At 55.9% G+C, this 223,958-nt stretch overlaps 3 protein-coding genes and 1 long non-coding RNA gene across 5 annotated transcripts; 3 read left to right on the top strand and 1 right to left on the bottom strand.

The window, feature by feature from the left end:
• Positions 1–7,431: 7,431 nt before the first annotated feature.
• On the top strand, positions 7,432–50,715 carry IGSF21 (immunoglobin superfamily member 21). The gene is made up of 10 exons (XM_063417543.1): positions 7,432–7,708; positions 29,897–30,009; positions 38,293–38,414; positions 44,070–44,188; positions 45,334–45,449; positions 45,638–46,085; positions 48,534–48,619; positions 49,295–49,487; positions 49,578–49,616; positions 50,451–50,715. Exons 1-10 carry the CDS (start codon positions 7,645–7,647, stop codon positions 50,522–50,524), a joined length of 1,374 nt encoding a protein of 457 aa, XP_063273613.1. The 5' UTR covers positions 7,432–7,644; the 3' UTR covers positions 50,525–50,715.
• A 4,720-nt stretch (positions 50,716–55,435) lies between these two features.
• On the top strand, positions 55,436–59,611 carry KLHDC7A (kelch domain containing 7A). Its single transcript, XM_063417531.1, has one exon. It carries the CDS (start codon positions 55,734–55,736, stop codon positions 58,347–58,349), a length of 2,616 nt encoding a protein of 871 aa, XP_063273601.1. The 5' UTR covers positions 55,436–55,733; the 3' UTR covers positions 58,350–59,611.
• A 20,730-nt stretch (positions 59,612–80,341) lies between these two features.
• PAX7 (paired box 7) lies at positions 80,342–195,134 on the top strand. Of its 2 annotated transcripts, none has more exons than XM_063417541.1 (9): positions 80,342–80,944; positions 83,273–83,508; positions 84,098–84,227; positions 85,279–85,413; positions 132,564–132,763; positions 150,035–150,200; positions 151,790–151,983; positions 190,341–190,587; positions 195,008–195,134. In XM_063417541.1, the coding sequence occupies exons 1-9, from the start codon at positions 80,860–80,862 to the stop codon at positions 195,121–195,123; spliced, it is 1,509 nt and encodes a 502-aa protein (XP_063273611.1). In that variant the 5' UTR covers positions 80,342–80,859; the 3' UTR covers positions 195,124–195,134. The 2 variants fall into 2 exon arrangements, with proteins under 2 accessions (XP_063273611.1, XP_063273612.1); XM_063417542.1 differs by having other exon boundaries at positions 85,285–85,413.
• Positions 195,135–220,967: 25,833 nt separating this feature from the next.
• LOC134560932 (uncharacterized) lies at positions 220,968–222,097 on the bottom strand. The gene is made up of 2 exons (XR_010082829.1): positions 221,358–222,097; positions 220,968–221,177 (listed from the first exon to the last, which is right to left on the bottom strand). It is a non-coding gene; the product is annotated as an uncharacterized LOC134560932 (long non-coding RNA).
• Positions 222,098–223,958: the final 1,861 nt, after the last annotated feature.

Below are 223,958 nucleotides of genomic sequence, written 5' to 3' on the forward strand. Positions count from 1 at the left end.
TCCCAAAGCCGCTTGTCCTACAAAAACTCCTCTCCAAAGGGCCACGGCCGAGACCGGATTTATTTATCCAGGAGCAGAGACCGGAGGTCGGGAATTCTCACCCTGGGAAATGCGGGACAGGGGAAAGATGAAGATTCGGGAGGTCCTGGAGGAGAGGTCAGAAATGCTGGAAAAATCCCTGGGAGAAACTTTCCTTGATAAAAGTTGGAATGTGACCCCATTTTGTGGATTTGGGACCTGTTTTCTGGATTTTGGGATATATTTTGTGGGTTTGGGATCTGTTTTCTGGATTTGAGACCTATTTTCCAGAACTGGGATCTCTTTTATGGCTTTAGGAACTGTTTGTGGATTTGGAATCTATTTTGTGGATTTGGGATCTATTTTGTGGATTTGGGATCTATTTTGTGGACTTGAGATCCATTTTGTGGATTTGGGACCCATTTTGCAGAATTGGGACCTATTTTCTGGTTTTAGGATCTGTTTTGTGAATTTGGGATATATTTTCTGGATTTGGACTCTATTTTCCTGATTTGGGATCCATTTTCTGGATTTCTGATGTATTTTGTGGATTTGGGATCTATTCTGTCGATTTGAGCTCTATTGTGTGGATTTGGGTTCCATTTTCCAGATTTGGGCTCTATTTTCCTGATTTGGGATCCATTTTCCGGATTTGGGATCTGTTTTCTGGGCTGAGGTGTTTTCCCTTCCTATGTGCAATGGTTTGGATCCATTTTCCAAGGAAATCTTCCCAGTCTCCCTCAGCTCCCTTTCCCCCTGCTTTTTCCGGCCCTGCTTTCTCCTCCTCTCTTCCAGCGGTTGGGATGGATCCAGTCCCTCATTCCAGCCTCTCCCCATCTCTCTCCTGCCCGAGGAGCAGCCATTTCCATATTTATTAAATTCCGAGGATCCGCAATCCCCGGCTCATCCCGCTCCCGACGCCTGGGGGTGGAGCAGGGCTGGGAGGAGCGGGAAAATACGGAAGGGAAAACACGCGGAATTCAGGATCCTGCTTTTCCTGCTTTATTCCCAGTTTTCCTGCCTTATTCCCTGTTTTCCTGCCTTATTCCCTGTTTTCCTGCCTTATTCCTCCTTTCCCCTCATCCTGGAGCAGCCAAATCTTCCCTGCTCCCACCGGAGCTGCCAGGAGTTGGAGCAGGTGGAATGGGAAAATCCAAGTGGGATTTTCCAGCTCCAAGGATCCCGCGCTGGGATCCAAGCGCTGCTTTCCATGGACCTAATGAAGAAGGAGGCGCCGGGATTCTCCTGGAGATGTGAGCGGGATTCGTCCCGCTGGAATTTTGACACTTCCAGGTGGATGTTTCCTATCCCAGCTCCCGCTCTGGCCGCTCCCGCAGTGATGGGAAAATGGGAAAATGGGAAAATGGGAAAATGGGAAAATGGGAAAATGGGAAGAAGGAAATATGGAAATATGGAAATATGGGAAGATGGGAAGATGAGAGGATGGGAAGATGGGAAGACGGGAAAATGGGAAGGCCCTGGGATGGGAGGATAAGGGCAGGATTTGACAGTGATTCCCAAATTCCAGAGCAGGGGCACCAACATCTCATCCCAGGAGGAATTCCCAAAGGAAGAGGAGCCATCCCTCCAGGGTACAGAATTCCCAAAGGAAGAGGAGCCATCACTCCAAGATACGGAATTCCCAAAGGAAGAGGAGCCATCCCTCTGGGCTATGGATGCAGCAGGAATTCCCCAACGGGAAGCCAAGCAGGGAATGCGGGATGGACGGGAATTTGGGAATCAGGGATGAGCCGTGCCGGGAGGCGCCAGCCGGGAACTCGGGATTGTTTTTCCAGCAGTGTCAACATCCCGGGATCCATCCCCGGCATCGCTGTTTGCACAGCTCCGGCTCTGTTTGCTCCCGAGCCTTTGGAGCGGGAAATGTTTGGAAAAGCCGCTCATCCCAGTGCCAGGCTTGGGAATCCCACCGGATCCGCTCCTGCCGCATTCCCGGAGGTTCCGGTCCCATCCCGTTCATCCCGCTGAGCCTTCCCGGCCTTGGCTCTTCCCGAGGATTGGAATGGAGGCAGAGCTGGAAAAGCTCCGGCTGCCAGCGGCATTCCCAGTTTGGGAATGTCCCAGTGCTCCAGGCAGGAATCTCTGAATTCCCAAGGAAAATCCCCTTAGTGAGTGATTTTCCATGGAAAAATGAAGGCATTGTCCTGTCACCTATGGAAATATCCAGGATAAACCGGGATCAGGTTCTGGAAGCTCCAGCACTGCAAACAGAGAGGACCTGAGAGGCCTCAGGATGGATCAGAATAAACATCTGGAAAAAAATCCTGGAAATCTCCAGGATGAGACAGCAGTGGAGCTGGGCTCGGGGACCTTGCATCACCTGCAGGGAAAAAATTCCATGAAAAAACGGGAAAAACAAGTGGCAGGAAGGAGGGACCTGTGCAAAGCCAGGGATGCTCCCAAAAAATGCCCAAAATATCCTAAAATTTCCTAAAATCCCACTTTTTTGGGGAGCAGCCTCAGGCCAGTGCAGAACTGTTCCCGCTTTTCCAAAGGATTTTCCCTCTGTCCCTGTGTCCGTCTGGATGGGAAAGAATTCCATGGATGGGATTTGGGGCTGGAAAATGCTCTGGAGGTTTCTGAGGGGAATTTTTCCCCTTGGCTGGAGCAGCAGCCAGGTTTTTTTGGGATTTGCACTGGAAAATTCCCCCTTGGAAGTGACCCTGAGAATGGAATAAGGAGATCTGGGAATTTTGGGAAATTTTGGGAATTTTTATGAATTTTTGGGAATTTTTAGGAGCTGCCAAGTGCCAGTGCTGCAGAACCAGGCTTGGGATATCCCGTCCTTCCCCTCCATCCCAAAAATTCCACATCCAGGCACCGATCCCATTTTATCCCTCAATATTCCCAAACCAGCACTTCCGGCCCTTCTTCCCAAAAATCCAACCCCTGTTCCCATCTGTCCTCCTGGATCCCCCCAGGATAAATTTCAATTATTCCTCACTCCCGGATTGTGGGATCGCATCCCAAATCCCTCTGAAATCCCAAATCCGCTTCCCTCATCCAGGCAGGAATTTCGGCGCTCAGCCCCAATTCCTCATCCTTCACCAGGCCTGGTTTGGAATTGGGAATATTCCCCCTTTTCCTGCTTTTTTTCCAGGCTTATCCACCAGAGAACGGGATCAATCCCAAAAAATCCCATGGGAATTTACAGGGAACCCAACTCCATCCCTCACCCCCTCAATTCCAAAGAAATTCCAGTTAAAATTCCAAAGCCATTGGGAGCCTCGAGTTTTCCCTTCTTTTTCCCTCCCTGTTCCAGTTTTTTCCAGCTCCTTGGATTTTTTCCGGTGGCTGGAGCTCCGGGAGTGCTGGATATTCCCAGCCTTTCCTCACTCCCACTGTTGGATTTTCCTGGTGCCTTTTCCAGTTTTTGGTCACCAGGGAATTTTTCATCCCAATCCTCCCCATTTTTGTTTGCTCCTCCTTTCCAAACCCCATCCCAGGAGAGATTTCCTGCTCCAAAATTCCCAGAATTTGTCTGAAGAGACAAATCCATCAAAACTTCCTCCCTGGGATTTGTTCCCCAGGATGATGCTCCAGAATAAATTCCTGATTATTCCAAATTTGGGACTTTCAACCCAAATATGGGATTTTCTCTTCCAGTCTGGGATTTTCTCCCTAAATTTGGGATTTTCTCCCCAAAATTTGAGACTTTCCCCTTAAATTTGGAATTTTCTCCCTAAATTTTGGTCTGTCTCCCCCAGTTTAGGACTTTCTCCTCCAGTTTGGGATTTCTTCTTCCCACTCAGTATTTTCTCCTTTAATGTGGGAATTTTTCCTGCATTTTGGGACTTCCTGCCCAAAGTTTGAGACTTTCTCCCTAAATTTGGGGATTTCTCTTCCAGTTTGGGAGTTTCTCCCCAAAATTTGGGATTTCCTTGCTGAGTTTGAGATTTTCTTCTCTAATTTGGGACTTAGCACCTGGATTTGTTCTGGGAAGGTCGGGACAAAAGGAGGAACTGGAGAATTTTCCCCTGGGGAGCTTTTTTTGTCCCAAATTCCCGCTCCGAGGGCGGGCGGAGGAGCCTCGGCCGGAACGCGCTGCCCCGGATTCCAGCTGCTCCCAGGAGATGCCAGGAATGAGCCTTGGACTTGGATTTCCAGGCTGGATCGATCCCTTGGGAATCTGGGAAGGACGGGAGGGTGTCTGAAAACAGGGATTGGGTTTTTTGGGGATCCAGCTTCTGAAAGGAATGCGGGATAATCCTTATTTATGGAAAAAATTGGGAATAATCGCCCTGGTGGATGGGTTTGGATGAGACAGGAGCAGCATTCCCCACTGGCTCTGCTCATTCCCTCCCTTCCCAAGGAATGGGGATCAAATCCTGATTTATTTGGGCTTGGATCTGATGGATCCCCTGGAGACATCGCCTTGTCCTTTCCTGGGAATATGAGGGAGAGGAAAACCTGGAGCTCTTGGGGTCGTATCCCAGGAAATCCAAAAATATCCCAAAAACCTCAGCCTAAGGAGGCGGCTCCTGGATAAAACCAGGCCCAGCCAGGCTGTCAATATTCCCAGGAAAGCCAGGACAAGGCAATGTCTCCATGGGGATCCATCAAATCCAGCCCCAAATAAATCAGGATTTGATTCCCAGAATCTCTGGAACCGGGGCTTTTCCCAAATGATCGGAGGCAGGGGGAGAAAGGAGGGAAAATCCAGGAATTCCAACAATTCCTGGATTTAACTGGGTGGGTTTTTCATGGATCCAGCAGAGCCTGGTTCCTGCCAGGGAGGTTTTTTGGGAATCAGGTCCCACCAGTTTGGATCAGACTGGTGTTACTGGTTAGGCCGGAATTCTGGCTGTTCCCAATCCCCCTGAAAGCCAAATCCATGGAAAATCCCCCAATTTTCCCTCGCAGGATCCTCTTTTGGGGCTCTGCTTGGGAAAAAACACCGGGACAAAGTTTTGGAGTCACCAATCCCTCAATGCCTGGAAATCCAGGATAAAACCACCCCAAATCCGGTGTCCAACTCCAACTCCTCCAATTTCCTCCTCACGAGGAATTTTCCGTGAAAAACCGAAATACCAGGAGTCAAAAATCCCAAATCCATCCCCACAGGGGACCCAATCCAGGACTTCTCCCCTGGGTGTTCCTGGGTTGGAATTCCGGCTGTTTCCTGTCCCCACCCAGGGAAAACTTCTGTCCCGGTGTTTTCTCCCAAATTTTAGAAGAGGGTTCTGGGTGGGGTTGGGGGGGGGTTTCCATGGAATTGTCTTTGTCCAGTTGGAAATCATGGAGCGTTCCCTTGGGATTTTGGGAATGAGCAGGGATTGAGGGCTGGAAGGAGAGGATTTGGGAAGACAAGGAGAGCACCTGGAAGTGGGAATAAGGGATAAAACCAGGGATTCTTGTAGGGAAAGGGATGTGGATCTCCAGCTCTTCCACTCTCAGGAAGCCCCAGGCATCCCAATCCTTCTTCCCAAGGAATCCTGGAATCTTCCTGAGGTCTGGGAGCTGAAGGAAAACCAGGAAAACCTGTGGGGCAGGGCCCTGGAGGGGTTGGGATCCCAACCGGGGGGGATTTTGGGGGGTCTGGGATGGCCCCAGGCTGGATCCGGGGGTTCAGGGAAACGGGAATTGTTGAGGGAAGAGGGGGCGGGGGAAAGCGCTGCTCCCGGCGGATCCCTGTGGATCCCTGTGGATCCCTGTTCCTGGATCCTGCACCCCACATCCTGGCCTGCATCCCAGTCCTGCATCCCACATCCCAATCCTGCACCCCACATCCCTGCCTGGATCCCAGTCCTGCACCCCACATCCCTGACCATATCCCAACCCTGCATCCCAGCCTATCCCGGCCTGGATCCTGCTCCTTATCCTGAATCCCAACCCCATCCTGCACCCCAGCCCCTCCTGCATCCCAGCCTATCCTGCGGCCCATATCCCTGTCTGGATCCTTCTCCCTATCCTGTATCCCACATTCCTGATGATATCCCAGTCCTGCATCCCACATCCCTGCCTGCATCCCAAATCCCTGACTGTATCCCAACCCCTGTATGCTACATCCCTGCCTGCATCCCAGCTCCTCCTGCATCCCACATCCCTGCCTGCATCCCAGTCCATCCTGGATCCCACATTCCTGCTCCTGCATCCTGCTCCCCATCCAAGATCCCAAATCCCTGTCTGCATCCCAATCCTGCATCCCAGTCCCTGTCTGCATCCCATATCCATGCCTGTATCCCAAACTGCCCTGCATCCCACATCCCAGTCCTGCATCCCAAATCCCTGACTGTATCCCAACCCCATATGCCACATCCCTGCCTGCATCCCAGCTCCTCCTGCATCTCACATTCCGGCCTGCATCCCACATCCCCATCCTGCATCCCACATCCCAATCCTGCATCCCACATCCCCATCCCATATCCCTGCCTGCATCCCAGTCCCACATCCCACATCCCTGACCGTATCCCAGCCCTGTACCCCACATTCCTGCCTGCATCCCAACCCTGTCCGAGGCTCCACATTCCTGCTCCTGCTCCCCATCCAAGATCCCAAATCCCTGCCTGCATCCCAATCCTGCATCCCAGTCCCTGTGTGTATCCGATATCCATGCCTGTATCCCAACCTGTCCTGCATCCCACATCCCAGTCCTGCATCCCAGCTCCTCCTGCTTCCCACATCCCTGCCTGCATCACCATCCTGCATCCCACATCCCCATCCCACATCCCAATCCTTCATCCCACATCCCTGCCTGCACTGAACCCCTCCCCCATCCGTGTCCCACCCCCCCCACCGTGTCCCCTCTCCTGTCACCCCCCGTCCCTCAGCCCGTTCTGAGCCCCCTCCCACCCCTTCCCTCCCCCACAGCCCCCAGTGTCCCCCTGACCCCCAAAATCCAGCCCTGCATCCCCTCCCCCACTCCCCCAATCCATCCTCCCCATCCCTCCGTGAATCCCCCCGCATTCCCCCCTGGATCCATCTCCCAACCCCCCCTGGATCCATCTCCCAATCCCCCCTGGATCCATCCCCCCCCTGCATTCCCCCCTCAATCCATCTCCCGATCCCTCCGTGAATCCTCCCGCATTCCCCCCTGGATCCATCCCCTGATCCCCTCATTCCATCCCCCTGCATTCCCCCCCCGATCCATCCCCCGCTCCCTCCGTGAATCCCCCCCGCATCCCGGCACGGCCCCCCCGATCCCCCCGCCCTCCATCCCCGGTATCTCCCCCGGATCATCCCCCCCGGATCCATCCCCCCGCATCCCTCCGTGACTCCCCCCCCGCTCCATCCCCCCGATCCTCCCTCCTCTCCCTCTCCCCGCCCCCCTCAGCCCCTCCCGGGGGCCGGGCCGGGGGCGGGCTCAGCCCGGGGGGGGCCGGGGGCGGCCGCTCCAGCCGCGCTCGGCTCTGGCTGCTCCAAATCGGCTTAAGGGCGGCAGCGGCGGCGGCGGCGGCGACGGGGACGGGGGAGCTGCGGCACCGGGGGGCAGCGCCGACACGGACCGAGCCCCCTCCCGGACCGGACCCTCCCGGGCCGGGCCGAGCCCCCTCCCCTCCCGGACCCTCCCGGACCCTCCCGGACCGGGCCGAGCCCCTGCCCGTGCCCGGCGCGATGCCCGCCCGCCCCCCGGCGCGGGGGCCCCGCTGAGCCCCCCCCGCGGGCACCATGCGCGCCATGAGCCCCCTGCCCCTCTGCCTCCTGCTCTGGCACCTGCGGCACCTGGCGCTCGGTGAGTGTCACCCCCCGAGGGGACAGGGACGCCCCCGGGGCCGCGGGGGGCGTGGGGTGACCCCGGCACCCCTCCGGGCACGGGGCGGGCTCGGAGCTCGGCGCCCCCCCCGGGGATTGGGGTGGTGGGGGCGGGGGGGCACCCACGGAGAGGAGAAAGGATTTGGGGTGGGGAATTGGGGTGGGGATTTGGGGTTTGGTACCGGGGGACGAGGTCTGGAGGTGTCAGTGGGGCACCCCATAACCCGGCACTGGTGTGGGATCTGTTAATGAGGCACCCCATAACCCGGCACTGGTGTGGGATCTGTTAATGGGGCACCCCATAACCCGGCACTGGTGTGCGATCTGTTAATGGGGCACCCCATAACTGGGCACTGGTGTGGGATCTGTTAGTGGGGCACCCCATAACCGGGTACTGGTGTGGGATCTGTTAATGGGGCACCCCATAACCGGGTACTGGTGTGGGATCTGTTAATGGGGCACCCCTAAGGGGGGGTTTAAGGGGCACCCCCCGAGCGGGCGCTGCTGTTGGGCGCTGAGCGGGGCGCTGGGGCGGGCGCCGTTAATGGGGCCGCGTTAATGGGGCCGCGTTAATGGGGTGCGAGGGGCCGGGGGGTCTCCATGGGGCCACCCCCGCGCCCCCTTCTCCCGCTGCGCATCCCAGCCCTGCTCCATCCACCCAGGGGGGGCTGTGCCTTGGGGCTGTGCCCCACGAGCTCGGGATTTTTTTGGGGGGTCCCAGCCCCTCCCCCCCTTTGGGATCCCCAAACCCCAAATTCCCGCTCTCCTGGGGGATTGCGGCTCCCGAGCTCCCCCAAATCCCGGGGACTCCGCTCCCCGCGCCAGCCCCAAACCCGGGGCTCCAGGGAGGGGAAACCGCCCGGGGAAGGAAACTTTCCCCTGCTCGCATCCACAGCCTCAGGACCACCCGTGGAATTCCGTTCCACGTCCATTTGAGGCGAACTCCCTCCTTTTATCCCCCAATTCCCTCTCGGGGGTCTCAGGTGGCCGCTCCTTCCCGAGCCCGCGGGAAACCGGGAGCTTTTCCAGGCGCCGGGAGATGGAGGCACGAGCGGAGCCTGCTCCGCATCTCCCATTTATTAAAAAAAAAAAAAAAAAAATTTTATTTTTAATGGACTTTTTGCTCTCCGGGAAGCGCCGGCAGCCGCTGCAGGGCGCGGGGAGGGGGAGCCGCGGCTCTGCGGGGCTGCGCGGGGCCAGCTCCACACAAAGGAGCCGATTCTTCCCCGCCTGCTCCCGATCCACCCCTCGGGCACGGCGGAGCCCCGGCCCGGTCGGCGCTGGGCTCGGGAGAGAATTCCCTGGATCCCTCTTTTCCCTCGGCCGAGGGGGGTTCGGGTCCTGCCGGGCTGCGGCTGCTGCTCCGAGCCCCCTCCATCCCGAGCATCCCGAGCTTCCCTGCATCCCTCCATCCCAGACAAAACCCCGCTCGGGAAAAGGGGGGAACTTGTGCCAAACCCAGCCCCGGCTCCCTCCCCTCGCGCTCTCCTCCGCCGCCGTTTAAGGTCACGGGCAGACAATTTCCGAGGAGCGGCGCATCCCCCGCAGCCCCGGCTGCCCGCAGCCCCGGCTGCCCGTCCCTGGCGCACGGATCGCTTTTCCTGCCTCTCTCCTGCTTTTCCTGCCTCTCTCCTGCTTTTCCTCGCCGCAGACCGGGCGGCTGCTCTGGAGCTGTTGATTTCCCAGAGCGGCTGGGGGAGATCTCTGATTGTGAGGGGATTTTTGGGAGGGGAAACGGGATCAAAGTTGGTTTGTGGAAGGTCTGGAGGAGCCCGGAGGGGCTGGGGGTTAGGGATCGATGGATCCGGCGTCGGGAATTGTTTGGGTTTGGGCTCCCAAACCCCGCTGGAACTTGGCTGCATCCCGGGGATCCGCCGTGCCCGGCACCTCTTCCCTGTGGTCCTTTTGGGATTCCAGCCCAAACCGCCCTGGAATTCTGTGATCCACCCCCCGCGCCCCGCTGTCCCAAAAACCCAGCCCGAGCTGTTTTTCCCATCAGCCGGCCACAAATCCCGGCCAAATCCCGGGCTGGGGGCGCCTCCCTTCTCTCGGGGCAGCGGGGGCTGAGCCGCCCCCGAATTTTGGGGGGCCGAGCGCTGTTCCCGAATTTTGGGGGGCAGAGCGCTGTTCCCGAATTCCGGGGGGCAGAGCGCTGTTCCCGAATTCCGTGGGCAGAGCGCTCGCCATTCCCGAATTTCCGAGGGCAGATGGCTTTTTCCTGGCTGACGGCATCCTTGGCTGGAGCCGCCGCCGTGCCCTCCCCTCCGTGCCCTCCCCATCCCGGCTCGGGAGGAATCCAGGGGATCCAGAGCCCGGCCAGATCCGGGTGGGCGCGCCCCAATTCCCGCTCTCCATCCCTGCATTTGCCGCGTGTCCCCAAAACCCTTTTTAAACATTTTTTGGGGGGGATTTTGCCTGCTTTTATTGTCCCCTCATCCGCATCCCGGAGGATCCCCGGGAATCGGCTGGAATCACTTCCCACCCCACAAATCATCCGTGGGCAGCGTTTTTGGGGGGTTTCCAGCGCTGCTCCACGTCCCTCCCCCGGTCAGGAAAAGCCCTTTTGTGACCCCGAGCGGAGCCGGGCGGCGCCGGGATCATTCCCGAGGTGTTTTCCAGCCCTCCGGGAGCATCGCCCCTGGAATTCCAGCTGTTTGTTGGGGTTTTTTTTCCCTTTGTCCCCGGCTCAACCTCGTCCTTCGGCCAAAAAAAGCCGCCGGGGCCGGGGCTAAGTGGGTTAAGGAGCCGGCAGGAGGGAAAAACGAGGCCACGCGGAGGAGGCAGCGCTGGACCATGGAAAAGGAGAGGAGCGCCTGGAAAAGGGACTGGAAAAGCTGGAAAAGGGGCTGGAAAAGGGACTGGAAAAGCTGGAAAAGCCCTCTTTTCCCCCCATCCGTGGATTCCGGGATCAGGGCTGGCTCGTGAAGCCCCTGCCTGAAACGCGGCCCCATAACGGGGCTGTTTTAGGGCCGTGGCAGGGATGGAAGTGTCGCGTTCCTGGAGATTTCCAGCGGCTTCATCCCGGTGGGATTTGCTTTGGCTTCTGCTTCCCACCCCCCCCAGCCGGGGAAAAAAGGGAAAATCCAAGCGTTTGAAGCTCCCGGGCTTTGCAGGGAGCTGTCCCTGGGGTATTCCTGAAAAACCCGGCTTGGGAAAAAGCCCTTTGCAGTCGGGATTTTAGCTGGAATTCTCTCCCCTCTCCATCCCCCCCCGAGGTTTTTCCGGCAGGGATTTTCCCAGCTGACAGGGAGCCCCCCGGGTGGATCCCTTTCCAACCTCGAACAGCTGATTTTTTTCCTCATTTTTTTGAGGGAAAACCCAGGGTGGGGCTTTTCCCAGGGTGGTGGGAGACACCCGCCCGTGGTTCTTTTTAATGGAAGGAGGAATTTGGTGGGAATTGTGTCCTGGGGGAACGAGGGGAAAGGAGGAGCAGGGATGAAATCCTGCTTTGATTCACCTGCAGACTCCAGAAATCCATCCCACATTCCTGCCGTCCCTTCCCATTGACACTTTTCCCGTCAAATCCCGCGTTCAGCTCTTTTCTGGAAGTTTTTCCCTCCCGTCTCCATCATTCCCACTTTCCCACGGAGCCTCTCCGGGTAAATCCAGGCCGCGCAGCCCCTTCGGAAAATCCCCCTCGCTGTGCTAATTGCCCTTTCCCAATTAGCCCAATTTCCCTCTTCCCACCAGCTGTGGGAGTTTCGGAGCCGCCACTTCCAATCGGGAGCTCGGGAAAAGCCACGGCTCCGGCGAGGATTTTCCCTCTCCTCGTGCCTTTCCGGGATAATCAGCACCTTCGGGGGGGGGATATTCCCGCCTTTATTTCCCTGTGGAAAAGCTCCCGTGGCTGCTCCTGGAGCATTCCCGAAGCCACCCAAGCTCAGTTTGGGGGTGTTCACCCCAAAAAATTCCCTTGGGATTATTTGCATCCCCCGAAACTGAATCCTGGGAATGTTGTAGGGTTTGGCCTGGGAATGTCCCTTTGGCCTGGGATGAGGAATTCTGATCCGGGTGCTGGAGCCGGGGCTGAGCGGCTCCACCTGTGGAGGCTCCACCCGTGGGCTCAGCCTTGGAATCCCGGGGTGCTTTGGGTGGGAATTCCGCAGGCAGGGATGGATCCCACTATCCCAGGGTGCTCCGAGCCCCGTCCAGCCCGGCCTTTGACATTCCCAGGGAAAGCTGTGCCAGGGCTCACCCCCCTCACAGACAGGGATTCATTCCAAAAACTCATTTCAATTTCCCCTCTGGAATTGCGGAGCCATTCCCTGTGTCCTGTCATTCCAGGCCTTTCTGAAGAAAATTTTTCCATCTTCTCTGTCGGCTCCTTCAGGTCCTGGAAGGCCAAAATTGGGTCAACCCAAAGCTTCTCTTTTCCCCAGGCTGGGCATTCCCAGCTCTCCCAGCCTTTCCTTGGATCATCCTGGAGCCTCCTCTGGACTGGCTCCAGCAGCTCCAGAGGGCAGAATTCCCCATTTTCCTGCTCTGGGATCAGCCCTGGCCTTGGGAGTTTTCCATATCCAGCTCTCCCCCACTGGCACCCCCAGGGCTGCTCCGTGTGCTCATCCCAGCCTGGATCCATCCTGGGGATTGCTCCTGCTCCTGCTCCTGCTCCTGCTCCTGCTCCTGTTAAACCTCAGGAGATTCCTGAGGGCCTCTCCAGGACTTTTCCAGGTCTGGAAGCCTGGAAAGTTCTCAGGTGCCTCCAAACACTTCCAGACCTTTCCTGGACCTTGCATCCCAAATCCATGGGTGGTCCTGGAGCATCCAGACAATCCCACCAGCCGCCCCTTCCCATGGAGATGCTTCCTGTGATGGTTTTTTCCCACAGAAATGCTCTTTCCTGCTGGGAATTCCTTCTCTTGGGAATGCTTGGCCAGCTCCCACCTGTGCTCCGGGATCAGCCGAGGAGAAGCTCTCGGGATGGGAGTGAGGGTTTAGGAAATCCGGGTGTGGGAATTCAGCTAGGGCACAGCCGAGGATCTTCCCGAGGCTCCGGCAGTGCCTGCCGAGGGAAAAGCTCTGCAAGGAGCTGGGAATGGAGCTGGGATGGCCCTGGATGGCTGGGAATGACACAGATTCCTACCTGGAGCAGGTGTGGGGGCGTGGAGCAGCATCACGCCCTCACCAGTCCCACTGATGGGATTTGGGGGATTTTCCCCAATTTTCCAGGACACCTCCAGCTCTGCGCTCAGACCCCACAGAGCGGAGGCAGAACAAGGGAGGGAGCCCCCAGATCCCGGATCTTGGGAGGCAGATTCCGGCCGTGCGGATTCCGGGCCGGCGAATCCCGGCGGGAGAGGGACGGGGCTGGAATCCTTCCCGCCCCAGCTGCTCTCTGTGTCCTTTGTTTGCTGGCGGCGGCGCTGCCGGGCTCGTTCCAAACTCGTGCCTGGCGCTCCCGTTCCATTCTCCGCTTCCCACCTTCCCCCTCTTTTTTTTCCCAAAATAACCCATCAATCACGGGTTTGTTTTCAGCGCGTTGGGCCCCGGATCCGACGGGAATGCCAAGGGCGGGCGGATTCCAAAGGCAGGGATAACAACCCGCGGCTGTTGTTCCCTCTCTGGAATTGTTGATTTTATCGGATAAGGGACTGGGGGCTCTCCAAAGCCTTCAGGTCATGGATGGGGCCTCGTTCCCACTCCCAGCTTGGATTCAGCTCCGAGGAGGTTGGGGAAGCGCCAGGAAACCCCACAATTCCCGCGGTTGGGAATGGAGGTGGGAATGTGGCTCTGCCAAGCCCTTCCCGGCCTTCAGGCCACACATTTTGGCTTCTCCAGTGCCAGGAGAACTTCTCCTTCTGGAAAATCTGACCTGGAGCAGGGGAGGCAGGGAAGTGGTTTGTCTCCTGCCCAAACCTCTGGAATAATTTCCCATTCTTATAATTCCTTGGTCAATATTCTCTGGGCAGAGAGGTTAAAAGCCCCTCTCCACCTCCCTGTGCTCGGGGATAAATCCTGGAGCCTCTTCCAATATGGCCAGGACAGGGAAAGCAGGAACAGGAACAGGAAAAGGAACATCCCATCCCATCCCGTCCATTTCTCCTTTGGGATTTTTTTCCTGCTTTTCCCCTCTTTGCTCCTTTTCCAAGGATCTGCAGCCCCAGGGAAGGGCCGGATCCAGGGGAGGCTCTGTGGGGGCAGGTTGGGATCAGAGGGATGGGTGGGATGAAGGGTGATGAAGGATCTGCTTCCTGGTGGTCTCCCATCCATGGAAATTCCTTTTTTTGGGATGAATTCCACGGATAAGCCTGGATTTATGGGTAGAACGCTGCTCTGCCTCGTGCCTGGCTGGTCCCAAGGCGGGATTTGCTCCTGGAGCTGGGACCTGGAAAAGGGGGAAGTGACGGAAGGGACATTTTTGGCTGGTGTTTGTCACCATGGGATGTCCCAGCACGGATTTGGGAATCTCCAACTTGTCCTGGTGAGACTGGGACAGCAGGAGAGGGCACAAAGGATCCAGCTCAGCAAATCCCAGCAAAACCCTCGGGAGCTTCCCGATTTTGGGATAAGGGGGATGGGGATGAGCTCCCTGTGAGCCTCCTGTGGAGATGTTCCCTTCCCTCATCCCGAGTTCTCCATGGCTGCGTCTTTCCTTTGGAAAAACCCCCTGGATTGGATGGGAATTGCCTGGGAAGGGATTTTGATGGGATTGAAGTTCCCAGCCCAGCTTTGCCCCTCTGGAGAGAGAATTCCAAAGCTTCAGCTCCGAGGCTTTGGAAGATTCCAAGCCTGGATTCCCGGGCCAGGATTTGGGATCCTCCCATTGCTCCATGGAGAATCTCCCTCCTTTTTTGAGCCCCAGCTGCCCCCGTTCCCTGCGGATGGAGCCGCACAAAGTGTAGGAACACAGGATCCACGGGATCCACATGGGAACACAGGATCCATGTGGGAACACGGGATCCACACGGGATCCATGGGATCCACATGGGAACACAAGATCCACGTGGGAACACAGGATCCACATGGGAACATGGGATCCATGGGATCCATGTGGGAACATGGGATCCATGTGGGCACTTGGGATCTATGTGGGAATGTGGGATCCATGGGATCCACATTGCAACATGGGATCCATGTGGGAACATGAGATTCACAGGATCCACATGGGAACACAGGGTCCACATGGGAACATGGGATCCACCTTGGAACACGGAATCCACATAGGAATGTGGGATCTATGTGGGAACACAGGGTCCCTGTGGAAACACGGGATCCACCTTGGAACACGGGATCCACATGCCCGGGCTCTGCCATCCCACTCTCCCCAGCTCCGGGTGCATCCCGAGAACTGGGGGTGGAATTTGGCTGCTTTCCTGGCTTTCCTCCTAAAAATAACCCCGGGAATGTTGGATTGAGGGAGGACCCCGTGACTCGGAGAGGAGTGGGAGGGTTTGGGGGGCTGGGAAAGGCCAAGGAGCCCAAAATATTCCCAGGGAGCTGCTGGGGGGGCGGGAATTTCCATGGAGGATGATAAACTGGATCTGCTGGGGACTGGGATTTTCCATGTGGGACTAAAACACCGGATCTTTTGGAGAACAGGATTTTCCATGGGGGATGGAAACACTGGATCTGCTAGGGAATGGGATTTTCCATGGGGGATGTGAGGCTGGATCTGCTGCTGGAAAGGCACCAGGCAATGGGCAGATCCTGCTCCAGAAAAGATCCAAAGGATGCAATTCCCACCAGGAACAAGAGTCCCACAGAGCCCATCCTGCATGGAAAATCCTCCGGCTCCACTCGGAGTCATTCCCTTTGGAATTGGATAACGAGATGTTTTCCACAAACGCCAGCTCCTGGTGGCTCTTTTGAAGTTCTGTTTGCGTCTCCCTGTGCTATTCCGGCTTTTTTCCCATAGGGAAGCGCTTTGTGAGGAGTGGAGATTGTTGGGATTCCTCCTGAATTTCCGCCGTAATTAGCGCTGGGCATGGGAGGCGAGATGAGCTCCGGGAAGCGCTTCCCAAGTTAAACCTTCCCATTCCCTGGAATTTGCGGGGTTGTTTTTATTTAGAGCAGGAAAATCCAGGAGGTTCCATGGTGGGAGAGAGAGGATTGTAATGGGATGGTCGGGATGCTCCCGCCGCTCTTGGTTTGCATGGATCACCTCTGGATCTGCTCCGTGATTCCTGTGGGGAGAAAAAGAAATGAGGGAAAAAAATCCCAGAGTTTTTGGGCTGAAAGGATTTGATTGGAATGATTTTATATCAGGAGGAGAGAAGGAATGGGAACAGGAATGGGAACGGGAATGGGAATGGGAATGGGAATGGGAATGGGAATGGGAATGGGAATGGGGAGCACTTCCACCTTGGAAAATGGGTAGGAATGGGAATGAAGGGCTCTTGTGGCTTGGAAAATGGGCTGGGAATGAGATGGGACAGAACTTCCAGCCTGGAAAATGGGAATGGGAATGGGAACAGAGAGCACTTCCAGCCTGGAGAAAGGGAATGGGAATGGAGGGCACATCCAGCCTGAAAAATTGACTGGGAATGGGTGAGAAGAGCACTTCCAGCCTGGAAAACGGGAATGGGAATGGGAGGGGAGAGCTTTCCCAGCTGTTTATCATCCCAGGCGCTCCTCTCCGCCCCGGTGAGCGGGAAAACCTCCCGCATTCCCAGCCCCTCTTCCCGCCCTCCCGGGAGCACTGAATTAGAGGAATATTGGATGATCCCACGCTTGGTTATGTTTTATTAACGCGGCCTCGACCTCCCGGCACACCCAGAGGATCTGAGGCTCTGCCGGGCATTTTTCCCTCTTTTCCAAGGTCTGACTGCTGCTGTTATTCCCAGTCCCACTCCATGGGCTGGCTGGGAGGTCGGGCTGGGGTCTTCAGGAAAAGGAGGGAAATTTGGGATGGAAAAGGGGAATGTTTGGTGATGCTCTGTGTCCTGGTGGGCTTTGGGGTGGGATTTTGCAGCAGGAACAGGGATGGATTTGGAAAAGCAGAGTCACGGACACCCCTTGGAGCCATGGAAAAATCTCCTGATTTTCCAGCTTTGCTCCACCTCAGGGTGATCAAGCCAGGGGTGGGAGAACCCCTGGAATGTTGGATTTGAGGGGAAAGATCCCAAAAATGCCAACATTCCACGAGCAGAGCCAAAGGAGGAATCAAGGCTGGGATTTGGCTGCATCAGCCTTTGGGATCAGCGGGAAAAGCCAAACGTGGATAACGGGACAGCTCTGGAAGTGCTGGGAGAGGGAAAGGGGTTAATTAGCAGTGATTTCCCAGCGGAGCGGAGATGGATCAGGATTAAGGGAGCAGCCCCATGGAGATGGATCGGGATTAAGGGAGCAGCCCCATGGAGATGGATCGGGATTTAGGGAACAGCCCCGCGCATCCTCGCCGTGGGAGCGGGGAAGTGTCGGGAATCGGCGCCTGGAATCGGGGCTGGAAAAGGGAGATATCCGTTAATCCCATTAGTGCGGCGGAATTACCGGGAGAGCAGAGGGATTATCAATCGCGGAGTGTGAATCCGGAGGAGAGGGAGCCGTGACCACAATCCCGCTTTGTCCAGGGCGTGGAGAGCACGGGAGAGACGGAGCTGGATGAGGCTGGACCAGGGGGATCCTGAGGGATGGGATCACTGCTTTCCTGAGGGATGAGGGAGAGTTTGGGATGCAGCTGCCCCTTCTCCCTGTTCCTGGAAAAATCATCTCCAGGCCAGGGCCGAATCCCAGAGCTGGGAATCCTGATGGGAATTTTGGCTGTTTGCCATGGAGGGGCGGGATGAGTCTGTCCTAAAAACAAATCTTCCTTCCTTCCTTCCTTCCTTCCTTCCTTCCTTCCTTCCTTCCTTCCTTCCTTCCTTCCTTCCTTCCTTCCTTCCTTCCTTCCTTCCTTCCTTCCTTCCTTCCTTCCTTCCTTCCTTCCTTCCTTCCTTCCTTCCTTCCTTCCTTCCTTCCTTCCTTCCTTCCTTCCTTCCTTCCTTCCTTCCTTCCTTCCTTCCTTCCTTCCTTCCTTCCTTCCTTCCTTCCTTCCTTCCTTCCTTCCTTCCTTCCTTCCTTCCTTCCTTCCTTCCTTCCTTCCTTCCTTCCTTCCTTCCTTCCTTCCTTCCTTCCTTCCTTCCTTCCTTCCTTCCTTCCTTCCTTCCTTCCTTCCTTCCTTCCTTCCTTCCTTCCTTCCTTCCTTCCTTCCTTCCTTCCTTCCTTCCTTCCTTCCTTCCTTCCTTCCTTCCTTCCTTCCTTCCTTCCTTCCTTCCGTCCTCCCTCCCTCCCTCCCTCCCTCCCTCCCTCCCTCCCTCCCTCCGCCAGCTCCAATTAGGACCATTAATTAATTAAAAGGTCAGTTGGGTCACTCAGGACCTTCCCTCCCTTCCCCTCCCTTCCCCTCCCCTCCGGAAAAAAACTGGAACCTTTTCCAGCAGAGCCAGAACCCTTTTGGCCTGATCCAGGTGCCCCAGGCATCCTTCTGGTCTTTTTCTTTTTTGGAAAAAGCCGCAAATCACACTCAGAATTCCAAAAACCAAGTGGATTTTGGAACTCCCGGGATTCCTGCATGGACAGAGTTTGTTTTCCCTCTTCCTCTGCCGGAGGTTGTGCCTCTGGAGAAGGAGTTCAGAAGGAAAACTCCCAAAATCTCGGTAATGACGATCCAGTTCCTCCGTGCAGGAATCGATGGAAGGAGCGGCGATCGTCCGGAGCCGACAGCTGGGAGGGAGGGGGGATCGATGGCTCCTCATTTGTCGCCAATCAAAAATCTGGGATAATTGGATTTCCTGCAGGCGGAGAAAGAAATCAGGGAACTCATCATCAGGGTCAGCATCACCCCTTCTCCAGGGCCACCTGGGCTTGGGAAAACCCGCTTGGAATTGGTGGGAAAACCAACGGCGGCTTCCAAACCAAAACCCTCCGACTTTCCTTAATGGAATTAATGATTTTCCCTCTTTCTCCCATCCCAAGCCTGAGGGTGTCCTGTTAAACCTGGAAAAAGAGGAGTTTTAGGGAGGATTGGGGAGTTTTGGGTGGGAAAATTCCTTCCTGGGGTTATTTTTGGGAGCAGGAGCACCTCTGATACCCCCCCCCCCCCCCCCCCCCGTTATTCCAGGATGGGATTTCTCTGGGATCTCTAAAATACCTCTTGCTGTTACTCCAGGATTTTTTGGGATCTCCAATATTCCCTTGTTGCTATTCCAGGATTTTCTGGGATCTCCAAAAACCCCTTGTTGTTACTTCAGGGTTTTTCTAAATCTCTAAAAACCCCTTGTTGTTACTTCAGGGTTTTTCTAAATCTCTTAAAACCCCTTGCTCTTACTCCAGGATTTTTTGGCATCTCCAATATTCCCTTACTGTTATTCCAGGACGGGATTTTTTCGGATCTCCAATAACACCTTGCAGCTACTCTAGGATGGAATTTTCCTGGATCTCGGATGAGCAGGAAAAGACCTTCCTTTCCCAAGTGGGGAAACTGAGGCATGGAAAGGCCTGGAATCTCGGAATGCTTTGGGTTGGGATGGACACGGAAGCTCCTCCCATTCCAGCCCTGCCATGGACAGAGACATTTTCCATCGGCCGTTGTTCCAACCTGGCCTGGAGCACTTCCAGGGACAGGGAGCAGCTCCCGGCTGCTTCCCGCTCCGTTAATTATTCCCGCTGGGATTAACTCCAGCCGGGATTAACACCCTGAGCCGTGGCTTCCTGGAATTGGCTGCTGGTGCCGTAATCCTCATCCCGACGGAGCTGGAACGGCGGGAAAATCCTCGGCTGCTGCCGGCAAATCCCTCCCAAGCCACTGACTGAGCCCTGCCAGGGATTTGGGATTTTTTTCCCGATTTTCCAGTCCCTCATGTCCGTTTTGCGGCTCTACAAAAGAACACCGGGTACAATAATTCCCTTTTTTTGCTCTGGAATTGCACTAATGGGATGGATCTTGTACAGTGCCATTGGCTGGGGATAAAATCCTTTATCCCAGGTGAGGTTTTCCATAATCCCGGTGCCCACTGGGAGCATTCGGAGGGTGCAGCTTCCCGGGAATCTCCAGGAGTGTCCGGCTGGCAGGGAATCTCTTCCTTGTCAGGATGCAGAGCAGAGCCACTGGAAAAGGAGGGCCGGGAATTTGCAGGTGTGGGGAAAAATCCCATTTCCAATCTTTTTCTGTGCGGGATTAGGATCTGGCCTCTCCTTCTCCCGCCACACTTAATTCGGGATTAATTCCACATCTGCACACGGAGATCGGATCCCGCTGTGTTTTCCGTGGAGCTGCTTGATTAAAAATCAGGGAAAAGCAGAGCGGGAGGGGGAATTTTAGCCCTGGGACACCTGGACATTCCGACTTGGATTTTAATCCAGGTTAATCCAGGTGTTGAGGAGGCATCGTGCCCCGCTGGAAGGATTTTTGGGAATGTTGAGCCATTCCGGAGGCTTTCCGTTGAATTTGGCTGTTGGTGGTGGCTCCTGCTTGGCAAAATTGGGATTTTAGGAAAATTCCCCTTCCGGTGATCTTGGGATTTGCTGGAGAAAGACGAAAATCCATGGAAATGGATTGGACAGTGATCTGTGGGGCAGCTGGGAGGAGCTGGAAATAATGGGGGAAAAGAAGGAAAAATTGGGATTTTTTTGCACTCCCCGGGTTTCATTGGCGTCTGCTGGGAAAAGGAGGAAGGAATTCCCTCCTGCTGATAAATCCCAGCAGGGAATTCCTGCCCTGCAGCCCAGACTGGGGGGAAGCATTTCCTGGTGGAAAACTCTGAGGAAAATCCAGCTGGTGTGGAGGAAACCCAGGGAGAGCAGGAAATCCTGCAGGAACGGAGTTTTTTTATTGGGAAAAGGGAAAATTTGGGATGAGAGGCGGCACCTCCCACCCGTCGGGCCTCGTTTGACCAAAATCCGTTGGCTCCACCCCGTGGAATGGGAATAAAATCAGGGAGTGACCGATTTGGGGGATTCTGCCTTAATTAGCTTGGGGGGGGCTTGATTGGCAGGTGGTGCTGCGGGCAATCACACCGATTTGCATATTTGCATATATGCAAATGAGGCGCGCCATCTCCATTTACCAAACGAGGCGTCTCAGACCCGACCCAACCCTGTGGAATTTTCGGCTCTGTTCTGGCTCCGGCAGCTGCTCCAACATCTGAGAAGGGGCCACGAGGTGCCGGCGGAGCACGTTCCAAATTGTTCCAAATTAGGGATGGCGCCAGGGTTTTGAGGGAATTTGGCTCTGCTGGATTCACCTTCCCACCTTTGCCGGGATGAGGCACCAATTTGGGTTTGGAAAGCGCCCAAAATGATCCAAACAAAATGAAAAATCCGGAAAAATACTTGGATAACGAGGAGGAGAGGTTAAAGGAACAGGAGAAATGACAGCGGAATGATGACAAACATCCGGCTCTTCCCAAAATCCTGACCCAACAACTCACCGGGAGCTCTTCCCAAAATCCAAACCCACTGACCCACCAGGAGCTCTTCCCAAAATCCAAACCCACTGACCCACCAGGAGCTCTTCCCAAAATCCAAACCCACTGACCCACCAGGAGCTCTTCCCAAAATCCAAACCCAGTGACCCACCAGGAGCTCTTCCCAAAATCCAAACCCAGTGACCTACCAGGAGTTCTTCCCAAAATCCCAACCCGATGACCCATCCCAAACTCTTCCTGAAATTCCAACCCCACAACCCCTCCCGAGCTCTTCCCAAAATCCAAAGCTGACCACCCACCTCGTGCTCTTCCCAAAATCCCAACAACCCCTCCCAAGCCACCGCTTTGAGCAGCTGTTGGAGCTCCGGTGGAATGTCCAATGCTTTATTTTATGGGAATATCAGTGGGATGAAGATGTGGAGATAAAATATTCCCCCCTCCAGCACTGCCGGGAGGTCGAGGGATTTTATGGAAACGTTGGAAGTGGAAAGAGGGGGAAAAGTTATAAATAAAACTTCCCAGCGCCTCAGTAAATGCTCCTGAACATCCTTCCCATCCGGAGATAAATATTCCATGGGTAATTTACAGCCTTGCATTCCCAGGCTGTGCGGGCAGGGGGATAAAATCCAATAAATCACCGGGAATATCAATGCAGCCACCACGTTCCCGCTGATCAGCGGCGTGGGCTGCGAAAATCCATCTTTTCTGTGCCTGCTGCGCCTTGACGGGGTTGATTTAAGGAGTTTTGGGGTTGGGAGGGGTTTCCCAAGTCTTGGAAGGGTCTTGGATCTTTTCATGGAGAGGGATTCTCTTCCGGGGGGTTCAGTTTTGGGGGTGTTGGAATTTTGTCCCAAACAGAGCATAATTCCCATCCAGCCCAGGGAAATACTTCCCAAATCTGATCCTGGTTTTCTGATGGATGTTGCTTCCCTCCAATCCTGTTTTTCTTGTGATCATCCCCAAATCCTCACTTTTCCAGCATCCCTGGTTTTGTTCCATCTATCCCAGGGCCATACTTCCCAAATCCGACTGATCCTGATTTTCTGGTGGCTGTCGCTCCCCTCCAACCCCGTTTTTCCTGCATTCATCCTGAAATCCTCACTTTTCCAGCATCGCTGGGTTTGTAGCCACTGGATTTGGCTCTTGGGATGGCCGGGATGCAGCCCTTGGAATTACATCTCTGAGTATCCAGGAAATCCCCGGATTTTTAGGATGAGGGACTCCCTGAACATCCAAACGATGATTCCAAGGCCATTCCGGGGATTTGTAGCAGGGTCTGGGCTCCCTCCAGCCAGAGCTGCCACAGTTTTCCCTCCCAACATCCATCTTTTTCCTGGAACGCCGCATTCCCTGTGGATTTGTGCCGGAGATGTCAAACAAGCACGAAATCGACGCCGCGAGTCGGAGCCAAGCCGGGAACGGGCTCCCTCATCCCGTGCTCCAGTGAGCCGGAACAGCTCCGAGGAGCTCGGAAAAAGCCGGATGAAGACGTTCAAGGATTTATTCCAGCCCGTGCCCAAGCCACGGAGCGGATTCCAACAGCTCAATCCCACCTGGATCTGTTTGTTGGGAGGCGCGCGGCAAAGGTGGGAAACGCTGGAGTTTCCCTGAGGTTTATCGGGCACAGAGAGAGCCGGAGTTGAGTCACTGTGGGAAGGAAACTGGGCAGGGAAAGGTGGAAATGCGGGAAGGAGGAGATGGGAAGAGGACGGAGACTGGAATTGGAGAGCTGGGACACGGCAGCACGGGGAGGCTCCCAAATCCCAAATTTCCCGCGGCCTTTCCCATCCCCAAATGCCCAAACTCTCCCTTTCCAAATGAAATCCTTTGTTGTGCTGAGGTTGTGTTGATGGCGATGGAAATCCCATGGAGCTGGAATGTTTGGAACGTTTTAACGTTTTTAACCCAGCAGGATCCGTCTGGATCACATTCCTGATTTCTCTGCCGCCTCCGGGGCCGCTGGAATGTCGGAGCTGATAAGAGCCAGTCCCACACCTCTGGAAGATCCTGGAGCTCATCGTGAGGAGAGAACCAGCCCAAAAATGGATTTTTCCTGAAGATCCATGGGCATCAGTCTTTGGGAAGCCCTCAGGTGGTGCTGGAGATGGTTCCCATGGACACAAGGACACCGGGAATCACAGCACAGAGCAAATTGGAATTAATCCTTTTCCTTTGGACTGGGATATTTTGGGATATCTTTTCTTTGGGATATTTTTCTTAGGAGGAATCTGGGATCCAAGGAGAAAAGAGAAGCTGGAAAGTGGTTGAAAATTCCATCTCAGCGGGATTTAGGTGTTGAAATCCTTGGAAGCTGGGTTTGGGGATTGGTTTTATCCGTATTTTATAAAAATAAGGAATCATGGAATGGGTTGGATCGGAGGGACCTCCCATTGTCCCAGGTTGCTCCAAGCCCAGCCATGGCTTGGACACTTCCAGGGATGGAGCAGGCTTGGCTTCCCCGGGCTGAATTGATCCATAAAATCCCATCATTCTTTAATTCCGACACGTTTTGCCCACGGAATGTGACCGGAAGCAGCCCCGGGGCCCGGCTGTCCCCGACATGAAGTGGTTCCCTCACTCCATCTTCATTTAAAAGGGGCCGAGAGGCCAAAGGGGCCGCGCTCAATCCATGGATTGATCCAAGGGATCGATCCAAACCATCGATCCCCATCGCAAAGAGCTAACGAGGCTCGGGATACATCCATGGGATCCAGCTGGTTCCGCATCCCATGAATCGGAGAAAAATGGACCCAAAGCAGGGGCTGGACATCCCCCTGCTCATTCCGTGCATTTTCTTCCCATCCCTAAAATTTCAGGAGCTGGTTTGGTCCAGCAGCCGCCCCTAAGGGATAATTCCAGATCCAGCTGCGGAATCGTTCCCTCCCACTTATGGAAATGAGGGAGGGAAGTGGCGCCTAATGAGATGTTTGTGAGGGAAGAGGAATTTTAATTACTGGCTCTTAATTGTCTGCTCGGCCTGTTAATATCCCATTTTCCCGGGATTAATGCCATTCGCTCCCTGCCAGCCGGGCTCCTCCTCGCCCGGGGGTGACGCCAACTTTCCCGGGTTTATTTTAGGGAATACGCTTTTTCCAAAAGCCAGGATGACTTTTGGGAAGGCAGTGGAGGGGCCGGAGAGGTTTAACCTGGTGGGTTTTTGGGAAGCAAAGCTGAATATCCAAGGAAAACTCAGCACAAGGCTCCCCCAATCCATTTTTCCCGCTTCCCAAAGGCCCATTTTCCTCGGACGCGCGGCGCCGACTCCGGCTGTCACATCCCATTCCCTGGCTGGTGTTAAACCCATGCCAAACACTTATTCCCGTTTAAATAAAAAATAAAATCCCTGCGCAGCTTTCCAGGAGGAAAAGCTCCGGATTCAGCAGAATTCCACTGCTCCGGATGGCACCAGCTGGGGATTCTTCGCCCCTGGAGCCCTCCCGGGTTAACAAGGAGAGGCAGCGACATATTCCAACTGTAAATTGTCCTGGAATGTCATAAATAAGGCATGGCCGGGGCCGGGAAGGGAGCGGGAAGGAATTTGCTGCGCTCCCAGGAACAACTGGAGCTGCTGAATTTTTCATGGACAAGATGTTGCGAAGCGCCGCCGGTCAGGGCACGGCGGTTCCTGCCTTGGCTCCGTGTCCGCGCGCATCCCGCACCCCTCTGGTCGGGAATCTGCAGGAGCACTCCCAGATTTTTCCAGGGGGGGTTGCATCCCCTTAGATCCCACCTAGAGGGGCGAAATGTCTCCTGCTCTCCTCAAATCCTGGGAATTCCGGGATATCCGCCAGTTAAGGGAGTGCTGGTGTCTGTTTTCCTGCTCCTTCCTGGTTTTCCCATCCCATCCCATCCCATCCCATCCCATCCCATCCCATCCCATCCCATCCCATCCCATCCCATCCCATCCCATCCCATCCCATCCCATCCCATCCCATCCCATCCCATCCCAGCTCTGGCTTGGGAAATGGAGGTGGAGGAATGGGAGGGAATTATGGATAAGCTGCATTAATCATGGGCTAATTAAAACAATGAGCTGTTCCTGTTGTCACCGGCTCCTTGAGGACGCTGGGGACATTCCAGAGGGGGATGGAGGACTGGATCCCAGGAATCCCCACCTCTGGCTCCATCCTGAGCTCCTGCTCCACTCAAATCCGCTGTTGCTTCCAAGGACCATTCCTAAAAGGATGGGGACGGGTTGGATTTTGGGGACATGGAAAGAGGGAAAATCCATTCTCAGCTGAGGTGTCCCATCCCGGGATTTGTCCAAGCTTGGAGCACCCTGGGATAGTGGGAGCAGTCCCTGCCCATGGAACGGGATGAGCTTTAAGGTCCCTTCCCATCTAATTCCAGAATTCCACTGGTTTCAAGCCAGGTTTTTGGGAAGCCCTGGGAGATGAGGAATCCAGGAATGGAAGCACTGGGCGATCTCCATAAATAAATCTTGGATTTCCGTGGGTGGGGAGGAATCAGGCACCAGGGGAAGGTGTGGAAGGGGCTCCCTGTGGTGCTGGGATTCCTGGGAAGGCTCCATCGCTCTGAGGCCTTTCCTTGGGACATTCCCACCCATCCCATTCCCTCCCTCCTCCCCAGGAGCCTCTGAGGGATTCCAGCCGCTTGTGCTTCATCCCTGGTGTTCCCACGGCGTGTCCGGCGGTGTTTGTGGGCAGAAATCCCCACGGAATGCTGGAAAAGGCTGGAAAAGGCTGGAAAAGGCTGGAAACGGGTTTTTTATCCAGCATCCCACACTTCCAGGGCCGGAGCAATTCCTGCCTCATCCCTGGGAGCTCTTTTGTAATTGGAAGCACCGAGCTGGTTCCGATGTTCTCCTTTGTGAACGCGTCACTCCCGATTTCAAAGGACATTTCCTTTATCCCTCCCTTCCCCCTCTCCTCCTCCCCCTTCCCTTTTCCCTTCTTTTTTAATCCCCCTCGCACTGGACGGCGCCAGAATTCCCAGCGATTGCCAGCAAAAATATCCTCTCCTCCCCAGGGCTGCCGTCTAATCAGAGGGATGAATTTCCAGAGGGCTGAATCCGAGCCGGGGGAGGCCCGGCCCGGCTTTCTCTGGAAAATTCTCGGATTGAAAAGAGCAAAGGGGAAGCGGAGCGAGGCTGAGAAGGGGACGCTGATAAAGGGATGCTGATAATGCAAGGGATGACAGAAATTCGGGATGGGCCCCTCCTCTGGAGCCCTTTTGGAGGAGTTCTTCCCACCCAGCCGTTCCCGTCACTGCCGCTTTGTTCTCCGTCGTGAATCCCAAAAAAACGCGGGGAGCCGAGGGGGGCTTGGGAGCGGCGCTGACACCTGGCAGCCGTTCCCTGTCGGGGAGCGAGGGGAAGGGGAGGATGAGGGACGGGATTCGCGCGTCAGCCACGGCCGAGCAGCGGGGTCCGCACGGCTCCATCTGGATTCCTGACTCGTTTTCCAGCGCCTGCCTTTGTTTTCCCGGTTTTCCCCCTCCCCTCCACGCATCCTTGGCTGGCTCCTGTGGGGACTCGGCATCTGCTTCCCTCTCCCTCTCCTCTCCCTCTTTCCCACAACTCCTGGGCTGGCTTTGCTCTGGATTTGATGCTCTTGGATGCTCTTGGAGCGTTTGGATTTTTCCCCTTCCTGCCTCTTCCAGGCCCGGCTGGGGCTCCGGCATCAGTTCCCCGTGGGATCCTCATCCCATGGCTCCGGAGCGATAAATCCTGGAGCTCCTTTTGTCTTTTCCATGAAAGAAAAGCTCGGGAAAACCCTGTGGTTCCACCCTGATGTTTTTAGAGACCAAATGTCTGGATTTAAGGCCAGAATTCCCAGGAATAGAGGTGGAGGCTGCTCCCAGTGCCAGCTCCGAGTGGTTTTCCAGCACATGGAGGGAGCAGAGAGGGGAAAAAATTCCCATTTTGGGCTTGGGTTTTTTTGGCCACCCAGAAGATGCAGGTCAGGGATGGGTTTGGAGAGGGAATTCCTTGGAAAAATGCTTGGATGGATGGATTTGCTGCATGGGAGTGGCTGGGGCCATGCTGAACTTGGTTCTTTTTGCCTTTAAAAATCCACCAAAAATCAGGGAATGGTCCAAACACCACCAAAAGCCCTGGCTGGGCTGGGGATGGATCCCCTTCCCATGGAAGTGCACGGGTCTGGAAGGGAATGGTGTGGGAAGAGGGATGGAAAACCTCTGGAAATCCTGCACTGGGAACTCCTGGATCCCGCGGGCAGGAGTTAAAATCCAATCTTTGCTCTGGACTGGGATTGGGGCAGTTCCTCTTCCCATGGAAGTGCACGGGTCTGGAAGGGAATGGTGTGGGAAGAGGGATGGAAAACCTCTGGAAATGCCACTCTTATGAGCTGGGAATTCCTGGATCTCCGTAACTCCTGAGCAGGAGGGAAAATCCAACCATTGCTCCGGCTGGACTGGGGTGGGGATGGTTCCTCTTCCCATGGAAGTGCACAGGTCTGGAAGGGAATAATGTGGGAAAAGGGATGGAGAACATTTGGAAATGTTGCATTGGGAACTCCTGGATCCCATGGATGGAGGGGAAGAATCCAATCTTTGCTCTGGACCGGGATGGGGACGGCTCCTCTTCCCATATCAGTGCACAGGTCTGGAAGGGAATAATGTGGGAAGAGAGCAGGAAAACCTCTGGAAACGCTGAGCTGGGGACTCCTGGCTCCCATGGACCAGAGGAAAAATCCCAATCCCACTGCGGTTGGACTGGGATTGTTCTGTTTCCCATGGAAGCGTGCAGGTCTGGAAGGGAATAACGTGGGAAAACCTCTGGAAACGCCGCCCTGTGAACCCCCGGACCTCCGGATCCCGCGGGCAGGAGGGAAAATCCAATCCTTGCTCTGGACTGGGACTGGGGCAGTTCCTCTTCCCATGGGAGTTCATAGGGTCTGGGAGGGAATGGTGTGGGAAGAGAGCAGGTTGGACTGGGACGGGCGTTGTTCCATTTCCCATGGAAGGGAATAACGTGGGAAAACCTCCGGAAACGCCGCCCTGTGAGCCCCCGGACCTCCGCATCCCGCGGACAGGAGGGAAAATCCAATCTTTGCTCCAGCTCTGCCGGTTCCTCCCCGGCTGCCTTTAATCTCCCGCTGATCCGGGGCGGGCGGGGGCCGCGGTCCCGCCCCGAGGCTCCCTGGAAAGGCCGAGCTCTTCCGCACGCACGGAGGCTCCGTCCCGGCCTCCCCGGGGCGGATCCCGCCCGCTGCCAAGGATTTGCTCATCCCCCGCCGCTCTTCCCAGCCTGTTGCTCATCCCGGCGTTCGGAAATGTCAAAAGCCGAGCGAGGGGAATCGGGGCAGCCGGAGAGACCTCGGCTGCCCTTCCTCCCTCCCTCCTCCTCCTCCTCCTCCTCCTCCCGTTCCTGCCTTTCCCACCCGCACAGTCCCGAATCCAAGGGGCCCTCACAGCCTTGGCGATGGCAGGGATTTAATCCCCGCTTTAGGAACAAAAATAAATCCCGGACAGGCAGGGAGAGGCCGGAAAGGCGCCGGGCCCGGACAGGGAATGTTGGCCAGGATTTGGGTCGATCCCAGTGAGGAAAATCCGGATTCCAGGATGGAACATCAGAATTCCCTCATTCCAAGCATCGTTTGGGGCTGAAAAGGGATTTAACTCCCAGCCCCACCCCCAAACATTCCCGAAAATCCTCATTTCCCCCTGTATTTCCTTGTGCAGAGCTGTTCCCGCAGCCCCCCAAAAGCAGCACAAAACGGGATTTTCCGGCTTTTTCCCGGTGTTCAATATTCCAGGCCACGCTGCCCTGCTGCCGCAGCCGGCACGTGTTCCCGGAGCGTGTTCTCCCGCAGGTCGTGCCTGGGATTTATGGCACAAACACCTCCAAGTTGTTTTACAAGGAATGCTGAGCCTCGGATCGCTGCCTGGGAGGCACAAAAAATCCCAGGAATTCACCTCCTCCCCTCCCGGGGCATCTTCCACAAAGGAATCTCGGATTTCCAGCCGCTTTCCCAAACCTGCTCCTCTTTCCTGGACCTTTTCTTGGCTGTTTTCCCACCTGGTGTGAGGAGTGATTGGGAAAATAAAAAGGGAATTTTTTGGAATGTCTCGGTGCCAAACAGGGAAGGATGCCGAGGAGAGGCTGGGATTTGCTGGTCTGTCAATCCATCAATTCCCAACAGCCACAGGAAAGGCAGGAAAATAAAGCAGGAATGCAATTCCCTGCCCTGCTGCCCCCCTGGCTGCTCCCCATTCCCGATTTCCCAACAAATCAAAGGAAAAGAGGGAGAAAAGGGATGGGTCAGCTGCCCAGGCTCCGATTTTCCCTCTGGAGTGAAGATGGATCCAGAATCCGTCTGTGGACAGACGGGGAAGGAGTTGGGAAACTGCTGGGTGTGGGTTGTGCATTCTCGGGGGGAGCTGTTGGACCCATTCCCGTCGGGAATGAGGAATCTGGGAAGTTTTCTGGAAGTGCAGGGCAGGGAGTGGGGAGAGAGGATGGATCCCAAGGCAAAGGCAGCAGCTCCGTGGGAAGGAAGGGAATTTGCAGTGAAAACCTGGTTTTAATTGGGAAAGGGGGGATTTGGATGTTGGGTTTATTTGGGAAAAGGGGATTTGGAGGCCAGGTTTATTTGGGAAGGGAAGGTGGCCGCTGGGATTTTACCAAATTTAGAAAGGATTTCCCTCAATCTGGGTGTTTTTGGGATTGTTGAGGGAGGCCCAAATCCATCCCTGCGAGGGGTCAGGACTTGGCAGGGCTTTCCCTGGCATCCAACAGTGCCAACGATCCATGAAATTCCAGGGAAACAGCGATTCAACCCCCGCTCCAAACTCCCCCTGGAGCTGAGTCCCTTTTCCCGCCTTTTTCCCCGTTTTTCCAGGATATCTGACTGTCAGCATCGAGCCCCTGCCCCCGGTGGTGGTGGGAGACGCCGTGACCCTGAAATGCAACTTCAAGACGGACGGGAAGATGCGGGAGATCGTCTGGTACCGGGTGAGCTCCGAGCCGCGGGAATGGGAATGGGAATGGGAATGGGAATGGAGATGGGAATGGGAATGGGAATGTGGGGCCAGCCCGGCTGCTCCGTGCCACGGGAACACAAGGCCACGGCCGGGAGAGGCGGGAAAAGCCTCTGGAGCTGCAGCTGATGGGAATATCAATTCCAGGGAGGAGGGAGGCAGCCGGGCTGGCCTGGGAAATGCGGCTGGGAGGGATTTGGGATGGGTTTGGGATCAGGGCCAGGGCTCCGGGTGGGTTTTTCCAGGTGTTTCAGGGTGGGCTCCGTGCTGGGTTGGGATTTGGAGGTCGGAGCTGAGGCTGGTGTCGCTCTGCCAAGAGCCTGGAGGGTGGGAAATGATGGGGAAAGGGAGGAATCGGGAAAGTTTGGGGTATCCGGGGTCTGGGGAGAAGTCTGGGGGCTCTTTGTGTAGGGTTTTTCAGAAATAACTTCCCCTGTTCCCAAAATCTTTGTGAATTTGGGATGTTGAACAGGAGGGAAGGTCCTGGCTTTATCTGGGAAAGGGAAGGATTTAGAGACTGGTTGTATCTGGGAAAGGGGGAATTTGGAGCCTGGGCTTATTTGGGAAAGGAAGGATTTGAAGCCTGGTTTTAACTGGGAAAGGGGGGATTTGGATGTTGGTTTTATTTGGGAAAAGTGGGATTTGCATGTTGGTTTATTTGGGAATTTGGAGGCCGGGTTTATTTGGGAAGGGAAGGATTTGGAGCCTGGTTTTATTTGGGAAAAGGGAATTTGGAGGCTGGAGCTGCCCCTGGATCATCATTCCCAAACCCTGATCAAGCCTCAGGTTCACCAATCCTGACCTTTCTCGAGGGAAATTTGAGATTATCTCCCAACCACAAATGGTTTTATCCAAGGAAACCTGAAGTTTTCCAGGGAAAACCCCTGGAGGAGGCAAAGAGAGGCTGAGTGGTGCCGGTGGCATCGGATGGAGCAGCTGGGAATATTTTTCTTTGGATTTCCCATCCTGTTCCTGCTCCCTGAACAAGGAGCAGCCCTTCCCTGATGATCCTCTCCATTCCCAGGTTCATAAATACGGAAAGGATGGATTCAAATCCAGCTGCTGGAATGTGATGTGTGCACAGGAACATTTTCCACAGAATCCCAGACAGATTTTCCTATAATTATTTATGGATGGATCCCTCAATGCTGGACAGGGGATCCAGGCAGGGAACAGAACCCCAAACCTGCCCCGAATCCAAAATTCCAGCTCGGAATTGGCTTCATCTCCCCCTTTTTCAGGGAGGAATGTTTATTTTTTCCATTGGCTCCGCCATCTCCAGCAGGTTTTCCCTTCCCTTTCCCACTCGGTAATATTGGATTAACCCACTTTCCCGGGAGCTGGCGCTGGATTTGCATAATCCCCCCTGCCAGGAGGGACGCGGGAGCGGCTCCGGAGCAAATGATGCCCCGAGAAACCTCCCAGGGAAAGGGAAGGGCAAAAATATCCCAGCTTTTATTTTTATCCCCACAAATCCCCCCTCTCCTCCAGGGTTTTTTACCCCTCCTTCCCTCTTGCTCCTTTCCCTGGTTTGGGAAGTCGGGTTTTTGCTGGAGCGTCTCAGGATTTGCCAAATTCCTTCCTGATTTTAAGTTATTTTCCCCATTTTTCTCCGTGTGTTGTCTCACTCCCGGACTTTTGCAGCTTCCCAAAGCTCCAGAGGCAGCTCTGGGCTGTTGGAGGAGATTGATGGATCCGGGAGAGCCGGGCGGAGCCACCGGAGCTGCGGAGTTCTGTTTATTCCGCCTGTAAATCACGGGAATGTGGCTCCCGACCGCTGGATTGGGGTCAGGCTGGGTCAGGCTCCTCTTTCCCGGGATTTATTGGACAGGGAGCAGAGGGAGCTCCTGGAGCCTGAGGGGTCTGAGCTGCTCCAGGGGCGGGAAGGGGGAGGGAAAGGCAGGAGAGAGGTGGGAAAGTCAGTGGTGGCACTTTGGTGGGAATGGAGTTGGGAATAACCCCTGGGATGGATCCGTGATCCATGGGATGGATCTGCAACCCCTGGGATGGATCCATAACCCCAGGGATGGATCCATGATCCATGAGATGGATCCGTAACCCCTGGGATGGATCCGTAACCCCTGGAATGGGTCCATAACCCCTGGGATGGATCCGTGATCCATGGGAGGGATCTGTAACCCATGGGATGGATCTGTGATCCATGGGAGGGATCTGTAACCCATGGGATGGATCCATGATCCATGGGATGTATCCATAACCCTTGGGATGGATCCATGATCCATTGGGATGGATCTGTAACCCATGGGATGGATCCATGATCCATGGGATGTATCCATAACCTTTGGGATGGATCCATGATCCATTGGGATGGATCTGTAACTCATGGGATGGATCCATAACCCATGGGGTGGATCTGTAACCCTGGGATACATCCATGGACCCTGGGGTGGATCCATAATCCTGGGGATGGATCTGTAACCTGTGGGGTGCATCCCTAACACCTGGGATGGATTCATCACCCCTGGGATGGATCTGTAATCAATAGGATGGATCCATAACCTGTGGGATGGATCCATAACCCACAGGGTGCATCCATAACCCACAGAATGAATCCATAACCCCGGGGATGAATCCATAACCCCTGGGATGGATCACAACCCATGGGATGTATCCATAACCCCTGGGATACATCCATAACCCCTGGGATACATCCATAACCCCTGGGATACATCCATAACCCTTGGGATACATCCATAAGCCCTGGAATTGATCCATAACCCCTGGGGTACATCCATAACCCGCAGGGTACACCCATAACCCATGGGATGCATCCATAACTCCTGTGTGGGTGATCCCATCGGGATCTCTGCACTCCGAGGCCCAGGAATCTCATCCCAGGGGTGAAACCCCTCGGAGAAGCCCCACCCTGCGACCAGCACCTGCAATTCCAGCAATTCTCCTGGATTCCCCAGGGATTCCCCTTTTCCTCCCACTGGGAAATCCCCCCAGCCGCTGGAACGCTGCCGATTCCAGCGCTGCCGGCATGAGCAAAGGGAATCTTTCCCGGAATAATGAACAGGAACACATCCCCCGAGTGGAGGCGTTAATTAACATCCAACAATCCCAACACCTCCGGAAGGTGTGATGTTCCCGGGAACAGGTGCGAACACGGAGCTGCACCTGGAGAGCTCCTGAAAAAGCCTTGGCAGGAGATGGGGGCGGAGGAATCCGCTCGGAACGAGGCCGGGAACACCCGGAGCTGTTCCTTGGTTCCCGGTGCCGGCGTCTCTGGGTTTGCATCCAATCCCGGATTTATGTGGTCAGCACCAAGATGGGAATTGGGAAATTGGCTCCTTTTCCCAGTGGAGCTCAGGAAAAATAACAGGGAAGCAGGACAGGGAGGGAAAATCCTTGGAGGCTCCAACCTGGCTCTGTGCAGCGGGAAGGGAAGAGGAGCTGGGTTGGGCTGGGCTCGGAGCACTGGAATTTGGGAATTGCAAATGGGGTTTGGCAGGTCTGGGGTGTCAGACCAGGGCCGTGCACCATTCCCTGGCTGATCCTGGTGCTGAGTGGGATTCCTGAGATATCCGGGAATGAAGGGCGGGAACAGAGGGGAGCCCATGGAGCTCTGCCTCCATTAATTAGTTTGGTGTCAGGGTAATTAGCGTAAAGGGAATGAACTCCGTGCTGGAGCTGAGACTGCTGGGAGCAGGGCCCTGGCATTGCTCCTGCTGGTATCCATGGAGTATGGGAATCGCTCCTGGTGGCATCCATGGAGTATGGGAATTGTTCCTGGTGGTATCCATGGAATTGCTCCTGGTGGTATCCGTGGTTTATGGGGATTGCTCCCTGTAGTATCCATGGACTTGCTCCTTGTAGTGCCCCCGGGGTGCGGTCACTGCTCTCCACAGCCCCACTTGGAGCACGGTGATTCCAAAGCTTTTTGCTCCATCCGGGATTTTCCAGGGAGGGGCTGGAGGGGCTCTGAAATCCACCCCCATGGCAAGGGAGGTGGGGCTAGAACACTCCAGATGTTGCTGGGCTGGTGCATTCCAGATGTTGGGGGGTGGTCCAGATGTTGGCAGGGCCCAGTGTATTCCAGATATTGCTCTGTTGGTGCGTTCCAGGCGTTCGTGCATTCCAGATGTTGGTTGGGGCTGGTGCATTCCAGATGTTGCTGGGAGTTGGTGCATTCCAGATGTTGATGGGAGTCGGTTCATTCCAGATATTGATGGGCATCAGTCCATTCCAGATGTTGGTGGGGGTCCCGGTGCATTCCAGATGTTGCTGTGTTGGTGCATTCCAGATGTTGGAGCTGTTCAGTGCGTTCCAGATGTTGATGGGCATCCGTCTGTTCCAGATGTTGGTGAGGGACCAGTGCGTTCCAGATGTTTGATGTTGGTGCATTCCAGATGTTGGTTTGGGCTGGTGCATTCCAGATGTTGGGGAGGTTTGGTGCATTCCAGATGTTGGCGAGCTGGTGCATTCCAGATGCTGGTGTGTGTCCAGATGCTGGTGGAGGCTGGTGCCTTCCAGGTGTTGTTGATGTGCATTCCAGATGTTGCTGGGTGTCGGATCATTCCGGATGTTGTTGGAAGCTGATGCATTCCAGATGCTGGTGGGGGTGGATCATTCCAGATGTTGGGGCTGGATCATTCCAGGGGTTTCCAGGCTGGGTCATTGCAGGTGTTGGGAGTTGACACATTCCAGATGTTGGTGGGGGCTGGATCATTCCAGATGATTCTGGGCTGGATCATTCCAGATGTTGATGGGGGCTGGCGCATTCCAGGTGTTGGTGGGGGGTGGATCATTCCAGCTGTTGATGGGGGCTGGATCATTCCAGCTGTTGGGAGCTGGCGCTTTCCAGCTGTTGGCGGCACTGCTCACAGCTGCGCCATCGATGGTGCCAAAGCTCCGTCCCCACAGGGGCTTCCCCGGCTGCTGCCCCTTGGGAAAAGGAAACATTCCCGATATCCCGGCTCTGTCCGAGGCGGCTCCAGGCGGGAATGTCGCCTCCAACTGGGAATGGCACCAGTGACAGGGATAAAGTCCCGGCTCCGAGGGGAGCGCCAGAGCCAAGGGAAGGACACCCAAATCCCAAACCCTTCCCAGGCCATCCGGAATGCCCAGAGCCTCCAAAATTCGGGAATCATCTCAGGAGGAGACAGCAGAATGCTGCTTTCTCCCTCTTGCTCCCAGGAATTCCACATTTCCCAGAAAATCCCACTCAGGCCGAGTTGTGCCAGGATTTCCAACCCCGCTTCCCTTTCCGGGGACAACTTGAGTTTTACTGGAAGTGAAGGAATTCCCTAAAAATGGAGCGGAGCTGCTGATGGTGAGATTTCCCACCAGCAGCTCTGGGAGGACTGACTGGAGCCATCCATCTCCAAGAGGAGAATTGAAATGTCGGGATTGGGAATTCTGCAAATTCCTCACGCTCAGGGAGAGAAGGTTGGGAGCATCCATGGAATTTATGGACCCCTTCATTCCCAGGGCATCGCTCCAGTTCCGGAGGGGCAGCGGAAATCTGGGATGCACCTCCCAAAATTGCGCAGCTCTCCCGTAAAATATTGATCTGTTCATGCCCCAGTTTTTTGGGATGCTGGGAAAGGGCAGTGGATGATCCCTTTGGAATGTGAGGTTCATTTTGGGATCAAACCTTCCAGGATTGGGCAAAAGAATCAGCTCCTCTGGATTTTGGGAATTTGGCACCGGGGGCTCAGAGCAGGGTGGGATCAGTGCTGCAGGAATTTGGGATGGGAGGTTGGATTTCACCTGGATGTGGGAGGCAGGGAAAATCTAAACCAGGAATTTTCCAGGATAACGAGTCTTTCCCAATCAATTCTCCAGGGAATGGGCAGGAAAACCTTTAATCTGGAGTTTTCCAGGATAAAGAGTTTTTCTCCAGGGAATGGGCGAAGGAGGCAGGAAAAAACCTAAACCGGAAATTTTCCAGGATAACAAGGTTTTCCTGTCTGATTCTCCAGGGAATGGGCAGGAATAAACCTAAATCAGGAATTTTCCAGGATGAGGAGCTTTTCGTGGTCGATTCTCCAGGGAATGAGCAGGGAAAAGTGAAACCAGGAGTTTTCCAGGATAATGAGTTTTTCCCAGTTGATTCTCCAGCAAATGGGCAGGAAAAACCTATCCCAGGAGTTTTCCAGGATGAGGAGTTTTTCCCATTGGTTGTGATTCTCCAGGGAAGGGGCAGGAAAACCTAAATGTGGAATTTTCCAGGATAACGAGCTCTTCCCGCTGGCTCTGACGTGGACACAGCGGCCCCCTGCAAACACTGGGAGAGCTGCAGCCGCTCCAGGGAATTTTCCCTCTTTCCAGAGCAATTTCCATTTGCTTGGAGAAAGGAATCCATCGATCGATCCTTGGGACACGGAGCCTGGATTAGATCCCAGCTCCGGCCCTTTCCAACCGCTCCCAGCTCGCTCCCTTCATCCTGCATCCGTCACTTCCCGATGATTTGGATCCTTCGGGCATCCCAATGGGAGGCTCGGGAGGTTTTAATGGATTTTGGGAACAGCAAATGTCGGTTTTAATGGATTTGGGGATTTGTTGGGATCACTGTGGAAGGGAGGGCGGCAGGCGGGAGCGGCCTCTGGAACAGCCGAGTTTTTTCAGGAATGGGATTTTCCTTGGGATTTATGAAAAATGCAGGAAGCAGCATCTGGAATGTGTTCCTGTGCCCCTTTTCCCAGAATTCCTGGATGTGGAGACATCCCTTGGGACAGGAACCATGGGATGCTGCCCAGTTATCTTCATCTGTTGGGCTGCAAATTCCTATGGAGCTTCTCTTTCCCCAAAAAATTCCCCTAAGCACGGATAAAAGGCTGGAATTAGGGCTGATCCCTGGAGGGAGAGAATTCCTGATGGGATTTTTCCTGGGAGCTGCTAACTACCTGGAATTCCCTCAAGGATGCAGCCATTCCCGGCACTCCCAATCCTCAGGGAATCCGAGGATTCCCAGAGGGTGATTCCAGTGGAATTTTCCCACTCCTGCCCTTGGATGGGGTGGGATTTGGGCCCACATCTGCCCAGATGTGCTGGGAAGATCCCAAGGCTGCGAATTCCCGATCCACAGGCGCCATCTCCACCATTCCCAGTGCTCCCCACCCTACAAGAATCCCTAAAATCCCTTGGGGTTTGGATCCCTCCTCCATCCCAGAGCAGCTCCCAGGCCTCTCCTCAAACCCAAAGAAAAGTCAGGAAAAATCCTTGGAAACTTCCCTGGAAACTTCCCAAGGCTGGAGATTTACATCTCCCATCATATTTCCCGTTTTTCTTTATCCCACATCCGGGCCAGGGTGGAATTTCTTTCCCATAAAAGCCTCAGCCTGGGATAATAAATTGGAAGAGGTTTTTTAGTGATGGATTTTTTTCCTCCTTTTGCGCCGCTTGGTGCCATAAAAAAAGCGAGAAAAGAGGAAATCGGGAATAACGGTGGAATTTTGGCCAAGTATTGGGTGGGGATTTGGGATTTTGTCCTCGGGAAATGTCGGATTTGAGGATTAAATCCCAAAATCTTCTGCTGCTCCTGGTTTATTTTAAACAGCGGGAATTTTGACTCTTTGCTTGGAGTTGGTTTAGCCCCAAAATTCCCATTTTCCTCCTTATTTTTCCACTAAAACTCCTTCTCAAACAGGGAAGGTAAATCCAAAGGTGAGTGGGAGACACAGGGAATAAAGGATTCCCAAAAATTCAATTTAAAAAAACAATTTAAATTTAAAATTGAAAATTCCCAGCTGGAAAATGGAATAACAGGATGGAAAACGTGGATTTCGATTTCGTCTCAGCAGGGGCATCACAAATCCGTAAATTCCAAGCTGAAAGGTGCTGGGATTCTATGGATAAATAGGGAAAACATGATATCATAAAAATAAAAATAAAAATAAAAATGAAAATGAAAATGAAAATGAAAATGAAAATGAAAATGAAAATGAAAATGAAAATGAAAATGAAAATAAAAATAAAAATAAAAAACCGAAAACTAAAATTCTAATGTAAGTATTTAAATGCCCTGCAGAAAATATTAAAAGTATTTACAGTATTTAACAGAGATTAAAATTACAATAAATTTATTTAAATCTCAACAAATATCAAAACACAAAAAATTACATTAAGCCACAAACAAATCCATTCAAATCTAAATAAACGCGTTTAAATTTAAACAAATCTACTCAACTCTAAATCAATTTATTCAATTTCCCAGCACAAAAATCCTTAAAAATATTCCAAAGCGGGCCCAAAATTCCCAGATTTGGGACACCGGGATTGCCTCCTGCAGGTCACTGACGGCGGCACCATCAAGCAGAAGCTCTTCACCTTCGATGCCATGTTCTCCACCAACTTTTCCCAGATGGAAAACTACCGGAAGCGGGAAGACCTCGTTTACCAATCCACCGTGCGGTGAGTCCTTTTTCCCTGTTAATGCAAATTTTTGGGAATTTTTTCCCTCCTATTTTTGGCCCCACTGGAAGGATTCCAGCAGGACCCGCCCCCCATCCAAGGGGTGTTCCTGTTTTCCTGGTGATTCTCAGGGAAAAGGAGGGGAAAATGGGGAATTTTAGAGGTGGGAATGGGCTGAGAAATCCAAAGCTTGGGAAAATTGGGAAAAACAGATCCGTATTTATTTATAAATCAGGAACAGGGGCGTCTCCTTGTTTTTATTCCAAGTGGGAATTGCTTCCAGAATTCCAGGTTTATTCCTGATTCCACACCTGCTCCATTCCCTCTGCTCTAAAACCGACACTGGAGCTTGGGGAAAAGGTCAGGAGAGGCTTCCTCCAAGGGGGAAAAACCGGGATGAAATTTTCCTTCCTCCAAGGGGGAAAAAACCGGGATGAAATTTTCCTTCCTCCAAGGGGGAAAAACCAGGATGAATTTTTCCTTCCTCCCGGTTTCTTTCTGGCCTCGTTTCCTTGGGAAATGAGAATTTCCCTGGGGATTTTCCCAGCTCATTTTTCCCGGCACGGGGGTAAGAAAAATTGAGGACGTGGTGGGGGAAAACCAGGATTTCCTCCTGGGATGTTTTCCAGCTGGAAATATCCAGAATGGCTTGGAAAGGGCCAGGCTTGGCTCATCCCATGGGATGAGCAGGTGGAAGTGGGGAATTCTTCCTAGTCTTTTGGAATTCGGGATTTTTCAGGAGCGTTTTGCTGCGTTTGGAGTTATTTTCTGTCCTAAGGAAAAGTGGGAATAAAGGTGGGGTTAGAGTGGGAAAAGGGTGGGAAAACAGGGCTAGGGAGGGAATATTATGGGATGGATCAGGAGGATCCTCGGGCCCGGCTCAGGAGAGGATCGGGAGAAGTTTGGGATGCTCAGGGATTGCTCCGGGAATGCTCCGGGAATGCTCTGGAGAAGCTCAGGGGGGCAGGAGATGCTCAGGGATTACTCAGGGATTATTCTGAGGATGCTCTGGAGATGCTCAGGGTGCCTGGGGGTCACTCAGGGGTTACTCAGGAGTTACTCAGGGGTCACTCAGGGGTTACTCTGAGGATACTCAGGGGTTACTCAGGGGTCACTCAGGGGTTACTCTGAGGATACTCAAGGGTTACTCTGAGGATACTCAGGGGTTACTCAGGGGTCACTCAGGGGATGTTCAGGAGAAGCTCGGGATGCTCACATGGATGTTCACACGGAGCAGGAGTTCCTGCAGAGTTACTCAGAGGATACTCAGGAGAGTCAGAGAAGGCTCAGGACACTCCGGGGTTACTCAGAGGATACTCAGGGGATGTTCAGGAGAAGCTCGGGATGCTCTCATGGATGTTCAGGTGGATCAGGAGTTACTCCAGAGTTACTCAGGGGAGTCGGAGGATGCTCGGGATACTCGAGGGTTACTCAGAGGATGCTCAGGGAGTGTTCTGGAGGTGATCCAGGGATGCCCCAGGGCTGCCCCAGGGATGCCCCAGGGATGCCCCAGGGATGCTCTGGGGAAGCTCCAGGGATTCTGGAGGTGCTCAGGAGATGCTCCGGGGATGCTCCGGGGATGCTCTGGGGATGCTCCGGGGATGATCCGGCGCTGCCCCATCCCTGTGTTTGGTTTCCCTGGATTCACCGAGCTGCTCCTGGATCTGAACAAATCCCTGACACGGCCGGTTCCTGTCTGGGAAGGCTTTGGCAGCTCCACGCGGGAATTTCCCATTCCTGACTCCGGGGCCGGTGTTCCAGCTGGAAATCCAGAGCTCCCCTTGGGATCCGGCCATCGCTCGCCTCCAGCCGGGAGCACCGGGAAAATCGGGGAATTAAACTGGATCAAAACATTCCCTGTGCCCAAGGAGGGAATTCATGGGGTGAGGAATCGAACATCCCCTGCGAATGGAATGAGAGACACGGAGAATCCCTGGAGCAGGAAGAAGGAATTGAACATTCCCTGTGGATGGAATGAGAGACTGGAGCATCCCTGAAGCACGAAAAAGGATCAAACATTCCCTGTGCATGGAATGGGGAATCAGGAACATCCCTGGAGTGGGAACAGGATCAAACATTCCCTGTGCATGGAACAGGGGATCGGAAACATCCCTGGAGGAGAACAAGGATTCGACCATTCCCTGCTCATGGAACATTTCCCTGAGCCGGGGAGGAGAAGCTGCCGCTTTCCTTGGCTCCAGCTGCTCGGTTTTTCCCCCTTTCTCCGCACGTTGTAGAAAAAAATGGGATTTGGGAGCAGAAAATTCCCCCGCCCCAGCACCGGACACTTGAAAGCCTCGGGAATGACCAGGAAATCGGGCGTGGAGCCGGGAGATGTTGGTGGGAAAAGAGTTTTTACACCATGGCCTTTCTTTTCCAAGGGAAACAGGGACCGGCCTGGCAAGGACATCATTCCCAGAGCTGGTTTTCCCAGTCATTGGCTTTTTTTGGGAAAGTCCCGCCTGATTTTAGGCTCTCCCAAAAATTGGGGCAAGCCCGGGAAGGGTTTGGGGATGGGTGAAGCATTTCCCAATCCATGTTTTTGGTCCTGTTCATTCTCCCTTTCTTTTTCCATCTATTTATTCCCTCTTGTTTTGGGAATCTTCACTGTGGTTTGGGAACAGCTGGAGCCATCCCAAGGAGCTTTATTCCAGGAGGAGCCATCCTCATCAGCGTTATCCCTGTCCTTGGTCCTCATCATTATCCTTATGCTTGGTCCTTATCAGTGTTATCTTGGTCCTTATCAGCGTTATCCTGGTCCTTATTGCATTATCTCAGTTCTTATCAGCGTTATCACGGTCCTTATCAGCATTATCCCAGTCCTTGGTCCTTTATCAGCGTTATCCCAGTCCTTATCAATGTTATATTGGTCTTAATCAGCGTTATCCCTGTCCTTGGTCCATATCAGCATTATCCCTGTTCTTGGTTCTTATCAGCATTATCCCAGTCCTCATCACCATTATCCCAGTCCTTATCAGCGTTATCCCAGTTTTTATCAGCGTTTTTCCACTCTTTGTCAGGGTCATCCCAGGCGGAACCGTCCCATGGAGCGTTATCCTGGGAGAAGCCGGGCATGTCTGCGTTTGCCGGTTCCTTATCAGCATTTTCCCACTCCTTATCAGCGTTATCCCGAGCAGAACGGTCCCAGGGAGGGTTATCCTGGGAGGAGCCAGACTTATCAGCGTTCTCCCGGCCTTATCAGCTCGGCCCAGGGGCTGCCAGCGCTGCCTCTTTCCGTCGCGGCTCTGAGCCGTGAGGAGCGAAGCTGGGAGAGATCCAATCTCTCCAATCCCAAATTTTTTCCTTTCCCTTGATTAAAATCCCGTCTTCATCCTACAGCGCCGCTTTAGGAATTTCCAAATCCTGCTTTTCCCATATTCCCAGCTCAGGACCCACCAGGGAGCGTTCGCCTTTCCATGATCCGTCTCCCATCCTTGGAAATACCAATCCGAGCCGGTCAGGCCCCAAAATCCACGTGCAAATCCCAAGGAATCCTCCCAAAAGGGACGGAGAGGGATCAGAGCCTTTCCGAAGTGCTGCTAACGGGAGATTCCTGATCCGTGCGCGGATAATCGGAGGCAGGAACAGATGGTGGAGGCTCAGTTGGAAGTGTTGTATCCATGGAAAGGAGGGAATGTTCACATCCAGGGGATCCTAGGAGCGGAAAGGCAGCCAGGGGCTGGGAGAAGGGAAAAGCGGAGCTGGAATCCCCCGGGAAGGGAGAATTTTAACCCTGGGTGCTCCGTGAGGGAATCACTCCCATCCACATGGGATGAGGTGGGATGAAGCTGCCGGAGAGGAGGGATGGATCTCCTGGAAGGGAGGAATTCTGCCAGCTGGAAAGGAGGGATGGCTCTCCTGGAAGGTGGGAACGCTGCCGGCCGGAGAGGAGGGATGGTGCTGGGATGCTCTTCACAACAGCGGCATGGCCGTGCCAGCTGGAAAGGTGGAATGTTGCTGGAAAAGCAGGTGAGGCTTCCGGACAGTGGCTTCCGGACAGTGAGGCTTTCCGACTGGAAATGTGGGAGGCTTCCAGCTGGAGAGGTGGGATGATGATCCCAACTGGAAATGTGGGATGTTTCCAGCTGGAGAAGTGGGATAACTCTTCTGACTGGAAAGGTGGGAATCTTCCAGGCAGTGAGGTGGGATGATGCCAGCTGGAGAGGTGGGATAACACTTCCAACTGGGAAAGCCGGATGTTCCCAGGCGGTGAGGTGGGACGATGCCAGCTGGAAAGGCGGGATGCTTCCCACTGGAGAGGCGGGATGCCACCATCCAGTGAGGTGGGATAACGCATCCAAACGGAAAGGCCAGATGCTTCCAGCTGGGGAGGTGGGATGCTGCCAGGCAGGGAGGTGGGATAACGCTTCCCACTTGAGAGGTGGGATGTTTCCTGCTGGAGAGGCGGGATGCCACCATCCATTGAGCTGGGATAACGCTTCTGACTGGAAAGGTGGGATGTTTCCAGGCAGTGAGGTGGGATAATGCCGCCATCTGGAAATCTGGGATGTTTCCAGCTGGAGAAGCTGGGATGATGCTTCCGGCCAGGAAGGTAGAAATTCACAGACCAGCAAGGAGGAAGAGGAGCAGCTGGAGAAGTGGGATGGCGCTGCCTGGAAGTGCGGGATGCTCCCAGCTGGAGAGGCAGGATGGTGTTGCCGGCCGGGAAGGAGGGATGGTGCCGGCTGGAAAGGTGGGACGGTGCCGGCTGGTGAGGCCGGATGGTTCTGCTGAATGGAAAAACGGGATGCTGCCGGCCAGAAAAGAGGGATTCTGAGGAACAGAAGTGTGGGATTCTGTGGAGCAGAAAAGTGGGATTCTGGGGATTGGAACTGCTGGATGCTTAGGATCAGAAAGGGGAGATGGTGAGGATAAGAAAGGTGGAATGGTGAGGAGCAGAAATGTGGGATTCTGGGGATCAGAAATGTGAGATGCTGAGGATCAGAAAAGTGGGATACTAGGGATGAGAAAGGTGGGTTTCTGAGGATTAGAAAGGTGGGATTCTGAAGATCAGAAATGTGGGATTCTGGGGAGCAGAAAGGTGGGATGGTGAGGATAAGAAAGGTGGGATGGTGAGGATCAGAAAGGTGGGATTATGAGGATTAGGAAGGTGGGATTCTGAGGAGCAGAAAGGTGGGATGCTGCCGGCCAGGAAGCCGGGATGCTCCCCATCAGTGACGTGACCCCTGTGCAGGCTCCCGAGCGTTCCCAGCTCCAGCAGCACCGATCGATCCTTTGGCACAGCTCCTCCCCTCCCATTTTTCTCAAATCTATCTAAAGCCTCTGGATAAAAGGCGGGTCAATGAGTGCTCCAGGTTCACCGGGAATTTGGGATTTGCTGCTTTTCTCCCCCACTTTGCAGTGCTGGGGTGGCCTGGCAGGGCCGGTGCCAGGGTTTTCCATTGATGTCCGTGGTCATGGATTTGTGCTTCCATCCACGTCTCCTTCCAATAACGCAATTCCTTCCCCCTGGAGGAGCTGTCAGTGCCGGGGAACTCGGGCTGCTAAAGCATTCCCGAGCTCCTCCCGCAGCCTGTAGAGTTATTACGGGTTTATTGATCCCTGTCCAACGCCGCCGTATCCGGGTGCCGACCGCTGAATCCCGCAGGAAAACGGGATGGGGATGGAGCGGTGAGCGCTGTCCCTCCTCCGCAGCCTTCCCGAGGTCCGGATTTCGGACAACGGCCCCTACGAGTGCCACGTGGGCATCTACGACCGAGCCACGCGGGAGAAGGTGGTGCTGGCCTCCGGGAACGTGTTCCTGAACGTGATGGGTGAGCGCCGGATCGGGATGGAGGGAAAACCACTGCGGGGGCTCAGGGTGCGGGAACAGCGGGGATTTGGAACGTTCTGCCAGCCTCGGGAATGGGGATGGGATGGGGATGGGGATGGGGATGGGGATGGGGATGGGATGGGATGGGATGGGATGGGATGGGATGGGATGGGATGGGGATGGGGATGGGGATGGGGATGGGGATGGGGATGGGGATGGGATCCATGGGATGGGATCCATGGGATGGGATCCATGGGATGGGATGGGATGGGATGGGATGGGATGGGATGGGATGGGGAGAAGGACAGGGGCATGGACAAGGACAGGGATGGGGATTGTGAGGGGAGAGGGATGAGGATGCCCATGGGGATGGGAATGAGTATGAAGACAGGGATGGGACATGGAAAAGGGACAGGGACAGGGACAGGGACAGGGACAGGGACAGGGACAGGGACAGGGACAGGGACAGGGACAGGGACAGGGATAGGGATAGGGGAAAGGGACAGGAAGGAGGATGGAGGATCGGATGAACATCAGGAATCAGATGGCCATGAGGACGGGTGCAGGGACTGGAATGGGAGTGGGAACGGAAATGAGGATGGAAAGAGGAATGGAAATGGAAGTGAGGATGGGGATGAAGATGAAGATGAGGATGGGGATAATAATGAGGATAACACGGGGAGAGGGAGGAGGATGCCGTGGGGATGAGGATGGGGGTGAAGATGGGCATGGGATAAGGGTGGGGACAGGGATGGGGATAGGAAGGAGAATGGGGAATGGGATGAACATGGGCAGGAGGATGGCCATGGGAATGGGTGCAGGGATTGGGATTGGGATGGGGAGAGGGAGCAGAAGGAGGAGAAGGATGCCCATGGGAATGAGGATGGGGATGGGCCAAGGATGGGGGCGAGGACAGGACAAGGATAGGAACAGGGATTAGGACAGGGAATGGATTGAAGGTGGGCATGGGAACGGGAACAAGAATAAGGATGGGGATGAGGATGGGGGTGAGGGTGAAGATGAGGGTGGGGATGAGGATGAGGACAAGGATGAGGATGAGGACGAAGATGAGGATGAGGATGAGGATGAGGATGGAATGGGGGCTGATGAGGACTCCATGCTGACCTCCCGGCTCTGCCCCGGCAGCTCCCCCAACGTCCATCTCGGTGCTGGCCGCGGACACCCCGGCGCCCTTCAGCCGCTACCAGGCGCAGAACTTCACGCTGGTGTGCGTGGTGTCCGGCGGGAAGCCCGCGCCCCTGGTGAGCTCCCGGCGGGATCATCCCTCCCGCCGACACACGGAAAAACCAAACACCTCCGCCATAAAATCCGCCAAATCCATGTCAGGCCAAACCCGCTCCCCAAATCCCACCTGTCCATGGAGACCGCGGGAAGGAGTTCCGCCCAAAGGGGCGCTGGGGACGCTCACTGTCCCCTTTGTCCCCTCCAGGTGTACTTCAAGAGGGACGGGGAGCCCATCGAGGCCACCCCGCTGCCGGAGCCGCCGGCCGGCGCCAGCAGCTGGGCCCCGCGGAACCTCCTGCACCGCGACCTGGACGACACCAAGCTGCCGAAATCCCTGGCGGCCGACGGCCAGCCGGGAATGGGAAACGCCTTCGCCACGGCGGAGCCGCCGCGGGGGCTGGCGGCTGAGCGGGATTCGGTGACGGAGAGCATTCCCGAGACGGTGGTGAGCCGGGAGTTCCCGCGCTGGGTGCACATGGCCGAGCCCATCTATTACTTCCGGCACACGCACGCGCCCGTCAGCGACGGCACCGTCGAGGCCCGCGCCACGCTCACGTGGACCCTGAACCCGCAGATCGACAACGAGGCCCTGTTCAGCTGCGAGGTCAAGCACCCGGCGCTCTCCATGCCCATGCAGTCGGAGGTCACGCTGGGTAAGAAAAGGGATTTGGGGCTTTTTGAGGATTTTTGGCTCTTTTGGCAATTTTGGGGGATTTTTTTCTGGGTGGTGGGGGTTTTTTTTTGGCTGTTCTCTTTTCATTTTTCAGGCTTTCTCTCCAGTTTTTGTCTTTTCTCTGAATTTTTTGGCCTTTTTCCTCCATTTTTGGTGTCTCCCCCCATTTTTTCCCCTTTCCCCCCATTTCTTGCCTTTTAAATATTTTTTTTGCTTTTCTCTCTGTTTCCGGCCCGTTTTCTTTCCTTTTTTTTTTCATTATTTTGGTTTTTTGTCTCTTTTTTTTTTTTTTAGTTTTCCCCCCCTTTTTTTTCTTCCTTTTTTGCCCATATTTTTGCCTTTTTTTCTATTTTTTTTTTGTGCTTTTCCTCCTATTTTTCTGGGCTTTTCCCAAGTTTGGTTTTTTGTTTTGTTTTGTTTTAATTCCACATTTTGCTTTCCTCATTTTCTCTCTCCTTTTGTCCTTTTCCTTTGCTTTTGGGGGTTTTCTGGCACAACGGGGATCTGGGGCTGATTCAGGATAGAGGTCAGGCCAAGGCTCTACAAAACTTGGGATGAGAGGAGGGAATCCGGGATGTCCATCAGGCAGGAGAAGGGATTCTCCAGGTGTTTATTGCCCCCCAGCCATGGGCAGTGTCTAGGGTGGGATAAAAAAGGATTTTTGGGAAATCTGCATCGGGATGAGCAGGAAGGGGGTGTTGGAGCTGGAGCTGTCACCTCCATCCCAGACATCCCATAACCCTTACTGACCGCCACAAAGCTCATCCCTGTGGGAATTGCCAGGCAGGGAATTCCCGAGTGGGCTCCTGCCCGTGGAGCTGTGACAGGTTGATGGGATTGAAGCCGGGAATTTGGCTCCCCACATTCCCAGGCCCCTGGAAGAGCAGCAGCTCCTCAGTGACCGTGGGATCCATGGGTCCCTCACCGTCTCTCACCCTGCCCGCTCCCCTCCCCTCTCCTGGCTCCCGCTGGAAGAGGCTGAGCTCTCCACGGGGTTTTCCAGCCTCAGGACACTCCCCTGGAAAGGTTTTCCCAACCTCGAGCCAGGTGGAGCAGCCTGGGCTTTGCTCCTGGCCAAGTGGAGCAGTTGGCTCATCAACATCTCCTGGAGAGCATCTCCTTGGCTTCCCGACATCTTCACACTAAACCTGTTCCCCAGCATCCAAACCCTACGGAAATCCTGCATTTCCCCACTCCTGGAGCTCTTTGGGTTAGATCCAAGGCCGAGCCCTCGTGGCTTTGCTGCTCTTGCCAGGGGAGGGAATCCAAGTCCTGGACTGGCAAAGCTCAGCCCACGCTGTCCCCTGTCCCCAAACCCGGGGCTCTCCTCATCCCCAGAGGTGTCTCTGCAGCTCCTTGGGTTCCCATCCACTCCCGTTTTGTGGGCACCGTCCCAGCAGATCCCCGTTAACCCCTTCCCTACATCCACAGTGGAAATACACACCATAAATACATACAAAATACAGATTCCCAATAAAAGAGAATAAAAGCCGCGTTAAACCCAACACCAACCCAGAAGCTGCCTCTCGGTCCCAACCAGGGCGTGGTGGGATCATCTCCAGCATGTCCTGCCTGGTCCTGCCCCACACCCGCATGGGAAGAGCAGCCCAAGGTCTGGGACAGAGCACCCCGGGCAGGGATGGCCATTCCAAGGGCCCCAGTGTCCTCCACCCTGGTGGCTCTTTGTCCCTCTGTGTCCTGCCGGGGTCACACCCAGGTCCATTTTGTCCCATCCATGACAAGGCTTGGGTGGGTGAAGCTGACACAGCCAGAGCAGAACCTCGCTCCTGCCCAGCTCCCCTCCTCCTTCCATGGAGGTCCGGGAAGCTCCTGGGATGTCCCATCCCACCTCTGGCCCAGCAGGGACATCCACACAGCCCCCAGGGGAAGCAGGAGCAGATCCTGTGTGGGGTTTCTCCACCACAGTGGAGGAGCATCCCGAGTCTGGCATGGGAAAAGGGATTCCCGTTTTTTTCCATGCTGTCCTTGGGATTTTGGCCAGCCAGGCTTTGGGGTTGTCTCCTTTGTTAATGGTGCCTGGGTGAGACTCGCCAATGCCACAATTTTTGGGAATGCTCCTCTGGGGTGTCCATCTCCATGGCTTCAAACCAACCTGATCCTTCCCGGCCATGTTTTTCCGAGCGGAGAAGGGTTCGGTTGGGAAATAACTCCTTCCATCAATCCATCCCATCCCAGCCATCCATCAGCCTCACACTCCTCCTGCTCTCCCGCCCGGGGGTCCTTCCCTCCCGTTCCATCCGTCACTCCGGTGTCTCAGCCTGGCCATCCGTCACGGAGCCATCAGTCACCCCCGGCTGCCGCCCCTCGCCGGGATCATCCATCAAGGCCTCGTTAACCCCGCCAAGGGCAGCCCGGCGCCGGGAACGCCACGCGGCGCTGACGGCTCCTCCTGTCCCCTCCCCTGCAGTGGCTCCCAAGGGTCCGAAGATCACGATGACCCCGACGAGGGCACGCGTGGGGGACACTGTGCGGATCCTGGTGCAGGGATTCCAGGTCAGCATTCCCACGGCTGGAGAGGCCAGCGGTTAGCCCTGTTCCAAGGATTTACGGGCTGGGCTTGGTGGCCTTGGTGGTCTTGGTGGCATCAAGGTCCCTATATTGGGATGGGTTGGCCGAAGCTGTGGCTGTTCCATCCTGGAAATGTCCAGGGAAAGGTTGGGTGGGAATTGGAGCAATCTGGGAGAGTGGAAGGTGTCCCTGCCATGGCAGGGGTGGGATGGGTGGGGCTTACAAGTCCCTTCTAAGCCAAACTCAAACCTAAACCCAGACTGAAACCCAGGCCATATTCAAACCCAAACTCAAACCCAAACCCAAACTCAAACCCAAACTCAGACTCAGACCCAGACCCAATCCCAAGCTCAGACTCAGACTCAAGCTCAGACTCAAACCTAAACCCCAACCCAAACTCAAACCTAAACCCAGACCCAAACTCAAGCTCAGACTCAAATCTAAGACCAAACCCTAAACACAAACCTGAACCCAAAGTCAGACCCAAACCCAGACTCAAACCCAAAGTCAGATCCAAACCCAGACCCAAATTCAAGCTCAGACCCAAACTCAAGCTCAGGCTCAAAGCTAAACCCAACCCCAACCCCAAGCCGGATTTGACGATTTCACCTCCAGGTTTTCTGTCCCCGCTCCCCTCTCCCCCCGCCCCTCTCCCTGCAGAACGAGGTGTTCCCGGAGCCGCTGTTCACCTGGACGCGGGTGGGGAGCCGGCTCCTGGACGGCAGCGCCGAGCATGACGGGAAGGAGCTGGTGCTGGAGCGGGTCCCGGCCGAGCTCAACGGCTCCATGTACCGCTGCACGGCCCAGAACCCGCTGGGCTCCACCGACACCCACACCCGCCTCATCGTCTTCGGTATGGCCCCGCCGCGGCCTCGCCGCGCCCTCCGCCCGGCCCCGCCCGGCTTCTCCTCTCTAAAATTGTCTCTCTGTTTGTTCCCGTTAGAAAACCCGAATATTCCCAGAGGACCAGAAGACTCCAATGGTGAGTGGTGCAGGTGGCACCGGGATTTCCGTGGAAATGCTCGGGGAGGGGAGGGCTGTGCAGGGAGGGGCTGGCCTTGCCTTAGCCCAGACCCTGGGCCACCTCTCCTTGTCTCACTCCAAACCCTCACCCATCTCTCCTTGCCTTGTCCCAGGTTCTTGCCCATCCTTCCTTGACTCATCCCAAACCCCTTCTGATCTGTCCTTGCCTCATTCCAAGCCTTTTCCCATCTCCCAGCCTCATTCCAAGCCCTCATCCATTTCTCCCAGCCTCATTCCAAGCCCTTTCCCATCTCCTAGCCTCATCTTAAGCCCTTTCCCACCTCTCCTTGCCTCATTCCAGGCCCTTTTCCATCTCTCCTTGCCCCATTCCAGGCCCTTTCCCATCCCTTCTCACCTCATTCCAAGTCCTCACCCATCTCTCCTTGCCTTATTCCAAGCTCTCACCCATCTCCCCTTGCTTCATCCCAAGCCCTTTCCCACCTCTGTGCCCCGTTCCGTGTCCTTTCCCATCTCTCTTAGCCTCATTCCAGGCCCTTTTCCATCTCCTTGCCCCATTCCAGGCCCTTTCCCATCTCCTTGCCCCGTTCCGTGTCCTTTCCCATCTCTCCTCACCCCATTCCCAGCCCTCCCCTGTGTCCTCAGGAATATCCTCACACCAAACGGGGCCCTGGACGCTCTCGCCCCATCCCTCATCCCCACCCAACCCCACCACACTCCGGGGCAAGTTTGGGATGGGGATCTCCCTCCCAGCCAGTGGTGCCCCGGTCCTGCTCCAAACCCCAGCGCAGGGATGGGCTCTGTGAACCCCTGATCCCTTTTTCCTCCTCTCCAGGTTCACTTCCCGGCCACTGCGGCTTCAGATTCGTTTTGGCGCTCACCCTGACAGTGATCCTGGAGCTCACGTGAAGCTTTGCTGCCTCTTCCTTCTCCTCGCCCAGCTCCCTCCGGCTCCTCCCGGCGTTCCTGCCTCCAGCCATCGGGTCTCCCGCTCTTTTTTTTTTTCTATACTCTCTACAGTCTCGGTCTCTTTCTGTGTCTTGGCTTCCTCAGACGATTGAATTAAAGGGAAAAAGGAAAACCTCTCCTGGGAGAAGGTCGTAATTCATGTTTTACCTGTGCTGGGATTCCCGGCTCTGTCTTGGGATTCCCAGCACCATCTTCGGGTTCCCAGGTCCATCTCAAAGTTCCCAGCACCATCTTGGAGTTCCCTGCTCTATCTTGGGGTTCCCAGCACTGTCTTGAGGTTCTCAGCTCCATCTCAGGATTCCCAGCTCCATTTTAGGGTTCCCAGCTCTGTTTTAGGGTTCCCAGCTCCATCTCAGGGTTCTCAGCTCCATTTTAGGGTTCCCAGCTCCTTCTTGGGGTTCCCAGCTCCATTTTAGGGTTCCCAGCTCCTTCTCGGGGTTCCCAGCTCCATTTTAGGGTTCCCAGCTCCTTCTCGGGGTTCCCAGCTCCATCTTGGTGTTCTCAGCTCCATCTCAGGGTTCCCAGCTCCATCTCAGGATTCCCAGCTCCATTTTAGGGTTCCCAGCTCTGTTTTAGGGTTCCCAGCTTCATCTAGGGGTGCCCAGCTCCATCTCAGGCGCTTTGCAAGGTCTTGGAATGGGGAGCAGGAGGATTCGAGGATTCAAGGACCAAATTTTCCCTGGAAAAACCCAAGTGCCGCATTCCCACCACCCTGAGACGCTCCAGGCCTCGTCTCCCCAGGGCCAGGACCCGCACACGTCCCCGGCCCTCCCGAGGCCGCGGAGGCAGCGCCGGGAGCCCGAAAGTCGTGGATCACTGGGTTTATCCGGCGGGATTCCGGCTGTGCCGGGAGCCAGGGCCCGTGCGCGCCGCTCGTCCCGGGCTGGCTGAGGAATGACAAGTGACAGGCGGCTCCCGACCCCAAATGTCAGCGCTCACACTCGAGCGGGCGCCGGGCCCCTCGTGGGCACCGTCCCCATGGAAACGGGCCGGATCCGCCATTCCCACTGCCCCCATCCCGGGACGGCGTCAATCCCGCAGCACCACGGCTCCTGGCAAGATCCAGGTGGGTTTGCCCCGATCCTGGAGGTTTTCCAGGCTGCTTCTCCTCCTTGTGGAGCATCCGGCTGTGGGCTGGGATCTCCCAGGGGGGAAGGATCCCGAGGATGGGGCGCTCCCAAGCCTTTTCCTCTGGGAACTCTTAATCCTGGAGGATTAACCGGTGCCTCATCTCCCCAAAGCCGCGCACGAGCGCTAAACATCGTTATTAGCACGATGATTAATTATTATTAAGCAGATTCCAGCCCTTTCCCGCTCCGTTGCCAACCTCGCTGCTTTCCCAGCCTCGGAGGAGCCGAACGAACCCACGGCAGCTCCAGAGCTCCTTCCCATACAAAATCCCAGAGTTTTGTCCTTTGGACTGGGAGCAGTTGGATCGGCACCAGCTGGGATGTGTGGGAGGATGAGCAGCTCCACTTCATCCCAAAGGAATGGCGTCCAAGCATCCCGATCCCATCAGATCTGCGCTTTCGCTCCACGGATGAGAAGAAAATCTTTGGTTTTTTCAGAGGGAGCGTTGTTTCTTCAGGAATTCTCCCTGCCTCAGTTTCCCCCCCAAGCTCTCAAAGCCCCTCCCGTGGATCCCTCTCGCCTTCCTCATGGATGGGAGCTGCTCCAGGGTCCTCATCCCGCCGCAATTAAACAAACCGGGATTAAACAGCCCTAGGCCTCCTCGCCTGGAAAAACGAGCGTTTCCAGCCGCCGGAAGCTCCATTTAAATGCAAATGTGGCGGGTTTAGCCCAGAACCGTGGAAATGAGGAGCATTCCCGGAACGGTGCAAACCAGGAGCCATTCCAGGCGGCACCGCCGGCTCCAGCCCCGGGGCCACCACGGGAGCAGCCAGGGCTGGGACAGGGACACTGGGCTCGAGCCTGCATCCCAAATACCCCCATTTGGGATGCTCTGGGAAAAACCCTTGGGAAAAGGGATGGATCCCCTGGCGTGGATGGATCAACCAAAGGTCGGGACCTTCCAAGTGTCAGCACAGACAAAAGATCTGGGAGGATTTGGGATTTGGGAGTTTCTCCTCATCTAGCGGCAGAGCTGCTGCCTGATTTCCCGAATTCCTGCAAAACCAGGGACACAAAGGGATTCCATCCCCCAATCCCACCAGAGGGAACCATCCGGCATCTGGGACAGGACTGCTGGGCTCGGTGGGCCTTCAATCCCAAATCCACCCCAATTTGGGATGCTCAGGTCTTTTCCCAGGGATTCTGGCGTGGATGGACTGGCCAAAGGTCAGGCAGGACCTTCCCAGCGCCGGCACAGACGGACGAGTGAGGGGATTTGGGATTTGGGAGTTTCTCCTCATTTGGGGGCAGAGCTGCCTCCTGATTTCCCGAATTCCTCCCAAACCAAGGGACACAAAGGGATTCCATCCCCCCATCCCACAATCCCCCCATCGGGAACCACCCGCGCTGTGCTGGACCCACCTTCACCCCCTGCCCCCTCCCCATCCCCTCCCTCCCGGTAATTCCAGAGGACCCCAACGAACCCCCCCTTCCCCCCATTCCCGATCCCGCTGTTGGAGGCGCTGGCAGTGAATAATGCAGGAGGAGGCTGGAGGGGAAAGGAGCGGCTCAGGTTGTTCCATTATTGATGAGAGCTGACAGATCCGCTCCTGACAACCTTCCGAGGAGATCTGATTAGCTCGAAAAAAAAAAAAATAAAGAACACACCAAAACACCCAAAAAAAAAAAAAAAAAAAAAAAAAATCAAACCACGAAACAAAAACCCGCAGAGCCTTCGTGAGGGACTGACGGCAGCTGAAAACCCCAAAGGAGCTGCGTTATCGATGTTCCCGAGTTCCAGGGGACTTTGAAAAAGGTTTTAGCAGATTTGGGAGAGGTAATTACGCTCAATTAGAGTCACAAGCGCCCAAACGTCAGCGCTGCCTCTCCCGCTCCCCTCGCACCGCGGGCGGGGATAAATGGGGATTTATTCAGCGGAATCCATGGATTCTTTGGGATGGCAGCAGCCAGGGGTGCTCCGGCCCCGCAGGAAACTCAGCGGGAGCTTCGCTCGGTGCCCCCCGCGCCTCCCCCACGCTCATCCCCGGGTGGGTCCATGAATAATTCATCCCGCTCCTTCCCGGCTCCCAGCGCCGGGATCTCTGTAGATCCAGAGGCGGGATGAAAGCCCCGGCAGGGAGCGGTGGAGGGCGAGGAGGTCGCGGCTGCCAGACCCGTTCCCAATTAGCCGAGCCCTGGAACGCGTGCCCAGACTGCACACGCGGCCCTGCTCGCTCCGCTCCGGCACCGCCCGGCTGGCCAGGCAGGAGGAATTCCCCTCTTCCCGAGGCTTTGGCCAGACCGAGCCACCCCCGGGATGGATTTGGGGGCTCTGTCCCCGACAGGAGGGAGGAGAGAGGCCGGGTGGGCTGGGCTGGCGCTGGTTTGGATGCACGACACCGCCCGTGCTCCAAACCCAGATTTTAATGGAAATATCTTCGTTCCCCCAAGCTCTTCCGTGCTGCATTTCCCCACTGGAGGGGATGAAATCCCAAATATTCCCCTACAGCCATTGGTGGATCCGTGCTCCCAGCGGGGGTGAGCACAGGGGTGGATCCCTGAGTGCCGGACCAGCCCGGGGGGTCATTCCTGCGCTCCCTTTCCAGCCTCTCCAGGAATACAGGAACATTTTCGGTGTTTGGGACGGGATCCTCCGGCTGAGAGCAGCCCGGGAGGGTCTCGGCACCCAGCCCCATCCCTTCCACCACGGGAATTTCAGGCGTCCCGGGAATTTCGGGGTCCCAGCCCGGGCAGGGGGACACCCCAACCCTCAGGGGTGCCAGGGGTGGGGGAGAACCTGCCCCGAGGGCTTTCAGAGGCTCCTCCCCATCCCAAAATCTCGGGAAGGGGCTGACTGGGAGGAGGTTTGGGAGGTTGAGGGCACCGGGAATGAGTTCCTGAGCTCCCACCTCCCACTGGAGACCCCTGGCCAGGCCCCCTCCCACCGCGGCCACCCACGGGCTGGGACCCCCACACCCCCCGGGGCTCATCCCTGAGGAAAATCCCACCGGATCGGGACGGAGCCAGCGGGGAGCACGGCCCTGAGGGAGAACGGGAGCTCCCACCCACCCCCACCCGAGTTTGGCTCTCTTCCCTCGGTTTTTCCGCCTCTCTCGGGTGTTGCCCTGGGGAGAAGGAGCGGGATCGGATCCCTTTGAATTCTGCTCCCCTGGCAGCGGTGGGAGGCGACGCCATTCCCCAGGCTCCCGCCTCTCCCCCCTCCAACCGTGGCCCGAGTTTTGTTGTGTTAGGGACAAGAATTCCCTGAAATCTTTGGAATTCAGGCCAGGAGCAGATCCACCACCAGCACCTTTCCAGGGGAGAACGCAGCCCCGCCGTGCCTCAGTTTCCCCCACGATGACTCCGATCCCCGGCGACATCCCTCAGGAATGCCAAACTCCCATCTCTTCCCATCCCGAGTTGTTATTCCTTCCTCCACCCCTCTCCTCTCCTGAACTCCAGCCTCGATTTCCCCTCGGTGCCAGGATTTTCCCGACCCCTCGGCTCCTTTCCCACCAGCTCCTCGCTCCCCGCCGCCTCCACCGCGGCCTCCGAGGGACCCCGCAGGCTCCGGGGCCCTTCCCCGTCAGCCCGGGTTAGGCGGCAAGCGAGGGCCACTGAATTAATTAATCACTGCATTAATTAATCGCTGGATCAGCCGCTGAATTCGTCACCAGAGCAGCTGCTCGGCACCAGCCCAAGGGCTCGCGGCTGCTGCTCCCTCCCTTTTCCGGGAGCGCCGAGGGATTTTTTGGGCAAAACAACTTTCTTTTCCCCCACTTTCCATTGCGTGACCCTTTTTAGAGCACCGCGGAGGAGAAGCAGCTCCTGGGGATATTTTTCCTGCCTTTCTGCTCTTTCCTCTTGGCGCTCTTCTCCCTCCCTCCGTTTCCCAGGCCAACAGAGCCGGCCCCGGGCTGCACCTTTCCCTGGAGCCCAGCCCATCCCAAACACTCGCGGCTCCTCCGGAAGCCTCCTGCCAGCTCTGCCCGCTCAAAGTCACCTTGTCCCAGCCCGCCGCGCTCCGGCCTCTCCCGGCAAATCATTAATCGGCTCCTCGGCATTCCCGCATGGAAAAATGCCCCAGCGGGCGCCCCCGGCCTGGCACTCGGACATGCCGCTGCCCGGGAAGCTGCTGCTGTCGGCGGCCGCGCTGCTGCTCCTGTCCCTGGCCCTCAGGTTTTACAGGAACCGCTCCCCTCCCCCGGGAAAAATCCCGCCGGGAGAGCAGCGGGAAAACCGGGATGGGGATGGGGATGGGGATGGGGGTGCGAGGAGGAGGAGGAGGGATGCGGGGGACAAATCTGGGAATGGCCTCGGGATGCGGCACGCGGCTCTCCAGGGGGAGAGGAGTTTTCCAAGGAGTGAGGAGGAGGAAGGAGAGGAGGTGGATTCGGAGCTGGGGCTGATTCCCAGGAAAGCCCCGCTTGGTGAGGCCAGGACGGAGAGGGAGTTGGGAAGGAAACTGGGATGGAAGTTGGGAATTAAATCAGGAAATGAAGCAGGGGTTGAGCTGGGGAGGGATCCCGGGAGCAGGATGGGAAGGGAGCTGGGAAAAGAGCCGGGAAGAGAGCTGGGAAGCAGGCTGGGAATCAAGCTGGGAAATAATCCAGGAAGAAAGCCAGGAAGCAAAGTGGTAACGAAGCCAGGAAATGAGCAGGCAATCGAGCTGGGAAATAAATTGGGAATTAAATCAGGAATCGAGCTGGGAAGTGAGCAGGGAGGCAAACCGGGAAGCAAGCTGGGAAGCAAGGCAGGAATCAAGGTGGGAAGTGAACTGGGAACTGAGTCGGGAATTTTGCTGGGAAGTGATCTTGGAAGTAAGGCAGGAATCGAGGTGGGAAGTGAGGCAGAAATTCTGCTGGGAAGTGAGCTGGGAGGCAAGGCAGGAGCTGAGCTGGGAACTGGGCCAGGAATTCCACTGGGAAGCGAGCTGGGAATTCCGCTGGGAAGTGAGCTGGGCTCTCACGCTCCCGGGGCCGTGGCCGGAGCCCGGAGCAGCCCCGCGGAGAGGGACCCACCCTCCCCAAGCCCCGGGCGTTCCCCAGGCCATGCCCGCACAGAGGGGGATGGATGTGCCCAGAGCACGGAGCGGGATCCAGCTGGAGCCGGGAGGAGCCGGGAGGGCAGCACGGGGACAGTCCGGACCCTCAGCGTCACCTCCGGCCTGGGGCTGCTGCTGGCGGCGAGCGAGGCGGGCTCGGACACCTCCTACTGCTTCTCCTCGGTGGCCAAGATCCGGGTGGAGGAGAACCTCATCCCGGAGCGCCGGGACAGCGGCACGGACAGCCCGCCCGGGCCCGGCCTGCGGGGCAAAGTCTACGACTACTTCGTGCAGTCCAGCTCCGAGGCGGTGTCCAGGCGGGCGCCCCTGCCCTTCGTCCCTGCAGGGACGTCCCAGCGCCGCGGGGAGCGGGGCCAGGCAGGGCCGCACAGCTCCGGAACCCAGCGGGAGAACCCAGCTCGGGAAACTCCTGACCCCGACGCCTCCACAGCTCCACAGGAGGGCACGGAGAGCCCTCCCGAGCCACCTTCTCCCGGCTGGAAGGACAGCGCCCTCGGGATCGCCCCCCAGCCCCCGCACGGGGCTCCTGAGCCGTGCCAAGCGCCAGCGCCCGGCCAGGTGCACCTGGGGAACTGCAGCGAGGTTCTGAGCCAGGCCAAGGCGCGGCAGCTGCGGGCGCTGCAGGACGCCGCGCTGCAGGTGATGAGCCAGCACCTCCTGCAGGTGCTGCGCTCCCCGGACATCTACGGCCGCCTCAACGCCGGCGAGCGGGAGCTGCTCCCGGCACTCCGGAGCCGCGGGCGGCCGCGCCTGGTGGTGGCCGATGTCCCCCCGGCCGAGCCCGGCCACCGCCGCGGCCGCCTCTGCTACTACGACGAGGACGGGGACCGCTGGTGCCAGCTGTGCCAGCTGCCGGCTGAGGTGTCCGGGCGGGGCTGCGCCGTGTGCTCCATGTTCAATTACCTGTTCGTGGTGCCCGGCTGGGAGGGCGCGGGCCGGGAGCGGAGCCCCTCGCGCCGCGTGCTCTGCTACGACCCGCTGGGTGACAGCTGGTGCGACGTCTGTCCCCTGCGCCAGGCAAGGCCGCGCTGCCGGCTGGTGGCCCTGGACGGCCACCTCTACGCCATTGGGGGCGAGTGCTTGGCCACCGTGGAGCGCTACGACCCGCGGCGGGACCGCTGGGCCTTCGCCGCCGCCCTGCCCCGCGACACCTTCGCCGTGGCCCACGCGGCCGCCGCGTGCGGCGGGGACATCTTCGTCACCGGGGGCACCCTGCGCTCGCTGCTGCTGCGCTACGACGCCCGCGGGGACGCCTGGGCCGCCGGCCCGGCCGTGGGCGACAAGGACGGCACGGCCGAGCTGGTGGGCGCCCACGGGTTCCTGTACCGCTTCCAGGTGCGGCGCGGCGCCGGTGGCACCGAGGTGGCCGTGTCGCGGTGCAGCGCCAGCGCCGGGCTGTGGTACCGCTGCGCCGGCCGCCCCCTGCCCGAGCCGGCCGGGCTGCGCTGCGCCGCCCTGGGCGGCCTCGTCCACTGCCTGGGCCGCGGTTTCCACCTCCGCTTCCTGGCCGACCCCGTCGCGCCGCGCTTCGGGGCCAGGGAGCTGCGGCCCTTCCCCGCGCCCCACGGGAGCCTCCTGCCCGCCGTGCTGGTGCTGCCCGAGGGGGGCGCGGAGCCGCCGCGGCTCTGAGGGGAACCCAGGGAGAGGCGGCAGCCGCAGGAGGAGCCCCCAGCCCGAGCTGTGCAGCCCAAGCCTTCCATGGACCTGGGCTGGAGAAAGGCATCAAACCCTTGGATTTGGCTTCTTCCCACTCCTCAGGCTGGAGAAAGGGCTCAAACCCTTGGATTTGGCTTCTTCCCACTCCTCAGGCTGTAGGAAAGGATTAAACCCTTGGATTTGACCTCTTCCCACTGCTTGGGCTGGAGGAAGGGCTCAAACCCTCGGATCCAGCCTCTTTCCACTCCTCAGGATGGAGGAAGGGTTCAAACCCTTGGATTTGGGTTCTTCCCACTCCTCAGGCTGGAGAAAGGGCTCAGACCCTTGGATTTGGCCTCCTCAGGCTGGAGGAAGGGCTCAGGCCCTTGGACACTGCCAGGAATGGCAGCCCGGAGGCTCCAGGAAGAGCCGGGAGGAGCCGGGCGGGCTCGTTTGCTCAGCGCAGATTAAACAGGGCCGTGTTTGTTTGGGTGACAGCAAATCCCGGATCTCAGCGGGCTCCAGCTGTCCGGGAGCCCTTCGGGACCTCATTCAGACCTGATTTAGGGCCTGATTTAGACCTGGCTTAGGCTCCAGGTGGTGAACGTTGACCCGGACATGGATGGGGTGGTTTAGGGTGGAGGTGCCACCATGGCTTGGACACCTCCGTGCCCCAGTTTAGGGGCAGGGTTCGGGGCTGGCCTCGTTATCTCTTATCTCTTATCTCGTTATCTCTCACCTCCTCCTCCTCGGAGCGAGCTCTCTGTATTTAATTTCCGTGTAAAGCGGCGCCGGGGGTTTAGGCACAGCTGGGCCTAAATTAAAGCGAACATTCGGTGAAATGATGCCCGCGCCTCTTTTAAGCCGAGCCTAATTGGAGGCGAGAGCGCGCTGCATGTTCGACATCGCTAATTAGGCACGGCCGGCAGCTCCGGGGAGACGAGCAGGGAACAGCTCTGCATCATTCCCTTCTCCCGGCTTTTCTGGGAACAGCGCTCCTTCATCCCCTTCTCCCAGTTTTTCTGGGAGCGAACAGTCTCCCCTTTCCCCAGATTTTCTGAGAACAGCACTCTCTCATCCCCTTTTCCCAGCTTTTCCCGGCTCAGACATTCCCTCACTTCCTTTTCCCAGCTTTTCCAGGAACAGTGTTCCATCTTTCCCTTTTCCCAGGTTTTCCAGGAGCAGATGCTCCATCATCCCCTTTTCCCAGGTTTTCCCAGCTGAGACATTCCCTCATCCCGCTTTCCCAGGTTTTCTGGGAACGAACACTCCCTCATTCCCTTTTTCCCAGCTTTTCCAGGAACAGCGCTCTCTCATCCCCCTTTCCCAGCTTTTCCCGACTCAGACATTCCCTCACTCCCTTTTCCCAGCTTTTCCCAGTGCAGATGCTCCCTCATCCCCCTTTCACAGCTTTTCCCAGCTCAGACGTTCCCTCATCCCCTTTTCCCAGGTTTTCTGGGAGTGAACACTCTCCCCTTTTCCCAGATTTTCCTGGAACAGCCCTCCATCATCCCCTTTTCCCAGCTTCTCCCAGCACAGATGCTCTGTCACACCCCTTTCCCAGGTTTTCTAGGAGCAGACACTCCCTCATCCCCTTTTCCCAGATTTTCTGAGAACAAACACTCCCTCATCCCCTTTTTCCCAGCTTTTTCAGGAACAGTGCTCCATCACCCCTTTTCTCAGGTTTTCCCAGTGCAGATGCTCTGTTATCCCCTTTCCCCTGCTTTTCCTGGAACAGCACTCCCTCATCCCCTTTTCCCAGATTTTCTGGGAACAATGCTCCATCATCCCATTTTCCCAGCTTTTCCGGGAGTGAACACTCTCCCCTTTTCCCAGATTTTCTGGGAACGAACACTCCCTCATCCCCTTTTCCCAGCTTTTCCAGGAACAGCGCTCTCTCATCCCCTTTTCCCAGCTGTTCCAGGAAGTCGCTGGTTATCCCTCAGTTCCAGAGGGGCTGTGGGAAAGGAGCTGAAATCCCCCCCAGTTCCACCCCCCGCTCTCCCAGGCTGCTCCAGCCTGGCCCTGGACACTTCCAGGGATGGGCAATCCAGGGTTTTTTGGGAATTTCGCTACTGCTCGGGGCGGTTTGGAGAGCCTGGGTTAACGTTCTCCCAGAGCGCTCCCGGAAGGATTCCTGGCACTGCCTGGAGCCTCCGGACGAAGGGCAGGGAACATTGGGAGGCTGCGTTAATTAATGAACCCCGGGCCGCGTTAGTTAATTAACCCGGGGCTGCGTTAATTAACAAACCCGCCCGGGCTCTCGGTGCCTCTGCTGGCGGGGGATGGGGGAGGGACCCCTTCCCGGTCACGGGAAAAGAAAGAATGTGTTGGAGGATTTTTTTGGGATTCACGGAATTTCCCAACTGAAACATCCCAAAGAAGAGACTCTGGGATGTGCCAGGCGGGAATTCCAGCCCGGCAGCAGCGGGATGATCCCTCTGGAATGGCCCCGGGGTGGGAATGACTGGGATGAGGGAGAGGGAAAATGAAGGGAAAAGGAGAAATCCAAACCCACACTCAGACCTGGAGGTTTTGCTCCCTACTCCCAAATCCCAAAGGTTTGGTCCCTTCCACATTCCCAAATCCCAAAGGTTTGCTTCATTCTCTCCCAAATCCCAAAGGTTTGGATCATTCTCCCCCAAATCCCAAAGGTTTTGTTTATTCCACTCTCCCCAATCCCGAAGTTTTGATTCCTTCCCTGTTCCCAAATCCCGAAGTTTGGTTGTTCCCAGCTCCCAAATCCCCAAGGTTTGATCCCGTCCAGCTCCAGCCTCTTTCTCCCACCCCGGGGCCGTTCCAGAGGGATCAGCTGGAATTCCCACCTCACCCAGGGTCTCTTTTTTTGGGATGTTTCAGCCGGGAAATTCCATGAATCCCGAAAACTCCTCCTTTTAGCCTGTCACTGTTTAACCCCTTGCTCCGAGGTCACCCCTCGCTCGCGCTCCCGCACATTTCTCTTTTCCCACGGCAAATCCCAGGTTGGATCATTCCAGCCCCTCGGGACGTGCACACCCCCCTTGTCCCCATCCCAATCCCAGATTTTCTCCCTTTCCCTGTGACCGCTGGAGAGGAGAATTCCCGGCTGGGTGGGAACGAGGCCCTGGAGCCCTTCCAGAGGACACTGGATTGTTTTCCATCCCAGGAAAGCTTTCCCAGATCCCGCCTTTCTCCGGGCGCCGTTTCATGTTTCACCTTCCCTTTAACCCCTTCCTGCCCGCCGATCCCGCCGATCCCGCGTTCCCGAGGGACGAGCTCCAAGGACGCGGCGCGGGCAGCGCTCCCTCCCCCGCCCCTGCACTCTCCAAGATTAATTTTGGGAAGCATTTGGGAGATTAAAAACGCCCGGGGACATCCCGGCCTTGTCCCGCCGGGAAGGACACGCAGGCCCGGGAATGACTTTGGGATGAGGGAAAGGGAAAATAAAGGGAAAAGGACAAATCCAAAGCCAGGCTCAGACACGGAGGTTTCATTCCCTGCTCCCAAATCCCAAAGGTTTGGTCCTTTCACCACCCCCAATTCCCGAAGGTTTAGATCGTTCTCACTTCCCAAATCCCAAAGGTTTGGATAATTCTCACTTCCCAAATCCCAAAGGTTTGGTTCATTTCCTTCTCCTAAATCCTGAAGGTTTGGGTTGTTCCCTGTTCCCAAATCCCAAAGGTTTCAATTGTTTTCTCTTCCTAAATCTTAAAGGTTTGGATCATTCTCTCTTCCCAAATCCCAAAGATTTGGTTCATTCTGTGCTCCTAAATCCCAAAGGTTTTGATCTTTCTCTCTTCCCAAGTCCCAAAGGTTTGGCTCATTCCATGCTCCCAAATCCAGAAGATTTGGTTCATTCACCGATCCCAAATCCCAAAAGTTTTGTTGGCTCCCTGCTCCCAAATCCCCAAGGTCTGGTCCTTTCCCTTCTCCCAAATCCTGATCGTTCCCCGATCCCACATCCCAAAGCTTTTGTTCATTCCCTGCTCCCCAACCCCAAAGTTTTGGTTCATTCCCTGCTCACAAATCCCAAAGGTTTGGATCGTTCCCCGATCCCAAATCTCGAAGGTTTTTTCCTTTCCTTTCATCGGGATGTCCTGGATTTTCATGGAAAGTTTGGAAAAGCTGCCACAATTTCCAGGGAAAAGGGTTGGGAATGACCTGGTGCATCCCAATAAACTCCACAATGGATCTTTCCAGGTGAATCCAAGGATAAACAACCAGAGGTCACCACGGATCCTGTGGGAGTGGGATTTTCCCTGGAATCCGTGGATCCACAGATGGGAACAGGGAGAGCTCTGGGATCCAACAGGGACAGCAGCTGGGACTCCTGAAAATCCAGGAATCCCTGGAATTGCTGGGGCTTTGTGGCTGAGACTCTGGAGATTCTGGGAATCCCTGGAATTCTGAGAATCCCTGGAATTCTGGGCTCTCTCCCTGTTCCCACCTCTGGATCCTGGGAGCAGGAGAAGTTCATTCCAGGACAATTTTTGCAGCTCCAGCAGAATTCCCGGTGCATCCCAGGCATCCGAGAGCCCCGGAGCCGCCTCAGCATTCCCGTCATTTCTGCTTCCCGGCTTTTTCCCAATCCTGCCTCCTCAGCTCCTTCCCTTCCGCTCTGTTTTCCCTGGATTTGCTCCCGGGAAGCGTCAGCAAAGCCGGGCCTGGGGAGCGGAAGAAAAGCTGAGCTGGCTCCGGGAGCTCTGCGGGAATTCCGGGGGGAGCTGGGGCTCTGGAAAAGGGCTGGGAAAGGGCTGGGAAAGGGCTGGAAAAGCTTTGGGAAAGGGCTGGGAAAGGGCTGGGAAAGGGCTGGGAAATGTCTGGAAAAGGGATGGGAAAGGGCTGGGAAAAGGCTGGGAAAGGTCAGGGATTCCCAGGCATTCCCGCTGGATCCCCCTGATCCCGTTCCTGGAGTTCCACCCCAATGCTGGAGCAGGAGCCATCCCTGGGATTGTTACCCCAGATCCCAAATCCCTCTGGAATGGGACCGGAATGGGATGAGGTGTTCCCAAAGGATCACGGAATATTCTGGAGGGGACCCCCAGGGATCAAACCCAACTCCAGGCCCTGCTCAGACATCCCAAAATTCCACTTTTCCAAGTGCTCCTGGAGCAGCCTCAGGAATGTTCCCGTTCCATGGGGATCCAGATCAATCCTGAACACTCTGGAAGAAGAAACTTCCCCAAATCCAACCTGAATCCCCAGGTCACACCAGAATCCAGGGAATGTGGGAATTTCCATCTCCGTCCTCCAGGAATTCTGCTGGAATTCCCCACACAGGGATGAGGAATGGCCCAATCCAAGAGAAATTCCCACATTTCCTGCACTGGGATTTGACTTCCAGAGGCCCTGGAAATCCCAGTCCTGGAGAAATTCCATAAAAATCCACCAAGGTTGAAGTATTTAAACTGAATTCCAGGGTTTTTTGCACTCTGGGATTTTGGAGCTGGAGAATGAGGATGGAATTCTGGGTTTCTCCTTTCCTGGGAGATCCAGGTTTTCCAAACCGGCTGGAGAAGGGGATAAAGAATCCCAGGAATTTCCCGAAGATCATTGGGACCCTAGAACAGAATTTGGGATTGTCTCGATCCCGATTTTTGGGGATTTCAGTGGAGGATTTTCCCTAAAACGGGAAAAATCCTGGAATGAGAAGAGGGGGAAGGGCTCAGGAGCGCAAGAATCCGCAGGAATTTTAAAATTCAGGAATTTTCAATGGAAGCTGAGCCCAACGGAGCCTCCAAATCCTCAAAATTCCCTTTTTTCCCGGGGCGTTGCTACCATCTAGCGGCTCCCGGTTGAAAACATGGAAAACCGGGATTTATTCCCGATTTTCCAGGATCATTCCCAGCTTTCAACATCGTGATTTCTTTGGCTTTCCCGGTGTTTTTTTCTGGCTTCATTTGCAGCTTGGATCTTCCCGGAATTTTTATTTACTCTGATTACATCCAGAGTTTTTCCAAAATTTTTCATCCCGGTAAAGATCAAGATTTATCCCCAGAAAAATCCCGGCAGAGGCTTGGATGCATCCCAGGAAAAAACCTGGAATGCACAAAACATCTTTGGGGCTCAGCCGAGATGTAAAATCCCCCAAAATCTCAGGAATTTGGGAATTCCCAGCTCCTCATCCCAGCAAATCCCTCATTCCCACATGGACACAGAGCAGGATCCTCATTCCTCCCTTTTCCCGCCCCATTTCCATTGGAAAAGGCTGAAAATTCCATAATTTTGGAGGTTTTCCCCAATTTCTGCTCTGTCTCCCAAAGCTGCCCAAAAGCGCTTTGGGAATGGCGGAACATCCAGGGAAAAGCAGGAATTTTCCTCCCCCTCTTCTCTGAGATCCACCCTGATGCTGTTTTGCCAAAATATTTTCCTTCCCAGGCATCCTGGGTTCCTTTAATTCCTTTAATTCCTTTAATTCCCAGTTTCTCATCCAAAGGGGGAAAATCAGGTACAGAAAAAATTCCATGGTTTTTAAACCAAGTAGAAACCGAGGAATGGGAACTCTCCAGGAAAAGGGAGCTCAGGGAATCAGAGGATCAGCCAAAGAAATGGGAATTCCAGAAATTTTTAAGGAAAAATGGGATTTATTCCTGATTTTCCTGGATTTTCCTGGAAGTTTTCCATTGATCTTCCCCTGGATCCGTCCCAGTTCATCCCGAGGGCTCCGAGCACAAGGATCCTGCTCGGATCCCGGTGCAGGGAATGCCAAAGGCCCAGGGGGAGGGAAAAGCTGGAATTCCAGCGGCCTTTGGAAAAATCACCTCGGAAAGAAGAAAACTGGGATTTCCGAATTTCCCTGTGGCCGCATTTGGAGGCAATGGGAATTTTCGGCATTTCTCCTGGCTGTGCCGGGTTTTCCTCCAAGGGAATGGCACGTGCGAGGCTTCATCCCCAATTCCCGCAGGGAATTGAGGAAAGCAAGAGGGAAAAGTGGGAATTCCAGCGGCCTTTGGAAAAATCCAAGGGAAATCTGGGACTGAGGCAGTTTTTACACCTGGAGCAATCAGAGGAATCTTTTCCCATGGGATCATTTCCCCCACTTCTCCTCATCCCATGGGCTTCGTATCCAGCTCTGACCGTCTGGAAAACTCCGGGGCACGAGGGATTCCCAAATTCCCACCCCCCTGCAGGCATTCCCTGGGATTCCAGGGGGAGGACAATCCCTAAAAAACCCGGAAACATCTGTCCCCAAGCCCATCCCACCTCTCAATTCCAATGGAACCATCCCAATTCCAATGGAATGATCCAAATTTATCTCAGATTACAAATATTCCCAGCCCTGAACTTCCCAGCTCCTGGCCCAGATCCTCATCCAGGATATTCTTCATAATAATCCCAGAATTATTTGGGCTGGAAGGGCTTCAAATCCCAGCCCATTCCTCCTCTTTCCATGAGGGAATTCCAGGAAAGGATGATGCCTATAAATCCCAGGAACATCCATTCCCTGCCCTTCCCACACCTCAGTTCCAATGAAATGATCCCAATTCCAGTGGAAAATATCCCGATTCCAATGGAATGATCCCAGTTTAGATCAGATTCCAAATTTTCCCAGCCCTGAACTTCCCAGGTCCTGGCCTGGATGCTCATCTGGGATATTCCTTATCACAATTCTGGAATTATTTGCTCTGGAAGGGCTTCAAATCCCAGCCCATTCCCCCTCCCTCAATTCCAGTGAAATGATCCTATTTCCAATTAAATTATTCCAATTCCAATGAAAAAGGTCCCAATCTCAATGGAAATGATCCCAATCCAAATGGAAATTATCCGAATTCCAATGGAAATGGCCCAAATTCTGACAAAATGTTCCAATTCCAATGAAATTATCCCAATTTAGATCAGATTCCTGATTTTCAGCTCCTGGCCTGGATGCTTATCCAGGATATTCCTTAGCACAATCTTGGAATTATTTGGGCTGGAATGGCTTTAAATCCCACCCCATTCCCTCCCCCATCAATTCCAATGACATGATCCTGATTCCAGTGGATTTATCCCAGTTTAGATCAGATTCCAAATTTTCCCAGCTCCAGGCCCAGATCCTCATCCAGGATATTCCTCAGAACAATCTGGAATTATTTGCTCTGGAGGGCTTCAAATCCCATCCCATTCCCCCTCCCTCAATTCCACTGGAAATTATCCAAATTCCAATGGAAATGATCCCAATTCCAGTGGAAATTATCCCAATTTAGATCTGACTCCAAATTTTCCCAGCCCCAAACTTCCCAGCTTCTGGCCCAGATCCTAATCCAGGATATTTCTCAACACAATCCTGGAATTATTTGGGCTGGGAGGGCTTCAAATCCCAACTCATTCCCCTTCCCTCAATTCCAATGGAAATAATCCCAGTCCCAATGAAAATGATCCCAATTCCAGTGGAAATTATCCCAATTTAGCTCAGATTCCCAATTTTCCTCATCTGGGATATTCCTTAGAACAATCCTGGAATTATCAGGGCTGGAAGGGCTTCAAATCCCAGCCCATTCCCTCTCTTTCCATGAGGGAATTCCAGGAAAGGATGAACCCTATAAATCCCAGGAACATCCATTCTCCGCCCTTCCCACACCTCAGTTCAATGGAAATTATTCCAATTCCAATGGAAGTGATCCAAATTCCTGTGAAATTATCCCGATTCCAGTGGAAATGATCCTGATTTAGATCAGATTCCCAATTTTCCCAGCCCTGAACTTCCCAGCTCCTGGCCCTGATGCTCATTCAGGATATTCCTCAGAACAATCCTGGAATTATTTGGGCTGCAAGGGCTTCAAATCCCATCCTGTTCCCACTCTGTCCATGGGGTCATTCCAGAAAAGGACATTCTCCATAAATCCCAGGAACATCCATCCCCTGCCCTTCCCACCCTTCAACTCCGATGACATTATCTAAATTCCAGCGGAAATGATCCCAATCCCAATGAAATTATCCCTGTTTCAGCAGAGATGACCCCAATTCCAGCAGAAGTTATCCTAATTCCAGTGGAAATGAACCCAATTCCAATAGAATGATCCCAATTTAGATCAGATTCCCAATTTTCCCAGCCCTGAACCTCCCAGCTCCTGGCCTGGATATCCACTTGGATATTCCTTTGAAATTATTTGGGCTATAAGAGCTTCAAATCCCATCCCATTCCCCCTCTTTCCATGGGGGAATTTCAGGAAAGGATGCTCCTTATAAATCTGAAGAACATCTACCCCTAACCCTTACCACTCCTCAGTTCCAATGGAAATTATTCCAATTCCAGTGAAATGATCCCAATTGCAATGAAATGATCCCGATTCCAGTGGAAATTATTCAAATTTAGATCTGATTCCAAATTTTTCCAGCCCTGAACTTCCCAGCTCCTGGTCCAGATCCTTATCTGGGATATTCCTCAACAAAATCCTGGAATTATTTGCTCTGGAAGGGTTTTAAATCCCAGCCCATTCCCCCTCCCTCAATTCCAATGAAATGATCCCTGTTCCAATGGAAATTGTCCCAACTGCAATGGAAATTATCCCAATTCCAGTCAAAACTATCTCGATTTAATTCAGATTCCCAATTTTATCCATCTGGGATATTCCTCACCACAATCCCAGAATTATTAGAGCTGGAAGGGCTTCAAATCCCATCCCATTCCTCCTCCCTCAATTCCAATGAAATGATCCCAGTTCCAATGAAATTATTCCAATTCCAATGGAAAAGGTGCCAATCCCAATGGAAATTATTCAAATTCCAATGGAAATGGCCCCAGTTCCAACAAAAAGTTCCACTTCAAATGAAATTATCCTGATTCAGCGGAAATTATCCCACTTCCAATGGAAATTATCCCAGTTTAGATCAGATTCCTGATTTTCCCAGCCCTGAACTTCCCAGCTCCTGGCCTGGATGTTCATCCAGGATATTCCTCAGCATAATCCCAGAATTATTTGCTCTGGAATGGCTTCAAATCCCAGCCCATTCCCCCTCCCTCCATTCCAATGGAAATGATCCCAATTCCAATGGAAATAATCCCAATTTAACTCAGATTCCCGATTTTCCCAGCCCCGAACTTCCCAGCTCCTGGCCTGGAATCTCATCCGGGATATTCCTTAGTAGAATCCTGGAATTATTGGGTTTGAAGGCCTTCAACCCCCAGCCCATTCCCTGTTTTTCCATGCCAAGCAGGGATCAGGATGGAGCTGGGATCCGCCTGGAATGGGATTTCCCTTCTCCTTTCCCCTCCTCTTCTCCGGCTCCCGCCCCCTCCTGAGGCTCCCGGGCAGGGCTGGGAATTCCGGGATAAATCCTTCCCACCATTCCCGTGTCCCTGAGCATCCCGGGGAGCTCCAGGGATTTCTGACAGCAAGGGATGAACAAAATTCCCCAAATCCATCCCAATCCCAGGCCCAGCTCCTCTGGGAATGGCACAATTCCCTTTCCTTTCCTCCCCCTCCCTTCCCCCTCCAGGGTTTTTAAAATCTTTTAAAAATTTCCTTTTCATTTCCTTTTTTATTTCCATTCTATTTTTATTCCCCTTAATTTCCTTTTATTTCCCTTTTTTCCTTTTAATTCCTTTTTATTTCCTTCTAAATTTATTTTTCTTTTCCCTTTAAATTTCTTTTTTATTTCCCTTTCATTTCCCTTTTAATTTCATTTTAATTTCATTTTTATTCCCTTTTAATTTCTTTTAATTGCCTTTAAAATCCTTTTTTATTTCTTTTAGTTTGCTTTAAAATTTCCTTTGTAATTTCCTTTTTATTTCCCTTTTCATTCCCTCTTTATTTCCTTTTCTTTTCATTTTCTTTTCCTTTTCTTTCCATTTTCCTTTTCTTTTCCTTTTTTATTCCCTTTATTTCCTTTTTCTTCCCTTTAAATTCCCTTTTCATTTTCTTTATTTAATTATTTTTATTTTCATTTCCTTTTCATTTCCTTTTCATTTCCTTTTCATTTCCTTTTCATTTCCCTTTTTATTTCCCTTTTATTTTCCCTCTTTATTTCCCTTTTTAGACCCCCAGCTCTCCCAGAAATTCTCATCCAGAGGTTTTTTCCCTGGTTTAACCCCTCCCATCCCAGCCTGGTGCCGAACCCCGCTCATCCTGCCAAAAATTCCAACATCCCCTGGTTTAATTAAAGCTTTTGTGCATTTCGTTAACAAGCCCGGCTCTGAATGAACTCCCGGATTTCCAGGGGGACACGGAGCCTTTCCCGGCTTTCCGGGGGATCGGAGCTCGGGGTGGGAACTCTCCACCATTCCCGGATTCCCATCCCGAGGACGCTCCGAGCAGGAGCTCTGGCAGCTCCCGGCTGGGCTGAGAAATTCCCTGGAAATGTTTTTCCAGCTGGGAGCAGCTCCCAAATGCAGCTCCAGAGGGGTCCAGACCCCAGAACCTTCCGGGGCTTGGATGATTCCAGAGCTTTGTGCGAGGCGGAGCTTTGGGAACACCTGGAATGAAGGGATGGGATGGTCCCGGTGGTCTCCAAAGATGGATCCAGCACCAGATCCTGGTTCAGGCAGGGGTTTGGGAACACCTGGAATGAAGGGATGGGATGGTCCCGGTGTCCTCCAGTGATGGATCCAGCCCCACATCCTGGTTCAGGAAGGGATTTGGGATCACCTGGAGTGAAAGGATGGGATGGTCCCAGTGTCCTGCAAAGATCCAGCCTCACATCCCAGGCCAAGCAGAGATTTGGGATCACCTGGAATGAACACATGGGACTGTCCAGGATGAAGGCATGGGATTGTCCTGGTGTCCTCCAGAGATGGATCCAGCCTCAGATCCCGGTTCAGGCAGGGATTTGGGATCACCTGGAATGAAGGGATGGGATGGTCCCAGTGTCCTCCAAAGATGGATCCAGCCCCACATCCCTGTGCAGGCGGAGATTTGGGATCACCTGGAATGAAGGCCTGGGATTGTCCAGGATGAAGGTGTGGGATTATCCTGGTGTCCCTCAAAGCCAGATCTAGTCCCACATCCTGGTGCAAGTGGAGCTTTGGGATCACCTGGAATGAAGGCATGGTTCTGGTGTCCTCCAAAGATGGATCCAGCCTCAGATCCCGGTTCAGGCAGGGATTTGGGATCACCTGGAATGAAGGGATGGGATGGTCCCAGTGTCCTGCAAAGATCCAGCCCCACATCCCCGTGCAGGCTGAGATTTGGGATCACCATGGAATGAGGGCCCGGGATAGTCCAGGATGAAGGCACGGGGTTGTCCTGGTGTTCTTAGAAGATGGATCCAGCCCCACATCCTGGTTCAGGCAGGGATTTGGGATCACCTGGAATGAAGGGATGGGATGGTCCTGGTGTCTTCCAAAGATGGATCCAGCCCCACATCCTGGTGCAGGCGAAGATTTGGGATCACCTGGAAAGAAGGGATTGTCCTCGTGTCCCTCAAAGATGGATCCAGCCCCAGATCCTGGTTCAGGCAGGGATTTGGGATCACCTGGAATGAGGGGATTGTCCTGGTGTTCTCAAAAGATGGATCCAGACCCATATTCTGGTGCAGGCAGAGTTTTGGGATCACCTGGGATGAAGGCCCAGAACAGTCCAGGATGAAGGTGTGGGATTATCCTGGTGTCCTTCAAAGCCAGATCCAGTCCCAGATCCCGGTGTAGGTGGAGTTTTGGGATCACCTGGAATGAAGGGATTGTCCTGGTGTCCTCCACAGCCAGATCCAGCCCCACATCCCTGGGCAGATTCCCATGGATTCCTGGATCTCCGACATTTTCCCCAAGGCCTCTCCGTGGCTCTTTGGTGGGAATTGGGGATAAAACACTGGGAAGGCCAAGGGAGCTCATCCTGCAATTCCTCCCATCCCGGCCCTGTGGATGGTGGGTCCTTCCCAGTCCCAGGACAATTCCTCCAGCAGCTCCTTCCTAATCCCCGCTCCCCCGGCTCCAGGTTCCTTGGACCCTGCTGGAATCTCATGTCCTGCTTGGAATTCCCCTTCCTTGACATCCAGGTTTTTATTCCCACCAGGGGCTGGGAGGAGCTGGGGTCTCATCCAGGTCTCCAAAGGAGGACTTGGAAGGGCTCAGGATTCCAGGGAATTCTGCCCGTCTGATCCAGGGTTCCCAGAAGGAGGATCCGAGGTTCCAGTTCAGATCATTCCCTCTGGCCCAGCATTCCCAGGTCTCCAGGGCCACCAGAACCTCCCCAGAGGAGATTTGGAGGTGTCAACTTAGAAGAAGATATCAGTTTATAGAAAACATGATTTATAGAGAAAAAAAAATTCTAGAGAAAATATAATTTTATAAAAAATCATCCATCCCTCCATCCATGCATCCTCCATCAGTTATCCTCGAGAGGGATGCATGAATGGATGGATGGAGGGAGGAATCACGGGGAAAAGCAGGGAATCTTTTCCCGAACCTTCCCGGCCGAATCCACACGGTGGCAGCAGGGATCTGCCGATGGAGCTGCGGTTCTGCTTATCCCAAAAAACCAGGGATGAGGGACGGAAGAACCGTTCCCGAGAAGGGGTTCAGAGATCCCCGGAGAGATCCCAAGGGAATTCGGGAGATCTCAAGGGAATTCGAGAAATCCCAAGGGAATTTTCCGCTCATAGGGAAGGAGGGAAACGTTCCTGTCCGAGTTGTCCCCGAGCTGTGTCCAGGCTGTGTCCAGGCTGTGTCCGGGCAGTGTCCGAGCTGTGTCCGAGCTGTGTCCAGGCTGTGTCCGGGCTGTGTCCGAGCTGTGTCCGAGCCGTGTCCGAGCTGTGTCCGAGCTGTGTCCGAGCTGTGTCCGAGCTGTGTCCGAGCCGTGTCCGAGCTGTGTCCGAGGTGTGTCCGGGCTGTGTCCGAGCTGTGTCCGAGCTGTGTCCGGGCTGTGTCCGAGCTGTGTCCGAGCTGTGTCCGAGCCGTGTCCAGGCTGTGTCCGAGCTGTGTCCGGGCTGTGTCCGAGCCGTGTCCGAGCTGTGTCCGAGCTGTGTCCGGGCTGTGTCCGAGCTGTGTCCGAGCTGTGTCCGGGCTGTGTCCGAGGTGTGTCCGGGCTGTGTCCGGGCTGTGTCCGAGCTGTGTCCGGGCTGTGTCCGAGCCGTGTCCAGGCTGTGTCCGGGCTGTGTCCGAGTTGTCCCCGAGCTGTCCCCGAGCTGTGTCCAGGCTGTGTCCGAGCTGTGTCCGAGCTGTGTCCGGGCTGTGTCTGGGCTGTGTCCGAGCTGTGTCCGAGCTGTGTCCGGGCTGTGTCCGGGCTGTGTCCGAGCTGTGTCCAGGCTGTGTCCGAGCTGTGTCCGAGCTGTGTCCGAGCTGTGTCCGGGCTGTGTCCAGGCTGTGTCCGGGCAGTGTCCGAGCTGTGTCCAGGCTGTGTCCGAGCTGTGTCCGAGCTGTGTCCGAGCTGTGTCCGAGCTGTGTCCGGGCTGTGTCCAGGCTGTGTCCGGGCTGTGTCCGGGCTGTGTCCGAGCTGTGTCCGAGCTGTGTCCGAGCTGTGTCCGGGCTGTGTCCAGGCTGTGTCCGAGCTGTGTCCAAGCTGTGTCCAGGCTGTGTCCGAGCTGTGTCCGAGCTGTGTCCGAGCTGTGTCCGAGCTGTGTCCGGGCTGTGTCCGGGCTGTGTCCAGGCTGTGTCCGGGCTGTGTCCGGGCTGTGTCCGGGCTGTGTCCGAGCCGTGTCCAGGCTGTGTCCGAGCTGTGTCCAGGCTGTGTCCGAGCTGTGTCCGGGCTGTGTCCGGGCCGTGTCCGAGCACATAGTTCCAGGACACACTGACCCCTCCGGAGCTGGGCGTTCCTGCAGGAATTCCCCCCTCCGGTGGCACCGTGGGGCAGGGAACGGGATCCCGGAATCCTGGAATGGCTCTGGTTGGGTTGGAGGCTCCTTCAAGCCCATCCCATTCCGTGTCTGGACACCTTCCCTGATCCCGGGTGCCTCCAGCCCTGTCCAGCCCGGTCTGGGGCATTCCAGGGGCTTTCCTGGGAAGCTGTGCCAGGGCCTCGCCTCCTTCCCAGGGAAGAATATTTTCCCAAATTCCACCCAAATTCCCCTCTTACACTCCTACCCAATTCTGCTCATCCTGGGTCTCCACTTCCTGTGGAATATTCCCTCTCCAGCTTCCCTGGAGCCCCTTCAGACACTGGCAGTTGTTCCAAGGTCTCCACATCCCTCCCAACTTCCATCCATCCCTCCATCCATGGATCCATGGATCCCTCCATCCATCCATCCATCCATCCATCCATCCCTCCATCCATCCCTCCATCCATCCATCATCCATCCATCCATCCCTCCATCCATCCATCCATCCATCCATCCATCCATCCATCCATGGATCCCTCCATCCATCCATCCCTCCATCCATCCATCCATCCATCCATCCATCCATCCATCCATCCATCCATCCATCCCTCCATCCATCCATCCATCCCTCCATCCATCCAGCCATCCATCCATCCAGCCATCCCTTTCCTGCTGCCCAATTCCTTAGGATGCAGCCCTGGAGGTGGGATGGGATTTTGGGCTGGAATTTCAGGAATGAGGATGGTGGGAGAGGGGATGGAATCCATAAAATCCCACAGTTCCCTGAACCCCTTAAATTCCCATTCCTTGTCTACAAGCTTGGAATGGGCTTTTTTTTATCCATGGAAAGTCTCCATATTTTCCTATTTATTTCTGTATCACCCAAAGGTTTGGGGGCTTTATTCAAATATTAATAAAATATTAACAAATACCTAATTGTGAATGTAAAATAAATATGATTAATGTAGATTAATAATAATTAATATAAATAAATAATACTAATTAAGTGTAAACATTAAAATAATTCGTGTTGAAGTCTCAACTCTGCAATTTAAGGAGTTCCAAATTATTTTATTTTTCCTTTTTAAAATTGTTTTATCAATTTATTTGTGCGAGTTAGAGTTGAATTATTATTATTATTATTATTATTATTATTATTATTATTATTATTATTATTATTATTATTATTATGTTTGGATGGGTTTATTATTGACAATCCCTGATTTTTACCAATATTTGGGATTACTGAGTTGTTCCTGCTGGGTTTTTTATCCTTTGTGCTGTTCCTGCTGGAATTCCCGCGCTTTCTCACTTTTCCAACTGGGTTTGTTCCCAGATCTGCCTCACCTGGTGCAATAATTATCTATAATTATCAATAGTTATCAATATTTATCAATAATTATCATAGTTATCAATATTTATCAATAATTATCAGTAATTATTCTCATTAATCCCAGCGAGGGAGGAATATCCTACCCGGGAATGCTTCTCCCGCTTCCCATCCTGTTCCCTGGGCCATTCCAGGCTTTTCCAGCCACAGGTGAGCCGGGAATTCCGAGGGAGAAGGGGAAGGAAGCTCTGGAATTCCCTTTTTTTCTGCTCGAAGTGGAGAACGGAATGAGGGAATCGATGGGAACGCCGAACTCCGGTGGGAGAAACCAGAATCCAAAGGAGGGAATGAATTCCCTTGAAATTCAAATGGGGAAAAAATGACTCGGGAAGCACAAAGGGAGAAATTTTCCACCTGGGAGACGGGGACGGATAAATTGGGAGTGGGGAATTGTGCAGCAAATTCACCCCAACAAATGGAGAAACGGGGATCCCGCGATCCCGGGAAAAGCCAGACCCGGGGAGACGCTCACCAAAGAGCAGGAGAGACCCCAGACTCGTGGAAATGCTTCCCAAAAATCCATGGAGATGCCCCCAAAAATCAGGACAGGCCCCAACCCCATGGATATCCTCCCCAAAAATCCATGGAGATGCTCCCAAAAATCAGGACAGGCCTCGATCCCATGGATATCCTCCCCAAAATCAGGACAAGCCCCAGTCCCATGGAGATGTTCCCCAAAAAGCAGGACAGACCCCAAATTCATGGAAATGCTCCTCCCAAAAAGCAGGAACAACCCCAATCCCATGGAAATGCTTCTCCAAAATCCCATGGGGATGGTCCCAAAAATCAGGACAGGCCCCGATCCCATGGAGATGGTTGGGATGGGAATTCCACCTGGAAGCAGCTGGAATGGATTGGGAATGGGGACAGGGATTAGGGTGGGAATCTCACCTGGAAACAGCTGGGATGGTTTGGGAAGGGTTTGGGAATGATGTGGGAACTGGGATTGGGATGGGAATCTTGAATGGAAACAGCTGGAATAGTTTAGGAATGGTGTGGGAACACGGATTAGGGTGAGAATCTCACATGGAATGGTGTCGGAATTTAGGGAATTGTGGATTTTTATGGATCCCATTCCAGGGGGCGGGAGATCTCCAGGAGAAAACTCCCCGGAAATCCCAATCCCAATGTCCCCCTCCCGGCAGGGCCCCCCGGCTTTTCCCGGCCCTGTCCCTTCTCCAGGGCCCCATTCCCGTGGAATCCCTGGGGCACACCCCGACAATCCCCAGTCCCGACTCCAGGCGTTATTCCAGAGGTGGATCCAGGGGGAATGCGCCTGGGAGAGCCCCGGGATCCCGCGGAAATCCGGGAAAACCGGGAAAACCCCATCAGCGCCCGAAGCGGGGCCGAGCCTCGGGAAAAGGGGATTTGGTCCTGCCCCGGGAATGGGATCTGGGAAACGCCAGAGGGGCGGGAATTCTGCAGGGCTGGGGAATGGCGGGGCCCGGAGCCGGAGGGGGCGGCTGCAGCCTCGGGATTTATCCCGCGAAAATTCCCGGCTCATCCCGGAGATGTCGGGCTTGGATCAGGGAACGGCTCCAGGCCCAGCTAAACCCGGCCCAGGGCGGGGCCGCTCCGCCCCCTGAGCCCCGCCCGGGGCTTGAGCCCGGCTTAGGATCTGGGAAAGACAGCCCGGGGACACTGCGGGGACACCTGGGGACACCTGGGGACACTCCTGGGAACACCTGGGGACATCTAGGGACACATGGGGACACTGCGGGGACACTGCGGGGACACCTGGGGACACTGCTGGGGACACGCGGGAACTCTGCTGGGGACATCTGGGGACACCTAGGGACACATGGGGACACTGCGGGGACACTGCGGCAACACCCGGGGACACTGCTGGGGACACCTGGGGATATCCAGGATCTCCTGGGGACACCTGGGACCTGCTGGGGACACTCCTGGATCTGCTGGGAACATTCCTGGGGACACCCAGGAATTGCTGGGACACTCCTGGGGACATCCAGATCTCCTGGGGACACCTGGGACCTGCTGAGGACACTCCTGGATCTCTCAGGACACTCCTGGGGACACTCGTAGGGACACTGCTGGGGACACCTGAACACTCCTGGGGTCACTTGAGACCTGCTGGGACACTCGGGGTGACCTGGGACACTCCTGGGGACACCCAGGAATTGCTGGGACATTCAGGATCTCCTGGAGACACTGCTGGGGACACTCGGGACCACCTGGGACAATTCTGGGACACTGCTGGGGACACCTGGGGACATTTGGGACCTGCTGGGGACACCCGGGGACACTGCTGGGGACACCTGGAATCTGCTGGAGACATTCCGGAGGGCACCTGGGACACTCCTGGGGACATCCAGGATTTCCTGGGGACACTCGGGATCACCTCGGACAGTTCTGGGATCACTGCAGGGGACACCTGGGGACACTTGGGACCTGCTCGGGACACTCCTGGATCTGCTGGGGACATTCCTGGGGACACTTGGGATCACCTGGGAAACTGCTGGGGACACTGCTGGGGACACCTGGGACCTGCTGGGGACACCCAGGAATTCCTGGGACACTCCTGGGGACATCCAGAATCTCCTGGGATCACCTGAGATCACCTGGGACATTCCTGGGGACACCTGGGGACACTCCTGGGGACACCTGGGATCTGCTGGGGACACTCCTAGGGACACACAGGAATTCCTGGGACACTCCTGGGGACACTCGGCATCTTCTGGGGACACCTGGGATCACCTGGGACACTCCTGAGAACACTCGGGATCTCCTGGGGACACTGCTGGGGACCCTTCTGGAGACGCTCCGGATTCCCCGCTCCTGGAAAAGGAGAATTCCTTTCATCCATGGATTATCCATTCCCCTTTTCCCGCTCCCAGCCCGTTTTTAACCAATTTTCTCGCCGCTCCCGAGGTTCCTTCCCCTCTTCCTGCCTTTCCCGGGAAAACCAACCCCCGCCCGGGCCCCTTTCCCGGTTTTTCCCCCGACGGTATCTTTGGAAAATTGCGGAAGACCTGCTGAAATATTTTCCTTAAATCCCGCTTTTCAAGGTGGATTTCTCTCCCTTTCAAGGGAGATTTCTTGGATAATCGCTCGGGAAAACAACGCTTGGCACCGCGGGATCTCCCATGGAAAACCTTCCCACATCCAGGACCTGCTTGGAATTGCGGGAGGATCCAACTTTTCATTCACTGATTCATCCCCGGGCTCTTTGGGGTTGGTTTGGGGGATTTTTTGTGGTTTTTTTTTTTTTGTTTGTTTGTTTTTTGGGGTTTTTTCCCATCCTTGTGTTGAAAACCGGGATCAAATCCTTCAGGTTTTCCTCCCGAGCAGCGTCTGAGCGATTTTCCAAGGAAATTTCTCCTTCATGGATGTGCTGCAGAAATAGGATGACGTCCCTAAAAAAAAAAAATAAAATTAAAAGAAGGAGTTTTCGAGGAAGATCTTGATCGGTAAAAATGATTTTTTTAAAAGGACTTTTTTGAGGAGAATCCTAATTAATGGCATCGCTGATTGGGGCGGTTTTCCAGACGGGTTTAATCAACCTGAGCGCGTCTTTCCCGTGGAGAAAATGGGATGCGGAGCCCTTTCATCCCCAAAATCCGCCTGCCCGAGCTGGGAACCCTCCCGCGAGGGATAACGGGACGCTCCTAAAAAAAACCCCAAACCCACCCGACCGATCCCAGCGCGCATTCCCGAGGGAGCGGCGGCATTTATCGAGCACGAACATACCTTAGGAAACCATGGAGATGCGCGGGGAGCGGAATTCCCGCCGGGAAAGCTCCGGGAAGCGGGGCGGGAATCCCGCGCTGCGCTCCCGCTGGAGCTCCCCGGGGAGCGCAGGGAGCCGCGCTCGGCTTTGTCCACGAGGAGGAGCCGGGAAAAACTGAAAATAAAAATAAATTTTTTAAAAAATTCCAAATTTAACCCCAAAAAGGGTTTGGCGCAGGTGAGCCCTCCTGGAAGGGGATTTTTTGGGGACATCGCTGTCCCCTCCCCGGGTGGGGACAGTCCCTGTCACCTCCCGGACAAACCGCGGGGTGCGGCCGCCGCAATAATAATAATAATAATAATAATAATAATAATAATAATAATAATAATAATAATAATAATAATAGCAGTAATAGTGATTATGATAAATTGACATCATGCCCGGAGCCGCAGGAGGAAAAGTGAATTTTGTGTGAATTTTTTGTGATTTTTTCCTGTTTCTTTTCGCCCCGAAAGCGCCGAATTTTCCCCGATTCCAGGAGAGCGGGGCGGGGGAAGGAGGGAGAACCAGCGCGCCCTTTGAAGTGCGGGGTTTTCCTGCCGGCGCGGTGACCCCGGAGCGGAGGGAAGGAGGGCTCGGGCTCGGCTCCCGGGGTTTCACCTTCCCCCAGCGCCGCCAGAGCAGAAATATTTAATTTTCAACTTTATTCCCAGGCTCCTTCCCCTCCCCATCCCGGCAAATAATTGAATTAGGGCGGCAGGAATGCGGCGCGGCCGGGCCGCGGCTTTTCCCCCCGAAAACTCCGGGAATTGGCGTTTTTTGGGAAGGAGCGGGATTTATTTTCGTTTGGTAAAGTCGCGCCCGGGCCGGGCTCAGAGTTCGGGCGCAACTTGACACCTCGGCCGGAATTTCAAACGCCTTCTCTTCCTCCCCACGCTGCCCCGGGATTTATTTCATTTATTTCGGACCGGGCTCGGGGTGGCTCTGAGGATGCACAGGGAGAAAAGCCCGAAGCGCGCAGGTTTAGGCGCGGCTTTAGGCCGAGCTGAGGAAGAGCGTGAGGCTGAAGATCGGCCCCAGGCCGGGCTTTAAGCCCAAAGCAAAGGCGGGGCTGGGCCGGGCCGGGCCGGGGGGACAGGCCGGGCTTTGGGGGGCGCGTTTGGGGCGGGGGCGGCGCTGGCCCGGCCCGGGGGGGTTTTGGGGAGGGGGCGGCGGGGCCGAGGCGCTTCTGCAGCCGCGAACAAAAGGCAGCGCCGGCGCCGGCGTCACGTCCCGCTGCGCCCCTTCCCAAAGCTCCCGAGCCTTTTTTGGGGGGAAAACCGGGAATTCTCCGCCCGCGCCCAACCCCGAGCCCGCCCCGCAATTAACGGCGGCTGTTAATTAATGAGGGAGGGGTGGGGCGGCGGGGTCGGGAGGGGCTTTGAGACCCCCAGGGAGGGGCGGGAGAGGGGGAAAAGCGGGATGAGGGGCGGGGAGCGCCGGGCACCTTAGGGGGGCACTAATTCATTAATTTATTAATTAAAAAAATATTTATCGCGTTTGTTTATTATTGTTCCCTTTATTTCCTATTCAACTTCTCTGACTTTTTAAAATTTTCTCACAGTAATTTTTAAAAATCTTTACTTTTTAATTTTAACTTTATTTTCATTGTCATTTACTTTCCTTTTGATTCATTTTAATTGCTATTCATTTTCATTCATTTTTAATTTTTTACTAAGTTTTTGAATGGTGATTTACCTCAGATTTCAATTTTTTCTTTAAAATTTTATTTTATTTTTCAATCCTCGCCGCAATTCCCCCACCCCGAGCCGCGCTCAGCCCATGCCCCGCCTGGAACCCGCTTAGAGGGAGAAAAAAACCCCAAAAACCCCCCAAAACCCCAAAAATAAACCCACAAAAAAAACCCCAAACAACCACAACCCCTCGATTCCGACTTTCCCCTGCCTGTTCCACCCCGCTTTCTTTTCCAGCCGCTCGCGGAGCGCCCCAGCTTCCCATGAGAAGCCTGAGGATGACTGAAAACATCCCAAAAAGCGCCTCTGGGAAGGAGCGCGGGGCTCGGCTCCCATTGGTGCCGGGCCCGGCGCGGATCCCCCTTCCCATCAAAGAAAGGAGCCGGAGCCTATCAGAGCCCGCCCGTCCTTCCCACCGCCCCAACTTCGCCGCCGGAGCAACTTCCAGCCCCCTCCTCCTCCTCCTCCTCCTCCTCCTCCTCCTCCTCCTCCTCCTCCTCCTCCTCCTCCTCCTCCATCCCTCCAGCGCTGCCACAACCGCGCCGCGAGGAGGAAGAGCCGCAGCGCACGGAGCGAACCCGGGGGGCCGCGGCTCCCCCCGCTCTGCCCCCCTAAACCGGCCCTAAACCAGCCCTGAGCCAGCCCTAAACCAGCCCTGAGCCAGCCCTAAGCCCAGCCCAGCTCCCAGGCAACTTTGGCCGTGCTGCTGCTCGCGGTGACATTCCAGCGGAGCGGCCGCTCGGGACGCAGCCCCCAAAACTTTCCCGGGAATTTCTGGTGGGTGAAGCCCCCCCTCCATCCCCATCCCTTTCGCTCCGAGCCTTGCAGGATTTTTAGGGTTTTTTTTGCTTATTTTTGCTTATCGTTATTATTATTATTTTTTTTATTACTTTTTGCGCTCGGAGCCCAGATTCTCCCTTGTCTTGCAGCCGCTGCGAGGGCTGGGAAGGTCGGCAGAGGCGGCCCCGCAGCCCCCCCGGTCGTGCCCGGTGTCCCCCAGCCCCGGTTCGCCCCGGAGCCCCTCGGCCGCGCCCCCCGACCATGGCAGCGCTGCCCGGGACGGTGCCGCGGATGATGCGCCCGGCGCCGGGGCAGAACTACCCCCGCACCGGCTTCCCGCTGGAAGGTAGGTCTGGAAACCTGGAAAACCCCTGGAATGGCCGGGGCGGGGGGGGCTGGGTCTGGAAAAGCGCGGCTCCATCCCTCTGGAATTAATTGGGGGGGTCCTAGGTGTGGGAAGGCGCTGCTCCATCCCTCTGGAATTAATTGGGAGGGGGCTTGGATGTGGAAAGCGCCGCTCCATCCCTCTGGAATCAGTCGGGGGTCTGGAAAAGCGCTGCTCCTTCCCTCTGGAATGAATTGGGGGGTCCTTAGGTCTAGCAAAGCACCGTTCTCTCCCTCTGGAATTACCGGGGGGGTCCTTAGGTTTGGAAAAGCGCCTCTCCATCCCTCTGGAATTACCGGGGGGGTCCTTAGGTCTGGAAAAGCGCCGCTCCATCCCTCTGGAATTACCGGGGGGGTCCTAGGTCTGGAAAAGCGCCGCTCCATCCCTCCGGAATCCCCGGCTGAGGCCCTCGGGGCGGGGGGTGCGGCTGAACTCCTCTCCTGGGGGGGTTCCCAAAATTCTCCCAACTCCTCGGCCCTACCCAGCCCCTTCCCGCCGCGCTCCCCGCGAATTCTAGGGATTCGCTTCGCTGTTTTCCCGTGTTTCGAGCATTCCCGGCCATCCCGCAGGATTTCTGGGGCGGCTTCTCCCGCTTTGGGTTTTTTTCGGGTTTGGTGTTTTTTGGGTTTTTTTTTGTGTCGATTTTTTTAACCCCCCGACAATTTCACCTCCGCCTCAAAGCAGGGGGGAGGAAAAAACCAACCGAACTGAGAGGATTTAACTTTTCGGAGGGGAAAATAGGAATAAAAACCTTTCTCCGGGGAGCAGCGGGAAGCCGGGATGTCCTTGGCCGGGGCTGGCGAAGCGGGGACGGCGGAGCCGCTGTCACCTCTCCGGGTGTCACCCGTCCTCCCTCCGCCGTGCCTTTGTCGCGCGGGGGGCGATTATTTCCCAGGCACACGCATCCCCCTCCTCCTCCTCCAAAAATAAAAAAAAATACAAAAAACAGCGAAAAAAAAAAAAAAAAAAAGGCAAATTTCCAGCCGGGACCCCTCTGGCCGCATTTATTAAAAGCGGAGAGAATTTCATCCCGCCCGTGCTCAAGTGGCGAACGGCAGAGGCGCGGAAAACCACGCAGGCTGCAAAACACACAGGGCGCGGGGATTTGCTGGAGTGCCCCTCTGTAGCAAATGAAGTAAAACAGACGGCAAGGGAAAGGATCAAAGGATTACAACAATATTTGCACAACATGACTGGGAATAATGAAAGGAGAGAGCGGCCGGCGCTTTTAGCGGCTCTTGAATGTAAAATTGGCCACTCGAGTGTTATCTGTCGATAATGATACATCCAGGGAGCGCCGGCCAAAGTGACTCGGAATTAGCGGTGCATGATTCTCGCTAAATCGCCAGGCAATTTCTGGAATCGACTTTTCTTTGTAGCAAGAGAGGGGAGAGAGAGAGGGGGAGAAAAAAAATTATTAAAAAAAAAAGAAAGAATAAAAATCCGCCCCTCTCGTCTCGCCTGGCGCTCGCCCCCTCCAGCCTCGCGCAAATTACCCAGCTGAGTTCTGCCCCCTCCCATCCTTCCTCCCCTCCTTGGAGCTTTAATTTCCAGCCTGTGAAATCGTTTTAATCTGCGAGATGTGCCCAGCGAGATGTTCGATAAATTGGGGAGGGGGCGAAGGAGCCTCCGCTGCCCCCGCGGCCCCTTCGCCGCCGCCTCTCCGGGCGAGGGGTAAAACCCCCAAACCCACCTAAAAAAACCCCAAAACCACCCCCAAAAAAGCGCCCCGAGGGTGTTTCAGAGGCGATTCCCAAAAGTTTGTTTGAAAGCGGAGCTCTGTAAATCGAGGAAGCACAGGGAGATATTTTGGGGAGAGAAATTGAAGTTTTGGGAGGGTTTTGTTGCGCGGCTTTGGATCTTGTCGCGTTTAAAACGCCGGGAATGATTTCAAATCAAGGTGCGAAATCCCAAACCCGGACAAATTTCCAGGGAGGTGTCTCGGGGGTGATTTTGATTTTCTCACTTTCCATGGGAAAATCTCCCGGGTGGTGCCGGGATAAACAAACACCGGGATAAACACCGGGATGAACACGGGATAAACACCGCGATAAACACCGCGATAAACACCGCGATAAACACCGCGATAAACACTGGATAAACAAGGGATAAACACGGGATAAACACCGGGCGCAGGGCACGGGCCGGAGTTTCCCCCTCCTTTCAAACCTCCAAATCCCGGGAGAGAAGCGCGAGGTGCGGGGAAGGACACGCCGGATTTTTCCCCTCTATTTTAACTTTTCCCCCGGGTTTTTTTGGGTCGGGTTTTTCCCCCCGTGTCCCCCGCAGTGTCCACCCCGCTGGGCCAGGGCAGGGTGAACCAGCTCGGAGGGGTTTTCATCAACGGGCGCCCGCTGCCCAACCACATCCGCCACAAGATCGTGGAGATGGCGCACCACGGCATCCGGCCCTGCGTGATCTCCCGCCAGCTGCGCGTCTCCCACGGCTGCGTCTCCAAAATCCTCTGCCGCTACCAGGAGACGGGATCCATCCGGCCCGGGGCCATCGGCGGCAGCAAGCCCAGGGTGAGTGCCCCCAAATTCCGCCTTTTTTCAATTTTTTTTTTTGAAGGGCGGCGCGAGTTTTCCACGCGTTTTCTGTGGGTTTTAAAAAGTTTTAATTTTTATTTTTGGTGGGGAAAAGGGTTTTAATAAAGCCCCGATTTGGAGGAAGCGGGGCCCGAGCTGGAGGTGATGAATGAATTAAAGCAGTTTCTTCTTTTTGTTGTTTCCACGTGCAACAAGTGGTGCGCGCTGGAGCGGGTCCGGCGGGGAGCGCGGATTTTTGGGGAATAGGGAATCCCTGCGTGTCCATAAACACCCCAAAAGTGTCCCCCGCACCGGAGCTCGGGGCAGTCCCGCCCTGCCTCCTCTCCAGCCCCTCAGAGACCCCACTTTTGGGATTCGGAGGAGCAGGGCCTTTCCCCAGCCCTGTTTCCCTCCTCTCCCCGCTCCCAATCCCGATTTTCCCCGCACGCCCCTCAGCCAGGCCGGGCAGGGCCGAGCCGCGCTGCTCGAGCGCTTCTTTTGAATTAAAAGCGCTTTTCCCCCTCCTCTCCCTTCCTCCCGCCTGCCGCCCCCGCGGGGACACCCCGGCGCCCCTTGGGCACAAAAGCAGGTCGCGACTCCCGACGTGGAGAAGAAAATCGAGGAATACAAGCGGGAGAACCCCGGGATGTTCAGCTGGGAGATCCGGGACCGGCTGCTCAAGGACGGGCACTGCGACCGCAGCACGGTGCCCTCAGGTGAGAAGGCAGCCTGGCCGCGGTGCCCCCGCCCGCGGGCGGGAATGGGCATCCCACGGGAAAGGGGATCCAGGGGATCCAAACCCGCCCCGGCCTCGCTGGAATGGAGGGGGGGAACATCACACCAAGGAAACGCCGGGATCTGGGGGGATTTGTGCCCCGGCTGCTGCACAACCGAACACAAACAAAGCCCTCTTCCCGAGTTTTCCCCACTTTTCCCGGCTTTTCCCGACTTTTCTCGACTTTTCTCGGCTCCCCGGAAAGCCGGGGGCTGCTGGGGCATGGGAAGACCCCCAGAGGAGCCCCCCAAATCCAGGGGGAAAGGGGGCCCCGGTTTGTCCCGCTGGGATTTGGGGTGTGGGGATGTGCAGGAAGGTCCCCATGGGGCAGAGATCCATGAGAGATCCATGAGACATCCATGAGACATCCATAGAGATCCAGGGATCCATGAGGGATCCATGAGGGATCCATGAGGGATCCATGAGGGATCCATGAGAGATAGAGAGATCCATGAGAGATCCATGAGAAATCCATGAGAGATCCATGAGATATTGAGATCCATGGGAGATTCAGAGAGATCCATGAGATCCATGAGCGATCTCGAGATCCACAGAGATCCGTGATATTCCCGAGAGATCCACAGAGATCCCTGGGATCCATAGAGATCCATAAAGACCAGTGAGATCCATGGGGATCGAGCCGGATCCCACAGTTCTGCCGGCAGGGAGGTGTTCGGGGTCGGCCTGTGAGCTCCCCGTGGGATTTGGGGCGGCTCTGCAGGGCCAGGGCGGGCCCGGAGCTCCCGGGCTGCGGGAGCCGGGGGGAATTGGGGAATTCGGGATTTTCCCGGTGCCAGAGTGTGCGGTGATCCCGGGGACGCGCCCATCCCGAGATGGATCCCGGCGGAATTGGGGGATCCCGGGAGCTCGGGGCTGATCCCAGAGCTCGGAGCTGCGGGCAGGTGCATCCCCCGGGACGAGGAGCGGCATTCCCGGCCTCTCCCGCCCTTCCCGGGCAGCTTATACCGCCTTTCTGCCTTTGACTGTCCGAGGTTTAGTGAGTTCGATTAGCCGCGTGCTCCGCATCAAGTTCGGCAAGAAGGAGGAGGACGAGGACTGCGACAAGAAGGAGGAGGACGGCGACAAGAAGGCCAAGCACAGCATCGACGGCATCCTGGGCGACAAAGGTACGGCCTCGCCGGGGGGACACCGGGGGGACAGCGGGGACACCGCGCTGCCCGGCGGGGGTGGCTCCAGAGCCGCCCAGGTTGGGTTACCCCCCCAAAAATAAATCCCTGCGGGGAGCGGGGCCGGCGGCGCTGGCAGGAGGAGGAGGAAGAGCTGTCGGTGCTTTGCTCGGGATCAATTATCCATAAAAAAAGGGCCGGGAATGGCCGGAGGGGGTGGGGGGAGAGGCAGCTCGGAGGCCGTAAATGAATTTGTTAAACAGATTTGGCTGCCGCTGCCTAAGTGGTCCCCTGGACCCGGCGCTGACAGGTGACCGATGGCGCCGATCAATATCAATTAGGGACACGGACCGGGGCCGCCAGCGCCGCCGGCACCGGGGGACACCGCGGGCGGGGGGGCCCGGCACCCCCGAACCACCCCGGGAAATAATATCCTGGGAAAACGATCCGGGGGATGCGATCCCGGGAAAATCCTGGCGGCGCTGGCGGGGAAGGCTCCGAGCCAGGCCGGTGGCGCGGCGCTGTTATCGCCTCGCAAATCCTGCCTGGAAAATCCCGACTTTCCCAGCTGGGAATGCCGCGTTGGGGGTGGGAATTGGACTGCGGGCAGCGCCGTGATTCCAAAAAAAAAAACCACCAAAAAACCGAACAACCGGCAGCCAAAAAAAGGTGGAATTTTGAGGCAGCATCCGTGAGGTTCTCCGGGAGCGCGGCGGAGCTGGGGCCGCTCGGTTTGGGCACAGAACCCGCGCCCTGCGGCGGAGCTCGGCGCCTTTTTGGGGCAGAAAACGGCGATTTGGGGAGTCCCGGAGCGCGGGAAGCCGGGGTTTGCCGGTTTTCTCCCGAATTGGTGAAAAGCGAGGCCGGGCTGGGCTTGAGCCGGAATTTTGGGGGGTTTGTGGCTGTCCCCAGTCCCGGCGTGGGAATCGCTCCCAAACTTTCCCCTCCGCTCCCAAATTTGTCCCAGTTTGAGACGTGGGGGGAATTTTGGGGTAAAAAAGGCTCCCCCGAGCCCCCATCACGGGAGTTGGAAATGAAGGGGCACAAAAGGGAGTTTATTTTTCTTTTTTAAGGACACGATCCCTTTTTTTTTTTCCCTCTTTTTCCAACCTTGAAGATGAACTTCACTTACAAAGACCTTCGGGTCTATTGAAGCTTTATAAGGAAAAGATTCCTGACCACAAAAGCAAACAGCGGAGAAAAAAAAAAAGAGAGAAAAGAAAAAAAAAAGAAAAAGGAAAAAAGAAAAAGAAAAAAAAAAAAAAAAGAAAGGGGGGGAAAAGGGGGAAAAACCCGAGGCTGCCTTAAAAATGGAGTAAAGGGATGGGGGAGGGAGGGCGCGTCCATTCTCATTCAAAATTCCGCGAGGAGGAGAAAAACTTTTGGACAAAGGGCCGAGGACGGGAAGAAAGGGAGATAAATTATTCAAAACTCCCCGCTGTTAGATAGTTTTGTAATATTATCGGAGCGGCTGCTGCAGAAAGGCAGAGCCGTTGGACGCTGCAAAATGTTGCTGTGATTTGGGAGAGCGGCGATGCTCATTTGCAAATCGGGGCCATTGTGTGGGCCAGGGGCGCCCCCCGCTCACTTTCGGGGTGTTTTTAATTTTATTAAAGAGGGGGAAAGGAGATTTGGGGGGGGGGGTTGAGTTGTGTTTTCAACCAGGCTCGCCGCTCGGAAAAAATATCTTTATTTTTGAAAGCGCGGATTTGGTTTGTTGTGGTTTTATTTTCTGCCGTCCCCGCGTTTTCCCCGTCGCAACCCCTAAAAGAATAGATTAAAAAAAAATTAAAAAAAATCAGAATGAAGGAGCGGGGAGCTTTTTATCCCCGATTAGCACGCAAGGAGTGCGTGTCAAGAGGCAAAACAAAACGCTCCCTACCGCCTTCATGGGTGAGGCCGCGGACAAATCAAGCACGAGCCCCCGTTCCTGGATGAAAGGGGGCTAATTTGGGCAAATTCCCGCGGCCGGAGCCTGTGGAGCGCCGCTCTCCCTCCGAGCGCGGGGATCCCTCCCGGCCCAGCGGAGAAATCCCGGGTCAGCCGCAATTCCCGGTTTTTTAGCGTCGTGCCGAGGAGAAATCCCCCCCTCAAAATAAAAAAAAAAACCGAGGGGGTTCGGGGTTTTTTGGGGTCCTGCGCATCCGCGGCTCCGAGAGGAGCGTCCAAAATCCCGAATTTCCCGCTGCCCGGGCGGGTTTTAACGCCTGGGAAAGTTTTAATGGCCCCAATTAAGATAATTGATGATCCCGCTTGTAAAACACGGGCGGGCGGCGGCTGCGCGCTGGAAAACGCCGCGGTTTCAGCTCGGGAGGGGAGAAAAAAACCGCGATTCCTGGTGGAAAAAAACCACAATTCCAGCCGGGAAAACAACGCCAATTCCCATCACGCAATTAAAACCTCTCCAGAGCCCTTTTCTCCCTCACCCAACCCTCATTTCCAGGTGGCTCCCACTTAAACCCAACCTCTCGCGGGTTTGAGGCAGGAGGGAGAATTTTTTATTAATTTCTCCCTCTCTGAGCTGCGGGGAGAAAAGGGGTGAAAAAAACACTTTGGTTTTTCTTTTAAAAAAATTTCTTTTTTATTATTTTTTTTTTCCGCCGCTGCCAAACGCTCCGTGGCGGGTTCTCCTCGCGGGGAGCCGGGGGAAGACAGCCCTAAATGCTCTCTCTTTTTAAGTGGGAAAGAAAGCTTCCACCCTGCGCCTGTTTCTTTCTATCGTCTGCTTGGCATTTAATAATGTTAAGACTTATTAGAGCTGGTAATGAAAACTGTGGCTGTTGAATAGGGAGCTGTGTTGGAGAAGGGTGTAATAGCTCCAAGGCATGCTAAGAAATGTATTTATCCCCAATCAGTACTCACTCTCTGAGTTCCCAGCACAAACGTTAAGTTGAAGGGTTTTAAGGCAGATTAAATTGAGCCTTTATTTCTTTGCACTTTCATCTTTAAACGGCTCACTCCAGCTAGCCCTGGGCGGATATTCATGAGGCTTCACTTTGGGGTTTTTTTTTCCCTTTTTCTCTTTTATTTTTTTAATATATGTTTATTTTATATATATATATCTCCTTGTTAAGAGCGAGGTGTTGTTGGCATTTATTGCTGGTATTTATAATTATTGTTTGGGGTTGTTGTCGTTTCTCAGGGAGCGGAGGCGCCGCTCTCTCCAGCGTGGGGGGAATTTGGGCGCCCCCAAATTTTGGGGGCGCCGCTCGGGGGTGATGAATTCACCGAGACCAGACCCGGGGGGTCACAGGAGGGTCCCCCCCACCCCGAGCGTGTCCCCCCGGGGGGCAGCGGGGACAGGCGGCGCTGCCCCCCCGGAGCCCCGCAGGGACCCCCGCGATTTGGGTTTGGGCTGGAACCGCGGATTTTGGGGAATTTTCCGCACTCCGCTCTGTGCCCCACCCCCCACATTGGTGCCCTCGGCCGATTTTGGGGAGAAAGCGGGAGAGAAGAGAGACCGGGGTTGGGATTTTGGGGGGAAACGGGAGAGGGGCGGGATTTGGGTTCGGATTTTGGGGGAAAAGAGGAAGGACCAGGCTTCCGAATTTAGGGGGAGAAGTGAGAGAGGGGCGGGCTCGGGGTTCAGATTTGGGGGACAGAGCTGGAGAGGGGCTGGACCGCGGTTCCGATTTTGGGGGGAAATTGAGAGAGCGGCGGGATTTGGGTTCAGATTTTGGGGGAAAAGAGGGAGAGCGGAGGGATTTGGGTTCCGATTTGGGGGCAGAGCCGGAGAGCGCCGTGCTCGGGGTTCCCGGAGCTGGGCACAGCCCGGGAGGGGGCACAGGGACAATCCCAGCCCGGCGCTGCTCCCGCCCGGTTTTTGGGGGGCCGCAGCGAGCGGGGGATTTGGGAGGGTCCCGCCCGATTGGAGCGAGCTCGGGAGGGAACGCGGGGACCCCCCAGGCCCGGGAAGGGGAGCGGGGCTGCGGGGCCGATTTCTCTGCGAACAATCGGCGCGGGTGTAAAAACCAACACGCGGCTCCTGTGTAAATGTGTGTTTAGAGGCGCGGGGAGCGGGGGGGCGGCGAGCAGACACTTCATCAAATCAAGGGATTACCAAAGGTTGGCAATCTAATCAAACAGAGCCCAGGCGGGATTTGTGAGTGTTGCGAGCGGGATCAGCTCTAATAATGGGGGGCAGGAGAAGAGATAGGGAGGTGTCAAGCAATTCATTGGCTTTAGGCTGAGTTATTCCGCGCATATTTCAGGCCGGGAGGAGAGGGGAGAGAAGGAAAGAGGAATAAAAAAAAAAATCAGGGAGAAGGGAGGAGGGGGGGGCTGGATGCGGGCGCACACGGAGCTTACATGTCACAAAAAAAGCTGAGACAAATGAGGTACAACAATAAACACAGATAACAATTACAAAGGCAAACAGCGGCTTTTGGGAACGGGAACCTGGGCTACATAAACAAAGTCGGCAAATGTTCGCAAGATAAACTCCTGCCTAAATCCAGTGTGACGGGGAGGAGAGAGGAGAGGAGGAGAGATAAGGCTGGAGAGGGGAATAAACGAGAATAATCGAACACGAGGCGTTTGAAAAAACAAACTTGAGACGGGGGGACGCGGCGAGCGGGGCTGGGCTGCGCGGGAGGGAGAGGAGGAAAATCGGGAGGTGTTCGAGGTCCGGGCCCTGATCGCGGATGGGGATTTTTGGATGGGGAATTTTTCCTCTTTCCCTCTTTTTTTTTTGGGAGGGGGAGGAAGAAAAGGATCCATCCTGGAGCTGGGGGTGGGGATGGGAAGGGAAATCTCGGGATCAGAGGCAGGTGGGGAGCCCCGGACGGGAGAGGAAACGCGACGGGGACACTTTAATGTGGAATTTGGAGGTGATTTCATTACCCAGCAGATTTTGGGCGAAAGGGGGGAGATGGAGCCGCGCTAGAGCAGCGCAGGAAGGGGAGCGGGGGAGGGCTCGTCCTAATCCCAGGTCCGGGCCCAAATTGGGCGGGGAGGGAGGGGGCAGAGGCGGAATCGAGGCAGGAAAGGCTGAGAGCGAAACGCGCGGCCCAGGGGTGGCTGCAAACAAACAGAACCCCCCAAAAACCCCCGCTTTTAACCCAAAATCAGCTCGAGGCCGCGCTGGGTCTGGCTCTCCCGGGAGGAGAATCGCGGGAATTTTCCAAGCGGGAATCGCGCGCGGGAGAAGGGGAGAGACGTGTCTGCAGCGTGGTTAAAGGAATTAGATATTTACAGTTCGAAATAAGCCTGGGTATGGAATAAAAAAAAAAAGGGGGGGAAGGAGAGAGAGGGAAGATGAGACGGGAGAACACTTCAAACGAATTCATCATCTGGAGTGGCGAAGGGGAGATTTAGAGACAGTATTGGAAGTTATTTAGATATTAATAACATATTTTCCTGAGGCGTCAGGAGTGCCTCCATACGCACTTTTCCCTCGCAGCTATTTGGCTGGGTGAAATATGGGAGACCCAAATGTTGGGGAGAGATAACACAATCAGCCGAGCCCTGGTCCTGCGACTGCATCGCGGCGTTAAACCCGGATTAACCTCCCCTTCCTCCCCTCCCCCGCCGCCCGTTCGCGCCCCCCCACCCCCCCCAAATTCCACCCCCTCCCCCCCCCCCCCAGAAGCTTTTTTCCAATTTTTTTTTTCCAGGGGAATTTCCGCGGCGGGGTTTTAAAGCGCGGGCACGAAGAGGGGAGGGAATTACCCCGGCATTAGGGTGAGGGATCTTTGGGAAAATTGCGTTTGCCACAAAAGAGAGGAAAAAAAAAAAAAAAAAAGAAAAAAAAAAAAGAGGCGAATGGGGGCCCCTCTGCAGACCTGGGCTTTGCAGATATTCCGTATTTACGGACATTATTCTTAAAAAGAAGTGGGGAAAAAAATAAAAAAAGCCAGTTTCAATCAGCTGCCACTTTCCTTTCCTCTTCCCCACGCGGTTTTAGTCGCCCTTTTAATGTGTTTTTTATTATTATTTTGGTTTTTATTAGATCGGGACTTCACCCTGCTTTGGGCTCTGGGGTTTTTTGGGGTCCAGGAGATGCGGGAGGGCCCGAGGCGGGGAAGGGGAGCCCCGGCTGGAGCTGCGGGAGCGCTGAGGGGGGCAGGGGAGCAGCCAGACCCCCAGGAATGGGGTTTGGGGGGCTCCTCCTTCCCCCTCATCCCAGGAAAATACAGGAATGGAGGAGTTGGGAGGCGCAGGTGCAGCTCCGGGAGGGAGCAGAGGGATGGGGATGCGGCTTTGCCGGGGGTCGGGGTATCCCCCTCCCAAAAACCGCCCCCTCCTCCTCCTCCTCCTCCTCCTCCTCTCCTCCTCGTTCCCGGCTCATCCCAAGGCTGGCGCTCGGCGGGCCCGCGCCACAAAAGGAGCTGGATGTGGCTAATGCCAGTTTATAAAGACATTTGTCACCGGGGTTGGGGACAGGGGGGGACGGACGGGCCGGGGGGGCGGGAGCGGCCAGCGGGGCTCGGTTTGGGAGGTGCAGGGATGATGGGGATGGTGATGAGGATGAGGATGGTGATGAGGATGGTGATGAGGATGAGGATGATGGGTGTTGAGAATGATGATGGTGATGAAGATGGTGACAGTGGCGATATTTTGGTGGCACCCTCTGGACTGAGCCGTGCACTTGAAAGGCCCTCGGGGCTGTTGGGGAGGGACAGGGGGGGCTGGAGGTGCTCGGGGAGGGTTTGGGGCTCCTCGGGGAAGGTTTGGAGACCCTCGGAGAGGGTCTGGAACTTCTCGAAAACGGGTTTGGAGCTCCTCGGAGGGAGTTTGGAAACTCTTTGAAGGGAGCTGCATTCCCTTGAAGAGGGCTTGGAGCACCTCGGGAAGGGTTTGGAGCTCCTCAGAGGGGATGTGGAAGTCCTTGCGGGGAGCTGCATCCCCTCAAAGAGGGTTTTGGAACTCCTCAGAGGGGTTTGGAGCTCCTCGAGGGGAGCTGCATCCCCTCGGGAAGGGTTTGGAGGCCCCTCAGGGAGGGTTTGGAGCTCCTCGAGGAGGGTTTGGAGCTCCTCGGGAAGGGTTGGAGCCCCTCAGGGAGGGTTTGGAACCCCTCAGGGAGGGTCTGGAGCCCCTCAGGGAGGGTCTGGAGCTCCTCTTGGGGAGTTGTACCCCCCTGGGACGGTCTGGCCAGAGGAGAGCGAGAGCGGGCCTGGAACGGAACCGAGCGCGGGAGCGGTGAGGGGCAGCGGGGGCAGCGGGGGCAGCGGGGGCAGCGCGGGCACGGAGCTGCCTGGAGCCCCTCGGGCCCGGCCGCGCTGCTCGGCCCCACCGGGAGCGCCGCGGGGCCGCCCCGGAGCGGAGCTGAGCGCGGCCCAGACCCCGGGATCGCCCGCGGCACCGGCACCGCCCCGCCGGGACCGGGCCGGGGCCGCCGGAACGAGCCCGGCCCCGGCTGCGGGGAAACGGCGGGCAGGGGAGGCGGCATCGGTCGGGAATGGACTGGGAATGTCACCGGGAATGGCACTGGGAATGGCACCGGGATATCATTGGGAATGGCAGTGGGAATGGCAGTGGGATATCATCGGGAATGACATTGCAAATGGCACTGGGAACAGCACTGGGAACGGCACCGGGAATGGCACCAGGAATGGCACTGGGAATGGCACCAGGAATGGCACTGGGAAAGGCACCAGGATATCTTTGGGAATGGCACTGGCATATTATTGGGAATGGCACTGGGATATCGTTGGGAATGGCACTGGGAATGGCACTGGGAATGCTCTGGGATATCATCGGGAATGGCACTGGGAATGGCTTTGGGATATCATTTGGGATATCATTTGGCAATGGTATTTGGAATGGCACTGGGAATGGCACTGGGATATCATCGGGAATGGCACTGGGAATGGCACTGAGAATGGCACCAGGAATGGCACTGGGAATGGCACTGGGAATGACATTTGGGATATCACTTGGGAATGGCGTAGGGAAGGGCATTGGGAATGGCACTAGGAGCATCATTTAGAATATCATTGGGAACATCATTTGGAATCTCTCATTTGGGATATCATAGGGAATATAATTTGGGCTGTCATTTGGAATGTCATCAGGAATGGCATTTGGGATGTGATTTGGGGTATAACTTGGAATATCATTGGGAGCAGCATTGGGAACATCATTGGGGGGTATCATAGGGAATATAATTTGGGATATCATTTGGGGTATAATTTGGGATATCATTTAGAATTTCTGCATCTCCGCTTCTCCAGGGCGGGGCAGGGCGGGGGCAGGGCGGGGATCTCTCGCTGATGAAATCCGCGGCCGCCGAGAGATTTTTGGGCTGTTTTTCGGGGTTTTCGAGTTTTTTTTTCCGGGGAAATGTTGGGAAGAGTTCCCAAAGGAGGAGCCGGGTTTCCTCGGGAGAGCGGGGTTTGGGCGGATGTGGGAATGTGGCAGCCCCGGGGTTCCCTCCGCCCCCCACCTGCCCCTGGAGAGATCCCCGGGGAATTTCGGGAGCGGAGAGAGCGCAGGGGCGTGCCCTGCCCCACAGGGGGTGTCCCCATCCCATAGAGAGTGTCCCATGTCCCATAGGGAATGTCCCCATCCCGTAGGGAGTGTTCCCATCCCCTAGGGAGTGTCCCATGTCCCATAGGAGTGTCCCCCTGCCCCACAGGGGGTGTCCCCTGCCCCACAGGGGGTGTCCCCATCCCATAGGGAGTGTCCTCTGCCCATATTGGGGTGTCTGATGCCCTATAGAGAGGCGTCCCCTGCCCACAGAGAGAGGAGTGTCACCTGGCCCATAGAAAGAGATATGTCCCCTGCCCCGTATTGGGGTGCCTGATGCCCTACAGAGAAGTGTCCCATGTCCCATAGACGGAGGTGTCCCCTGCCCCATAGGGAGCATCCCCTGCCCGTATTGGGGTGTCTACTCCCCTATAGAGGGGTGTCCCTGTCCCATAGGTTCTGTCACAGGCCCCATTGAGAGAGGATTGTTTCCTGCCCCATAGAGAGAGGGGCCCCTTCCCCATACTGGGGTGTCCCCTGCCCCACTGGGAGTGTCCCCTGCCCCATATTGGGGTGTCCCCTGCCCAGTAGAAAGATGTCCCCTGCCCCACTGGGGGATGTCCTGCTGCCCCACAAGTTGATCTCCCCTTGCCCCACTGAGGGCTCGTCCTTTGCCCCCGAAGGATCCCCCTGTGCCCCACGGAGGGATTCTCCTTTGTCCCCCAAGGACACTCCCTGATCCCAAAGGATTCTCTCTGATCCCAAAGGGCGCTCCCTGCCCCCAAAGGACCCCTCCCTGTCCCCTAAAGGATTTTTCCTGCCCCAAAGGATTTTCCCTGACCCAAAGGATTCTCTCTGCTCCCAGAGGACTCTCCTTGACCCCCAAAACATTCTCCTTGATCCCAAAGAACTCTCCCTGCCCCAAGGGACGCTACTTGATCCCAAAGGGTTTTCCCTGCCCCAAAACATTCTCTCTGTCCCTAAAGGATTCTCCCCGATTCCAAAGGATTCTCCTTGCCCCAAAGGACCCTTTTTGATCCCAAAGGACGCTCCCTGTCCCTAAAGGACTCTCTCTGCCCCCAAAGGGTTCTCCCTGAACCCCAAAGGATTCTCCTTGCCCCTCAGGACGCTCCTTGATCCCAAAGAACTCTCCCTGCCCCAAAGGAGGCCCCCCTGATCCCAAAGGGTTCTCTTTGCCCCCCGAGGACTCTCCTTGACCCCAAAACATTCTCCTTTATCCCAAAGACCTCTCCCTGCCCCCAAGGTCGCTCCCCCCGCCCCAGGGATGTTTCCGAGCTCTCCCTGGCACCCCGCGCTATTTTTACCCCCCCGTGCCCTTCCCGTGCCCCGGCCCGGGGAGGAAAGGAAGGAAAAGGAAAAGGAAAAGGAAAAGGAAAAGGAAAAGGAAAAGGAAAAGGAAAAAGGAAAAGGAAAAGGAAAAGGAAAAGGAAAAGGAAAAGGAAAAGGAAAAGGAAAAGGAAAAGGAAAAGGAAAAGGAAAAGGAAAAGGAAAAGAGGAAAAGGAAAAGGAAAAGGAAAAGGAAAGAAAGGAAAAGGAAAAGGAAAAGGAAAAGGAAAAGGAAAAGGAAAAGGAAAATCCCTTCTCGGCTCCCCCCGCTCCCCTCGGGTGTTTTTTGTTGCTAAAATTGGAAGGAGCCCCTGGCTGACCCTGGGCAGCGCTGCCGCCCCGGGACCCGCGGGGAGCCCCGGCCCTCAGAGCCGCCTTTGTCCCGGGCCCGGCATCAAAGCGACCCCGGGGGGGGACACCTCCCGGGCAGGGGCGGGGTGGGGACAGCTCCGGGACCAACCGAGCCCGAGGGGAGCGCGGGGGGAAAGGAAAAAAGCGATTTTCCGATTTTCCGAGGGACCCGGGGAAGCCCAGCTCGGGAGCGCGGCCCGGCCCCGTCATTTATTTAATTTATTTTTATTCCCGTGGCCGGGACGCGCCGATTTGCATTTTTATTGGGAATTAAGAGAGGAAAGTTGATTCCAGGAGCCGCTTTTCGGAGAGGAGCTGAAAGCGCCCGGGCCGGTTCTGAGCTGGCCCAGAGCTGGGAGAAAACTCCCGGAACCACCCGGGAAATTCCGCAGGGACCGCGAGGATTTGGGGGTTTCCCTGGGAAAAAAGAAAACCACCCGCGCGGAGCCTCGTGTTTGCTTTAATTTGGGTTAATTTGGGGTTTTTGATGGCAGAAAGGAGCGGCGCGGGTTGCAGAGGACACCTCGGTGTCGGGACACCAGGGGGACACCCAGGGACACCCAGGGACACCCAGGGACACCCAGGGGACAGCGATGTTTAAATCGGGCCCCCCCATGGGTCAGGACAAGAATTAATGACCCCAACCTCCACTCGGCCCAAACCGATCCGGGGAGCGGCGGCCGCTGCTGATTTTCAGGAAATATTTATATTTATTTATACCTATTTATCTCGCATTCAGCGCCAAGCCCGGCGTTTTCCAGAGGGATTCGCGATTTTTTTTTTTTTCTTTCCCGTGCGGAGACTTAATTATTTGAAATTCCCTTCCCCACTCCCGCAGATGATGCTGTTTGATGCTAAAAAGCAGCAAATTGAGCTATTTGAAGCTTTCCTCCCCCCCTTTTTCTTCCTTTCCCTGGGAATGCGGATATTTGGGTTGTACCATGGCTGCTCCGTTCCCTTTTTTTTAATTTTTATTTTTTTTAAATATTTATTTATTTATTTCCCGGAGTGGTTTTTTTTTTTTCCCTTAATCTCCTTCCAGCCTCAAACCCTCCCCCGCGCGGGGCTCGCTGTGCTCGCAGCGGGATCGCGGCGATTTCCACGCCCGAAAACTTCGGGCAAAAGGAGGAGGAAAGTTTGCAGGCTTTGACAAACGGTTTGTTTTGCCCGTTTGTTTTGTGCCGGTTTGTTGGTTTTTTGTGGGGTTTTTATTATTTTTGGTTGTATTTTAAATAAACAAACCGGACCGGGCGGGGTTTTTGCCATCCCAAATTCACCGCGGGGGGGGGGGTTGGAAGGAGGAAGAGACGGCGCAGCCTCGGGTGGTGAAACTCAGGGGATGTTTTATTTTGGGGGGAATGATTTAAAATACCCCCCGAATCTCCGCGGTTCCCAAGGGAAAAACGCTCCCGGGTTCGCGGAGAAGAGAGGGAGAAATTCCCCGATTTTGCCCGGCCCAGCTCTGCCCGCGAATGCAGCGGGGATTCCTCGGGCTGGGATCAACCCCAAGGGATGGAACCGCCCCAGCGCCGCGCTGGGAGCGGGCCGGGCTCGGGGCTCACCCTCGAGGAGCCAAAAACCCTCCCCGCACCCCAAATCCACCCCAAACCCCGGCCTGGCTTTTCCCCCGCCCGGCTGAGAGGGGAAAAAAAGGCGGCGCCCCAGCCCCGCTCCTCTGCCCGAGCTCCGCGAGTTTTCCCGGCGCTTTTAAACTTTCCCCCCGGTTGAATTCGATCTTTTTTAACTCTTTTGCCGCCCCCCTCCTCTCTCCCCCCTATTTTTATTTTTTTTCCCCTCCCCGCTCGGTTTTCTCCCCTTAACCCCGGTCCCTTTTTGTGCGCCCGCCTTTCACGGCGAGCGCGGCTTTAACAGCTTGCTACACTTTCTAAGTGCCTCAATGGCCACTTTAGAAATACAAACAACTTTTAAGAGATAAAATAACCAAACCAGAATGGGACTTTCAATGGGGGAATAGTTGTTGTCCTTTACCATGGAGTGTGCAGCCGCCTCTGCCTAATCCAGCTTTCATTTCCACCGACAAATGCCAAGAATCTATATCTGTCTCCCAGCCCTCGGGAGCTTGATTACACCACAAAAGGGCTGCCATTATCCGCCGCAGAAAACAGGGAGGGGACACGGGGGGCCTCGGGCCTCTGAGGATGAGGGCATCTCCAAACTATTGACTTAGTGGATGAAGTCAAGAGCAAACACGCTGAGATCTGAAGGGGGGGAAAGGAGCTCCGGGAGCGGGGGCGGCGAGGGGGGGGATGGATGCTCGGGGAAGCGGCGGCGGAAAAAAAGCGGCGGAAAGTCGCTGAAAGTAGCGCGGGAGGGACGGGAGAGGGGATGGGGAGGGATGGATCCATCTGGGAAAGGTTTTGCTCCCTCCCCATCCCCGGAGAAGCTCCCGCTCTCTGTCCCACCCTAGTCAGATTTAATTTTTTTTGCCTCGCGTGTTGTTTTTTTTTTTTTTTTTTCCATTATGGTGCTATTTAATTTTTAAAGGTCTTCCCAACCCGTCCCCATGGGGAATTTGGCGCTTTCCTCCCTCTGGGAGAGGGGGGGGAAAGGAGGAAAAACCCCAAACCGCGCTCCCTGGGGGCGCAGGGATCGTGCGGGAGACCCCACCCCGCGTCCTGCGCCTGCCGCCACCCCCAGAGACCCTCACCCCAAATTCGGGGGGCTGGGGGAAACCTCCGCGCCAGCCCTCGCTGCTGGAGCGCGGCCGGACCCGGATCTTGTCCCCAAACCGGGTCAAGGTCTCGGCCGCGGAGCCGCGCTCGCTGCCGGGGCTCCACCCGGGAATTGGGGGTCCGGGGAGTGAGGAAGGGGTGAAATCCCCAGATCCCGGCAGGGAGGAGCGGCCGCCCCTCGGTGCCGTTCCCAGCCCGAACCGGGCGCGACGAGCGCGGCTGCCCCGGCTCAGCCCGGCCCGGAGCGACCCCGGGGTCACCTGCGGAGAAACCGCACCGAAGGCATCCCGCAGCCCTTAATTACTCTTTAATCAGCGCGGCGGGGCCTTCAAGGAGCCGCTTTTGGGGCGAGGAGCGGCGTTTCGGGCGCTCCCGGCCCAGCAGCCCCAAACCCGCTCCGGCTTAAGGGATTTGGAGGGGTCGGAGCCGGGCCGGGCCCTGCGAGCAGGAAAGTCCGGGACAAAGGCAGGGCTGGCGGGGAGGGGGGCACAACCGGGAGGACCCACGTTAAAACCACAAAGGAGCCTAAATTCAGCTTTTTGAACGGAATTCGCCCTGGCGCGGAGCGCGCTGAGTTCGCGGCGCTCGCAGCTCCGCGCTCAGAGGATTTTCCAATCCTTGCCACAAACGCAGCCGGAGAGCTGAACTTAATTATTTTTATTTATTATTATTATTTTTAAAATATCATTTGCGTTTCGTGATGGGGCGAGGTGATGAACCCACTGCGGGGTCGGGCTGGGGATCCCTCGGGTTTTTCCACCTTTGGGAAAAGGCGCCGCATTCCCGGCGCTGCGGACAGTTCGGTGCCTGGCAGGGAAAGAGCAGCTGCTGCGAGAGAGAATAAGTGTTAAAAGAAAGGGGGAAAAAAATCCTTGTAATCTTGGGACGTGTTTAATCTGCGTCTCCCCGAATCCCAAAAGGCAGCGGGCCCCGTCTCTCTGATTTATTTTTACGCTCGCCTCGTTTGCATCCCAAAGAAGTAAACTGCTATTTTTAACCGCCGGTTTAAAGCTTAATTAAAAGCCCCTAAACTGATTGTTTTGAAAATTGATTTAGAGGAATGGCCCCAGGGCTGAGACGCTATCGCAGCCAAGGCGCGCAGCGCGCTGCGGGTTTAACCCCGGCGCCGCCGGTGCGGGGGACACGCGGGGCCGGGGGGGTCCCCGCGCCCTCCGCTCAATGCCCCTTTGTTAGCAACTCCCGGCCCGCCCGGCCGCTGCCCGGCCGTTTCCTGGGGTGACGGGCTTTAATTGAATTAATTGAGCCGAGGGGAGCTCGGGGATGCCGCTGACACCGGGACAGGCAGCCCCGAGGTGCCCCCAAACCCGGCTCTGGGAATTTTTTGGGGTGCCCGAACCTCTCCGCGCTTTGCCAAACTCCCTGGGTTTTTTTGCGGAAATTCCAGGCGGCCGGAATTCTCTTCCGAGGGGGTTTTACCTGCTGGAAAGGGCTGGAACGGGAGCTGGGAGCTGGAGGAGAAGGGAGGGTGGGAAGGGAAGTGGCGTTCCAGAGCCGTAATTAGATGTAAACAAGAATAGAGACGGGGCTCCGTGGTCAGACAACTCGATTGTGAGGGGATTAACACCTCGGTAAACCAATAAAGGCCCCGAGAGGCTGAGGCCGGGCAGGACCGGCCGCGGCTGCTGGGCCGAGAGCCCCCCCAAAAACCGGCCCCGACACGCGCGGGGCCACCCCGGCAATTCGGGGGGTCCTGGTTGGAAGGTGCCCGGGCGAGGTTTGGGTTTTGGGGGGGTTCTGCCGCTCAGGGGGGATTCCCTGCCCTCCCTCGGGGCTGGAATCGCTTCCCGGCACCCCCGGCCCTGTTAATTAGGGCCATAAATGAGTTAAAGAGGATCCCCCGCCGGCCGAGCGGGGCAGAGCTCCCCCACCTCCACACGTGCCAGCGGGACGGTTCCTCTGGCACGAGGTTCCCGCGGCCCTTTAATTTCTCCATCCCCTCTTAATAAAGGCTTAAAAATAATAAAATCCTCCGGAGCCGGCTCGAGCCAAACCCTCGCGGGCGCAGCTCCCCGGGTTCGCCTCCAACCGGGCTTTTGTGGCCGCTCCTTCCCCTCCCGCCTCGGCTCTTCCCCCCCGCGGACTTTGAGTGGATGGAGGAGTTTAACCTTTGGGGAAGAATTAAAAAAACAAAAAAAAAGCCCAAAACCCCCTCGGGTGCGGCTTTGAGGGCGCGGCGCTACCTGCGAGCCCGATTTCCCTGGATTTCAGCCGCGGCTCTGGGGCTGAGCGGGACCCGAGGGCTCCGATCAGGGCGGGTTCAATCTCCCGGCCCCGCTTTGTCCCCCCCGCACTCCGCGGGCTCCGGGCTCCGCCAGCCCCGGCGCGCTCCGGGGCGCGGGCATTTCTTCCTTCCCCGATTGCAAATAAGCGCAAGATTAGCACCAGCAGCTGTTTGGAATTGGAACAATGGAGAGACCTAGGAAGTGGCGAAATTGAAAAAGGAGAAACTCCCCGCTCCCTCCCCCGATCGCCCGGCTCAGAGTTCACCGAGTCAGACTGCCTGACTCGCCGTGACCTCCGCGGGGCCGAGCGCGCACGGGGAGCGGGGGGAGCCGCCAACACCGGGGGGAGAAAAAGGGGGGGCGGGGGGCACAGCGGGCGCTTTTAATGAAATTTCCTCCAGAAAAAGGGAGGAGGAGGTTCCGCCGGGTTCTTGGGCCGCCGCCGGGCTGGTTTTGGGGTTTTGTGGGGGTGATTTCCCCTCCTCGCCTCCTCCTCGGGGTCCCCAAGCCCGGCCCCGTTTTTGGGGCGCTGCCCCAGCGCTGGCCGGGCCGCCGCGAGAGGTTTCAATGGGATCCCCTAATGGATTTGACTCGGAAATCTCGACTTGACCAGTTTTTTCCTCTTTAAAACAAACTCATTAAACTTGTCAACACTCATTAGGGCCTTGAAGCGCTGAGCGGGAGCCGCTGGGGGCTGCCCGGGGGAGGCAGCGCTGGGGAGGGGGCGGCTCGGCCCCGCTCCGAGGCGGCTCCGCGGGGAGGGAGAAGGCGCTGCCAGGAAAATCGAGGCCTTAAAAGAGAAATCAAGGGAGGACAGAGGGAGCCGGCACGGGGAGGGGGCCGTGCCTTGGAAATGGGGGCAGCCCCGCGCCCCCCTGCCCCGGGCTCGGCTACAAAGGAGGCGCCGGGCGAGGGGAGGGCTCCGGAGGGGACTCGGGGTTTGGGATCTTCCCGGGGGTTTGGGGGGGATGGATCCGCCGGGCCGCGGTCCCTGCCGGTGCCGGGGGAAGGGGGAGCAGGAGGGGGGAAAGGTTAGAGGCGGCTCCCGGCCCTAAATCCCCTGGAAATGAGGCTGCTCTCCGAAATTCCTTCCCAATCCCTCTGCCCGCAATATTTGCAGAGCTGTAAAATTAGTCGGGGATCGTCTCAATTCTGCCGGCGGGACGAAAATTGCCTTGGGGTGGGGTTTGGGGGGCAATTAAACGTTGCGCATTTCCCCGTCGCTTTTCAATTGCGGGTTTGTTTGGGGCGGACTCCGATTTTTAAAGTATTTTTAAAAAAAAATTTTACGTGTTTATTCTGTCACTTTTCAAGCCTCGCTTCGCCTTTAAGGGGCAAAACCCCGCCACCCCCACCTCTGTTAAAAATAATAATAAAAAAAAAAAACCCTACACCCCCCACTCCTCCGAGCCCTTCTGTTCTTCCCCTCCCTGAGAATGAGAACATCAGCTATTCAAGCGTATTGATGAACTCCCCCAAAAAGTTTATTAAGAGGGGCGAAAACAAAAGGACTAAAGGCCGCAGGCAACTGGACAGACAGTTTATAAACTGAGCTGCCATTGTCCCCCCGAGGCAGATGCATGAATACCTCTGAATGGGGCCCTTTGGAGTGACAAGATCAAGCCAGACAACAGCATGGTAAAAGGAAGGAGCGCTGCTTCTCCCTCCCCGGGCCCAAAGATCTGCTCCCCCTGCTCCTGCCGCATTCACGGACATCTGCAGGGGGAGGAATAAATAGCTCCTCACAGCAGCGGCGGCCGGGGGCTGCCGTGAGCCCCCCCGGGCCGGGCTCTCTGCGCCATATGCTGCGCCCGGCTCCTTCTGGGCAGCGCCGGGCCTCGAGTGAGCCCCAAAACACCGAACTTTCCTTCCTCTCTCTCCTATTCCTTCCCTTCACTCCTTCTCCTCCCCTTTCTCCTTTTCGTTCCCTTCATTCCTTTCCTTTCCTTTCTCTCCTTTTCCTTCCCTCTCTCCTTCTCCTCCCCTCTCTCCTTTTCCTTCCCTTCCCTCCTTTTCCTTCCTTCTCTCCTTTTCCTTCGCTCCACTCCTTTTCCTTCCCTTCCCTTCACTCATTTTCCTTCCCTTCACTCATTTTCCTTGCCCCCTCTCCCTTTTCCTTTCCCTCTTTCCCTTTCCTTCCCTCTCTCCTTTTCCTTCCCCCTCTCCTTTTCCCCTCTCTCCCTTCTTCTCTCTCCCTTTCCTTTCCTCTATACCTTTTCCTCCTCCCTATTCCTTTCCCCCCTCCCTTTTCCTTCTCCTTTTCCTCCCCCCTCTCCCTTTTCTTTCCCCCATCCCTTTTCCTTCCTCCCTCACCAATTTCCTTCATTCTCTCCCTTTTCCTTCCCCCCTCTCTTTTTCCTTTTCCTTTCCCCTCTCTTTTTCCTTCTCCCTCTCTTTTCCTCCTCCCCTCTCCTTTTGCTTCTTTCTCTCCAATTTCCTTTCCTCTCTCTTTTCTTCCCCCCTCTCCCTTTTCCTTCCTCCTGTCCCTTTTTCCCTTTCCTTCCCTCCTAACCATTTTCATTCCCCTTTTGCTTCCCCCCATCCCTTTCCCTTCCCCTCCCTGCTTTCCCTTCCTCCCATCCCTTTTCCTTCCCCCTTTTCCCTTTCCTTCCCTCCTGACCATTTTCCTTCCCTCTTTTCTCTTTTCTTTCCCCCTTGACCATTTCCCTTCCCCTCTCTCCCTTTTCCTTCCCCCTTTTCCCTTTTCCTTCCCCAGCCGCTGGTAAAATCTCGATTTATGGCCCTGCCTGTCCACAGATCCCTCGTGGTCAATTAGGTTTGCACAGAGCAATTCCGCTTAATGGGCTTTGACGGATTTATTTTATTTTAGGGTTTATTTTATTTTAGGATTTATTTCTATTTTACTTCTCCCTCTCCCGTCCTTGGCCCTGTGCTGCCACGATGAGGGGGAAAAACTCCCTGAGCATCCCATGGGGAGGGGCAGGGGATGGAAAACCTGGAAAAGTCCCCAAATCCGAGCCCAAACCCTGTTGGGTTCCCCTCGCTCTGCCCCTCCAGACCCTGTCCCAGCTGGAGGGAACAGGGCTGAGCAAATTTGGGTGGGATCGAGCAGCTTCGGCTTCTCCCAGAAAACTCCCGGGAGCTGTGCGAGCACCTCGGAGAAAATGTAATTAAATTGATTTAATTCGGACAAAAATGACGAAGCTTTGTGGGGAGGTGTTTCCTGTGCGTTTGCAGCAGGGGCAGCTCAGGTTCAGGATTTGGGGGTTTTGTTGCCTGGACAGTGGGAAAGGCAGGGAAGGAGGGACCCTGTGACCCCTCTGAGCCTTGGAACGACTTCCAGGGCGCAGATCCCAACAAACCTGGGCAGGGAGGGAATGTTGGAGGTGAGGGCAGAGAATTCCCAGCGCAATTCCCACAGCCAAACCCCTCAGTCCCCGTGTTCCCATTCCTTCCCTTCCCATCCCGTGGATCCCATGGATCCCATGGATCCCATCCCATTGATTCCATCCCATTAATCCCATTGATTCATCCCATCCCATTGATTCCATCATACCCCATGGATCCCATGGATCCCATGGATCCCATCCCATCCCATCCCATCCCATCCCATCCCATCCCATCCCATCCCATCCCATCCCATCCCATCCCATCCCATCCCATCCCATCCCATCCCATCCCATCCCATCCCATCCCATCCCATCCCATCCCATCCCATCCCATCCCATCCCATTCCCATCCCATCCCATCCCATCCCATCCCATCCCATCCCATCCCATCCCATTGATCAATGGATCCCATGGATCCCATGGATCCCATGGATCCCATCCCAGGGGGCCCTGCTGGCACGCGGTGGATGTTGCCTCCCCTCAGGGAGGAATTTTTGGGATCACTTTTTTGGGACACCTCCCCACGGGGAGGGATTTTTGGGATCATCTCCCAGGGATGGCTCCTCAGAGTCCTTGACCAGAGACGGCTCCGAGTGCTGTGCTGGGGGGTCAGGGAATGCCCCAAATCCCCAAATTCCCCCTTTTCCAGCCCCGCCAGCCCCGGAGCCGCTGTGATTCCACTCCCGACCCTCCAAAGCCGGGCTTGGCGCTTCCCAAAGGAGCCCGGAGCTCCTGGAATGGGACCGGGAGCGGGGCCAGGGCTGCAGGGGCAGAACCGATGGAGTTAATAACCCAAAAAAACCCCAAAATGGAAACGGGGAGGAGAAAAACACCTGGAAAAGGGGGGAAAAATACCAACCCAAGGGGAAAAAACTTCCTGGCAAAGGGAAATGTTGGGAATTGGGGATTCCCTGAGGGATGGGCTCCGCGGGGAATGTGGGGAGTGGGGTTTGGGGGCAGCTCCGCCGCTCCGATCCTTATCCCAAGTTCTGGACAGGAATTCCCACCCCAGCGTGGCGCCGCCCCCCAGAGGGACGATGCCAAGGTTGGATTGCTCCGGGATAAAGCTGAGCCTGTTCCCAACCCCTCATTTGGGGAGGAACGGGAAAGTCTCGTTAATTAATTGGTTAATTATTAACCCTTTGAGCAAGCGTGTCTGGGATTTTCTGTGGGATCCTGCTGGCTTTATGGAGCCAATTTTCCCAGTTTCTGGGAAACACAGGATCCTTCCCAGCCCTCCCAGCTCAGGAATATTTGGATTATTTCCTTCTGAGATTTCCAGGACATGTCCGAGAGCATCTCAAATAAGGAGGGGAAAACAGAAACAGCTGCGGGGCCGAGGTGATGAAAAAAACCCCAAATTTTTCCTGTTGTTCCTGTTCCTAGAGGGAAAAATATCCCAAAAAAAGCCAACGGGAACAGCCCACAAGGCCGAGGAGCATTTTCCAGGCTGATCCTGCTGTCCTGGATCCCATTTCACTGCTCCAGGGATTATCACTTGTTGCCAATCCCGGCCCAGCAGGTGCTGTCAGCAATTCCTGATGGCCGGGATTTATCCAGGGCCGCTGGATGTGCCTGGAATCCGGGCCAGGCCGAGCCCCAGGGAAAATCCCGGACTAAATTAGGGATTAAATAACCTGTGGATGGGGAAAATCAGGATTTTTTATTAAAGAAAAAATCAGTATCTGGAGCTAACAGATGGAATTCCTTATTTAGCACAAGCTGAAGTCGATCCAGTAAATTCCCTGGTTATGGAAAAATTCTGGCCATGGAAAAATCCCGGCAGGCTTGGGGATGAGGGGGAAAAGAGAAGTTCCAATCCATGAAAATCATGGAATCTTCAGGCACTAAATCCTGCTGCCTTCGCATTGGAAATTCCCATTTTAGAGGAAAAGCAGAGGGAATAAATCCATGGTTTTACACTGGGAGAGAAGGGATGGATGGATGGATGGATGGATGGTGGATGGATGGATGGATGGATGGATGGATGGTGGATGGATGGATGGATGGATGGATGGATGGATGGATGGATGGATGGATGGATGGATAGATCGATGGATGGATGGACATTCCCTGGATTTTGGGGCTGACATTTGTGGGATGCCCTGGAGCAGGGAAGAGCTGGGGATAACCCAAGGGAAGCGGCTTTCCCGAGGTTTTCCTGGAATTCCAGTGGCCGAGCCAAGGCCGGAACCTTGTGCAGGAATCCCGGAAGCGCAGCCCCGTCCCCGGCTTTTCCTCCCGCTCCAAACCCGCTGCTGTTAGAGCGGCAAATTCCCCAAATCCCAAATTCCCGCGGCGTCCGCCGGAGTTTGACCCGAAGGTGGAGCGCGGGCCTGGAGATTTGGGGAGAAATCAGCTCACAGGGAAAGCCCGAGAATAAAGCCTGGCCTGCCAAGGCTTAGCTCTGTGGGCGGCTTTATCCCGAGGAGCCCCATCCCATCCCAGCCCTGAGAGGATTCCCGATGTAAGCGGCATTTCAGGGATTGGGGCAGCCCGCTAAGGAGAATTCCGGGAATCGGCTCCGCCGAGCGACTCCTGTGGTGTCAGGAAAAGCCAAAATCCCGGGAAAAGCCGAGGGCTGCCCCCCACGGAGGTGCCGGAAGGTGCAGAACCCCCCAAAGGGGGATTTTCGGGATGATTTGGGGGATTTTTGGGATGATTTGGGGGTTTTAAAGCAGGGCCTGGAGCTCATTCCTGAATATCCCCGGCATGGAACAAGAGGCTGCTGCCCCCAGCTGGGTTCCAGCGCTCCGAGCAAAGCTCGGCTCGCTCTCCCCTTAATTAATTAATTAAAGGCACAATTGAGGGCTCACCTCTGCTCCCGGGGAGGGGACGGGGCCCTGCCATGAGGCCATTCCCAGCTCCAGCCGGCATTCCCGCTGGGAAGAGCCAAGGGCCATTCTTTACTTGTTTTCCGGGACAATTTACGTCGAATTTGTTTATCCCACCTCCCGTTGGCAGCAAAAATTCCACCAGGGATGCAGAGAGGAGGAGGAGGAGCAGGAGGGAATTTTATTCCCATTAAACCCTGAAATCAAACCACATTCCCAAAAAAAAAAAAAAAAGTCTCAAAAGCGCCACTTCAGAGCTTTTGGTATCTCGTTTTTTCCCAAAAAAAATTTAATTTACAAAAACTTTTTGAAGCTTTCCAGGTTTAACATCACAAACGTGAGCTTTGATGCTGGAAAAAAATTCCAGAGAGCTCCAGGCCACATCCCAGTTATCCCAAAAATCCGGGATTAACTGATGCTGGGAGCACTGGGAATCCCTTGGGAGCGCTGAGGGTGGGGCAGATGTTCCCTGGTTTATTCCACCCAGGAATGAGGAGTTTGAGGGTTGGGGCAGAAAGGAAAGGTTTTTGGGAAGGGTTCCAGGGAATCAGGAGCAGCTGGAAAATCTGGGAATGTCAGCAGCGCATCCTCGGCGGGGTTTGGGGCTCTGAGCCCGAAAAGGAGGGAAAAATAATCGGGATTTTTATATGGGAGGGGATGAAAGCCTGGAGGTGTCACCTCGTGTCCCACCGGGAGCTCCCAGTTCCGGAAGGAATTGTGTCCCCTGGAAGGAATTGTGTGTCCAGGGAGGAATTGTGTCTCCTGGAATTCCTCCACATTCCCAAACCAACTGCGAGCGGAATCTCAGGGATCAAAGGGCGAGGAGCGGGATCGCTTTGGGGAGTTCTGGAAACTGAGAATTTGAGGGAATTTGAGGAGGGCCTGGAGGGATTTGGGATCTGGGATCCACGAGTTCTGCGCCTCCTGGGTTTTCCTGCTCTCCTGCAGATTTTGGTTATTTGGGAAATGATTCCCTTCCTTTCCCATCTCTAAATCTCTTTGGACGGTGGAGAATCCATGAATTCCCTGCAGGGATGGGATATTCCATCGGAGATTTCCACGGGTCAGAGCAGGAATCGGTTCCTCCCCCCTTCCCTCATCCCCACATTTCTGGTCTGGGATTCATTGGGGCTGATCCATGGAAAATGGGTTTGCATTTTCCCGGGGCGCAGGAAAGGGCCGGCGCTCACAACCGCGTCTCCCGATTAATCCGTGCGCTCCTGGGGGCCGGGAATTCCCTCTGGAAATTCGCTCCCGATTGTCTCGGCTCCCAAACCTGCAACCGCTTAGGCCCGGCTTTAATTCCCTCCATCTGAGTGGCCCCGCAGTGGGAAAAGCGGGAGATCCTTCCACTCCCAGAAAACCGGGAACAGCTGGGAAAGGGGAGCGTTGGTTCCGCGGGACTCCGCCTTTCCCTGGATTTGGGATCTCCTTGGGCACCCTCGGAGCAGAGCTCACGCACGAGGGGTTTTGCTGTGGCTGGGGGATTTATGGAATTTAGGGAATTTCATCTCTCAGCTCCGGATAGGGATTTAAAAATCCCAGGTTTTCCCCCATTCCTGGGTTATTTCATCCCAAATCCAATCCCTAACTCCGACCCTGCTCCCTGTGTTCCCTCTACTTTTCCTAAAAAATATGGAACTGAGCCATGGCTTTGAGGGCTGAAAATCCGGCTCTGCTTCTGGAATGTTCCAAAATTCCCTGAGTCCAAGGCCAGGCCAGACGGGGTTTGGAGCTGCCTGGGAAAGTGGGAATGTCCTGGGATATTCCTGGATAATCAGGGAATGTTTTGGGCTGGAAGAGACCTTAAAGTGACCGGGAATTGGGAATTGAGAATTCTTCACCGTGGCCTGGAAATGGGGATGGGGTTGGAGATCCCTGTTAATGATCAACCCTTAAATCTGATTCGTAGGCTTTGGTCCTCGTGGTCCCAAATCCACCATGATTTATCCCATATTTCATCTTGTGAATGGTCCCAAATCCCAAATCCATTGTGATTTATCCCATATTTCATCTTTTGAGTGGTCCCAAATCCGCCATGATTTATCCCATGTTTTATCTGGCTGGTCCCATATCCCAAATCTGCAGTGATTTGTCCCATATTTCATCTGAGTGGTCCCATATCCCAAATCCCCTTCCAGGGCCTGTGCAGGAGGGCTGGAATTTCGGTGTTAATTGGGAAAGAGCCTCGTTAATGCCCAGTGAGTGGGGTCAAAGCTCATCCCAAATGGGATATCCAGGGAAATCCCGGCTTTGGGGGATTCTCTGGCTGTGATCCCAGAATTCCCCCGTTCACTAGAAAATTTTGGGAACAGGGAATGGGGCAGGATCGGCCCCATGGGATGCATTAACCCCAGAGGAGACAGCAGGGTCAACGTCCCTGCTCCTCCTGGGAATTCCAATGGAAGCTGTGGGATCCAAACCTTTGGGATTTGCACAATCCACCCCAAACATCTGGGAGCTGTGGAGGTTGTGCAACCCATCCCGAATCTATGGGAGCTGTAGAGTTCCATCCCAAACCTTTGGGATTTGCACAGTCCACCCAAAAACTGTGGAATTTGTGTGATCCAAACCTATGGAATTTGTGTGATCCATCCCAAACATGTGGAATTTGTATGATCCAAACCTCTGGAATTTGTGTGATCCGAACTTCTGGAATTTGTGTGATCCATCCCAAACCTCTGGAATTTGTATGATCCAAACCTCTGGAATTTGTGTGATCCGAACTTCTGGAATTTGTGTGATCCATCCCAAACCTGTGGAATTTGCCCAATCCATTTTTGGGGATGGAATTTGTGTGATCTATCCCAAACCTGTGGAATTTGTGTGATCCAAACCTATGGATTTTGCAAAATCGATCCCAAACCTTTGGGATCTGTGTGACCCATCCCAAACCTCTGGGATCTGTGTGATCCATCCCAAACCTCTGGGATCTGTGTGACCCATCCCAAACCTCTGGGATCTGTGTGACCCATCCCAAACCTTTGGGATCTGTGTGATCCATCCCAAACCTCTGGGATCTGTGTGACCCATCCCAAACCTTTGGGATCTGTGTGATCCATCCCAAACCTCTGGGATCTGTGTGACCCATCCCAAACCTGCAATTCCGTGACCTGCGCAATTTTCCTTCCTTCCCCTTCCGGTCCCGGTGTGACACCAGCGCTGGTGGTGGCAGCTCCTGTCCCCAGGGGAGGGGACCCCAACCCCAACCCCTGCCTGGGCCGTGACCAAGGGACTCGGTGTCCCCAAAGTGCTCTCAGTGTCCCCAAAGGGCTCTCGGTGTCCCCAAAGGGCTCTCAGTGTCCCCAAAGGGCTCTTGCTGTCCCCAAAGGGCTCTCAGTGTCCCCAAAGGGCTCTTGCTGTCCCCAAAGGGCTCTCGGTGTCCCCAAAGCTGTTGTGACTCAGTCTCCCCAAAGTGCTCAGTGTCCCCAAAGCTGCTCTGACTTGGTGTCCCCAGCGGGCTCTCAGTGTCCCCAGGGCTGCCGAGGCACCGACAGAGCTGAATCAGGACAGAGGGACAGATTCCGATCCCATTCCTGTCCCGGATCCTCTTTGGGGCCGATTCCCCAACCCAGGGACCCCAAATCCCGCAGCTGTCCCCGAGCTCTGCCTCGGCCGGGATCCCGGGATCGGGCAGGGAGGGATGGGCTGGAATTCCAGGACGGGCCAGAATTCCAAGAGCAGGCAGGGAGGGACAGGCTGGGATCCCGGGAGGGGGCGGCTCGCTGGGGGTGCAGCTGCCCGGGAAGTGCTTCCAGAGGTTCTGGAATTCCTTTGGAGCTCTTTGGTTGTGATTTGATCCCCCCTGCCCTTCCCAGCCCCAAAACTCTGGAGCAAATCCAGGCCTCTGGAAGGCAAATGATTCCAAAGGGTTCAAAGGAAAAGGGAAAAGAAAGGAGCCTGGGGTTTGAGTTCTTGTTGTTGTTTCTTTTTCCACGTTTCCCTTCTGCCAAAGTTTGGGAAGAGTGCCCTGAGTTGTTCTCCGGCGTTTTCGGGAGCGTGGCCAACCGAGCGTTCGGAATTTCCCGATAATTCCGTTTGTTCCCAGCAGTCCGGAGGGCAAATCCATTCCCAGGGAATGAAATTTCCCAGGTCCTCAGCAAGGAATTTTTGATTTTCCGCTCCCCAAAATCCTCGGGAGGAGCTGCAGCTCTGCCCCTGGGGGTCGTGGAATAAACCGGGAAGGGATTCTGCCAGGAGAATTCCTGCACGGGGAGGTTTGGGATTGGGTTTTGTTGGAATGTGGGGAATAATCGGCTCCTACGGAGCAGAAGTGACCTGGCTGCACATCCAGAATTTGGGTTTTTCCTGCCAAAACAGGAAGGGTCCCGTGGAGAGGGAGGCGTTGATTAAATCAAATTAAATCCAGGGGTTCTCGCGCCGCCGTGGGCCTGCTCAGCCCAGCTCTCCAAGCGTGATATTCCCAAATGTTTGGGAGTTTTTATCGAGATGATTTTGGAGTCCATTCACAAATGTGTCATTCCCTTTTCCTGGGCTCCACTGGGAAAATTCCCGGGGAAAACTCCTGTAAAAAACTCTGGGAAAAAACTCCAGGCTCAGGTTTGGGATTTTACTGCAGGGTCTGTTTCCTTTTAGGATTCCCAAACTTCCTGGTGTGGTGGGCAAAGGGAAGGGAGAGGCCTTTGGAATAAAGGGAAAAATAATTTATAATAAATAATAAATTCCAGGAATTTTATACAGATTTCAGCTGTGGAACTGCAGCCTGTGGGGCTGTTCCCACACGGAGCCGCATCCAAGGGAATTTTGGGAATCAGGGAACTGCTGTCATGGAATGGGGGATGGATAAACGGGTCTGGGAACTCCGGGAACGGTTCCAGGGCACGGAGCTGGACATGGGACTGGAATACCGGGATGTGCCGGGGAAGGAGGGGTTGGATTCTCTGGATCCACAGGGAAGGAGGGAATTTAAATCCCTTTGGGGTCAGCTTTGCCTTTTCCCAGTGCGCTCCAAGGAAAACCCTCAATCCCAGCGTCTGGGGAAACCGGGCTGGATTGGGGTTTGGGGGCTGGATTGGGATTTTCAGGGCTGCTTTGGGATTTTTGGGGCTGCTTTGTGTTTTTCAGGCCTGTTTTGATTTTTAAAGGGCAGATTTGGAGTTTTCAGAGCTGGTTTGGGTTTTTCAGAGCTGGTTTGGGATTTTTGGGTGCAGATTTGGGTTTTTCAGGGCTGATTTTTGATTTTCGGGCCTGGTTTCGGATTTTCAGGGCTGCTTGGTGTTTTTCAGGGCTGGTTTGTGATTTCAGGTCTGCTTTGGGTTTTCAGGGCTGGTTTGGGTTTTTGGGGCTGGTTTGGTTTTCTTCAGGGCTGGTTTGGATTTTTCAGGGCTGGTTTGGATTTTTCAAGGACATTCATTCATTTCATTTTTCAGTTTGTGTTGTTGGAGGCAGGTTTGGGCTTTTTCCAGGCTGTTTTGGTTTTTTCAGGGTTAGTTTGGGTTTTTGGGGACAGGTTTGGGATTTTCAGGGCTGGTTTGGGATTTTCAGGGTTGGTTTGGGATTTTCAGGGACAGTTTGGGATTTTCAGGGACAGTTTGGATTTTTCAGGGCTATTTTGTTTTTTTCAGGGCCGGTTTGGGCTTTTCAGGGCTGATCTGGTTTTTCAGGGCCAGGCTGGTTTTTCCAGGGCTGGTTTGGGAATTTCAGGGCCAGTTTGGATTCTTCAGGGCTGTTTTGTTTTTTTCAGGGCCAGTTTGGGATTTTCAGGGCCAGTTTGGATTTTTCAGAGCCAATTTGGGATTTTCAGGGTTGATTTGGACTTTTCAGGGCCAGTTTGGATTTTTCAGAGCCAATTTGGGATTTTCAGGGTTGATTTGGACTTTTCAGGGCCAGTTTGGATTTTTCAGGGCCGTTTTGGTTTTTCCAGGGCTGGTTTGAGCTTTTCAGGGCCGTTTTGGGATTTCCAGGCCCAGTCTGAGCCCTTTGGGGCCGCTCCCGGTGCCCGCTCGCCCCTGGCAGCGGCAGCCACCGCCAGACGTGGCAGCAATTAAACCCCGAGCGTCTTCCCGGCAATCCCGGAGCCACCATGGTCCAGTGCCTCAAAAACCCCCATTAGCCCACGCCACTTATGGCCATAAAATTCCTCGTTTTCTGCTTTTCATCGGCCTCACCCCGGAATCTTCGTTTTGCTTTATTTCTACATTTGCACTCCAACAATGGCAATCAGCCCGTGCCCAGAGTGTTGCAAATCAGAAATTTGTCCACATTTTTTCCACCACCTTCCCGGGCGAAGCCGCCTTTTTTCCCTGGGAACGGCCGGGAGCAGGCGGGGGAAGGGGGCCCGGGATTGATCCCAGCCCTTGGATTGGGGCAGGGAGAGGGGGAGCAGCGGGAATTCCGCCCTGGAAACGGGAATTCTGCCCTGGAAATGGGAATTCCGCCCTGGAAAGGCAGCTCGAGGTGGCGGGAGCTCCTCTGGAAAACGTGGAACCTTCAGGGAGCGTTCCCGGGTTTTTCCTGCTTTCTGTCGAGGGTTTGGATTTGGGGTTTTTTTGGGAGGATTGTTGGGGTTTAAAGTGACCCGTGCTGGTTAAACTGGGAGAAAGGGCCACGAGGTTCCGCCTGTGCGAGGAAGATCCGAGGATGTTTTGTTCTGTCCCTCTCGGTCTGGAGGGGTTTGGGGTTTTGGGGTTTGGGGATTTTGGGGTTTTGGCAGCTGAGCTCTGCCTTCCCCGGATATGGGGACCAGTCCCCCCAATGGGGATCAGCCCCACAGATTTGGGGGTCAGCCCAGGGCTGTCTGCAGGGTGGGGACAGCTCCCAGTCCATGTCCCAGTGCTGTGACACCGCCGGGGCCATCCCTATGGGGACAATTCCAGGTCCGAGCTGTTCTGGGGCACCACGAGCCCTTCCAGGACCCGCTGCCTCCACAGCTCATCCTGAATCCAAGCCCAGCCCGGGCTGCTCCCAGCCAGGCTCATCCCGGGCTTTTCTCCCTTCTCCGCTTTTCCCCTCCCCCTGTCCTTCCCTTTCTCCTCCCCTTTTTCCTATTTCCACCCTTTCCCCTCCTTTTTTCCCCTTTACCCCCTTTTTCCCTCTTCTCCCCACCCTTTCCCCCCTTTTCCCCATTTTCTCCTTGCCCCCCTTTTTATTCCCCTTTTTCCCCTCTTTCTCCCTTTTCCCTTTCCCCCTTTCCCCCCATTTCCCCCTTTTCTTCCCATTTTTTACCTTTTTCCCATTTCCCTCCTCTTTTCCATTTTCTCCCTTTCCCTCCTTTTTCCAATTTTACCCCTTTTCCCCCCATTTCCTCCCTTTTTCCCATTTCCCCCCATTTCCCCCCATTTCCCCCTCTTTTTCCCCCCCTCCTCCTTTTTTTCCTTTTTCTACCTTTTTCCCATTTCCCCCTTTTTTCCATTTTCTCCCTTTCCCTCCTTTTTCCAATTTCCCCCTTTTACCTCTCTTTTTCCCCCTTCCCCCCCATTTTTCCCTTTTCTACTTTTTTCCCATTTCCCCCCTTTTCCCTCTTTCCCTCCTTTTTTCCCTTTCCTCCCTTTTTCCCCCTTTTTCTCAATTTCTCATTTTCCTTATTTTTTCCCATTCCTCCCTTTCTCCTCCTTTTTTCCCCTTTTCCCTTTTCCCCTCTTTCCTCCTTTCCCCCCTTTCCTCCCCCCCCCCCCTTTCCCCCTCATCCTCCCTCTTTCCCTCTCCCCTCCCTTCCCCCTTTCCCATCCCGGCGTTTCCCGGGAGCGCGGAGCTCCGGGGCCAGCTGGCAGCGGGGACCGTCACCCCCGGCGCCCTCCGGGCCCAGCTCCGGGCAGAGCCTCGTGCTCGGGCCCTTCCCGGGGAGATTTGCGGGAATCCAAAGGAATGGGAACAGCGGGAAGAGGGGGGAAAGAATTAAAAAAGAGATTTTTAGGACTTAGCCGCCGCCTGCCCGGATTTCCCTCTCTGGCATTTGGACACTGGAGGAAAAAATGGGATTTAAAGAGGACTTGGGGAGGAAAATCGCTGCTGGCGGGAGCAGGGGCAGGGGTGTCCTGCAGAGGGATTTCATTCCTGGCTTTCCTGGGATATCGGGAGCTGCTCTGCTCAGATCCGTCCCCTCTGGAATATCGCCCTTCCCGAGCCACCCAAACCCTGTCCCCTCCTGTCCCCTCCTGTCCCCTCCCTGCCCTGCTTTTCCCCAGGATCCTGGGATGGCACCCAGGGGTGGGATGGAACAGGATGGGCTCGGACCAGAGCCAGAGAACGGCGCTCAGCCAGGCCAGGCCAAGGCTCTGCTGTGATCCTCAGGCCTTTAAAGAGAATTTGAACCGGGCTCTGCAGGAATCAGGAGGTTCCAGGCGGGTTTGTTAAACTGTCCGGGTCCTGTTCTGTCCATTTTCCGGGTCACAGCTGCTGTGAGCACAGTAAAGTTTTGGGGACACCGATGTTGAAGGAGGAGCCGTTAAAAGCTGTCCCGGTATTTTCCGGCTCCTCAGTAAATCCCTGTTCCATCCCATCCCGCCCCACCCCAGGGACTCCTCCGGTGATCCCAGGCTGCTCCCGGCCCCCTCCCACCCGGCCTTGGGCACTTCCAGGGATGGAGAATCCACGGCTTCTTTGGGAAACCCATTCCAGGCCCTGTCTGCCCTCACAGGGAAGAATTTATCCCAAACATCCCATCCAAACCTCCCTCCTTCATCAAATCCTGTCATTCCCTCTCTCACCCCTCGTTCCCCAAATTTCAGAAGTTGACGCTGGAAAAAACCTTTCCCTAAAAGTCCTTCCCTTCCCTTCCCTTCCCTTCCCTTCCCTTCCCTTCCCTTCCCTTCCCTTCCCTTCCCTTCCCTTCCCTTCCCTTCCCTTCCCTTCCCTTCCCTTCCCTTCCCTTCCCTTCCCTTCCCTTCCCTTCCCTTCCCTTCCCTTCCCTTCCCTTCCCTTCCCTTCCCTTCCCTTCCCTTCCCTTCCCTTCCCTTCCCTTCCCTTCCCTTCCCTTCCCTTCCCTTCCCTTCCCTTCCCTTCCCTTCCCTTCCCTTCCCTTCCCTTCCCTTCCCTTCCCTTCCCTTCCCTTCCCTTCCCTTCCCTTCCCTTCCCTTCCCTTCCCTTCCCTTCCCTTCCCTTCCCCTCCCCTGCTTTTCTCCTCCCTTTTTTCCCCATTTTTCCCATTTTCCTCCCTTTTTTTCCCTTTTCCTTTTTTCCCTCCCTTTTGCCCCCTTTTCCCACTTTTCCTCCTTTCCCCCCCTTTTCCTTTTCCCCCTTCCCTCCCTTTATTCTCTTTCCTCCCATTTTTCCCTTTTATTCCTCACTTTCCCCCCCTTTTTTTTTGCCTTTCCCCCCCATTCCCTGTTTTTTCCCCCTTTATTGATCCAGGTAAAATTCCACTTCCCTGCCCCATCACCCCGACCCCGCCATTCCCAGGGCTGTAATTCAGCATTAATAATTCCCATTTCTATTTAATAATTCATATTTGTATTTAATAACTCATACTTAGAAGCAATAATGCCGATTTCAATTTAAAAACTGTTACATTAATTAATTGATTAATTAATCCATTGATATTTATCCCTTTTTTCCTGGGTCTGTTCTCCATTCCCCCCATGATTTTGGCGTCACATGGATTTTTATAAATCCATAATTCCAAATATTATTTTATAGGGATGTTTGTCCTCCCTGGGATTCTCCCCACCTATGTCCAGGTGTGAAGCTCACCTGGATTTTCATTTATTCCAATTTATTGCAATTTATTTCCATTTATTTCCATTTCCTGTCTCTTTGGGACACAATAAATCCCAGCTGGATTAGTTTCCCCCCATTAAAACTCAAGGAAAGGCTCAAAAAGGGCCAAATCTGGGATTTTTAGGGGGAAACAATTCCTTGAGGTGATGTAGATCATGAGGAAATCAGGATTTTCCATGGACAAAACCCCATTTTTGGCTAAAAAATCTGATTTTTCATGGCCTGACTGAGATGATTTTTGCCTCCTCCCAGACTTGCAAATCCCAGAGTGGAATTTTCCTGCTAAAAAATGAAAATTTGGGGCTTTTCCCTCCTCTTTCTGTGCACAACCATCATTGGAATCCCGATCCCGGAGTTTCCTTGGATGTTTTCCAGCCGCGTTTTCCAGCCTCTGCACAATTTGATCCCGGGGATCAAATATCGGGTTTTAATGGGAAAAAAAAACCTTCCCAGCTTTTGGCAGCAGCAGCAGCCGGGAATTCCCGGCCCTGGGAGGATCCCGGTGGGTGTGGGGACGATCCCGTGGTATCCCGAGTTTCCATGGGAAGCGCCCAGCCCTGGGAGCTGCCAGGGGCAGGATTTGGGATAAAATTGACCCTTTTTGGTGCGGGAACTCCTCAGGGAGGCGTCAGCAGAGGGTGACATTGTGCAGGATTGGGGAATGTTGGGGAATATCCGGAATAACGCCGCCACCAAAAACTCGGGAGCCTCCAAAGTCGCCTAAAATTTCTAAGGAACGGCCTAAAATTCCAAGGCAGTGTGTTGGGTTTTGGGAAGAGGGATTTGGGATAATAAGGAATTGCTTTCATGGGAATATTTTAGATCCAAACCTTGGGCCTGTGCTAAAAATTCCAGAGTTTAGGAATACCACTGCATTTTTTAATACGCAAAACGAGGCGCCCGATCCGACCTTTTCCATGGTTTTGGTGGAATTTCGAGGGTTTGGAAGGGGAGCTCTGTTGCTGTGGGAACGAAAGGGATCCAAGCGCTGCTCCGCGGGAATAGGAAAGGATGGAAAGGTGGAATTTGGGTTCTCGGAGGAAGTTCCGTGCCGTTCCCGTGGGATTTTTGGGGTAATTTATGGATTTATCCTAACGAGGATGATTTATGGATGTGTGGTTGTGGTGAACTCCCGGCGTGGGGAGGGTTCAGAGCCTGGTGTTGGAATTCGGGTGGATTTTGGGACCTTCGCCTGTGGATCAGGAACTTCTGGAAGTTTCCATGGCTCTGGAATGGCAGGGAATGGGAATTCCATCATTCCCAGCCATTCCTACTCATTCCCAGTCATTCCCAACCATTCCCAATCATTCCCAGTCCTTTCCTGCCATTCCCTGTAATTCCCAGAAGTTCCCAACCATTCCCAACCATTCCCAACCATTCCCAACCATTCCCTGCCATTCCCAGGCATTTCCTGTGATTCCCAGCCATTCCCAGACACTCCCAGTCATTCCCAACCATTCCCAGTCCTTTCCTGCCATTCCCAGCCCTTCCCAACAATTCCCAGTAATTCCCTGTAATTCCCAGACATTCCCAATGATTCCCAACAATTCCCAGGTCCCGGGAGCTCCAAGGCTGAATATCCCAGTGGGGTTTCCCAGGATTTGAATGAATATCCCAGGAGAGCATCCCAATCCTCAGGCTCCCATTTTCCAGAGCTCTGGCTTTTCCCAAATCCCCTTTTTTTTTTTTTTTTTTTTTTTTTTTTAAGGAAGTCGTGCCTCCATTGGCCCATTTAGAAAACATCCATGAAAACAAAGGAATTCCCTTTTTTCCCCAAACCTGCGGTTTCCAAGCTGGATTGGCCAGGTGGCTCCTGAGTGTTTCCCTGCCTGGAACTGAGATCTGTCCCTGGAACTGGGATCTGTCCCTGGCACTGGGATCTGTCCTTGGCACTGGGATCAATTCCTGGAACTGGGATCAGTCCCTGGCACTGGGATCAATTCCTGGAACTGGGATCTGTCCCTGGAACTGGGATCTCTCCCTGCCTCTGACGGCTCTGGAATTGTCCAGCAGACTCCAATCGCTCTCTCTCTGGGATTGGAATTTTTGGGAATCTTTTCAGGCCAGGAAATTCCTTGATTCAGGAGTGGGAGTTCCAGGGAATGTTCAGGGGTTTTGCTTCCTCCCGAGCGGGAATTTGGGATTCCAAAGGAATAATTTATTTGGAATCACACGGGAAGGTGCAAGAATTCCACCCGTTCCCTTTGGAACCACAATCTCCGCAGGGCCCAGCCGGGAGCCGGCACATCCAGGTTTTATTCCCAGTGAAAAGGAATTCCCGCCCTCAGCTTCTCCCGTTTATCCTCCTGCTGTCCCTTGTCCAGTTTTCCCTCCCCAAAACTTCTCCAATCCCAATCCTGGGCTGCAGGAACCCCAGAAAAACGGAAAAGAAAGGAAAAAAACCCCAAATGCTGTTTGGAATGTGGACAATTCCGACCTCTGCAGCTTGGGAGCGTTTCACATTCCAGGGGGAGGCATTCCCTTGCTCCAGTTCCCCTCTCCCAGGAGAGGGCAAAGCCCCTGGAGCATCCAGGATGGAATCATTTCCCTGCATTCCCCAGGCAGGAATATCAAAACTTCCTTCAGAATTCCAGGGAATTCACCACTCTGGAAAATGGGGAGCGGGGCTGGGTGGAGGGGCTCGGCTTTCCAAGCCTGGCACCAAATCCCGGATTCCCGGGAGCCTGGGTGGGTGAGGGAATCTCACGTGGGCTCCTCAGGAGCTGGGAAAGGTTTTTCCTAGGATATTCCACTTTTCGAGCTGAGGGTGGGAGTTTTCTTCTTGCGGCTCTTCCCTGTTTGGTTTTCCAGGAGTTTCCTTGGGGTTTCCGACCCTTTTTCAGTTCTTTGGGATCTGCTTTGTTCGGGGTTTAGCTCAGGACCCGTTTGGGGCCGTCTCACGCGTGGTTTGGGAGATGCTGAGTGCCGGAATCAGCTCCTGCCCAGGGGCTGAGTGTCCAAGAGGATCCCAGAGACCCCACCCGGATCCAGGCACAAAATTCCCGCCCCTTTCACTCCGTTGTGGTCCCAGGGGAACCAAAAATTTGATGTCAGAGCAAATCCCTGGAGAGCAAATTCCCAATCCTTGGCTCTCCCGATCCCTGTGCTTAAAACTGAATTCTAGCAATGGAAAAATCCTGGGATGGTTGGGAAGGAGGGAAGAGAAGCAGGAAATAGAGATTTTCTTCTCAAATCCCAATTTTTGGGAAGGGAACGGAGCCACTGCTTGGTAGGAAAACAAAAATCTCATCGAAGGGTTGGAACACAAAGCGAGATTTCCCATTTCAGTTCGGCTGAGGCGTTTCTGCCACCTGGGATTGAAATGTTTTGGTTCTTTATTTAAAACAAAAAACAAACCCAGTCAGGAATGATCCAGGATTGCCCTGAGCCCGGATGATCCGGAGATTTGGGTGGGAAAGCGGGAAACTCCAGAGCTCCAGAGCAGAGCAGAGATCCCCGTTCCCACCTCGGATCCCACATTTCCCACCCCTGCTCCTGGGAAGAGCAGAGCTCCTCGGGCAGCCCCCTCCTGGCTCCGTCCGGCTGGGAAATGTCTGGGAATTCTCAGCGGGAATTCTGGAACAGGAGGGAGCTGGGAGAGGGCTCAGCTCTGCCCCAGCATGCGCTCCTCAGGGCGGCATTGCCTCCCTGGATCCCGATCCAAGAGGGGAAGGGAACATTCCCAGCTCCTGGAAAATCCCTTAGATTGTGATCCAAGAGGGAAAGGGATCACTGCCAGCTCCAGAAAGATCCCCTGGATCCTGATCCAAGCAGGAAAGGGATCATTCCCAGCTCCAGAAGGATCCCTTGGATAGTGATCCAAGAGGGAAAGGGAACATTCCGAGCTCCTGGGAAATCTCTTGGACTGTGACCAAAGAGGAAATGGGATCATTTCCAGCTTCTGGAAAATCCCTTGGATCCCAATCCAAGAGGAAAGGGGATCTTTCCTAGCTCCCAAAAAATCCCTTGGATCCCGATCCAAGAGGGAAAGGGATCATTCCCAGCTCCTGGAAGATCCCTTGTTACACTTTGAAATACCCGGGAGGTGAGGCCATCTCTCCTCAGAAATGCCTGGATAAACCCCATGGAATGTCTTCACATGGAACTCTCTGGAAAACTCCTGTGGAGCTGGAAGCTCGGGAGCTTCCTTCTGGGTGGTGGCCTTAGGGACAGCCGTGTCCTCAGTTCTGGAAAATTTGGGATCTTCCTCTTGGGTGATGGCCTTGGGGACAGCCGTGTCCTGGGAAATTCGGGAGTTCCCTCCTGGGTGGTGGCCTTGGGGACAGCCATGTTCTGGAAAACTCCTTGGGAGCTCCTGCCTTGGGGACAGCCATGTCCTGTGTCCTGGGAAATTTGGGAGTTCCCTCCCGGGTGGTGGCCTTGGGGACAGCTCTGTCCCCCCCTCGCCCAGGACAGCCCGGGTGGGATTGGCCTCTCCCACCCTTTAGGGGAATCGGTGTCTGAGACCCCAGGGGTTAATTTGGGGCAATTTCCTGCCCAAACGGAGCTGCCGGGCTGGGCCGCGCTGCCGTGGGGGCTCCGTGGGCTCAGGCTCCCACGGGATGAGCCAATCCCGGCTCCCTCTGGGCACATTCCGGGGAGATCCGAGCGCTGGGATGGGAATATTGGGAATATTCTGTGCCAAAACCCAGGAAAGATCCGCAGTGCTTCCCTTGCGGTGCTGCTCCACCCAGCTGGGAATTCCCTGTGGCCCTCAGGGAATCCCTCCCTGAGCAGGAGGAATTTGGGATTCCTCATCCCACAGCCCGTGAGGTGGGCTCTGGGAGCTCCATCACATCAGGAAACCAGGCCTTCTCCATGGATGGAAACCCATTTTGGGAATAAAAAAATCTGATTTTTTTGTGACCTGACTGAGATGATTTTCAGGCAGAGCGGGGTGGGAGCTGTTCCGTGGGAGCAGGATGTGATTCCAGGAGTGTTGTTGGGCTCCTGGAGGAGAATCCCAATTCCAGCACCCGTGGGAGCAGCTGCCACCCCATCCTTTATTCCTCCTGCCCTGTCCTGATGCCTTTTGGGGGTCCCTAAAAACACAGGCCAGACAAAATTAAGGAAATAAAGAGCGCTTGTGTTTACTGAAGGGTCCTCAGGTACATTTGGGGCACACAAAGCCCCCAGGGGCTGCACCCAAAAATGGACCACAGGTGTTCACACTTTGATAAGTTTGGTCCATTTGCATATCAGGGGTTAATCCTCCAATTACAGCTCCAGGTAATGAAGTCATTCACCCCAAGTTTGCTGTCCCCACCTCCCTTTTGTTTCCATCTCTGGGGCCTGAGGCAGGGAGGTGTCCTTGACTGCCAGGCCCGGAGAGGAATTGCTGTGTCTGCCCCAAACGGGAGAGCAGCGGCTGCACCGTGTGTGGGGTTTGGAGCTGGGCACTAAATACAAATTATACACCAAATATACACTAAATATACACCAAATATACACCAAATATACACCAAATATACACCAAATATACACTAAATATACACCAAATATACACCAAATATACACCAAATATACACTAAATATACACTAAATATACGCTAAATACAAATACAAGGATTAAAAATACTTGAAAATACAAAAGCTCAGACCCCACGGCATCAGCTGGTGGCCCCGGGGGCGCAGGAGGAGCCGCTCTGTCCCCGTCCCTCCGTCCCCGCCGTATCCCCCGGCTCCGACCCCTCCCGGCCGCGTCCCTCCCTCCCCCCGCGGCATCCCGGGCTCCTTCCCGGGGGTTTTAATATTCAGGCCGTACCTTCCACATGAGCTGTGCTGAAGGGCCGGGTGTCGGGCTTTATTGATATCCCCCGGGGCCGCGCGGGGCTGTCAGCTGCACATTCAGCCTGCCGCGACCCCCTAAGGTGCGGGTCCTGGCAGCTCTAAAGGAATCCGCACAAAAACAAAAATCCCTGGTTTTGTTCGGCCCAAGGTGAGACAATGCGGGCAGGGCCCTGCTCCAGATGACAGCGCTGATAAAGGAGCGCGGGCAGGGATATCTCCCTTTCTTCGCGCCCCTTCATTCAATCCCTCTTGCTGTCACTCGCATTCTCTCCTCGCCTGCGCTTCCCTTTCTTCTCTTTCTTCGGGGCCGGGCCCGGGGGTTCAATCCCGGGGGATGTCACAGCCCCGCTCCCGGAGCATCCCCGGGGCCGCGTCCCGCTCCCGGCTTTTCTCCCAGACGCGGCCCCGGGGGGTTCCTGACATGAATGGAAAGCCGGGAGCGGTTTTTTCCCCAAAAAGGGGCAGGGGAGGGGAGTAAATGTGGAGAGGAAAGAGAGAGGAGGCGGCAGAAACGCGGGGGGAAAAGCGGAATTGGCGCGGTGGGGCAGGAGGAGGGGAGTGTGCAGCTATAAATACATATAAATGTGTAGAAATAAATCTAAATATGCAAATATATAAAGATGTAGAAAGTGCAATACCCAAATCAAACCCACAGGGACACAGAGAGTGGGTGGGGGATAAAAAATCAGAGATTCCAAAAATCCTCGGTGGGTTGTGCTGCATCCCTGAATTCCCAGGTGGAGCACGAAGGGAGGGAAAGGAAGAGGTGACTCGGGGCTGCTGGGATCTGTCCCTGGCACTGGGAACTGTCCCTGGATGACAGAATCTGTCCCTGGAACTGGGATCCTTGCCTGGAACTGGGATCTACCCCTGGCACCAGGATTTCTTTCTGGATCAGGAATCCATCCCTGGAACTGGGATCTCCCCCTGGCACAGGGATCTCTCCCTGGCTCTGGGATCTGTCTCTGGATCAGGGATCTCTCTCCAGCACTGGGATCTGCCCCAGCACTGGGATCTCTCCCACTGGCACTGGGATCTCTCCCACTGGCACTGGGATCTCTCCCTGGCACTGGGATCTGTCCCTGGCACTGGAATCTCTCCCTGGCTCCCATGGCTCTGGAATTGTCCAGGATCTCCCTCTCTCTCTGGGACTGGAATCCTTGGGAATCTCCAGGCAGGGAGGGATTCCTCCTCCTGTGGGGTTATTTTGGGGTGATTTGGTGAAGCCACCAGAACTTCCCGCTTTTGTGCAGTTGGTTCCTCTTCCCTGAAACTCTGAGCGGAGAGGCCTGGGATGCCCAGGCAGGGCAGGGGCAGGACGGGACCGAGGGTCCCTGGCAGAGTAAAGGGGCTGGAAAGGGGCTGGAGGGGCAGGGGTGGAGCTGTGGGGTCAGCCCAGGCTGGGACGGGCTGGCACAGCCTGGGAGCCAAGAGGGGCGGGATTGGGATTGGGATTGGGATTGGGATTGGGATTGGGATTGGGATTGGGATTGGGATTGGGATTGGCACTGGCATTGGCACTGGCATTGGCATTGGCATTGGCATTGGGTTTGGATTGGGTTTGGATTGTGGTTGGCATTGGGATTATGATTGGGATTGGGATGTGCTGGCACAGCCTGGGGGCCAGAACTGGGGCAGGAGGGGTGGGAGCACTTCAGGAACCTGAGCTGGGACCAAGCCAGGGGGTGCAGGGGTTTCCACTGATGGGAGGCTCTGAACATGGATTTGTGGGATGGGATGAGATGGGATGGGATGGGATGGGATGGGATGGGATGGGATGGGATGGGATGGGATGGGATGGGATGGGATGGGATGGGATGGGATGGGATGGGATGGGATGGATACTCTGAGCCTGGATTTGTGGGATGGGTCAGAGCCTCTGGGCACACGGGATGGGAATGAACGGGTCACACCATAGGAATCCACCCCGAAATGCAGGAACCCCCTGCTGGGGCCTCCCCAGAACCCCAGATGTGGTGTGGGGCTCCTGCTCATCCAGCTCTGGGAAAACTCGGGACAAAAACCCGCTGGAACAGATCAGGGCTGCGGGCTGGGATCTGGGGTGGAAGCACAGCCGTGTTCCTCCTGAGGAGAACCGAAGTGTGAGGCTGAAACCGTTGCCCAGAGATGTCCTGCACCCACCCAGGGCCTGTTCCCAGGCTGATCCCGAGGATCCTGGGTTGTTTCCCAAGGTGCTGGAACACTCCTGGATGTTCCAGGGCCGTGTTTGTGCCTCCAGGCCCCCTCAGGGGCGCTGCCAGCCCCTGGGGAGCAGTCAGGGCTGTTCTGTGCTCGGAAGGGGGAGCAGAGCCGGGTGAGGAGCTCCTGGGGGCTCCTGCTGGCTCCACAGGCTGTGGTGCTCCAGGAAAACAGGGAAAACAGGCAGGGCTGGAGCTGAGGGCTGGATCCCAGTGAGCTGGGCATCCCCAGGGTGTCCCTGCCTGTCCCTGGCCCAGCTGGAGCCACAGCCCAGTCCAGGAGTGGCAGGGATTGATGGATCCCAGTCCCAAACTGGAGCTGGGCATCCCCAGGGTGTCCCTGCCTGTCCCTGCCCCGGGATCCCAGTCCAGGAGTGGCAGGGATTGGGGGATCCCAGTCCCAAACTGGAGCTGGACGTGAGGAGGAGCAGCCGGGCCCAGGCCACGGAGCTGCCCAGGACCCACAGGGGCCAATCCCGGCGTGCCAGGATAAACACGGACAGGGAATTTCCAGCTCTGCTCCTCCTCTCCCTGATTTCCCGACCCCAGGTGGCACAGCCGCCCGTCCCTCGTGCCTGGCGCTGTCCCCTGCTGACCGGAATCTGGGCTGGGCTCCTGCTGCCCTTCCCTAAAATCCAGGGGATATCTGGGATTGGATTCCTGAAAATCCAGGGGTTATCTGAGACTGGATTCCTGTAAATCCAGAGGATATCTGGTATTTGATCCCTGTAAATCCAGAGGTTATCTGGGACCGGATTCCTGTAAATCCAGGGGTTCTCTGGGACTGGATTTCTGTAAATCCAGAGGTTATCTGAAACTGGATTCCTGTAAATCCAGGGATTCTCCAGGATCGGATCTCCCATTCCTGCTGCCCTACCCTGTAAATCCAGAGGATACCCAGGATAGGATCCCTGTAAATCCAGGGGTTCTCTGGGATTGGATTCCTGTAAATCCAGGGGATACCCGGGCTCAGATCTCCCACCCCTGGCTCCCCGTGCCCTCCCAGCCCCTCAGGAATTGTTTGTGCTGCTCCACCAGGAATCCTCACGAGGGACCAGCAGGGCTGGAGCTGGAAAGGGAAGAAAACAAAACAAGAAAAGGGGGAAACTCCAGAGAGAGCCAGCAGAGCTTTCCTTCCTGAGCAGAGCTCTCTTTCCCGACCAGAGCTTTCCTCCCCAGCAGAGTTTTCCTTCCCCAGCAGATCTTTCCTCCCCCTGCAGAGTTTTCCTCACCCAGCAGAGTTTTCCTTCCCGCTGCCTCTTTGCTCTTGTTCCTCCAACCCCGATCCCAGCTGGTTTCCCTTTGCCTCCCAGTTTGGGGGGCACCTGTGGTGCCCCTCTTTGATGGGGGGAGCTGGGAAACTCCTGGGTCCTTCCCTCCTTCCCTTGATGCCTTGGAGTGGCTGCCTGGAGCAGAGGCCGGGCAAGGTTACAGAATAAAGGGGGTGTTTATTAAATCTATTTATAAAATATATTTATTCAAGAGATACACCTTAGGCAGTCAGGAGCCTCCTGGGCTACACCCAAGGTGGATGGTCATGAGTTTTTCAGACAATTATAAATTCGGTTCATTTGCATATCGGGGGTTAATGCTCCAATCACAGCTTCAGGTAATGAAGTCATTCACCCCCAGTTTGCTCCCCCCAGCTCATTTTGTTGATACTTTTCAGGGCCTGAGGCTGTCAGGTGTCCCCGAGTTTCAGGCCTGGAGAGGAATTGTTGTGTCTGAATGAAAGGGAGAACAGCAGCTGACAGCCCACGGAGTTTGACACTGCACGGCACAGGGGCTGGAAAACAGAACAGCGAAATCCTGAGGCATCGCCCTCCTTCCTTCCCTGCTTCCCTCCCTCTCCCGGGCTGGATCCCGCGCCTGCCACAGGCACGAGGCCATGAATATTGAAGTGCCAGGGGGGTTTTTATGGACTCCACAGATGTGCCGGGGCTCGGGGCCGGCCCCGTCACCTCGGGCCGCCTGAAAAGGCCGAACAAAAGCCCCGAGAGAGAGGGCGAGGGGCGGAGGGGGCAGGGAGGCGAGCCCCGGGAGAAAGTTGAAAGCGAAGAAAAGAGGGCCGGGGTTGATGGATATTCCATCTGTTTGTGCTCGGGGGGCTCACAAAGGCTGCCGGGGACGCGGCTCTCCGCGCCCTCCCTCCCTCCGGTGTCGGGGACGGGTCGGGTTCGTTCGCCTCTGGAAGGAGCGGAAAGTTTGGGGTTTGTGGCGCGTGGGGGGACGGAGCAGTGGGGCAGAGCCTCAGGATCAGCCCCGTGGATCCCGCTATTCCCACAGGGAGCTCTGGGATCTGGTCTGGGATCAGGATCAGCCCCACGGATCTCGCTATTCCCACACAGAGCCTCTGGGGTCAGAGCAGTCCAGTGGATCCTGTTATTCCCACAGGGAACTCTGGGGTCGGATCTGGGATCAGAGCAGCCCCTTGGATCCCGCTATTCCCACACAGAGCCTCTGGGATCAGATCAACCCTGTGGATCCCGCTAGTCCCACAGGGAGCTCTGGGGTTGGATTTGGGATCAGCTCCCTCCACCTGTAAAGGAGGACAAGTTTTGGGCTCTTCCCAGAGTTTTCTTGGGGCCCATGTGTGGCTTTGGGGAAGAGCAGCAGGGTAGGGACAGAATTCCGTCTCCTTTGCGGGTTTGGAAAAGCCCTCCTGGGTGCAGCTTCCCGGCCAAGGCCGTTCCCAGCCCGGAGCCACCCGGAATGGCTGAGGGAGGATGCAGGGAGAGCCGCGGGGCCTGGCACACTCGGAGCAGGTCCTGGCACCGGCCAGAGGCTTTCAGGGATGGATATTCCAAGGAAAACGGGACCTCTCCAGCTTTCCCTGCCCAGAACCTGGCGGTACCCAGGTCATGGTTGTGCCCCGGGGCTGGCAAGGGCCGGGCAGGGCCGCGCTGACTTCCCCGGCAGCGCCTCCGGGTGGGATTCACAGAGAGCCCCGAGGGGAGATTGCTGCAGCCAAGGGAGGCACAAAAGGTGTGGCCACAGCCCAGCCGACCCCAATTCCTCTCCATCCCCAATCCTGCATCATCCCCAATCCTGCATCATCCCAATCCCACTCCATCCCAGTCCCACTCCATCCCCAATTTCTCTCCATCTCCAGTCCCACTCCCATCCCCAATCCCATTCCCTCCTCAATCCCATTCTGTCTCCAATCCTGCTCTCTCCCCAATCTCACTCCTTCTCCAATCCCATCCCATCCCCAATCCCATCCCATCCCCAACCCCACTCCCACCTCAATCCCACTCCATCCCCAATCCCAGTTCTATTCCAATCCCATCCCATCCCCAACCCCACTCCCACCTCAATCCCACTCCATCCCCAATCCCAGTTCTATTCCAATCCCTCTCCCTCCCCACCTCTCCCAGTCCATGTTTAGGCTGGTGCAGCTGGAAGGGAGAGGGGCAGGCCGGGCTGTGCTGGGGGCTGGCCTCAGCTCCCCTTTCCCTTTCCCTTTCCCTTTCCCTTTCCCTTTCCCTTTCCCTTTCCCTTTCCCTTTCCCTTTCCCTTTCCCTTTCCCTTTCCCTTTCCCTTTCCCTTTCCCTTTCCCTTTCCCTTTCCCTTTCCCTTTCCCTTTCCCTTTCCCTTCCCCTTCCCCTTCCCCTTCCCCTTCCCCTTCCCCTTCCCCTTCCCCTTCCCCTTCCCCTTCCCCTTCCCCTTCCCCTCCCCCAATCCATCCCTTCCCAGGAATGTGCTACCCTGCCCGGCGCTGCCCATCCCAGCTCCCGGCGCCTCCAGGACCAGGCTGGGGCTCCCTGTGGGGCTCCCTGGGCTCAGGCTGAGCCTGGAGGGGCTCACTGGGGCTGATTCCTCCCAATCCTGTGGATTAACTGAGCTCCGGGGCCACGAGGAGCCCTTAGGCTGTGCCTGGAGGGGAGGGAGGCGGAGGAGAAGGGAATGGGGACGGGGGCACAGCCAGGCCCTGTCTGCAGACGACTTTTCCTGGTCCCCTCCTCCAGTTCCAGCCTCCTCCTGCTCCTTTACAGACCCCTCCAAAGGGCTCTTGCTCATTGTTCCCCAGCCCGAACCAGCAGCTTTGCTCAGGAATGGGATGCTGGGGCTGCAATTCCCACATTTTCTCACGCTGGAGCCCGGGACGAGGCCAGGCTTCCCCTTGCATCCTTCCCTGCGCTGCTCCGGCCACTCCAGGGGGGTTTGTTCCCTTTTCCCAGCTCCTCCTGGAGGTGCAGGGCTCAGCACTGCTCCACACAAACCCTCTGCAGGTCCCTCCATGGGCTCGCTTCTCCCCTTGGCTCCCAAAAACTGCCCAGACATTGGAATATCTCCCCTGGAGCAGCGGGAAGAGTTCCACACTGCATCCTTGCTGCCGCTCCCAGCACGAAGCCCCTTCCTTTTTTTAATTCCTGAAATGACCATTTCTTTCTAAAAGCAAAGAGGTTTGGGCAGTTTGAGGTTTTCATTCTGAGCTGCAGAGCAGTTCCTCTGAAAAAGAGATGAAAACGCGATGGAATCGCTCCTAAAAAACCCAAACACAGCGGGATGAGGGCAAGTCCTGTAACCCACACACTTCTCTCCTGGTTTTCCCTTCTCTCCTGGTTTTCCCTTTTCTCTTTGGTTTTCCCTGTTCTCTGCCTTGTCCTGCTGGGAGGTTTTCCCCTCCGTTCACTCCTAGCTCTGCTTTTCCCGTCAATCTTTCCCTGGATGAGATCCTGAGGGAGCTGCCTGCCGGCCAGCCCGCTGCTCCTCATCCTCCATCCTTCATCCTTCATGGTTCATCCTCCATCCTTCATCCTTCCCACCCAGGAAGGGGCTGCTGGAAATATCTGCGCCTTCCCCTTTGCGTCCTGCCCGTGCTGAGCAAGGCTGAAACACCCCCGGGTCATTCCTGCGGCAAAAATCCCTGGAAATTTGGGGCTCCCCCTGCTCCTGCTGCCGGCAGGGAGTTCACATGGGGATAGGTTGGAAAAAATGAAGGGTTTGAGTTTGGGGTGAATCCCCAGTTTGGGATGAATTGGAAAACCAGTGGCAGGTGGGGATGTGGGAATGGATTGGATTATCCAGGATATTCCAGCGGGTTGGGAATGGGAATGACCTGTGGGGCTGTGAGAGCGGCAGGTGAGGGCGCTGCCCGTGGGCTGTGCTGGATGGGGTTGGTTTGCTCCTGCCTGGGAAAAGTGGAGCTGGGAATGCCAGGAGAGCTCCGGCTTCTGGAGCTGAGGTGGCCGGTCCAGCCCAGGAGAGGACAAATCCCGGTGTCCCGGTGATCCCGGCTCACTCCGTGTCCTCCTGGGGCCGCAGGAAGCTCGAGCTGCCCTCGAGCTGCCTCCAGCCCGGAGGGCCCATCCCAGCTGGAAAACATTCCCTGCCCTTCCCGCCTCCCTGCCTGACAGCAGCAGCTGCTCCGGCTGCCGGCAGCTGCTCCAGGCATTCCCTGGGAGTTTTCCCGCTCCCGCGCTTCCAGCTTTGAGGTCGGGCTCTTGGAGCCGGGCGCTTGGCACCAGGAGCTGTGGCTGCCGTTCCCAGCCCTTCCCGGCCCCCGGGGTGGGTGAGCCCCGCCGGCCCTGGCACGGCTGGAAAACGGGGATAGCGCCTGGCTGGAGCCGTCGGGAAATTTGGGAATGGAAAGGTTTATCCTGCTGTTGGTGTTGGTTATCCTGACCCTTTCAGCCCAGAATCGGCACCATGGTGGGGACAGAGAGTGACAATCCCTCATCCTCTCCCAAATCCTCATGGATAAATCAGGGATCCTTGAGCAGGAGCTGGGGAAGGAAGTCTGGGGGGTTTTCCCCTCCCAGGTGAGGTGAGGGAGGTGAAATTTGGCACAGATCCTTTCCCGGGATCTCAGGAGGGACGGGAGGAGCGGCCGAGCTCGTTAACGGTGGAGCAGCTCCCGTGAGGAGCTCCAGGGAATTTGCTGGAGCATTCCAGATGTGCCTTTGCTCCTCCAAGGCCCAGATGTGCAGGCTCCTACCTGCCCCGCATCATCTGGGGCCCAGATGTGCAGCCCCGCTGACCTCGAGCACAGATGTTCCTTCTCCCGGAGACCCCAGGCCTTCCCTGGAAGTGGACAAATCCCAAAAATCTCGCTCAGACACGAATTCTGGCTACGTGCGGGAGAACCTTGAGAATTTTTTAGGGTTGGGTTGTTTTTTTAGGCTCTTTAAAATGTGGGGCAGGTGCTGCCCCTCTGAAGCCATCAGGAAATTTCTCACGGATTTTGAGGGAGAAATTCGGAAATCAAAGGGTTTGGATCCGAAAGCTGAAAGCGTTTAAGATGTTTAACGGGATGCCAGAGCCAGAGGGAGAGAAAACCTCTCCAAGGGGTGTTTTACCCCCAAAACAACCCTTGGAACTGAGCTCCCCTGGCCCCAGCACCTTCTCCAAGGTCCCTGCAAACCCCGGGATGTGAAAGGAATTTTGTTTGGAATGCAGAGGGTTTTTTTGTGGGATCTCGGGCACAAACGAGGCGGCTCCGGGGGGATCTGAGCCTCCCAAAGCCCCCAGCAGCTGTCGGGAGCCACAGCTGCAGCTCCCGGCGCTGCCAAGAGGGGAGGCGGATTTTTGGGTGATGATCATATAGGAGCTGAACAAAAAAGGGGGAAAAAACAGGCTGGAAAACACGGTTAGAGACTTCAGGGAACTTTACGGTCAAGCTGAGCTTACATAAGCCCCGCTTTAATCCTGAATTAGCAAAGGTTCACCCGACAGAAAAAGGACTTTGCTGTGAGCACGATTTGGTTCTGGCTCTCAGCGAGGCTGGGTGGTTCCTGTGGAAAACAACAGCCAGGCTCGGAAAGGGAAAAAAATCAATTAATCCAGCGAATCCGCTGTTTTCTTGGGAAAGAAGGAAAAGGTGCAGGGCCGGAGCTGTCCCCAGCTCAAAGGTTTCCCATTGTCCCTTCTGTGCTGCCCTGGACCGGGGGCGCATTTTGGAGGCTGAGAGTCTCCAAAATCGATGTCTGCACCCCCTAAACTCCACACGGAACCTTTCTGGAACCTGGGATTGCTCCAGGAGAGAGAACGTGGGAGCTCCAGCTCCTCCAAAAGCTGCTGAGGACGTGTGGAATGTCCATGTGGGGCCTTCTCCAGCCAAAACAGAGCAAAACTTTTATTTTTTGTTCCAGCTGTGCTCCTTTGGGTTCAGGAGAGCCCCAGGAGGCCACACCTGGTGTTGGGATCAAAACAGGGAGAAGAGAAAGGGAAAAGTCCAGGGAAAGTCAAGGAATAAGTGACTGATTAAACATTGGGAAAGGGCTGGATGCCGTCTCAATTCCCTGGGAAATTTGGGATTTGAGAGCTGAGCTGTCTCCTGTGGGCAGCCCAACATCCAGCTGAGGCCGAGCTGGAAAGGTTTCTCCCATCTTTAAAAATTCCCAAGGGTTCTTTCTTTTACCTCCCTAAGTTTTAAAAACTGAAATCTTCAACCCCAAAACTTGATAAATCGCAGGAGAAAATTGGGCAGCATGAGTCAAAGAATCATTTATTGACAACATTTCAGTTCCTGCCTTTTTCAGGGCAAAGTGGGCACCCCTGAAACAGGAATTTCCAACGAAAAATGGAAATTCCTTGGAATAAGCCAAGCTCTGGAAGTTCTTTGCTCTGTAACGATTTGATTCAGGGACTCAAATCTTTTCTTTCTGAGCTCGTCTTTTCCTGCCACAAGTTTTGATTTCCCAAGGTTTTCTTTGCAATATGGGGAAAAATGATGGTAGGAAATGCAAAAAGAAGCATAAAACCAGTGGAGGTTTTGTTCACGGGCAGAGCTTTTCCTTGTGGGGGTGGCGGGGCCCAGAGAAATGGGGATTCCCCATCCCTGGGAGTGTCCAAGGCCGGGTTGGACAGGGCTCGGAGCAGCCTGGGATGGGGAAGGTTTCCCATTCCGAGGGGTGCAATGGGATGAGATTTAAGGTCCCTCCCAGCCCAAAGCGGTCTGAGATTCCAGGATCCCATGGCTGAGGAGAAAGCCGGACTTGAGGGACTCCAGTTCTCAGACATTGGGAAGAAATTCCCCCCCGGGAGGGTGGGGAGGGCCTGGAGTGGATTTCCCAGAGAAGCCATGGCTGCCCCTGGATCCCTGGAGTTCCCTGGGATAGCGGGAAGTGTCCCCATAGCCGGGGTGGCACTGGATGGACTCCGAGGCCTTTCCAACCCAAACCGGAATATTCACCCTTTCAATCTCCATTTTCCCAACTCTGCCGGGCTCTTTAACCAATATTTCCAATATTTTTTTTCCCCGCGCGGGACTGAACCCCGTCCCCCCTTCCTGAGCCCCGTTGCTCCCTCCCGGCAGGGAACCGCCTGGACGAGGGCTCGGACGTGGAGTCGGAGCCGGACCTGCCGCTGAAGCGGAAGCAGCGCCGCAGCCGCACCACGTTCACGGCGGAGCAGCTGGAGGAGCTGGAGAAGGCCTTCGAGAGGACCCACTACCCCGACATCTACACCCGCGAGGAGCTGGCCCAGCGCACCAAGCTCACCGAGGCCCGCGTGCAGGTAAGGCCCGGCCTAACCGCTCGGCCCGGCCTAACACGAGCTCCCTGGACCGACACTGTACACCCCGGTTTGACCCTGCACATTCTGGCCTAACTCTGTGCAGCCCAGCCTAACCTGTGCTCCCCGGACTAACCCTGTGCACCCCGGCTTAACCCTGCACATTGTGGCCTAACTCTGTGCAGCCTAGCCTAACCCGCGCTCCCCGGACTAACCCTGTGCACCCCGGCTTAACTCTGCACATTCTGGCCTAACTCTGTGCAGCTCAGCCTAACTCTGCACTCCCCAGACCAACACTGTGCACCCTGGCTTAACCCTGCACATTCTGGCCTAACCTTGCCCTCCTCGGACTAACCCTGTGCACCCCAGTTTGACCCTGCACATTCTAGCCTAAGTCTGTGCAGCTCAGCCTAACCCCGCCTTCCCCAGACTAATCCTGTGCACTCTGGCTTGACCTGGATCATTCCGGCCTAACTCTGCACAGCTCAGACTAACCCCACGCTCCCTGGCCTAACCTCTCTCTCCCGGCCTAACTCTCTCCCCTAACCCTAACTCAGTGCACCTCAGCTTAACCATGCACAGCCCAGCTTAACACTACACATCCCAATCAAACCCTGTTGCAGCCTAGCCTAACTCCACTCTCCTTGGCCTAATCCTGTGCAGCCCAGCCTAACCCCACTATCCCTGGCCTAACCCCGCACAGCCCAGCCTAACCCCACTATCCCTGGCCTAACCCCGCACAGCCCAGCCTAACCCCGCTCCCCCCACCTGGAACGCGGCTGGTCCTTCGCTGCCTCTTCTTTGCCACGGGGTTCAAAGAATCAAACTAAAAGCAGATCTTTATTGGAAGCTTCCAGCTGGGCACGGACACACCCGGTCGTGGGATTCCTACAATTTGATGAGGGTGATTAATTAGGATTTGTGACAGGTACAGCCAATAGGGTGTTCAGTTGTCCCAGGAGCTCACCCCATGTCAGCCCCAAGGGCTTCTTGGCCCCATTTTCTTCTCAGATTGAGATGGGAAAACAAAACACTCTTTTCCTTGGAAAACACCACTGGGCAGTGTTCCAGGGACGTGTTAGAAGGTCAATTATTGCTCTAAAATCTTGGAGAAAGCGTAGGAAAACCACCGGGAGCTGCAACTCTGGGGTCCCACAGAGCTACGGATCTGGGGGGAAAAGCAAAGCCCTTGGAGAGGAGCTGGGAACGGGGCTGCTCCAAGGTGGGACCGCGGTCAAACCCAGCTCTGCCCCTCCGTCCAACTTGCCCACATTCCCACGGATCTGGAGAGGCCCTCTGGATTCGGCCCCTCCAGCGGTGCCAGCTGCAGGCTTTGCGTCCCCGCTGGGGCCGGGAGCTAAAATTTGGCATTTTCTCTTGGAGGCGATCCCTCCGTTCTCCCCGGAGGACGCGGCGCGTGTTTATTCCCGGCTGGAGCAATCCCACATCTCCCGGCCCGGCCCCGGGAGCAGATCAGATTTTGCAAAGTTTGCAAGTTCTGCGTGTGAATTTTCAGACGAGTTTGAGTTTTTTGTTTGGTTTTTTTTTCCCCTTTGGATCTCCAGAGAGCACAACAAGGGCTGAGGAGGGGGAAGGCAGCAGAGGGGAGGAGCGGGAAGGGAGGGTTCGGAGATGGGAATTCTGACACGGACACGATTAATGGCCCTGGCGGGAGCTGCACACAGAACCCCTCGTGTCCCGCAGAAAGGCTGGGTCAGTGTGCAAACAGCACCGGGATCGGCGATCCCGGGATAAAGGAATCCCTCGGGAAAGGGGCAGGAATTGGGGATTGGATTCACGGCAGTGAAATGGAGACCCCGCAGTCCGCGCTCCCAGCAGGAATCCCGGGCACTGTGGGAGCAGGGAAGGGGCTCCCCAGGCAGGAGGAACGCTCCTGGAATGAGCTTTTCCAAAGGAAAGTGGGCTGGGTTTGCCTGTGGGTGTCGGGATTAGGATGTGCTCAGCCAGGAGCCAGAAACGCCAGGAGAGTTTTGGGGTTTCCCCCTCCAATCTCTGGGAATGGGGGTGTCCCCCACTCCGGGTTAAAACCTTCCCCAAGGAATTGTCCGGCACTCCCGGCGCTGCAGCAGGTCCTGTCACCTCCTTCTAGCCTCCTCCCGGGAAATCCTGGATTTTCCTGGAGCTGTCACCTCCCTCCAGCTTCCTCCTGGGAAATCCTGGATTTTCCTGGAGCTGTCACCTCCCTCCAGCCTCCTCCTCGGAAATCCTGGATTTTCCAGGAGCTGTCACCTCACTCCAGCCTCCTCCTCGGAAACCCTGGATTTTCCTGGAGCACTCATCCCTCCAGACTTGGCCGTGGAGCCTGGAGAAGGAAATCCAGCAGAACCTGGGCTGGTCTGGCTTTGTTCTTGGTGCAGGGAGTTCAAAGGCGTTGATTTTGTGGCTGTGCAGGATCAGGGATGTGGGGAGCCTGGGAAAGAGGCTCATGGAGGGCACATTCCGGGCTTGGAATGTGTGAATTCCCCCAGTTTTGGGGCTGGAATGTGTGAATTCCCCCAGTTTTGGGGCTGGAATGTGTGAATTCCCCCAGTTTTGCTCTGTGTGTTTTGCCCTAATCGCTCTTCCTCGCGTAGGTGGGCACAAGCTGTGGGGCAGGGCACAGAAAATGGATGTTCCTGCGGAAAATAACGGGAAAAAACGGAATTTCGAGGGAGAGCAGAGCTCAGGGCACACCGTGGGACGGAGTGAGGGTCACACAAGGGATGCAGAGGAGGAAGGGAAGAGCCCCAAAATGCCAGGGAGAGCACGAACCTTTTCCAAGGATTTGGGAGAAGAGAGGGAGGAAGGACAAGCCAAAGAAATTAATCAACTGATTAATTAAATAAGAACGTTCTTCTCATCCCAAGCTGGGCTCTCCCAACCCCTCCGTGCTCCCAGCCCCTCGGTGGGGATGTTCCTGCCAGGGCCGTGCAGCAGCTGCTCTCCAGGCACATTCCTGCCGCCTTTCTCATCCCGGCAGCCTGGCACGGGCGGATTTCCCACCACGTGGGGGGCTGCGGGCCCTCGGCGGATTTTCTGGATATTAGGGCAGATCTTCCACTGACTTTTGGGATCTGCCGACATCGCTCAGTCGAGGTCCGGGGAAAAGAAAAATAAAAAATAGGCCCCACACACACACACATAAATTCACACAGACACATCCAACAGGGAATCCTCCCCACCTCAGGGGCTCTCTTCTGTCTCGATGCAGTTTTTAAGCCAAGAGTTGAGTTTTGGGTTAAAAATGGCTTTAAAGTAGCAGGGCCAGCTCAGAGCAGGGGCTCTGGGGTTGTTTACAAGGCGTGGAGGGACAGGACAAGGGGGAATGGCTCTAAACTGAAAGAGGAACAGTTTAAGTGGGATATCGGGGAGAAATTCCTCCCTGTGTGGGTGGTGAGGCCCTGGCACAGCATTCCCAGAGCAGCTGTGGCTGCCCCTGGATCCTTGGCAGTGCCCAAGGCCAGGCTGGATGGGGCTGGGAGCAGCCTGGTATAGCAGGAGGTGTCCCTGTGGGGTGGCACTAGGTGGCACTGGGTGGCACTGGGTGGGCTTTGAGGGCCCTCCAGCCCAAACCACCCTGGGATTCATTCCCTGATTCATTCCCTGATTCGTTCCCTGATTCCATGAAGGGCCTCACCAAGACCATGGGTGATGTCCCTGAGCTCCACGTGTGGGGTGGGGGCAGAGGCCAGCAGGGGTTTGTGACCCAAGAGAGGGACTGGAGAGCAGCTCCCCCACATCTGGTCCTCATTCCACTCATCCCTAGATCACAGCTCAGGGGTGGCTTTCCTCCTGCATCCAGTTCCTGGCCCTATTCCTATTCCTATACCTATATCCTATTCCTATACCTATATCCTATTCCTATTCCTGTTTCTGTTCGTATTCCTATTCCTATTCCTATTCCTATTCCTATTCCTATTCCTATTCCTATTCCTATTCCTATTCCTATTCCTATTCCTATTCCTATTCCTATTCCTATTCCTATTCCCACTCCCACTCCCACTCCCACTCCCACTCCCACTCCTCCTACTCCTATTCCTACTCCTACTCCCACTCCTGTTCCTGTGCTGGACCCCCCCTTCGATGCTCCCCGCACAAACCCGGGGGTCTCTCTTTGCTCCTCTCCTGTTCTCTGATCTCCCCCGGGTGCCGCTGCCTCTCCACCATCCCCGGGTTCCCGTCCCGTGCCCTCCTCCCTGGGGAAGCCACGGGCTGTGCCATTCCCGGGCTGTGCCGTCCCCCGGCTGTGCCATCCCCGGGCTGCGCCGCTCCCGGGCTGTGCCATTCCTTGGCTGTGCCATCCCCAGACTGTGCCGTTCCCGGGCCGTGCCATCCCCGGGTTCCCGTCTGTGCCCCTCTCCCTGTGGGAATTGGGGGCCGTGCCATCCCCGGGCCGTGCCATTCCCGGGCCGTGCCATTCCCGGGCTGTGCCATCCCCAGCCTGTGCCGTTCCCGGGCTGTGCCATTCCCGGGCTGTGCCGTTCCCGGGCTGTGCCACTCCCGGGCTGTGCCATTCCCGGGCTGTGCCATCCCCGGGCCGTGCCATTCCCGGGCCATGTCATTCCAGGGCTGTGCCATCCCCGGGCTGTGCCATTCCCGTGCCATTCCCGGGCTGTGCCGTCCCCGGGCTGTGCCATCCCCAGCCTGTGCCATTCCCGGGCTGTGCCGTCCCTGGGCTGTGCCATTCCCGGGCTGTGCCATTCCCGGGCTGTGCCATTCCCGGGCTGTGCCATCCCCGGGCTGTGCCATTCCCGGGCTGTGCCATCCCCGGGCTGTGCCATTCCCGGGCCGTGCCATTCCGGTGCCATCCCCAGCCTGTGCCATTCCCGGGCCGTGTCGTTCCCGGGTCTCCCATCCCGTGCCCCTCTCCCCGGGGAGGCCGCGGGTCCCTCCCGGCGGGCCGGGCCCCGATCCCCCCTGTCCGATAAGCGGGACTCGGAGGCGTTGACAGCTCCCAAACCCCGCGGGCCGGGCGGGCAGACGGGCCGGGGGAGCCGCTCCCGGCTCCGGTTTCTTTCTCCGGGGGCTGAGCCGGGCTTTGGCCGGGTCACGGCGGGGTTTGGCCGCTCGGGCTGCGGATTCCAGCTCGGGCGTTAACGGGTTAATCCCGGGCCCAGCAGGGCCCGCGTGGGTTTCAGCGGGGTGGGGACGGCGGTGGCCAGCCCGTGGAAATTCCAGGGATTTGTCCCTGTGCGAGGCAATGTCCTGAGCTGGAGGAATTCTCGCCCTCCCGGAAAACAACCCGTGAATGTCCCCGGCATTAGGGAATTAACAGGAATTCGCTCAGTTAATTTAGCGGGAGCTTTGATTTTGATCTCGGACGCTTTCTGGGATGTTTCGCCCGTTTTTGTAATTATCTCGTGGATGATGTCAAAGTTTTGATGTGGCTGAAAAAAAAAACCTTAAAAGGGATTCTGTGACAGCTTTGAAGCTTTTTCTCCCTGGCATTCCTGGTGGAGGGACTTTTTTCCCAGAACAATCCATTTCCCATAAACAATGGGGAATTCGTTTGTGGGGTGGTTTTCAGCTGGAAAATCCTTTTGCCAGGAGATTCTTCCGTAGGTGTAGGAGCGACCTCCCTGAGGTGGTGTCACAAAAGCCACCAGGGCCAGCAGCCGCGAGGATGGGGAGCTGGAATTAATCCTTGTCCTGGACAATCCCAGTTGTGGACTGGTTTTCCCAAATCTGTTCCATTTTCAGGGCAGGTTACCAACAACCCTCACTGCTTGTTGCTGTTATTTCGCCAGCAGGAAGAAACTGAAAGTAAAACAAAACTGTCCAAATTATCCACTTTCAACTTGGGAAATTCTCCACTGGGAACATTTTCCACAAATATTCCCTGGTGCAGAGGTTCTCCTTATTTTTCCCAGTGCTGTGATTGAGCCAGGGATTGGAGGCTCTGAAATTTTACATCCAAAAATCAGGCAAGATTTCCCTCCAAAAAACCCCAGAGGGTGTTTTTGGCTCCTCAGAATCACCTGGGGGTGACTCAGGTGGGCACGGGCAGGTTTGGGATCCTGGCACAGGCAGGTTTGGGATCCTGGCACGGGCAGGTTTGGGATCCTGGCTCCTCCTGAGGGATTCCTGGGAATCCCGGAGGTGGGTGCTCTGAGATGCCGATTTTCAATGCCAATCCCCAGGAAATTCCCTGCATTCCCTGCATTGAGAATCTCTCCTTTCAATCCCAAATTAAAGCAGATGGCAGAGCTGCCAGCCAGGGCTTTATATGGCTTTTTATATGGCTTTTTATATGGCTTTTTATATGGCTTTTTGTATGGCTTTTTTCCTCCCGATGGATCCCCAATGATCCAGAAAGCACCTCTGCCATTCCATAAGAAGGCTTGGAGCAGTTTTGGAATCTGGAATTCTGGCATTCCACAGAAAAGTGGACTTTTGGAGACGTTTCCCGCTGTGGGGAATGAAGGGCCTCATTCTGCCCAGGGCTGCAGCACCTCGGCCACACAAATGAATTTCCCTTCACTGAGAAATTCCCTTTTCCATGGGAACAGAGCTGCAGGAACCAGCAGAAAATCCTTCTCCAGCTGAACTTCAGGCAAGCCAGGGATGAGCTCTTGGAATTCCAAGCCCCAGAGTCTGAACAGGGCTGGAGACGGATTTTGGGAAGGGCCTGGGGGTGCTAGGACGGGGTGGGGATGTGCTGGAGCAGAAGGAGGGAAGGTTTAGGTGGGATTTTGGGAGGGAGTTCCTGGCTGTGAGCTGGGGGGGCCCTGGGGCTGCCCCTGCACCCCTGGAGGTGCCCCAGGCCAGGCTGGAGCTCCCTGGGATAGTGGAAGGTGTTGATTTGGGAATGGGATCAGCTTTGGGGTCTTCAGGGCCAGCTCGTTTTGCACGTGTGGGGCAGGGAATCCACGACCCAAAGGGAGAATTCCACAGCAGGAATTGCTCCCTGGAACCCCATTCCCCTCCTCTGAGCCCATCCTGTGGATGGAGGGATCCTCTGGGATCGGTAGAACTGGATTTTGGGTAAAATCACGGATTTTGTGCCAGGATGAGGAACTTGGAGCTGGCTGCTGTGGCTGTTTGTCCTGCCCTGCCTCTCCCTGAGCCCGGGGGAGCTGCCAGCCCCCGGTGCCCTGCCCGAGGTGGGCAAGGTCGGGGTTCCCTCCAGAGGAGGAGCCCCAGGCCCTGCTGGTGTCACCCGGTGTCACTCGGACCCAACCCCGAACCAAACCCGGCCGGGCTGCACCCATTTATGGCAGCAGGGTCAGCCCCAAAACCACACAGGGCCTCCTGGGGCTGGTAAAAGCAGCACTTCCAGCCCAAAATCCCCAGCTCAGCCAGGGCAGGGACCAAAACCTTTGTGCCCCCAGTCCCAAACCCCTGGTTCCAGCCCAGTAAGGGTCCAGTGGCCAAGGCTCCACCTCCCCAGTCTGTCCCAGTTCACCAGTTCAGTTCCTGTGCTCAGCACTGGGGAATATTCACAGCAGCCAGGAGCAGGCTGGGCTGTGCCAGGGTGTTCTAATCTCTGAGCCACTGGAGCTCTCCCTGGAAGCTTTTCTTGGCAGAGGAAGTCTCGGTGGCAGGGCTCGAGGTGCTGCTGGAGCCTGGCTGAGGCAGGAAATCTGCCCTGACACCTCCTGCACCTCCCAGGGGTGGCAACATCGAATCCTGCCCCAAAATGTTCCAATGCAGCTCTTAAATCATCGAGGTTTGGCTGCCAGGAGAAAAATATTTATAAAATATTTATAAAATCCTGCAGCTTTCCCACAGCACCTGATGCTTGTCACCATCCCCAGGTCCCAGCCACGCTCAGAGCTGGGGTTAGACAGGGATAATCAGGGAGCAGAACACATGGTCCGGTTTAAAGTTTATGTTTGATTTTAGCAGAGGCTCCTCTGACAGCTGAAATCACCCCTGGGAAACAGAGCTTGTAAAACGTGGAGCTGGGAAAGGCCAATGGCCAAAAGCTGCGTTGTTCCACGGGAGTGCGATTTGATTTATAAATATTACCGACCTCTGTGCTGAGGGGTAAAGCTGCATCACTGAGCTCAGAGCTGGGAGTTCCAGCCCGGCTTAGGATGTCTCATGTGGAAGTGGCCACCTCTGTCCCATTCCCCTCTATCTCATTTCCCCCATCTCATTCCCCTCAATCCCATTCCCCTCTATCCCATTCCCTCATCCCACTCCTCTATCCCATTCCCCCTATTGCATTCCCCTCTATCCCATTTCCCCATCTCATTCTCCACAATACCATTCCCTCTATCCTATTCCCCTATCCTATTCCCCCATCCCATTCCCCCTCTATCCCACTACCCTCTATCCCATTCCTCTCCATCCCATTCCCCCCATCCCATTTCCCCCATCCTACTCCCTCCTATCCCTCTCCCCTCCATCCCATTCCCCCAATCCCACTCCCTCTCTATTCCATCCCCCCATCCCATTTCCCACAATCCCATCCCCCCATCCCATTCCCCCTTATCCCACTCCCCTCTGTCTCATTTACTTGAGAAAATGTTTAAGGAACACTGCAGCCGTGTAGGAACCAATGTCCCAATGAAATTTTTCCCTACTGACAAGGCCTTGTTTAACCAAACCCAGGTGTTTTCCCAAAAAAAAACCCAAACCCCACTCACCTGTTCGTCGAAATCCTACAAACAGCTGCCACCTCCAGGATCCGGGAAATGCCGGCAGAAATCCAGACTGAATTCCCTGGATAATCTCATTTGTCAGGAGCCATTTGTTCTGCTCCACTAACCTGGTTTAGTAGTTAATATTTAATATTTAATGTTTAATTTTTATCTCCACCACATCACCCACCAGAGGAAGAGGCTCAGCACTGAGCGAGAGCAGGGACAGAGCAGGAGAAAACCCCTGGGCCCAGCTCTGTGTGTCCTCCTGGGATTTGGTTTTTCCTGTCGGGAATCCTCTCAGTGGCCCCGGGGATGCTCCCTGGTGTCTCAGCTGAGAGGAGACATCACCACTGCAGAGCTGTGTGGATTTAGGGGACCCCACAGGAGGGATGGAGCAGGGAATGCCCCTGGGGTCTCCCCAGCTCCAGCTCCTCTCCAAAACTCCTCTGCACCCCCTGAACTCAGCTTTGGCAGGGTGGGCGAGGCCCTGCTCTGGTTCAGGAGAGCTGGAGAGGCCCTGACCCGGGAGAATCCCCTTTCTTTATCTGGGAATGGCCTTCAGCTGCCCCTGTGGAATATTTGGGGTGTCCTGAGGCCCTGACCCAGCAGAATTCCCTTTATCCAGCTGGGAAGGGCCTTTAGCTGACCCTGTGGAATATTTGGGATGTGCTGAAGGCCGGATCCGGGAGAATCCTCTTTGTCCAGCTGGGAATCACCTTTAGCTGCCCCTGTGGAATATTTGGGGTGTCCTGAGGCCCTGACCCAGCAGAATCCCCTTTATCTAGCAGGGAATGGCCTCCAGCTGACCCTGTGGAACATTTGGGATGTGCTGAGGCCCTGACCTGGGAGAATCCCCTTTCTCCAGCTGAAAAGGGCCTTTAGCTGACCCCGTGGAACATTCTGGGTGTCCTGAGGCCACGAAAGAGCCTTTCCCACCTGGTTCCTGCAGCCCCTGAGCACAAACAGGTGCTGCAGCCCCCTTGGCTTTCCCAGCCCTGTTTCCATTTATTTTCTCATCCATCCCATCCATCTTTCTCCCACATCAAGTCCTGATTAGGCTGAGCAGGAGCACAACAGGCTTTTTCTTTCTTTTTTTTTTCCCCTCCCACAGGAGGCTCTTCTTGACCTTCCTTTCCTCTCCTTGTCTGACAAATTGTGGGAGCTGATCCATAGCTGGGATAATTCGCTCCAGCCCCGTCCTGGCAGGCAGCTGCTCCAGCAGGGATGGGCTGGGGAGCGTTCCCAGCTCCCTCTGCCCTCCTTGGGAGGCCTGAGGGATATCCAGGATATCCAGGAGCGGGACTGAGCCAGGTGCCCCTGCCTGGGCCCTGGTTGTGAGCAGGCCATGGAGAACTCCCTGGAGATCTCCTTCCCGGCTTTTTCCATGATGGGATCCCCTCCTCTGCTCCCCCTCAGCAACACCAAGCGCTTTTTAGAGCACATTTCTCTATTTAAGGCTGATTTGGGAGCTGATCCATAGGAAAAACCCCGAATGCAGCAGGTGCAGAGGGCTGTTCCCAGCCCCATTCCCATGGAGAGGAGCCCATGGACACTGCAGGGAACCCTCAGGGATCTGCTTGGAGAGAACGAGGAGCTGCTGGTTCTCCTGCTCAGCTCTTCCCCAGCCCTTTCCCCAAGTGCCGGCCCCAAATTTGGGGGTGGTTCTGCAGTTCCTTGGAAGGGAGTTTGGGGTTAGCTCTGCAGTGTTTGAGGAAAGAGTTTGGGGTCGGTTCTGCAAGATTTGAGGAAGGAAGTTTGGAGGTGGCTCTGCAGTTTCTGGGAAGAGAGTTTGGGGTCGGATCTGCAGTGCTTGGGGTTGGTTCTGCATGATTTGAGGAAGGGAGTCTGGGGTTGGTTCTGCAATTTCTGGGGAAGGAGTTTGGGGTTGGCTCTGCAGTGTTTGAGGAAGGGAGTTTGGGAGTGGCTCTGCAATTTCTGGGAAGGGAGTTTGGGGTTGGTTCTTCAGTGTCTGGGGTTGGCTCTGCAAGATTTATGGAAGGAGTTTGGGGTTGGTCCTACAGGATTTGAGGAAGGAGCTTGGGGTTGGTTTTGCAGTTTCTGGAGAAGGAGTTTGGGGTTGGCTCTGCAGGATTTGAGGGAGTTTGGAGTTGGCTGTGCAGTGTTTGGGGAAGGGAGTTTGGGGTTGGTTCTGCAAGATTTGGGGAAGGAGTTTGGGTGTGGTTCTACAGGATTTGAGGAAGGAGTTTGGGGTTGGCTCTGCAGTGTCTGGGAAGGGATTATTGGCTTGGTTCCCAAGACATGGGACCCCTTTTGTAAGCCCAGCCTCGGAGAAACCTCCCCGGCAGCCCCCAAACATCCTCCTCTTCCTCCTCTTCCTCCTCTTCCTCCTCTTCCTCTTCCTCCTCTTCCTCCCCCAGCGCGTTGGAGCGGGCCCAGGCTCCACGCCAGGCTCGCCATGGTGTAACAGGATCCGTGGCAGGGGAATCTTTCGGGGCCGATAAACCCCGAGCAGCAGGCGGGAACCGAAGGCAGGTTCCCTTTGAAGTGCACCTCGCATTACAGGCAGCCGCCGCAGCCTCGGGATTTCAACCACCAATAAAATGATTTACGAGCATAAAAGGCCCCAGCCACCTTCCAGCTGGGGGAAGGGGAGGAATCGCAAACGTCATTAGCTGCAGAGGCTCTGCTTTTTCTTCTCGGGGTTGGGAATGAGGGAATGGACCTGTTTGGGCCGTGAAGAGCCGCTGCCTGTGCTCGGGGAGATAAATCCCGCCAGGGGCTTTGTGCCAGGCCTGGCGCCCCTGGGGCCGCAGCCTCCAGCCAGGTCCTGTGGGAAGGGCTGCTTTAAACCCCCGGGAAGCTCTTCTGGTGCAGGTGGGGTTTTGGGGTTATTGCAGGTGTTTTTTAGGGTGCTGGTTTTTTAGGGTTATCGCTTCCCCTTTGTTTGCCCCAAAAATCGCCGAGATCTCGCGCTGGCTCCAGCTCCTTCCGCAGTGAGAGAGCCTCAGTCTCAGCTGGCTGAGTGTGGAAATGGCCCAAAATGTGCAAAATGGGGGGTTTATCCTCGGTTTAACCCCGTGCACAGGCTGTGTAAGGGCTCAGATTGGTTGACTTCAATCCCAAAAGCAACAGTTCTCCCAGAGTCACAGGAGGAGCGTAATTAGGAACTGGATTTCTCTGCCGATAATCCTCTCCCTCGGAGTTTATCTTCCCTTTCTTCTCAAACGCTGCAGCCTGAAAAGGCTCATCCCCAGGGTGACTCTACCTGGCTGTAAAAGGATCCTGAGTATCCTTTTATCTCCGCATAAAACAAAGGAATTACACCGGGTGTGGGAAGCTGCCGCTCTCACACGGGTGGATTTTAATCCGGAGCAGATTGGAAGTGTAAATGAGACGAGAATCACCCCACACGGGGCGTGAAGCAGCAGCAGCCTGTTCTGAGCTGGGTTTTGATCACATAAATCGGACCTCGGAGCAGCCAGGCCCTCCTGTCCCATCCTGGAACATCTCACTCCACATCTTCTTTCCGAGAGTCTCATCCCGAGTGGGTTTGCAGCTCCTGGCTCTTGCTGGGGAAAACAAAAAGGGTTTTCCCACCCTTGGGAGAGTCAGAAATGGCTGGAGTGGCCTCTGCATTCCCGGGGTTCTGTTTCCCTTCCTCTCTCCTGGATTTGGGTCTTGGTGATGGTTTTGCTTTTTGTGTGCTGCTCTCTGCACCGTGATCTTGATCTTTTGGGGGTGGGAGCTCTTCCAGCTCTTCCTTTTCCTCTGCAAGGGAAGGTTTATTCCTCACTTCCCTCTAAAAAGAAAGGATGATTCCTCTCTTTTCCCTCTGCAAAGAGAAGATTCCTCTCCTTTTCCTCTAAAAAGAGAGGATTTCTCTCCTTTTCCTCTAAAAAGAAAGGTTTGTTCCTCTCCTTTTCATCTGCAAAGAGATTTCTTTCCCTTTCCTCTGCAAGGAGCAGCTTTATTCGTCTCCTTTTCCTCTGCAAAGAGAAAGGTTTTTTTCTCTCCTTTTCCTCTGCCAAAAGAACATTTCTCTCTTTTCCTCTGCAAAGAAAAAAAAATCTCTCGTTTTCCTCTGCAAAGAGAAGGTTTATTATCTCCTTTCCTCTGCAAGGAGAAGGTTTGTCTCTCCTTTTCCTCTGCAAGAAGTTTAATTTCTCTCCTTTTCCCCTCAACAGACAAACTTTGTTCCTCTCCTTTTCCCCTTTAAAGGAGTTTCTTTCTCTCCTGTTCCTCTGCAAGGAGAAGTTTATTCTTCTTCTTTTCCTCTTCAAAGAGGTTTCTTTTTCTCCTTTTCCTCTCCACAGACAAGGTTTATTTCTCTCCTTAAGTACCAGAAATACTCCAGGTGTGGAAGTGGAAGGGAGGGACACGACAGGAGCAGGGCAGGCCCACAGCCCCCATTCCAGACTGGAATTTTGCACCCGTGCAGGACCAAAAAAAAGGGGACAGGGGATCCCCTTTGGGCAAAAAAAAAAAAGCTTATTTAGGTTATTTCTTTATTCCTTTGTGCTGCTCCCTGCTCCCAGAACCTTCCACGGACTGGGCTGGATGCATGGCAAAGCGCCTCAGGCCTCGGGGTTCACTCACTGCTCTCCCCTCGACTCTGTCCCAGATTTGGGGGATTTGGGAGCCAGGAACACCTCCAGAGTGTGGGAGCACACGGGGGGTGAGGTGACCCATTTCTGATTTGGGGGATTTGGGCACCAGGAGCAGCCCCAGAGTGTGGGAGCACACGGGGGGGTGAGGTGACCCATTTCTGTGCCAGATTTGGGGGATTTGGGCACCAGGAGCAGCCCCAGAGTGTGGGAGCACACAGGGGGTGAGGTGACCCATTTCTGTCACCTCCTGGAGGTTCTCCGGGCTGGCCGTGCCCCAGCCCCAGCTCTGGGGAAGGAGGGCTTGGGTGCCAAGGACCTGCCAGGGCCCCACAAACCTCCCGGGGCCGGCATTGAGGCCGAGGGCGCGGGGGGAACCGCGGGGTTCTTGTTCTCATTGTGAGGAAACCAGCGTTAAATCAGGGCCTGCCCGGGCCTGGGCACTGCCGGGGCCGTCACAGCCCCCAGGAAACAGGGAACAGATCCAGGGAACCCCAAAACAACCCTGGGAGCAGGGCTGGATCAAATAACACCCCAGGAAACGGGGAACAGATCCAGGGAACCCCAAAACAACCCTGGGAGCAGGGCTGGATCAAATCTGCAACCTAGAAATGGGGAGCAGATCCAGGGAACCCCAAAACAACCCTGGGAGCAGGGCTGGACCAAATAATATCCCAGGAAATGGGGAACAGATCCAGGGAACCCCAAAACAACCCTGGGAGCAGGGCTGGATCAAACCTGCAGCACGCCTAGAAATGGGGAACAGATCCAGGGAACCCCAAAACAACCCCACAAGTGGGGTTTGATCAAACCATTCCCTCAGTACCCCAGGAAATGGGGAACAGATCCAGGGAACCCCAAAACAACCCCACAAGTGGGGTTTGATCAAACCATTCCCTCAGTACCCCAGGAAATGGGGAACAGATCCAGGGAACCCGAAAACAACCCCAGGGGGAAGCTCAGGGGACACTGACTCAGAACTGCCTGACTGAAAATTGCCTTTTCCAACAAGAAAACTGCCCAGGAATGAGGAATTTACAGGGAACTCGAGGCAAAGGCACCCACTTTGAGACTGGGATCCTGTTTGGGGCCTGTGGGACCACGGTTCTGCCGTGCCTGGGAAGGGAGTTTGGGGCTTTTTCAGCAGGATTTGGGAAGAGGGGTTGGGGTTGGTTCTGCAGGATTTGGAGAAGGAGTTTGGGGTCGGTTCTGCAGCATCTGAGGAAGTAAATTTGGGTTGGTTTAGCAGGATTTGGAGCAGTTTGGGGTTGTTTCTGCACCATCTGGGGAAGGAAATTTGGGTTGGTTTAGCGGGATTTGGAGCAGTTTGGGGTTGGTTCTGCAAGATTTGGGGGACAGAATTTGGGGTTGGTTTTGCAGACTTTGGGTGAGTCTGGGGCTGGTTCTGCAGTGTCTTGGGAAGGAAATTTGGGTTGATTTAGCAGGATTTGGGGAGTTTGGGTTTGGTTCTGCAAGATTTGGGTGACAGAATTTGCAGTTGGTTTTGCAGACTTTGGGTCAGTCTGGGGTTGGTTCTGCAGCATCTGGGGAAGGAAATTTGGGTTGGTTCAGCAGGATTTGGGGAGTTTGGGGTTGCCCCCAAGGTGTGGGAACCCCTTTGTAAGCCCAGCTCCTGACCTGAGGCCGAGCAGCTTGGGAACCCGACAGAGGGGGGCGGCTTTCCCCCCACTCTCGATTTTTGCTCCGTTTTTTTCCCCTGGCTGCTGTGAAATTCAATCGTGTTTTGCAGCTCTCGAGGCCTCCCAAAGCCCAGCAGCTGCGTTCTCATCTGCCTTGAAAGCTTATCCTCGTGAACCCCAAACACGACCAGGCCTGAGAGCCCTCCCTGACGAAAGGAAGCAAAGCCAGCCCAGGAGACAGCTCGGGGAGCCCTTTTCACCCTGCAGAAGGGAGATTCCCCCGATAAAACATTTGGGAATCCCTCTTTGCCCTGCAGAAAGGAGATTGCTCCTGATAAAACACTTAGGCAGCCCTTTTCACCCTGCAGAAGGGAGATTCCCCCCAATAAAATATTTGGGAAGCCCTTCTTGCCCTACAGAAAGGAATTTCCCCCCAGTAAAACACTTGGGGAGCCCTTTTTGCCCTGCAGAAGGGAGATTGCTCCCGATAAAACACACCAGGGCAGCCACACAAGTTTGGAAACCTCCTCTGGAGCCTGGCGGCTGTGGCAACGCTGCAGGGCTGAGCTCAGCTTTGTGCCGGCCTTCAGGCCGGGTTTATTCCAGCGCCGAGGCCGCAGAGCCCTCGCAGGCAGGGCAGGGCTCAGCACAGCCCCGGCCGGAGGAGCTGAGCCCCCCGAGCTCCCTGCGGGGCGGCTCCGTCTCTCGAGCCTGTCCAAGCCCACCAGCGCGATGCTGATCTGGTGTTTATCCCTGCTCGCAGTGCCGCTGGTGTGGAACTTAATCCCGTGGTGGGATCCCCAGCCTGGAGGGTACCGGGGGCGGCCGGGGGTACCGGAGTGGGCTGGGATGGGCTCTGAGGAACACTCCAACCCGGTTGTCACGACCCCATGGACGGCCATCACTGCTCGTTCTGATTTCAGAGTGCAAAAAGAGGCAATGAGGATTTGGTTCAATTAAAATCAATGTATCTTTAGTGATACAAACAAAATGCGATAGAGGAGAAGGGAAAGAAAAGAAAGAAAGAAAGAGGGAAAAGAGGAAAAGGGTGGTGTAGTTACCGACAGCAGACGCGAGTCCTCATGGCATGGAGCCAACAGACCACCTTGGCAGTCCTCGTGGAGCGCCAATAGATCCGTCTTGTCCGTCAGGGAGGCCTCAGAGAATCTCTTTTTCAGGGTGATTATTGTAGTCCTTTTTGGGGCGAGGGGCAGCAGGGCAGGAAGGGGGAGAGGTCTCGTGAGTGCTGCAGGTTTTCTTGCACAGTGTAGGAGCGGGGCAGGCTGGGCTCTGCAGCAGGTACAGCACAGTCAGAGCAAACACAGCTCCGCAAACACGGCCCGGGAACCGTGACAGTCCCGTTGTTCCTGCACGGCTCTGAGGGGGTGTCTTGGTCCAGTGGGTGCAGCTGCAGGAGGAACCCGGGTCCCGCCTCAGCCAGACCAGAGCTCCTGTGCTGTGGTTTAGGGTCCTGGGGTCTCAGCCCCTGACAGTCGTGAGACCCCAAGGGATCTTCGGACCAGCTCTTACCCCATCACCCCCCGCATCCCGGCGCCCCCGGCCGCTGGAAACCCTGCGGGGGACGGGGATGGGGCTTTGGGGGGGAAGGGAACGAGGAACGGCGCTGGGGATTCACCGCCGCACGCCGGAGGCTGGGCCCAGCTTGAGCCCGGCTTTGGCATTGGCCGGAAGGTGCTGCCGTCAGGTGTGACAGGGCATTGCTCAGGTGTCACCAGGGGCTGTTTCCTGTCCCCCCAGGTGTGACAGGCATTGCTCAGGTGTCACCATGGGGTGTTTGTCACCCATGGGGTGTTTTGTGTCCCCCATGTGTGACAGAGCAGAGCTCAGATGCCACCAGGGGCTGTTTTCTGTCCCAGGTGTGGTGGACATTGCTCTGGTGTCACTGTTCAGGTGTCACCATGGGGTGTTTCCTGTCCCCCCAGGTGTGACAGACACTGCTCAGGTGTCACCAGGGGCTGTTTTCTGTCCCCCCAGGTGTGGCAGGCATTGCTCGGGTGTCACCATGGGGTGTTTTGTGTCCCCCCAGCTGGGGCATTGCTCAGATGTCATTGTGGGTTGTTTCCTGTCCCCCAGGTGTGACAGACATTGCTCAGGTGTCACCATGGACTGTTTCTTGTCCCCCCAGGTGTGACAGGGCAGAGCTCAGGTGTCACCCATGGGATGTTTGTCACCCATGGGGTGTTTCCTGTCTCCCCAGGTGTGACAGGCACTGTTCATGTGTCACCAGGGGCTGTTTTCTGTCTCCCCAGGTGTGACAGGCACTGTTCATGTGTCACCAGGGGCTGTTTTCTGTCCCCCCAGGTGTGACAGACACTGTTCAGGTGTCACCAGGGGCTGTTTTCTGTCCCCCCAGGTGTGACAGACACTGTTCAGGTGTCACCAGGGGCTGTTTTCTGTCCCCCCAGGTGTGACAGACACTGTTCAGGTGTCACCAGGGGCTGTTTTCTGTCCCCCCAGGTGTGGTTCAGCAACCGCCGGGCGCGCTGGCGCAAGCAGGCGGGAGCCAACCAGCTGGCGGCCTTCAACCACCTGCTGCCGGGGGGCTTCCCGCCCGCGGGGATGCCGGCGCTGCCCCCGTACCAGCTGCCCGACTCCTCCTACCCCACCACCACCATCTCCCAAGGTGAGCCCCCCGCCTGCCGCCCCCACCTCCCCTCGGCCGGGCCGCGCGGTGTCGGAGCCTCCCGGGGGTGGGAACGGGGGTGATCCGGTCCTGCACCTGCCCGGGGTGTGGCGAGCCTTGTGAAGGTGTAGCGAGCCCAAGGGTTGAACTTCAGCCACTCAGAATGGCTCAATAACAGCCAGGGAACTTCTCTGGCCGCGCTTTGTGAAAGAAAAGGTTTTAATAACGGTGGAAATAACAAACAGAAGAAATTTAAGTTGAATGCGGTGCAGACAGAGCTCAGCGCTGGCTGAGGCAGTCCAAAAAATCCACTGAGCACCTCTGTGCAGTCTTTGAGCGCTCGCTGGTCCAGGTGGGACAGCTTGGCTTGCTGCCAACAGGAACAGCCACAGGTTTTGGGGAACGTTTCCAAAGCCCAACCAGCGCCCCTGTGCTGGCGCTGGGCCAACGCCGACGAGAGGAGAACGGAAAGTTCTGGTGCTTCTCCATAGTGGTCCAACTGAACCCCCTTTTCCTTATTTGGATGCACCAAGAGTGGATTTAACAGGGATGGGCTTAGAGGTCCCTTCCAAACCATTCTGTGATTCCCTTTGAGGTCCCTTCCAAACCATTCTGTGATTCCCTCGGTGGGAGTCTCTGATCTGTGGTGTCCTGCCCGCGGGTGGGACACTTGTGCGCCTCTTGTGGTTTTCCTTTAGTTGGGAAAATCCAGGTTTTTCTTCAAGTCAACGGGGATTCCTCCGTTTTCTCTTCTATCCCACGTCCCTTCTGCCGTGTGCCCGTGTGCCACGGCTGGAGTTTTGAGCAAGGAGCACACCCCGGTAATCGGGGGCCGTGTGGGTGACCCCTCGTTCAGGGTAAATCTCCGTTCCAGGGTTCACCAGCGGGAATATTCCAGTGGAAGGAGTAGTGAATCCCATCAGCCTTGGGCCTTCACCAAGGAATTCACAGCTTCTCTTGAGAGGGAAAAACGAAGTGAAAACCCAGACATTCCCCCAGCTTCGCACAGTGCGGAGCTGCTGGGTCCCGGCATGGCCAGGCCACCATTCCTGGGATTTTTCCAGGGATTTCCCAGGAGTTTCCTGGGGGTTTCCCAGGAGTTTCCATGGGATTTCCCAGGGGTTCCCTGGGGTGGTTTCCCGTGGGTTTCCTGGGGCTTTCCTGGGGGGTTCCTGTGGGTTTCCCAGGGTTTTCCTGGCAATTTCCTGGTGGTTTCCTGGGGTTTTCCTGGAAGTTTCCCGGGGGCTTCCTGGGTGTTTCCTGGCAGCTTCCTGGCAGTTTCCCAGGAGTTTCTTGGCTGTTATCCGGGTGTTTCCTGGTGGTTTCCTGGGCGTTTCCTGGGGGGTTTCCTGGCGGTTTCCCAGGGGTTTCCTGGTGGTTTCCCGGGCATTTCCTGGAGGTTTCCTAGGCATTTCCCGGAGGTTTCCTGGCAGTTTCCTGGGTGTTTCCTGGCGGTTTCCCGGGCATTTCCCAGAGGTTTCCTGGCGGTTTCCCGGGGGTTTCCTGGCGGTTTCCCGAGCATTTCCTGGCGGTTTCCCGGGGCTTTCCCGGGGTGATCCCAGCCCGTTGGTGTCCCTGTGTCCCCGCAGACGGCGGCAGCACCGTGCACCGGCCGCAGCCGCTGCCGCCCTCCACCATGCACCAGGGCGGGCTGGCCGCCGCCGCCGACTCCGGCTCTGCCTACGGCGCCCGGCACAGCTTCTCCAGCTACTCCGAGAGCTTCATGAACGCCACGGCGCCCGCCAACCACATGAACCCCGTCAGCAACGGCCTCTCCCCGCAGGTACGTGCCCGTCTCCGCCTTCTCCGCGTTCCGGGACCGGGGGCGCCGCCGGGACCAGCCGGCACCGCGGCGGTTGTCGGGGTTGTTGTGGTTGTTGTTGTGGTTGTTGCTGTCAGGAATTCCTGTGGGCAGCCCAGGGAGAGTGATTAGTTCGTTTGTTAATGAGCTGAAAGTATACGATGAAATCCTGGATGAGTCCTCAAGGCCAAGATCTGGAAGTAGGTGCTTCCCTTGGGAATTCTCCACCTGTGGGGTGTCCCAATTCCTCTGGCCCATCCCAAATTCCAGCTCCATACTCACCAAAGCTCGCAGAAAGTCCTGGAGGAGCTGGGATGGGCCATGGGCAGGATGGGATGATGGAAAGGGGAAGGATCCATGGATCCTTGGATGATGGAGAGAGCAGGATCCATGGATCATGGGATGATGGAGAGGCCAGGATCCATGGATCCTTGGGATGATGGAGAGAGCAGGATCCATGGATCCTTGGGATGATGGAGAGAGCAGGATCCATGGATCCTTGGGATGATGGAGAGAGCAGGATCCATGGATCCTTGGGATGATGGAGAGGGCAGGATTCATGGATCCACGGACAGCAGCTCTGTCCTGAGCCCAGCCCTGGTCATTCCCACAGCCGGGTTGGGGTGAGGGATCACCAACACCTGGAGCACCTCCCAAACCATTCCAGAGCCGGGGCAGCCCCTGCGGAGGGGCGCTGATCCCAAGGAAAGCACAGCCGAGGATCGGCTCCATGATTCCTCCTGGGTGGCTGATCCAGGTCTGGCTGGACCGTGGGCCTGAGCTCAGAGATGGAGATTTGGGGTTTGGCTTGGGGAAACTGCAGACAATCCTGCTGGTGCTCTGCACAAGGCGTGGGTGGGTTGTGGAGGAGGAAAGGAGTTTCCAAGCTCGCCTTTGTTTTCAGGTGGAACCGAAAATGAGCAGCCAGGACTTGTCCTTATCCTGAGGGACACCAAATCCCATTTTTTTCCCCGCTCTCAGTCACTTGTGTGAGGAGTTGTGTGAGGGGCAGCAGTGGTTTCAGAGGGTTCCAGTTTATTTAGGACTGGAAGCCAAAATAATTTGGAATTAGGAGGAGAAATGAGGTGGGCACCCGAAATGGGAAAAGCTGCAGGGGTTTGGAGAGGAGTCCAGCAAACAGGGACACCAGAGGGGTGCGGATGGTGAGGTCCAGTTTGGGATCTCTTGAGTGTGAGAACAAACACGGAGCGTCACTGGAAAGAGGGAATGTCTGCAACTTCTCTGGAATGGTACAAACCCCCCACTTTGGGCTGTGAGTGGGAAAATGTTAAAATGTGACGGGCACGAGGCAGAATGGGAAAATATTGAAATGTGACTGGTGTGGGGCAGAGTGGGAAAATATTGAAATGTGACTGGGTGGGGCTGGATGGGAAAATACTGAAATATTGACTGGCATGGAGCAGAATGGGAAAATATTGAAATATTGACTGGCATGGGGCTGGATGGAAAAATACTGAAATGTGACTGATGTGGGGCTGGATGTTGCTCCAAACGGGGAAATTTGTGGGGGAATAGGCAGATATCCCCCTGACAAGGGATTTCTGAGAGCACTGGGCTGGGAGGATACAGCCTGGGATTCAAAGGCAGGCCCGGGTTAGCTGGGCCGGCGCCCGGGATTAACTCAGATGATCCCGAGTGCAATTTATCCCCGTGGAGTAAGGCAGGGATGAGATGCCTGGGATGAGCCCCAGGCACAGAGAAGGCCATCCTGCAATTTCCATTTCCCTTCATCCTCTCCTGCCCGGTCTTGCAGAATCAGGGGCTCATTGAAAGGACCAGACCGTGGCTTTTCCTCCGCTTATCCCAATCCCAAATTCCCCTGCCCCCAGGCTCAGGCTGGGGACAGATATCCCTGAGCCCATAAGCCCTTTGTATGGGAAAGAGAGGATCCTTTATCTGGCAGGCCTGAAGAAAAGAGAGCTTTGCACCCCCAGGAAGAGGAGATTCCCGTTTTCCTGATGCTTTTAATCATGTGAGGGCCAAGATATCGGCGTGGAAATTCATCTGTTCCCTTTGTGCACAGAGAGCCTAACCCAGGTTATTTTGTGACTGCTTTGCATTCCCTGATCAGAAATCCCTGCCTTTCCCAGCCCTCTGCTGTTCCTAGTGGAAGGAGATGAGAAATGCTCCCGGTGGGATGGGGAGCCGCTGGATTTGTCCTCTTTCAGGGCAGTTTTGGGAGGTGTCTTTATGGGGTGCTCGGTGTAATTTATTAATTGTGCTGAGCACAATCCGGCCCTGCCGCGGCATTCCAGGGGGAATCCCGGCACGGTTCCACCCTCTCAGCTGCCTGGGGCTCCTCTCTGCGGGGGGAAGGATCAGCCAGAGGGGAAGAGGGGGTTCAGGAGGCTGGAAAAGCCAAACTGGGAGCTGAGGATGGCGGCGCTTTGCCTCCGCGCTGGTTTCTCCTTTCCCCCTTGGCAGCAGCAGGAGGAGGAGGAGAATTCCTGGGGTCTGGACAAGGGGAGGGGGCCGGGAGCTCCCAGCTTTTCCTCCCTATCCAGTTACCCCAGGATTGGGTGTCCTGGCTGGAATCCACGGGCTGTGCCGGCAGCTGGAATCCGGGAGGAGAAGAGCGGCGTTCCCACTTCCAAAGGGAAAATGGGGATTTGGGGTGGGGACCACAGAATTCCTGTTCTCAAAGAGAAAATGGTGATTTGGGATGGGCACCGTGGTGTTCCCATTCCCAAACAGAAAATGGGGATTTGGGGTGGGGATCATGGCGTTCCTGTTCCCAAAGACAAAATGGAGATTTGGGGTGGGCACCGTGGTGTTCCCATTCCCAAAGAGAAAAAGAGGATTTGGGGTGGGCACCACAGAATTCCTGTTCCCAATGAGAAAAAGGGGACTTGGGGTTTGCACCATGGCTTTGCTGTTTCCAAAGAGAAAAAGAGGATTTGGGGTGGGCATTGCAATGTTCCTGTTCCCAAACAGAAAACAGGGATTTGGTGTGGCCATGACAGCATTCCCGTTCCCAAACAGAAAACAGGGACTTGGGGTGAGCACTGTGGTGTTCCCACTGCCAAACAGAAAATGAGGATTTGGGATGGCATTCCCGTTCCCAAAGAGAAAACAGAGTTTTGGTGTGGGCACCATGGTGTTCCTGTTTTTAAAGAGAAAACAGGGATTTGGGGTGGCATTCCTGTTCCCAAAGAGAAAACAGGGATTTGGTGTGGGGACCACAGAATTCCTGTTCCCAATGAGAAAAAGGCGATTTGGGGTGGGCACTGCAGCACTCCTGTTCCCAAACAGAAAACAGGGATTTGGGCTGGCCACTGTGGTGTTCCCGTTCCCAAAGAGAAAATGGAGATTTGGGGTGGGCACCATGGCATTCCTGTTTTTAAAGAGAAAATGGGGACTTGAGGTGGCATTACCATTCCCAAACAGAAAACAGATTTGGGGTGGGCACTGCTGCGTTCCCATTCCCAAAGAGAAAATAGGGATTTGGGGTGGCCACTGTGGTGCTCCCATTCCCAAATAGAAAATGGGGATTTGGGGTGGCCATGACGGCATTCCTGTTCCCAAAGAGAAAACGGGGATTTGGGGTGGGCACTGCAGTGTTCCCATTCCCAAAGAGAAAAAGGAGATTTGGAGTGCACTTTGCAGCATTCCTGTTCCCAAACAGAAAAAGGGGATTTGAGGTGGCCACCGTGGGCTCATCCCCTGCTCCGGAGCAGATCCTGCAGGAGCTCTGCCCAAACTTCCCGTGGGAATTGTTTATTCCCCGTTTTCCAGCTGCTGGAGCCTCCCGGCTTTTCCCAGACTGTTCTGCCTCAATCCCAGAGCTCAGCTGGGAGTGTTTGGCTCCCGTTGCCTCATCCCCCAGTGAAGGACTTTGTGACATTTCACCCGAAAACACCAGCTGGGCTGGGCAGAGGTGACGCAGGTTAAGCCCAGCTGGAAGTTAAGCCTGACCCAGCTCCTTGTCCTGCCCCCATTTTTCACTTCCAGCTCTGGAATGGGAAGAGAACCAAAGTAAAACTTTGTGTGTTGAGAAAAGGAGAGTTCAATAGTTGAGAATGAAGTAAAATACAGTAATAATAATAATAATAATAATAATAATAATAATAATGGATAACCAAGTGTTGCTCAATGCAGTTGCTGGCCAATGCCAGATGCCCCTTCCCGACCCTTTCCCAGTGACTGTCCCCGTTGGTGCCCTGGGAATGGGGACATTCCGTGGGGGGGAATGTCCCTTTGGCCAGCTCAGGCCACCTGTCCCAGCCCTGTCCCCTCCCAGTTCCCTTTGGGACCCTCCCCAGTGGCAGAGCAGGAGATGAGGAGGGGAAAAAAGTTCCTGGAGTGAGGATGGGACGAAGAGGACTCGGTTACCCCCAACCCATCCCAAATCCCAAACCCTGGGAGGGAATTGCCCCTTCCCAAGCTGTGACCAGGAGAGAATCCCACAGGATTCCACCAGGACCCTGAGGGTGGCTCAGGTCCTGCTCCTGCCAGGACCTTCAGGAGACACCCCGGGGTGACCCAAGCAGGGATTGGGGATGGAGCTGGGGTTGGGGATGGAGCTGGGGTTTTGGGAAAGAGCAGGGGTTTGTGAGTGAGCAGGGACTGGGGATGGAGCAGGGACTGGGGATGAAGCAGGGATTGGGGATGGAGCAAGGATTTGGGACAGAGCAGGGGTTTGGGATGGAGCAGGGTTTGGGACAGAGCAGGGTTTGGGATGGAGCAGGGTTTGGGATGGAGCAAGGATTTAGGAAAGAACAAGAATTTGGGATGGATCTCTGCTGGGACAGAGCAGGGGTTTGGATGGAGCAGGGATTTGGGATGGAGCAGGGATTTGGGATGGAGCAGGGATTTGGGATGGAGCAGGGATTGGGATGCAGCAGGAATTTGGGATGGCTCTTTGCTGGGCCAGCCTCTGCCAGAGGGGGTTCCGGGCAGGGTCCCTGGGGTTCCCTGCTGCCTCCAGCTGAGCCCCCTGCAGCTGTCAGGACCTGCTCCCCCCTTATCCCGCCGGAGCTTGGAACCCACAGCAGGAACGTCCCCCCTGCTCCCCAAAGGTCTGGAGGTGGCCCCAGCTGTCCCCAGCCCGGCTGGGCTGGCCCAGAGCTGTTCCCAGAGCTGTCCCCAGCCCGGCTGGGCTGGCCCAGAGCTGGCCCAGAGCTGTTCCCAGAGCTGTCCCCAGCCCGGCTGGGCTGTCCCAGAGCTGTCCCCAGCCCAGCTGGGCTGGCCCAGAGCTGGCCCAGAGCTGTCCCCAGCCTGGCTGGGCTGGCCCAGAGCTGGCCCAGAGCTGTCCCCAGCCTGGCTGGGCTGGCCCAGAGCTGTCCCAGAGCTGTCCCCAGCCCGGCTGGGCTGGCCCAGAGCTGGCCCAGAGCTGTCCCCAGCCCGGCTGGGCTGGTCCAGGGCTGGCCCAGAGCTGTCCCCAGCCCGGCTGGGCTGGTCCAGAGCTGTCCCCAGGCCAGCACGGAGGGCTCTGCCCAAACCCCTGGAGCTGCAGAGCTCCCGAGGAAGGTCAAACACGGGGAGGGAGCAGCTCCACAGCCAGAGTGGGATTCCTGGAGCTTCTCTCGTCCTTCCTCCCCGGAGTGGGCTGGAAGCAGTGTCTGTGCCTGGCTTGGGGTCCCATAAACATTCCCGAATATTCCCGAATTTCCATCCCGCAGAGGAATCACTCCCAGTTATTGAGGGATCCTCACCGAGCTCCAGGAGAGCCCTGAGACACCCTGAGCCAGAACCTGGCAGGAAAAACAAACCCTGCACCCAGCTGAACCCACACCAGCTCAGCCTAGGCCAGGCCTGTCCTAGAACTGTCCCTCCCTGAGCTGGGATAAGGTTTGGGACAAACCAAGTCCTCAGGAATCTTAGAATCATCCCATGGAATTCGGCTTGGTAGGGACCTTGAAGCTCTGCTGATCCCAACCCCCCCTCCATGGGCAGCCACGACTTCCACCAGGCCAGCTTGCTCCAAACCCTGTCCAGCCTGGCCTTAAACTCAGTTTTAAGCCCAGTTCTGTCCTGATCAGGATCTGCCAGCCTGAATTTTCCCTTCTTGAGCGGGGCTGAGGCTGGGGACAAAACAAATCCTGATAAATCTTAGAATGATCCCAGGGAATTTGGCTTGGGAGGGACCTTAAAGCCCTGCTGATCCCAACCCCCTTCCACCGGGCCAGCTTGCTCCAAACCCCATCCATCCTGGCCTTAAACTCAGTTTTAAGCCCAGTTCTGTCTCAGTCAGGATCTGCCAGCCCTCCAGGAGCTGTGTGTGCTGCGCTGGGGGCTGAGGGGGGGAAATGGAATTAAGCTGAGTGTTACAGGACCAAAGCGGGGCCACTTGGGCTGATGCTGAGAGATCCCCTCAAACAGCAAAGAATTCGGGAATTTTCTGTGTTTTCTGCTGCTTTTCGTCTCCAGCCTCCTCTGCCACGCCTCTTCTGCCTTTTCAAGTGTCTCTCTGTGGGTTTTTAGGAGGGTTTGTTGCGCTGCCTCCCCTCCTGCAATTCCTGCTGCTCCCTGAGATCCCTGGGAAGGTTCCCTGCAGGGCAGGGTCCGGCCAGGGCTGCTCCAAAGCCAAAAAAAGAGCTCAGCTTGGGGCAGGTGGGGCTCAAAGCGGAGTTTTAAAGTCAGGAGTTCCAGGCACTTCCACAGCTTGTTATTCCTGAGAGCTCGGAATCTCCGAACAGCCCCGCGTGATCTCCAGGGATTAAGACAATTCCAGAAACACAAAGAGCCAAGAGAAACTTGTTCACCTCCTCAGAGTTGTTGCTTTAATTTTCTCAGGGCTTTCAGTGGCTTTATTTATTTATTTTTTTTTTTTTTTTTCTCCCTGAGCGAATTCATTCCCGGTGTCTGGAGCTTGGGGTCGGATCCCCAATCCCGGGTTTGTCACTGGGGTTTGGATCCCTCCTGGCTCTAGGAATTCCTTCCCTCATTTCCAGAGATCCCTCCTGGTTCTGGGCTCCCTCCTGACTTTGGGAATTCCTTCCCTCAGTTCCAGGGATCCCTCTTGGCTTTGGGAATTCCATCCTTGATTTCCCTTGATCCCTCCTGGCTTTGGGAATTCCTTCCCTCATTTCCAGAGCTTCATCCTGGCACTGGGAATTCCTTCTCTCAGTTCCAGGGGTCTCTTCTGGCTCTGGGAATTCCTTCCCTGATTTCCAGGGATCCCTCCTGGCTCTGAAAATTCGTTCCCTCAGTTCCAAGAGTCCCTTCTGGCTTTGGAAATTCCTTTCCTGATTTCCAGGGCTCCATCCTGGCTTTGGGAATTCCTTCTCTCAGTTCCAGGGATCCCTCCTGGCTCTGGGAATTTCTTCCCTGGAACTCCTGGCTCTGGGAATTCCTTCCCTCATTTCCCGGGATCCCTCCTGGCTCCGGAGAGGCCGCGCTGTCTCCTTCCCTCAGTGCCACCAATCCCTTTCTCCGTCTGGTGCCTTTTTTTTCCCTTTTTTTTTTTTTTTTTTTTTTTTTTTTTCGGAGACACTGTGCCTGTAATAAGCATTCCAAATGAGTCTTGCTGGGCCAGGAGAAAGGGGAGGGGAAGAAAAAAGGGGAGGAGAGGATGAGATTTGGGGGGGGGGGGTGTGAAGGGAGGAGGGGGTTTAAATACCAAAGAATTAGAAAAAAAATCTGATGCAAATCACTGGTAGAGAGAAAATTATGTGCAATTACCCGAGCGATACTGGGCAGCCGTGCCCACCCCAACCAACAAGATCTCATTAACAAGCAGAAAATAAGATTGAAATGGTGTGTAAAAGAGCTGAAAAATGAATTTGAATGCTGCATTTGTCCACAATTACCCCCTCGTTCACACATATTTTATTGCAATTTTTTTATTATTCTTAATCTTTCCATCCCTCAAAGCAGATTGGGAACATCCTGGCATTACAGTTGCTCAGGGAGGAAGCATTAAGGATTCCCCGTTTCCCTGAAAGGAGACCCTTCTCTCGCTCGCGTTTTCCGGGCTCGCTTTTGGCCGGATCAGGATTCATTTCCCGGCTTATCCGGGGCCAGGGCCGCGCTCCCGCCTCGTCCTTCACCGCCCCGCACCGCGGGCTCGCCCCTGCCCCTCTCCCCTTCCCCCTCCAGGCTCTGCCTCCCCCTCATCCCGCGGCATTCCCGATCCTCCAGAGGATCCCGATCCCTCCGCCGTGCCCTTCATCAGCGCCCCGCGCATCCCTGCTGCCCCTCCTCATCCTCTGCGGGTTCCTGCTGCGCCCTCGCCCTTCCCTCGCCGGGGTTGGGAAAGGGACACGGCAGCTCCCGGGAAAAGCGGCCCCGCGTCTCCCTAAACTTTTAACCTGCGCATCCCAGGAAAGCTGCCCGGCTTTCCACCAAAGTTTCCGGCATTTTTGGGGATATATTTCACCAAACAAAGCCCATCTGCTCTTGTCAGTTTGACGCCTCTGCTGCCGGGAGAAGGGAACATTCTTCCCGTGTGAAAGCAGATCCGCCCCGCTCCGCCTGCTTCCCGGGGACCCCGGCTCCGAGGAGGATGGGAAGGGGGAAAAGGGGGAATCCACACCCCAGGGGCCTCTCCGCCCTCCGTCCCGGTGTTCCGGGAGTGCCCCCGCTCGATTTGGGTGCTCCGATCCCTCTGGAAACAGAGCGGGAACGAAAAAAAGCGGGATTTTATTCCCTTAGCCTGAATTCCGTGTTCATCCCCGCGTGATTCCCGCTCCAGACGCCGTTCCATGCCTGTATCCCTGAGATAGGAAAATGTGGGAAGCACGGAAGGATTCGGGAGCATTCCCGACCCTGGAATCCCACGGGAATCCTGGCACTGCAAACTCAGGGAGCAGCAGGACTCAAATTTGGGGGGAATAAGGAAAAAATAGGGGAAGAAACGTAGGTGAAAACCTGAGGGGAAGAACAGGAGCGATGGCAGCAGGAAGGAGCAGCGTGGGGAGCCGCGGCAGCGCCCGATAACCCCAAATGTTGAATTTAATTTATTAAATTTATTGAATTGAATTGAAGGCACCCGGGGCTGAGACACCGAAATCTGTCCCCAAAACCTTCAATTGTCCCTCCCCAGCCAGACCCGGCCGTGGCGGCGAGAGCAAAGCCGGAGCAGGGCGGGTGGAACAGGAATTCCCGAATTCCTGCCACGGTCCGGCCAGCCCTGGTGTTTTGGGGTTTTATCAGCTCTCCTCTGGCTGTTCCCCGCGCCGGGGAGGGAACAGGGACGGGACAGGAGGATCCAGACGCGGGCTGTGGTTACCGAGGGGGCTCGGGGCGCGGCAGGCACCGCACGGGGGGAAACGAGCCATGAGCGATTAACGGGGCCCGGCATTCCCGGCCCCGCGACATCCCAGGGAGCCGGGATCGGGGGGAAAGGCAGCCCCGGAGCGGGGGGAGCGAGGCAGAGGGGAAAGCTGAAAAGCGAGGAATGCAATGGAAGGAATAAATAACCGGGATTCGGAGGGGGGGACGCCCCGGGATTCCCCGGGCGCGCATTCCCGGGGCACGCATTCCCAAGGCACACATTCCCAAGGCACACATTCCCAAGGCACACATTCCCGACTGTGCCTGCTCCATCCAGCTGCGCTCCAGCTGTGCCCCGCCCGGGAGGAGCCGTCCCGGGCAGGGAGAATCCAGCCCGGGCTGCCCCGCTTGGTTCTCCCCGGGGCGGCTCGTGGGGTTCGCTCCGGAGGTGCCGCCAGAGGGGCTGGGAGCGGGCCCGGGGCTCTCCTGGCGAGATTCCAGCTTGTCCCGGCTCGGGAATCCCTGCCCGGGGGAGATGGGCAGGGGCAGTGAGCCCCCTCCGTGTGTGCGGCTCTCCCGGAGGTCTGGGGGTACCTGAGCACCCAGCGGGGTTGGTTTTCCCCTCGCTTGGCCATCCGTGTGCGCTAAGGAGGAGGGAAACTCCCCCTCCCTCCCCTCCCAGCCGGGATCGCTGCTGGAGAGGCACATGGAGGAGTTCCGGGGCTGGATCCACCCCTGGAGCAGCCCGGAGAGCTGCTCAGGAGGGCTCTGCGGCCCCAAAGCTCGGGAGAGGTGTGAGGGATGAGATGAATCCCAAATGGACGCTGGGCTGGATTTTGGTGTGAGGCAGTTGAGAGTTTGGGGTGGCGTCAGCTTCCAGAGCCTCCAGAGCGACCTCCCACCACCCCAGGTGTGGAGAAGGAGCGGGGAATGGCCCTGAAGTGTGGGCTCAGAGAGTTTGGGGTGCCAGGAATGGCCCTGCAGTGTGGGCTCAGAGAGTTTGGGGTGCCAGGAATGGCCCTGCAGTGAGGGCTCAGAGAGTTTGGGGTGCCAGGAATGGCCCTGCAGTGAGGGCTCAGAGAGTTTGGGGTGCCAGGAATGGCCCTGCAGTGAGGGCTCAGAGAGTTTGGGGTGCCAGGAACGGCCCTGCAGTGTGATCTCACACAGTTTCTGGTGTCAGGAATCGTTCTGCAGTGTGACCTTGCGCAGTTTGGGGTGCCAGGGCCGGGCAGGGACATTGCTCAGACAGTTTGGGGTGCCAGGAACGGCCCTGCAGTGTGAGCTCAGAGAGTTTGGGGTGCCAGGAATGGCCCTGCAGTGTGGGCTTGGACAGTTTGGGGTGCCAGGGCCGGCAGCAGCCGCTGCGTGCCCAGGGAAGTGCCGAGGGAGGAGATCCAGGAGCCGCAGGGAAGGACAGGGCGGCTCCCGGGGATGGGGTCCATTCCAGGCCGGGGTCCCCCCCTTGTGTGGCGCTGGATGTGCGGGGAGATCTCCGGGGGCTGCGGGGCCTCTGCTGCCTCCTGAGACAGCCGAGCCCGGGGTCAGCAGGGCTGGAGATCCCAGATCCCAGTGGGGCTGGAGATCCCGGCAGGGCTGGAGATCCCAGATCCTTGCGGGGCTGGAGATCCCAGATCCTTGCGGGGCTGGAGATCCCGGCAGGGCTGGAGACCCCAGATCCCGGCGGGGCCGGCAGGAGCAGAGCAGAGCAGAGCAGAGCAGGGCAGCGATCAGAGGTTGTGCGGGGTCCCGGCCCGCCGCTCTCAGCCCCGGGCAGTCCCTGAGCCCATCCCGGCTGGAGATGAGCGGGATCGGATTTCAGGGAATGAGCACCTGGAGGGTGATGTGAGCCCGGCAGGGCACGGGGCCAGGCCGGGCACATCCAGGGAAATCACGGGGCTGGCGATGGGGCTGGGGGGAAAGCGGGAATGCAGGCATGGAGGGGCTGTTCGGGGAAAACACCGGGAATTTGGGAAATTTCCCCGGCTGTGGAGTTGAAGGGAAAGAGGGAATAGAGGCACGGAGGGGCTGTTTTGAGGAGTCATAAGGAAAATCAGTGTTTTCCAGGATGGATGGGAAGAAGGGAATAGAGGCATGGAGAGGCTATTTTGGAAAACCATGGGGAATTTGGGAGATTACCCATCTGTGGGGTTGGAGGAAAGAGGAAATGCAGGTATGGAGGGCTTGTTTTAAGGAGTCATAAGGAAAATCACAGGAGAGTCAGTGGTTTGCAGGAAGAAGGGAATACAGATATGGAGGGGCTGTTTGGGGAAATCACAGGGAATTTTGGAGGCTGTGGGGTTGAAGGGAAAGAGGGAATGCAGGCATGGAGGGGCTGTTTGGGAAAATCACGGGGAATTTGGGAAATTACCCCGGCTGTGGGGCTGGGGGGAAAGAGGGAATAGAGGAACGGAGGGGCTGTTTTGAGGAGTCATAAGGAAAATCAAGGGAACATCAGTGGGTTATAGGATTGAGAGGAAAAAGGGAATACAGACATGAAGGGGCTGTTTGGGGAAATCACAGGGAATTTTGGAGGCTGTGGGGTTGAAGGGAAAGAGGGAATAGAGGCACGGAGGGGCTGTTCTGAGGAACCACAAGGAAAATCACAGGAAAATCAGTGTTTTGCAGGATTGAGGGAAAGAAGGGAATACAGACATGAAGGGGCTGTTTTGGAAACCATGGGGAATTTGGGAGATTACCCCGGCTGTGGGGTTGAAGGGAAAGAGGAAATGCAGGTATGGAGGGGCTGTTTGGGGAAATCACTTCGCGGGCCTTGCAGATGGAGGGGGAAGAGGCCAGACCGACGAGTTTTGGGTAGGAATCCACCCACCGGGCCAGCGCGGAGGTGACACCGGGCTGTCCCCGCGGGTCGCGGCTCTCACCGCCGCTCCAGCCCGGCTCGGGGCATCCCTGGGGCGCTGCCCTGTCCCTCCGGAGCCACCCACCGCTGTCCCACCCCCGCTGCAGGGACACGGCGGGGCCACCTGCTCCCGATGGGGACCCGGAGAGGGGACACCGAGCTCCGCCGCGGCACCGCCAGCTCCTCTCTGCCTCCCCGAGCCTCTCCCAGCTCCTCGCCTCCCTCTCCCTCGGCCGTGCTGCCTCTCTCCGCTCCCCCATTTGATGTGGAGAGGAGCTGTCTGCCACTCGCGCGTCTGTTCCGAGAAGGGATCAGAAGTTTCAGCGAGCGCTCGGCGCCTCTCCTTTGATCCATGTCCTGAGGCCTGCTTGACAGCGAAAAAAAGCATGGAGACAAAACGACTCAGTCAAAGTGATTCCTGACAACTGTCTCCATGAGATAAGGAAGCTCTCTGTGTCTTGGTGGTTTTTTTATTTTTTTTTTCTTCTTCTTCTAATACCGCCTCTCCGTTTCCATAAGAAGCGGAGTCACTTTAAACCAGAGGAGCAGCGGAGAAGCGCCGAGCGCAGAGCTGAGCTTTATCGCGCTTCCTGTCTCCTTTCCCACTCTTTTTTAATTATTATTTTTTCCTTTTTTTTTTTTTTTTCCCCAAAACCCCCTCTTTCCCCCGTTTTTTCCTGCCTTCCCCCAGTGCCGCTCCAGAGCAATCCTGGCCCAGCGGAGCCCAGGACATCATTCCGAGCGCGGGGAGATGCCAGCTGTCCCCGCGAGGGGACACGGAGAGGCGCGATGTGACAATGGCCAGCCCTTCCAGGAGAGGGGGGGGGCCTCATTAGCAGCCGGGCTTTACCCGCGCAGCTCCTCGGAGCGGCTCCCGCCGCTGAGCCCCGCGGTTTTCACTGAGTGTCGCTGTGCCGGGCTCGTGTCGAGCAGGGAATGTCCCCCCGCCCTTCGCCGGGGACAGAGGGGAGCGTGCAGGGCCCGGGAAAGGTGTGCGGGAACAGGGAGTGGGATCGGGGTCCCGAACACAGGAATTCCCGGGACAAGCAGCACGTGGAGGGGACAGGGAGGTGAGGGACACGGGGGGACAGGGCCACTCCAGCCGTGGGAATGCAGGATGGATCCCAGGCTGTTCCGTCCCGGCTCTGGAAAGCTACAGGGGACCTCAGGTGACCCAGCCTGGCTCGGGGCCTGCAGAGGAGGGGGTGGCTCGGAGGGCCCTGGCAGGACACAGGGCTGGGGATGGGCACAGGGACTGGAGGGTCACGGAAGGGTTGGAGCAGAAAAGACCTCGGGGCTCCCATCGCTCCAGCCCCTCGGGCGGGCACGGAGCGCTCCCGGTACCCCGGGCCGGTAATGGGCACAGAGCGCTCCCGCCACCCCGGGCCGGTAATGGGCACGGAGCGCTCCCGCCACCCCGGGCCGGTAATGGGCACCGAGAGCTCCCGCCACCCCGAGCTGCTCCAGCCCCTCGGGCCGGCACGGACCGCTCCCGCCAGCCCGGGCTTCTCCAACCCCTCGGGCGGGCACGGAGCGCTCCCGCCACCCCGGGCCGGTAACGGGCACGGAGCGCTCCCGCCATCCCGGGCTGCCCCGAGCCGGCCGCGGACCCCTCCAGGCTCAGAGTCCCGGGCTCTGGAACCTCCGCCGGGGAGTTCCTCTGTCCCCGCTCGCCGTGGTGAGGCTTTCGCGGCCGCCTCGCTCCGGAGCGGAGCTCCATTAGCGGCGGGGCCGGGGGGCGGCGGGGGGCGAGGGGGCCCCGCCGAGGGGGAGGGGCCCTTCCCCCCAGAACCGCGCTGCGCCGCGCTGATAAACAGCAAATATCGGGGAACGGGATTTCCACATTATCTGAGCGCGGCAGAAAATCAAAATTTCAGTCTAAATCCGAGGAGACGAAGCTCATAAGCTCCTCCAGCTGATACAGGCGCCGAGCCCGAGCCGGAGAAGGCTCAGGAGGCACAAAATAACATTTTTCGTTTTAAAAAAAAATGAAAAGTAGAAGAAGAAAAGAAAAGAAAGCAAAAAGAATGAACGAGAAGGGAGAAGCAAGAAATCTTTGGGGGCTGCCTGCGAGGAGGGGAGAGAGGGAGGGAGGAGGAGGAGGAGGAGAGGTGGTGCAGAGAGGAGCAATTGTGTGGTGCTGCAGCCCCTTCCTGGTGAGGGGAGAAACAGCCGGGAGTGCTGGGGAGTGCCTGGGAGGGGGCTGGGAGTGCTGGGGAGGGAACTGGGAGTGCTGGGGACGGGGCTGGGAGTGCTGGGGAGGGAACTGGGAGTGCTGGGGAGGGAACTGGGAGTGCCTGCGAGGGGACTAGGAGTGCTGGAGGGGTGCTGGAGAGGGGACTGGGAGTGCTGGGGACGGGGCTGGGAATGCTGGGGAGGGGACTGGGAGTGCTGGGGACAGGGCTGAGAGTGCTGGGGAGGGAACTGGGAGCGCTGCCTATCCCAGGAAGGTCCCAAAGGGCTGCTCCGGCTGCCCTGGGCCGGACCCGCAGGCCCGCAGCGGCTGCCGGAGGTGCCGGCAGCGCCTCATGAGCGATGCGAGGGCGCAGCCGAGCCCCGAGTCGGGAGCGGGGCCAGCCCCGTCCCCTGAGCCCGGCCCGGCCCCAGAGCCCAGTCCCGGTCCCGGTCCCAGCTCCGGCCCCAGAGCCCGGCCCCAGAGCCCAGCCCCGGTCCCGGTCCCAGCCCCAGCCCCAGAGCCCGGCCCCGGTCCCAGAGCCCGGTCCCAGTCCCAGAGCCCGGCCCCGGCCCCAGAGCCCGGCCCCGGTCCCAGAGCCCGGTCCCAGTCCCAGAGCCCGGCCCCGGCCCCAGAGCCCGGCCCCGGTCCCAGAGCCCGGCCCCGGTCCCAGAGCCCGGCCCCGGCCCGGCCGCTCCCGCCGGCACACGGAGCAGGAGCCGCCCGCGGGGGGCACCGGCTCTGCGGCAGGGAAGGGGTGCCAGGAGAGCGGAGAACTGCTCCGGGACAGGGATGGGGCTCCCTAAAATCTGAGAGTGGGGTGGGAGCGGATCAGCAGTGCGGGATTGATGCTGAAAATAGCGGGGAACTGCTCCTGGATAAGGATGGGGCTCCCTAAAATCTGGCACCGGGATTAGAGCGGGTCAGAAGTGCGGGAGTGATGCTGAGGAGAGCAGGGAGCTGCTCCTGGAGAGGGATGGGGCTCCCTGAAATCTGGGAGCGGGTGGGAGTGGCCGCACCTCGGGGCCGAGGGACGCGGTTCTGCCTGCCCTGGAGGAATTTTCTCCATCCCGCAGCATTTCCCAGGTGGTTCCAGCGCCTGCTGGAGCAGGAATTCCCAGAGTATCCCGTGTAGCCGTGTCCCGGCCATCCCCGCAGCCCCGGTGCTGTGCCCTGACCTTCCCTGCAGCAGAAACTCCCCAAAGGCTCCCGGGGTTTTCCCGGGGGGAATGCGGTCTGTGCAGCCCCCGAGGCTCCGGGCTCTCCCCGGGGCTCCTCCTCAGCGCTGCTCCGAGCAAGGAGGGAAAAGAGGCAGGCCCGAGTGGCAGGAAAGGTTTTCTTGGTTCCTGCCGCGGCCAATTCCTCCTCCTGCTCCATCACAGGCTCCTTAAAACCCAGAAAACAAAGGAATTCCTCCCCCTGAGCTGCTCCCTCAGCTCCCAGGAATGTCCATTCCCCCTTCCCACCCCATTCCTACACCCATCTCTGGAGTGGCTCTTTCAGGCAGGGAATTTTAGGGTCAGTTCCAGCCGGGGCAGGTTCCTGGTGTCACCCTGGTCCCTCCGTGCAGGCCCAGGGGCTGCCGGTGGAACTGAAGCCCAAAATTTTGGGTTTTCCTGGGCAGAACTTAAGGCTCAGCCTGACTGCGGTGCTGGAGTGAGTTCTGCCGCTGAGGAGAGGAGGGGATTTGGTTTGGGTGAGGAGGAGGAAGGTGAGGAAGGGACGCCTCTGAAGCATCACCGTGGTACTGGCAAAGAGAATCCCGCGGGTTAAAATTTGGGAATTTCGGGGCTGCAGGATTGTCCCACCCCCTCTGCACTGCCAGCCCTGTCACGCTCTGCTGTCCCAGGTGGGCAGGGCTGTTTTCCCTGGAATATTTGAGCTCTCCCTTCTCCCAGGTGCTCACACAGAATCCCTAAAACCAAAAATCAGGCCAGGGAGGGATCTCTGCTCTCACAGCCGGGGCTGAGCCACCGGAGCCATTTCACGGCGGCTTAGGCCCGGGTTTAAAGAGCCCCACACCTCGCTCAAGGTGCAGATCTCAAGGCCACCCCTTAGGATCGGTGCTTTGGAGTCCCCCGGCCCCTTCCCGGGGTGCTGAGCAGGGCTGGCGGTGCCTCGGTCCCCTCTGTCCTCAGCAGAGTTTGGGGCTCTCTGTGGAGCTGTGGGGCTCTGCTGCCACCCCCCACAGCGGATCACCCTTCTCATTTCAGGAATAACCATTTGGGGTTATTCCCAAAAAAACCCTCCCAGCTGTGCCCAAGGCTGTTCTGTGACACCAACCCCATCCCTCAGCAGCCAAACCCCGCAGGAAGGGCTGAGTTAACCCCGAGGGGGCTGTGCAGGGCTGCTGGGGGGTCACACACAGCCCTCCCCACCCCAAACCCGCTCGGGGCACACCCAGGAGCTCCTGGAGGCTGCTGTGGCTCTAAAACTCAGGTGGTTTTTGCTGCCCAGGCTGAGCCCAGGCAGCTCCGACCCTGCTGTGCCCACCACACCCTCGGGGTCCCTCCTGCTGCCCTCCCAGTCCTCCCAGTCCCTCCCTGGAGAGTGGAGTGGGAGCCCAGGAAAACTGAATCCCTGTGGTGCTGCCTCGGCCCACTAGATTTGGGGAGATTTGGGGTTTTTTTTAATCTTTTTTGGACACATCCTTGGAGTCCCAGCCTCGGGGGTTCTTTGCCTCTCTGTCACCCCCACAGCTCCCGGCCCGGCCCCGGGGGCTCCGTTCGGTTTTCCCCGAGCCCGGCGGGGGGCGGGAGGTCAGGCCCCGGCGAGTGTTTCCATTTAGTTCCAGATACCAGCCTGACAGGTGGGTGCCTCTTGATTAATTCCCAGCTCCCCTAAAAACCTCCCGGGCTCCCGGGACGGGCCCCGCCCCACTCCCGGCAGAATTCGGGGGGCGGCTGGGGGGATGTGGGGGGTCCATCCAGGACATCCGGAGGGTTTCACCCCAGTGCTTGGCAGAGCCCCCCAGTGAGGGTGTTTGACTGGGAGGCGCAGCCAGCAGCCCCCCCCGGGCTCCCAGTTCTCCCAGTTTGGTTGCTGTGGAGCAGCTCTGAGCTGGCCCTGTGCCCCTGCCCGTCCCCGGGGGTGCCAATGCCCTGCCCAGATCCAGGAAAAGGAGAATTGGGGGCTCTGAGGGGTCCCTGGGGGTCCGGCTGCTGCCAGGGCACCCCCGAGCCTGGGCTGGCTCCTCGGCCCGGGGCTGGTGGCCTGGGGGGCAGCAGGGCCACTCCGGGGGCTGTCCCTCGCGATTGTTCCTCCCAATTGCCCCTCCCGATTGTCCCTCCCCATTGTCCCTCTCAGGGCGCAGGTGCTTGGAGGTGACAAAGAGAGAAGGTCCCCAAATGGTGACTCAGCCCCTCCCGCGGGGACTCTGTGTGGGGGCTGCAGCCAGAGACCCCCAGAGACCCCCCAAGACCCCCAGAGACTCCAAGAGAACCCCTGAGACCCCCTGAGATCCCCAGAGAGCCCCTCAGACCCCCAGAGAGTCCCCAAGACACCCAGAGAGCCCTCAGAGAGCCTCTGAAACCCCCTGAGACCCCCAGAGATCCCAAGAGATTCCCAGAGAGTCCCTGAGACCCTCTGAGACCTTCCAAGACCCCCAGAGAGCCCCTGAGATCCCAGAGACCCCCAAGACCCCCAGAGAGCCCCTGAGACCTTCCAAGACCCCCAGAGAGCCCCTGAGATCCCAGAGACCCCTGAGACCTTCCAAGACCCCCAGAGAGCCCCTGAGACCCCCCGAGATCCCCAGAAAAGGAGTGGGAGCCCAGGAAAACTGAACCCCTCTGGTGCTGCCTCAGCCCACGGGGAGATTTTGGGTTTTTTGTCCTTTTTTGGACACATCTTTGGAGTCCCAGCCTCGGGGGTTCTTTGCCTCTCCCCTTTTCACATCCTCTGAGTGCCCAGAAATGCCTGAAATCCCCACCCTGGTCCCTAACAGTGCCCAAAACCCAACAATTTCTCCCCAGAACGTCTCTGCACATCCACACCGGGGAAATTCCTGAGGTTTGGGGAGCTGAGGGAGTTTCAGAGGGGAGGCAAATCCCGGTCACCCCAAGGAGCTCAGGAGGGACAGGGAAGGTGATTTCGTGCCCAGGTCACTCCCGTCCCTCACTCCCAGCTCCAGCCCCGGCAAACGCCGGGGGATTTTCCCCATCCCTTTGTCAGGGTGGATCCCCCACGCAGGAATGTGGAGATTAAAACACCAAAGGGCTCCAGGACACCCCGAGGAGTGGGAGGAAAGGACAAATCTGGGATCTTTAGAGGTGCTGCAGCCTCCTGAGCAGCGCTGAGGTGGGAGGGGAGCGGCCAATGCCGGAACATTTATGTAAAAAAAAAATCAACTTATTAAAATTTCACCCGGCTGCATCTCCTGCTTATTCAAACAGCGCCAATTTCCGTGGATCTCATATCAGCTCCCAGCATCTTCCAGCCTCGGTGCTTGGGTTATATGGGGAAGAGAGAGAGAGAGGGGAGAAAAAACAGCGAGCAAAATAAAAGCCGCTATCTGACAGAATCTCTCCTGGGGATCTCAGTTATTAAAAAAAAAAAAAAAAGGAAAAAAAGAAAAAAAAAGGAAGAATAATTTTTTTCTCTCTTGGCTGCTGTTTGTTAAATGTGCAGGAGCCATAGGCAAATTTTTGCTAATTTTGTGCATGCTTTTATCATCCTGGTGATTCACTGGCAGCTTTATCCCCCGATAAGTGGATTAGTTGTTGAGCTAAACAAAAAGGTGTTTGACAAGCAGGAAGCTCCAAAGAACATATTTGTTTTCCGAAGAATGGAGCCGTGTTTGCTGCTCGGTGCAGCGCGGGGCGTCGCAGGGAATTTCATTACCCCGAAGGAGAGGCCTCCGAGCCCTCCTGCTCTGCGCAGGGCTGTGGTGCAGCCTCTCCCCCCGTCAGGGCTTTGGGGTTTTCATTCTCTGCCTTTTGGGGTCGGGGTGTGGCTGCTGAGGAGGGGTTTGGTGTCGTAGGAGCTCTCTGGGTTTATTTGGGGGTAACACCTGGGGGTGTTTTTGGGGGTGTCAGCAGAGCCCTGCCCTTCCCAGCCAGAGCCGGGCGTGGGGCTGGGACTGAGGGCGCAGAGGGAGAATTTGTCCAAAAAGAGGAGAACGGGGCTGAAATGAAATCCTGACTTCATCCAAACCTTCCACGGTCACATCCGAGTGTCTCCTCCCCCCCGGGGTGTTTGAAGGTCGTGATTCCAAGGGCAGGGTTGGAGGCACAGGGATTTTATCCCGTTGAAATGTAAGGCTGGAGCCCTGAGGCTCTGCCAAGGGCCTGTGCTGGCCCCAGGCCCCTTCCCTACAGAAGAGCTCCAATTCCAAATTTCTGCAGTCCCGTGCTTGATTCCAATCCATCCCAGCACTGCCCTCTCCTCTCCCCACTCAGGCACCCGCAGGCCTCGGACTGTGTTAGCCAAATCCATGGGAATAATGGGAATTTTCCGGGAATTTTTCGGGAATTTTCCCCTTGGAGCTGCCAGGAGCTTGGGGACAGTGACAGTGACTGTCCCTCACGGGGATCAGGAGCCAGATGTGCTCCTGGCCTCCCGCTGTCCAGGGGATGTCCTGAAACAAAGGTGCTGCTGATCCTGCCCAGGCTGCTCTTCCAAGCTCTTATCCCAGCTCCATTTCCATCCCAGGCTTCCAAGCTCTTATTCCATCTCCATGTCCATCCCACCTTTCCCAGCTCTTTTCCCATGTCTCCTTCCATCCAACCCTTCCCAGCTCTTTTCCCATCTCCGCTCCCACCCGTGCCCTCGGCATCCCCCCTTTCCTGGTGGCCCGGCTCTGTTCTCCCCAGGGTCACCCTGCCTGCACCCCCGGGCTCCTCCTGCAGCCATCGGGAGCAGCCACTGAGATCCCCCTTCCCTGGGCATTCCTGGTTTTCCAGCCTGCCATGAGAGCCGGGAATGGGCCGGCTGATAGGGATGTGGCTCCGTCCCCTCCTGGCTCTGCAGTGACCCCTCAGGGGCAGGGAGGGTTCATGGAGGAGATTTTGGGGTGGACAAGAGGGCAGGTGAATCCCCAGGGATGTCCATCCCCCAGGGAAACGCGGCCTCCTCCCACATCCCAACCCGAATGCTCCCTGTGCCCTTCGGAACCACAGCCAGCCTTGGCCATAAGAGCAGAGCAGTCACAGTGCTGGGATGGCACTGCCGGCATTCCCGGGAGCCCAGAGAGGGAAGGAGAGGCAGCTGCACCATCCCCATCCCCATCCCCATCCCCATTCCCATTCCCATCCCCATCCCCATCCCCATCCCCATCTATCCCATCCCCATTCCCGAGCTTCCCCCACACTCCCCGGGGGTGCAGCAGCGCCGCTTTTCCCTGCCCGGGGCCTGGAGCGGGGTCCTTTTCCTCCTTTTCCTGGGATTTGGGGAAGGGAAGCAGCGCTGGGAGCGGGGGAGGGCCGAGCTCAGAGCCGCGGCCGGCAGCGCTCGCTGTGGTGGCTCCGGCAGGGAAGAAACCGGAGAGGGAGGGAAGGGAAGGAGGGAGGGAGAGGGGAGGGAAGGAGGGAGAGGGGAGGGAGGGATAGGGGAGGGAGGGGGGCCGCGGCCGCGGAGGAGCCAGAGGTCCCCAGCTGGCTGTGAGTGGCATCTGCGCGCGGAGCGCAGCCTCCAGCTGAGAGCTATTTCACTATTTATTTACATGTAATTATTGCTATGAGGTGCAGATATTAACACTGTCAAGAGCAATTTGCCCTGACATTTTTCACTCGCTCTGTTCCCTGACGTTCGGGGCTGGGTGGGAATTTTTTTTTTTCCCTCTGCCTCTCTCTCTCCGCCGCTCCCTCCTCCCGGCCCCGCTCCGCTGCGGGCACCGCGCCGCTTTAATCCCGCGCCCTTCGCAACTCATTAAACTTCGAAATTTAATTTTGGCAGGGGCGCGGGGAGCGGCCGCCGCCCCCGCCCGGCCCCCGCCGCCCCTACCCGGCAGCCGAAGCGTTCCCGGCGCCAACAAACCGAATTTACCGCTGGCCGCGTTTTCAATTGCCAGGCAATCTCGGCCCCGACCTCCGCTGCATCTCAAACACCCCAAAGGTGCTCGAGCGTTCGTGGCGGGGACCCTCGGAAAGCAAACGCAGAACAAAGATTTTTTTCCCAGCCTCTGGCCCCAGCAGCACAAAAATCACCTCCCGCCCCAAATCTGGGCTGCTTCCGACTTTTCCAGCCCCGTTTTTTTCCCCTTTCTCTCCGCTGCCCGAACCACCTGATCTGGAGGGTTGGTGACACTTTAAATTAAGATTTCCGGCCCGTGCCGCAGCCCTGATTTAATGAGACAGTTGTTGGATGTCATTTAATAAATCCCAATCGCGCATCAGGACTCGTTTGCCGTGTGGCGGCGGGGACGTGACGGGCGCAGCTCAGCCCAGCCCGGCTTCTCCCCTCTGCCGGGGGGGATTTGGGATCCTTCAGTGGCCAGGACAGGATTTGGGATCCTTGGGCAGCCAGGAGGGGATTTGGGATCCTTCAGCAGCCGAGAGGGGATTTGGGATCCTTCAGCAGCCGAGAGGGGGTTTGGGATCCTTGGGCAGCCAGGAAGGGATTTGGGATCCTTCAGTGGCCAGGAGCGGATTTGAGATCCTTTGGCAGCTGAGAGGGGATTTGGGATCTTTCAGCAGCTGCGAGGGGATTTAGGATCCTTCAGCAGGCACGAGAGGATTTAGGATCCCATGGCAGCTCCTTGGTGCACAATGAACCTCTTTCCTCCTTCCTCCTCCCTTGTCCGTCCACCACCCCAGGATTCCCCATTCCTGTTCCCTCAAGGGCCAGGAGGGAGAATTTAGGATTTAGGATTGGGTGACCACTCCAGGGTGTGTCAGGGCTGTTCCTGGAAGGAGAAAATCCCATAAATTCTGGGTATTCCTCAGAGCTCACGCCTGCTGGGGTTTTGGAAGGGATTTTAATGATCCCTCCCTTTTATCTACAGCACTTTTGGCCCTTTTTTTGGTCATTCTTAGGATTGGACCCGACCTGGCTTCTGCTCTCTTGGCTTGGCAGGGAAAGATTGAGGAATTGGGAGTTTTCTCCCTCTTTTCTTCTGGATCTGCTTCCTCGGGAAGGGCACAGCCAGAGAGCCAGGCCCAAGGGGAGCGGGTCAGGCCCAAGGGGAGCGGGCCAGGCCCCAGATGTGTTTTTTGGGGGACAGGGTTGCTCCTCTCCTTGTGCAGGTGGCACAAACAAAGACCCAGCCACAAATGTCCTGCCGTGCACCTGTGACCCTCATCACAAGGGAAAAGGGAGAGCCGGGACGGCCGTGGGTGATGGAGGGAGCAGGATGAGGTCCCTGCATTCAGCTCTCCCTGCAGGGTTCGGTTTTCTCCCTTAGTAAACAGAAGGACAGAAAGCATCACAAGGAGATCGTTCCGTTCATCGTGCTTTGCCCCAAATTGCCGCATTTTGCCTCATTTTGGCCCCTGCCTCGGAAGTTTGTGCTCTCGAATTTTATCCTTCCCGGAGTTTCTCTATATCCGTCTGATCCTGGCTGCCGTGGGCATTCCTGGATAGAGGGCACCCCTAAGAACCTCCTGTCCAAGCACCTTGGGCAAAGCTCCCAGGCACAGGCAGCACTTAGCAAGCTCAGCTCTGAGTGATTTCAGCTCTTAGCAAGCTCAGCTCTGAGTGATTTCAGCTCTTAGCAAGCTCAGCTCTCAGTGATTTCAGCTCTTAGCAAGCTCAGCTCTCAGTGATTTCAGCTCTTAGCAAGCTCAGCTCTCAGTGATTTCAGCTCTTAGCAAGCTCAGCTCTCAGTGATTTCAGCTCTTTGCAGGTTCAGCTCTCAGTGATTTCAGCTCTTAGCAAGCTCAGCTCTCAGTGATTTCAGCTCTCAGTGATTTCAGCTCTCAGTGATTTCAGCTCTTAGCAGGTTCAGCTCTCAGTGATTTCAGCTCTCAGTGATTTCAGCTCTTTGCAGGTTCAGCTCTCAGTGATTTCAGCTCTATGCAGGTTCAGCTCTCAGTGATTTCAGCTCTCAGTGATTTCAGCTCATGACCTTGCTCAGTGCCTCAGCAGATGCAGGGAGAGAGAGGAGAAGCGCTGGATGAGGTTCCACAGATGAGTCTTTATTGGCATCCTCTGCGAAGGGGTTCAGGGACAGCTCTTCTGCTGAGCTGGGCAGAAGTGGGGTTTGTACAGGGTACCAAAGTTTTGAGAAATGGCCCAAAGGTGTGAGTCGGGTAAAAGTGACAGATTGTCCTACAGGGAGATGGGAGAGGGTCTGAGGGCAGGAGGGGTTACTTGGCCCAGTCACCATGACCGGGCATTTCTTTATCTTAGAAAACTGAAAGCCAGAGAGGCCTCTCAGGCCTCACGGCTGCAACATGGAATCCTCACTCTCTCCCGTTTCCGTGGGTGCCAAGGGAAAGGTGTTTCTCCCTCTAGAGGAAAATATTTCTCCTTCCCACAGCCTCCATCCCTCACTGCTGACCCCTGGCCAGCCTCTTCCAGGAGGAGCCGGGATTTAAAGCGGGACCTTCCCTGTTTGTGGCTGTGGGTTTAAATCGGGGCCCAGCGTGGAAATGCCACATTCTCTGCTCTCAGCTCCCCCTCCCCACCCCATCCCTGTGCGTGGCACTCAAAACCTTATCAAGCCTTATCAAACCTTATCAAACCTTATCAAACCTTACTGAACTCCCTCACATCTCCCAGGGATGGCCCTGGAGAGACCCCGAACCACGCCGTGGTCTGAAGTTCTCATTGCCGGGCTGGACTTAGCCCAAGATTGGCTGGAACGAGCCCGTCAGCATTTGGGATGCTCAAATCCCTGCTCCTCGAGAAATTCCAGCAGCAGCTCGAGATTTGGCTTTTCTTGGGCTTGAGCTTTACCTTTTTTGGGCTTGAGTTTTGGCCTTTCTTGGGCTCAAGTCTTGGCCTTCCTTGGGCTTGAGTTATGGGCTTTCCTGGTCTCAAGTTTTAGCTTTTTAGGGTTCAAGCTTTGACTTTTCCTGGGCTTGAGTTTCGGCCTTTACTGGGCTCAAGTTTAGGCTTTTCTTGGGCTTGCATTTCAGCCTCTCTTGGGCTCAGGTTTTAGTTTTTATTTGGCTTGAGTTTTGGCAGGCCTTGGGCTCCAGTTTTACATTTTTTTAGACTCGAGTTTTAGCTTTTTTTGGGCTTGAGTTTTAGCCTTTCTTGGGCTCAAGTCTTGGCCTTCCTTTGGCTTGAGTTTCAGCTTTTATTGGTCTCAAGTTTTGGCCTTTCCTGGGCTCGAGTTTTATCTTTTATTGGTCTTGAGTTTTACCTTCTGTTGGGCTCGAGTTTGGGCCTTTCTCAGGCTCGAGTTTTGTCCTTCTTGGTCGGTTTTTCCAGGGGGAAGGGGTGAGCTGAGCCCTGCTGCACCTACCACTGGTGAGGAACGCTTGAATCAGTGCAGAGCCCTCAGAAAAGGGCAGAACATTCCAGAAATGAGGCTGATTCTCGCTCCTGGCGGGACTTTGGACCGTGCGTGCTTTGTCCAGAAGCTCCGGATTCCCGGATTTTTGTGTGGACAGGAGGATTTTCTCCTCTGCATAATGACCAGGGCAGAATTAATCAGGCGGGGCTTTACTGCTGCTGACCCGCGGGCACCCACAAAGCCCCGGCAGCAGCTGGTCCATACATTAACTCCAAGCTGCCTTAATCTCGGGTTTAAGACAGGCTCGTAGCCAGGGAGCAGGCGGGACACGGAGATTTTCCCGGGATCTCTCAGGTGCAAAGTCAGGCAGGGCTCAGGGCAGGTAAAACCCGAGCTGGGCTCTGGTTTTTGCGGTTCAGCTCTTCCCCGGAATCCCAAACTTTGTGCAAAGGCACCCACAAAGCGCCGGCAGCAGCTGGTCCGTACATGAGCTCCGAGCTGCCTTAATCTCAGGTTTAAGACTGGCTCGTAGTGAGGCAGGGACGGAGATTTTCCCTGGCAGGCTCAGGGCAGGTAAAACCCGGGCTGGGCTCTGGTTTTGGGGGTTCAGCTCTTCCCCAGAACCCCAAAGCCCGTGCCAAGGTCCCGGTTCCTGCTGAGCCGGAGGGTGGGAGCAGGGCTGGGAGCAGAGCTGGGATCAGAGCTGGGATCAGAGCCGGAGCAGGGTGGGAACGGGATGGGATCGGGATTGAGATGGGATTGGGATAGAGATGGGAGTGGGATGGGAGCAGGATGCGACTGGGATGGGATCAGGATGAGATCGAGATGGGACTGGGATGGAATCAGAGCTAGAGTGGGATGGGATTGGGATGGGATTGGGATGGGATCAGGATGGGATCGAGATGGGATCCAGGTAGAATTAGGATGGAATCGGGACGGGATCGGGATGGGATCAGGATGGGATCAGGATGGGATCAGGAAGGGATCAGGATGGGATCAGGATGGGATCAGGATAGGATCAGGATGGGATCAGGATGGGATCAGGATGGGATCAGGATGGGATCAGGATAGGATCAGGATGGGATCAGGATAGGATCAGGATGGGATCAGAATGGGATCAGGATGGAATCGGGATGGGATCAGGATGGGATCAGAATGGGATCAGGATGGGATCAGGATGGAACCGGGATAGGATCAGGATGGAATTGGGATAGGATCAGGATGGCATCGGGATGGGATCAGGATGGGATCGGGATGGGATCAGGATGGGATCGGGATGGGATCAGGATGGGATCAGGATGGGATCAGGATGGGATCAGGATAGGATCAGGATGGGACCGGGATGGGATCAGGCTGGAATCGGGATAGGATCAGGATGGTATCAGGATGGGATCGGGATGGAATCGGGATAGGATCAGGATGGAGTTGGGATAGGATCAAGATGGTATCAGGCTGGTATCGGGATGGGGCCGAGCAGCCGCGCCAGGCCCGCGGGCCGTGTCCCCGCAGCCCGCAGCGGTGACATGTGCCAGCTGTGCGCGGGTGTCCCCCGCTTGTCACTGCCCCGCGCCTGCCACAGCCAATCTGTGTCCTAATCGCCATCAATTAACACCGAACACTTTCGCCCCCGGCCCCCCCGCCCCCGGCGCGGACACCCGGCCCGGAGCTCGGCGGGAAGAGGGAAGAGCCCCCCCAGCCCCGACCCTCTCCCCCTTCGCTTCCCGCTAACTCGGCGCAACCAATTAGGCATCTGACACCCGCGCGGGCTGACAAATTGTTTCTGTCATCTGCTCTCTGTCTTTCATTAAACGGGAGGCGGAGGGGGGCTCGCGAGGGGAGGGGGCGGGAGATGTGATCTCCCGTGCTTAGCGAGGCCAGATACATTAATTACAAAACGGCCATTTGCGGCATGAAAATGCATTAATTAAATTTATGCAATCATTATCTTTAAATAGTCATATCTTTAAAATGATCAGCCCTTCCTGAGTCTTCCCTCTCCTCCGCTAAGTAGTTCTAATCCCTTTTCCGGAGTTTATCTCGGGATCAGCAGAGCCTTGTGCACTTTTTTAAACTTCTGCGGCGGGAGGTGCATCCAAAACCCCGCTCCAGCCGCCGAGGGAGCGGCAGCCGAGCTCCTGCCCTTGGATGGATGCAGAGCGAGGATTTGCTCCTTTTTTGCAGATTTAGGATCAAGATTTTCCCATAAAAATCTCGTGGCTGGGCCGGGGGTTGTGGGGTTAAGGAGTGAAGTTTGCGCGGGAGGGCGAGGGACGCGCCGCGGGTTTGCACGGTGGATGCAGGGCTGTTTTCCTTGGAAAAAAAGGGTTGGATTTCAGTGAGGCAGCGCCCTGGCACAGGCGAGGCTCTGCCAGCAGCCAGCCGCCCTCCATCAGGGGATCTTCTTGCCTCAAAACAAATCGCCTCATTCGAGGCCATCCATGGCGTCCGTGAGGAAAAAAAAAGGTTTTTAAAAAGAGGCGTTTTGCTGCTCTGACCATCCAGATCGCTTCGTGGCGGCTTTGCTTTGTCATTCTCAAAGATTCTTTATTTTGGAGCACCTCCAGGGGCGGCCAAAACCTCGAATTGTGCCTGCAAAGGAGCGGGAAGGGCAGCGAGTGAGGCGCTGACCCAGGAGCTTCTGCTCCCCTCCCTCGTTCCAAGGCCTCCCCCGTCTGCCATGAGCACACAGATCAAAAATCACCGGGAGTTCAGAGGGATTTGAGCAGGTACGGCAGGGCCCGGACACCCGGAGAGGGATAAATCCCATCCCCTGCTTGAGTCAGCACCTCGAGCTCGGCAGGAGAGCTCCACCCGAGCGGCTTTTGGGGAGCTGGAGCACCCGGGGAGGATCAGATCCGAACCCCGCTCCCCCGGGCTCTCTTCAGGCTGTGGGGGAAGGATTTGGTTCTGTTCTTTGTGTTGCCCGCGCCGTTTTCAATCCATCCCGTCGGGTTTTATTCCCTCCATCCGCAGCTCCTGGTGGGGCAGACGGGGCTGCTTGGACCCAAACCCCGCCTTGTGTTCGGAGTTTGGGGTTAGGGCCAGGTGGAATTTGGGGTCGGGGCAGTGGATCCTGAAGGATTTCTCCTGTCTGAGGGGCAGGAATGAGCTCTGGGATTGCAGAAACGGCTTCGGGCAGTGCCCAGAGCTCCCCTGGGCTCCCCAGGATCAGGAATGAGCTCTGGGATTCCAGAAATGTCCTCGGGCAGTGCCCGTCCTGCCCAGAGCTCCCCTTGGCTCCCCTGGGTCAGGAATGAGCTCTGGGATTCCAAAAATGTCCTCGGGCAGTGCCCGCCCTGCCCAGAGCTCCCCTGGGCTCCCCGGGTGTCCGCAGGCTCCTCTTTGGGAAGCGCAAATTGGGAATTGGGAATTGGGGCTGCTGGGGTCTGGCCCGGTGGGAGCAGAGTGAGGCTGTGGCAAACAGGGAACACAAAGGGCTCCTTTTCCCTGGATCACCCCTGGGAATGGCCCTTTCTGGAGGGAAGGGAAAAGCCTGGCCGCGGAGCCGAGTGGTGTTTGAGCAGCAACATCCGAGCTCCAGGGCCGGTGCTCCTTTATCCTGGATTCAGCAAGGATCCTGCTTTTCCCCACTGCACCCACCAGACTCCGCTCCGTGACGGATGCAGCTCCTTCATCCCCGATTCCCGGTTTTCCCTGAAGGTTTGGAGGGTCAGCAGCTCCCGGAACCCCGCACTGCTCCCCAGCAGCAGAGGGAGAGCACGGGCAGGGCTGGGAAAGGCATTTCCCTGGATCCGGGAGCTGCGATTCTCCTTCGGGTGAAGGAAAAAGAGGCCCCGGCTTTAAAAATTCCCCCTCCCGTGGCAGCCTCAGAAATCCCAACGGGAGCCGAGGCGCTGCCAGAATCTCCCGGGATCCTGCTCAGTCCTTGGAGCGGGCTGGGAACAGAAACCCTCTCCTGAAAAAACGCCGGGGATCGGGAAAGAGAAGGAAGAGTGAGCTCAGCACCACTGATTTTCCTTTCTTTGGGCAGCTCGGTGGCTCCGCGCTCGGTGCTCGGCCGGGGCTGCACTTGCTGCGCTCCTCGGCGCGATTTCATCTCCGTGACCTCTCCCGGCCGGGCTGGGCCGGTGTCTCTTACACCGCGCTTAAGCCGGGTTTAACTGATTACAGCCTTCCATTGATCACAGCGAGCGGGGGAGGCAGAGAGGAGCCCGGGGCAGGGCTGGGGCTGTTGATGCCTTTTTGGGGCTCCCTAAAAACAGAGAGCAGACAGAATTAAGGGAATAAAGAGCGCTTATATTTACTCAAGAGCCTCAGGTACATTTGGGGCACACAAAACCCCCAGGGGCTGCACCCAAAAATGGACCACAGGTGTTCACACTTTGATAAGTTTGGTCCATTTGCATATCAGGGGTTAATCCTCCAATTACAGCTCCAGCTAATGAAGTCATTCACCCCAAGTTTGCTGTCCCCACCTCCCTTTTGTTTCCATCTCTGGGGCCTGAGGCAGGGAGGTGTCCTTGACTGCCAGGCCCGGAGAGGAATTGCTGTGTCTGCCCCAACGGGAGAGCAGCGGCTGCACCGTGTGTGGGGTTTGGAGCTGGGCACTAAACAACTGCAGGAGCACAAATATGTGAAAAATAGAAAAGTTAAACCCCCAAGGCATCGCCCTCAGCACTTGGGGCTGCTGCAGGGCCGGGGCTGTCAGGACTCAGAGCAGCCTCATCCGGGTCCAGGCGCTGCATTCCCCGGGGAATTCTTTGAGGTGCAGCTCCTTTCGCACCGACAGAGGCTCCCCCAGGAAAAGCGGGCACGGCGGGGCCTGGAGCAGGCTCAGAGCATCCCAGGAAATCTCCTTTGGAAGCACCGGGCCCCATCAGCAGGGGCGGGAATGGGAGTGAGAGCAGGGACAAGGAGGGAAGTGCGAAGGAGACCTTGCCGTGGATTTGGGTCTGGTTTTGTCAGAGGAATGAGAGAAGCTCCTAAAGCAGCTGAGAGCCCTCAGTGCTGCTCTGACAGCACGGCCACAGGTGTAGGGCTGGTTTATGGGGAGCCTTGGGGTGTGTTTGTTCCTTTCACAGTGTTTTGTGTCCCTCACCAAAGCTCCTCCTCCCCCACCTGCCCCCAGCAGGTCTGAGTTTACCCAAAAACTCAAAAACGCAGAACAAAAGCCACAAGCCCGACCCATTTCCAACCCCAAATCTACCCCGAGTCCTTCCACTGCTCTGGAAGTGTTTGGGAATTCCAGATTCCCATGGTGCTGCCTCCCTGCTTTCTCTCCCCAGTGACTTTTGCCCCAGCACCCCACGAGCCAGGACTCGTGTTCCTGCCCCAGATACTTGGGGTGAAGTGTCCCAGAGACGCTTCCTGCTCCACCGGGGGGATTTTCCCACCAAGACCCTCCCTTCCAAAATATCCACAGACAAACGTAGGATTCAACACGTGGAGAATGGAGGCAGCACCAGGAGGGTTTGCTTGTGGTGGCTCAAAACTCAGGGGGCCGGGGCGGCTCCGTTTGCTGAGCAGCACAGCGGGGAGGGCCGGGCCTGTTCCTGGTTTTCCCCTGTAAAATGTCTCAGAATCCCAGTGAAATCAGGGAGAACGCTGATCAGGGACAAACCACGGCACTGGTGGGTGGTGGAGCACAAACCTCCCCTTCCCTGAGGGGAGCTGCCCAGGAACCCCCTGAAATCGGAGCCCTGTGAGGGTTTGGGCTGTTGAGGCGCTCGTTCTCCTCTTGGCTCCGGCCTCTCCCGGTTCTGGCAGGGAGGAGCTCCTCTCTCCCGGTGTTTCCTGGTCGGAGAGATCGATGTCCTTAACCTGGGACCCCCCTGGCCTCCCCCAGCCCCCACCCCATGGAAAATCTCTGAGTTTCCTCCCTGGTGCTCCAGCCTCACCAAGCCTTTGCTTCCTGCTTTTCTCCGGGGCACAGCAGAGTTCGGAATCGCAGTGCCAGGGACTGCGGTTTGTGTTTGTGAGCAGTTGGTGCCCCAAAACTGGAGACGATGGCTCGTGTTTTGGAGCAGAGTTTGGTGTCCCAGTGCCAGGGACCATGGCTCGTATTGCAGAGCAGAGATTGGTGTCCCAGAGCAGAGTTTGGTGTCCCAAAGCAGAATTTGCTGTCCCAAGCCAAGGACTATGGCTCGTTTCAGAGCACAGATTGGTGTCACAAAGCCAGGGACCATGGCTCATGTTTTGGAGCAGTTTGGTGTCACAAAGACGGGGACAATGGCTCATGTTTTGGAGCAGAGTTTGGTGTCCCAGAGAAGAGTTTGGTGTCCCAAACCAGAGACTGTGGCTCGTGTTTCCAAGCAGTTTGATGTCCCAAAGCCTGGGGCCATGACTCGTGTTTCGGACCAGAGATTGGTGTCCCAAAACAGAGTTTGGTGTCTCAGAGCAGGGTTCGGTATCCCAAAGCTGGGGACACTGGCTCATGTTTTGGAGCAGAGTTTGCTGTCCCAGTGCCAGGGACCATGGCTGGTATTGTGGAACAGAGTTTGGTGTCCCAAGCTGAGTTTGCTGTCCCAAAGCCAGGGACCATGGCTCGTGTTTCCAAGCAGAGTTTGGTGTCTCAAAGCCAAGTTTGGTGTCTTTGGTGTCCCAGTGCAGGGTTTGGAGTCCCAGAGCAGAATCTGGTGTCCCAAACCTGAGTTTGGTGTCCCAGAGCAGGGTTTGGTGTCCCAAAGCCAAGTTTGGTGTCCTAGTGCAGAGTTTGGTGTCCCAAACCCGAGTTTGGTGTCCCAGAGCAGGGTTTGGTGTCCCAAAGCCGAGTTTGGTGTCCCAGTGCAGGGTTTGGTGTCCCAGGGCAGAGTTTGGTGTCCCAGAGCAAGGTTTGGTGTTCCAAAGCCGAGTTTGGTGTCCCAGTGCCAGGGACTGTGGCTTGTGTTCCCAGACCAAGCAGCTTTGAACGCAATTCCCGCTCTTCCCCTCCCAGTCCCGCCTCTCCCGTGGGATTTCTCAGAGCCCTCAGTGCCCGTTTGGCCCCGCAGTGCTCCCTACTCCCCCGTGGGGTTCCCACTGCTCCTCCCCAGAGGCCGTTCCTCCTCCCCCGCAGCCGAGACCTTCCCGCTCTTTCCACGTAGCTTAGAGCCTTCTCCTCAGACCTTGTCTGTGATTTGTGCATCCCTACAGAGGCAGGGTGCCCAAAACAAGATGCAGTGCTCCCGCTGGAACCTCACCATAGCCCTGAACAATCAGGTAACAACTCCCACCGCCTCCTCCCCGCTCCTCCTCCTCCTCCTCCTCTCCGGCGCAGCCCCCGTGGCTCCATCGCATCCCCGGCTCCATCCCACCTCCCCGAGCCCTCTCCATCGTCGGTGTGTGGTGGCTTCCCATCCATCCAGCGGAGCAGGGCCATCTTAGGGGCTCATCTCCATGTCCACGCCGCGTCCCAGGCCCCTTCCGCGCCGTGCCGGAGCGTCCCACGGGTGTTGGGAGCTGCGGGAAAGTGCCAGTGGCATTCCCGGGTTGTTGTTTGGTGTTTGGGGCCTCTCTGGAGGGCTCTGCTGTCCCAGGGGATGTGGAATTCCTGGGTTGGTTGTCTGCTCTTTGGGGATGCTCTGGAGGGCTCAGGTGTCCCTGGGGCTGTGGTGTTCCCAGGTTGGTTGTTCAGTGTTTGGTGTTTGGTGTTTGGTTTTTGGGGCTCCTCTGGAGGGCTCTGCTGTCCCAGGGGGTGTGGATTTCCTGGGTTGTTGTTTGGTGTTTGGGAATGCTCTGGAGGCTCTGGTGTCCCAGGGGCTGTGGCGTTCCCGGGTTGGTTGTTTACTCTTTGGGGCTCCTCTGGAGGGCTCAGGTGTCCCAGGGGATGTGGCGTTCCTGGGTTGGGGTTGGTTGTTTGCCACTTTGGGGCTCCTCTGGAGGGCTCTGGTGTCCCAGGGGATGTGGCATTCCTGGGTGTGTTGTTCGGTGTTTGGTGTTTGCTGTTTGGGGCTGCTCTGGAGGGCTCTGCTGTCCCAGGGGACCCATGGAGTGCAGGACTCGGGCGTTCCCTCCTCGGTCTCGTCGTGTCCCGTTCTCAGCTCTCCACGCATTTTCCAGTGGAGGTTTGGGGTAGGGAATTGGGATTCTGCAGCTCCCCAGCAGTGTCAGGAGGAGCTGTGGGGTTGTGGGGGCTCCTCCACTGCTCCCCTCGGCTCCTGCAGGGGGGATAAACACCCAGGCGAGGCTGGGGAGCCACCCTGGGTCTGTCAGCCTTGAATCGCCCCAAAATCCGAGCAGAGGTTCCAGTCCCGGCCTGGGTCTCACCTGAGAGAGCCGGGGCTGTGCTCGAGGTCACCCCGGAGGGAAGCGGGTTTGGGAATCCCCCCAGGACCCTCAGGAGCACCCCCTGCCCACCAAACCCCCCCACAGAGCTCCGGTTTGCTCCAAACCCCGGCCGGGAGCGCCCCGGGGTGCCAGGAGCTGCGGGACCGGAGGTTTCCCAGTGCAGGGAGCGTGGAGCACCCTCCGGATCTGCACAGGGAATTTAACGGGTGCTCGGTTTGGAACGCTGGGATCAGCTCAGCTGGCTGCGGTGATTTAGAAAATATTCAAAATTAATTGCTCGGTTTTGTGAGTGCAGTGTTAGTGATTGCTACACAAGCCATTTAGTCCTACCTAGGGGCATATTTGCATATATTTATCCTCCTTTCAAGTGGAGATCTTTGGGGAAAGTGTATTTATCTCCTCCTAACTCTTTCTTCGGCTTTCAGCCGTCCTACAGTCACCTCTTCATTTTGTTCCCACTTAATGTATGTATGGAATAATCGACTCTTCCTCTTCCCGCCAAGTGGAAATGAATCCACGGAGATCAAAAAGCATTAATGTGGGGAAGGGTTTTTCCTTCTGCCAGGAGCAGGTGAACAGAGCAGGGGAAGAGAGAAAGATGGGAAAGGTGGAGCTGGGTCCCCCCAGAAACCGTCTGGGAGGGCAGGGCACGATCTGGAGAGCAGCTAGAGTACACAGGGGTGGCAGGGACAGAGCTGGGAGAGCTTTGTCCTCCAGAAATCCTGGAGATTTCCTTCCCAGGAATCTCCTTCCCAACAGGCAGATTTTCCATGCCCGGGAAAGTGAAGTGGGAACACCCCAGAGGCTCAAACCCAGGCAGAGAATTTCCAGGAGCTTCTTGCTTGGTGTGGCACCAAAAAGTCCAACTGATCCCGTTCCCGGCCTTTTTTCTGGACAGGGAGGATTCCTGCCCATTCCTTCTTGCCTGGCACCAAAGGGTCCAGCTGATCCCATTCCCAGCTTTTTCCCAGATGGGGAGGATTGCTCTGCATTCCTGAGAAAGCAGCGCCACAGCCACAGGAATGGCTCTGCCAGGAGCCCTTTCCCTGGGTGCCCTGGGCATGTCCCTGGGTGTCCCTGGGTGTCCCCAGGTATGTCCCTGGGTGTCCCTGGCTGTGCCCAGGCGATCCAGAGGACCCAGGGATCCTGGGGAGCCTCGGACACTCCAAGGATGTCCCAAGGGAAGGAGCTGTGGTCACTCTGAGGATGTCCTGAGGGAAGGAGCTGTGGTCACTCTGGGGATGCCCCATGGTTCTTGGGAGCCACCCAGGAGCTCTGCCAGGGCAAGGCCCGGCCACCTTTGGGTGCTGCCCTCCCGGTGTCCCTGTCTGTCTGTCCCTGTCTGTCTGTCCCCGTCCCTCGGGTGCTGCCCTCCCCGGCCTGTCCCTGTCTGTCTGTCCCCGTCCCTCGGGTGCTGCCCTCCCCGGTCTGTCCCTGTCTGTCTGTCCCGACCCTCGGGTGCTGTCCTCCCCGGTCTGTCCCTGTCTGTCTGTCCCGACCCTCGGGTGCTGCCCTCCCCGGTCTGTCCCTGTCTCTGTCCCTGTCTGTCTGTCCCCGTGTCCCCCGCCGCCCCGCCCGAGCCCGGGCGGTGATTGCCCGGCTGGCCGGTCCTAATCGCTCTCCCCTCCCCAAAGCCGCCTCCCTTTATCATAAAGGGTGCACATTTCCCCCGCTGCAGCTTCCACGGCCGGAGGCCCTGAGGGCCAGCTCAGAAATGGAGGGAATTAATTACATTTTTTTAACTCCCCTCCTTTTAAAGTAGGGGAGAGAGAGAGAGAGCGATGAAACGTCCCGGGGGGAGCGGGGGGAGCCGCCGAGGAGGGTGGGGAGGGAGGGAGGCAGCAGCGGGAGGTGCGGGGGAGCTGCTGCTTTCATCCAGGAGGGTCTTTGTGCTCCAACCTCGGGCTCCCCGACACCCCGGGACCTGTCCCCGCCCGTCCCCACCGCACAGGTGACCCCGGGAAAGGCAGAGGATGAGGCTGAAGGCTCCCGGCGCCGAGTGCGAGCCCTCGGGACGGGTTTGGGCCAGGGGAAAAGGGAGAGGGCAGCGATGAGGGAGGGAAAGGGGCGGCTGTCAGTCCGGCTGTCAGTCCGGCTGTCAGTCCGGCTGTCAGTCCGGCTGTCAGTCCGGCTGTCAGTCCGGCTGACGGACAGCCAGCAGATCCCCCTGCCGATAAACCCGCGCAGATGTGCAGCGCCTATCGATTTTTAGTTAGTGATGATAATGCACCAAGAAGTAATAAATTAGAAGCCGGCAAGGTCAGAAAGGAAAGGGAGAAGGGCTTTGCATTCTTGAGGAGGGGATCCAGAGTTCAAAAGTGGCCTGGAAAATGAGTTTCTCCAGCTGGGAGAAGAAGTCAGGGAACGCCGGCCCGGGAGGGCTCTGCAGGGTTTTCCGTGCTGGGTGGAGAGGAGGGAACAGGGATCTCCTGTTCTGTCTCATGGTTCCAAACACCTTCGTGTCCTGGGGTGGGGAAAGCGGAATCTGCCCTCAGCTGGACTTGAGCACAGCTCAGGGAGCTCGGCCTCAAATGTCCCTCAGCCTGTCCGGGAAGGGCAGGGGCTCCTGGCCCCAAATCCTTCCCAGCCAGGCTGGAAAGGGCAAGAGTTTCTCTGCCCCAAATATCCCTCAGCCTGTCTGGGAAGGGCAGGGGCTCCCGGCCCCAAACACCCCTCAGCCTGTCCGGGAAGGGCAGGGGCTTCCCGTGGTCAGCATTCTTGGAGAGTTACCAGAGAGTTTTGGGGCTCAGCTGAGCTGTCAGGGTCCCCCGGCCGCCCCAAATCCATGGGAACACCCATCTGGGATGGATCCCCAGCCTCTGCCCGGCCACTCAGCCGTTCCCCACCCTGGCAGGGCTGGGAGGGAATCCCACTGTCCTGGTGTTCCCCCGTGGAATTCCAGCGGGAAATTCAGCCCGTCCTTCCCGGGGGGAGGCCTCGGGCTGGGCCAGGGTCCCTGCAGGGATTCCAGGGGGGCAGCAGGCACTGGGAGCCCCCAGGACTGGGGCTGGTGGAGCTGGGCTGGCCTGGAGTGACTCCAGGGGCAGAGCTGAGATCAGGACCCGCTCCTGACTCCCACTGATTAAAGCCAACTCCTCTTTTCAGCAGGATCTGTGGGAGCATCTGCCCCGCTCCCTGAGTTTGGAGTGTGAATCTGCATTTCATTTGCCAGCCTTGCTTTACATCCCCCTTTTTTCCTCTGAAAGGAAGTGTTAATGTGGCTCTCGCTGGCTTGGGGAGCCGTTTCTTTTCTCGGGGTAATAAAAAGCAGCTGAGGCACTGCGGGGCCGGGAGGGAGAGCAGCACAGACCCCGCTGCTCCCTGAGTGATTCCAGTCACCCTTCCAGTCCTCCCTGCACCTGCAGGGCTTGGCTGGGCAGGCTCACATCCCCAGCCAGGCAGCACTGCCAGGCCTGGACAGCTCAGGAGCAGCGGGGAGAAAGGGCAGAGCTTCCAGGGATAACTCACTGTCCGCCTTTCCCGCGGGTGTTTATTTTTAAACACCCGGTTCTGCCTGTGAATTCACTCAGCCGTGTCTGGGGGCTGCGTGGGAGGGTCCTGGGTGTCCCTCAGGACACAGATCCAGCCCTGCAGCCCAGGGGATGCTTCAGCCTGGAGCTCTCCCTGAACCCAGCGGGTCCGGGCTGAGCCACGTCGGGGTCTGTGACCCTGCTTCAGGGGGAGCCCACACATAACCCTGCAGCTGAAGAGCCCCTCCAGGCTGCCCTGCTGTGACTGCCCCGCTCCTGCAGAGCCTGGAGGGGTCCCTGTTACACCCCCAGGACAGCCCAGCACCCCGGTCCTGGATTAATCCACTCTCCTGAGCATTAACTGCCCTTTCCTCTCTTCATCCCCAGTCCTTGGGCCCCTCCACGGGCACGTTTTTAGGGCTGAACATTTTCATCGAGGCTCCTCAGGGCTTAATCCCTGCCACAAGCTGTGCCCGGGAGCCTTCTGAGGCCCTGGCTAAGCTGGGTGTGGAGACTGCTGGGCCCGGTTTAACTTTTGGGGAGCAGCAGAGAAGTCTGGGCTCGGTGCAGGGTGGAAAGCCTGGAGGAGGAGGGGTCAGTGAGCCTGGGATGGGGGGAAGGAGCCTGGCATGGAGGGGGAACGAGACAGGGCTGGGGGTGAACAAGCCCAAGATGGGGGGAATGAGCCCAGGCTGAGAGGGATGAGCCAGGGATGGGGAGAATGAGCAGGACTAGGGGGGAATGAGCCCTCCCCTCTCTCAAACCTCACCCCCGTGCCCCAGCCCCACATCCTAGACCAGCCCCGCGCTCGGGGTTAGATGGATTTTCCAGGAATTTAACCAACCCCCTCCCCCTCCAGCGGGGGTCTGGCCACCCCCCGCCCCCGAATTCCCCTCCCGGACAAATTCTCCTCCCGGAGCTGAGGCGGGAGAGGATTTTCCATCAAGGCAAAGCGTCTTTGCGGCACTGCCGAGCCCTTCCGGGGGGAGGAGGAGATGCTTTAGAAAGCGGAGGCCAACTCGTGGCTGGGCATTCACCCCGGGGCCCGCTGGGGCGGGCAGGAGGGGCCGGGAAGGTGTCGGGGTGAGCAGGAAGGGGATCCTCGGCCCCATAAAACCCCCCCGGTGTCCTTCCCGAGAATGCAGCCCCGGCACAAAAGCTCACCAGGCCGCTGCTGGCGGATAAAGGGCTCATTTTACCACTTGCCAGGCTCCAAATATTTCCAATTTGCCACTTTAATTGATGTCAATAAGGTTATGCTAAATTCGGAGGTTTGGAGCCGCTCGGCATCTGAGCGCCGGCCGGGCCCCCCGAGGTGACCGTCCCCTGTCCCCTCTCCCCCCGACGCTACCGAGAGGCTTCAGGGACCCCCGGCCTCCTCTCGGCCCTTCCCCTGCGAACCCTTTGCACCCTGAACTCGGAATTACCCCGGGGAAATTCTGCTGATCCCTGGCGGGACCGAGGTCCCTGTGTGAAGGGCAGAGCCTCACCCCCAGCTCAGCCCCGGGAACAAATCTGGCATGTTTTGCTGCCAGAAAAAGGGAAAAAGAAAAACACCAACAAAAACCCAATTAGTTCATCTGGTTCAGGTCTCAAAGCAGGAAGATTTTTTGTGTGCAAATTAAATTACATTTTCCACCCGAGCGCTGAAACGAGCAGGACCCAGGACCTGTTACCCTTTAACATTTGGGGGCAAAGAGAACTCGGGCATTTCAGCCCCTGAAGCTGCATCAAAGCCAGCGAGGGTTTGATCTGCTTCGCTTGGGGACCTTTTCCAATCTGACTTCCCAGGAACGGGGCTGTCCTCACCGTCCCTTTGGGAAAATCGGGATTTTCCTCCTGGTTTTCCATGGCTCCTGTGCAAGGCAGTAAAAATTCCCCCAGCCCCGAGCGGGCTGAGGAGGAGCTGCTCCCTTGTCCCTGCTCAGGGCTCCAGGGGACCCCCAGGGCTGCCAGTGGGGTTTGGTGGGAGCAGATCTTGGCTCTCCCACCCTGCCAGCCCCCCTTTGACCCTGCCCATCCCAACGCATCCCTGTGGCCCTTTTCCGGCCCTTTTCCCCCTGCCCGGGCCCTGACGGTGCCTCGGTGTCTCTGCAGGTGATGAGCATCCTGAGCAACCCCAGCGGGGTCCCGCCGCAGCCCCAGGCCGATTTCTCCATCTCTCCCCTCCACGGCGGCCTGGACAGCACCAACTCCATCTCGGCCAGCTGCAGCCAGCGCAGCGACTCCATCAAGTCCGTGGAGAGCCTCCCAACCTCGCAGTCCTACTGTCCCCCCACCTACAGCACCACCAGCTACAGCGTGGACCCCGTGGCCGGCTACCAGTACGGCCAGTACGGCCAGAGTAAGTGCGGGAGGAATTCCCCCTTCCCGGGGAGCCAGGGAGGGAATGTGGGGTGCTGGGTGATTGGACAGGCCCATTTATAAATCCAAATTCTGTCTGTTGGGAGGGAGAGCCAGGGAAGTTTGTTCAGCTGGAGGTAAAAGGGGAATCTGCTCGTGGATTGTTCCTCCCCTGGCAGCCAAATCTGAAAGCCCCGGTGAGGTGTTTTAGCTGAAACCTTTCTGTCAGTGAAGGGTGATTCCCAGCCCCTTCTCCTCCCCCAGCTCTCCAACAACAGCAAGACTCACTGACCCTGCTCAGCCAGGGGAAATCTGGGATTTGTAAAGCCGAGCCGATGCTGTCCCTGCGTGCCCTGCCCTCCACAGGCCAGGTCTGGGAGCTTTTCCTACAGGATGTGTTCGTCAGCTCGGCTGGGGCTCTGGGAGAGCTGGGATCGGGATCCTGGGCCTGCCCCGGAGCTGGGATCGGGATCCTGGGCCTGCCCTGGAGCTGGGATCGGGATCCTGAGCCTCCCCCAGAGCTGGGATCGGGGTCCTGAGCCTCCCCCAGAGCTGGGATCGGGGTCCTGAGCCTGCCCCGGAGCTGGGATCGGGATCCTGGGCCTGCCCTGGAGCTGGGATCGGGATCCTGAGCCTCCCCCAGAGCTGGGATCGGGGTCCTGAGCCTCCCCCAGAGCTGGGATCGGGGTCCTGAGCCTGCCCCGGAGCTGGGATCGGGATTCTGAACCTGTCCCTTGGACAGGGACAGTCTGGCCCTGGTGTTCTCCCAACTGGGTGACAGGGACAGCCCAGCTGGGGGTGATGTCCTGACTAGGAGTGACAAGGACAGCCTGGTCATGGGTGTTGTTCTAGCCAGGTGACAGGCACTGCCCCGCAGGGTGACAGGCACGGCCCCGTGGCCTGGGGGTGACGGATACAGCTCCTCAGGGTGACAGGCACGGCCCCTCAAGGGGTGACAGGCATGACCCCTCAAGGGATGACAGGTATGGCCCCCGTGGCCGGGGGGTGACAGGCACAGCCCGCAGAGGGTGACAGGCACAGCCCGCCGAGGGTGACAGGCACAGCAGAGGGTGACAGGCACAGCAGAGGGTGACAGGCGCTGCCCCCGTGGCCGGGGGGTGACAGGCACAGCCCGCAGAGGGTGACAGGCACAGCAGAGGGTGACAGGCGCGGCCCCCGTGGCCGGGGCCGTTCTCACCTGCCGCGTTCCCGCAGCGCTCCGAGCGCCGCTGACCCCGCGAGGGTTAAAGGTGCATCCTCTTCCTGCGGGCGCGCTCCCGCTGCCCGCAGCGTGTCCTCGCTGACCTTTCCTCCCTCGGCCGCGGCTCCGGCCCCGCTCCCGCCACGGCCCTTTAATGTCCTTAACGCGGCGGCCTCAATGAGAACCGGCTGTGGCGGCAGACGGGATCAATAGCGGCCCCCCCGCCCCTCCTCTTTTTGTTTGTCGGGAGTTTGATCTGTGACCCCTCGACCTTCCCCTCGCTTCTGGATGCGGGGCTGGACACACGTGCTATTGATAAAAATCTTAAACAAATTCCGATACCATGTATTTCCAATAAAGGTTCCCTTGGGCGAGGCGTTAGTCACACCCACGTGTGTAAAAAATAAAACGGGGGACGAGCTGCGCTTGGGAGAGAGGGGGGAGCAGAAAGGAGGGTTTGTCTCTCTCTGCTGCAGGAATTTTGTGCTCCAGCCGGTTTGTGCTGCTTCCTGGGCGCCCCAGCCCGGTTTCTGTCACCCCGCTGGTGACGAGCTCTCTGCAGTTTGCCTTGGTAATTAGCGCTGGCGAGAGCAGCCCCTCACGTGCAGTTGACCTTGGAATAACATTTTTTTTCCTTGCCTTTCCTGGTGCCTGTTGTAGATAATTCCAATTCCTCCTCCTTTTGGGTTCCTCACTTCCCTTCATATTCATGCCCGTCAGTGTGAGGTGGCCACCACGAGGGCGTTTGTTCAGATCAGGTGTTCCTTCCCTCTCTGATGCGGCACAAAAGCACCAAAACTGTTTTTAGGTGATAAAATGAATTAATTACATAGTGCAGAGTATCATTTGGATTACAGATAATGTAATATAATACATGTAATACATATAATATACAATGCAATACAATAATATACAATACATATACAAGATAATACAATATAGAATATATATACAATATACATATATATACACAATACAATATATAATATATACATATAATACACCATGTAATTAATATAAATGGCATTGTACGAATGGGGGTCGTGGCATTGGGGCAGGCTCTGTGTGACAGGGGACAGGAGTTGGGAGTCAGAGCTCCGGGGCTTTGGTGGCCTCTGGAGCTGGCCTGCAGAGAATCCCTCTCCTCCCAGCCCTCCTCATTCCCAGTTTCACAGAAACAAACCCGGCCTTGCTTTCCCTCTCACTTAAACAAACAAACCAACACCCAGAGCACCTTCCGTGAATTTCTGGGTTTATTTTGGCTTCTGCCCCGTTAAACCAACAAACACCATCCCTGATTTCTGGCCTGGCATCCCCTGGTGCCCGTGGACTCTTCCCAGCGGCACAGACAGGAATATTTGGGGTTTTTTGTGGAGGAGGGGATTGCCATGGGATTCCCAGCCTGGCAGGAGGTTGGAACGAGAGACGGGGCAGAAGGAAACGGCCCCAAACAGCACCAAGGGAGGCTCAGTTGGGTACTGGGGGAAATTCCTGCATGGGAAGGGGGCTCAGGCACCGGCACTGCTGCCCAGGCAGATCCCATCCCTGGAACTGTCCCCAAAAAATGGTTCCAGTGCTCAGACACGGTTTGGGGATGGGCTGGTTTAAGGGCTGGATTCGATCTTAGGGAGCTTTTCCAACCCCCGAGAGGATTCCGGGATTTTGTGGGCTCCCACTGCTCGCCCCCCTCCTTCCCCCAGCACCACCAGGGGCAGAGCCCCCACCACAGCCCCGGAGGGTCCCGGGGTGGAATCCCCTTCCCCTGCAGCCCCCAGGGCCGCACTCCCCGCGGTTCCCTGGGACATCAGGAGCCCGAGCGGGAGAGCTCTGGGTGGGAGCTGGGGGTGGAACCCTGCGGAGGGTGGAGGCTGCAGCATCCCCGAGCCTGGGGCAGCTCCCGCTGGGTTATCCCGGGTTATCCCGGGATCCCTCCCGCCTCCAGAGCCGCTCCAGCCCCGCCGGAGCGGAGCGGGCCCGGCGCATCCGCCGCTCCCGGAGGCAGGGGCCGTGTTAATGATGCCGATGATGGAACGCGGGAGCGTGAAGGGAATTCTAATGGATCTGCCAAGTCTAATCAGGATTGGTGCGTGGAAGGGGCTCCTCTGGGGCCCGCCGCTGACAGGGCGTTGATGGCTGAGATTTGTTTACTCATTGGCAGCGATCGGGCAGCTCCTGCCAGCTCCTGATTAATCTAATTGGGGCCATTAGAGGCGGGGAGGGGGGCTCTGAGTGAAGCCCGGCTAATGAGCGGTGTCACCGGCCTGTGGCAGCGCTGTCCCCTCACCCCGGGGCAACCGGGGGAGCCGGGGGCTGGCGGCCCCTCCGGGGCTGGGGCTGCTCTCCCTGCCCAGGTGGAGGCGAGGGAAGAGGTTTTTCCGTGGGATGAGGAGAGGCAGGCAGAGCTCACAGCCGTGGGCGAGGCAGATCCGAGCTGGGAGCTCCCACCGAAATCTCTGGAGTCACTTCCAGCAGCACCACAGAGAGTGGGAGCCTGGGGGGTTTATCCCAAACCCTCAGCTCCGGGCAGCTCCCTCAGAACCCCCTTTTCTCCGTGGGGGAATTTTAGCTCTTTTTGGGTGTGCACAGAGAGAGTTGAGGGCCTCCCCTTCCCCCGGCTGTGCTGAGCCCCAGCAGGGCCTGTCCTAGTCCTGGCAGCTCCATCCCAGCTCTGAGCCCTTCCTGGGAGAGTAGGAGGTCCCTGGGGTGTGTGACAGCCCTGGGCTGTCCCTGCTGTCCTGCAGGGCTGAAAGTCCTGGTCGCTGCAGGTCCCCCGTGTCCTCACTATCCCTTTCACCGTGTCCTCACTGTCCCTTTCACCGTGTCCTCACTGTCCCTTTCACCATGTCCTCACTGTCCCTTTTCCCCGTGTCCTCACTGTCCCTTTCCCCCGTGTCCTCACTGTCCCTTTTCCCCTTTTCCCCCGTGTCCTCACTGTCCCTTTTCCCCTGTGTCCTCACTGTCCCTTTTCCCCGTGTCCTCACTGTCCCTTTCCCCCGTGTCCTCACTGTCCCTTTTCCCCTTTTCCCCCGTGTCCTCACTGTCCCTTTTCCCCTGTGTCCTCACTGTCCCTTTTCCCCGTGTCCTCACTGTCCCTTTCCCCCATGTCCTCACTGTCCCTTTTCCCCTTTCCCCCCGTGTCCTCACTGTCCCTTTCCCCCCGTGTCCTCACTGTCCCTTTTCCCCTTTACCCCGTGTCCTCACTGTCCCCTTTTCCCCGCAGCCGCCGTGGATTACCTGGCCAAGAACGTCAGCCTGTCCACGCAGCGCCGCATGAAGCTGGGCGAGCACTCGGCCGTGCTGGGGCTGCTGCCGGTGGAGACGGGCCAGGCCTACTGAGAGTCCCCGAGAACCCAGCGGCCCCAGGGATCCTTCCTGGCTCCTTCTGCCCCAGCTGCCCAGGAGATGGGGAAGAGGGGGGAGCTCTCCCGGGATCCGGAGCATTCCAGAGGCAAGCCCGGCCTCCGGGGCCTGGCTCCTGCTGTGGCCAGAGACAACGGGCTGGGTGCATTTATCAACCCCGGGCCCAGCCCTCCCTCCAACCCCCCTGGCCACGGCATTCCCCCACATTCCAGGACTTTCCATTCCCTAGGTAGCTGGCATAGTCAAAGCCAAATTGAGCGCTGCCTTTTTTTTTTTTTTTTCCTTTGCAAAGGAAAAAAAAAAAAAAAAGAAATGTTTCATTTTGTTTCCTGTTCTTTCCATTGCTGTAAATTTGGTGAATGTTGTATAGGAAGGAATAACCAAGCTGAGCATTAAGGGTGATATAAATCGGGACCACAGAAGACCTATGGACCAAATATAAAAACTTGTTTAAAACAAACAAACAAACAAATAGCAAAGACAAATGAAAGCAGAAAAACATTTATTCAAGGGACAGCAAGTTTCCCCAACCCAGCCTACCCTCCCTTCTCACCGGCGGCTTCCCAAAGCAGGGCTGGATGAGCCAGATGGCTGCTGAGCAGGGGCAGGATGGAATTCCAGCCAGCCTGGACCTCTGGAAAATGTGAACGGCTGCAGGAGGAGCGGAGACGAAGGGCACAGGCCACGCTCACTGCTCCTCTGAGGGACCAACCCAGACCCCATCGTCACCGGCAGGCCACGGCAGCAGAGCGGCAGCAGCGGGGACAGCGCTGGCCTGGCACAAGGAGGAGCTGTCAATACACCTGGACACCCTGGGGACACCTTGGGGACACCCTGGGGACACCCTGGGGACACCCTGGAGACACCCCGGGGACACCCTGGCAACATGGGGCAGGGCTCCTGGTGGCCCTGGTGCCCCTGAGCTGGCCACGGGAGCAAAGACAAGAGGGCAGGGCCAGGAACTCGCTGAGCAGAGCTGGGTTCTGCCACAGGAGTCAGCAGGGAGGGACCAGAGCTGGGCCTGGAGGTGCTGCCCCTGCCCAGGGGTGGAGCCAGGACAGAGGAGCTGAGGGGTTTCTGCAGCAGCCAGGGTGGGAAGGGGCTCCAGCTGCCCCTCTGCACACTGCAGGGAAGGGATTCACCTTCCCCAGGCAGGCCCTGTGCTCACTGCTGGGAGAAAGCTTTGCCTCATCCATCATCCATCCATCCCTCCATCCACCCATCCATCCCTCCATCCCTCCATCCATCCATCCCTCCATCCATCCATCCATCCATCCATCCATCCATCCATCCATCCATCCATCATCCATCCATCCACCCCTCCATCCATCCATCCATCCATCCATCCCTCCATCCATCCATCCCTCCATCCATCCATCATCCATCCATCCATCCATCCATCCATCCATCCATCCATCCATCCATCCATCCACCCATCCATCCACCCTTCCATCCATCCATCCATCCCTCCATCCATCCATCCATCCATCCATCCATCCATCCATCCATCCATCCATCATCCATCCATCCATCCATCCCTCCATCCATCCATCCATCCATCCATCCCTCCATCCATCCATCCCTCCATCCATCCATCCATCCCTCCATCCATCCATCCATCCATCCATCCATCCATCCATCCATCCATCCCTCCATCCATCCATCCCTCCATCCATCCATCCCTCCCTCCATCCACCCCTCCATCCATCCATCCATCCATCCATCCATCCCTCCATCCATCCATCCCTCCATCCATCCATCCATCCATCCATCCATCCATCCATCCATCCATCCATCCATCCATCCATCCCTCCATCCATCATCCATCCATCCATCCATCCCTCCATCCATCATCCATCCATCCATCCATCCATCATCCATCCAGCCCAGTCCCACACTCTCCTCTGCTGCTGGATTCTCTCTCTTTCTCTCTCCCCCACTCTAAGCCAGATCCTTTTCCCTGGATTTTTCCCCCCACTTTTCTCCCATCCTGCCCTGGTGTCACCTCCTGTCCCCCCTCGGACCAGCCCAGCCAGCCTGCCCGGGTCACCGCTGAGGTGCTGCCCTCGCGGGGGTGAACATTTCCCCTTTGGCTGTGGTGAGGACCCTCGGTGGTTCCTGAGCACTCCCAGAGCTCACCCCTCACTCCCCGTGCTGGCTCGGGAGATTTGGCCTGGGGAGAGCGAGGAAACTGCCCTGGGATGGGGCAGGAGCTGAGCTGTGAGGGGTGGCCACTGGCAGAGCTGTGTCCCCCATGGACAGAGTTTGGTGTCCCCCATGGACAGAGTTGTGTCCCTCACAGGTGGAGCTGTGTCCCCCATGGGCAGAGTTCTGTGTCCCTCACAGGCAGAGCTCAATGTCCCCACAAACAGAGCTCAGTGTCCCTCACAGGCAGAGCTCAGTGTCCTGTGGGCAGTGTCCCACACAGGCAGAGTTCTGTGTCCGCAATGGGCAGAGTTTGGTGTCCCTCACAAGCAGAATTGTGTCCCCCACAGGCAGAGCTCAGTGTCCCCACAGGCAGAGTTGAGTGTCCCCACAGGCAGAGTTTGGTGTCCCCATGGGCAGAGTTTGGTGTCCCCGCAGGCTGTCAGGATTTGTGACCAAACCCCTCCAGATCTCTGCTTTCACAGCCAATTTCTGCTGTTGTGCACTGAGGGACGCCGTGGCTGCTCCAGGCTGCTGAAGGACACTTCCCTCGTTCTCCCTCCCGCCTCTCCCACCCTTCCCCATCCAGCTGAGCCTGTCCTGGCACCTGGAGCCCCTCCCTGGGCTCTGCCCCTGCCTGGCCCTGTACCACCCCTCAGGAGCCACCAGGCTGCTGTCCCTGCAGCCTCCTGGACCAGTTCCCCTGTCCTGGATCCGCGGCCTCCCAGCACAGCCGCACGTGGCTCCCACCAGCTTTGCTTCCCTGCTCCGGCAGAGCCGGCTCGACATTCCCAGAGGGATTTCCCTGCATCTCTCTCACGCAGGGTCTGAATCCAGGTGACTCCTGAATCCAGCAGCTCGGTGCTCCAGAAATCCCGATTCTCCTCGTGTCTCACACGGGGCCCAGACATTCCCTGGATCGCAGAGTTTGGAATCAATTCCATTCCCACCTCCTCTCCCGGGGCACCAGCAAGGCCAGAGGGACACAATTCCCGGAGGGGACGGAGGAGCCCCCACACCCTGGACTGGTGGGGTGATCCCGAGGCCTCTCCCGGCTCCGCTCCGGGGATCTCGGGGAGCAGCAAAGCCTCTGCTGGTTTGTGGTGTTTGTGCTCCAGAGCTCCAAAGGAAACCCGTGGGATTCCCGTCCTGGCTGGAATGTCCCGAAGGGACCCGCGGTGTCTCGGTGCAGTGGGGAAGAACCTGCTGGAATTTCTCTTGGCACCACTCACAGCAACGGCTACAACGAGAGATTCCCTAATATCTGAGGATATTCCAGAGGCCGAACGCTGACGATGCCCAGCTGGGAGCACCTTCCTGCCGCTGGAATTCCATCCCGTGCCAATCCCTCCTCCTCGCCGCTGGAATTCCTGACCCTCGCCGCCTGCTCAGCTGGAAGGAAAGGCTCCATCATTCCACGGAATCGCTTGGCTGCCGCTCCTGCTCTTATCTCCTCTGTTATCTCCCCTCCTCACCAATGGACAGCCGGGCCTGGCCGCCTCACCCAAGGGCAGGACCCCCCAAAAAACCCCGGAATTAAAAAGAGGGAGCACTGCAGGAACCTCTGCCGATCCCCTTCCCCAGAAAGGGCAGCCAGGCACTGCTGTAAATAGAATTCCTAGAGGAACAGAATAGCTCTTCTCTGACCTTCCCCTCGTGGTCGCACTTTGTACATTTAGTTGGAAAATTTGGTCATGTGCTGTATGTTTATAGGAAGTTGACTCTTTTTTTTTATACACTAAAAAAAAAAGACCCCACAGTGAGTGCCGTGCTAGTTAAAAAGAAAAAAAAAAAAAGAGAAAAATTTAAAAAAAAAAAAAAAAAGAGAAAGAAAAAAGGGGATGGGGGGGATGAACTGTAGAAATTTGCCTATTGTGTGTTTTCAAAAGACATTCCAGAATCTCCGGGGTGGGATGGGGTTGATTTTGGGCTTTTTTTTTTTTTTTTTTTTTTACCTTGTTTTGTTTTGTTTCTTCCTTTTGTTCATGTATGAAAGTCAAAAGTATATTTCGGTTTTGTTCTGTCAGTTCAGTTTTGTTTCATGGATCGCCAACCTCGGCTCTGCTGATGAGAGACAAACTCGGGGGGGTGGGGTGGGATGGGGAGGGGACACGGCGGGGGCAGGGCCTGGAGCTGGGACAGGACGGAGCGTGGACAGTCGGACAGTGGGAACCTGGCTGCGGCCACCTGTGGCCACCTGTGGCCACCAACGGGGGCTGAGCCTTGAGAGCTGGGCAGCAAGAACCTGGCTGTGGCCACCATGGGACACAGAGCCTGGAGAGCTGGACAGAGGGAACCTGGCTGTGGCCACCTTCGGCCATCAATGGGCAATGGGACTGGACAGCTGGACAGAGGGAACCTGGCTGTGGCCACCTGTGGCCACCCAACAGTGACCGTGTGGGTCCTCAGCTGCTGCTGACCCTGGGGGACCAAAAATTGCCCAACGCCTCATCCAGAGAAACAGTGACCAAGGGACATGGCCAGAGATGGCCACAGCAGAGATGGACATTGCCAGAGATGGACACAGCAGAGATGGACACGGCAGAGATGGACACAGCCAGAGCTGGACACATCAGAGATGGCCATGGCCAGAGATGGACACTGCCAGAGATGGACGTGTCAGAGATGGACACAGCACAGATGGACGCATCCAGAGTTGGCCACAGCCAGGGACGCTCTCCCAGCTCCACAGCTCTGAGATGGACACAGCTAGAGATGGCCACGGCCAGAGATGGACATGGCAGAGATGGACACAGCAGAGGTGGACACAGCTAGAGATGGACACGGCAGAGATGGACACAGCAGAGATGGACACAGCTAGAGATGGACACAGCAGAGGTGGACACAGCTAGAGATGGCCATGGACACAGATGGACACATCCAGAGTTGGCCACAGCCAGGGACGCTCTCCCAGCTCCACAGCTCTCCCAGGCCTGCCGGTGACCCCTGCCACCCCTGGGGACAGCAGTGACCCCGAGGGGTTTCCCTTGTCCCCCCCAGCCCAGTCCCGCCCCGTCCCGGCCGGACTCGGCCTCGCCGCTGTGGCAGATCGGCTCCTTTGTGTATTTAACGCTTCTAACCCGCCCTCCCCGGCCCCCAGCGCTGTGGGGCGCTCCCCGTCCCCCGATTCCTGCGGGATCGTCGCTTCTGTGTTTGCCTCATCGCCATCTGCTCCGGGCCGTGGGCGCGCGCCGGGGGTGTAAATACGGAACCGCACCATAATTTATTCAGCTATATGGAGTAGAGTTAGTAGGAAGAGAAACTGGTTTTGCTTTAACTACCTGCTGCCTGTAGGTGTCTTTCTGTAACTCAGGCATAACTGTTGTACATTAAAAAATGAAAAAAAAAAAAGAAAAAAAAGAAAAAAAAAGAAAAATAATGTGATTCCGAGTGCCTTTGGGTTGTTTGCGTAGCAGGAGCGAGTGGGGGGAGAACCTCGGGGTTATCCAACTCACTAGCAAGAAAATCCCAGCTGGTTTCCCTCAAAAACCCGGCAAAACCGCGGCGCTGGTTGGCGGCAAGGTGGAAAAGCTGGGCAAATAAATAAATAAATTAAACCTTTTGATTTCGCCGCAGCTCCACGCGGGGCGGGGACGATTCCCCGGCCCGTCCGCAGCACAACCGGGCCTTTATGCATTGATTGGGAGCAGCCCCGGGCCGGGCAGGGCCGGGCCGGGCCGGGCGGGGCCGCTCCCGGCTCCGCGGGCACCTGGCTCGCATTAAACGCCGGGGCGGCACCGAGGAACGGAAAAATCTTCCCCAAGGGCGGGGGGATGCAGGGCTGGGGGCTCTGCGCGGGAATAGACCTCGGGAACAAAGCCCTGGATTCAGGAGCCCGCCTGGAGAGGGTTTGGCTCCCTGGGAGAGGAGCTGCTCTCCAGCCGAGCCGCGCTGGGAGCGGAGCCCGAGCGGCCCTGGGGGTGTTTGGGGCTGTCCCTCCTCGGAGGGGTCCGTGCGGGAGTTGGCTGCACCCCAAAGGCGGGTGGGGTCACTCCTGGATGGAAACACCAACTGTGGGGTGGGGAACATCAAATATGGGGTGGGGAACACCAACTGTGGGGTGGGAAACATCAAATATGGGGTGGGGAACACCAACTGTGGGGTGGGAAACACCAACTGTGGGGTGGGGAACACCAACTGTGGGGTGGGGAACACCAAATATGGGGTGGGGAACACAAAATGTAGGGTGGGAAATCCAAAATGTGGTGTTGGGAACAGCAAATATGGGATGGGAAACATCAACTGTGGGGTGGGAAACATCAAATGTGGGATAGGAAACACCAAATATGGGGTGGGAAACACAAAATGTTGGATGGAAAACACCAACTGTGGGGTAGAAAACAGCAGTGGTGGGATGAACGCTGCCTGGGTTTGGATTTGGGGAGCAGAAAGGGCCGGAATTTCCAACCTGGGGTCTGCCCCCTCCTCATGGGAGGCCTGAGAGCTTTGGGGTTGCAGCCCCCACCTGCACCCCCTTATCCAGCCCATCCCTCATAGCCCCGAACCCCCCACCTGCTCCCCGTGCTGGGATAATTCACATTTCTGAGGAAAATGGGAAACTGGGGAACCCCTGAGCCGAGGGCTGCCCACCCTGGATGGGGCTGGGGGCTGAGGGGAGCCCAGCCTGGGGCTGGGGAACCTCTGGGCTGGAGATTTGGGGGGTCTGGGGGGCTCGATGGAGATCCCTGGAAAACCTGTCAGGAATGAGCTGGAAACCGCAGTTCTGGCAGACCCCGAGGGCGCAGCGCTGCCCCAAACCCTGAAATCACCATAATTATGGCCAGAGAGGCTCAACCTCATTTGGGAACCATCACCAGCTTCATCCTGCGGGAATCGCGTTTGGGATCTGCCACGAGCCCCTTCCCACCCCACACTCCACCAGGACCTGCTGGATTTTTCCGGAGGGAGAATCCGGAGCGGCTGCTGAGGGCAGCTCCGGGCCCTGCACACGGCGGGGTCACACCCGGGGTGTCGAGGAAGGGATCCCAGGAACCCCAAACCTGGTGACACTGAAACAGGTGACATTAAAAACATGGGGACACTAAAACATGGTGGCACTAAAACAGGTGACATCAAAAACATGGGGACACTAAAACACGGTGGCACTAAAACATGGTGACATCAAAACCACAGGGACATTATAAACACCGTGACACTAAAACAGGTGACATTAAAAAGCAGGTGACAGTACAAACAGGGTGACACTGAAAATGGGGTGACATTAAGAACACAGTGACACTATAAACACAGCGACACTAAAACAGGTGACATTAAAAACAGAGTGACACTAAAACGGGGTGATATTAAAAACACAGTGACACTAAAAATGAAGTGACATTAAGGACATGGTGACACAACAAACACGGTGACAGTAAAGCGGGGTGACATTATAAACCAGGTGACACTAAAACAGGTGACACTAAAAACCAGATAACACTATAAACACAGTGGCACTAAAAACGGGGTGGCAGTAAAAACACAGTGACACTATAAACACGGTGACACTAAAACAGGTGACATTTAAGACCACAGTGACACTACAAACCCAGTGACACTAAAACAGGTGAGACTAAAAACCAGGTGACACTATAAACATGGTGACACTAAAAACTCAGTGATGCTAAAAGGGGGTGCTATTAAAAACTGGGTGAGAGTAAAACCAGATGACACTGTAAACACGGTGACACTAAAACAGGGTGACATAAAAACACGGTGACACAATAAACACGGTGACACTAAAACAGGGTGACATAAAAACACGGTGACACAATAAACACGGTGACACTAGAATGGGGTAATATTAAAAACACGGTGACACTATGAACACGGTGACACTAAGAGGGGTGACAATAAAAACCAGGTGACAGTAAAACCAGGTGGCACTATGAACACGGTGCCATTATTCCCTGCCACACCCCTGCTTTTAGAGCCTCTCCGCTGCCGGGTCCCGGCTCCCAGCCCCGGGAGCGCTCCCACACCGCCCCCGCCGCTCCCGGAGCCCGGGACAGCCCCGTGGGAGCGCCCCGGAGCTGCCGGAGGCGATAATCCTCTGATAAAGAGCTGATAAGGCGCTGATAAGGAGCTGATAAGGCGCTGATAAGGCGCTGATTGATAAGGAGCTGATAAGGCGCTGATAAGTCACTGATAAGGCGCTGATTGATAAGGCGCTGATAAATCCTCTCCCAGCCCGTGTGACAGCGGCTGCTGGCCCTGGCACAGGAGGCGGTCACAGCCCGGGACCCGAGGCCATGGCAGGGGGTGGCCCTGTGTCCTGGGGGCAAACTCTGTCCCTTTCCTGCCATTTATTGATGGTTTATTGTTTCCTTTATTTATTATTGTTTATTCCTTTATTATTATTTATTTTTAAATTATTCCTTTATCTATTTGTTTGTTTGTTTGCTTATTTATTTAAATTATTATTATTATTTCTTTATTTAGAATTTATGACTTATTCCTTTATTTTTATTTGTAATTTTATTTAATTATTTTTAATTTATTCCTTTATTTTAAATTTATTTTTCATTTATTGATTTATTTTTATTATTTATTAATTTATAAGTAATTATTTATTCCTTTATTCCTTTTATTTTTTAAATTTATTCCTTTCTATTCTTATTAATTTATTTTAATTTATTCATTTATTATTTTTATTTAATTATTTTTATTTTTCATTTATTATTTTTATTTATTTATTTTTAATTTATGAATTTATTCTTCTTGTTTCTTCATTTAGAATTTATTATTTATTCTTTTATTTAGGCCAGAGGGATTCCAAGCACACAGAGATCCCGAGCACAGAAAAATCCCCAAAAATCAATGGTTGCATCCTTGCTCTGCGGTTTTGTAGGGCAGAAACCCTCGGGGGGTAACTCACACTTTCCTTTTCAAATTCTCTACCAGAAAAAATAATGTTTACTATTTCCACATATTACCAAATATAGCCAAAAAAAGTTAAATATTTCGATTCTTTTCCTGGATATTCTCACAGTCACTGTTGGACTGGCTGTTCCTGATGGATCCTGTCCAGCCCAGCACATTCCATGATTCTATGATTTATAATCCTATAATTCCATGATTCTACAGCCCTGCAATTCCATGATTCACTGATCCTACCGTTCCATGACTTCATGATTCTATAATCCTATAATTCTATGATTCTATAACCCTACAATTCCACAACTCTATAATCCTACAGTTCCATGATTCTGTGATTTTATAATCCTACATTTCTGTGATTCCATAATCCTACAATTCCGTGATTCTATGTTCTATAGTTCTATGATTCTATAAACCCACATTTCCATGATTCTCTGATCCTACAATTCCATTATTCCACGATTCCATGATTCTATAATCCTACAGTTTCATGATTCCATAATCCTATAATTCTATGATTCTATAATCCTGCAATTCCACAATTCTATAATCCCATAACTCCATTATTCTATAATTCTGTTATTCTATAATCCTGCAATTCCATGATTCTGTGATTTTTTTAATCCCACAAATCCATGGTTCTCTGATGCTACAGTTCCATGATTCCATGATTCTATAATCCTACAATGCCATGGTTCTGTAATCCTACAGTCCTGTAGTTGTCTGATCCTGCAATTCCATGATTCTGTAATTTTATAATTCTGTGATTCCATAATCCTGCAATTCCCTGCTTCTATAATCCTACAATCCCACGATGGTCTGATCCTGCAGTTCTGTGGGTCTATAATTCTGTGATTCTATAATCCTGCAATTCCATGATTCTGTGATTTTATAAACCTGCAAATCCATGGTTCTCTGATCCTATAATTCTGTGATTCCATGATTCTATAATCCTACAATTCCATGATTCTATGATCCTACAATTCTGTGATTCCATGATTCTATAATCCTACAATTCCACGATTCTATAATCCTATATTATTCTATACTTCTGTGATTCTATAACCCTGCAATTCCATGATTCCGTGATTCTGTTATTTTATAAATTTGCAAATCCCTGGTTCTCTGATCCCACAGTTCCGTGGTTCTATAATCCTACAATCTGTGATTGTCCGATCCTGCAGTTTCATGATTCTATAATCCTGTAATTCTGTGTTCTACCATCCCGCAATTCCACAATTCACTGATCCTACATTTCCACCATCCCGTGATTCTATAATCCTACAATTCCGCTGTTCCATAATCCTACAGTTCTACAGTTCTATAATCCTGCAATTCCACGGTTCCATGATTTTGTAATCCCGCAGTTCTACGGTTGTCTGATCCTTCCATTCCACGATTCTGTAAACCTGCGATCCCAGGATTCTCTTCTCACAGGGAGTTTGAGGAACAGACAAATCCCTTTTCCATGCCGAGGCTCTTTCCCCCTCATTCCCTTCCTTTTTCCCGTTGAGGGCAGGGAAGGAAAGGGAACAACCACCCGGAAGGGGAACAAAACATTTTTCTCTTTCTCAGCTGAGATTCAGAACCTTTTTTGAATCTCAAAATAAAGAAAATGAAATTTTTTATTCCCTTTTTATTCAGAACTAAGCAATGAAACCTTTTTGAAAAGGTTCTTGTTGCAAAATTAAAATGTTTTAAACCACTTTTGATCTCTCCTTTTTTCCCGTCACCTTTTCCAGCGCCAGGGATTCCCAAGGGCGTTTTGCAGCTGGAATTCCGTGTTGGTTTAAGGGCCTGAACCTCGCCCGTGTCCCCAAATCCTGACCAATCCCCAAATCCCAAAGATTTCGGGGAAAGGGGGGCAAAGCCTGGCCCTGCCAGGTGTGGGTGCTCCGGGAAGGATTTGGGGTGGATTTGGGATCTTGACTGGAATGGGATTGGATTGGATTGGATTGGATTGGATTGGATTGGATTGGATTGGATTGGATTGGATTGGATTGGATTGGATTGGATTGGATTGGATTGGATTGGATTGGATTGGATTGGGTTGGATCAGATCAGATTGGGTGGGGTTGGGTTGGGTTGGATTGGACTGGACTGGATTGGGTAGGATTGGACTGGATTGGATTGGATTGGATTGGATTGGATTGGATTGGATTGGATTGGATCGTATCGGATCGGATCGGATTGGATTGGATTGGATTGGATTGGATTGGATTGGATTGGATTGGATTGGATTGGATTGGATTGGGTTGGATTGGATTGGGTTGGATTGGATTGGGTTGGGTTGGATTGGATCTGGTTGGGATCGGATTGGATTGAATTGGACTGGATTGGGTTGGATTGGATTGGATTGGATTGGATTGGGTTGGATTGGATTGGATTGGATTGGATTGGATTGGATTGGATTGGATTGGATTGGATTGGATTGGATTGGATTGGATTGGATTGGATTGGATTGGATTGGGTTGGGTTGGATTGGAGAATCCATCCCGAAGGGCGAGCCAGGCCCCTGGGAGTGGAATTCCCAGGAATTCCCATGGGAAGGTGAGCCCAGCACCGCCTCCCTCTCCAGCCTCAGCTCCTCTTCCCCAGAGCCGCACTCCCAAAATTCGGGAAGCGGCTCCAGAACTCCCCCTCGGCATCGCCGCCTCGGTTTTTTGGGGAGCCCATCCCGAGCAGGGTTCTCCTTCCAGCGGGAACCCCTAGGAGAAGCCTTTTCCCCCTGGAGCAGACACCCGAGCGGAATGAATTCCAACATTTTCTGGGAATGCCTGGAGCCCCTCTTTGGGATCACAATTCCTCAGTTCCTCCTGCTCCCGGGGCTTTTCCTGCTTCCTCCCAGCTCCTCAGCATTCCTGGGATGGAGGGGGAACAAACATCCCTCTTATTTAGGTTTGAACTGGTTTTATTTAGGTTTCTATTTAGGTGTTAAGTATTTTATTTAGGTATTATTTTAGGTATCTTATTTAGGTAATATTTTAGGTATTTTTAGGAGTCTTTTAGGTACTTATCTAGGTATATTATTTAAGTATTTTATGTAGGTTTCTATTTAAGTATTGTTTTAAGTATTTTATTTAGGTATTATTTTAGGTATTTTATTTAGGTAGTATTTCAGGGGGGTTTTTCATTTTTTTCAGTACTTATTTTATGTATATATATATATATATTATTTAGATATTTATTTAAGTATTATTTCAGGTCCATATCCAGGTCCCAATCCCTGATCCCAGGGATGTTTTATGGCAGCCCAGAGTAATTCCCAACTCCTGCTCTATACTCAGATCTCTGTTCCTGATCCCACAGCCCCAGGATCATTCCCAGCTCCTGCTCCATATCCAGATCCCAATCCCTGATCCCAGGGATGTTTTCCTGCCCCACATCCCAGTCCCCGTTGCTGATCCCAGAGGATTCAGCTCCCTCCCAGCTGGAGCTCTCCTCTCTCCCGAGCTGTTCCAGCTCCCGGAACTGATTAAACCGGGCTGTGGCCCTGCATAAAATCAGGGAGCTCCGAGCAGGGACGGGGCCACGGGAGGGAATTAAATCCCTCAGGAGGGATTTCCGCGCCAGGCCCGCTCCTTTCTTTTTTCGGGATTAATTGTAATTAAGATCCCTGCCCGGCCTCGTGCTCACCTGGTGCGGACCAGCCCGGAATTTTAACAGGGAGCTCATCCTGCATTCCTGGAATTTTAACAGGGAGCTCATCCTGCATTCCTGGAGCATCCCTGCCAGCCCTGCCCGTATCCCTGTGCCAGCCTTCCCTGCGGTTCTGCTCCTGGCTGACTCCCTTTGGGGGGATTTTCCCGGGAAAAGGGTGCTGGGGGAAGGGAGCAGGGTGAGGGGCAGCATTCCCAAACCCACATTCCCAGGAAAAAGCAGCCTGGAGGAGCAGGAATTCCCAGCCCTGGAGTCTTCCAGGTCCTTCCAACCTTCTGGGGGTGTAGCAGGCCCAGCCTGGGGCACCTGCTGCTCCCTCCATCCCAGTTCCCACCTGGAATCCGCTGGGAGCAGGGCAGCACCTGGGATGGGAGCAGATCCCGCTTTTCCCGGCCCCGGGGGATCCCGGACACCACAATTCCCCCCTCAGGCTCTGAGTTCCCTCCAGCGCCCCGCAGGCACCCCCAAAAATCCCCCAGGGAACAACTGGGATCCCAGGGGAGGCAGCAGTGTGGGATGGAAAATATCAGGAATATTCCCCCAAAGGCAGGAGCTGGAAGCAAAGCTCCCTTCTCCTCCCAAATCTCCAAAATCCCCAGTTTTCACTTCAGTCCCTCTCTCAGCCCCAGCCTGGGGCTCTCCCTGCTCCTGCCATCCCTTGGGACCCTCCCCTCATCCCCACCTTCCTCTCCTTCCTCCTCTCCCTCCTCTCATCTCTTTTTTAAATTTTTCCTCCAGCTTTCCCGGAGCTGGAGGTGGCTGACTGGGCAATAAATTAATAAATAAATGAAATAAATAAATAAAAGGGATATCCAGGAATCCTGGCCAATTCCTGCACGTCCCTCACCCTGAATTCCACCCAGGATTGCCTTTTGTACAGGGACAGGCTAATTATTATTAATGGCAGATTTGGGTTTATTTCAACCAGGAGACAGAAAAAAAAGAAATAAATCCTAGGGGGAAGAGGAGGGAGGACGAGGATGGGAGGGAAGAGGGGGGGAATAAAAAAAAAAGGAAAAAAGGGAGAGAAGAAACCCAGAAGAAACTGTTCACATTTCCCGAGACATGGACAAAGCTTTTATGAATATAACTGGATTTGTAACAAGCATTGCAGCTGCATATAAGGCATTCAGACATGGAGACAATTTTACTAGATAATAGACTATCACGCAGGATACAATTTAAATTAAAAAATGCAATTTTCACCTTGAAATGAACAAATGATTACAATTTCTATACAAATTAAGGCATTCAGGCTCTCTTTCAGTAGTGGCATCAGCCCATGAAATATGACATAATTACCATGAAATACATTTTCAAATATTTTGATTTTTGTCCGCTGCTTTTAAAAAACACAGCCCGGGCTGGCGTGTGTGCGAGTTTGTGTGTGTGTGTGAGAGGGGAGAGCTGCTCCCATTATCCCACCTTCTGGGGAAAAACACATTAAAAAGAAAAGAAAAACTACCCAAAGATTAAACCTCCCCCCCTCCCAGCTCCCCCTGCTCTTGACTCGCGAGATAAAATTGAAAGAAAAAAAAAAAAGAAAAATAAAAAACTCAGACAGAAAGAAAAGGGACGCAAGCGAAAGGCTCTAAAGCCTCCAGATTTATCTAAATTACTACGCTTATCTGCAAAAATCACATCTGCCGGTTATCTGGCGGCTCCGCGCATCGCCCGCGCCCCCTCCCCGCGCCGCGCTCCCTCCCCGCTCCTTTTATTTTTTAATTATTTTTCCATTATGCTCCCCTCGCCGGGCTGCGGCTACAAGGGGGGATCAGAGGGGCGCTGACCCCGCGCAGGGGGAGGGAAAGGTGGGAATGACAGGATCGGGAATGCGGCGGGGGGAGCGGGAATTTGGGGGCGCAGAGGGGAGGGGGGGTCTTTTCCCCCTCATCGCCATCCAGGAAAATCCACTGGGAGCGGCGGGATGAGCGCTGGACACGAGGCTTGGGGAGGATGGAGAGGGGGAAATTTGGGGGGTAAAATATGGAAATGACAAGGGGAATTTTGGGGGTAAAATATGGAAATTATAGGGGGGGTGGGGGGTAAAATACAGAAATTATAGGAGGGATTTTCGGGGTAAAATACAAAAATAATGGGGGGATTTGGGGGGTTAAGTATGGAAATGATGGGGGAATTTTGAGGATAAAAATACAGAAATGACAAGGGGAATTTTGGGGGTAGAATATGGAAATTACAAGGGGGGTTTGGAGGCAAAGAGACAAGGAGAACTTTGGGGGTAAAATACAGAAATGGTAGGGGGAATTTGGGGGGTAAAAATATGGAAATGACATGGGGAATTTTAGGGTAAAATATGGAAACGACAAGGGGAATTTTAGGGTAAAATATGGAAACGACAAGGGGAATTTTGGGGGTAAAGTGCAGAAATTGTAGGGGAAATTTTTGGGGTAGAATATGGAAATGTTGGGGGAAATTTTGGAGGTAAAAGACAGAAATGGCAAGGGGAATTTTGGGGCTAAACCATGGAAATGATGGAGGGATTTGGGGGGTAAAATACAGAATTTATAGGGAGGATTTTGAGGTAAAACCTAATTTTTGAGAATCCCCCAGTCAGTGTTTCCCAGCCCACCCCGGTTTGTGATGACCCCAGGATGTTGCACATCCCAGGATGGCTCCGTCCCTTTGTCCTCTCTCTGTTTTTGGGAATCCCTAAAATAAACCTGGCTCAGGAGAGCGGGCAGTGCCAGGTGCTGCAGCCGGGCCAGATCCGTCCTTCTTGAATTCCTGCATAAAACCGGTCCAACCCCATCGGGGTGGGATTTTGGGAAGGAGCTCCAGGCTGGGCTGGAATTCCCAGAGGAGCTGTGGCTGCCCCTGGATCCCCGGGAGTGCCCAAGGCCAGGCTGGACAGGTTGGGACAGTGGTGGTGGCCCCGGGGGGAATTCCAGGTCCTTCCAAGCCTACCCATTCCAGGATTTCCTGTGTTTTCCCATTAGGACTGAGGACAGCGCTGGGAAATTCCCTTTTCTCTTTGGGGTGCAGCCTGAGTTCAAGACCTGCCTCCATTTCAACCCATTTTCCTGGAGATGTGGAGAGGGGCAGGATAATCCTGGATTTGGGGCTCCTGGCTCGCCCAGGTCCAACATTCCCGGGTTTTTGTGCCGCTTTGTGCTGCATTTTGGGAAAGCTCGGGCAGGGTTTGTCCCTTTTCCTCCCTGCTCAGTCCTGTCCTTCCCCAGGAATTCCCAGGAATTCCCAGGGAGGGGCAGTTCCTCCTGAACAGCGGCTCCCAATCCTTGTTTATCTTGGAATAAAATCCCTTTTCCCCATGGTTTCCATCCCTCCCTCTCTCCAAGCCTTCCCTGCCTGCAGGGTCCCCTCAGGAATTGGGGACCTCGCTGGGATCCCTCCGCCCCCGGTTCCCTCCAGGTTTATTCACCTCCGTCCCCATTTCAGAGCTTTTACTCCCCAAATTTTGGAGTTTTCACTCCAAATTCCCACTCTGGGATCCGTGTCCTGCCCAGCAGCACATCGAGAAGGGAAAGGGGAGGATTCATTCTGTTTCAGGGCGGAAACTCAGAGGAGTTTTGTGGCAAAAATTCAGGTTTTTGGTGGTGGTGAGCAGCCCCTGTGGCTGCTGGACTGGCGCGGCTGCCAAAGGGAATTTTCAGCCAAAATCTGGAATTCTTGCAAGTTGTCTGTGAGGAAATCCTGGTGCTCAGTGCTTGGATGCTCTCAGAGAAGGAGCTGGGAATGATTTCGTGTGAATTCCTGCAGCCCTGGGACAGGAATCAGCCCTCACAATAAATAATTTCATTTTTTATTAACATATTCTTTAACTTTGCCCACCTTCATCTGGAAAACCTCGCAGCTCTTGATATCCAATAACAGGTATTGATTTTGGGCTGGAGAGCTGCCTCAGGGCAGGGGAGTGCTGAGCAGCATTTTTAAGGTGATCGATAGTTTCAGCTGAGAAATTATTCATAATTTGGGAAGAAAAAGCTTTTTTTAGCAGGAGCCGGAGCTGCTGGGTCTGCACTCAATAAATAAAATAAAAATAAAATTGTGGGGGTTTTTCCTTGGGAAGGAGGAGAGGAGTCAGGCAGGGGGAGGAGGACAGGGCAGGGCAGTGCGATGGGGATGGGCAGACCCTTCCTTAACCAGGATGGGAATTTGGGAATTCCAGGAGAGGCTCAGGCACACCCAAAGCATTCCCGGGATAGCTCTGGCCCCCGGGCAGCCCTCCTCGGGGGCATGGGTGGGGCTGGGGATCAGCTCTGGGGGTTTGTTGGGATTTGGGTTTTATTGGGATTTGGGTTTTATTGGGATTTGGGTTTTATTTCCCCAGGGTTCGTTCCTTTAACCCAAACTGCAGACAAAAGATCTGTGCACCCCCAGCCTCACCAGGAGTTTCCCATTTTCCCACTCCCATTGCCATTGCCATTCCTATTTTCCCATTCCCATTCCCACTCCCACTCCCACTCCCACTCCCACTCCCACTCCCACTCCCACTCCCACTCCCATTCCCATTCCCACTCCCATTCCATTCCCATTCCCACTCCCATTCCCACCGGATTTTAACCCAAATTAACCCGGCTGTGTCTCCATCGAGCCACTCCCGGCAGCTGAGTCCCCTTGGGATGGGATGTGGGAAAAGCGGATCTGTGTCCACTCCGGGTGTTGGGACAGAGCCTCTCTTCCCTGCCCAGCCCCAGATCTGTCCCCAACCCCAGAGCTGTCCCCAACCCCAGAGCTGTCCCAACTCCCAGAACTGTCCCCAGGCGGGGTCTCTCTGCCCCAAACCCCCTGTCGCAGCTCGGGGACAACTTGGGGACAGCTCGGGGACAGCTCGGGGACAGCTCGGGGACAGCTCGTCCCAGCCCCGCTCCCATTCCAGAGCTGCTCCCCAAACAGCCCCAGAACTCAGAGCCACCCCCGGCTCCGGCCCTGCTCGGGACCCTCCCAAGGTTTCCCAAGGAATTCCCACAGCTGGGAGGATCCGTCCGCGCCCTGCTGAGCCCGGGGGGGCGGGAATGCCGGGAGTGCCGGGGTTCAGCCCGTTTTCCAGGAGGACAACGATCCCGATGATCCCGATGATACCGATGATCCCTTGAGCTCACTCGTGGCCAGGCTGGGAGGAGCTGGGGCTGCCCAGAGCCAGCTCCTTCCCAAACCTCCCATTTCCCGAACCTTCAGCTTCCCAAACCTTCCATTTCTCAAACCTTCAATTTCCCAACCCCCATTTCCCACCCCCATTTCCAGGGGTGGCTGCAGCTCTCCCGTTGCTCCAGTGCTCCTGGGAAGCTCCAAACCTTCCCAGCTTCTCCTTTCCAGCCGGGAATGCTCCCAGGCTGCCCTGGCAGGGAAAGGCTCTACAGGGACACTCGGGAGCCCCGGGAACGGCCGGAGGGAGCCGGGAGAATCCCGGGGACTGAGCCGGGAGAGTCCTGGGGACTGAGCCCAGAAAGTCCTGGGGATAGAGCCGGGAGAGTCCTGGGGACTGAGCCCAGAAAGTCCTGGGGATAGAGCCGGGAGAGTCCTGGGGACTGAGCCCAGAAAGTCCTGGGGATAGAGCCGGGAGAGTCCTGGGGGCTGAGCCGGGCTCAGCTGGGGCTGCCGGGGGCTCCAGGATTTCACCTGCAGCCTCACCCCACCGTGCCTGGGTTTGTGTGAGGATTGCTGCTGCCCTGGAGCCACCTCTGAGCTCCTGGGGGCGGGTGGAGAGCCAAAAGCACCAGAGGGTGGGGGTGGTATTATTATTATTATTATTATTATTATTATTATTATTATTATTATTATTGTTGTTGTTGTTGTTGTTGTTGTTGTTATTATCATCATCATCACCATCATTTTCATCGTTATCATCATCATTCTATTTGTATTATTTATTAATTTAATTTTAAATTTATCAATATGTTTTTAATTTTGATTTTATCATGTTTTTTTATTATTTTTATTTTTTATTGATTCCCATCAATTTCCTGTCCTTGGGAAATCTGAAGCCTCCAAAGGGAAGCGGTGCCAGCGGCAGAACCAGGAGGTTCCTTCCCTGCAGAACCAGGGGATCCGTGCCTCTGGAGCCCCAGGAACTCCTCTGGAATTCCACCTCTGGAATTCCACCTCTGGAATTCCCGGAGCCCCAGGAAGGCCCTGCCCATCACCTCTGGAATTCCTGGAGCCCCAGGAAGGCCCTGGCCATCGCCTCCTCCTTGCCGGGATGAGACTGGAAGGATTTTCCCGCTGGAAACGGGACCGGCCCCACCCCAGGTCACCCAAAGTCGCAGCCGCGGTGGCCCCGAGCCGATTTTGGCCCAACCGGAGCTCAAACAGAGGGAGCTCCGTCCCTGGGGGAATGGGGTGAGCCCAGGGATCGCTCCCCACTCCGGGCCGGGGTTTCAGGGAGGTTTTGCCGAGCTCCAGGCGATGTCTGAGGATTTCAGCTTTTCTATTTTTCACGTGTTTGTACTCCTGCAGTTCTTTAGTGCCCAGCTCCAAACCCCACACACGGTGCAGCCGCTGCTCTCCCGTTTGGGCAGACACAGCAATTCCTCTCCGGGCCTGGCAGTCAAGGACACCTCCCTGCCTCAGGCCCCAGAGATGGAAACAAAAGGGAGGTGGGGACAGCAAACTTGGGGTGAATGACTTCATTAGCTGGAGCTGTAATTGGAGGATTAACCCCTGATATGCAAATGGACCAAACTTATCAAAGTGTGAACACCTGTGGTCCATTTTTGGGTGCAGCCCCTGGGGGCTTTGTGTGCCCCAAATGTACCTGAGGGCCCCTCAATAAATAAATAAAAAGCAGTTAAGCTCTTTATTCCCTTAATTCTGTCCGCTCTCTGTTTTTGGGGAGCCCCAGAGGCGTCACCTGCGCCTTTAAGGCGGCCCCAGCTGCGCTCGCACCCGGCTCGGAGGATGCGGAATTAAGTTCTGAGAGGCTCCCGCGGCTGAGGCAGATGCGGCTCGGAGCGGGCTCTTTATGTATTCATGAGCTGTGTGGAAGGGAAATAAAAGGATTCATTACCACGCAAAGTGTTACTAATGACATGTACCTGGTGCCGGGCACCTCTGGAAATCTAATGCGGCGCGGGCGGGAGAAAATGCATTCCCTTCTGCGGGGCCGCGGCCGAATGGAAAATTTCCCCTCCTCGGCCCTGCCTCATTCCGCATTCACTAAAAGCAACATTTACAATTCTTCTGCCATTATGTCCTACCAGGGCCTCTGCGCCTCTTGGCACGACCTTGAGATGAGCTGAAAATTGGAAATTCGCTGCCGCAGCCGGGCTGGGAGGGCGGGGAAGGGACGGGCCCGAGGGCTGGGGAGAGAGGGAATGGGAGAGGGGAAAGGAGAGAGGGATGGAGGGAGAATGAGGGAAAAAGGGAAGAGAGAGAGAAAAGGAGGAAGAGGAAAAAAATGTGAAAGGGAGAGAGAAAAGGAGAGAAAAGGGGATGGAGAGAATGAGAAAAAATAAAAGAGGAAAAATACTGAAAGGGAAAAAATGAGTGAAAAGGAGAGAGAAAGGGAGAAAGGGAGAGAGACTTTTTAAAAAGAGAGAAAAAGACAGAAAGGGAAAAGGAAAGAGAAAAGGAGAGGGAAAGGGATGGAGAGGTGGAGGGAGAGAGAGAGAAAGAGAGAAAGAGAGAGAGAAGAGAGAGGAGAGAAAGAGAGAGAGTAAAGAGAGAGAGAAAGAGAAAGAGAGAGAGAAGAGAGAGAGAAAGAAAAGAAAGAGAGAGAGAAAGAAAGAGGAGAGAAGAGAAAGAGAGAGAGAAAGAAAGAGAGAAAGAAAGAGAGAGAAAGAGAGAAAGAAAGAAAGAGAGAGGAAGAAAAGAAAGAAAGAAAGAAAGAAAAAAAAAGAAAGAGAGAAAGAAAGAGAAGAAAGAAGAGAAGAAAGAAAGAAAGAAAGAAAGAGAGAAAGAAAGAGAAGAAAGATGAGAGAGAAAGAGAGAAAGAAAGAGAGAAAGAGAGAAAGAAAGAAAGAGAGAGAGAAAGAGAGAAAGAAAGAGAGAAAGAAAAGAAAAGAAAGAAAGTCTTAAGTCTTCTGAAGTTCCCAGGAGGAAGAGGTGGGGGATGTGTGCGGGATGAGGGGTGGGGGGCAGGGATAAAGGGATAAATGGATTCCTGGGAGCGGTCTCTGAACCATTTCACAGCCCTCGCCGGGCTTTGCATCGCTTCCGATGCTCCACGAGGTGTTTGGCAAAGAACCTCCTTTATCTCCTCCCGAATTCCACCCCAGCCCCGGGGCAGGTTCCGGGATGCCTCTGTAGCTCCGTGCCCCGGGGCTGGTGAGGAGTTCCCTGCTCTGCGGGATCCTCCCACAGCCACATTTCCTGTGGAAAACCCCTCACCCCTCCAGGGACCCTCCCGCACTGCCCAAAGGGACGGCTCACCCCAGGCCCAGCCCAGACCACTTCACTTCTTCTCTCCCAGTCCCTTTCCTCACCTCCAGCCGTACCCAGGCCGCTGCTGGAGGTTTTCTCCAGGATTCCCTCCTTTTTGGGGCATCCTTGTTTGGATCAGGCTGGGGCTGGGCTCTGGGAAGCTGTGGGAGAGGGAGCAGGCATTCAGGAATTATTGGTTTTATCTGGGTGAGAGGGGGAGCCTGACACCAGCAGGGCAGGAAAACCGGGCTGGTGCCAAATCCCAGCTGCTCCTTTTCCATCCGTGTCTCGGGCAGGTGCCTCTGGCAGGGCCAGGCCTGATCCTTCCAGAGCTCAGCCAGGCTGGAGCTGGTTGCGGGAGCTCTTCTCGATTTGTGCCTGGAGCTGTGCTGGAGCTGTTCCTGGAGCTGTTTCGGAGCTGTTCTGGAGCTACTCCAGAGCTGTGCCTGGAGCTGTTTCTGGAGCTGTGCCTGGAGCTGTTTCTGGAGCTGTGCCTGGAGTTGTTCCTGGAGCTGTTTCGGAGCTGTTCTGGAGCTACTCCAGAGCTGTGCCTGGAGCTGTTCTCTGGAGCAGTTCTTGGAGCTGTGTCTGGAGCTGTTCTGGAGCTGTTCAGGAGCTGTGCTTGGAGCTCTTCTCGAGCTGTGTCTGGAGCTGTTCCTGGAACTGCCTGGAGCTGTGCCTGGAGCTGTTCTGGAGCTGTTTGGAGCTGTTCTGGAGCAGTTCTTGGAGCTGTTTCGGAGCAGTTCTGGAGCTGTTCTGAAGCTCTTCCTGGAGCTGTGTCTGGAGCTGTGCCTGGAGCTCTTCCTGGAGCTGTGTCTGGAGCTGTGCCTGGAGCTCTTCCTGGAGCTCTTCCTGGAGCTTTTCTGGAGCTTTTCTGGAGTTTTCCTGGAGTTGGTTCGGATGCACCACAGCCTCAGGGGTTCCTGCCCCTTCCTCAGGCCGGAGGAGCCTGCAGGTGCCGCTGCCCTCCCCCAGTGCCCTCCCTGGTGACCTGATCCTCTGCTTTTCCATCTTCATCCCTAGAGAACCCTTCCTTTGATCCTTGGCTTTTCAGGGAGCTGGAAATCGCCTTCCCCTTGTCCCCCTCCAGCCCTTCCCTCTCCCTGTTCCTGTCTGGCCATGCCTCCTTCACCTTTTCCTCCTGCCCAAATTCCTGCCCGTGCCCAAATCCCCCCAGATCTCTGCCCAAATCTCTGCCCAAATCCCTGCCCAAATCTCTGTCAGTGCTCAAATCCTGCCCTTGCCCAAGTCCCTGCCCAAATCCCAGCCCCTTGCCCAAATCCCAGCCCCTGCCCAAATCCCAGCCCCTGCCCAAATCCCAGCCCCTGCCCAAATTCCTGCCCTTGGCCAAATTCCGACCCTTGCCCACGTCCCTGCCTGTGCCCAAATCCTGCCCTTGCCCAAATCCCTTCCCAAAGCTCTCCCCAAATCCCTGCCCCTGCCCAATTCCCTGTCCAAATCCCTGCCCGTGCTCAAATCCCTGCCCCCTCCGTCCCTCCCTGCCTCCCGGCCCTGCCAGGTTCCCGCCCGTGCTCTCATTAGCGCCGTTCCCTGTTTACCGAGGCTGTTTGTATTACTGGAGAGCTTTCTAATTTAATCAAGCCTTGGGACGCAATTCCTGCGCTTGTTTGCCCAGCACGCCGGCCCCGATCCCTGATTAATTCACGGGGTGTCACACGAGCTGTTCTGGTTGTTTGTCACTGCTGCCACCGCGTCCTGCGCCAGCGCCCGGGCTCCAGGTGTGCCGGGCTGGGAAAACCCCCGGGATGGGGATGGGGGCACGGGGCTGCACCCAAACCCTCCCAGATGGGGATGGGGACACCAAGGTGCGCCCAAATTCACGGGATGGGGGCACCGGGCTGCACCCAAATCCCTGGGATGGAGGCACAAGGTGCACCCAAACTCCAAGGATGGGGTTGGGGACACCAAGCTGCACCCAAATTCCTGGAATGCAGATGGGGGCACCAGGCTGCACCCAAATTCCCAGGATAGGGCACCAGGCTGCACCTGAACACCTGGGATGGGGTTGGGGACACCAGGCTGCACCAAAATTCATGGGATGGGGCACCAGGCTGCACCCAAACCCCCAAGATTGGGATGGGGACACCAAGTTACACCCAACCCCCCCCCCCAGAACGGGGCTGTTTGGTGGGGCTGTCCCTGCCTTCAGCTGCTGGGGTGGCCCTGAGTGGTGGAATTGGTGTAAAATAAAGGGAATTTGGGATCCTGAGCCCACATTCCCACGTTGCAAGAAACAAACCTGCCCAAAGTTCCTGTTGTCTCCGTGTGAGCTCTTCGTGTCTTTGGAGGTCAGCCCAAAATGGGCAGCTGGCTGTTCTGAAATGTGAAACCCTCCTTAAAAAAGGGACAGAATGTTTGGTTTCTTTCATTTTAGCTTAAAGTAAATTTTAAAATCTCAGCTTGCAGCTGCCACAGGGCAGGGTCAGATGGGATATTGGGAAGGAATTGTTCCCTGTGAGGGTGGGCAGGCCCTGGCACAGGGTGTCCAGAGCAGCTGTGGCTGCCTCTGGATCTCTGGCAGTGTCCAAGGGCAGGTTGGACAGGGCTGGGAGCAGCCTGGGAAGGTGTCCCTGCCATGGCAGGGGTGGAACTGGAGGGCTTTAAGTTCCCTTCCCACCCAAACCATGCCAGGTTTGTGATTCCCAAACCGCTCCAGCCAGCCCGTCTCCCCGGATCTCATCCCTATGGATGCAGCCTCGCTTCTTCCCTGACGCCAGGAAATTCCTGGGCAGGAATTAACGCCATGGGAATTAACCACAGAGAGGTTTTATTCCCATCCCCTGCCTGCACCTTCTCCAGCAAAAAAAAAAAAAAAACCGGAGTGGAAATGTCACTGCTCCAATTCTGGACATTTCATGGAGTCTCAGTTGCCCCGGGACAGAGCTGGGGCCTTTCCCTGCCGGGCTGATCCCCCCAGGGTCTGATTTTACAGGAGGAAGGGCCCAGTCAGAGGTGCTGACAGGAATTTCCAGGGGCTCACTGCTCGCTCAGCCATTTTCGTGACCTATTTTGCATCCCTTGCTGGCTCTGATGCCAAATATTCCCCAGAAAGCGGAGACATCCACTGAATTCCAGCGGCTTCGGCTGTGCCTCAGCTCCCTGCTGGGGAGAATGGGTGAGTTTTTGTAGGAATCACTGCTGGGGAGCCCCTCCTGGCAAAACAGGGATAAACTTCCCAAAACAGTGGTCCTGGGATCTCTGGGAATTCTGTCTGTGTCCACTCTGCTGGGCTGGGAATCTGTGGAATCCCTTTGGAGCTGAGTTCCTCCTCTATAAACCCAAGATGGGAATCTGTGGAACACCTTTGGATCTGAATTCCCCCTCTACCAAACAGGGATGGGAATCTGTGGGACCCCTCTGGATCTGAATTCCCCCTCTATCAAACAGGGATCAGCAGCGTTCCCATGCAGGGTGAGGGGCATGGATGGTTCCTCCTGCGGGTTCAGTGCCTGGAAGACGGAAAAGCACAGGAAAATATTCCCTCAGCCAGCAGAGGAAGCTGGAAAAACGAGGGAATGGTTGGAATTAGTGAGTCCAGAATAAAGGAGTGGGGTGGGGAACAGGTGAATTGTTTTAGGAGAGGAGGAGTGGGACCAAACCCCGGCAGGGACTGGGATGGGATGGGATGGGATGGGATGGGATGGATGGGATGGGATGGGATGGGATGGGATGGATGGGATGGGATGGGATGGGGACCTGCTGTCCCCAAGGCAAGCAGGGATGAGCTCTGGGTTTTCCACGATGCCCTGAGATTGCTGTGAGAAAAGGGGGATGGAAAAGGAGCAGGAGAAGGACTGAGGAAGGAACCGGAGCTGCCGCTTGGATTTCAGGCCTCTCAGGGAACAGTGGAGCCCTGAATATTTTCCCAGGCTGAGAGGAGCCGCAGCTGGCTCCCACCGGCCGGGACAGGGCAGGGACTGAAGCGCTGCCAAAGCCGCGGCGTTCCCGGTGAAATCGGGAGCCGGGGAAGGTTCCAGCGGGCTCTCCCCGGCTGGAGCAGAAAGATGAGACCCTGCCCAGCAGCAGCTGCTCCCCGCATTGCCTGGCTCGGGAAAAGAGCGGCGGGAGCCTCTGGGAGCTGTCAGCGCCGTGAAAAGGAGCTGACAGCGGGGGAGGCGGTAAATGCAGGTGTTAGCGGGGAATTATCGCCTTCCCCGCAGCCCCTCCTCATCCTCGGGGCAGAGGGAGGGACCGAGGGGCGCCGGGAGCCGGCGGGGAGGGGGCTCGGTCCGGGAATGGGAGAGGGAGCGACTCCCGAGGGGCAGGACAGCACCCGGGTGGGCGCCCCGTGCCCTCCAAGGGGCCCAACAAGGAAAAGAACTCCGGTTTTAGGGACAGAACGTGCAGGAAAGGTGAGGATTTCACGTCTCTCCTTCCTTCTGCCATGCTCAGTCCCCGCTCCTCAGCAGGGCACAGAATCCGGGCCGGTCTCTGCTGGAGGCTGCTCCCGCCAGTCCCGCCCGGGGCCGGGTGAGGAGCAGGGCAGGGCTGGGACAGGGCACGGAGCGGCAGCAGCGCCACGGACAATCCTTGTTTCCTGAAACGCCTCCGTTCCGGGCTCCTCCAAGGCAGGAACGGGTCAGGGCCGGGATTTTGGCTGATTCCCTCCTCATCACTTCACCCCAAAGCAGCGACTTTGCACCTCCCTGCTGTGTTTGGGCACGAGCTGCTCCATCCTGGAGTCAGAAATCCCAGAAATCCCAGAATTCACAGAAATCCCAGCCTGGTTTAATGGGCCAGTTCCTGTTTTTAACAGCGTGGAACCGCTCACTGTGGGCTCAGCTCCATCCCGAACAGATTTATTCATTCATGTGGAAAAACGAACCTGAGGGTGGCTGGAGCTGTGTCGGGAGGGTTGGAATGGATCAGGAATCTGAGCAGAGGCTGCAGGGGCACTGCCCGGGCTCCCCAGGCAGTGCTGGCATTCCCAAGGCTGCCACAGCTCCGGGAGCCTCTGGACAATGCCAGGCTGGGATTGTCGGGATCACCTGCAGGGCCAGGGGTTGGATCAGAGATCCCAGAGATCCCTTAGAGATCCCTGAGTCTGTGATTCATGATCTGCCTCGGGATGCTGAGCCCTGGTGCCGCATCCCAAAAGGCGCCGTCCCAAATCCTTCCTGGAGCTCCACCCCAAATCATTCCCGGGATCTGGTCTCCACCTCAGCCACCTCCTCATTCCTGCTGGGAATTTCTTCTTTCCAGATTCTGATTTCCTTGTGTTCCACAGGAATTTCTCCTTTCCAGGCACACATTTCCCTGTGTTCCACAGGAATTTCTCCTTTCCAGGCACACATTTCATTGTGTTCCACAGGAATTTCTCCTTTCCAGGCACTCATTTCCCTGGGAATACCCCGGGCCCTGCAGCAGGCTGTGGGGAAACAGCAGTCCGGCCCCTTTAGGACATTTTCAGCAGATTTTGGGGGCTGTGGGCTGGGGAGGAGCTGCTCTGTGTGTTCCCTGTGCAGAGCTTCACCAGTGCAGGGTGGAGGAGGGGAAATCCCAGGATTTACCTGGGCTCCAGGGACCCTCACAAGGGGTTAAACCCCTGGAACAGGGGGCTGGTGCTGCTGCTGTTCAAAGGACCCTCACAAGGGGTTAAATCCCAGGGACAGTGGGGCAGAGGCCGTTCCAGGGGCCCTCACAAGAGGTTAAACCCCTGGAACAAGGGGGGCTGAGGCTGTTCCAGGGGCCCTCACAAGGGGTTAAAGCCCTGCTCAGGCTCCCCCTGCCCTGCCAGGGAGCCGAGCTGGGTTTCACAGCAGCTCTGGCTGTCCAAGCCCATCGTGGCCCTGCCCTGGTTGATGGCTCCAGGGGAAGATCAGGCGGAGCGGCGGGGGGGATCCTGTTCTCAAGGGCTGACATCAAACCCCATCCCACCCCCGAGCCCCCAGAGCCAGCCCAGCAGCAGAGCTGGGCCCAGCTCTGCCCATCCCAGCTCGGCCCATCCCAGCTCTGCCCATCCCAGCTGTGCCTGTCCCAGATGTGCCCATCCCAGTTGTGCCCATCCCACCTGTGCCCATCCCAGTTCTGCCCATCTCCTTTGTGCCCATCCCGGTCGTTTCCAGCCGGGGATGGGGGGAAAGGGGTTCCGGGGGAGCCGCCTCCTCTGGAGGCTCAGACATCGCTCCTGGGGGGGGTCATTCAGGGGAAGCAGCAGCTCAGGGGAGGTTTGGGGTTCTGGGAAGCACCGAAGAGGAGCTGTGGCTGTCCCTGGATCCCTGGCAGTGTCCAAGGCTGGGCTGGACGGGGCTGGGAGCAGCCTGGGGCTGTGGGAGGTGTCCCTGCCATGGCAGGGGGCGCTGGGTGTGCTCCGGGGTCCCTCCATCCCAAACCGTTCCACGGCTCTGTGATCTGTGGATCCTGCTCACCACACGGGGGCAGCACATTCGGGGTGCCTCAGCCGCCCTCCCGCCTCACCCGGGACAATCCCAGAGCCAGCCCTGCCCCAGCTCCCCCGGATCGGGAGAAAAGCGGCACCCCAAAAACCGGGAATGAGGCTGGAGCCGGGCTGGAGCACCCGGGAAGGGAAGGGAAGGAAGGGAAGGGAAGGGAAGGGAAGGGAAGGGAAGGGAAGGGAAGGAGGAAGGGAAGGGAAGGGAAGGGAAGGGAAGGGAAGGAAGGGAAGGAAGGGAAGGGGAAGGGAAGGGAAGGGAAGGGAAGGGAAGGGAAGGGAAGGGGAAGGGAAGGGAAGGGAAGGGAAGGGAAGGGAAGGGAAGGGAAGGGAAGGGGAAGGAAGGGAAGGGAAGGGAAGGGAAGGGAAGGGAAGGGAAGGGAAGGAAGGGAAGGGAAGGGAAGGGAAGGGAAGGGAAGGGAAGGGAAGGGAAGGGAAGGGAAGGGAAGGGAAGGAAAGGAAAGGAAAAGGAAAGGAAAGGAAAGGAAAGGAAAGGAAAGGAAAGGAAAGGAAAGGAAAGGAAAGGAAAGGAAAGGAAAGTCCCAGTGTCCACAGGGTGCGGGGTGGAACAAAGCCCTGCTTGGCAAACCGAGCTGCAAACGTGCAGCCCCCGGAGAGCAGCGGGAGCGGGGAGTGGATGGAGCAAGAGGGAGCTGCCCCAGCCCCGGGCACAGCGTCCTTTCCCGGGCACAACCAAACCCCCCCGGCCTGGGCATCTGCCCTTTGTTGCTGTGTGACCGCCGAGCAGCGGGCAGGGGCTGCGCAGGAAGAGGAGCCGAGGGCAGCAGGAGCAGCCCCGAGCCTCCCTGCGGGTCTCTCCCTCCGCCTGCATCCAGCTGGAGCTGCCTCCCGCCCCTCCCTCCCTCCTGCACCTCTCGGCATTCCCTGGCTGGAGGCACCAGCGCAGAGCTGGGGCTGAGAAAACAGAGCCCGCAGCTGGATCTGGGGCAGCTGGAGGGGGGAGCACCGCGGTGATTCCGTGATCCAGCCCGGCTGGATCACCTCTGTGCCTGTGGACGGAGCGCGGGGTCAAGCCTCTGTCCCAGCACCGGGGTTTGCGTGCGGGAACCGCCGCGTTGTCCCCGCGGGGACCAGCGCTGCCCGGAGCCCCGGCAGGCGCAGGGTTAAGGGCAGCACGGGCTCCTGTCCCGGAGAGCGGCCCCGGGCCGAGGCAGCGCTCCCCAGGCGGGGCTGATGTCACCGGGCACAGCTGTCCCCGCACTTCGCTGCCAGCCGGGACCGGGGCCAGCCGGGACCGGGGCCAGGCGGGACCGGGGGCCAGGCCGGGGGCCGCATTCCTGCGGCACGGGCGTCACCGCCTTCCCCCACGGGGCCGAGGGTGGGGTCTGACCCCGCTCCGCTGCCGCAGCTGCTCCTC

Source organism: Prinia subflava, chromosome 21 (assembly GCF_021018805.1).
Source record: "Prinia subflava isolate CZ2003 ecotype Zambia chromosome 21, Cam_Psub_1.2, whole genome shotgun sequence".
Classification (NCBI taxonomy): domain Eukaryota; kingdom Metazoa; phylum Chordata; class Aves; order Passeriformes; family Cisticolidae; genus Prinia; species Prinia subflava.

Coding starts and splice junctions, on each gene's coding strand:
- IGSF21 (XM_063417543.1), top strand. CDS start 7,645: ATGCGCGCCATGAGCCCCCTGCCCCTCTGCCTCCTGCTCTGGCACCTG. Junction 45,450..45,637: donor GCGGGAAGCCCGCGCCCCTG/GTGAGCTCCCGG, acceptor TGTCCCCTCCAG/GTGTACTTCAAGAGGGACGG. Junction 48,620..49,294: donor TCCTGGTGCAGGGATTCCAG/GTCAGCATTCCC, acceptor CTCTCCCTGCAG/AACGAGGTGTTCCCGGAGCC.
- PAX7 (XM_063417541.1), top strand. CDS start 80,860: ATGGCAGCGCTGCCCGGGACGGTGCCGCGGATGATGCGCCCGGCGCCG. Junction 132,764..150,034: donor TCACCGAGGCCCGCGTGCAG/GTAAGGCCCGGC, acceptor CTGTCCCCCCAG/GTGTGGTTCAGCAACCGCCG. Junction 190,588..195,007: donor GTACGGCCAGTACGGCCAGA/GTAAGTGCGGGA, acceptor TTTTCCCCGCAG/CCGCCGTGGATTACCTGGCC.
- KLHDC7A (XM_063417531.1), top strand. CDS start 55,734: ATGCCCCAGCGGGCGCCCCCGGCCTGGCACTCGGACATGCCGCTGCCC.